This window comes from Cyprinus carpio, chromosome A13 (genome assembly GCF_018340385.1).
Source record: "Cyprinus carpio isolate SPL01 chromosome A13, ASM1834038v1, whole genome shotgun sequence".
NCBI classification, from domain to species: domain Eukaryota; kingdom Metazoa; phylum Chordata; class Actinopteri; order Cypriniformes; family Cyprinidae; genus Cyprinus; species Cyprinus carpio.
Genome location: NC_056584.1, coordinates 12,286,154 through 12,574,511, shown reverse-complemented (window position 1 = coordinate 12,574,511; position 288,358 = coordinate 12,286,154). Strand labels below are relative to the sequence as shown.

General features: G+C 37.2%; 3 protein-coding genes, 1 long non-coding RNA gene and 1 pseudogene across 5 annotated transcripts; 4 read left to right on the top strand and 1 right to left on the bottom strand.

Moving 5' to 3' along the window:
* Positions 1-40,285, bottom strand: part of LOC109107664 — a 290,614-nt pseudogene extending 250,329 nt beyond the window's left edge.
* Positions 40,286-148,810: 108,525 nt separating this feature from the next.
* LOC122147211 lies at positions 148,811-169,846 on the top strand. The gene is made up of 4 exons (XR_006161493.1): positions 148,811-148,836; positions 168,266-168,379; positions 169,361-169,473; positions 169,654-169,846. It is a non-coding gene; the product is annotated as an uncharacterized LOC122147211 (long non-coding RNA).
* A 15,606-nt stretch (positions 169,847-185,452) lies between these two features.
* Positions 185,453-262,167, top strand: LOC109059608 (GDNF family receptor alpha-1-like). Of its 2 annotated transcripts, XM_042768825.1 has the most exons (10): positions 185,453-185,960; positions 186,512-186,814; positions 187,368-187,451; positions 198,482-198,616; positions 239,637-239,988; positions 242,808-242,917; positions 245,177-245,311; positions 249,846-250,051; positions 258,875-258,918; positions 259,783-262,167. In XM_042768825.1, exons 1-10 carry the CDS (start codon positions 185,921-185,923, stop codon positions 259,928-259,930), a joined length of 1,557 nt encoding a protein of 518 aa, XP_042624759.1. In that variant the 5' UTR covers positions 185,453-185,920; the 3' UTR covers positions 259,931-262,167. The 2 variants fall into 2 exon arrangements, with proteins under 2 accessions (XP_042624759.1, XP_042624760.1); XM_042768826.1 differs by lacking the exon at positions 198,482-198,616 and having other exon boundaries at positions 185,461-185,960.
* Positions 262,168-264,115: 1,948 nt separating this feature from the next.
* Positions 264,116-266,265, top strand: LOC122147153. The gene is made up of 3 exons (XM_042768305.1): positions 264,116-264,217; positions 264,419-264,833; positions 264,954-266,265. The coding sequence occupies exons 1-3, from the start codon at positions 264,116-264,118 to the stop codon at positions 265,700-265,702; spliced, it is 1,266 nt and encodes a 421-aa protein (XP_042624239.1). The 3' UTR covers positions 265,703-266,265.
* An 8,653-nt stretch (positions 266,266-274,918) lies between these two features.
* LOC109109919 (jeltraxin-like) lies at positions 274,919-276,093 on the top strand. Its single transcript, XM_019122941.2, has 2 exons — positions 274,919-275,068; positions 275,359-276,093. The coding sequence occupies exons 1-2, from the start codon at positions 275,011-275,013 to the stop codon at positions 276,027-276,029; spliced, it is 729 nt and encodes a 242-aa protein (XP_018978486.2). The 5' UTR covers positions 274,919-275,010; the 3' UTR covers positions 276,030-276,093.
* The last annotated feature ends 12,265 nt before the right edge of the window (positions 276,094-288,358 follow it).

Here is a 288,358-nt window from a genome sequence, read left to right as displayed (position 1 = left end):
AACACCAGCAAAAGACAGTGAATTCAAATTTTGTGTATACGTGCTAAAACAAATCATAATGAGCTTATAAAAAGCCGTTCTCTCAGGCTCATGCTTCATGCACTCTGAATACTTTTAAACAGGATGTTTATGCTGATATAACAACCAGACACACACTAATGCATGCACAAACTTTGGTAGGGTAAAAATTAATTAGCAATCTCATCCTGCCGCTGAGTCTAGACAGACCTCTGCACAAAAAAAAAAAAAATACAAATATTGCTTCTAATTTAAAGGGATAGTTCACCCCCCCCCCCCCAAAAAAAAAAAAGTAATAATAATAATAAAAAATAATAACAATTAATATCACCCCAAAATTTATCATTTTTCAAAACATGTGTGAGTTTCTTTCTTCTGCTGAACACACAACACACATATACACATATATTTTTATGTTCAGCAGAAGAAAGAAACTCATACAGTTTTGGAATAACTTGAGGGTGAGTAAATGATTTTTGAGTTAATTATCCCTTTAAAGAAGTTTTAAAATAGGTAACAACAAACCAACAAACACCTACTGTATAGAGGAAACACATTTATGTATATGAACTTTTGACTAAAAGTCTTAGGCTTCTGGGACAAAGCCTGACAAGTCAAGTCAAGTACCCTTTATTTATCTAGTCCTTTATACATTACATATTGTATCAAAGCAGCTTTACAGTGTTAAACAAGAAAATAGTGTGTCAATAATGTAAACAAAATTGTTGACAACCAGCCTCTGTCTTCCTTATATTACAAACCACATCCAAATATTATGCCAAAGCCATGGCATCTTTATCTGTCCCTCTTCCTGATGTTTGGCACCCACTTCTGTGGCACCCATGTAAAAGGCACAGTGTCTCTCTAAATACTGCCTGAAAGCAGCTTAACATGCTCACTGCCAGCTTACTGGTGCACGAAACAGCAGGTCATTCTATACAATAAGAAAAATGAAGACAGAAAGTGAGAGAGAGAGAGAAAAAAGGAAAATTATGGCTTATGCATGCATGTGCGCTTCCGTGTGCCAGATAGTGACCAGACATTCAGAGAGAACAAAAAATCCTGTGTTTGTATTCCACACCGGTAAATGGATGGTTTCCTTAGTATGCACTTGGCCAAGTGTTTTTCCTGCCTTTAATCATCAGCCTTTTAACATTGGCACTTAACCAAGCCTGTGAAATGCTCTCTTTAAGGATATATAAACAGGTAGGGATGCAGCAACTCCCTCGTTTGTCATTATGCCTATATAGACGGTCCAAGGTCTTTAAAGAAAGCAGAGGAACATTGAAAGTATGCCGTGTTCACATACCTAATGAGTTTATAAAGTGAATCATGGCCAGCTCTTTCCCTCTAATAGAGCTCATAGTCTCGGGCTGATGATTTGTGGATGTGATTTCCTACCACAGACCTCCACATTTCATGAGCACTCTGGATATATCCATGCAGGGAATGGATGAAGGAAGTACAGCAGCACAAATGTGCCGGATTTAAAGGTGGTAAAGCCATGGAGCCGGAGATATGTGTGGCTACCCACTGTTTTTTTTTCTGGACACTTGGGCGGTGCGACAGTGTTTGTCTCATCGCTAAGATCAACAATTCTAATATACCATTGGGTGTTTTGAGAGGATGGATGAACCAATCAGGGGTAACTGCATTTTGGTTGCTGCAGTAGTTCCCATAGCATGGCAACCTGTGGCTGGCAGATGAATCTGGAGGAAACAGCAAAGGCCTTGACAGAGCACAAAAGGTGACTAGACCCAAAAGCTTTGGAAAAATTATATGTGTTCTAATCCATGGGACTAAAGGTATTATTGGCACTTTAAGAACCATGTATAAATGGCTTTTTGTATTGTGAGCAAGCAAGCAAATAAATGAATAAATAAAAGGTGCTAAAAAAGTTTGTTCTAAATACCACTTAGGTTCAAATACTGTATATTGTTTTGAATTTTATTAATCATTTTTACTACTTCATTGTATTATTATTGAATAATACATAAATTGGTGGTAGAGGTGCAATTTTACAATTTTACAATTGTTCTAAATACTTAGTTTTAAACACTGCATATTGTATTTTATTATTCCTTTACAATGTATTATATCATTATATTACTACTGACAAATAAAAATATAATATATATATATATATATATATATATATATATATATATATATATATATATATATATATATATATATAATAATATATATATATATATATATATATTTAAACAATCTTGACTAAAATAAGCGGCTTGAACCTCTAAAAAAATAATAGAGGAGGCGCATGCGTATTTACTCTCACACATTCATAGACACACCTTGCCATACATTTCCTAGCCCTGGCTGGGCTGACAGTATTCCAGCTGTGAATAATGTCCTCAGGAGCAGAGAGTATTAATCAAACTTGCACACAAACACATCCAAAAGTTTTGTACATACATTCACATATTAGCTTGCAAACCATTTGTGTATGTGGAAGAAAAAAAAAAAAGGTCATGAATCTCACTTTCATTAGAGTACCATAAAAAAAAAATTAATAAAAAAAATGAGGCTGGACAAATAAAAAAAATTCAACTTTTAATAAACAACTTTCTAACTATATTAAAGACTGAAGACTAAATCACAATTAAACATGCAGCTGCAAAGATGGATTACATTCAGCTGATTGCTAATTAACAGTATGTTTTGTCTTTATAAGAGGTCTGACAATCTTGACATATGAATGTGCAGAGCATTTATACTAATGCCAAATGGAAGTCGACATAAGTATAAAGAATGGCAGGAAATTCTGTACATTGACTGCACGTGCAAACAGACAGGCCTGAGGAGGTGCCACAGGATTTAAGAGCTCATTATGGTTGACTGCAGAGTGGCGATTTGGAGGGCTGCCATAGAAAAGAGAAGTGAACATGCTCCCCAGGCAAATGAACACACACTTATGCTATTTGCAAGGTACTCAAAACCCTTCAAATGATGTTTAACATCCACTGTCCAATTAGATCAATGTGAGGTGCACTCCATTCTCAAAGTTCAGCCATGGGGAGGACATCAATCGACAAAGTGCACTTTTCAAAGTGCAACGTCCTTCCCACTTTGTGACCAAAATGCTACACTTTATCTTAATTATTTTAAACACCATTTTGATTCTTTAATACTGATTGCATATGTAGTTTATGACCAAAACACTGAACATTTGTACTCTATTTGGAACATCAGAAAACCTATATGTGGAAATTCCTTTCCCCAGAAATGCTACAGTAGTTAAATGTGATCGCATTGGACTAAAACCTACCGATTTTGCTCACACAGGGAATTACCAACTTCATTTTTTTTTCAGAGATTTTTCTCGCCTTATTACAATTTTTTATTTTCTGCATAAGCCACAGCTGTTAGTATTAAATCAGTCACACTGCTGCACTGCTTATGTTCTGCGTATGTATGCAGTGTAAAACAGCCTAATGCTGAATACTTGAATTAATGCAATTTTATTTCCATATCTAGTTCCTGAGAATCTGACCTTGCATGACTATGTGAGGCTCAAGTCTCTATATTATTAACCTTCTCTGCCCTAAAGCCTGTAAACTTGCATTAATGCACATACCCGTCTACCTGCTCTCAAACCTGCCTTCCTCCATGTTCCTGTGCGTGTGTTGCACTCTTTATTTACAGCGCTTCATTCACCAGCCAGCACTGGCATCATTTATTACCACTCACCCTGTCAATCAAATTGCAGGCCTTCATTCCCTCAGCCAGCGACAGACTCTCAAATTCTGCAGTGCTGAATGTTTAGCATACCAATCAGCAGCTCTACTCAACACAAGAAAGCAAGGTACAGATAAAGGGAGGAATGGAAGAAGGGATTTCAAGGAAACAAGGAAATCATAGATGAGAATGAAGGAAGGTAAAAAGGTAGAAAAAGATAAGAGAAAGACAGCACAATGCACAGATATAGATGGGTCAAGAAAAAAAAAAAAAACTTTAACTGTTCAAATCAAAAATTTCTGATATGCAAAAAAGAAAGTTGAAGTGCCAGAGGAAAAAAAAAAAAAAAACAAAGCAAGGCATTTGTCTACAAAAGCTCATGCAGAGTAGAAAAGTATAGCAGAGCTCCGGGCATCAATGCTACTAGACAAAATCAATGCTGCAGAACCTGATTCTCCTTCCAGCCTGATTCCATCAATACTGATGCTTGCTGAAGTAGCACATCTCAGAAAAGACAGTTATTTTCACATACAGGTCAGACAGGACGCAATGTTTGATTCCTTCGCTGTCCGTGAAAGAGAAATCAGCTCTAAGAACACCTGGAGGTTTTTCATGATTTAAAATAGACTTGAACTAAAACAATCAGGGAACGATCCCTTTTGCTATGATTAGGTTTGTGCGTGTGCCTTTGGGTGAAATAGTTTGTTTGAAATAACGCCATTGAGTGTTTCAAGCAGAAAAATAAATAGATTAAGTCTCTCATATGTGATGTGCTGTAATAGATGATTAACTTTAACATTATAGGTTTAAAAATATATTTTTTTTCTCAGAATAAAAAATAAATAATTTCTATAAAAAAATATAGAAAAATATATAAACATATAGACATTAAAAATTTTATCCAAACAAGTTACAAGTAGTAAATAATTTGCTTTTAAACTTTGTATTCATCAGTCTTGAAAAATGTATCATCATTTCCACAAAAATATTAGGCAGCACAACTGTTTTTAACCATGATAATAAGAAGAAATGTTTCTTGAGCACCAATCAGACTTTTAGAATGATTTCTGAAGAATCATGAGACACTGAAGACAGGGGCAATGGCTGCTGTAAATTCAGCTTGGCTATCACAGGAATAAAAAAAAATAAAAATCATATCATAATATTACTGTTCTACTGTATTACTGATAAAATAATGCAGCCCTGGTGAGCATAAGAGACTTCTTTCAAAAACAATCTTACTGACCCCAAACTTTTCAAACGGAACTGTAAAAAAAAAAAAAAAAAAAGAAAACAGTAAAATGTATTTAGGGCTGTCAAAGTTATAAGTCAACATATAAAATATTGTGTGTTTATATAGGAAAATACTTACAATTTTAAAAAACTGTTGGTTGTTATATAAGGAAACAATATCAGACAATGAGGAAAATACTTACAATTTTAAAAAACTGTTGGGGTAAGGATTCAGTGGTTTTCAGTACAGAATCTAGAATCTTGTTTTGCAACATTTCCATTTGTGTCTAGTTATCTTTAGAAGTTGAATACTTTTAACTAGGATCCTGCAGGAGAGACAAGAACAGGTAGTTCAGGCTCACACATTATTAATTAAGAGCGGTAGCTGCAGGCCATTCATCCCGGTGGAAAAAAAAGAGGAGGAACTGGACCACTGCCATCTGCAGAATGAGAATGTACCGACAATTGAGAGAGTGAGCCACGCATGCATTCACAGAGCAAAACACTGAAACTCAAATGATGTTAAGCACAATTGGACTTGAGAAATAAGATCAAATGTCAGTGTGCATAATAAAATGGAAAAGCTACTATGAATCTGGAACTCCAACCCTAACATAATCATCACACAACAAATCAACAAAAAAAGAAAAAAAAAAAAAAGTGGAAAGAATGTATTGGTATTATGCCAAACATCTCTGAATCTAACTGCTGTGAACCTTATAAAATTTGCAATGAGTAAAGTGAAACAGACAGTTACTGATGGTGAAGCTGACAGCTTCTGCCTATAAGCAAAGAGAATGTGAATCAAAAGCTATTCCTTCAACTTTTCGCCTCATTCAGTCATTTCTTCATGCATTAGTGAGCTCTTACCTGCTGTATAAAACCAGTCGCAGTATGTTTAAAACAACTTTTACTCTCTTTAATATGTTCAATACATCACTACATCAGCACTAATTGCTTAAGCACTGTGCCGGCAGAGACCAGTGCCTCTCCAAATGGCCACTTTTTCTCTCCACCTCTGGAATGAGAAAACAAATGGGCCTTGCATAGGAGGAATCTTTCGAGAGATCATTATTAAATTATTGAATCAGTCAAGGGTATTTAAAGTTTCATGGCTACCCATTAGCATCTTGGAGAGCAGCAGATAAAGCATACCATCAGACTCACACAAACATGTGTTAGATTTAACAGGGGAGCGCAAAGATTACAGCACACAGACCTGCATAGAAACACCAGCCCGTTACATTCAAAGAACGGCCCACTGTGAGGAACCACATGGGCCGACTCAGGATCCCATGGGGATAAAGACAGACAATCTACAATGGTGCAACACACACATCATATAACAGACTCCACGTCAACTAATGTGTTCTAAATTGAACAGAGACAGAGACATTGCAGAGCACACAAGAGATTTGGGTCTGAACCTGTTCAGACCTAGTCTCTACACAAGAGCTGAGTACCTCTCACTGTTCAGTTTTAGGCCTTGTGGTTTCTCCTCAGAGGGCTGTGTTGTGTTTCACCCTCTTTATGTCACTCTCAGTTTCTTTCTTTTTTTTTATTCCTCCCTCTCTCCTACTTCCAGCTCTAACTAATGGGCTGTATTGAAGAGAATTTCTCTGCCCAACATGTTTTTTTTTTTTTTTCATAGTGGAAGAGAAACTTCTCAGAACTCTGAGTTATGGGCCATTACGCCAGGCCTCTGTGGGGCACGGGAGATGCCCTTCTCCTTTAAACCACTGCTCCAAATGCCCTGCTGCATCTCACATCAGATCTGTTTCCTGGATGAACAGTGAAGAGTGTCTGTCTCGTCCAGCTTCACATTAGCATCAGTGACAGACACACCACAATGTGAGAATCAGGCTCGAGATGAAACTCACAACTCCTGCACTTAAATCTCTAATTCAGGGTTTGCACAAAGTGAATTTGGAATATGCTATCATTTTACACAGATTTTCATAAACCTTTTCTTTAAAGAGGTGCAATATAATGTATAAGCCAATAAAACAGTAATATTGCCAAATATTATTACAATTTAAGAAACGCTTTCCAATTTAAATACATTAAAAAATGTAATTCATTTCTGTGATGGCAGCATGAATTTTCAGCATCATTACACCAGTCTTCGGTGTCACATGATTCTTCAGAAATCATTCTAATATGCTGATTTGGTGCTCAATAATGGCATTTACTTGAATTACAATTTTTGTGACATTACAAAATGTATTTACTGCAACTTTTGATAGCAATTTAATGCATTCTTGCTGAATAAAAGTATTAAGTTCTTAAAAAAAAATAATATTAAATAAAAATCATGACCCCTTTTGAACAGTAGTGCATAACTTTCAGAACTTAAAACTTGTAAAAAAAGACTACTTATTGAAACTATGCAGCAGAAAACTATATGCTAGGTTTTTATTTTATTTATTTATTTATTTATTTATTTTAACTATGCTGACATACAGTAAGTGGACCATGTGGGGGGAACATTAAATGACAATTACATGGCACAACATCTTTAAAGCTCTAGATACAACAGTCTAAAACTAAAACTTAAGTCACTGATGGGAAAGAAATGGAAGGAAGTGTAGTATAAGGAGTTCAAAGGAGGTGCATTATTACAATTCTTTAGGGGTAGACGGATGGGCAATGGTAATGGAAGGTGACTGAATGAGGCTATGTTTGACTTGAGATGTCACCTGGGGCAATTAAACCATATCTAGGTACTGTCAGAACTAGTAAAATAATAATAATAATAATAATAATAATAATAATAATAATAAACTGAGAGGAAAGAGAAGTCATAATGATCTCCAGAAACTGTAATGTATAGCCATAAATATACAATGTGTGGACTTATTTTAGTCTGAATCGCATCCCCTCCTTCTCCACACTCCCTCCTGGGCCACAACTGAAATATTCTGGGTCTTATTTTATTCTTATTCTCAATCAATATGCCTGTGGTCATTTTCCAAACAGTGCAGCCGAGAGAAAGGAGAAGAAGAAGAAGAAGAAGAAAAAAAAAAACTATGTGACAATGGCTAAATTAAACAGTAATTGGCTTTTAGAGTTTAGCTCAGGCCACTGAGCAAGCAAATCCTTTTTTTTAATCATGCCATAGGTATACAAAAACACAAGCACACACAAATGTGCACATACTGTAGCTGCATCTGTACTTAAACTAATGACTACACAACACTTAAATGCATGGCAAGCACACAATACATCCTGATCTCATTATAGTTATCACATTATAGTTCCAAGCCCTAGCCATTAGACAACAGCACTATCATCAAAATGCTCTCTAACAAGTAATTTTGTGATTAGATTCAATTAAAAAGAAAATTAAAAACAATGTTTAATGTACATGCATATATTAAATATATGCATCAAAACCCAACCTTATCTCATAAAAATACGTACCTCTGGGTACTTTTCTGCAACACCATTTTTACTTAACTTACTGCATGGTTTGCCGCAGTTTAAAAGAAAAAATGTCCACTTGATATAGGTATGTATTGCTGTGTTTTTATTACGTTGCTTCAGGTACATGTTGCGGCGCTTCAAAATTCAAATATCCGGCAACTGTCCCTAAATTTAATGCTCTATCATGTTGGAAATATGCCCTACACCCTAAACCTACCCAATAGCGTTAACAAATGCAAAACTGATATAAAAACAAATTTGTTGATGCAACCATGCCATTTGAACTTCCTTATATGCAGATTTGAACTGTTTTGTTGAACCGTAGTGACACGGGATTCAGACCGGAGCTCCTCACCTGTCAAGTCCGTCTATGTACTCTGTGAGCTACCGAACAAACCGACCATCTATGAAAACCCATAGATATGAAGCTGGATATGTGCGATGCTAATGTTAAAAAGCATCAGTTTTCAAATCTACCAGCATTTTAAAATTGTTTTGAAGTCATAAAATAATATTCTTCAAGTAATTGTTTGAAAATTACGCTTTATTAATCGAAACTCTGTAAATATGTGTGAAAAGGAATAAAAGGTGTCTGAGTTTTACTGCCTCTATAGTGTTCATTTAGTTTGGAAACTGCAGTGATATGTACTTATTGATACGTATTTCGCGCCCTACTAAAAAAAAAACCCACCCAGGCATGTTACAGCAATTAGTCAAAACCATATATTATTAGAAAACAATTGCGATGATGAATAATAATAATAATAATAATAATAATAATAATAATAATAATAATAATAATAATAAACATTTATTTTGTGGCCCAGAGCAAGTCGCAATGGTTCAGCACCCCAGTGTGTGGACAGCACCACACCATTCTTTCAGCACCACAGAAGATGACAGTTCCCTATTGCAGCGCTGTTTTCAGAACTGGAGGACTGTGACAGCTCCAGGCCTCCTGCTGTTTCAGCACCACATCCTGCAGACAAATCCTGACACTGAGTTCTAACAGCATAGGGCAGCTCCTAGTGACTGTCCTCTCAGATGAGTTATTATTCTCCCCAAGGAGGGGACAAATCTCAGTTTAACCCTAAGAGACTTATTTTATATATGCTTTTAAGCTGTGAAAAAGTTGATCACTCTTTGTAAAATGTATAAATCCACAGTTTGAGAGTGACTGATATACAGTACTTTGAACTGGTCTTGTCTGCTTAAGTCTGCTGAGGGGTGCTCTTCAAATGGATCGAATGACATGGAGGGAGCAAGGATTTAGAGACAAGGCCAAACTCTTCCACAAATGCAGCTCTGCAGCCAGAGATTAGCATGCAGAGCAAACAGATAAGAGGTTTCTCTCAGCGGGTGAGCAAATGATGTCTCTCAGTGGCTTGTGGAAGAACACGGAGACATGGCAAATTACAAACAGCAGCCAGGACTCTCACGATCTTAGTGTATGTGGAAAAACAGGATGAAGTGAGACAGATTTAAATTTGTGTTTATACGCAATTGAAGGGAAAGTACAGCAGTCAAAGGAGAAGGAAAAGGAACTGCAAGAAGGGAAGAAATAAGTCAAGATGAAAATAAATTAGAAGAGATATGCTGAGAAAATAGGCCAATAAAAAGGGCCAGACATGATTAGGACAAAATGAGGGGAGGTGAGAAACAATGAAAATAGAAAAGAACAAAACAGAAAAGGAGACAAGCTAAGAAGATACAAGAAGAAATGAGACAATGCATGAAGATGCAAGAAGAGAGACAATGCAACAAGACGTGAAAAGATGTGAGAAGAAGAGGCGATGCAAGAAGATGCAAGAAGAGAAGATGTGATGCGAGAAGAGAAGATGTGATGCGAGAAGAGAAGAGAAGAGAAGAGAAGAGAAGAGAAGAGAAGAGAAGAGAAGAGAAGAGAAGAGAAGAGAAGAGAAACAAGACATAAAATAATATCAGGACAGGACAAATCTAAGAAAACATCCTCATCTATGCAAACATGAAATGTGAATAAAGAACCGTACAGTCAACATTAACTATTGTTTATAAACAATACCAATTTGTCATGTCAGGGTTCACAGAAAAACTAGAGAATCCCCACTGGTGATGTGGTCATGTGGTGGTGTTGATGTGTGCTCATCTCATAAATACCAGAATTCTGACATGACTTAAAGGCAACAAGACACACACTCAATCCTCCAGCAGCCCAGCAGCCTCCAAAATATTAGAGGGCTGGAGGTCAGGATTTCCAGCAGTGAAAATCACTCATGGAGGGATGGAAAAAAGGACTATGCAGGAAAAAGTGGGATACAGAGGGCAAAAAGAAAAGGATTAAGGAGGGAACTAGGCCAAAGACCTCTAGCAACAGCAGTAGAAAAAGTAAAGGGTGTTTCAGAGGACATGGGAAACTGTTTATCACTGTAACACTTGCGTTTGGCACAATCTTGGCACTTTAACGCAACAGAAGGCCTGTTGCTTTGTCATCTGACCCCCTCTTACCTTTTCTCTCTCCATTGCACTCAACATCCAGAACTTTCAAGAACATCTGTGCATGCTAAACTCTCCCATCTTAAATACTCTGCATCCATCCTAGGCTGTTATGGATAGGCCCCCCCAAAACAAAACAGTGGCTATCCTATTCCTGTTCACTTCAGTCTGTCTTTTTCAATTCATTTTTCAATCCCTCTAGTCTCTAAACTTCTCAGTATGCTCACTCTAGTTCTCAAGCAACCCAAATGTCCTCTCCGGCACCCAGATCCCACACCAATTGTAGGAGACAAAGACAGAGTCCCCAGTGTCACGCTTAAAGGCAGAGTTAATCAAATAAGCCAATCAGGGCCTTTTTTACTTCTCAGGTGTGCAGGTTGCTATAAACTGCATACTTAAACCATATTCAATTTGAACAAAAGACTTGGCAGGAATATTAACTTCATAAAACAGCTCATGAATCATAAAACATTATTATGGATGATCGTATTCTCACACTAGACATTAAAGGGGTCATATGATGTTGCTAAAAATAACATAATTTTGTCTATTTGGTGTAATGAAATGTGTTTATGCGGTTTAAGGTTCAAAAAACACATTATTTTACACATACTGTACATAATTGTTTCTCCTCTATGCCCCGCCTTCTGAAACGCGTTGTATTTTTTTTTACAAAGCACATCTGTCTGAAAAGCGAGGTATGCTCTGATTGGCCAGCTGTCCAGTGCTTTTTGATTGGCCAAATGCCTCAAGTGTGTGATGGAAATGTTACGCCCCTTGCCATACTGTGATCCGTGTCCTGGTCAGAACACCGGCGCCACAAGACAAAAACAATAAAACCCATTACAAACAAACCATTTGTTGCATCCAGTGGGGACATAATTACCGGTTGTAATGACGTATACTGTGTTTTTACGCGTTGCGAAAACCATGTCTGCATTTGTGATCGGAGAAACGACAAACAACAAGTGCTTACAGCAGTTCTCAATTCCAGTCCTCGCGCCCCCCTGCTCCGCATATTTTGCATGTCTCTCTTTGTTAACACAACTGATTCAGATAACAAAGGGAGCTCCGTGATTGTGTTCCCATTGATAAGTCATTGCTCCCTACTCCCTGAGCAGGGGAAATCTGTTGAAGTTTAACTTCGGAGCTTCACAGATTTGCACTGCACAACTGAACACACGGACAAGTGTGCTCCATTGCTGACGCTGGATATATAGCTGCCCACTGCTCCGGGTGTGTGTTTCATGGTGTTCATTTCTCCTGCTACTCCCTGGGTTAAATGCAGGGCACCAATCTATGTTTACCATAGTGACAAATGTCACGACTTTCACTTTTTTCATCATATACCTCTGTAAATAAATACAATTTAAATTCACATCTCGCACACTTTAATGCACTTTGAATGAAACATATACGTTCCCTTCAAACTGAAATCATGGCGGAATATCCTGTGATGTCCACTTCGTAGGGCATTTATGTTCGAATAGAACAAACAACTGAAGCGATAAGAAAAACATACAAATGGACTGCAAGGACTGAGTGCTCTTCACTGCTCAAACAGCAACAGCAAATCCTTTAGTAAACGAACTTACAGACTGTAAGTCTTGTAGTCCTCTCCCAGGATCAGGAAACAGTCCTCCATAAAATGTGCTGCACACTAAATATTTGGGTTGAACTGTTCTGGAACAGTGTTGTAAATACAGCATTCTAGCTGTGTCCTCTTTTGGAAGGCCAAACTAATTTTTTTTTGCTTTCACAACGAAACAGTGTCTCCACAACATGGCGCCGGCGGCAACAGCAAGAATCAAAGGAACACCTTTTTTCTTTGCATGAACATTTGGGCAGCGTTATGCAAATCGTGACATAGACATGTGGGGGTGTGTTAGAACGAGCCGTTTTAGAGGGGTATGGTTGACTCTTAACTTTTATAAAGAATATCTCTTTGGGTTTGAGACTTTAGTCTTTGCAACTTTACAGATCTTCTTTATGCACCAAGAGCTTGTAACACTCCAAAGAGAAAGGAAAACTTGAAATCGCATCATATGACCCCTTTAATAAGACTTCACTCTATGTCATTAAGTCTTCTTGAAGTGGGACCATTACTGATCATGCTCCTGCCTATATGCTCTGCAGACGGCACATGGCAAAAACCACCATCAGAACCAGACTAAAAGCAGAATTAGTGATCTTGCCACTTGACAATTGCCAAGTCACTCTTTTCTGAAAGTGTGACTCATACAGGAAAACGTGAGAGTGGTTTGTGGTACAAAGAGATAGACACTGATTGCACTACTTTGCCCAATGAGTGCAATCTAGCCTGGACAATGCCATTTCATACTGACCATCTTCTGATTGCACATTCATTGTATGGTTTCCTCTTTTGGAGAGCAGCCCTTTTTTATTATTTCCTCTGCTCTCCTCTCTCATTCGTCTAGACTGCTGACCAAACAGTGTGCAGAATGCTAAAACCTTCAATGAACATTTACATAATACTAAGATTAGACTCTCCCTTCATGAAGGTTAGTCTGCTCTTCACACACAAAAATATCATCCTGCTACTTTTGTCACCCTAGAATTAATCAAAATAATTGTAATTTTAAAAATTGGGTTAGGGAGAACTACAAAACATTTAAACTGAAAAAGCAAAAGGATGAATGCAACATCAAATTAAAAAGTAAAACAAATTACAACATCATCCTTTTTACTTCATCACCTCAACCTCTGACTAAGATTTCACACTTGGTTTAATCAAAGACTGTTCTCTCATAAGTGTTTGCTTAGCCATAAACCTCACATTTTTACAATCTTCACATGATTTTTTTCCATAACAGTTCCTGGACATTTCAGCACATTGTATTTAATCCTTTAGCCACTGTGTGACACATAATTAGTCATTATTTTATTTCACTCAAAACTGACTGTATATACATTGTGAAAAAAGGCAATACTAAACTGTGAAGCACAAGCGGCTTTTAAATGGAAGTGAAATATTAGTAATAATCTAAGGCATAGAATAAGGATGACACCACCTGCGTGAAGTGATTGTGTGGTTTAAAGTTCTAATGAATCCTTACCAATTAAGGCCGATAAAGACTGAAGCTGCCATAATTAGCTAGAGATTAAAGATGAAATAGTAAGTATGGCTTAAAACGAATTCTACAAAATCAACAGTATTTATTCATTTTTTTCAGGGAGCTCAACATTGAATGAGTGAAAAAAAAGAGTAAAACATAGACACATCCTCACTTTGCTGATATCTCCAATGTAGTTCCTGATGAATGATTAACAAAAAAGGCAAATCAAAATGAAATATGTCCCAAAGAAACATTTCTTACTGTTATAAATGAAAATAGCTGTGCTGTTTATTATTTTTTGTGTAAACAGTGATTTTTATGTTTATATATTTATTTAGCTTTTCTTTTTTTTTTCTTCTTCTCAGTATTCTTTTATAGATACTAAGGTTTAACAGCATTTATTTGAAATAGAAATCTTTTGTAATGTTACAAAATGTCTTAACTGTCACTTTTGATCAATTTGATACACCCACGCTTATTAAAAGCATCCATTTCTTTAAAAAATAAAATATTCATCTTATTGATCCCAAACTTATGAATGATAACATATTATAACTGTACATGTGACAACAAACATTGTAAGTCTTCTCTTCAGTAACAAAATCAGAAAAATCAATTTAGGAGGGTGTAAATTAACTATTAAGTAACTATCTATTAATGTTAGATCACATTAAAAGTTCAATTATGCAACTCCGTTAATATAATAGTTTTGAAAGAGTAATGAAATTGGAATGTTGACCTCTTGCAACCACATGAAAAAAAAAAAGGACAATGACCAAAAAGTCTGAAGATTTCAATGAGTACTCCGAAATGTTGGACTATAGGGTTAACAAAAGAAAATAGATATGGAAGACAACTAGCTGTAATTTTCAGCTTGAAGGAAATTCGCACGCTATAAAATAGAATTGTGTGCCATGAGTCTTTGATTATAATGATGGCCATCACTTATTCCACCTTTACTTTGATCATACATTTGAGGGGCAACGCTGAGTTGCAAGCTTCTTTTAAACAAAGTGTACAAAAGTTGTGAATACCCAAAAGCTTCAGAGAAAACATCCCAGCAAAGAGATTCTACACACAACCTTTAAGCTGTCACTGGTGATTAAAGGATAGCTGAAAACATATGAACACGAACAAACCTAGGAAAGTTGGATGTAAACTAAGCACCTGCCTAATGAGAGAGAGGGGGAATATGACTAATGTGTGAGGTAACACAAAATAGGACACGAAAACACCAGTCTGGATTCTTCAGAGTGTCTAATTAAAAATCTCACTGGATGTGGGATATCTTCTGCTTTGTTGAACCAGTACAATAATACAAAATGGGTACAGATCGATTCCCAAGTCCTGTTATAACTCAATGCAAAGAGCTTGGCCATAAATGATCACAAACTTCAGATGCAACCAATAAACATAACGTAACATATATTAGAAATAACTAACATGATGGAAAGCCATGATTAATTCTAACCTTATTAAAATTTCCATCTAATGCCATTGATTTTCAGCAAAATTAAAGTGTCTCTGTTTCACTGCAGTCAAATATTAATGCATGACCTCCTGAGGTGAAAGTCACCTGAAGGTGCAAGACCAGAAGAAAAAAAGCATCGTACTCAGGCTAAGAGCTCATTAAAACATCATGTCAGATGTCACCATTAGCGCAGACGTCCTTTTGTGTCGCAAGACTGTGAGCACTGATATGCTCAGTTTTGAGGAAGAAAATCACCTTTCAATTCTCTTCCAATGACATTTGTATTATTTTTAATGGGATTTGTAAAGATTTAATGGACCGAACCTGTATATGAGCAGATAAACTGTTTTCAACATTGATAATAAGAAGAAATGTTTCTTGAGCCCCAAAATCAGCATATTAGAATGATTTCTAAGGATCATGAGACTCTGAAGACTCCAGTAACGGCTGCTGAAAATTCAGCTTTGTTATCACAGGAATAGATTGCATTTTAAAAGATATATTAAAGATAGAAAACAGTTATTTAAATTGTAATAATATTTTACAATATGAGTTTTTACTGTACTTTTTATTTTAAATAAATGCAGCCTTGTTAATCAAAAACAATCTTTTGAATGAAATAACATTCTTTTGAATCTGTTTTATATTTGAAAAAAAAAAAGGTTACAACAGCCACTATTTAAATTATTATATCTAATCAACATGATTATATCTTGTTAAAGCAGAGACTCTCCTTTTTACTCAGTGCATAGAAATGAAGGGGCAGATCATAAACTGATCATTAAAAAGAAAAAGAAAACTACATAAATTATTTGATTTAGATACTAGACACTATTATAAATCTGAAAAAAACCCATGACAGATGCTATATGTGAGTTGCAATAGCCCATGGAAACAGAGCTTGATTTTTAGATTGAGTTAGGATTTACAGTGTTTCACACTAGTTCCCACACTGCATGGCTGCCACCCACACTCCTCACTCTGCTGCCTGTCATTACCATAACCCTTTTTGCGACACCTCTTGCGCACATTGCTGACTGGCATATGGATCCCATGGTTACCGCATGTATTACATAGGCAGTATGATTAGTTGCCATGTTGAGCAGACACCCCTGATTGGTCTCTGAACAAGATGTAGCTGCCCTCATTGGTCAAAAAGCACTGCTAGAGTGATGTAAGCACTAATAAGCTTCTGTGGGTTTGTAGGGCCCTGTCACTGGTCGGAGGTGGTTCTGATGGAAGCTGCTGTTGTATAGAGGATGAATTTTTCATAGGTGTGAGACTCTAACAGGCCAGGACGCATCTTCAGACCTCAATTCCTCTCCCTTGGTTAACAGAAAGACACAAATAGGGAAAGATAGGGGGGGCGGGGGTGTCTGAAATGATGCGCTGAAACATTTATGAATGATTCAGAGTGGATCTAATTGGGAAGGGTACTGTCAAACACTCTAGCTACACACTTGCACACTTACCAAACATACAGCCATTGAAGCATAGTTGTAGAAGGACACAAAATCTTATATCTCCTTCATATAAGCACACACACGGGCACATAATAAAACACCCTGCAGCTACCTCTGTCTGAGAGCCTGGCCTTGCAGAGATTACTATGAATTTACTGTGTCCTATTTACCTCCAGAAACTGTGGTCACAATGTCTTAAAGAAGACGGTTCAATTTTTCATTTTCATTTTTTCATTTTCAAATTATACAACTCTAGAAAAAGAAATACATTAATCACTGAATTAAGGTGATAAAATTGATTGTACTATATGTGTGGCTTGTAAAATGTTGATTGTGTGTGTGATGTATGTGTGTGTGTGTGTTGGTATGAGCATGTATGAGTGTGTGTGTGTGTGTGTGTGTGTGTGTGTGTGAAAGTGTGACATACAGCCAAGTATGGTGACCCATACTCGGAATTCATTCTCTGCATTTAACCCATCCAAAGTGCACACACACACATCATGAACACACACCCAGAGCAGTGGGCAGCCATTTATGCTGTAGCGCCCGGGGAGCAGTTGGGGGTTCGGTTCCTTGCTCAAGGGCACCTCAGTCATGGTATTGGCAGCCCGAGACTCAAACCCACAACCTTAGGTTTAGGAGTCAAACTCTCTAACCATTAGGCCAAGACTTCCCATGCTATATATATATAGTGAACTATATACAGTATCAATATCACTTTTACTAATATTACTATTATTATTAAAAAACAGTTAAAATAAAATAGTTATATTGATTTTGAACTGCATTTTTTATCATTTTATAATGTTCCCTGAGTGTGATTTTATATATATTTAAAAAAAAAAAAAGAAGAAAGAAACAAAGAAAGAGTAATAGGCTATTTTCTATACTGTTTTAGAGCATCTGCAGAACGGTCTGTTTTTATAGGCGAGGTGCATTCAAGACTTGCAAGTAAACGGCCACTGCTATGATTGGCTAACAGTTTGCTTATTGAAACAACAGATGGACGCTGCTGTGACATACTCTGAAAACAACATGGGTCATTTGGGTTAAAAATGTATAAATACTCATTATCAAACGGTCTGGAACAGACAATGCAATAGTGGTAAACGCACATTTACTCACACTTACGTGTTGCGTCATTACAGTTGGATCCACTCTAGTCAGACTCAGCGCTGCATCATCGTTTACTTTCAGTCTCTCTGAAAAGCCTGTATCATATTGTTTTGTTTAAAAATTAATAAAACGTAAAGCAAACACACAGTGTTTCACTGATGTGATCTGGAGTTTTTTGCTAATTTTACCTTGTTTTACAGAACCCATTATAATAGGCGATTCTGTCTACACTGGATGCAGCACGGATTGACACAACAAATCTCTGACAGTTAACTGATGCCTTGCTTTATTTCTGACATGCAAGCATTGGCGCCTCTTCTGACCTGAAAGCGAAATGGATTCACGAGATGACGCAATAGTGCGCGTGTCCGATCTAGATATGTAAGCGTCACAAAAAAGGCAATTCTAAGACTTTTTTCACAACTTACTCTGCACAGTGTCTTGTAATCGTGTAATGTCATCTGTTTGGTTCTGTTGATGGAGTAATTCTGTGTTCACATCTCTCTAGTATTTCCTCTCTTCCTCCCACAAGCACGCAACAATGGGCGGAGCTAAACAGGCAATGATGTAGAAGTAGCCATTGATGATCTTCTGCGGCGGCGGAAAAAGTGGCACATTCCAAAACCAGTCATTTTCTGAGCTTGGTTTTTCATAAAAGCTGTTTTAAACTAACAAGAAAGTTTTTAGTTTTAAAGCTTACATGATGTTTTTTTTTTTATATATATATATAGTACATTGACCTGCTAGATGTCAAAACAACAAGGGACATTAAATTTCTCACTTCATAATAATAATAATAATAATAATAATAATAATAAAATAATTTTTAATAATATTAAAATTGGAATTAATTTTATTTTGGTGGAAACTGCAGGGAACTCCTAAAGCTTCTATTCTGTTGACAGGATCCAGCTTATAAGTGCTTGTTATTACAAGTTTGGAAATTAGCTGGTGCATGCTGTGTTCCCAAATGCACATTTATAAGTGACCTAAATCCAGAGCAGATACAGCTCATGTGGAGCAGCATTTACTGTATCTCTCTGAGACACTGAAAACACTGGCTCATGAGTTGCTTGCATGTGCCATGCTTCTCTCTAAAACATGCAGCGCACAATTAAATCAAAGCCTTTGCAATTTGACAATTTTACTAAACCATTCCACAATTTAGAGTTTATTTTTTTCTTTTCTTTTTTTTTTTATTAGCCACACAGCGCTATCCCGACGTATATCAATCAGATCTCTTTAACAGGTGGAACTTTCTCTAAAATGCAAACATAAACTGTGGTTAACTGATCAGAATATTTTCTGACATCATTTTGCATGTTCACAAACAGCTTATATGGAAAGCAGGAAGCTGTGGTAGTAGCAGATCAATCAAGTTTAATGTCATATTCAGCTTAATAAGAAGCTGTCAGTTTGTTGTACAAGAACATAGGTTATAGCTTAATTAATTTAGATGAAAATTCAAACAAGATTAGGTCTCACAGTCTGGCATGGTATAATTAACCATAATCAAACAATGTATGGAATAAAATTAGTACACATATTTTTTAATCTCTCACTATTCAGGGAAAAGGCACAACTTTATCTTTCTAAGAATGAGCGCACCCTCCCTTCAAAGGATTTCACAGGTCTCACCTCTGAATAAAGCACTCAGTACTGACCAAGCATCTTTTCAGAGCATGGTTTCAGGTTCATTTATAAAATACAAAGACCTTTCTAAGCTGAATTCATCATTGCTCACAATTCAAAAAAAGTTCACCAAATACATGAAAGAAAGCAGCATGCTGTTTACCCTCCTGGGACTTAATATTTTTTCCAGCCTTTTTAATTTTTTTGGTTTTGGAATTTCTGCTCAGACATTTTAAAGCCATAAAAAGGTATTGCTGTCAGAACAGCTAATAATTATAGCATGAAGTGCTAGAAAGTTGTAATATAATTCATGCTGCCTCTCCCTGACAGCGTTTTAGTTTAATAACTACCTATGGACAAGATAGATGCATGAAAATGGCTAGTGTTGATTGGTGAGTATCTATGAGGTCAAACGCAGGATGAATAGGTGGTAATGGAAATGAAGCACATGGAATAAATGGAAAACAGGCTGATACAGAAATGCAAATTTCCAGTTGTGTTGGGCATATCTTTCAAGAACTTAACAGGGTTGAGGGGAACAATACGGACAGTAAATGCAAATATCTTACCTAGTTTATTTGCATTATGTAGATGATGCTACATCACCAGAAGCAATGAGATGAAATTAAGCCTATGACTGCCATTTTAAAAATGTACAATATGTTGAGATGGACCTACTGTACAAATGCATGTCCAGGGTCAGGTACACATTTATAGCTTCCACAAGAAAAACTACAAAATTATGTCAACATAAGTTGTTATGTCAACATAAGCTGTCATGGATTACATTCTCACTTGCTCACCTGACCAGGTCAAACTTAATGCAGTGACACAAAGTGTTTTATGCCCAATGAATCTCTACATTTGGGCATATTCCCCCTGGCTGCCCACTGTGAATGCTGGGAGATTTATAGGCTGTGGTTCCCAGTAGAGAGTGGGACAGGAAGTGATGAATATCAGCAAAAACAGCACAGAGCCTTAAAATTTATCAAAACCCCGCAGTGCCCAAGAGCTTACACAAACAACTTCTGTAGTGTAGGAATTCTACATGAATAATGACATATAACAGCAAACGTATCACAAAAATAAGAAAGAAATAAACAAACTACCATTCAAAAGTTAGATGTAGGCAAATATATATATATATATATATATATATACCTATATCCTTGCCTCCTCCACTTACTGAACCAAACATGTATATGTCTTTGAAAAGTATCTTATGCTCAACAAGTCTTCACCTGCATTTGATGCAAATACTTACTGACCTCCACTTACTGAACCAAACATGTATAACCTGAATAATATAACATGAATTGAACTGAATTAAACTGAATTTAATCAAACTAATCTCTAACGGACCAAAAATTTGAAATAATACATACATTTTTAAAAAGTCAAATATACAAAATATGTTTATCTCACATCTAATTGAATCAAACTGAACCAAAATGAACTGAATCAAATAAAAAATAAAAAAAACAGATGTGAACTGAGAAACTAAGAACAGAGGAAAAGGGAGAGCAAACTAACAGATTAAACTAAGAGAAAGACAGAGAAAGACTGTGGGAGTGAGTTTAATTACCCACATCATAGTATGCACTGACCCTTCATAGAGGTCAGCTAACTTACTACTGAAACTCTATGGACTCAAAAATGGCCCACCAACATGCAAATAAGATCTTGCCTACTCTGTGCCACAATGCCATTTAGAGATGCCCTCATTTACACGCTGCACGCGACATCATTATGATTCCTCAGTCGCTGTGTTCTGGAAAGCAATGCACGCACGCAACTGAGGGCAGAAAATGTCAGTAGTGAAATTTTGTGAAATCTCATGTTTTCATTCTCGGTGTTGTGGGACTAAGCTGATCAGGGATGATTAGATGCCCTACTTACACTCCCTTGGCGCTGCACCAGAAAGACACTCTCCAAACAAGCCTGATGAAACTATATAGATTGGGAGGAAGGGAGGAAGAATGAGATAAATGAAAAAGAGTGGAAAAGGATGTTTGGCATTTGGCCAGCCGTGATGGCACATATCTGTGAGGAACACCATGATAACTGAGAGAGGGAACAGGAGCTAAGCCCCTTAGCCTAGATTTACATGACGTTCCGCAAGGCCCTTTGAACATGTGCCCACCTCCCTGGCACCATGATGTGCTCCGCTGATGAAGATAAGGCTGGAATTAGATAACAGTGATACCTATGATAAGTGTAAAACCAGAGACAGAGATGTCAGTAGCGAGGGCTTTAGGTAAGAAGCTAATCAAGCCAAAGTAGTGGTCACAGCATACTATAGCTTTGTGAAAAGAAAGGATGTAGAGACTTGCAACAACCAGCTGCATGTGCCGATCCCTTTCTGTAGCATTTGTTGAATCAGATTTCAGTCAAACAGACACTGTAAATAACATACATTAATTCTACTAAAAGAGGGTACTGATAACAGCTTTGTATTTTGTTTAAACGGCAACAGAGACAGATAGAACCTGCCATTCCTGTCATGCACGTGGTGAAGTCTTTTCTCTGGACACTTCTTTCGCATGCTACATCTGCTAATAACCAGCAGCTCCTGACCCATGACCTCTGCCCAGGCACTCATAATAGAACAGGACAGAGCGAGATTAAAGATCAAAGGCCAGGCAATGCAAAGGAGAAGTTGAGAGTAACAATGAAGCTGAGGCAGCCATTCTTGTTTTGGTGTCTAATCTATACTGCTCAGTAAAGACTATTCTGCTTGTGGTTGTATTAAAAACAGGCATTTATTTATTGTTCCCTGTGATTCTCTGTTTAAACATAGACAGACAGTGAAACAAGGCTACAGCACCATAAACTACAGCACTATAAACAGCCCCAGGAAAAGCAGCAGCATTTGCCTCATGAAAAATGCAGATATGTCAATTTAAAATAAACAAAACAAAACAAAAAATATATAATAAATAAATAAATAAATAAATAATGATAATCTATGCCTAGCTGTCTAGCAAATACAACTTTAAAATGTAATATAATAACATAATAATATATAATATAATAAAATAAATAAAAAATGAAATAAGCAGTAATATCACAATTACTCATGTTGCCTGACCTGTATGTAAACTCTGTGATGAAGATGCCAGTCATAAGCTTTTGTGGAATGATACAGAAACAAAACAAACATTATAGCGACTTCTTAAGTCACTTTTTATATGTCACCCTGCCACAATAACGTAATGTTTGTGAAATATCTTCAATCAGAGGCTTTATCAACATATACTGTACAATTAATCACATACCAATTTCTTTGTGTAACATTTTTAATAAATAGACAGCTATAGAAAAAATAAAATAACATAATCCAAAGGCAGCTGCAAGAACATACAGGTACATTAATGCCTGCTAAAATGATTGTGAAAATTCTCTCTTTTTTTAAAGCATAAAACCTGGAAAGCGGAAGCCAAAAACATTGAGTAGGTTTTTGTTCTTTCTTTTGCGATTCCCCTACTCTGATGAGAGGAATACTGTACATCGTTCAAGGATGACTAGAGACAAGAGCCTCGTCAGACATGTTTTCTTTTCTCTTTCATCCCTTGTCTCTTTGTCGCATTGTAAGTCAAGCATCACTTGCACACCGCAATGATTAACAATTATGGCCATTAGAGAGTTGCTAAGGTTTACAGTTAAAGGTCTAATCTAAAATTATGTAGTCAAACTATCAAATGTTTGTCAGTGGATGTATATCAGAAAGTCATTTGTTTCCATTTTATGTTGTGTTTTCACTGGATAGTGGAAGTGAAGTGCATGACAGAGCTGTAACACTACCACCGACAAGGACGAAATAGCATATTTCATGTAATAAACTGCAATAAGGGTAAAGAAGAGGATTCAGACTGAAATGACATAAGATAACTTCATGCAGAAGCTGTTTTCAGTGAAAATGAAGGAAAAAATCATAGTCAGAGATTATAAGGGGCCTGATGTGATCACAGAATTATGTTGACAACTGAGTTAACATCAGCTTTCTAGGGGGCTCAGATTAAACACAGGGTGGTCTGATTCTGGAGACAGCTACAATATGGTACAGTGGCCTAGAAAATAACACTTAATCCACACACACACACACACACACACACACACACACACACACACACACACACACACACACACACACACACACACACACACACACACACAAACTGTATCAGTGTGATAAAATGAGACAAAATATTAAACCAATTAAAATTGTTAAAAAGGTGTTGAGGGTTTGTTTCTAGAAATACATGATATAGCAAAATTGTCCAGTTATCTTAATAACAGTCTTCATTGATGCTGCTTTGTTGTGTTGTGTTACTTACTACAGTGTCTTTATGCAAAATGTCTTTAGCCAATCAATTTGTCGAGACTACAGATTTCTTAAGAAGATTTTCAATTAGCAATACACAAAATATTATTTTTATTCTTGTATAAGGCTTAATTTTCAAAGCATCACACATTCAAATAATTAATGCATACTGCAGTAAACAATCAACAATTTATTTTATGCATGCTGAGAACTTGCAAATAGAATGAACTAGAATAGAATAGAATAATTAACATGTAATTCAAATTACATTTTATTTGTGATATTTATTTAATGACTTGCATATTAACTCCACATTGTTTATAAAATAATTAATGTTACAATGTTATTAAAAATGTTCAATGAAAGTTATAATAAAACGTAGAGTTAGGGAATCTAGCTGTTGGAGTCCCTGAATCTGTAAAGATGAATGCAAATGACATTCATATATTTTAAAAAGGGCTCAAATTTCCAAATATTGCACATTTATACCTAAAGTATTAAATCATAACAAACCTGAACTCACACCTGCTGCACCATTACTAATTAACGTCGATTGTTTATTTTCCCCAGATCTTGTCAGCTTGTGACTGACTAATTTATGCTAATGTGTTTCTATACTTGACAGCATGGGATGATACCGCCTCCCTGGAGGGATAAAAATGTGTGTGTGTGTGTGTGTGTGTTTGTGTGTGTGTGTGTGTGTGTGTGTGTGTGTGTGTGTGTGTTTGTGTGTGTGTTTGTGTGTGTTGTACATGTTTTGCCACTTTTGTTAACATGAGAGATGATGTTGCTCATCATACAAGGCTGCCAACAAATCCCTCTCTTTTTACTACAGGCTAACCCAAACCAGGAGCATTTAAACTGTAGAGCGATTACGCTGGGAAGATTTAAGACGTCAACTATTATATCTGACTGAAAGAGCTGCAATGAAAGGGCATGGCATCATCAAGCAGTATGATACTGTGACAGCCCTGTCCCTGCTGAGAGACACAATCTCAGAGAAGCACCACAGTCATTGTGGGGCGTGTGAGTGTCTATGTCTCCATATATGAAAATGGCCTTGTATGGTTTTGTATCACACAGTTTACACACAGTTATATGCAGCTTTGCTCTGAACATGAAAGCATGATTTGGACATGAGAGAGTTGTTGCCATTCACTGTTTTTCTATGCAATTTAATGAACCCCTGCCACATGACTGACAGACTAGAGAGGAAGTGGGAGGCCGGGGATGGATTTCAAATAGACTTGTCGGGAAGTCATAAATGAACAAAGATCTTCATTATAAGCACTACATTGCAATATAATATGATAATATATTAAGGCTTGTTTTTATAGAAATAATAATAATTAAAAAAAAAGGTTTATGCTTAAAGCAAGAATATACTACTTGTCAATGAATCTCTAATCATCTTGAACAGCAGGTTATCAAAAAAAGTTTTTTTTTATTTTTATTTATTACTATTGGAGAATCTCAAATGATCAAGGAAAACCTCATCCTATTATCCTTTTGAAATAATATGTATATTATGCTACTATAAGATGTGCTGTTGATTTGCAAGGCCATTCAATCAAACCAAACGTGTATGAAACATGAGTAATGATGATTGATTTTGACATTCACCATTACAAGGCTCCAGTAAAGGTAGCTTCTCATGTGTCATTTATCTTTTTTATCTTCTCAAACACACACACACACACATACACACACAGCCCAGGGCTCTGAACACTGCAGCTACTCAAAGCACTTATCAGCTCATCTAATGAACTTATTGCTCCCATTCAGTGTGGTTTTCATGAGATGGGTTTCACTCTCTACACGTATACACAAACGCACATGGACATTTTGCATGCTCACTGTCTGTCTGGCAAAGAGACTAATGCATTAATTAATCCTTCTTAAGTGTCAGCCAGAAGCTGGTATGCCTTGACAGCCACCAGAGGGCATTTTTCTGGATTTTTGTTTGTTTTGTCTTGTACTTCATCACCCTTTGTTCTCTCAATATGATTTCATTGTTTCCAGATGTGTGATTAGTCTTGTTAGCTCCTCTATATATATATACCCTGTGTGTCTTTTGTTGCTCAATGGCATACAGCTGTTGGCAGTAAAACAATCATGAGTGCAAGGGGTGATGGGAAGTGAAGTCCAAAACAAACCAACAGTGAACAAAAGAGTGCCCTCTGGTGGGTATCCAAGGCACACCAGCTGATGAATGTGACAATAAGTGTTTGCTTATGTATACACAAAACGTTACACAACATGCCACTAGTCTCTCTCTCTCTCTCTCTCTCTCTCTCTCTTTAACTAACAGCAGCCATCTGTATAGATATTATCGCCAACAATTCACAAAGAAATTTTTTTTAACCTATCTTTCCACTCCACATTCCCATCTGCCACCCCACGAAGGACACCTGTGGCCATAGAGAGCATGATAAACAGACAATGCCCTTCACTGACAGCACTCACACATAGATGTGCCTTCAAACTCGTTACATTCAGATTTATTAGTTCTAAACAGGGTGATTTTGTTGCCTTTTTTAAAACTCATTTAATGATTATGTAACAAGCCAAAATGTCAGGCTGATATGGTATTATGCAAATCACCAGTTGTTTTGGCCTCATTCATATTTATAACATCTCCTCTGCTTCAGCTAATCACAGGCTTGGATAAAGGTCAGGGGGAGGGGTCACCAAACAGCTGGTGATTGGGGTGGCCGTCCAAAACAAATACAGATATCCACACGCAGCCAAAGCGGTAAAAGGTGGGTGGCTGTGCTGCTGGTTAAAATATATAGATTACACAACAGGTAGCGCTAGACTATTCAGTGGAAACCCTGCAGAAAATGCCTTTGGAGGAGTTCAGAGAAAGCACTGCCCATTTGATTCTGTCAGCATTAAGGCTGGAGCCTGCTTATTCCTCCATTTCCTGCTCTGCCCTGGTATCGCATTTCACCACCATTACCGGCAAAGGCCGGCCATCTGAGAGATCTGTCGTCCTCTTCCACCATCCATCACTCCATGGCCCCTGGTTGTACTCTCCATCACAACAAAAACAAACACACACACATAGGCAGACTAACCAAGCAACCTGCAAAAGGCAAGGCCGGCTGAGGCAAGTCTAAAATATCTGACAAACACAAACAACTTTCTACAAGCTGCTTAAAGCTGTCTATCCATGACTGTCTAGTATATTGTGACAGACAGGTTCATCTCTCCATTTGAGGCCATATGAACGGTTGTTGCCCCAGCAGAGATACATTCGACGGCGTTTAGCCGAGTATCTCGTCGCAAAAGGATTACTGTCCATCAAGATGTGTGGGGAAGTATGGTAAAGCTTAAAAATATTTATAAAACACCCCAGAAGATAGTACAGTTTGAAGTGTCACTAAAATGTACTACATTAAAGCACATACAGACCAAAGACTCATGTTTGATGTCGTAGAAGTAGTAAGATAATGTGTTTTCATCTTATAATGCTTTGCGCGCACAAGATGCTGCACCCAAACATCCTGCTGAGATCAAAGGTACATATGTGATGGACACATCATACACACACAGTGGACTTTGAAGATGGTTATGCAAGACAAATGTTGCACACTCTTTATTGTCTATACATGTTTCATCAGATGGTGAAAAGAAATGTGCATTAATGTGTTTCAATGCACTGCGCACACACTTTTCTAACTCCTGGGGCCCAACAACTGGCAGCATACAGGGCAGTATATCACCCTTTCAGTAACCCCAAAATAATTTGATTCAGGTATCTGAGCACTGCGCCTCCGTCTGAGTGCGTGCCTCTCCTTAAAGGTTAATAATTGTTTCGAACTGGACGCCTGAGGGTTTCTAACACTAATGAGGGTGAGAAGTTACCAAAAGTTAGGCCAAAGAAAGATGGAAAATCATAAATCAGTCCTTGTAGAGAGACAAAAGCTGTAGTTTTACAACAACACAAGTAGAAAGCAGCTACTGTATTTTTACCTGTTAAATGGCATGTTGTTTTTTTTTTTTTTTTTTTTTTTTTTTTAGAAAAAGTTATACTTTTACTCAGCAAGGATGGATTAATTTGATCCAAAGTGACAGTGAAGACTAGGGCTGTCAATCACTTAATTTTTTTAATCTAATTAATTACACGATGTGGTGATTAATTAATCTAATTAATTGCATATTAATTGCACATCAAATTTGGCTGAGAAATTACCCACAAAGGATCATTTAAAGCAATTATTGTGTTACATAAGAAAAGCATGAAAAAGATATTGCAAAAAGTAGCTTCCATTTTTTTGGGGGGTGAACTATTCCTTTAATTAGTTTTTTTTTCACATTTTTAGTATTATGTAAATATGAATTTTTTTTTTTTTTTTTAATGAAATGATACTCCAAATAAGAAACTAAAACTGCCAGTAGGTGGGAGTAAATGTCGTAATAAATAATTCATTCATTCATTCATTTATTCGTTTGATTCATTTGATTCGTTTAAACCCCTATTTCATTCAGGAATTAAGTAAATGACTCTCTTTATGGATGGGCCATTGAATCATTGGTTCACAGGATTCATTTAAAACATGGATTCATTCAGAAATTGTGTGTTGCTGTGGACAATGTGTCTAAAATACATACCAAAAAAGTTCTTATTTATTGAACTGTTGTAGAAAATTAATATCACATTTGAACTTGTGCTTTTTAGGACAAAAACAGCATATTATGGCTGTTTTTTTTTTGTTTGTTTGTTTGTTTTTTTGAGTAATTAATAGTTTAATGACTTAAATCGATGGCCTAGTAAATAAATTTTCTATACATGAAAGAATTATGAAGAAAAAAAAATGTTTTTTTTTTTGTTTTGTTTGTTTGTTTGTTTGTTTGTTTGTGTTTTCTCAGTTACAATAATGATTAGGATTAGAAATTAGGTTAAGGATGATGATCCATGGTTATGCATGGATAATTCATATCTCACCCCATGAATTTTCCATATTTTGATGAATTCTTATTGGACCATGTTAAACTACACAAAGCAAAACACAAAGATGTAATGCTCTTACAAAGGAAAACTTTAGTAAACTGAAATTTTATTTAGTAAATAAGTTGTCATATCAATAAGATAAGTAAGTAAATAAATTACATAAATCAATTCTTCAGTTTTAAAAGGATAGTTCACCCCAAAAGGATGGTTATTATTAGCTCACCCAAATGTCACTCCATAATATTTAAGGAAAGTCACACAAGTTTGAAGAATGTTTTTTGCCCATACAATGATCAGTCACTAGGATTTAAAACAACATCGCCCCACTGACTTTCTAAAGGAAAGTCATACAGGTTTGGAATGACATAAGGGTGATTAAATAATGACGGTTTTAATTTTCTAGGTGTTCTAACCCTTTACAGAACATTTGTTGAGGTATTAAAATAACACTGGGACTCTTAGCCCCCAAACAGAATGTGGTTTAAGAAATGCATTATAGAATTGATAAGATAAAGGAGAAGTAGTGAAAGAGATATTTCAAAATCTGGGTCTTGTCTCAGAATGAGAAATTGAGTGAGACAGCATCTATCTTCAGTCGGGTGGGTGCTGGATCTCATCAGATGTCTGCACATTGGCATGTGCCATAGGAGCTCACTGCGCAGCTTGCTGGAATTTGTCTCCATAAATAAAAGATTATGCCTCTAATCTGTAATAACTCTCTCTTCATATTTATTTCTATCGCTCCCTCTCTCGCTTCAGCAAAATGTCCCAGGTCTCCTCGCTGTCACTGAGATAGATACCAGACACATAAATGCTACTTTTCTGAGAGGGCCACAACTTTTTATTTCAGTCAGTGAATACACCACTGATCCAACTGCCAATGATGAACTGAACTGCTTTCCTGTGGAGAAAGAGTGCAAAAGACAACTCTTCCAAGACTTTGAGATGACAGGACTCAAAGCATGAATGGTGAGCTTTAAAACATTTTCTTTTACAAGTGAACTATTCGCTGTCTTGCTGTGGCACCCCATAGTTTAAAACGCTTCCTTTCCCTGTAGAACATGTTTCCCATATCGTTTGGCATATTCAGTAACGATGAACGACTGGAAATGCATAAGGAGTTTTTCCCCTCATTGTTTATATATATATATATATATATATATATATATATATATATATATATATATATATATATATATATATTATATATATATTAGTAGTAGTGGTAGTTTTTATTATTATTATTATGTTGATTTTTTTGGATTGGCAAATGCAAATGGAAAATAATCAGACACTGTGTTATTTTACCCCATTCTCTCTACATGACAGTTACTATGGTCTTATCTAAACTTTGATCGTTCGCACAGACTTTAGTTCTCTGCACTGAATCTTGACTTGTCTGTCTGTCACACCTTCCACTCACTCTCTCAATTACTCATTTAACACAAAGCCAAACACAGTCACTTCGATCTACTCTGTCACTCAGGAAATGACAGCTAGTCAGATGCAAATGAACGTCTCTGAACTAGTGTCTCTCTCAGTGTTCCTCGGCTACTGTCAATCATCTCTTCCACAATGCCCCCATTTTGTGTCAGAGCTGAGAAATCCTGTCCAAGTAGGTGGACAGGCTTACTTTGTGCTAATGTAGTGAGACAGTGGGATCTTGTTTTATGGTTTTATAATATGGTATTACTGTTTGGCTGATGATCCCTAAAGTATTCCACTAAAGAAATTGGAAAGGGTCAGTTAAAGTGAGCTCATGGCCCTGAGAACATTTTCCAGTCATTGGCAATTTCTTCAGTTTCTTCAATTATTTTCAGGCCAACATGGAATCTTTGCACACATAATCCAGAAACTCAAATTATGTTGAATATCTAATCATCTTTAAAACCAGATACAGTTATGAACCTAATGAGTTGTTAGAGAATATATCTCAAATAGTTTTTTTTTCTTATCTCAATGGCAGATTTTTTTTTTTTTTTTTTTTTTTTTTTTCTAGTCTAAACTCAAATAAAATCTAAAATAAAAAAAAAAAAAAAAAAAAATCATCTATTATTATAATAATAATTATAAAAAAATTATTATTATTATTATAAGAATGTCAAATATATATATATATATATATATATATACTGTATATAAACATCAGACTGCATCTGTAATAATAGGGTAAATACAGATAAAGTGGCACACTTGCTAATTTATAAAGGTACTAAGCCATGCAATGTGTGCAATCACATTTAAAAAATAAATAAACAAATAAAATGTATATATATATCTTTTGTACATTTTAGTGTTTCCTATACATTGATTTATTTGTGGTATTTGAATTTGTTGGATAAAGATGAGCACTGCAGGCACGAGTGTTTTTAAATGAAAGTATCTTTGAAAGGAATTGACTGTATTTAGAAAAGATTTGATGTCATTTTAATTTAATCTTTTCTTTAATGACCAATAAAGTAGTGTTTAGTGCTTTGATTACAGCCATTACCGGGGAAACCGCCATTTCTGCCACTCCAAAAGCGCCTCCTGTATATATATATATATATATATATATATATATATATATATATATATATATATTATATATATATATATATAATCTACACCGGAAAAAATAATTGAATAATTTTTATTGATATTATAATGCTTTTAACAATAAGAGCCTGGTCCGCCAAAAAAAATTAAATAAAGTACATACAAAAATATTTTAAAAACTAAATCAAAGATCTGAGATTTATTTTATTTTATATATTTTTTATTTAAAAAAATTTTTGTTTATTTCTATCTCCCTCTGCATAAGGAATCAGCATTTGTTTGGTTTAGAGCAGACACTTCCAATTTAAAACCTAACTGACATTTTAAAATGATGTACATTAAATCGTACATTATGCATATTAGATCTCATCACCACAGCAGTCATGCATGATTCTGACTCACATCAGTATGTGCGAAGTCAGAGGCTCAGTGGAAAACCATCAGTAACATTTGATAAGTGACTGAAACGGGAGAGTGGCAGCACTAGAACTGATGTGTTCAGCCCTGCAGATGCCAGCCAGATCTGATCGGGAAGACGACCCATATGGTTTCTAACGGTCCGCATCCGTGCTGACCGCTCCCTCGAACGCACTCAGACACTCACCGTGGGAGCGCTGACCACACAGCCGTGCAAAACGCTCGCTCCATTTACGCCATTCATCAACCTCGGTATGACATCAAAATGTGTGCGTGTTTGTGGGGGAATATGTGACCCCTGTTTAATCTGCCATCTGAGCTGAAAGTGTGCTGGCTGGATGCTGTCACGGTGTGTGAAGCCATGTCCTGAGGTGCAGTGTCCCTGTGACAGATCTGCCTCGATAACCATAAGAGGATAAGAAGGTGAAAGAGAAAAAGTGAGGGAGAAAGAACTAAATGAAGAGCACATGAAGCACATTAGCCACCAACCAGCATTTTGGAAGAGACATAGAATGGGAGAGAGCGAGGGTAAACAAAAAGACATTGCTCTAAGCAGACTAAATGAGTTCAGGCATAAGGGATCATGTCATGGCTGTGGGATTTTTCCCTCAGGGCTATGAGAAAGACTTCCCGTGCTGCAGCTGCACCATTCAACCAGCTCTGATACACGCACAGACTTTATCTTTGTTTAGTCAAACTAGAGTGGGAGAATCTAAATCTGTACTTTGACAGATTTAGTCAAATTACATCTGTCAAACTAGTGTGGGAGAGTAAATCATGTATAGCAGGCACTGAGGTATTCCACATAAGAATGGTGACACCATTGCTTCATTGAAAAAGAGGAAATCTGCACAACTCAAAATATAGCTGGTAAGAAAACATCTAAAACAATTTCACAGTGGTACTCTACCAAATTCAGGGATGACATTGAATTATAATTAAACTGTTTATGACATCCAGTGCACTCACACAGGACAGGGCTCTGCGGCTCCTCAAAACAAGCCCAGGAACAAAGTAAAGTGCTGTGCATGAGCAATCAGACCTGTGACACTAATACTGATCCTAGCCAAAGTGCTGAGTGTCAAAAGTCTCACAGACAATCACACATGAATCAATATCTCATAACAGACTTAGGTAGTGTGATGCACTCTTTTATCCCTTGGGTAGCACGGAAAGGGGACAACACAGACCAGCCACAAACATACACAGCAAATGACTTAGAATGCAGTTAGATGCCTCTAAAATTAAAGGTATGAGGGTAAAATAATGCTACTGTATAGTTTTTGGCTTATTTTGTCTTAAATTTCCATTTTGTCTCATGTATTTACAATAATAGCTTAGTGTTTTTTTAAAAAAAAAAAAAACATTAATCACAAAGCATTATTTGACTTATGCTATTCTAATTGCAGCATAAATGCATTCATGACACCCAATCTGTGTAAATATACCTAAATACCACTTCAGATGTTATGGCCACATCATAGCCTTAAATGTTTATACTGATAAATTCTGTCTTGAATCAAAGGTTTCTAGAGATACTTTTTTTGTAATGTCTAATTAGTGCTTTTCTCATTTAACACAATAAAGACTATCTTTTGGGGGTTATTTCTCAAACCAAATTGATGTGCGATTAATTGATTCTAAATTAATTTGATTTAAAATTTGTATTGCTTGACAGCCCTAATATATTTACTTCCATGTCTTCTTGATTTAAATGAACAGTATTACTATAAAAATGACACTACTATGGTTGAGAGGTAGGTAAACATCTTCCTACAGGGTTCTTTCCTATTGGCCGAGATATCTCAGTAGCCTTTAAGCTGCAACAATAATAAGCATGATTCACAGTGGGGCTGTGTTCCTTTATGCTGGGTTGTATTTTTGAGCTGAGAGAAAACTTTATCCATGATTTCTGATAGGCTGAGCTTCAATAGAATAGTTTGCTGAGGGTTATGGTCCTCATTTGTCATGCTGGTCAGCTCTATTTAAAGTAACAATGTGGTATTAGGCTGAAAAGCCTGAACACCATCAAGTGATCAAGGCAACCCTCCAAAGCAACTTGATATTTGTTTGTCCACAGATATTAAAGGGTTTAAAGTAGGCCTGCAAAAGCACAGGACAGCGTGAGACAAAAGAGAAGAAATAAAAGGGAAGCAGGAGAAAAAAAAAGCAATGGACTGAGCAAAGGACATCATACATAATTAACACAACACTGAAAAAAAATATAAAAATAAAATATTAATCCAAATTTAAGATGGAATTACTTGACAAGCAGAATACTGACAGATAACTTGTTTTCAAAGCATGCATAGTATTAGTTGTGATGAGTGGGGCGGGTCTGAGAGCCGTGGGAATGGAGCGAGGCAGTTGGAGTAATTGAAAATGAGTGAAAATTTAAATAACAACTTTAATAATAAAATAAACACAAAATAGCGCGACAGCCCCTCTCGAACGACTGCCGCACACAAACAGAACCAAAACACAAAATAAAATCCAGGCCTGGTCCTCTCTCGTTCTTCACTGTCATTACTCCTCCTCTTATCCTTCCGGGGCTCCTCCGTGGGACTTGAGACCGGTGAGTGGTGCAGGTGTCGCTCATTATCATGTACTCCACCGGCCTCTCTCCACTCCCATGGCTCTCGGCCCCGCCCCACTCGTCACATTAGTATTTTAAACTGATTAAGATGATGAGTACAGAAAAGAGTAAGTAATGTTGCAATGTGAAGCATGTACCCAAAAAAATAGCATTAGTCTGTGTCAGAAAGCATCATTAAGACTTAATGCAGCTATTAGTTAATTGGGAGCTCTGTGAATTCAGTGTCATAAACAAGTATCTCTATCTTTGTAGAATCAATGGAAGATCTATTTCCAAACAGTGCTTATAATGATCCTCTATATGACTGATCTAAAAGCCCAATCCCTTTGACAGAAACTAAACCTGTGGTAATGAAGACAAAGCTTCCTCCTTTAACATTTGCCTCCAGCATAGCTGATGAACAGCTTATTGTTTTCTTATAAACATCCCATGCATCTTTTATCGTCAACGATTTAAGGCTTTCTCCTGTGAGGCGTATTTGTTACCCCTAGAATGTTGCGGTGGGGGGGGGGTATCCATAGGGAAAGAGAGAGTAAGTAATATTCAAGATTATTGCGCTACTTTGTGCAAAACTAAATGGAAAATATGGAAATTATTTGCATTTGAACCATATCCTGCCAGGCCTTCAAGAGTTTATAATCACTGTTATTTTCTAAAAGTCATCCCACATGCAAAAATGTCAGCTGGCAACAGTTCTGATGTTAATTTCAACCTAAAACTGAAAATAGACAAAAAAATTTAAACATAATGTGGTCAAATGCCTGTTAATGTCCTTCATTTCTATAAAATCTAGAACACTCAATCATTGGGAGAAATAAGGTTACTTACATTACAACCTAGAAAAAAAAGAAGACAATTCAACACAATTGATAGCAGTATGAAACTGCAACCACACAGCAGTTTCAACTTAAATGGTTTAATAAGTTAAATAATTTAAATTAAGGATTAAGGATTCAAGGTTCATTAACATCAAAATGCAATGACCAACTTGAACAGTTTACCCAAAAATGCTGTCATCATGTACTCATGTTCTACAGCATAAGGAGAGGTTGTAAAGAATAAAAAAATCATTTGAAAAACCTAAAATCTCACAAAGAAAACAAAAACATTCACAAAAGTCCAAAAACAAAATCAAAACACTAACAACATGAAATTAAAACTAATAGCAGGAAAACATCAACAACTTTCATTCCTTTTCACATAAATTATGATTACGGGGCAGATTAATGATTAACAAAGACTTTTGCATGGTCGCTTTTAGCACCACACAGTGGACATTTCTCTTTGAAAGTGCCATGAAACCAGCAAGAAGCAATGAAATATTATTGCTTTCATCGTCCTCTCCTCCACCTCTATTTATAAAATCCTGCACATTTCTCATCCCTTTCCCTGATAATTTTTCAGCACACCTTTGTCAATTATTCACATGCTCTTCTACATATTGAACATGTTTCTCTTTCTAAGCATTAATATTTAAGGCTTCATCCCTCCTTCAGGAGATCTAGAAAAGATAAATCAAAGTGGCATTTTTTTTTTAAATAGTCTCGGTGAAATTAAGCTCTAATGGCACTGGAAGGGAGTGCTTTTATGGCTTTCTATTAAAACAGGAAATAGACAGACGAGGCAAATAAATCACCTCATCTTACAACATGAATTCTGAAAGATTTTAGGTCATTTAACATTGGCAATGATTTAATGTCAGCATCGTCAAATGATTCCACTCTCATTTATATTTCAAGAGCAAACAGTTGTACAATGTAGTAAATACTCAATACAGTATGGTACTGTAGATGACATGAACTAATCCTCGCAATCAGCCTGATGTTACAAAACAAAGAAAGAATCAATGGTCATTAAATGGCAGCCAGCTGGAACCAGGAATTGTGTCAGCCAGTTTCAACCAAAGCTGTTTTCACTTAATGCTACAATTGATTCTGCAACATCATAATCGATCACATTGGGATATGGCTTTTATACGGTCAGTTCATTGCAAGGTTCCCCTAGCACCAACTGCAAATTTGCATTGAACTCTTAACTACCTTTGCTCATTGTATGAGCTACAGCACTAACTAACTAAGATCCATGGCAGCAGCACTGGAACTTCCAATTCATCAACCAAACACAACTAACATATGTCAAAAGAGAAAACAAAAGTACAGGCCACTCAATTCACCATAGCCAATCTTGTAGAATAATTTTCTATGAAAAAAAATGGCCTCTTCACCTGGACAGTTTACACTGAAAGATCTGTTTCTAGCAATACTATCAAATATGGTGAGCAGTAATGGGTTTTAAGACGAGCCACAGCTGTGAGCTCTCAAATGCATTTGGATCACTAATGGTTTAGTCATCTTTTTCTCTGTGTTATTGATAAAGGTAGGCAATTGTTGCTAGGGGACATAAATGATTAAAATATCCTCTGTCAGACAAATGTTATGGTAATGAATTATTGTAAAACCAATACGATAAGGACTTGTTCAAAGACTTATGACACCTTATGGAATTCATAGGTTCTTTTTTTATAACTTAGAGTTGGGGGTGTCTATAAACAAAGCCTCTTTGTGCTTTCTTTTTTGTTGTTGTTTAAAAAATGATTTACAAAAAAAATTATATTCCAGCTTTTTTCACAAAATGTAATTATGCAAACAAATTATACTATAACTACATTTATAAAAAACACTTAAGTTGCACAAGTGCTTTGATGCAAAACAGGACTCATTGGTCTGTAGTTTTCTTTCTGACTGATGCTTCTTACAATTTTGACAAAACCTCATCTATGTTTTTTATTTTTTTCTCCATTGTCACCCATGTTGTTGGTGGGCATCTGGGCAACCCTTTTTGAGCTCTGAAAACAGACACTAAATTTGACAATATTATACTTTCCTTAATTTAAAAAAAGAAAATCTGGTAAATTAAATTTATTGTAAATGCCCTGTAATTTTAAACTTCTTATAAAACACACACATGAAAATACAGACTGGCTTTTCCAGACACATTACAAGGTAGGTTTCATAAAGACTAACAGTAGATGCAACAGTAGCAGATTCTATGAATGAAGTTAAATTAATCTGGATTAATCATGGAGAGTGAAGTAATCTCATAGAGTGGTGAGGCATGACAACCTCCTACAACCCGACATTATGATCCAATATTACCAGCTGAATTCAAAGAAAGAGCTCCTCAAATAATATAATGATATTCACAGCACTAGAACAAAAACTCTAATACAAAGAGACTGACAAGTATTAAGACATAAAGCTAAACTTCCTAAGTGTCACTGTGCACAGGCTGTCCACTGTATGCAAATTAATGTGATCATTATTTGTGAACACATCTTTATCCAGGCACAGCAGAACCACATATGGAAAGCATACCTCGGAGTCAGGTAATCAGGCATGATGATGCATTAATCAGTTTATGCGTGCATAGACAATAAAAAAATGCAATTAATATTACACTGAGGTGACCATTAGCACAAGATGCAGTTTTCTTATTTTCAGAGGCTCCTGTAGTTTTTAAATGGACAGCAAAATGTGCCATTTAAAATCTGTAGATTACATAAATGTATGCAAAGCATGGTTCCTTCATTAGACACAACGCTCAAAGCTCTTCTAGTAATCCATTATGAAAAGAGAATCAGCAAAGCAGAGCTAAAGGAGACATCTTCAGACGTTCAATAACTTACATCCTGATTCATACATGTAAGCTTTTTACATATGCTGCAGTCTGTGAAAAAATATAAAATAAGTAAAGAAAAGCTTTTTTATACTAGCACACCTATGAAATTCCCTTTATATTTCTTGATTCACTATATTACGTATTTTGAAATGCAGGGAGAGGTCAGTGTCGTGTTTGTCATTAGTGTATCTGCCACTCCCTGGCGACATGATAAACGGGACTGCACACGGCCAAGAGTCTGTCAGGTTACGCTTCTGGGAACAGGGATGTCATTAACACAATATACACATGCTAACAGTACCATTCAAAACTGCAATCTGGTCACCAACAATCCCCAACTGAAGCAGAACTGCACAGCTCTTGCCAAAGCAAAAACTACTAAGAACCTATCAGAAATATCAAACTTACGTGTCTTGCGACTGACGTGGGTTCGACCAGGTGTGGTCACATGCCTCTCAGTGGATGACTGCTCTCTGGTCCACATTTGGGTGGAGTCGTTTAGAATGGCAGGGTTGGAGGGAGAGGGGCTGGAGGAGGATGTATGGACAGTAGACATTGTGGTAGAGGCCACGGTGGTCGTGAAAGTGGGATTACGTGTGACAAATCGCGTAGACGGGCTCTTCTGTGTCACCTGGCTGCCCGATGCACCACCACCTCTTGGGGGAACGTTTGGAGGAGTTCCTGTTCGAGTCCTGCTCCGCACCACAGTGGTGACGGTGGGGCTGACCGAGCTGACCCCTCCAAAAGTGGTTGTGGTGGTGGTGTCAGATCCCTTAGGAAAAGTGCTAGGCTTGGACAGAAAGATGGGGTCCTGGCCAATACCCTTGGCGTCCACCAAGTCAGTAGGCACGTAATCCCGCACAGAACCCACTACGATCCATTTCAGCAGCATCAGACTCAGCCCTAGGCCTATGAAGCCAATGAGAAGCGGAACCACGCAGAGCCAAGTCTGTTGGCGGTGCCATAGGGCACAGCTCCCACACCTTAAAATGCCACCACGAGCAGGGGCCTGGGCTTGTTCACGTCCACTGGAGCCACCTCTCCCATCAGGCTCCTCCAGTACCATAGCCCCTGAGTTGTTCACTGTTTCAGAGCTGTCACTCATCTCGCCTGTGGCACAGTAAGGGTTAACCCCAAGGCCGGGCGCTTGGCAGACATGGACAGCACAATGTGAAACACTGGCCAGTAATGCCAGACATTGGAAAAATATTGCAAAGTAAACCACAACCGCAAGAACACAGAAATAGTCACGAACACATCAAGGCAGACAAATCGCATCCACACACAACTAACACACATACACACACACACTCACAATCAGACAAGCGCATACATCCAATAGAATTCCGGAGGTAGAAATCACAGCAGTTGCAGAATCCAGTAAATAGGACAGTCCTTTAGTCCAGTTCCACCAATACGTCCAGATGACTTCCAGCTTGCCGCAAGATCACCAAAATGGTACAAATGTTAAATAAAGGTGCTGAGCAAAGAAGGTGGAAGAAAAGGGAGGAGTGAAATTATCTGCATGTTGACTCTGAACACCAACCGTTGCAGCAGCACTCTCTGTCGTCAGATTATCAAATCCCTCTTTTTGCAGATGACACGATAGCTAGATTTATCCTTCAATCTTGTACCTCCATTCATTGAAATATTTGAAGGTAGAGTTCAGTAAAAGTTAAAAACTGGCTCATATTCTTCCTCTCTGGCTCCCTCATTTTCACCAGTTAATTTTTCAAGGTCTTGATCTGACTCACGGTCTTATATTCGAGCGCTGAGTCAGCTATACATATCCCGGAAAGCTGGTTCCCTCACGGAGGAGGACTTGGCATTGACCGTGAAGCAATATGTCCCTTTTTCCACGACCAAAGCTCCTGCTGATTTATAACATCCTTATGGGAGCAAGGGACCTGCAGCACGGATCCCGGTATGTGAAAGCTGAGCAATAAACCCAGCAAATGAGGCAGTGGCAGGTGCAGAGTTGTCAAGGAAGAGATGGTGGACAGTCAAATCCGGTAGAAGTACAAATCCGTTCTGAACAGCATCTGATGAGCGACCCACTGCCGTGGAGCGAGCCGTTGATATTGTGCAGAGCAGCAGGCGTACACTCAGCCTCTATCTACATTCCTCCACTGAGAGAGCGCAAGAGAGAATGAGAGAGAGAGAGAGAGAGACTGTTTAATCTGGAAGCGGAGCAAAGGGATGGAGGGGAGGAAGGGAGGGAGGAGTGAGCTTGTCGAAGATGGAAAGAAAGAGAAAACGAGGAGGGTAAAGAGAGAGAGAGAGAGAGAGAGAGAGAGAGAGAGAGAGACAGCGTGCAGGTTTTCCATGAGACAACATACATCCATTCCTCATTACGGATGTGTTTGTTTTGCCTGTCTGTTGTTCTCTCCTAGGGCTGCCATTTCTAAAGAGTCCGGACTAGCGCATGTTCCTGCTCTAATCTCCTGTGGGATTTTACCGCGGCTCAAGCCTACGACACTGCAGCCAGACACATACACAGATAGCCTTCTACTCTACTCTAGTGCTGATGCCAGGAAAGAGAGAGACAGACAGAGAACGAGAGAGAGAGGAGGCACTGCACCTGCTCTCTTCACAAGAACATTCCCCACCCCTTTAGAGAGAGACAGAGAGAGAGAAAGAGAAAGAGAGAGAGGAGGGAGAAACAAGGAGAGAGAAGTACAAGTTGAGAAATCATTCACAGCAGGATGAGATAGGAAACGAGAGAAGCAGAGGGCAAGAGAGAGAAAGACAAGATATGGGAAAGCAATAAAGAGATGCATGTCAGTACTCTGTGGTATTAGCAGTAAAATAGATTACTGACTGCTGTAAACAAAGTGAGTTTCAGCATCTCTCTTTCAGGACTGTCAATCATGGAGCCAGCCCCTCCTCATGTCTAAGACTCTAAGAGGGGAAGGAAACTTGAGCTAAATTAATGGATGATACGAATTAGAAGTTGTGTGCAGTGTCTAAGGGGTGGCATTTTTTTAAGTAGCGTAACACTGAAGGGTCGTAATTAAATGGAGTGGATAACAACTTAATACTCAAAGACAACAGAGATGCTAGCTTGTTTCCCGCTGGTTCTAAATTATTTTAAATGTGTACTCAATATTTTCTTGTTTATGTTGTGCTGGATGATATGCCAGCCCTCTTGGGTTAATACTGACACCTAGCTACATAGATGTGTCATCACGCAAAAATTGGTCAAAACATGTCATTTCCATTGAGCCATGCTTAATTCCACAAGTGAAAGTCTCAATTAACAGGCACGTTACAGAAATTGGTCAACAACAATTGATTATTAATTAGCACAAAAAAAAAACATAATAATAATAATAATAATAATAACAATTATAATAATATTATATTATTATATGTCAGAGTCAAATAAAAACTTTGAAACATGAAGTACTTGCGTTTACTCAAATCACTGGCTTTTAAAGTAATCACATTAAGCCAGGGTTCCTTAATAGGCGGCCCGCGGGCCACATACGGCCCATGAGAGAAAAATGTTTGGCCCGTGCTAATTTCAAATAATGTGGCATGAAAATTCAAACGCAGCATCAGAAAGCGACATTAACTAACATTGTGTCTACACCAGATGCGAGTGGTGTGACGCAACAAAATACAATAGAACTTATTATAATCAGTGATGCTGTCTACACTGGATGCAGCGCAGCGCGGCTCGACAAATCCCCGACAGGAAACTGCTGACTCATTTATGACGCTGACACAAAGTTCAAATGATTTGCAATGCTTTGTCGCATCCAGTGTAGATATATGATGTGACAGCAAAAACATGGCAAGTGTGAAGTAAAGAATAGTGGATTCGAATGTGAATGGACTGAACAGTTTTGAGAGAGTGAGTGATACCATCTTTGTTATGGATGTTGGTTCGCAGTGAGTTTACAGTTTTAATGTAAGTTTGCTTTAGCTGAATTTATTTTTCAAGATCTGAGGTAAAATATCTATTGTTGCTTTCACTATGGCTATAGAGATCATGAAAAATAATATTCAAACTTACATTAGACACTTTTAACACTGAATAAAGCACATAATCATTACCTGAGATTATCAATGTCATATTTTGTATGTTGTTACTGCCGCGACATCGCAGAAACCTTTCTAAAATAGAATTCCGTGTCGCTTATTGTCACGTGTCGCTGTCGCGGGTGGTTAGGACAAAAACTATATGGAAAAGATACTTTTTATCGCGTCGCATCACGTCTGGTTGGGACACACAGTGTTACAGTTTGATCCCCCTCAAAAAATTTAATATAAAAATATTAATGCTGACAGATCTAATAATTGAATCTGCAATTAGTGAAAGTGAAGAGAAGAGATCCAGTCTGGAGATGAGCTGGAACAGTTGATTTGCATGCCAGACATGGAGATCCAGATTTTTTGTTAGTTTGTTTGTTTTTAATATTCAACAGGCAAAGTTCTTCTGTATCTAAATGCAAAAATGTTCAGAATTGTTTGAATAAAACAGATTACTGTGAAGGGGGAATCTGAATATTTATCTTGGGACCATCTTTTGATTATTTTAACAAAAGCAACAATATAATAATAATAATAATAATTTAATATATATAATAATAATAAATATATATATATATATTATATGTATGTATATATATATATATATATATATATATATATATATATATATATATATATATATATAGTGGTCCTTGGCCTGGTATTGTTGGCAGAACTCTAACTGAAATTGAAAACTAATTGAGGAACCCTGCATTAAGCCATATCGTGATTCCTGTTTTTTGCTCCCAAATTTAAGACCTCTTGAAATTATAATTAAGATTTTCTTGTATCATTTAAGATTTTTAAGACTTTTAATGACTTTAAAATAAAATAACACTTTTTAAGCACCCACAGAGAACCAGTTTTTAATAAGCAGAAATCACTGAGTGCACCTTTAATGAGCATATGAGTGAGCTGTTCCAGCACAGATGACCTGGATCTAATATTTTGTATTACAGAATAACAGGAGTAAATCCAATCCATTTCAGACAGAAAAAAAAAAAACAGAAAAAAAAAAAGTCAGTCAGCAGATAATCCTAAAAACACATTACAAATTAAAAGTAGCAAACAACAAATAAAATCATGTTGTTCTGAGCCCCACATTATTTTCTTTCTTTGTGAAACACAAAATATTTTAGGCAGACAAAGTGATATGTCAGACAAAGTGATTATTTTGCAATCCGGACGTAAACTATCTTCAGGTGGACAAGCAAGACATACAAATTATTACAACTATAATATTAACAAATAAATTCAAATTATGATAATAAATTGAAATATGATAAGAAACACCAGTGTGCATTATCTAGGAGCATAATGGGCTGTTTTTGCACAGCTAAAATGACTAGAAGCAGATGTCACTACAAGCCTTGCACATTCAAGTTACAAATAGACACACACGATCTTGCATTAAAAATATTGTGGATAGCAAAAGATTAATTTTATAATAATTTTATGGTGGTGGTTAGCCTTTATATATCCCATGAACAGTATACATCACAATATAATGTCCAGGCTTAAAAAGTGCTTTTGCATTTTTTCTTAATGCAGAACAACTGGAACAACATGGTTCTGAGTCAGCTGAACTATACATTTACACATATGTCTATATTTAAACAACCTTTTCTTATAATGTGAAATGAGATGGCCTTGATATTTAACTTTTTTTCACCACTGCCATAAATCCATAGTATCAGTATCTACTTCAGTGAGATCAAAATCTCTGTACATGAATCAGCTACTCTAGGTCCAGGTACAACATGACAGTCTGCCTTTCAAAAGCCGTAGAATGAAACATCAGCCCTTTCTGTTACCTTGTTCCTTTTCTAGATACCTATGTTTTGCTTTCTGTGACAAAACTGTCACTTTACATCATGATTGTGAAAACTAAATCTTAATAGAGTGGATTTCTAAACTAATCTCAAGTTTTAATATAATATTTGGCCCAGGTCACCTTTAGAATGGCTCGTGAGGGCTGATTAGCACAAACTTGGTGTGTTTTTTGCACACTGGGCATTGCAAAGTACTTGTTATATTTTATATTTCTCCTCTTCCAGCCAGCTGTCAATGAAACGGTAACCTGGCACATTGATGGAGACGGTAGATGCAGAAACAATTTCTTGGGGCGCCAATCAGCCTGAATGGTGTGCGATGTGCAGTCAGGGTTCAAAATTAGCACTTTGCCACAGCAACTGGATTGAGATATTTCATACTAACAAATACCCTCAAAAAATACCCTAATCCCTATGAAAACACAATCCTCCCATGGCTGTTTATGATAAACTGATCAGGTCATTGTCATTCACAGTGTCATAGAAATATGAGTCAGTCTCTCTCCGTCATAACTGCATTGGTTACAAAAGCATGGATAAAATGATTTAGTTTAGAATCCAAGTTACTCATTACTTTGTGCATAAAAGCAACATCACACTGCAGATCAGCATGACTCCCTATAAAGTTTCTAAATTTACCTATGCACCAAAGCTGTATTTTTCACACATTTGGAACTTAGCGGGTGTTCATTTTGGACCCTGTGTGCGATACTATGTGTTCACACAACATCAAAGCAGGAGAGCGGCTTACTAATTTTATTTATCCATCTTTGCTCTAACATACTCTATTCCCTTAAGATTATCCTGCTAAAGGCTTTGCTTCTGCTTAGCGAAGACGCTTTATTCGGTAGAGCATGCTTGACTGGTGAGTGCAGCTCCGAGTGAATGTTTTCTCAACCAGCATGTATCCGAGCTGATGCTACTCATTAAATGACTGACAGAGCTGTGTGTGTTTCCACCTGTCTGATTTAGGATGCATCAACCTGCCAGTTCACATCAACTCGATGATTAGACCACTCCTGCCGAGGGCCACATGCTTCCCCATGCATATGAGTATGTGCACGTGCTCATACTCTACATCTCCCTCTCTTATTATGTCACACATCTACACTTCATCCTTCCACTAAACCCCATTTCCAGCCTTTCTTGTTTTATGTTTTAAACCCCAAAGCCGTACGCCCACACAGTCCTGTTCCTAAGACTAACGAGAAAGCACTTTGTCTGTCAGGCACTCCTGAGAGCTTGGAAAAGCTGAAGCTTCCCTGTCCAAAGGAAATGAAGAAACACAAAAACACATCTGTGAGCGAAAAAGCACCAAAATTAACATGACATGAAAATTCTCACTATTCAAAGAACTCAGGCAACCCTCCACAAAGCAAAGGTCAGTTTTAGTCATATCAAAACCACTTCTCTACTTTAAAGGGACAGGGCATTCAGAAAGAAAATGATGTCATCATTCAAACACCTTCACGTACACACACACACACACACACACACACACACACACACACACACACACACACACACATATATATATATATATATATATATATATATATATATATAGCCTTCATTTTCACATGATCGTTTGGAAATCATTCTAAGTTGATTTGATGCTCATATTTATTATTCTGAATGTAAAAAAAAAATAAAAAAAAATAAATAATAATTTGCTGCTTAGTATTTTTGTGGAAACAATGATACACTACAACTCAAAAATCTGGAGTATGTAAGTCTGAAAAAAATATAATATTTTTATTCAGCAATTTAAGCATTAAATTGATCAACAGTAACATTCTGTGACATTGGACAGTCATGATATTGTGAAACATATTTATATTTATATTCAGAATTACTGATACTGAATTCAGCTTTGCCATTTAAAAATATATTTAAAATAGATAAGCGTTACTTTAAATTGTAATAAAATGTCACAATATAATTGTAGAATAAATACAGCTTTAGTGAGCTTAATAGATATTTTGTGCTTTAAATACAGGTTTGTAACAACATAAAGGTAAGAAAATTATGGTGTGAATGTTCTTGCTCTCATAAGTATACATCTGAATGTAGATTAAAAAAAAAAAAAAAAAAAAAAAAAAAAAAAACCTTCCCAATATCTTCCTTTACCCACACTGCTGCTGTTGAAGCAGATTTGATCAATTTTATTTGTGCTATGCCAAAATGATGGGATTAAAAGCTCATTACACATCACTGCAGTCATCTCTTTAGAGACACTAAGCATACACAAAAGAATAAACAAATATCTCTGACACAGAAATCACAAATCCATATGTGTTTGGGCCGAGAGAGATCCCTAGTGATATCCATACATGGGAGATTACCAAACACTCAGCTGTCCAGATGAGTGAGGGTCTGTGTTATGGTGGAGGTGATTAGGCTGAGAATGAATGTGAAGGGGTCACAGATGGAAGATCACACGGTGAAGATAAAGGATTAGAGCAAGTCGACAGAGCTTTAAAAAGGTCATTCATCCAATGTTGTGACATTTTCTGCTACAGAATGACAAAACATTTTAAAGGTGGATGAGACAGAGACAGGAACCAGGACTGGTCAGGAAAATTAATAAAAAAAATAAAAAAAAAACATGACGCAAGTAAAGCAGGTCAGAAGGTTAACACTGTGCTATGACTGATAAATGCATACAGAGTCAGAGAGAATGAAACTAAAGGTCAGGAACTGAGCATCAAGCAACCATGATTCTTTGTGAACAAGACTAGCCTTCAGGTTCATACGAACAGACAACAAAACACACTTCTCCATCCAGCGAGGTGACAGAAATCGACTGACTGTAAATGAGCAAAGTCTTTTCATCAGGGAGTTTTCAAAACATTGGCCCCAAGGTGACAGGACCTTAATGACTGGAGAACTCCTACAGCGACTGGGACAGATGAATGACGGCATGTAAGAGGATCCGTTGTTGGCAAAGAATCCATTTGTGGAGTTTCTACTAATCAATGTAAAACTACAATACAATGGTGATCAGAAAACACCAGCAATCTTATGGTATGGCTTTTTTTCCCTTATGAAAATGAATGATCTTTAGGATAAATAAGGCCAAAAGTATGGCGGGACAGTCACAGGGACAGTGTTGAGTCTTACACTGGGTCTTAAAGGTGCCGCTTCCATGCCAATTCCAGAATTTTTTGTCCTAAGCAGCAGTGATTACAAGCGGCGCTTCTGGACATGAAGTGGACCCCTCTGACCATTGTATAGACAAAAATTGCAAAGACATTTTTCAATATATCTTCTTATGTTCCACAGAGGAAATAAAGCCATACAGCTTTGAAATGACAAGTAATTTTAATTTGACAATTTTCATTTTATGGTGAACTAACCCTTTAAATGACACTGGACTGAAATATCACTCCTTGTGAATATTAAATATTGGAAAACTGATAGATTTTTGAAGTTTATAATCAGAAATTATGACAAATTCCTCAAGTTATATAATAATAATCATCATTACTAAACATTATCACTGTTTTGCTGTTATAATTGGAATGTATTAGATTAGATTAAATATTAGATTCAATATAAAACTTTTTTGACAACCTGTGGTGTAAACTTAAAAAAGGGGACCATCTCATGATATGTCCTGCACTGACTTCCTGTTTCAGTCAGAAATACGTCAAAAAAAATGAAAAATCTGCTATGCAAAAAACTGTATAGCGAAAATTATTCAAATTATCTTTGCATCAATGTATTCAACATTTGCATCAGTGTTTGCGATGGTATAAACAGTACAGCCGAAAATCTCCAAAATTTCTTCATCTTGCATCAATCTTCAAGGACATGTTGTCCAAAGCACCAGGCTTCACATGACCACAGAGGAGATAACTCTGTGTTCTTTCACTCCTGCTGAGAGAGACAACACTGTGAAAAATAAGCAGTTTTTATACTGCAATATTAACACACACACATACTGAATTCTCCTGTGATGCAGGTAAATTAAAAGCAGATGGTGCAATAAGTGCACAAGGGTAACATTAGTTACATATAGGACTAAGACGTGTCCCTTGTATTCAAGTAAAATTACTAAGATAACTAATCGCTATGATAAATGATAATAATAATAATAATAATAATAATAATAATAATAATAATAATAATAATAATAATAATTAGTTATTGATAATGCATGTTTTGATATGTCAAATTTTTCTCTCCTATAAATTTACTGTAGTGTGTTAACAAATTACCCCCAAAGATTTAAATTGTAAATAATTGTGCAAATTCATATGAATGCATCTTAAAATATATATTTGACCATTTTTTTTTTTTTTATAAAACTTTAACTTCAAAAATCAACTAGGATGGGATTTAAACTCGCCAAAAAGAGCTGTTAAATTCAAGCAAATTTATGGTAAGCAGATCTATCTGTTTGTTCCACATGATCTCAGATATACAGGTGCTGGTCATATAATTAGAATATCATCAAAAAGTTGATTTATTTCACTGATTCCATTTAAAAAGTGAAACTTGTATATTATATTCATTCATTACACACAGACTGATATATTATATTATAATGTATGTTTATTTCTTTTAATTTTGATGATTATAACTGACAGCTAAGAAAAATTCCAAATTCAGTATCTCAGAAAATTTGAATATTACTTAAGACCAATACAAAGAAAGGATTTTTAGAAATCTTGGCCAACTGAAAAGTATGAGCATCTACAGCACCCAATACTTAGTTGGGGCTCCTTTTGCCTGAATTACTGCAGCAATGTGGCATAGCATGGAGTTGATCAGTCTGTGGCACTGCTCAGGTGTTATGAGAGCCCAGGTTGCTCTGATAGTGGCCTTCAGCTCTTCTGCATTCTTTGGTCTGGCATATCGCATCTTCCTCTTCACAATACCCCATAGATTTTCTATGGGGTTAAGGTCAGGCGAATTTGCTGGCCAATTAAGAACAGGGATACCATGGTCCTTAAACCAGGTTCTGGTAGTTTTGGCACTGTGTGCAGGTGCCAAGTCCTGCTGGAAAATGAAATCTGCATCTCCATAAAGTTGGTCAGCAGCAGGAAGCATGAAGTGCTCTAAAACTACCTGGTATACGGCTGTGGACCTCAGAAAACTTTCATCAGAGAACATAACTTTGGACCACTCAGCAGCACTCCAGTCCTTTTTGTCTTTAGCCCAGGCGAGACACTTCTGACGCTGTCTGTTGTTCAAGAGTGGCTTGACACAAGGAATGCGACAGCTAAAACCCATGTCTTGCATACATCTGTGCGTAGTGGTTCTTGAAGCACTGACTCCAGCTGCAGTCCACTCCTTGTCCAAGGTGTCAATGGTCGTCTTTTGGACAACTGTCAGCTCAGCAGTCATCCCCATGATTGTGTAGTCTACAGAACTAGACTGAGAGACCATTTAAAGGTTTTGAGTTATTTAGCTGATTAGAGTGTGGTACCAGGTGTCTTTAATATTGTACCTTTTCACAATATTCAAATTTTCTGGGATACTGGATTTGGGATTTTCCTTAGTTGTCAGTTATAATCATCAAAATTAAAAGAAATAAAAATTTGAAATATATCAGTCTGTGTGTAATGAATGAATATAATATACAAGTTTCACTTTTTGAATGGGATTAGTGAAATAAATCAACTTTTTGATGATATTCTAATTATATGACCAGCACCTGTAAAATCTTTGTTGCATCGGAGTAAAATCCTCAGCTCTAAGTGCTGCAGCAACAATAGATTTTGTCTCAATTAACTGAAAGAAACCAGAAATGGCAAATTCCCACTATGCAAGATGAATAATAAAAATAATAATAATAATATAATAATAAACTTATGCAGGTTGCATCAATTTATTTCAATAAAACATTCCTATCTGCCCATGTTGTTCAATGAAAGGAATGCAACATTCAAGCTTTGTGTAAACAGTCTAGATTAAGTTTGTGTCTGATAAGGACAGTGGGGCACTGAAGAGGCATTGCAGAGGCTCATTTAATTTACAAAATACGTGTTTTTCATATGACACTCACTGAAGACTAATTGATGGTACTGGTCAAAATCAAATCAATGCTCTTCGAAGATAATCAATCATCACCTACCCCTACACACCCTGCAAACTCTCAGCACACTTCTTGTTCCCATGGTTTTCTTTCGGTTTTACTCTCTAAGAAAATAAATAAATAAATGAATAAATAAATAATAATAATCTTAGCAGTGATTTTTTTTTTAAATGCTTAGTGCTAGAGTATGTTCAGCCTTTATTCAGTCCATTAACCAATCCACTTATTTCCATATAATTATAAATTATTTCATTCAAACACTGAATTTAGTAGTAGTAATTATGTCTGTGTGTGTTTGTGTATGAAGATTAATGTACTAAAATATGTTGTCTGCCCAAATATGAAAAATAAATAAATACATTTGCCCTAACAATTGACACAGGTGTATGGCTGAGAATCACATTTATAGCAATGTGCATTATTCATGCTGTGAATTTGAAGGATGTGTGAAAATCAAGCAACAATAACATTCTATAAGCCGAAGATGTAAAATGAATGGATAAACTGGAAAATTAAGCAACATGATATCCGAGTTTGGATGTCCTCGCTGGCACTATTAAATTGAACATCAAGTGACGCTACATAACCATTCACGCCTACAAAAGTCCAAGTTCAGTGAGCTCAGTTCAGTTGAAATTGCTGCCAAGCTTGTTCGTTTTGTCAGCCTAACAGAATACATGACATTAACTAAACATGATAGTTGTACATTACTGCCATATGGATGGTACTTTGATGTATACACTTATCTCTGGCGAATAACAAAAGCCTACATCCTATACTGAACCAACAATTTTCTGTAAAACTGCTTTGAAACTATATATATGAAAAACACTATAATAAACTTGAATTGAATGTAGGGACCAAATGTAAAATTCAAAAAAAAAAACATGAAATGTACGAAAATCTCTTTACCTCAAGCTATGTTAGGAGTCATAACAACAAGTGGAACAGGACTGCAGAATGGAAAAACGGCGAGGTCTCGGGAGGCTTTTTTTTTTTTTTAACAGTGGATACCATAATCAACGCTACACTAACTAGTTTCATAAAAACGCTACATGACTACATTGCTGATTTCTGAGTTTTCAATGAATCAAACTGAATCGCGAATCGATTCAAACCGCTTTGCTAACTCGTGTGACTGATTCATTGGAAAGAACCGATTCACTCACAAGATTTTTTCACACATTCATGCATGAGTGCTCTTATCCCCATTTTCCCATGTACACAGGACAAACACAAATAAACTGACATTTGTGCCAGTGTAGGGGCATGCATATCAGAGTGGCACAGTGCTAATGCCAACAGTCTCCTCATTGCATAGCCTATTGATTTGCTTTACTTATGGATTTATTTATCTCTTTCTCTTGTCTCTCAGTATACATCTTCTTCAAGTGTAATTTCTTAGAAAGAACTTTTAAAGTGGCAAATAGATGATTTGGGTGTAACACATGAAGCGCTTATGCGTTGTTCTTTTAGTCTCCTTAGGGCTTTCTGTAAAAAAAAGAGATAGAAAAAGTTATGTTTTAGACTTCCAAAAATCAAAAGAATACAATTTTACTTTTGAAACATTTGTGGAAAACATTTCCAGTTCCTCAGTCTCCTTCATTTCTCTTTCACCTCCAAGAATTCTCTTCAGCTGTGGATTGTAAGGCTTCAGTACAGAATGTTCTTGCCAACAGGGAGAATACAGGCCTCAGATGTGTTTGTGCACAAGGTGAATGACGTTTTTCACACATAAAGAGGATAAATAGAATGACTGGCTGAATGTCTCAAGGTTGGCAAGACATAAATCAGATTCATCAGTATGTGGAATAAGCTTCCAACGGCCTTTTTGTGTCGAGAAAGTTGAAAGTTTCTGAGTTGGTCTGTGTTGAGGTGGTTGATCTCTATCTGTCCCATATGCATGATAGACAGATGAACCTTCTTGCATATTTTGCTTGTTACAGATGGATGGACGGACGGACGGATGAACAGACGGACAGACAGACAGACAGACAGACAGATAGATAGATAGATATATAGATAGATGATAGACAGACAGACAGACAGACACACAGATAGATAGATAGATATATAGATAGATGATAGACAGACAGACAGACAGACACATAGATAGATAGATGATAGATAGATAAACAGACAGACAGACAGATAGATAGATGTGAAAACAGACTGAAACAGGCCGACCCATCATTTTTATCTCCATCATGTTTATTTTTATTTGTTTGCTGGTTGTTTTGGCAATAGAGGAGAATAGGTTTGGAGCACAATTCGGTGCTGAGCATACAGTAAGTTACTGTAAGTTCACTTCCCTCTGTAAATCTGTTCAAATATGAATGAGCTTTTAAATATTTCCACTCCGCCTGTCCAAATCTGGGCTTTTGCCATCAAACATTATTCCATTTTCTCTTGAACTTACTTATTCAGTCACTTACTTACTTACTTACTTACTTGCTCACTCTTTCAGTCACTGACTTTCATTCACTCACTTTTGAAAATAATGAGAATCTCCTCACTGTGGTGTCCCCTGCTAAGGAGTGTGCTGAGGCTACAAGGCAGAGTCACCTGCAGATCTGCTCATTAGCTAGATACAACACACACACACACACATGCACACACAGTGTGTAAGACTGCACAGTCTCTCACAAAATGCACATATACACAATGTCCAAGAAGGATAACAAACATTAAGGACATGACATAGATGAGAAAGGAACAAGTTATTGGTTATGAATATATTTGATTCAAAGTGTTACATTAGATATCAGTAGTGTATATTCTGTTATTTACAGTCAATAACTCAATAGCATGTTAACTATGGCCACATGCTTTTGGCTATATAAATCATTCAGCAAGGTCATGGAAGACTGAGTTTGTGTTATTAAGTATTTCTTTTGTTAAACAAGTCTGACTCTGTTGCACTATACTGTTCAAACTCCTTTGGTTTTGCCTTAAGCCATAGAGAGGTGGACGTCATTTTCTTTTGCTAATTGTGTTTTCTCCTGTTTTTGCTTAGTTAGGGAGTGAGGTAAGAGTTATGTTATTATTTATTTATTTATTTATTATTTGCGAACTGTCCGAAGAGAGATGGAGAACACCCGTGTAGAGTTAGATTCCTACACTTGTCTTTGATTTGTAAAATGTCCTGCGAATGAAAATGCCTTTCAACAGAAAATTTAACACTTCAGGTCTGCAGACTTATATAAATATTGTGTGGGAAAGACAGATCCGATCAGTTATCCTGATAGAGAAGTCAGCTAATGTTTCCAAGTGTAAACGCGCCGTGTTCTGATTGACTGATGATCCGATCTGCTTGATCGGATCACGGTGATCGCATGGTAATGCCAATTAAAAACACAGCGTTAGTTTGATCCTCCCAACATCTCAGTAGCCCCTCACTGCAGAACACAAGATCCAGGGGGCGTGGTTGGATCCCCATCTAGGGGGTGGAGATTGGTAGGTTTAGGGGTGGTGGTGGGTGGGTTTAGGGATCAGGGGGTGGAGACGGGTAGGTTTAGGTATATGTAAGGTGGGTGGAGTTGGATCTGGATCCAACCACGCCCCCTGGATCTTGTGTTCTGCAGTGAGGACCATCTCCAACATCTAGACTTCTTTTGTCTGTTGTTTTGGCCTGGTCCCCTCTTGAAGTGTCCTGTTTCCTTTATTTTTCCCCTTAAACCAATGAAAAAAAAAAAAAAAAAAAAAGCAATTGTATTTCAAATTCGTGTGGTGATTGCTGTCTGGGACAGGAGTCATGACCTCCAATTTTTATTTTTATTTTTTTATTTATTTTTATTTTTTTTGTTTTTGTTGTTGCACCTTTCCTCCAACCCCTAGACGGGGGAAAAATGTACCAATAATAACGCTTTCTCCAGTGCAAAAGTCCATCCCCTGCCGTCCTTTCACATCAAAATTCATATTTGTTTAGAACTTTTTGCTTGTAAACAGTGCCTGATCTTTGCATATTTATCTCGATTAAGACGAGACGAGAAAGCAATATTATGCATAGAGGTATTTTAGCCAGAAGCAACATAGTTTTATATATATATATATATATATATATATATATATACACAGTTATAGGGAAAAAAAAAAACATCTTGATGGATTTGTTTCTTACAAACACACAGCTTTTCAGTTCAAAAGACGTTAATTGATGGACTGGAGTTGAATTGATTACTAATTAATTATTGTGATCTTTTTTTATCAGCTGTTTAGACTCTCATTCTGACAGCATGTCATCTTAATAACGTTTATTTATTCAGAAGCAGTATTTGCAGTATCACTGCAAATATTTTGGCTGTATCACTGAAGGGTAAAGGACCTTTTTTTTTTTTTTGCACTGCAAATTATAGCTCAAATTATCTGTCAGATACATTATTGAGTTTCTGGAAAGTCAGTATTGCCTAAGCAGAACATGAGCAGAAGGGGTGAAAGGATCTGCCCAATATCTTTCTGGCTCCCTCTCCCTGTTGACTATCCACAGGAACAACATAAACTTCCAATAAGCCACGTATGTTATATAATATATATTATATATATTTAATATTTGAAATAATCATATAAGTTAATTAAACATCTTGGCTTTTGGGATTTAAGGCAAGTTATTCATGAGATTTTTAAGACATTTTTTTTTTTCTACAAAGAATTGTAATTCTTTTTATGTTTTGTCTTAAAAATGTTATCTTTTTTATTAAGACTGTTCTTAAGACATTTGTTTTTGAGAATACAAAATATTCTTCTAAATAACTGTTTTAAGTAAATTAGCATGTTCATTCATAAGAATGTTTTATGAACCTGGTCACCAAATGCTTCTGTTAGTTCGGAACAGCAAGAGAATGTGTAAATGATGACAGAATTGGCTGGGTAAAATATTCCAACTATAAACTTCACTATCCAGATCGGTGAGGCAAGTATAATTTAGAAGTGGAAATGGAAGTGGTGACATTTTTGATGATGGCTAAACTGTCACGTCTGTCTAATTTTGGATGTTTGAGAGATGTTTCGGAATCACTGTAGACTGATGTCATCTCACTGGGGTTCTTTGGGTGTTTGACTTAACAGCAGTTGTTCCTCTACTATTGATTTGAAGACAGAAGACACAGTTTGCATCTGAATCTACCAATAGAGCTGTGAGTGAAAGAGTGCTTCTCTTCTGATCCAAACTAGCACTGCTCCTCAGGGAGTTAACATTTCTCTCTGAACTGTTCCAACAGTCTGTCTCTGTCTGTCTCTTGTTGTGTGTGTGTGTGTGTGTGTGTGTGTGCGCGCATGTCCCCCAACCAAACACTGGTTCTGACTCATGGAGCTGGAATTGAACCCTAATCTCCCCTGATGCTGGTACACCACTTTAAATTATTTATAGCAAACTCACCACACCAAAGTCTCATTTGCCATTTTTTTTGCGTCCAGCTACTTGAGGACAAGGACATCAGAGGGACAGTCCCTGCAGGAGAGCTCACTGCCTGTCAACTAAACTGAAACGCCTATCATGGACAAAGATATATAGGGTTGATATCTATGTTGATATCCCTCAACTGTACCTTAGACTCTTTGGCATTAAATCAATTGTTAAAATAAGAGAGGAAGAAATTATGCACATAACAACACATTAAAAAAAAAAAAAAGCCTGAGGATGGCTGCTGGTGACTTTCACTCATATGATAAAATATTTAGATGAGGTTGAACAGGCATTGTTCAGTAGGTCACCAGAGAAAGACAATGACATCATGTAAAACAGGTTTTTCTGATTATTTATTTATTTATTTATTTTTTATGGAAGCTTTTTTTATTCTAATTATATATGCTCAATATAATAATGGTATGTGCATGCATACACTGTATTGCTGACTGTAAGCTCTTTCTTAGATATGCTCAGAAAGGTCAGTATGTTAATAGTACTGATGAGAGGCAGATCTACTGTACATACACTATTAGACATCATTGTTAATACACACACACACACACACACACACACACACACACACACACACACACACACACACACACACACACACACACACACACACACAAACACACTTTCCATTTAAAAAAAATGCACAAAATGACATGGTTGTCAAAATGTAATAGATCCAACTTTAAAACTGTATAAATATATATTCATGTAAATGTGTCAAAATATACAGTATAATATGTATGTATGCAAAATATAACAAAATTTGGTCATACTAATAGCAGATAATGAGTATTATGTTTGTAGAACTTTGTATTATATTTATTTCTGTACTGTTTACATTTGTATTCTTTTTAAAACACTGTTAATGCAGTTGTTTTCATTAAAAAACTTCATTCATAAAAGTATTTCATAACATTCTACAGTACTTTATACCGTGTATATCATATAAAATACTGTTTTTGTGTCATGGAATGTATTTTTAAGAGTTTTTAGGCGAGAATGTACTTGTTTAGACTTCAAATATGTGGTTTGTTAATAAAGAATAAAAATCTGCTTTGATGTTTTCAGAGATGTGAGCTCGAGAGCAGCCTCACCTCGGCCAGATATTCTGGAATTTGCCGCTGGCTCTGATGTCTCTGTAGTGGTTAAATATGAGATATAAATCATTTTGGGTAAATCTAACGGGCAGTCTTTGGTTTCATTAATATATTATTTGTTCCAAAGCAAATAGTTTGGCTGAGAACAAAATCTCATCACATTATGTTTTATGTAACTTCAGTGTAACTTCAATGCTGTATATCAGAGCGCTGCCTTTGTACTTTTGACTGAATTGCCTGGCAACTGTTGTATAAAAACAATTTCACACTGGAAGCCATTCGAAATGGCTGTATATCAGCACAATACTGCTCAAATATATACATAAAAAATAAAATAATTCTGTATATTAAAAAATAAAATATATATATATACTGTATATATTATATACATACATGCAGTACATGTATATATATACACACGTAAAGGATTATTAGGAACACCATTCTAATACTGTGTTTGACCCCCTTTCGCATTCAGAACTGCCTTAATTCCTATGTGGCATTGATTCAACAAGGTGCTGAAAGCATTCTTTAGAAATGTTGGCCCATATTGATAGGATAGCATCTTGTAGTTGATGGAGATTTGTGGGATGTACATCCAGGGCACGAAGTTCCCGTTCCACCACATCCCAAAGATGCTCCATTGGGTTGAGATCTGGTGACTGTGGGGGCCATTTTAGTACAGTGAACTCATTGTCATGTTCAAGAAACCAATTTGAAATGATTCGAGCTTTGTGACATGGTGCCTTATCCTGCTGGAAGTAGCCATCAGAGGATGGGTACATGGTGGTCATAAAGGGATGGACATGGTCAGAAACAATGCTCAGGTAGGCCGTGGCATTTAAACGATGCCCAATTGGCACTAAGTGGCCAAAAGTGTGCCAAGAAAACATCCCCCACACCATTACACCACCACCACCAGGCCTGCACAGTGGTAACAAGGCATGATGGATCCATGTTCTCATTCTGTTTACGCCAAATTCTGACTCTACCATCTGAATGTCTCAACAGAAATCGAGACTCATCAGACCAGGCAACATTTTTCCAGTCTTCAACTCTCCAATTTTGGTGAGCTCGTGCAAATTGTAGCCTCTTTTTCCTATTTAATAGTGGAGATGAGTGGTACTCAGTGGGGTCTTCTGCTGTTGTAGCCCATCCGCCTCAAGGTTGTGCGTGTTGTGGCTTCACAAATGCTTTGCTGCATACCTCTGTTGTAACGAGTGGTTATTTCAGTCAAAGTTGCTCTTCTATCAGTTGAATCAGTCGGCCCATTCTCCTCTGACCTCTAGCATCAACAAGGCATTTTCGCCCACAGGACTGCCACATACTGTATGTTTTTCCCTTTTCACACCATTCTTTGTAAACCCTAGAAATGGTTGTGCGTGAAAAATCCCAGTAGCTGAGCAGATTGTGAAATACTCAGACCGGCCCGTCTGGCACCAACAACCATGCTACGCTCAAAATTGCTTAAATCACCTTTCTTTCCCATTCTGACATTAAGTTTGGAGTTCAAGAGATTGTCTTGACCAGGACCACACCCCTAAATGCATTGAAGCAACTGCCATGTGATTGGTTGATTAGATAATTGCATTAAAAGACCATTTGTGTCAAAGCCCTTTTGTCTTTAGCACTGACAAACAGGGGAGGCTTTGGTGCTCTCCCCCTTTCACTTCACAGACATTTCCAGGGCCAGTCACCCCTCTTTCACTTTTTGAATGAATGAGAATGGCACAGTGAAGATGAAAAACCGTCACATTTATACTTTTTTTTTCTCATTCTTCCCCGTCTCTCATCAGAAAAATCACACAGTAGATTCTTCATGAGCCCTACTGATTCCTCAACATATTTAGTTTGTAATGTTTAAAGCATACCCCCTGTGGCATTAGTGATGCAGGGCAGAAGACTAGTTTACCTCATCACCAGAGAAATGAGGGTTTGACTTCTTTGACGGCTGCCCTCCATTTCACTCTTTCTAAATAAATAAGTGATTACTTGGAAATGTAATACAAAATAGACAAGTTTCTTCCTCTGTCCCACCTTCATGATGTCACGCTCTAATGAGAACAGAAGAGCATTTGTATTACAGTCTGTCCACTAAGAAAATCATCTGCAGTTCAAAGACAGATGGCAGACAGATGGAATGTGTTCTCTAGGAATAATGATCACAGGGGACGCCCTGATTTCTCAACGTCAGCATTTCCACGCCTCAAAACTGCAAGTGAGTAAAGACATCTGAAGTCTCCCTATGTCTCACTAAAAGCCTAACTCACTGCATCACTTACTTGCAGCCAGATTTCAAAGATGGTGAAGAGCTGTGTTTATCAGCATATTCTGATTCATTTGTCCTTTTTTCTAATATTATTATTTATTTATTTTACATTATGCTACAGCATGAATAGCATGAAACATTCATCATTACTAAAGATAGTAAAGATCCCGAGATGTGATGTACCTGACAATACTGTGGGTGTTGCTTTGAACTAGCGATACCACCTTCAAATGTGTTTGTATCTGTACTCTGCCTCAGGTCCTTCTATTTCTCTTTGCTTTCATCCGAACAACTGAAGGCGAAAAATCCTGAAAAATGAAAGAGATGACAGAACAAAATGAGCGTGAGAGAATCACATTCCCCCCTAGGAACTATGAATGTACTGTAGTGTAGCAGCATGTCAATAAGAACGATTAGACCGCAAACATTTATTAAATTGATTGGTATGGTATATTGATTAATATTTTCAGTATACCATATTTTGTCCTTAAATTGCATTCTATTTTTTATTACATTTATTTTATTTTCTTCTCCATTTCCTTCATCTCTTTATTTACTTCACCTCATTTATTTTCTATTTCTGTAATATAAGTACTGTGTACATGTTGACAGTTTTGTAAATGCTGTACAGCTCTGATGACATTTTTGAGAGAGGATGAAATAGAGGCAGGCAAGTATGACATCACCGACCTGCTCACTGTTAACCTCCAGTGGGTGAGTGCAACTCAACATGCAGCCTCTAACACCCCTGCTTACTCACTCACAAACACACACACACACACACACACACACACACACACACACACACACTCACACATCCATTGACATCCTAGTTTGCAGGTGTCTTGGTTAGAGTGGAGGGAAACTTTCAAGCACACACCCACATGCATCACTCTGCACATACGCACAGGTGCATGTACTCACACACGCATGCAGAGGGAGAAGAGAGATGTTCGGGCAGATCGATCTGGTGAGGAGGAGCAGAGAGACCAAGATTCACAAGGCGCTTCCACACAGATCACAGACGCTCTCTCCATCACCCTCATCTCACATTCACACACACTCACATTTCCAGCTGCCATTTTGTTTGATAGACTAATGTGTTAAAATGAGATCTGAGATATTTGTTAAGTCAAATCTGAATGCAGAATGCAGAATGAAAAAAATAAACAAAAACAAAATTTTTTTTTACTGCTACTCAAAAATGATTGATTAAGAAAAAAAGACATATGATGTATAAGTCGCAACTGTACACCAATAGGCCATCATCTCAAACAAACAGAGAGTTGTTAGAATGGCAGCCAGGCTGTTTCAAAGCAGCTGTGATAAGGCGAGTCTGTGTGAGGCCGATTATTCCACTGGGCTGAAGAAACAGCAGCTCGGGTACTTCCTTTTGTTTACCTCTAAACTGCCCTGTTTGCTCCGGTGCTAAGACTAAAATATGGAAATGACAGCTGAAAACTGGCAAACAAAACACTTTATTTGTCCAAAAAAAACCCCTCTGAAAATAACACTAGATTGTGGAATAACAAGACAATATTTGCAACTATACCAGAGGACTTATGTTGAATGTCATTGCAGAGCTTGTGAGGCAGCATTGAATTCCTCAAACATAGCATTCAAGACAAATACTGTCTATAGGTGCTAATAATAATTAGTATGTTTGTGATATTGTGGAAAAAGAGTGTTTGCTTTAACAAATAGGGTGGATACAACATATTATTCTTGACTAATTTTGTCATGCATGAAAAATTATAAATATTAAATGGGAACAGACCTTGCCAACTTTTAAACTTTTAAACACACTGGGTGTGGTGTAAATAAATTAACACTCTATTAGAGTATATACCATTAGAAAACTGTTCCTCTTGCAGATGATGTCACCTGAATGGCAGGTCAATCAAAACATGTTGTCAGCATAGGAAAACAGCCAATAACAAGCTCCAAATCACAGTCAAGAGGGCGGCAAATTACATCATATCTCATGTTTTATTAATGTGTGTTTGTGTTTTTTCACATTTTCTCTGTTTCAGATGGGTGAAATACTGCCTCTCGCCAGTTACAGCTATAAAACAGTCCACATGGGCAGTCCACCTTTATTACTGTCAACCCTTAAAATGTGACACATTCATTGCACTGTGTGGATCAGCGTTGCATAAAAAAAGATACACACTGACACATACATGTACAGATGACGCAGACAGAAGCATCCACACACAGAACTGCCCACACACAATGATACAATCTCCAAATGGATAGCAGAAAAATCACTTGGCCAGAAGCAATGGCTTTAAAGAACTGCTGAATTATGAGGCATGAAGAGCATTTTTAATTCTGTCAAAACTAGCATGGCCTTTAAGGTGACATGCTGACTCAGTCTGGACAGCATACTGAGGGTGGTTAGGACCAGCAGCCGCTTCTGTATGGGACCTCTGGGGACAAGGGCTTGGCCTGTGCCCGTCCCTCTCCATCAGATCCAACCCCAAACAGAGCCAACAGGGTCAGCTGGGGGGTTAAACTCCTTTTGGAGACTGTAAAGTGGCCACTACCTCAGGTTGAAAAAAAAACAACCCCTCAAGACCTGCATGTGGATATGGGATGGTGCTCAGTTAATATCAGCTTTGTGAGAACACAACACTGTTAAATCCTATCTCGGCAGAGCAGGAGGGTGGTGTTGGCAGACATTTAAGGGACATTTGGCAGGTTTGAGGTTTTGGAGAAAGGAAGGATTTATTTACACATCCACATTCATGGTGATTCAGAATGATAATTTTCATTATTCTGACTATAATGCTTATTGTTATCGTTATCAATATAGAGTATGCCTGGTGAAATTTATTGCTAAGTAACAGAAAACAGAGACATTATTTGAGCCAGTCAATAAAGCTAGTGTGAATTTCAAACAATGAAAGAGGTTTGTTACAGGATTGTTGTCATCGTCATCATTATCAATACCATAATCATTATCACCACTAAACAGAATTTTATTTCATTTATTTTATTTTTTTAAATTTATTAACATAATGAATTTAACATACTTTTGGTAAAAGGAAAGAGATACTTTATCTAAAGGATCCCTGTGAGCTGCATCTGATGCAGGTGTCAGCAGCCATATGAGCACACGGGGCTGCCACAGAGCCATGACAAGCACAGCTTAAAAATGGAGCAGAGAGGTCCACTGTGTGTGCATGTGTGTGTGTGTGTGGCATATTTTGATTTCCCAAGAAAATTTCCATTTCAAACGGAGGCCTCAAGGGATGAAGACAACCTGCAGCAAACACACATACTTGGAATTTCAATAGGAACCACAGCAGAGTCACAGACAAAAATTCTGCTCCACTAATGGTCACGGAATTTAATCATCCGGAAAGAAAAACATCTTGTATGTCTCATAGGTGCGTAAAACGTCTACACTCTTCATCAATACCAAAAGCATAGAATGATTGTAAAGGATAGAATTTTTGCAGTTAGAGTTAACCAGGTATTTAATGTGTATTAATGTATAATTAATAATGTTTATTTTATAGTGTAGTGCTTTTAGGTAGTACTTTAAAAATAAAAACAAAGAACAAGGCTTTTATTTACTAGCCTATTGTTCTATTGAAGAAGATAATCAGTAATAAAAAAGTTTATAATTCAATAACTTCACCAGAAACTAAAAAAGGAGAAATTATCAAATCATAATACAAACATAGAACCATTTCAAAACCATTCAGTTGAGACTGTTTTTAATAGTCTTATTTCAGAATTTTCCATGACTGGTTCCAATCATTAGGAGCCACAAATCTGCAGGCAGAGCAGCCAAAAACTATTTGTTTAAGAAACATTTGAAGGATGTAACTGGATGATCAATATGTTCCAGAGACAATGCAGCATATTTTGCAAAGAAGCCAATGTCAGACCAAGCAAGATTATGAAGTTCTCACCTATATTTATTTAATAGAAGATTACGTGTCACACTGATGCGATCTGTAGGGGAACATACTGGCAAATCTGACAAAATATTTAAGGATATGAGGGCATCTTACATGCACATCTGTACACACACAATGAGAGTGAGGAGAATGATCATTCAGGCAGAAAAAAATAAATATGTGTATACACACAGTTCCAAAACTCTACTGGCTCACATTTGTGAAGAATCTTGCCATTTTTATTTTTGGTGCTGATCAGAGGTTTGCATCTTGCTGTGTAGGTGCTGTAATTCTGTGTCAAATTCTCCTGCAGACTGTAGATGGACACAGCATCACCCCAGCTTTCTGGAGGTTGTTGGTGATTTTACAGACATGTATTTTAGGGTTCATTTTCACGGCTTTTATGATTTGTTTGTCATCAACTACTGTTGTTTTTCTCAGCCGATCAGGTCGTCGTTGGTTGCTGATGTCGCCGTTAGTTTCCAAACTCTTGATATCTCCATGCCCTTTGTTTTTCCTAAAGTTCTAATTGACTTCCTCTTTTCTTTTAGCATCCAAATTGCTTGCTTTCCGTTCAGAGTTGGCTTCCTCGTTTTCATCCTGTTTTGTGTGTGTCATCATCAAATGCAAGACTTAGAATGCAGAAGCAATGGATATAAATGATAAGACACATTCCCTGCTTTTAATATCTGAAGAATTAATGCAACAGGACACAGCTGAACACTTAGAAAGACTTGTGAGGCTACTGTTCCAATACTTATGCTCACATCACATAGGGAGATGAAACTCTAAAAGTGCTCATCTTCTTAGATGGTAAAACATCTTTGTGTTGAATCACCCAATTAATAAAATTTGACATTCTGTAGTTTTGCCTCATATTCATCTTTTAATTATATTTACAGATTTCTTGACTCCGCAGCAAACAGAACAATTTTGTCTTTACTGTTCCAATACTTATGGAGGGAACTGTAGCTGTATATATATATTGGCAGACAAGGTATCAAAAACCACATCTGGATTTCACCTTTGCCTGTAGCTGTAAGCTGTGAAGTCAAATACCAAGATGTTTGGATATAACAGTGTCAGTGTAACAGGGCTTGGATAATATTTTTCCAATCAAATAACATCACTTTCAAAACTAAAATTTTGAGAATTTCAAAATGAGATCAGAAAAAAAAAAAAAAAAAAAAGATTTTCTGAACTGAAAAAAAAAAAAATGTTGAGTGGCATGGCCAACCTGAAATATGATTGCTGCCCCCACTTTTGCTGGATCCCTTTTACTGGATTGTTGGATCCCTCAACATCATTGGGCTAGAGTACAGTCAAATTTGACAAAGCCTGTATGCCATTGGATCAGAGCACTGTCAATTGCTGCAGGATTGTTGCATGCAAAGTTTGCATTTGGAGCCCTCAACAACACTGTTAGATCACTGGGTTCTGTCACTGCTGTGGAAAAGTAATGCTTTTTTTATTATTTTTATTTTTATTTTTGGCAGTAGCTGGATTCTGATTACTTTTATGTGACTGAACAAGCTTTTTTACGTAGTTTGGAGTACAAAGGATTTTATAGGTTTGACTGAAATAATAATGAAAAAAAAAAAATGGACACTTTAAATCAAAGTTTCAAACAACAACAACAACAACAACAAAACAATTAAAAAAAGACAAAAAGTAGTCACTGATAATCTGTAGTCATTGATAATATGCCTAGGGAGACAAAATGGCTAGAAATGGCCCTGTCCTCTACAGTGTGTCAGAAATAATCTCTCAGGAATGTACACTCATTTATACCCACCTGTCCCTGTGATCTTGTTTCATGATGACTGAACTTCCTCTGATGAATGAATGACAAACATCTCCTACCAGGAGACGCCACAGGCATTTTGGATTACACACTAATATAGACAGAAAAAGGGAGAGACAGAAAGAAAAGAGTAGAAACACACATATTTGTTTTGTTTTTTGCCAATCTTGTTAATTTCACATGGATGAAGCTTCATTATACCATTGTTTTACTGCAGTTTCTCTGACTTTTCTCTTTGTTGGACTCTAATGAACAGATTCTGCTACTTTGTGTTACTCATTACAGCATTCTCTTACACTCAGCTTTTTCTTACACTTTTGTTTAAAGCTTAATAAGACTCCATTTATTTGATAAAGCATACAGTAAAAACAATACTGTTGTAACGTATTAAAATTTAGAATAACACTATCCACTTTTTTTATATCCATTTACATGTAACATTTATTAGTTGTGCTGCATACTATTTTATAAAATTATTAATTTCTTTGGCGGAAAAAAGCTCAAAAGCCATTTTTACTTTTGAATGGTAGAGTATATTTTAGTGGAATTTTGTCTGAAACATTTGAAATTAATAATTGACTTAATATTAGCTTTTCACTGTACTTTTCATTGTTCATTGACCATTGAGCAATACTACACAATCAATATTGCAATTGAACAAATCATACTAATATTCAGACCAAGGGCATGCCCAAGTTATATTGCCTAAATATAGACATAAACAATTTAATAAAATTCTGATGCTTTCAATAAGCTTGCCTTTTCCCCTTGTCTTTTCAAAGCTGTCATCTTACGCAATAATGTAGGCTAATGTAGGTCTTTGAAGTATCTTCGTTTGGCAGCTTTTCTCAGTAAATATAGATAAATGTGATTAATTGCAATTAAATAAATCAAGATATCCCCTAATTAGTCTTATTTAATTTTTAAACCAACTCACAGCTCTAGTATTAACCTAATTCCACAAGTTCCTATAAATTCCACTGAGCACAGTATGATACTCTCTATGTAGTTCTATATAGCAAACAGTCCAGACACCAGGATATTGAATTATCTGCACAGACCAAATGAGACAGGACAGAAATCTGAAGCACTGATTAAGAACACGACACACCTTTTGCCATTAAGTACAAGAGGGCATGTGAAGGAAGAATACTTTCATGTTCATTATGGCAGCATTCACTGCTTATAAAACCTTGCAAAAAGCACAGGTCTTTCCTGCAATGCACAATCATGGCAAGTGGTTACACAAACCCAGTGCTGATATTTAAATATAGTATTGGTGGTGTCGAAGTGTGTACTTGCAGTTGTTGTGTTTGTGTGCTAAACCCTTCTCCGACAACACTTCCTGAATCTCCATGGACAAGCAAGCCCATATGTAGCACTTTGAAGTTGGAGAGAAATTAATTACTGTACACACACACACCCACACACACACACACACACACACACACACACACACACACACACACACACACACACAGTGCTTTCAAAAAAGATACAGAGAAAATACAACTACAAAAATATCATGACAAAAGATCAGAGGGAAGCCTACAAGACGTATAGTTCCCACCTTCTGCCGTGATCAGTCACACAGACACATTGTGATTTGCACAAACTTTTGCACTTACACAAAAGTGAGGAATATTCCAGAGCATGTGGAGCACACAAACAGAAGACTCTGCATCATTAATCATCCTGTCTGAGCCTCAGATTGGCCCTGTGCACCTGTGCATACTGCCTCCCTGCAGTGTGCTGAGGAGAAAACACTTTCCACCACCTTTGTTTCTGTAGCATATATTAATGAGTTCAGCACCAAACTATGGAAGCAGATTAGTCTCAAATATAATTCACGCAAAAAACACGATTCACACATGCGTAAACAATTTCACATGCATGAAACCAAATTCACGTACACACAAAAAAAATTCACATGCGTGAAAAAAAAAATATATTCACAAAAAGCAATTCACATGCAAAATAAAATTATATATTCATAAAATACATTTCACAAATGCAAAACACAATTCGTAGATATACAAACTGTGCAGCAAAAACCTTTGAATGTTTAAAATGTACGAGTGTCGAATGTACAAATCGTCAGGGTTTTACTACGAATTCCACTCGGATTTGTGTGTGTGTGTTTTTGAGACTTTCCTGGCAGAGCTCTCTTCCCACGTGGGTCTGTCATACTTTTTAGCCAATCAGATGCGAGCTTACCATTCAAACCAATCATATCATAAGCCACTGAGAGTGCATTCAAGGAGCATGATCTGCGCACTTTTGCACCATATGGATTAATTAGAACGGAAAATAAGCCTTTCATCAGTAATCCCATAGACAGTAAAAAGAAATGGACACAGCGACCAATTGGAACTAAGTGAAGCCATTTTTAGCGAATTTTAACTTCCGTTTCTGCGCGCACGGACTCAAACTCCAAGCAACCTTCTGACAGATGTAAATCTTCTAGTAGCTGTGCGTGAAACTGCCATTGGTAATCTTGCCTGAGAGGCCGAACTTGAATTACTCTTTGGCGTGAGTGAGCAGGAGTAAGGATTCTGATTAAATTATTTTGTATAGTATTTTAAAATGTAACGCCAGGGATTCCTATGGGCTTCATAAGCTCAGTGGCTTATGATTGATTGGTTGAATGGTAAGCTATTAAAGAGTACAACAGACCCACATGGGAAGAGAGCTGCCAGGAAAGTCTTGACACACACACAAATCTGAGTGGATCAGTAGTACGGATGATTTGTACATTCAGACACTCGTACATTTAAACATCAAAGGTTTTTGTGGCACAATATCTACGAATTGTGTTTTTGCTTTGTGAAATGTATTTTTATGAATATATAATTTTATTTTGCGCATCAAATATATATTTTTTTCACGCACATGAATTTTTTTTTTGTGTGTAACGTGAAGGTTTCATGCATGTGAAATTGTCTACGCATGTGTGAATCCGTGTTTTTTGCGTGAATTATTTTTGAGATAATCTGGATTCCATATAACCTTCGGTATCATGCTGTGTTTATGGCTCATTGTGGATCAAATCAGAAGGTTTCATATTAGAGGAGATTCACGCTTAAATAAGGTAGTTATATATATTTATATAACTATAATGATCTATAACCTTCGGTATCATGCTGTGTTTGATGTCCTGGTTAAATACGATTTTCATTCTCCAGAAAAAAAGGCCTAGTGGGATGTTTCTATTTGACTACAAAAGATTATAAATAGCTTCTTAATACAAAGTGACATAATAAACATTGTGATTTTAGATTACTTTATAAAATTTCAATAGACCAAAATAGGGCTGGGTTTTGACACAGATTTCATGATTCGATTCTCATTCACAAGCTTTCTATTCGATTCAATTACCAATTTGATTCGATTCAATAACGGTTATTTTGGATATATATATATGGTACAGTAAATGCCGAATTTTCACAAAAATTAAAAAAAAAAAAAACTTATGCTGTAAAATATGCATAAGAGTCATTTGGTACTACATTACTATAATACTGAATGTTAAAATTGACTGATTTGTAAGCTATAGCATGCAACTGTTAAAATTACACAGTGAAGTTTATAAAATAATAAAGTTACAATTACATAATATTTCTACTACAATTCATTTTTTAATATAAAAATTTAAATGGTGGCTCTCATAAAATATATATATATATATATATATATATATAATATATATATATATATATATATATATATATGGATTTATTAAAATATAAATTAAACATAAGAACAGTAAAAATTATAATGAATGTTATATAGCACAAATATTTAGCAAAATACCCCTCTCTACAGTTTAAACTAATGAGTTTATGGTCACTGAATATGTTTGTTACTGAGGTAAATGTGATGTTACATGACATTGTTTACAAGACTTTATATTGACGTATTTGCGCGGCTGAAACACTGATTGAGCGATTACATGAGACAGGAGACAGATTGTAAAGTTGTACTCTTTCTTTTAACTTACGTTCGGATGTCTAATCATGATTATTTTGTGCTGAAACTGGTATTAATATGAAGGAGATAATCAGTTCACGTGCGCGGCGTCTGTTGATTTGAGGCACTACAGCCATCTCTCACTCCACATTAAACAGCGCCAAAATGGCATTTATTGTTTGAATACTGCAATACAAAGGACATAAATTGAAACCTGAGACTTTGTTTGACATGCTTTATTGGCCCCTTCAATGTAACAAGAACCAAGGTTTGTCCTCCACATGTCTAAGGTTAGTAAAGACAAAAAGCATTGCCATGTGACCTTGATCATGCAGTGGCCCCTGTAAAAAAACCGAAAGAACCAAAAGGGCACGGATTGACCCTCGATTTCCCCTCGAGGAAAACCACTTGGTCTTGAGCCACCAATGTAGGGGTCTCATGTACAGCAGGCCAAAAGGTATCACGTTGGACGCAGCTGCCATCAGACCCAGCAATTTTTGAAACTGCTTGACAGTGAGTGACTGGCCCTCTTTGACTCTTCGACTCGATCCGAGCAGGAGACAGCTGTGCCTGCATCGTGGACAAATCCCACACCACGCCCAGATAAGTAGTCCTCTGCAATGGAGAAAGCACACATTTCTTTGCATTTAGTCTTAACCTAAACTCTTTCATATGGGTGAGAACGAGATCTCGATGTCGAACCACCGTCTGCTCCGACTGAGCTAAATTCAACCAGTCATCGATATAATATAATTGGAGTCGCAGTGGAGCCATAGCAGCATCCACGCACTTCGTGACAGTTCGGGTGAAAGTGTGAGGCCGAACGGAAGAACCCAATATTGGTAAGCTTCGCCCCCGAAAGCAAACCTCATGAACTTCCTGTGTTGAGGAAGGATGGAGACAAGGAAATATGCATCTTTTAGATCTATCGTGACAAACTAGTCCTCGGACCTGATCTAAGACATGACCTGTTTGATAGTGAGCATCTTGAACTTCAGTCGCATGACTGATTAATTTAACTCACGCAGATCTAAAATCGGATGCAACCCACCATCCTCCTTTGGAACTATGAAGTACTGGCTGTAGAACCCGGATTCTCTTTTGAGAGGAGGGACCACCTTGTTGGCCTCCTTCCTCAGCAGAGTATTTACTTCATGTTCTAACACCGGCGCCTGCTCGAGACCCAGCACAGTATAAACGATCCCGTTGAAACGAGGTGGAGGAGAACCAAACTGTGAATTCTGTAACCTTTTTCTACAGTCTGCAGAACCCATCTTGAGATATCTGGCAGAAGCTTCCACGCTGCCAGAAAATCTACTAAGGGAATCAGTCTCTTACTTTCTGTGCCTCTCTGTACAAGGAGCTGGCACATGGTTGGGGCTGCTCCCGTCCAGCATGAGCCAGAGAGCGGCGAGGCAAGAACAGCTGAAATGGCACCGCTTGTTTACGAGCCTCCTGAAACCTGTCGATGACAGAACTGACGGTGTTACTGAACAGGCCAGAAGGTGCAAGCGGGGCGTCGAGGAGGAAGACCCTGTCCTTCTCTTTAATTTCAGACAGGATGAACCAAAGATGTCTCTCCGTGGCCACTAGGGCTGCCATAGACCGCCCGATTGCTTTGCCGGTCTTTGTGGCACGGAGAGACAAATCAGCGGTTCTGCAAAGTTCTTGAATATCTTCTGATTTTACTTTCTCGTCGTCATCCAGCTCTTTCAGCAGGTAAGCTTGTAAAACTGACATTGTATGAAGGCAAGCACCAGCCTGACCTGCTGCTGTGTACCCTTTGCCCACCAGCACTGATGTAGTGCGAACTGGCTTGGTGGGCAGTGCCGCAGCTTTAAGAGATGATGCCACACTGGGAGACAGATAACCCATGAGTGTCTGTTCAACCCGGGGCATTGCTCTATAACCATGCTCATTTACTCCAGTGACACTGCTGTTATCAATAAGAGAGAGACTAAAGAGGCGGGCCGAATATGGTCTTCACCACGATCTTGACACCTCAGTGTGGAGATCGGGAAAAAATGGCAAGCCCTGATGTGGAGGTGGCAGCTTAGACCTCAAAAAAGCTCATCTATCTTGCTCTTTGAGGGTTCAGCCGCCTTCTCGGCGTGCCATTCAAGATTTAACTCGGCCACCACATGAATTATCACCTCCACAAGCTCCTCGTACTGTGCAGACTGGGGTGGTTCGTCCAGGGGGGAAGAAACCGCACCCTCAGAGAATGCTTCCAAACTCTGGGAGGCGGAGCTGGATCCGATGGCCAAGGGAGAAGAAAGGGACTCGCCCGTCTCCATCCCCTCCACCAGATCCACTTGCGAACCCCACAACTGCAATTGCCAAGCTGGCTTGGGAGACACGTGACCAGAGCCACAAGGAATGGGATCGAAGCGTTCGCAGCGATAGGCACTCACAGTGCGGACAGTCAGCCCCCTCGAGAGCTGACTCGGCGAGCTTCGCTCTCAGACAAACAACACAAAGACTGTGTGTATCCCAGCCATGAGCCTAAAATGCTGCTTATACTTAACAAATATACAATTTTCTGCTTTGACTTTGGCATTGTATTTTGATAAATAGTGACAGATAACGGTAAACAGGACATACACACACAGAGCGCTTCGCTGAATGACAAAAGCTGCCGCTATCTCCACCTCACATGCATTTATAGCTCCATGGTCACACATCACCCTGTCCGTGACGTCGTGCCCATCCATTGTTCTGATTACACACACGATTCAGAGCATAAATGAAAGGCGTTCCCAATGCGTTTCGATACAGCTCGAGTTCCTGAAGGGGAAAAGGCTACTAATCGATTCTTGGGATCTAAGAATCGGTATCGTTCGTTAAAAAAAGAATCGATTAATATCGAGATGTCTGCACGCCTAGCCACAATGACTAGACACTGACTGACACACAAATGGATACTTTTTACAATTAAATGAGGCATCAAGTTAGACAAATCACATTACACAACACACTGACCCAGTCTTGGAATCAAACTCCATAATGACAGGAACAACAGAAGCTCAATGTGTTTTCTCCCACATGAGTGGTGAAAATAGGTAATTGTTCATCCAAATGTTAACAAATAAAAGGCATTTCAATACAAGTGAAGTGTAAACACCCTACTCGCACCCGCTCCGAGCTGAACTCGAACTCAGTTCACCGATGGGAGGGCACAGCGCCTACGAGGCTAAAGACTGAGGAATGAGATCAGAGGAATGAGGTTTACCTGCACAGCGCCTACCAGCCCGCCTCTGTTACAAAAGCTCAGTTGACAATTACAGTGGTAAATTTACAAAGTCAATGAGGGCAATATTTGGAGGATTTAAAAGCAGAAAAGTGATGTTTAAAAAAAAAAAAAAAAAAAAAACAGCATCCTGTTAAGCCCAACAGCAAAACTGGCTCAAGTGCGCAAGTTCCATCCATTGCATTCATGCTTTTTAAAAATCTGCTTTCACTTAAAATGTTGCTTTCTGTGTCACATCCTCCTTTTTTATATTGGGTGGGGTGAATTAGATTAACAATTAGATTGTGCAACACATTTAAAATATCACAGTAGCTAGAATTAAACCCATCTGATTGGCCAAAAACATCAGGTAATTAGTGTTCCTTCAAAGAGTAGTGTTTGTTGTTCCAAAAACTATTTGGTTCACTGCCAAGTGAGATATTAAACACATCAGCATGTCCACTCGGGGGACACAGCTCTCTTTTCAAACTTCTAATGAAAGGAGCTTAACTACACCAAACATAAGTAACTATGTCAGCAAGAACATAAAGTCAATACTTTTCTGCAACAGGCCAGTGGGTGCTGATCTGCATGACCAAAATCAAAGCACTTTACCGCAGCTAGCTATTAGGAAAGTGATCCAAATGCTTTAAATGATTTAAAATTAGCTAACACTTAACTAACAGGTTCTGAAACATGGTGTGCATATAAAAATTTCTTTGTGAGCTCTGTGTGAACAGGGAAGTATAAAGGAATCTGATTGATTTCATTGCATTATTTGTTTTATTATTATTATTATTGTTGTTGTTGTTGTTTCTATTGCAGTTTCTATTTAGACAACGGTTAATTAAGCAATAAGATATGAGAGGCTATACTAATATAGTCACCACAAAGGACGTTACAGGCACATGGTGTTGAGGACTGTTCTATACAGTTGAGGAGGAGCAGCTCCTTAACATTTTTCTAACAAAAAAAAAAAAAACACAACAACATTTGAGCACAAAGGATGAACAACCTTATTGAGAAATATCACTAAAACAACGTACATCACATTTGATGAGGCCTCTAGTCATATCATACTTCATGCAACTGACTGAGTTTCTACAATTATAATAGCGCTATGAAATAAACATTTCATTAGTATTTCTTTCAGCTAGTGCTAAAAAGAAAATATAAACAAAGCAATATAACAACAAACACAATGTACTACAACTTAACACTGGAGTAAGTCACATAATGAGAAAATGGGCTAAAAGGAACAAAACATTAATATCTTTATAGTGAAGTGGAAGCAGTGAATGAACTTCATATATCCACACCAACAGGTGTCAGTTTAATGTCCAAGAACATTGAAACTACTAGGACAAATACTGTAGAGCCAGATATACAATAAATGTGTTATATTGTATGACACATATATACAAAAAAATTCTAGCCTGGGTGCCAGACATAACATGACACCTGTTGACACAACAAATCAATACTACAAACCAGCCCGAACCCCCCCCATATGAGTATGACAAAGTCAGGCTATAAGAATGCACCAGGCCATCTACAAATTTCTACAGTAGTAGAAATACTTTCTATCTATAGTAAATGCACTGCTTAGGTTTGTTTTTATTTTGTGAATATCCACATTTACAATTATGCTTCCCTACACATTTTAAATTCTGTGGTCATTTCATTTACAGAAATGTCCACAGAAGAAAAACAGACAGTACAGATAGTTCTGAGAGGCAGTGTTGCAGCCACTGCAGATGGTGACTCTAACTGAAAAGGGTAATAATTTCTGCCCTTTTCACCAATAATAATAATAATAAATAATAAAATAAAAAATAATAAATAAAAATAAATAATAATAATAATAATAAATAATAATTAAAAAAAAAACCTTTTAAAGCATCTGCCTCATCTATTGACAAAACAGGAAGGCTAAATCCAGGCTGGTTATGTAATGCCTGATCACATTGCAATATTCATATTCATCTTGTTGTGTTCATGACAACAAAAAACAGCAATGATATAAAGAGCATCTGAGGGCACATCTGATCAGACAAAGAGCTGCTTATGTTCTCCATGTGGTTTTATAAAATACGCAGTAACAGTGCATGCAGAAAACAAATTAATCTTACAAAGACATGAAACAAAAGACTGATTCCATGAAACACAAATACATGCAAATGTTTTCACCCCTATCACCTCCAAGTGATATAACACAGTGTACAGTGTTCTGCAGCCAAGCACTGGCTTTGGCAATGTTAGATCAGCAAAATCGTAGCAAAAACTGGGCTATTTCTACTTCCTTGTTTGTTTATCTGCACAAACAAAAGCTCAAAAACGAGTAAATACAAGATCTCTCTAAAGGATTCAGAAGAAGATTTTTTCATTACACACAAATTCAAACAGATGTCCTTTTGGAATAGCTGAATGCAAACACAACCTGATACCCAGTCTTTCCGCAAAAAGCCCCTTATTTCATCCATGTGAATGATTTGAGGCCTAGCACACAGTTCTCAGATTTTCCACAACACAAGTGATGTTTTCCCACTCAGGCACATATAAAACAACCACACAGCTCAACTGTTTCAACTCAAATAGTACCATATCAATCCTGCACTATTACTGCAGAATGGAGACAAACTGAGCAGCGGCTGCAGAGATAAATGCAGAGTTGTTGCTTTACCTCATAATAACAGAAGTTATGGTCCATTCTCGGCTCTATTTTGTCCTTGAGTTGCCTTTGCCATTTTTTTCCTGTCTTTTACAATTGTTGCTTTTCAGATTGTACAAAATGATCCCAGTGCAACTAAAATATATCTATCATACAGTAGTATGTATTATATGCATATGCATATGCAGAATCATAGGAAATATATGTATATACCATCCATTCACTGTAGTTACGACAATACTAAAAAGCAAACTGTTGATTATATGAAGGGATCAAAGCAGCAGGAAATATATTTCTATCAATTAATAATTAAAACTTACACAAAAAAAAAAAAAAAAAAAAAAAAAAAAGCCTGTAAGAAACACAGAAAATAAATAAATAAATAAATAAATAAACCTATAGGAAAACAGAAAAGGTACTTGTACTGCCAGGACATAATATGTTAAGTTAACAATAAAATGACCATTTCGGCCCAGTGCCCCAGAGCCTAGCTCTGATAATAATGCAGAGATGTGTTCCACCTAAAGGCATCATAGGAAAAGTGTTCTTTTGTTTTTTTTTTTTTTATCAGAGAAACAAGGGTTGAATCTCTGCGCAGCTGTCCTTAAAGAGGTCACATCATGAGGAGTCAAGTTCCCCTTGATCTTTTGAGATAAAAATCTTTATTGTTTGATGAAAAAATATTGTAACTTTAAAAGGACAAAACTTCTCCCAGGTCAAAAAGAGCATTTACTGAAACTACTATAACTGTAAAAATGATTTCTTCTATACTTCTGCAAATTTCTGAAAATACGTTTAAATACACATGAGCATCCACATTTACTACAATAATGCCTAATCAGTGTTCATAAACTAGATCTTTTCAGAACATGAAGGATGCAGTATATTATTATTATTATTCCCAACAAAGGCTAAAAAAAAGGTGCATCTTACCTACATTTTTGCAGAAGTCCAAAAATGTACCTATACATTTAATTAATTGTGATTTCCAGCTGAAACGTAACACTAGAGGGAGTAAAACACAAACATTTCTTCCTTTTCACACAAATTATGATTACAGGGGCAGATTATTGATTAATATTATTATTGATTATTGATTGTTTTCTTCACAATACTATTATGACCTAAAAAAAATGGTTCATGATTTGTAAACAAATACGTTATGACGTTTGCATTACATAACCAGCTCCATATGTACAACTTTGTAACATACTAGTAAACTTGCTCAGCACTGCGCTTGCTACATGGAGCTATATGCTGTTCCTGTGGCTCAATGGTAAAACAATTGTGTAAGCAGTGCAAAAGGTTGTGGGTTTGATTCCCAGGGAACACACATACTGGTAAAAAAAAAAAAATTATAGCACTGAATGCGCTATAAGTTGCTGTGTGTAAATGCATAAATGTAAATGGAGCAGTCAGGTATGAATTGCATGAAAAACTAGTCCCGATAAAAGAGCTCAAACACTTGTAGAAGCAAGCTTGAGCAAATGTGTTTTTATATCATGTTTGCTTTTCTTAACACTATCAGGTAGGTTTAGGGTAAGACAGTACATTATTTTCAAAGGGCATAAACCTTTTAGCTCCATTTGCCGGACATTGATTTTTTAAAGGCACATTTTAGTCCCACAAAACATTAATGTGATGAAGCAAGAGGATGAGGCAGTCAAAACTATAAATACATAAATTTAAAGAAAAAAAAATAATTTTAAAGAAAATAAAAGACTACAAGAAAAAGAATACATAGAAAAACAGAAAAGGTACTAGTACTGCCAGGACATAATCTGTTACAAAATATAAATGTGATGTGATCCCTTTAATCTCATACCAAACCCTGATGAGCAGAATATGAAGTGAGAGACGATAGATGATATATAGTGACATAGATGTCACCAAATGCACCAACTGTCATCTGCCAGACTTAGGTAAAAGATTGTGTGTGCGTTGTGTGTGTCTCTAAGCATGCAAACGTGCACAAATGGCTCACTTTCCAGTTGGAAGCCCACAGCCAGGGTGCAGTGATTTGGAAGTGGAAGGAACAACTAATCTCTGGTAGTTACCGGCAATCAGCTCTGAGACGAGCACAATCACACTCCTCTCCCACACTCCCCATGGGAGTACCAGCACAGTGGGATGAGAAAACCAGGTCCTCTGAAGGGGGTCTTAAACACACCACCTCTCACAGCCTGAAGTATAAAGTCTGTTACACCAGGACCTCTTTCAGAGGAAAGCAGAACTCATACAGAGAAGTAAAACAAAAGTAAACATTTCCTTTTTAATTCGCCAACTTTTTGTATTTGTGTGTAACGAATACAGTAGGTCACATTATGAAACAAATTTCCTCACCTCCCACCTGCTGATATATCTTTCATTAGTGTAAGCTTTCCATGAAATAAACACACACACAGACACAGACACATAAACAAAAACAAAAACACACACACAAACAAACAAAAACAAAAACACAAACACACGGACAGAGGAAGACTGTCAAACAAACACAAAAACACACCTCATTTCCCCCAGACAAAAGGATTAGTCTTCAGAGCATGATTAGGGTGACTGCACTAGGGCAACCTCTTCCTATTCTCTGACAAAGACACACACGCACATTCACTCCAGCTATGTCTCTCTCATTCACACCTCCGTGTCTGTCTCATACTGTCCAAGCATCTTCTGGCTCTTTCAGTGCACGCCAATCCTCCAGAGACATACAACCCACACACAAACTGTGTGTATGCTGTGACACATATCATGAACTTAAACCATAGACTACAGTTGAAAAATATATTGAAAAATGCCTTTGTTAAAAATATCAATGCCAGTTTCTCTTGGTGAATGTGTGACCTCAGGTTTGAGACTTAGATCTGGCTCTCACAGGCTTGGCTTGGTAATGTTGCCTGAAAGGAACAGAAAGTTCAGTTTCTTAAGAGGCACAGTTTAATTTGCTTCACAGGTCACCCAGAGAATGCAGGAACGTGGTGTGTGAAATATCAAATTCCTGCACAAATTTGAGCTACTCAAATACAAACATAAACACACCCGATGTGTCCTGCCTATTCAAGCAGATCTTTGGATTGTACCTATAAAAATGATGTGGCTAAATTATTGTAGGTTATAAAACATGCTTGGCTGATTTGTATTTTATTTATTCTTTTTTTTTTTTCTCAACCTTGGAAAACAATTACAGCAGTTCTTTTACATACAATGGAAATATCTGACAAGAGTAGTAAAATTCAGCTGCAATTTGCTTGGTTTAAAAAAAAAATAATAATAATAACAAATATAATAATTATAATAATAATAATAAATATATATATATATATATTATATATATATATATATATATATATATATATATATATATATATATATATATATATAGTATGTAAATTAAGTCTCTTAGGCTGCATTTGTATATATATATATATATATAAATGCATATTATATCCCATGATGGCAAAATGCAATTTATTCCCATGATGGCAAAGCTGAATTTTCAGCAGCCATTCATTTCAGCATATATATATATATAAGAAAGTGTTATTTTAAGTTATAATAATATTTCACAATATTACTATTTTTCACTATATTTGACTAAACAAATTGCATTAATAAATTGCATTTAAAAATATATATATATATATATATCTATATATATATATATATATATATATATATATATATATATATATATATATATATATACTAAAATGCAATTTATTCCCATGATGGCAAAGCTGAATTTTCAGCAGCCATTCATTCAGTCTTCTAATATGCTCAGTTTGGTGCTCAGTAATATTATACTTGGTTCTCAAAAATGTAGTATTATAATTATTAATAATGTTGAAAATGGTTGTGCTGCTGAATATTTTGTGGGAAGCATGATACATATTTTCCAGGATTTACTGATGACTGGAAAGCTCAAAAGAACTTTCAGTGAGTTAGTTATGTATAGGTTTAAAAATTGTTCTTACATCTAATGTTGTATGTTTATGTTGCACTGTGGTCCTGCGAGACACAACATTTCGTTCCACTGTACAGTATGTCCACACATGTAGAGGAATGAAAATAAAGCTCAACTTAACTTGATTTGTATTGAGGTCATGTGGTGAAGTCCTTGGGTCTGGTTTACAGTTGGGCTCCAATTTATGCTAAAGGTTTTCAGTGGGGTTGAGGTCAAGGATGTATGTAGGACAGTCACGTTTTTGCATAGCAGACTCAGTAAATCATTACTGTATGGACCTTGTTTGTGCACTGGGACATTGTGGTGCTGGAAGAAAAAAAGGTACATTCTCTTTTTCCATATATTTTCATATCTACTTAAAAAAAAAATGTATCAATGTAAAAAAGTATTTACTGTTACTTTAATAGATCTTTACTGAATAAAATCTTAATATATAAAGAACTATGAAGTTTTTTTTTTTTTAATCCTTCTGTAGTAGCTTTTTTCAATCCTTCTGAACCTAAGCCACTGATGCTTAAAAACAACAACAACAACAACAATAATAATAATAGGTGCATGTTGTTCCTCCATTCTGACTGACATTTCCCACAGATGAACACTGAGTTAGAACTCTGTAATCGATGTGGACACAGATGAGTGGAGGAGAGATCAGCCTCTTTCTCACTCTGAACAAACACTTTCAGACGAAAAGCACATTTACGATGCAACACTTTGGCATTCAAATAAAGTCTCCATCTGCCATGTCATCAGTTAGAATAGCGTTCTGTCCCGTCTTCCCAGCAGACACACTAATAATATACATTAAGCATTGCACATTGAGGGATGAAATTAGCGTTAGCCCAATTCACAGCCTGTCCAATCGCAGAGATATTTGCATACTCGGGAAGGTCTGGTTTGGAAAGAGCGGCCCCTGTGCTAAACAGATAAGGACATTAAAGCACCGACAAGCCTAGGCTCACTCCCTCTTCCCTCATTAATATTTTCAGGCCTTTTCATCTCTTGGCTGAACCATGTATCAGGGGAGAGAAGTATTAAACTTATCTTCACAATTACCACTGAACTCAGAGAATTGTATCATTTCTCAAAGTAATATAGCGCTGGGCTGCCGGAGAATTCTCATGAGCTTTTACGCACATTCCCGGACAATAATACGATGGTATGCAGCAACAGGAAAGTATCAGAGAGAGCATCACTTCATTACTCTAAACTCGCATAATTCTCTAGTACACTGACGCTACCGCACACACACTACAGGATGGTGCTGATGGTCTGTGTGTAGTATTTAGCCTGACGTAATGCAAATTATATATTTAATTTGACAGAATCTTGCTCTTCTAGAGTCAATACAACTGCGAATAGCTCCGGGAACACTTTTAGTTTTGATGTGAAAAAAAAGGTTTTTCGTTGCTTCAAGCATCTAGTAGTTTATGCGTACAAGCACAAGTGCATCTGTTGTTTTTCAGTAGACTGTAGGTGCAAAGCTACGCCGCAGAATGTTTTTTTTTTGTTGTTTTTTTATCTTTAGCTGTGCCCTATTCATCAGAGATCACCCAACATGGTTCCTGGTGCCTGCATGGTGCTGAAACCCCATTTTAAAATGAAAATAAAGCATTAATTAAGGCCTAATCTCTGCAGCTGGGACTGGGTCTGTTCCTGTTTGCCTCTAGCACCATTCAAGGCAGTCTGAGAGTCTACAACACTTCAACTTGCTGTTTTTGCTGATTGATTAAAGATGCAAGGCTGATTTCAACAATCTGTCATTTCACTCCCTTAGATCTTAATAGTGCAGCTGGCACCAAAGAACGCTTCTAATCCATCTCTTGAAACGAAATGCAGAAGTTTGTCTCTCTGGCAATGCCCTAAATTGGTTTGTTTATTAGACATCAGGACACAAGAAATTTGTTAATTTCTCTAATGTGGTGTCAGAGAGACTCAACAGGTCATTTGTGTTCCCAAATTATCTCTTTTTATCATATTTATCACCTTTATTTGGGTGTTTATATAGACTAGACCAGTGAAATAAACTTAAAATTAAAGTTATCATCATTTATTCACCCTCATATAACACCTGGAGAAATTAATAAAACAATAACGTATACCATATTCCATTAAAAAAAAAAAAACAGTAATCAAAATTCAAATTCAAATTTATTTCTAAAGCACTGAATAAAACAACAACGTTGACCATAGTGCTGTACAAACAGTAACACAATGAGCAGGAGACAACATTTAAAAGGGATCATATCCATGTATCTAAATGAATAGTATAATAAAAGACCTTAAAAAACTAATCAAGACACATCTTAAGTAAGATCGGAAAAGGCAAATATGGCACTAGAAACCTTCGCACTTATCTTTGATCGAATGCTATCATTAAAAAGTATATTTTTAAATAGCTCTTAAACTGACCGAGTGTCGGTATGTCCCTTATAACAGCAGGATGTTCCATAATTTAGGGATGGCGACCACAAACATGCAATCACCTCTAGATTTCATTTTAGACCGAGGATTAGGCCTTTGATCCTGGATTAGATGAGCAATATAAGGTGGAGCTAAACCATGTTGAGATTTAAAAACAAATAATAAAATTGTATAGTTAATCCTAAAAGAAATGGGCAACAAATGCATTGCTTTTAACACTGGGGTAATATGATCTAATTTACGAGTGCCTGTGAGCAATCTTGCAGACGCATTTTGGACCATTTATAATCGGTCTAAAACTTTATTTTGAATACCATAGTCTAGTGAGTTGCAGTAATCTTATCTCGAGACGATGAACGCATGAATAACCTTTTCCAAATCTTTCTGGGATAAAAAAGGCTTAATCTTAGAGATCATCCTCAATTTGAAAAAGCTCTTTCTGACGATTTTATTTATCTGCTTGTCAAATTTAACTGCGCTATCAAAAATCATCCCCAGTTTTTTTACATGATATTTCCTAAAGGGGCTCAGGGGACCCAGCTTAATTTGAAATGCATTATCCAGTTCAGAGGGACCAAAGAGAATCAATTCCGTTTTTGATTTATTTAGGCTCAAAACATTCATAGAATTTGGATGTTTTAAAACATCCAAGCTGCAAAAAAGGAAACTACAGTAAAAGCATCATAAAAGGCCATTGTGGTCCTTTTGCATGAGTCTTTTAAATTCATATGTGTGTGTGTGTGTGTGTGTGTGTGTGTGTGTGTGTGTGTGTGTGTGTGTGTGTGTGTGTGTGAAACAAACTAAAAGAAACACCCCATGCTCTCCTCCGTAGTATGCTCATTACAGTTCATTAACAAAGTACTTTGCCTAATTTGTGAGCTAACTGTTCTTTTGAATCTGAATCAGGTTAACAAAATCACACTGAATCCTAGCTTTCTCCAGGTATAACAGACTTGTGATTCATCTGAATGATGCCACAAGCTTGTTTTTAGTAAACACAACTTTTGAACTGGAGTGGTTGCTTTAAGTTTTTATAGTACAATAAGCTTAATTATCTTAAATTACCCCCCCCCCCCAAAAAAAGTGATACCTTTTGATATGAAGCCTTTAAACATTGTTTTTATTATTAAGATAGTGTGTGTTTATTTGTTTATTGTGTACACTGATTTTACTACTGATTTTTTTTTTTCATGCTTTAATCTTAATGATTTGTTTCTCACACAGTGTTTATCTTCATATCAAAATGAGGTAATGAACCAAGACAGACTTGCCATTTCAGAAAAAAAGACAAGCTTCCTCCCTGATTGAGGCATAGTAGGAACATTAGTAAGATTTGAAAGACATGCAAGAGCAAACCTACTGTATACATTACAGTTATGGTAAAAATCAATAAAAAGAATCCCAGAGATTGAGACCTGATCAGGAAATACTAAATATGTGGAAACAAAATTAAATTAAACAGAACAGAACAAAACAAAACAAAACAAAACAGTTAGAGGGTCTATAGAACTGAATATAGGGACAGTAATTTTCAATAGAATGGGCCTTTTTTCTTCCTGTACCACCATGTCCCAGTGCACAAACAAGGTCCATACAGTAATGATTTACTGAGTCTGCTGAGCAAAAACTTGACTGTCACAAAGCCCTAACCTGAACCCCATTGAACACTTTTAGCATAAATTGGAACCCAACTGTAAACCAGACCCAGTGACTTGACCTCAATACAAATGCTTTAACTTTATTTTTAAGCTGTTACTTTGACATGTTTTGTCATTGTTGTCCTGTGCTGAAATGGCCTCCATTAAGCCTGTGGAAGTAACTTGCTGAGGCCCTGGAGCAAACCAGAGAGGCAAAATGTCGACATGAGTGCTGGGGTTTCATTGTTGGCGGGACAGTTAACAAATGACAGCTGTTAATTTGCAGTATGCTGATGTGGTAATTATGGTTATGATTTATTCTGTGGGCCAGACTGCCTCTGTTAGACAGAGGATACCCTTTAGGGCCTGGCTGGCATTTAGCCTCATCTCTGTGAACAGTCCATATTGGAAGAGATGCAGATTAGTGGAGAAACATCTTTGTCAGGCTGAGCAATGTCAGCGAGGACACAACAGGAAATACACATCATTCTGTAGAGGAGTCACTCAGTCACAGATATTAATTTAGAAGAAGTGAAGAAGTGACGTGACATACAGCCAAGTATGGTAACCCATACTCGGAATTCGTGCTCTGCTTTTAACCCATCCAAAGTGTGCACACACACAGCAGTGAACACACACACACTGTGAACACACACCCGGAGCAGTGAGCAGCCATTTATGCTGCGGCGCCCGGGGAGCAGTTGGGGGTTCGGTGCCTTGCTCAAGGGCACCTCAGCCGTGGTATTGAAGGTGGAGAGAGCACTGTACATGCACTCCCCCCACCTACAATTCCTGCCGGCCCGAGACTCGAACTCACAACCCTTGGATTGCAAGTCCAACTCTCTAACCATTAGGCCACGACTTCCCCCATAATAGTCAAAAAATACACATTAAAGCAGAAGAGCAAGTATTTACTTGCTGATGACACAATCTGTAATGCTGGAAAATGTCACTTGGACTACAAAGAACAGCTTAGTTTTAGAAACATATGACAGGAGTCGATATAAAAGGTTTTCACAGGTTCATAATCTACAGGATTATGGAATGGTACCACACAACTTCCAGAGATATTTTCTGCACCACATTCAACACAACTCCCACAACTTAAAAAAAATAAAAATGCATAACAATAAAAAGTTTAAATAAGCAACACAAGTTTATTCAACATTAAAAAATAAAATGAAATGTTTCTTGAGCACCAAATCAACATATTAGAATGTTTTGTGATGGATCATGTGACCCTGAAGACTGAAGTAATGGCTGCTGAAAATTCAGCTTTGCCATCACAAGAATAGATTACACCTAATCTAAATTCAAATAGACAACAATATGTGAGTTATTCACATATTCTTATTCTGTGACAACTTTTTCACATGATGTGATGGATTTTTTTTTTTTTTAAAGTTCTGTACATTTTGGGACTTTTTATTTAGAAAACATAAAGGTTCTATCTACAAAGTCGAACTCTAACTTGGTTCTATAAGGTTCTATAATCTGTGAGCCAATCAGCACTTCGAATGCACACAAGAGGACCAATCAGGATCAACTTAATTTGTCATGTCGCTGGACTACTCCGCGACAGCAGGAAAGATTAAATGTTAAATATTTAAAATGTTAAATATTTTTTATTGTTCATTTTCTTTTAAATAAGTGATAATAAAAATGATAAAATAATGTCTGTTTTTTATTTTTTTTTTTTTTTTTTATTTTATATATATATATATATATATATATATATATATTTATTTTTTTTTTTTTTTTGTAAAAAGTGTATAGGGTCACTAACAACCAAACTTAATCCCTCGTAATAGTGTAAGTATTTTTATTTTTTTTTCAGCGCAACAATAATTAAATATCTGATGACTCAATAAATGCAATTCACCTTTATTCCTCAGAGTGTCACTGTTTTATAGACAATGACGACGTGATGTTTCACACATAATTACCACAGATCAGCAAAAATTGAACTGACTTGAATGGCTTTACTGCAAAACAAGCAATGAAATATAAGTGTCGCTGTCGTTTGATGGTGAATGTGGTGAATATTGATCAAAATGTTACTTTTGAAGACTTTGAAAATGACAGTTTTGAGAATATGGTTGAGATCGCGAATATGCGTCAGATGATGAATAAGTGCGCTCTGACGATGACAATGATGGTAAAATCTGCTCAAATTGAACACTTCAGCATTGCAAAAGGTAATGGAATATGCTTTATTTTATTCCTTTGTAATTATTATTAAAATATCAGGAGAGTTTTACGCTATTGTAGCAGTCCATCCGTGTTATATATAGGTCCGGGTCGAAATATTAACCCTATATGTAATGATTCATTCATGCATTTAAGGGTTAAAATTTGTGAAACAACTTTGCTAAAGCATTGTGTTTTCTTGCAGTTTAAAGTCTTAAAATGTCTTAAATTTTACATTAAGTATTAAAGTTCAAGTGGTCAACAATTTAATTGATGAGGTTTAAATTACAACAATAAACTTTAACATCTTATCTCGGACATACTGATTCTAGAGAGACAGATCCCACTTTCTCTGGAAAAAAGTCCTGGTCAGATGTATTACAGTAGCTGCTTAAACTGTTCCGAAATCTGCACTGGACAAAATGTTTAGCATTGCCTTTTATGCTACTTAAAAAAAATATATATATATGTCCTAAAATATTAAATAAATGTAATAGAAAACATTCAATTTACCTTCCTTATGCATATTGACACATTGTCACAACACTAAAACTAATCTTTATTGTTCCCCATATCACTTTTGCTATATGGAATGCAAAATCTTTGAAGCTCAGTATCTCAAAACCGCTCAGAATGCAGACATGGATAGCAAATGACAGCGTAAATCAGACAAATGCTCCACAGGTAACCTTCAGCTAAACTCAAGAACATCGACTCAATATGTATACATGAATCCTTTATTTGTTCGCCTCAAAATCAAATAACTCTTACCCAGCACTGACGAGGAAATTGCTACTTACACTCTCAGGGCCTTCACTTGTGCAGTCTTCTTCAATTTGTAGGTTGGCTTTTCTGCTTGGTGGTGATTCCAGGAACAATTTTTAATAGAGGCTTATCAAGGTGGAAAGAGAATAACTCTGCCATTTTCAATTCTTTGTATGCAGAACCAAGAGATGCTCAAATTTCCCAAGGACACAAAGCCGCCCTCACAGACAAGACCTGAACAAGAGTGAGAACACACACACACACTCACACAGAGAACAAACCTTAGACAGATAGCTGGGAGACAAAAAAAAAAACATCTCTCTCTCCATTTCTTCTTTTTGTTTCAGGCACTGCATCACAGTCAGAAAAATCTGCCTCATAAACACTCACATAGAAATTTAAAGGCTTATAAAAAAAACAATTTAAGTCTTTCTGATACTTCCCTCCCCCCAACCCAGTTTCTCTTTCCTCCTTTCTATTTCTTCCACTCTAAAAACTAAATTTTCATTTATTTATATTTTTAGGCTGAAGTTCTCAGAAATCCCTGGTTTTCTCAGGCTATATCCTCAAGTTTCATTACACTTAAACGGCCTAAGACCAAACTGAACCAGTCGTGATTTGAACTTTTGCTACATCACAAATCATCTCATCTCCTGCAGATGGGTCAAAGCCCTTTGCAATATAAAGGAATGTTCTGAGATCAATTCAAGTTAAGCTCAAACAACACATTTATTGCATAATGTTAATTACCAAGTAAAATAAAGGCATGGTTACAGCAAGGCACTTACAATGGAAGTAAACAGTGGCATATACACCAGTACTCAACACCTAAAATACATGACAGTGAAAAACAAGAAACAGTTCATTTTTGAGGAGACCAATCACATGTTTATTTTCTAAAGTATAAATAAAACTTAAAACCTCAATATTGCAATAAATCAAGGTTGACTTAATGGGCTCTTAGATATCTACAAACACTGAAGTCTCAGTTAAGTTCAAGTACTCAAAAAGGGCTAAATAAACCAATTTCCTTCAAATAGGTCTCATTCATGTCTGCATCTCACATATGAGATACCTGCAATTCACAACTATCTGCGAATGCACTCATAGCTGCGTAAAGTAGCCTCGTTAACGAGTTTGGGTGAGTAAGTTCAAAACGCACAAGATTTAGTACCTTCAGTGTTCTAGATGGCAATATCACTTCTTTTGTAGCAGAAATAAACAGCTGCAGAAAAAGGTAGATGCCATGCAAAATTTAACGAGTAGTTGCATTCCTCATAACAAATGTAGCTGAGTAAAGAGTACATATACTTAATCAAAAATGCAGTCAAATAATCAAGCTAATATCTTTGATACTCAATAAAACTACAAAGTAGTCAAAAAGATACTTAAGTACAGCAACTAATTACAATTTGCTCAAATACTTTACTTCACTGTAATTTTCTCAGCCCCAAGTTGTCAAAACCTGTATAGTTTATTTTACCTGCTGAAAACAAAATATATTCTGAAGACAATTTAGAAAGCATGGAAAATATGGAAGTCTTGGGGGGGTGGCACTATGGACGTTAATGGGAACCAGCATTTGTTTCTTCAAAACGTTGTCTTTTGTGTTCAGCAAAACAAACAAACAAACAAAAAAAAAAAAAACATACAAGTTTGGAACAAGTTGACATTGAGTAAATGACAGAATTCACATTTTTGGGTGAACTAGACCTTTAAATTTAATATCATGTGACTTTAAACAGCATGTTTTTGGCACTTATTGCCTTGCCTCATTTACTTTTACCATTGTAAGTTCATTGTCACCTTGTGATTTAGATTGAATAATTGAATGACTCAGTGACTAAAAAAAGTGGCACATCACATTACAGAACTGCATTTGAATTCAAAAATATTCCATAATATTTCCATATTTGTGATGTAATGTATCTGAATGCTAAACTATTATTTATTATGTAAATCATAGGCTTTGTACTTCAGTTCCAACGGTGACACAAAAGCAGGCAATGATGTTTGGTTCACTGTATTTTATTTTGATGAAGTACCAACTGTGCTGTCAAGTTAGCAATGCTGGAACTTGTGTGTTTTGTGTGTGTGTGCATGTGTGCACCCCATCGCAATCACTTCAACTGTTTCCTTATACCAGCAGAATCAACTTTATACGCTTATTGCCTTATGCATCACTGTATAAAGGTCTGCTTTTATTTGTGTACACTCACAATGAAAACAAAACACTGTGCTTTTGTAAAATAAAGAAAACGAATAGGATGTCGCTTTCTTTCATTTTAGGTTCCTTTCTGTGAACAAATTAAGGTAACAAAAAAGAACTGAAACTCAGAATATATAGGCTACCTTACATGTCAAATTTTTTTCCCTTTGTTTATTTGTAAATTAAATCAAATATATATCAAGATTTTGCTCCTTGTATGTATAGACTTATATGTACTGCAGATTATATTTAATGTAATTTAACGTATTTTCACATCTAGGTGGAAAAAAATGTAATTTGTATTACTGTCTGTTCAAAATAAATGAAAAGAAACCAAGCATAGTAGATTTTTTTTTCCAGTTGTACCGAAATCATATCGAATGGTGAACCCCGAACCGAGGTAGGTACCGAACCGTGACATCTGTGTACAGTTCCATCCCTAATTATATATATATATATATATATATATATATATATATATATATATATATATATATATATATATATATATATATATATATATATATATCACAACTCACACAATACCACTACCTGTTGGATAACTCTTACAATGATATGTAAGCTTGTCTGTCAAGATGTCTCACAACCTAACTGGTCCTCAGGATGGTCTACCGTCAGCCTGTGAGAGCCAGAGACACACTGGAGAAGAACTGGGAGGAAATGGATCATAACATTTGGAAAATCTTAGGGAACAGTGGATGAAACACAGTGAGGACAGATGAGAAATGAGGGAGAAAAAAAAAGATGTCTAATAGCTAGAACTTGAGACTGCATAAACTCTGTGGCATGATTTTAAATCCTCCAGTGTTAAATGAACCTCGCCACTAAAAGCTGTCACCAATACTATTTTAATGGACATCCCTTTGGACAGCCCAGAGAGGAGGAAGTCCCAAAAAGAATGAAAGTAATATGCTCAGAAAAGCTTTAAGCGGGTATGTGCAATCTGATCTACGATCATTCACCACAGCACAGCAGAAAGATAGAGTGGGAGATGGAAGCTTGTGTTAAAGAGACTCATACTCCTGCGCACATGTTTGTGTGGGAGTGTCACATCAACACAATTAACCAACTTACCATGAGCCTGGCAGAGACTGCAGGCTCCCATTGTCATGCATTATTCACCCGCACCGATCATTATAATTAATCTGAACCCTCACATATAGCTGCTGCTCTCCACCGAGCAGCCATCTTTACTGAAATCTTGACAACATCCATAGTTTGATACGGCTCTCTGTGGAAAACTAGATACAGGCCTGATCTCATTCTTTACAATATGATCTTTCTTTTAGTGATCTTACTGAGGATATTTACGAGCTGTGTAGTCTGTTATGTGTAGCCTTTTTGTAAGGTGCAAATCATAACTGATGCCCTCTTCTTTTTTTTTTCTCCTTTTCAGATGTTTTCATGCATGGACTGTAGACAGGGAAACACATACTGAAAAGATCTAGATCAAGATATATTATATTATATTATTATAATGTAGTGTTAAACATTGTATGTTATAATGTTTAACACTAATGATAATGGAAATAGAAGCACTGTTCAATAAAATTATTTAAATTATTGTAAATGATTATTTAATTGACCATCAGTGTTTACTACATATTACTTTGTTTTCTTTTAGTTTATAGGAGAAACATTTTAATGTACACATTAAAACTGAATGCGTTTGATATGAAACTATTTAAAAAATAGTTACATTTTGTTAAATACATTTTACCAGATACATTTTCATAAAAAAAGAAAATGAAAACAATATGATCCAAATAACTTAAAATAAAAATGAATAAAAAATAAAGGAACAAAATCACAAAATTGCTAAAGAATAAATGTATACATTAAACATAATCACATTATATTTCTGTCAACTTTCACGTGGCATTACAAGGCGGTCTGGACCTTAAGCCTTCATTCGTGCAGATCACTGAAAGAACACTTTTGATAGTCTGTGTGTACTTTACAATACCTTTTAATATGCTCCTCATCCTGTCATCTCCATAAAAATAAAATAAGTGGCTCATCTTCTCATCTGCATTTCATCATTACCTTTTTACAACAATGGCTAAAAATATTTGCCATGATGCGAAAAAGAAATGAAAGCGAACCTGGTTAAACCTTTGAGTTCATACTTTGCTCACGGTCGATTGATGATGGCATGTGGATGAAATATATACACTAACCAGAGAAAAACCATAATCCTAATTAATGGAAATGTAATGGAAATTCCTCATGAAGTTAAGATTAAAGCAGAAGGAGGGGGAAGAAGAAATAGAACATAGCAATAAATTTAATGATGCCATTGTTCTGCACGTGAGGAAAACATAGCAACACTGCACAGAAAAGGTTTATACATTAACATTAGTGGCTGCCAAACTTTTTCTGCCAGGCCCCCCTTTTGTAGAGAAAAATATTTTCAGCCAGATCGGAATTTTCAGCATCATTACTCCAGTCTTCAGTGTCACATAATCCTTAAGAAATCATTCTTATATGCTGATTTGCTCATCCAAAAAAAAAAAACATTTCTGATTATTTAATTCTGAAAATCCAGTTCTGTTTTTTATTTGAGGATATTGTTAGTAGGTGGACAATAAAACAGATTACTACACCTGGAAGGCTGAGGAAAAATGCAACAATGATTTCTACATGTCTTTATTCTGCATATTTATACAGAATATTCTCAGAAATACTTTTAGATTATATATATAGTGTTTCTGAGAATATTCTGTATAAATATGCAGAATAAAGACATGTAGAAATCATTGTTGCATTTTTCCTCAGCCTTCCAGGTGTAGTAATTTGTTTTATTGTCCACCTTCTAACAATATCCTCAAATAAAAAACAGAACAAAAGAAAGAAAAGCTGGCAAAGTGATTTAGAATTTCTCAGAAATGTCTTTATTTTCCAGCAAGGTGTTTTAGCTACACAGCAAAAAAAAATTCCTTTTGTGAATACCAGGCACTTGACAGTGCACCTTAAATGTAATTAACTTGTTCTTCAGCTGAAAACTAATGGGGAAGATATGGATCCAATAAATGTGGCTACCACAGCCCTCATTCAAAATGTACCCAAAGCCCAGCTTTTGTCTAAAGATGGCTAGAACAAATTCCAAATGCATTGTGTTCTCTTACATACCATCTACAGAATATTCAAATGTAAAGTTGTTCATTACTTATTTTACTTTATAGACAACTAAAATGAGTGCAATGCTGGGTACTTTTGCTAATTTTGGTGGTTATGCACACATTGTATTGCTTGGCACAAAGAAATGCATGTGACCTCTGCATTCCTCGGTATTTATTACATTTCTTTGCATAATTCTGTGCTTATTGTCCTCTAAATGGGAAATGAGAGACTTGCTCCAGATATTACTTTATCTACATGTTACATTTGGGAAGACATGAATGACCAAACTAAAAACCTCTTAAATGTCCATTTTACAGCATTGCAGTGACTAACCATTCAAATTTAGAGCATAAATAATTTCATTTGCAGCAGGATATCTTATTGACGTCATACTCAAAAAGCCACAGGTTTGGTGCTGCATTGTTATTTTATAATGCCATTTTTTATTAGCCGGTGATGTATTCAACTGGGTTTAAACAAGGTTAAATCTAATCCATATATCATGCTCTGTGTGTGGCAAGCTTTTTACTTTCTTTCCTGCATCCCCTGTTGTTTGAGTGGGTCCTGTCAAATGCAGTCAATATGACATTTAGAAAAAATATACATCAATTGTGACTATTATGTTTTTAATCAAGAATGAACAATCACATAACCACAGATAAAAGCTACTAAAACAGAAATGACTGCAATGACTCTGATCACAAAGTACAAACCCAGCATTCAACGGTCCTGTCTACACCTTCAAGCATGTGTCCTGAATCTTGATGTTGCCTATATAAAAGAACTAAGCATCTGTGATCAGAATACATTTAAACCGGATTGTCCTGCCAAACGCGCTCACAGTGACGGTCAGTTCAAACCAGACACTTCCTATGGATTCATCCCTGATTCAGGATTGAATTGAGAATGATTTAAATTTCAATCAACTTAATGAATTTGAATTTATTTAGCAAATAGGATGTGATTTAAAAATGTATGGAAGTACAATAAAAAAATGAATAGATAGACAGACAGACAGACTGATGACAGAGACAGACAGACAGACATGGACCTCTGTGTAAAACTACTGATACCTTAGGTATTTGAATGTAGCATTAAATACATAACAGATTGTAAAAGTCATGCAATTTCCAGAGGGATGAGACCTTTCATTTAGACTTGCACAACTGGCATTTCTCTTAATACTAAAGCCCATCTGACCATAGTACTGTAAGTCAAACATAATGCTTTCCTTTAAGCTCAGGTGAAGAGTTAATAAAATGAAGGTGCTTACATGTAGCAGTAAGATTTATATAGACAGGATCTCAGTGCTGACAAGATTAGACAGATCATGTTGCTACTTAAGATCAGTAATGGTGAAAAGAGGATGGAGGCATTGACTGACAACAAGATTGATCGTTCCTCTCTACAACATCATCATTTGCTCGCAGATCGATAACTGTGTGTATTTGTATTCATGCGTTTCTGTGCACAGGTTATTTATTTCCGAGTAAACAGTAGAAAATGGGAAGCGTAAGGAGCAGGAGACCTCAGACACCAAAGCATATTTAAAGGGATGAGTTTCTCGATAATTAAATCAAGGCTAGTGGCAGCATGGGAAGATACCTCTCACGCAAGAGTCACTGCCTATTTACTACCTATTAGTAACCATAGATCACCCAGAGTCTCCTGTTGACTCACATACATTAACACACACATTCTCACAGTATTTATGGCCCAATAAATGATACTGCAGATTGGAAGAACGCCAGAGTAGATATTCTGTATTCTTCAAATGTTTAACATGTCCCAACTAATTTACCAGTGTTGATTTTCCAGTGTTACAATAAGTTCCCTGATTGTGATGAGAGTTTATTTCCAAACACCTTCCTGTTTTCTTTCACAGTATGTGTTTCCACTCTCTGTATACTATATTTAGAGATTTACAACTAACAAAAGACGACTGTTTCATGACCGGGTCTTAATTTGTTGGTTTCTTTCAAAAAAAAAAAAAAAAAAAAAAAAAAATGAAAGAACTCCCTCTAAAGAGATATAAGACTATAGCTTTTGTGTTATTTCCTTGATATTTATAATGCTAGTTTTCTGTCATTTCTCTTCACTGCACAAGTCTGAAACACCACCATAACAGGATATTACCACCTCCACATTTTACTGGAGGAATGTTGTTATTTGGATGGTGAGCTGTATTGGATTTCTGTCAGACATATCATTTGGTGTTGAGGCCAAACAATTAAATTTTAGTCTCACCTGCCTCAGAATCTTCAAAGTGCATCTTGGCAAATCTTGGTCGTGACTGCATGCAACCTTTCTTGAATAGTGACTTTTTTCTTGCAAACCTCCCATACAAGCCACAATTGTTGAGAGTTTGTGATATTGTTGTCACATGCACACAATGACTACTCTTTGTCATAAATTCCTGCAACTGCCTCATTTTTGCTGTAGGCCTCATTATCATCTCTATGACCAGTTTCCTCCTGGCTCTGTCATCCAGTTTGGAGTGACGTCCTGATCCAAGGAGGGTCTGTGTTTTACCAAATACCTTCCACTTCTTAATAATAAACTTCACTGTGCTTCCATGCATTTATAAAGCCTTTGAAATTTTTTTTTTTTTTTTTTTGTATCCATCTCCTGACTTGAGCTTGTCCACAACTTTATCCTGGAGATCTTTTGACAGTGCCTTGCCACCCATAGTTGATCGTTTGCTTCAGTTGAGCTACCAGGGACTGAAATGCTCCAGGAAAGTTCTTTTCATGCTGAACTAATCAAAATCACCACAGCTGATCACAGTTGAAAGTCAAATGGCTTGTGTGCCATTGAGAAGGTGATTAGCTACACCTGAATGAGTTTAAGTCATTTTTAGGAGGGGGTGATCCTTTTTCCAACTCAGTGATTTTGTTTACTTATTTATTATTATTATTATTATTATTTATTTATTTTTTATTTTTTTTGACATGCTGGTGTTATATCTTTCACTTGGATGATATAAGTTGCACAGAGTAAATACAGCTGGATAAAACAAAAACTGTGTCTGTCTTCATTTTAGGCTGCAAAGCAACAAAATGTATTTTAAAGAGGGGTTATTCTTTTCTGTGCCCACTGTATCAATAATTGGTAAGAAAAGCTCTTAAAATGAATTAAGACTTAATTGTTTTAATTCATTTTTAAGTAAAAAATTAAGTTGACTTAATTTTTAAGTTATATATATCCTGCAGCCTATTACTTACATGAAATTCACAAAAGATCCTTATTACAAAATGAATGTAAATACTGTTCATACGTTTGGGCCTGTAAGATTATTATTATTATTATTTTAATACTTTTATTCAGCAAGGACAAAATTAATTGATCAAAAGTGACACTAAACACATTCTTTCTATTGCAATTTCTAAAAAAAAAAATATATATATATATGTATTTTTATAAAAGAATCCTGAAAAATTATCACATTTTCCAACTAATCAATCAATGAGCAACATGACTTTTCAACGTTCATAATAGTATGAAATGTTTGAGCAGCAAATCAGCATGTTAAAATTATTTCTGAAGAATCACGTGATATCTTTTGTTGATGCTGGATCAACATTACTGTCCAAAAATATAGACCTAACCCAAACCCTACCCCTAAACCTAACCCTACTCATAATTTATTCCTAAAATCAGAGGGAAATGATAGGTTAATAAGAAGGGTGTAGAAGCATCTAACCCTGACTGTAAGCCTAAAACTGACATTTCTTAAAAACTTATCCCTCAATTCTGATTGGTTGATTGGAATGTTGTTCAAGGATCAACAAGGATGTTGATCCAGGAACGTATTGTACTTGGTTAAATCACGTTCACCATAGGCTCCTGCAGTTCTCCCACACCTGTGCTCCTCAGCTCCTCACACTTACAGTACATACACTCACACCATATGTGTAACAGTAAAATGCTCTTTACCCAGCAATTTTCTTAAACTCTCCATCGCCCAATAGCACACAATATAATAAAAGCTACATATTTTACAATCAGTAGATTAAATTCTACAGTTATTGATCTAAAAAGTTAAGATAACTATGGGTTGTGCAGATACAATCAGTCAGATGTATCTGGAAGCATACTGATAATGGAGTTCACACCAGGAGCATGTAATTTAATTATACTCATTCAATATGGGGGCCAGACGGCCTCTCTGCAGCCATAACCACAGACAGAGAAGAGAGATGGAGGAATTCAGTGAAGACGATAAAAGGAGGTATGACCCTCTATTCTTAAAAATAAAGAGTTTAACTGAATACAAAAAGGACTTTATAGTGTTAACAAAAACATTTGTAGAGCTGCGGGCTGGGTGACACCTAGCACATTTGTAAGGTTTTATATTCTCCATGTAGAGCCTGTGTCCTCGCATTAACTCACTTCAAGTAACCAGTAAATACAAGGACCTGCTTGGTGTCTGTCATGCTGACTGCGACATTCCCCTCTACAGACTGGATATCGGTGCTAATTAGCTTCACAAATTTCCTCCAGCACCCTCAGCAGTCAGATGTGCTGGAGCGTCAGATACCAGGTCTAGCACTCGTGTGTATGGTCTGGATCAGCCCTTGTATTAGTCTAGGTGCCTATGTGTTATGATTCCCCCTTTGGGTGATCCCACATGTGTGTTCTTCCACTGTATGGCTTCCCTCACGGTGAGCCAATGTCTTTCCCTGGCAGAGCTGCTCTGCCGTCTCTGCTCAGTATTGATTTCACCCAAGCTAGCCTGGGTCTACCTGTAACAATAGAGGTGTCGTGACAACGAAGTAGGGATCCAATAGCAGGCTTTGTTAAAAGAGCATAGTCAGGACAGGCAGGGTCAGATACCAGCAAAGAATAACAGCCAAGGCACAGACAAAAGAGTAATCCAACAAGATCAGGGCAGGCAACAGTCAATCAAAAACAAGGTAACCGTCCAAGGATCAAAACACAAGAAAGGCAAAACTTAGGAACATGGAAACTAGAAAACACATAAGGGCTAAACATTCAATCACCAGCGATGTGAGCATGTGTGTGTGCTGTTCTTATAGTGTGAGACTGATGAGGTGATGAGAGACAGGTGATTGCAATTGATGATGAGTCCGGGCAAAGGATTATGGGAAATGGAGTCCGGGATGAAGTGGCAAGAGTCTGGAATGGAGTGCCTCTAATGAAGCTCACGGGCACTCCAGCTAGAGATCGTGACACTACCAAAGAGACCTTCCATATGTAGCACTGCCCTGATTGGTCAGTCCATGTATGTAATTTACACATAGTATCTCCTATATGCAGGATGTGGTCTCCATAGTGTTCCCTGATGGGGATATGCTTTCCCAGTGTTATTCAAATGTCTCACTGTACAGAACATCAATGATGGACACTTCTCTGTCTAAGTCCTGTCCTGTCTTCTTCCCCAACAGGTGTGGGTGGAATTGCTGGCTTACACAGGGCACTGGAAGGGGCAGCAATAGTGGTGCTTTGGTAGGGATCCCAATTTAACAGTCGTTCTGACGTTACAACTAACATGACTGACTGAAAGGGAACATCTCGGTTACATATGTAACCCTCATTCCCTGAATCTTGGCTCCTCAGTGAAAAACTGAATGTGTGACTGCACACACTCTTTTTTAGTGTTTAAGGCCTGATTTATATTTAATATAATCAAAGCTAAATAAATAAATTAAAAAGGAAATAACTAACTAAATAAATAAATAAATTATTCATATTAGGAAGAAGAATAGACATGCTTCCTAGTGACATTAGCCATGTATTCATGTAAACCCAAAAGAATGACATGCACAGACAGTCATGTCATCAAATTGATAATGTGATTGCATGTATGAGCTATGAGCTGATAATGAGCGGCTTCTAATCTCTAGACTCTAACAAGTTCTTCAGCCTCTAAGACAGAATTTCTCCTTCAAATAAATCTGTTCATTTGTTTTGGTGACCAGTAAACATCCATGATTACTGCTGCAGTCTGCCAGACTATACCAAATTAAATACATTGATGTATGAAAGCAGCCAAACAGAAACACAACTGGAGCGCAACACAGGCTTCAGCCCCCAGACAGTACAGCATTCAAACACATCCTACACATAAATTAACAGTTAACAAAGAGCTGATCAACAGACGTGAAACAGCGTATTAACATGCTCACCTTCTGTCTACTTCAACAGCTTCTTGAAGGCGGAACAGATTTTTCTCTGGCTGATGCACTCTTGCAAACAGATAAATTGGCTTTTTATTTGTATTTTACAACTGGCCGCATAAAGCAGGTATTTGCTTTCGAGTGCTACCATCAAGGACGGCATAAGATTTTGTGATAAAAACACGATAAAGGAAGATAGTGAAAGCAGAATTTCATTAAATCTATTCCATTTTTCATGTAGGAAAAAGAGTGTGTGTGAGAGAGAGAGAGAGAGAGAATAAATTAGATCATTAAGAAGATGCTCTTAGCTGAAAAGATTTAAACTATGGGGTCAGCTTAATGTAGCTTGATTTGCCCTTACTTTTTCTCCTTTTTTGACATTGTTGAAGAGTTTCTTAAGAGTCCAGTGACAAGAGAAGTCCGTGTCTTTGCATTGAATTTTCCTGAAAAGCACTGGCTCCGGAATGATTTCAGTTACTCAACCTGGCATGATTTTCCAAGCACTGTGTTTTATTTATTTATGCATTTTGAAGATAAAATCTGAAGAGCCGTGTTAATGTCTGCTGCTGAAATGGCAGAGCAGTGAGCTGGACAGATGAAAACTGAGTTGAACACTCTTGGCAATGGGAGTCTTACTGGTGACCAGGGGAAGAGATTGAGATGTGAATGGTTTAAACTGTAAGATATATGACATGCACTTAAGAAATTCATCAGGCTCTTTTAACTAAAACTCAAATGAGGCCAGTGCAATTGTCATGGGTGCCTACTGTGTGGAGTCGGGGAATGCGGAGACGAAGGAGATTCGGGATTGGAACAGTCTTTAATATACATCCAATCAGGGGGTAACACAGGGCAGGCAGGAACACACACGTGGCATTGATATTTAACACTGGATAAGAAACATAGGGCAAACCACATTTTAAATACAGGATGAAACAAGGGTAATTGACAAGACACACCTGAATCAAATGAACACAGTCAACAAGAGACAGAAACTGGGACACTGAGTGCACATAGGGAGGAAAACACACACAGACAGTCCAGGGGCATGACAGCAATAAATGTAACATGAGATGCAGAAAGAGCCTAATGTTGTGTACTCTGTGTGTTCTCTCTTTTGCCATTTATCTGTTGTATATTTTAATCTCTTTTATCTATTCATCATGCCTTTAACTTCTTGGTGGGAATTGTGAGTAACTGAAAAAAGAAAAATTGCATTTAGCATTTCTGCCATAACAGTATTAACCAGCCCGGCAACATAACAGCTAATGCAACCTCCTTTCTGACTTTGAATTCATGCATTAAATGTTCATATTCATCAATTCCGATTCAAATGATCTTTATAGCACTTTTCAAGCCTTACAGCCTTACAAAACCCCACCGAGAAATCCAAAGGCAAACGTGGTACCAAAAATCCCCTAAGATATTTAAGTAAGAGACAGCCTGTTATTTATTTATTTATTTTTAATGATACTAATTCTTATTTTTCATTTTGACAATGTAATAACTACAGGATGATTAGACTAAGTAAAAACATATACATTATGCATAATAATTGTGAGAACTACTACTAATAATAGTAACAGTAATATGCATAATAATTGTGAACACTACTACTGCTACAAATAGTAATAAATAGAAAGTAATAAGGTTAATAATTTAAATTAATCTAGTAAGGGGTTTATGAGTTTATATATCACAATTCTAACTTTTTCCACACAAAAAAGGATGAAAAAGGTCATAAACTCACAGTTATTGAGGAAAAACTCTAAATGCCAATATGTAAACATGCAATTATGATTTTTTAACTTGCAATTGCTATATATAAACTAACAATTATGAGTTTAACTCATAATTCTGAGGGGAAAAAAGTTAGAGTAGTATAAAAGTAATATAAAAAAAAATTGCAATTACTTTTTACATTTATTTACTCATTTATTTGTTTGTTTGTTTATTTATTGTTCTGTGGTGAAAACAAGTCTCCATAGTCTATCTCCAGTTAAATGTATAGGGAGGAACCAAGACTCATCTGAGGAAGTCCACATTGTCGGATTGGCACATACTTCAGCAAGGAATACATAAAAAAAAAAAAAGAAAAAAAGAAAAGAAAAGAAAATTCAGCACACAATTTGACAGTTGCTTTTTATTCACTCTCATGGTAAACAGCAAAATGGTGCTTCTACAGAATCACACACACAACTTCTTTGTTTATGAAAAAAGGAAAATAACAGCTTTCATAGTCAGCCTGATAAAAGATAAATAGTTTCTGAGAAATCTATAATTTCTAAACAGCATTCAAGATCCATACGAACATTTCATGAATCATTCATTAGAATTTTTCAATATACAAATGTGTAGTGTGAGGGACGAAATGTAATGCATTTTTACACGAGAGGCCATTTTCAATTCAAACAGAATATAGTTGTTACAGCATCTATAAACACACATTTGTGCATGTGCAAAAACTCTCAAGATTAAATCAAAATTTCCTCATAAACAACTTTGAGGTGGAGTGGGGTAGAAGAGGACACAAGGTCAACAGAAACTTGTTTGAAAAAATAAACTGATCTTCATATAAAGATTCACAAACACACCTTTTCAATTCTCAGAGGGGCAAATCTCACATAAAACTTGTCAACACTTCAAGTATTTGCAATTGCAGTAAGGGGGAATTTTATTTATTTATTTTTTTGACATATCAATCCTATCTTTCGGTTTTTACTCTAGGGATGACTCCACCTCCCGCAGCTATGAGGCATGCTAGCATGCATTAAACGAATGACTGATTAGCATCGGCAGCATGCAGATGAGCAGAAGCTGCTCTGAGACTCGACTGGGCCAGCAGGCAGATGTTCGAGGAATCAACCATTTCCTCTAGATCTCCCCTGCAAGGTGGCAGAAAGACAAGCACCATGGTCTGATCTGTGCTTCCGAATAGCACTGTAATACTATTTTGAATATTTTTTTCTTTAAGCCATTCAGCTGAGTTTGTGGGTTCATAAGTTTTTGACTGACTAATCAATTTCTGGAACTGGCACATGTATGTATTTTGCACTATTGATTTATGACTCAATGCCTGTCCTAGTATTTACCCTAAGCAGATATTTGATGTCTCCATTCTGTGTCAGTTATTAAACAAATAGTTGTCAAAAGAGCTTCTAAGGCAACAACAGAGATCTCAGCGGAAGTGGAGCATTTGTACTCCTGTGAGCTTTCAGCTGAAATGAAACTGTGACTAGATATGTATACTGTGTGTTTACAGTAGATGTTTAGCTAATTACTACTATTATATCCACTGAGTCCCAGTTACACAACTAAGAAACAGTATTGACTGAAAAGCGAACAGCTAGACCTTAATTTCAACCCCATGTGCTAAATGCAACATTGTGAATTGTTCATTTTTGTCAAATCATTATTAACACAAAAATGAGAACTCATTCAGCCATGCATATAGAAGGAAATGGACTGGCTATGCTCTGTTATACACATACATGAGTTCAGAAATAACCTGATTTAATTTCCCAAGTGAAATCTTTCCAGATATGCAGTAGTTTGACAGTGCATATAGGCAGATAACTTTCCCTCCATTGCAATCTCCATTTCCAGCAGCATTAAGGTGGCATAAACAATTTGGATGAGTACTTGACCTGGATAAACACACCACTCACTTTTACAGTATCAAAAATCTCTTTAGATATAAAATCAAAGGCCTCTATTTTACTGTAAAGTTTTTAAACAAAACAAAAAAAAAAGTACTTGGTGATGCAATTTGTTCCTCTTTAACTAGAAACTACAAAACAACATGTCAGCAGAAGTGTGATGTGATTCAAAGGTCAAATTGAATATTTGAATAACTGGTCTTGGGGGTCTAAAATGCACATATGCTCAGATTTGATCCTGAATTCATGAATCTAATGTTAAACATGAATAACAAATTGCATAAGGGCAAAAACTGAAGTGAAAACTTTTTTTTTTTTTTAACTGTACTGAATTAATTCATGATGTGCACAATACATTTTCCAATAAGTCAGAAATTATTTACACCTTATTAAGAATTTATTTATATCTGCATGTCCATAAAATAATTTTGAGAACTAAGATAGCAGGCAGTAGTAGTTTATAACCGTTCAAATAAATGAATAAATTAATTGATACCGATGAGCAAAAGCAGAGTAACAGACTAGTATTTACTGGCCTAACTTTTTTTGAAAATACTGTTATACAAGAGTATCCCAATAACTGTGCATTCTGTGGAACATGTCAAACTTTTGGAATTAAGGTTTAATAATAATAACAACAATCTTGATTATATAATCAATATTATTATAATGTGCATTTTAAGAAAATGTGTTCTATGAAAGCATAATATTATGAAAATAAATCATAGATTCAGTCAACAAGTTCCATTCGCATCTATTCCAAGACACATCAGACACATCAGACACATACAAATCAGAGTTAAACCTCATGAAATTAAACCTAGGTTATATCAAACAATGTAAGACAAATACAGGAACAACAGAAGGGTTATACATACTTAGAGAACTAATTAACATTAGCATGAAACACTGGAATACAATCAGGGAAGAATTAAGGAGCACAAACAAGAACAATAGACCAAGAATTTCAAAATAAAAGCCTGACAAGAATAAGATCAAAAAGCACTACATTTATTTATATACATGTACACTCACCGGCCACTATATAAGGTACACCTATTCAATTGCTTGGTAACACAAATCCCTAATCAGCCAATCACATGGCAGCAACTTAATGGATTAAGGCATCTAGATATGGTGAAGACGACTTGCTGAAGTTCAAACCGAGCATCAGAATGGGGAAGAAAGGGGATTTAAGTGACTTTGAACGTGAAATGTTTGTTGGTGCCAGACTGGCTGGTCTGAGTATTTCAAAAACTGCTTATCTACTGGAATTTTCACACACAACCATCTCTAGGGTTTACAGAGAATGGTCCGAAAAAGAGAAAATATCCAGTGAGCGGCAGTTGTGTGGACGAAAATGCCTTGTTGATGTCAGAGGTCAGAGGAGAATGGGGAGACTGGTAAGAGATGATAGAAATGCAACAGTAACTCAAATAACCACTCATTACAACCAGAATACCAACAATAAAAACACATAACACACAACACTTAAAAACATGAACCACATCAGCAAAAGAACAAAAAGACCACCGCTTCTGTCAGCTAATAACAGCTAACAACAGGAAACAGAGGCTACGATTCGCACAGACACACCAAAATTGGACAATAGAAGATTGGAAAAAAATTGCTTGGTCTGATGAGTCTTGATTTCTGCTGCGACATTCAGATGGTACGGTCAGAATTTATCATAAAGAACATGAAAGCATGGATCCATCCTGCCTTGTCTCAACGGTTCAGGCTGGTGGTGGTGGTTTAATGGTGTGGGGGATATTTTCTTGGCACACTTTGGGCCCCTTAGTACCAGTTGAGCATCGTTTATATGCCACAGCCTACTGAGTATTGTTGCTGATCATGTCCATCCCTTTATGACTACAGTGTACCCATCTTCTGATGGCTACTTCCAGCAGGATAATGCACCATGTCACAAAGCTCAAATCATCTCAGACCGGTTTCTTGAACATGACAATGAGTTACTTTACTCAAATGGCCTCCACAGACACCAGATCTCAATCCAATAGAGCAGCTTTGGGATGTGGTGGAACGAGAGATTTGCATCATGAATGTGAAGCTGACAAATCTGCAGCAACTGCGTGATGCTATCATGTCAATATGGACCAAAATCTCTGAGGAATGTTTCCAACACCTTGTTGAATCTATGCCACAAAGAATTAAGGCAGTTCTGAAGGCAAAAGGGGGTCCAGCCCATAGAATCTATATCCTTTATATTACTCTCTCTTACCCTTGGTGTGCTTGAAAACATGATTTGGACCCTCCGAACACATGAAGTCTATCTAATGTTATATATTATAATAAATTCATCTGCCATGTTTTGTTTCTTTTATGGCAAACAATTTAGACAGAAAATGGCAAGCCTAATGAAAGGTATCCTAAATTCAGTTTGTTTACAATCACACAAACACAGTTATAAGCTTTTGTCAGTATCACCATATGTATGTCTCTTCCTGTGTGAGCGATCTCCAAGATGTCTATGCTTTTTTGCATTTCTTTTTTCTTCGGCCACTGCTTTGATTTTCACAATGTTACAGTTATGTTTGATGATTAAACACGATGTAGATCTATATGGTAACACTATACAATACGATTTTATTAATGTTAGCTAATGTATTAACTAACATGAGCATACAATGAACAATACATTTATTACAGTATTTATTCATCTTTGTTAATGTTAGTTAATGAAAATACAGCCGTTCAATTGTAGTTCATGTTAGTTCACAGTGCATTAACTAATGTTAACAAACAACTTTTGATTTTAATAATGCATTAGTAAATGTTTAAATTAACATTAATTTAAACCTTTACATAATACTGATTTTTGGTTTGGAACAGTTGCTGAATAAAGAATTAAACTGAGCTATTATGTCTGTCTATCTGCTTGACTGACAGTTTTATTGATCACTAAGAGAGCATTGACTTATAATGTTGGTTTAATATTGTTTATTTTTTTTTTTTTTTTTATTAGCTTAGATGTAGTAAACTACTTTTGCCATGTCGCTGTATCTTAGCTTGCTACATTTTACAGGGCTGTAGCTTTAGTGTAGTGAAGCTTCATTTAGTGGCTGGGCATGCAAATTCCACTCACCAATGTTCATTGCCCGTTTTTTACTACTCACTGGTGATTGGGACTCCCAGTGTGAGACTCCTAATGTCAGTGCCGACATAACACTGGATTTGACTGACTAAAAGGGAACAATCGGTTTATAGCAGAATAAATCCCATTCATCTATATCTATCTATCTATATATATCTATATATATATATATATATATATATAGATAGATATATATATATATCTATATCTATCTATCTATCTATATATATATATATATATATAGTGATATATATATTATATATTATATAACTTATAAACCTTTAAAGACAGACCTACTATGAGCTACAAGGTTTGAAATTCAATGGTATATGGTTTTGCTGAAGCCAACAGCCCACATTATTTCAACTTATTATTATTATTATTTTTAAATAATTGTGTTTAACAGCAAAATTCCTAAATAAAAAAAAATAAATAAATAAATAAATAAATAAATAAAATATTTATGGGAAAAAAACTTCTGGAGGCATTTGAAAAAGTGGACTTTATGTTGGTTGGACAATGGATGACAGGTGTTGTTTTGTGTGGGAATCATCAAGAGAACAATTTTTGTAATTCTGTTTTTTTGTGATGCTAATGGTGCAGAAATTACATCCTTCACATTAAAGGTTATTGTTATATTTTAAATTGGTCTGTTAGGCTGCTGGTTACTGTTTAGCGATGCCATATTTAGCATTTGATTACATCCTACGTCTTTCCTCACAGTATTCATATGAAAATATGTTCCAACTGCTTTGTGTTCTTATTGCTGGATCAAAATAGTTTTGTAAATATTCCCTGGCAACTAAATTAAGGTCTACAGAGCTCCTCCTCTCATGTTATTACTTCTCAGCACAATGTATATCTTAGGAAGTGTTAAAAAAAAAAAAAAAAAAAAAAAAAAAAAACACTTGTCAAGGAGCGACCTGTGAAAAATGACACGGCTGAAAATAAACGCAAGAAGTGCGGGTGTTAACATATGCTCAAAGGTGGAAAAATCGGTTGGCTCCCATGAAGAAACAGCACAGCTGTATATAATGGTGAATACATATACACACTGCCTGTACAGATGCCAATAACATGCTTATCACTAATGCATTTTCAGTTTCTCAAATAAAATTTATTATTCTACTATTAATGTCACAATTAAACAGAAAATAAACAGTGTATGAAAAAGCCTTATGATTGCAAGACAGCTAAAGGGATGCATTGTCATGACAACATTTTTCATTGGCCATAGGTTGGCACCATTAAGATGTAGCCAAACTTTGCTATATATATGGGTGTGGCGTCAGGCCTCGAAGAGGCTTTTATTAACCGAAAAGTAACCAAAAGAGGAAATAAAAGTGTCCAAAGGGGAAGAGTGTCCAAAATAAACAGGGAATCTGATGTCCTCGTCGTGCTGCGGAATATGTGAAGGGCAGGTAGTGTTCAGGAAGGAAGGGTCCAGGTAAGGGGCGGAGTCTGCGGGTCCATCAGCTCACATCTGAGAGTCCCTCTACGCACCCTTCCTGGACCCAAGAGGACACCAGCGTGCATGCACAGGGAAGAGACCGGTCTCCCGAGGAGAGGTGCACTCGGCATTTAAACAGTGGTGGTGATGAGACTCCATTTGCATCAGGTGTGCCTCATCACATGCCGCTAGCCCTGGCTCTTCCAGTGCCCCTCCTCTCTCACACACCGACTCCTGTCGGGAGCCTGAAGGGCAGCGATTAAGGGACTGGATGACGATAATAATTAGGGGGGAGGCAGCCAACTCGTCACAATACACACACACACCCTTAATGGATTACTTGTTTGCATGTTTTTTTTTTTTTTTTTTTTTTTTTTTTACAGTTTATTGCACTTTGTATTATCAAGCATGTATCGGCACTTCATATATTTTATCCAACGCTAATATACTGTATATCGAATTTGGGTAAAATATTGTGGTGATGCTATAAAGTGTATCTGTTGTTTGCAAAGGCAGACTGCTGTTCCTCTGCTTTTCATCCAAAGATACCTCTCTAGAGGCAGATACCGAATAAATAATAATAGGTAATGCTGTACTACAGCAGTCCTACAAAAAAAGCTGTGTGTGCCGCCAAGTGAAGTGAGACAAACAGTGAATATCAGTACTCTTGGGAAGCTGCTTGACCAAATAAATTAGTGGACTGGAACAAACTGTTGTATAATTTATAAATGTATGTTCACATTTAAAAGTATCTATTTAAAGTCATATACTTCCTACACCTTTATAGAGGGTTCCAAAAGTCTGAGCCCACTAGTGCAAATATTTCTATTTTGCATTGATATAATTTACCGCCCACCCCAACACCCCCCCCCCACCACCACCACCACCACCAACACCACCCCACACACGCACACACACCACACCACATTATGCATTATATTCATACCGCAAATAAATAATTTACAAAGATTCATTCATTTAGCAGCAATATATCAGCAACATTGGAATACATGCTTGGTCAATCGAATTAGTGGTTTCCTGATTAGATTTCCTGTTTGCTCTCCTGAAACCCCTCTAAAAAATATATTAGTCCACTAGTGATATATTCGCGTTCTTCTAGTTTATTTTTTCATTACAAAATTATATTAGTCTGACAATTTGAGTTAATAGCTGTAATGTAAATGTGAGAATGTCAGTTTATATTCTGTCTCTCGTTTGCTTTAATGGCCGCAGAACTCAAGACGCATGAATTCCAGAAAACCTGATGATCATATTCTTCAGCATGGTTTGAGTTAATCCAAAAAAACATCTCACACTTCATTGCAAGTAAGAACATCTGACCATCTGTACAAAGTGCCACATTATCCATGTTAAATATTTACTTATTTGATTAGTAACCTAGAAATACTTTAGAATCTGACATACAGTATCTCATAACATTTATTTACTGTATCTTAGATTTCAAAATCCTAAAACTTTATTAATTTGGGTTTAAATTAGATTTTGAATCCCACGTTTTATAAAGAACAGTCTCAAGTTATGCTAATTATGCCTACATTTTAAAACAACAAGAATCACACTGTACTGCACTTTCTTTACATCTCTCTCTTTCTTTTACTGTTATTCTCCCTCCTTCCCACTCTGGCACAAGGATGAATGTAGAGAAAGAGAGGACTCTCAAGGTCAGTGCTGCTCCAGGGGAACACTAGTTCACAGTTACATCAGCTCTGCAGCATCATTCTACACTATCACTTTATTCCTGCTCGTCTATTTTTGATAAGAAAATCAAGGAGAGCAGAAGCAAGAAATCCTCATTCTGCATGAGCACAATGTTACACAGAATGTTGTTTCAACAATGATCTACAGCTGTTATGAATAAATTGATCCTGATGCTACACAACTCAGCCTCTATTACACACATAGAAGGAAAAAGAAGTGATTTGATGCTCAAAAACATTATTGTCAATGTTAAAAACAGCTGTACTGCTCAATGTTTAAACTGCATTTTTTCCAGGATTCTTTGATGAATAAAAAGTTCAAAATAGCAACTCAATACATCCCTTTATTAATTTATTTCCTATTGATTTCCTATTTTTTCCCCTATTGATCTAATTAATACATTTTAATGTAAAAAATTACAATTAGCTGCACATCAATTTGGGCTGAGAAATTACAAATTATTAGTCATTCAGTCTTCAAATGGATGATTCATTCCTTAAAATGGATGATTCATTCAGAAACAAAGCAAATGACTGACTTTATGAATGGATCACTAAATGACTGGCTCACTCAAAATAAATACAACCTGTACATGTAAAAAACCTGATTAGCAGTTAGAACGAACATTAAATACTGCTTTATTTATTATGTAACAGAAGACATTTAAAATGTTATTTGTGTTTTAATTTAATAATTAATAATTTAATAGATCAGCCTGCACTTGGAACTGAAAAGTCTTTCCGATACTTGCGTACCGATGGACGGGTTCTCTCCCGCACCAGTGTGAGTTTTTAAAAGTACATTTTTGACAGAATATACATTGCTGCTGCTTCTAACATTTTCTAACACACAACTGCAAATTATTGGTTAACTGACTGGGTGAACACACACAAATTCACAGGTGCGACATGCCTGAAACAGCCTGGTTAACACCTAACACAGCTGTCAATCAAACATTATTAACTCATTAAAAATTATGCAAAAACACATTTTATTTATTTTAGTATTTGAGATGTTATATTATGTTTTGTAATTGTGTTAAAATAGATTCAACAACAATTATTTAACAAATATTATATTTGTATAATAAACTGGAGGGGCCTGTTCATCATAGTGAGTGGGCCTATGCCCATCAGGCCCATCTGCTGGCTACTCCTCTGCTTGCCACAAACTAAGTTTTGTATACAGGGTCATTGTTACACCTTCTGGTGCCTAGAATTTTTTTTTATTTTTTTTTTATTTTTTTATTTTTTTAACAGTACAGTAATTAAGCCTAAATGTCAGAACAATAGGCTTCTGTCCACATTGCTTGTGGGGAACTGGTGCACTCTCTTTGTCTCGCTCTCTTCTTCTATCTCTTTTTGTCTCCCTTCACCCAACTCTCCATGGCACTTTGATTTATGTAGGAGGGACTCTCAAGGTCACTGCTGTCCCAAGGGAGCACCGAGAGGTTCATAGTTACATCATGCCTAAAGGATTACGTCACTCATTTGCAGCCTGAGGACTAGTTTTATTGTGGGAGTTGAATAACTGGGCAAATTTGATAAGAAAACCAGACAGAGCAGAAGCAAAAAGAGCTCATACTGTGAGGGCACTTATCCATAGAATGTTATTCCTGCATAGATCTGAAGACATTAACACTTTTTTGGTCTTTTTAGGGTTTCGATTATGTCAAGTCATAGAAAGGAAGAGGAGCTGAAACATAACAGTATATACCAGTCTAGACAAATGACATTAAAGGGTCTCACTACAAATTGACAGACTGAATCTAATTGTTTGGTTTTAATTATTATTATTATTATTATTATTATTATTATTATTATTATTATTATTTCAGAAGTCAGATTTAACATGGGTCAACACACCATTTGATTGGATGATGGAGAGATCACATTGCAGTGTAAATGGTTACACTGTTCCCAACATGCAAAATCCAATTTTATTAAAATCACAGATGATTTAATAAACTCATCAATGGGGTAATCAATGTTATTAAAGTTAAAGTTAATGATGTATTCAAATGTCTTGCAAATTAAGTTTAAGATTATGCATAAATGATTATTATTTTTTTTTGAGGGGGGGGGGGGGGTTAATATCTAAGGTAAAAAAATGAAAAAAAAATAGAGGTTAGTAAAAATGGTTACACTGTTCACAAAAAGTTTCATTAAAAATCACATGATTAATTAAATATTAAGTTGGGGGGGGGGGGGTTAATATTATTAAGTGTTATAAATGAAGAAAAAAAATTGTTTTTTTTTTGGGGGGGGGGGGGTTAATATCAGAATTAAGGTAAAAAAAGAAAAAAAATAGAAAAATTTACCAAAAACAACTTAATATTTACACATCATGTTTCATGCAAGATCACATTATACATATTAAGTTATTGTTGTTGTTGTTGTTGTTCTAGAAAACCAACCTTGTGACTGAGAGTCCCATAATAATTTTTCATTTCATTGATATTATCAGTAATAAAATGTTAGCAAGCTGGACCTGAGGACTTTATTGATCACTGCTGCTATCTCATGAGCTCTAGGGTCTTTGCCATCTCCACACAGCAGGAGCCAATTCTTTATTGCTAGACAATGCCTATAAACAGAACTAACTATAAGAGGTTAGCTCAGGAAACCACTGATATTATCAATGCTTCAACAGTTATGCATCAGAAAACACACAATGGAAGACATGCAAACAGTTTGAGGTATGTTAGTATGAATCAGTGCATCACAAGGCGTTGTTTTGACAATTAAGATTCAAAACGGTGATTATCAAATGTAATAAATGTTTGAATAGATTGAATTGGATAACTAAGTTCCTAAAATATTAAAAATACACAGAAGATTATGCATTCATTTCTCATACAAAATGCAGTTCTTGTCCTAGTTTCAATTCATCAAATCCAGATCGCCAAACTACTCCAAACACAAAGATACAGATTGTCCCTACGTTTGTCTAACAATTTATTTGTTTTAATAATTATAAGTTAATGAAGGCGAAACAAACTGAATCATGGCCAGATTTCTGATTTTATAATGCGTAATATAAAGTTCCACATATTGCAAGTATGTCCAAAAGCAACATGACGTTTCACGTTCTTTTATATGTGTAAATATATTCATATGTGCCTTTACATATATAAGTAATGAATGTAAAATTAATATATCAAGTAAAACATTCTACAAATGCAGAGTAACAAGCTAACAGATGATTTTCCCTCTAAGCAGGTGTGATGTTGTGTGGTGTAGAGCAGATAAAAATGTGAAGGCAGGTGAAACATTGCGAAGACAGACACAGACAGACTGTTTCCCTCAGGTCACAGAGGAGAAACAGAGTCTTTCAAAAACACCAGCAAAGCTCAGTCTGTGAATAAACTCAATAGCAGAAGATGGATAACTCCACAGCCCAGAGCCATTAAGGGCCCCACACATTGCAAGTGAGGTAAGAGGTCACGACCAGAGAGGGAACAGGAATAGATCTGAATTCATTCCAGTAACGAGTAAACCATTATACTTACCTATACTTGTTATACTCCCCTCTACCAGAAACCCCTCAGGAGCAGATCAGTTGGATCTGCAAAGGATATGCATGTGGGTGGGTGCCATGTGTGTTTAGAATTATCTGCATGTGCGGATACATATGTAGTTCTGATAAAATACTTTTTATCTTCTTGGTAAGAGGCCAATGTCCTAATGCAGAGCCAAGATGAGTCTTTTTTTATTCACTTGGCAGTTACTACAGGTGACAGAGTTCTCAGTAATGCTAAGACATGCTCTTCCCTCACCGATCACAGCATGGAACACAGAGCTCTCTTCTTCACAATCTCTTTCACACATTTTTTGATGGAAAAAAATTTAATTGGGGCACACTTTTCACTGCCAGACATTCTGGAGAGCTAAGAACAAGGTCAGAACTAGCCCTCACTGCCTTGGTGAAGTTTAATGCATTCAGGCTAAATCAAACTGAACACTAATATCATTTTGAAGCACACTTATTAATATCTGTTGTCTCTCACAATACCAAGATTTCATGCTACTGAATTCTTTGCTTTATCTAAATATACACTCCACTGTTCAAAGGTCTGGAGTAAGATTATATATATATATATATATATATATATATATATATATATATATATATATATATATATATATATATATATATATATATAATGCCCACCAAGACTATATTTAATAAATAATTAATACAGTTAATATTGTGAAATATTATACCAATTTAAAATAAATTTTAGTATATTTTAAATTGAAATGTATTCTCATGATGGCAAAGCTGAATTTTCAGCTGATTTGCTACACAAGAAACATTTCTTATTATCAATGGTAAAAATGGTTGTGCTGCTTAATATATAATGGAAACTGTGATACATTTTTTTTTCAGGATTCATTGATGAATAGACAGTTCAAAAGAATAGGAAATATTATATTTAATATTTAGAAAATACATACAATTTATTTACATTGATGACAAGCATTTATAAATTAAGTAGCTCAGCAAGTGTTGATATAATCAATTTCCATTTTTGTATTTAGCATATACTGCTACTTTTTTAACATTCCTGCTTTTCATATGATGTCTTAATGCACTAAAAGGACATTTTGTTTGTGTGTGTTTGGGCATAGTAAATAGACCACATTCTCTAGAGACAATTATAATAAGTCCAGTTTGTTTGGGCTGACACCTGACTGTAAATGTTGAGGATGTTTCCATCTGTGCACATTGTATCATGTATTCTGCAGCTAACAATGGGGTGAAAACTGTTTGAACAGTGTGACAAACAACTGGTTTGGACGTCACCCAACACTACACATTTTAGATGCTTGATGCATGTGCCCCATTCACACTAAAGTATTTTAATTACTGGAAATCACCAGGTTGCTGTGAAGTTTGTCACTAGTTGGCATTCATGCCGCTGCAATTCCTGACTTTACTGGAGGGCTACGCATATGGCCATAGTCAAAATCACAAATGCTGGTCAAAACAGATTTCATTTTAATCTGAGAAGCAATCAGTTTATTTTGCACTAAAAATAAATGTTCTGCAGGAAAAAGCATTTGAATATAAACTGCAGCAGTGTGCAATACATCATATCATAAACAAGACAAACCTTTATTTATGTATTACTCAAACTCGCTCAATACTCACATCATTTTTTATTACATTTCTTTATATAGGTAGGTACAAATCATATAGAACAGTAAAATCATTCAGACTAATAACATTCTCTATCTTTCTGATACTCATCTGCATTATCTTCCCGGTGACAGATCATGTGAGCTCCGTGTCCTCCTATTCGTAATCGCTACAATTGCATCAACGCTCATTTGCATAAAGTTAATCTTTTCTCATCATTACATAAGCCATGGTCACTCATGATGCAGGAAAACACCAAATTTAAATGAAAATGAATGACTTCATGTCACAAATGAGTCACTACATGTCATAGCAGATCTCTGACAGTGTGAATTGCCCTTTGAGACTTACAGTTCCGATTCTAATTCTGATTACTGAGCTGTGAGTTCAAATTGAGTTATTTGACTTAAATTACTTTATAAAACACCTGATTTAACTCATCATCTCATTAGCTCAGTGTGTGATCTCATCTGGGTCACAAATAAAGGACACATCCAACATGTGGAGTCTCAGGGCAAGGATTAAGAAACACTAGCATGGACTGAGGTAACGTAACAGTGCTTTTCTGCTCCATTTGCTTTAAACAGTGTTGTTTCTCACATGTCAGTCCAGGTTAGTTTTTAATGCAGAGTCCCTTTTGTCTGTAGCACCTCTCCGCTCATCCTCATACATAGCTAATGAGCCAGATTACATAAGAGCACAAGTTCCTGAACGCAAATGGCATGCTAAACAAATGTAAACAATAATGAACACCCAGGCTGGGATGGAGACAGACTCATTATCATGTTCTCTGCCTCAGGGATTGTAGATGACAAGGCCTACTTCTGTAGGAGTTGTGCATATTCATGTATGATTGTTTTCTGCATTGCAAAAACATAAAAAAATAAAAATAAAAAAAAAAATATTCTATATTTCCACCAAAAAAAACTAAATAACCTTAAAACAAGATAATTTACTTGAAAACCAAGACTGCATAATATTTCACTTTAAATTGAATTTTTACTGTAGTTTAATTGAGTTTATGGTTATGAGTTTTATGTGTGTGTTTATTATTGTGTTTCAAAGATTAACAAAAGTCTTATGATTTTGAAATTACATGAGGTGAGTAAAAGACATATATATTTTTTTTTTTTTTTTTGGGTGAACTTACCCTGTGATGAATTAAAACAAGATAAATATAATTTGCCATATAATACAGAGTTTTTCTGTGGCTAATGAGGGGAAAATATTCTTATAAGGTATATAAGATACATCTTGAATTGTGTTTTTTTTTTTAGAATTTAAGTAAAATTGTTTTATTATTATTAATAATAATAATAATGTATTATTAGTAGTATTAATAATAATAATAATAATAATAATAATAATAATAATAATAATAATAATAATAATAATAATACAACAATTTCAATACTTTGAAAGTATGGTAAGGCCCCCTAATGGGTCCCAGCCTCCTGAATGAAAACCATTGAGGTATTTTTATTTTATTTTTTTAATTGGAAAATAAGACTGAAAATGGTATTTGTACCCTATCTTTTGTAGATTGTGTTACTAATCTTGTACAGTAGGTATACAGTAAACACTTTTTACTGTAAGATATTTAGTCGACTGATATACCAGCAAGTCTGATATTAGGTGTTGTGTAAGTATTGACATTGGAAAATAAACGTTTCTGTTTGTCTAAAAAAATGTACAAAATCGGACCTTAATTTTGACAGCGCCATATTGCAGTTTGTATATGTAATATCATATGTATATATCGAGATAATACATCTATATCATGTACTTCTTCATGTAGGCTTGACATTATCTGGTTCCTAAGGGTGTGTGTGTGTGTATCATTGTGCTTATCTGCATGCGTCAGTGTCAGAGAGACAGGCTCTCCTTCTTGAGACTGAGGAGAAGCAATTTTCTTGCATGTTGCATCGCAAATCAAAGAACTTCATAGTAATTGAATATGCGCAGATCCCGATCGTGCAGCTCACTGTAGGGAACTGGGAAGTGGGGGTCTCCTTGGCGTGTGCCTGTATGAGATAGCATATGAACAGTAATGAGAACAGACTCTGAGCTGGCTCGCGCTGAACCGATCATGCTGCTCTCCATTTGGGCTGAGAGATGGAGGAGATTTAACCTCCAAACAATGAGATTTAAACAAAAGCTTTTCATCTCATCCAGAGAGATGCCTCATACATTTTTTTTCTTCTTTTTTTTTTATAACTGTTCACAGAAGAAGAATGTTGTTGCATTATTCATGGGAAAACTACATCTCAGACAGTTCCAGACTTCCTAAGTGTGGCACCTGCTGTTTGAAAAGTGGCTATTCTACTGTAAACAGGAAAAATATAGGGCCTACAATGAGATGTAAAAAGTAAAAACTTGTCTTGTAACCAACTACGTTGTGATATTATGATCAGGAATGAGCATCACATTTTTTACTCTTCATAAACTTGGGACATTTAGACATATATTCAAAAATGTATGTCCCTCCCTAAAGACCACAAGTCCTCCTTTTGTGTGATGTAACACCAAGATCAGTCAACTAGTGCATATTGTTGGTTCACAAGGGAACAGAATTTGGAATGGTTACAGTATATTGCCATTGGCAACCAGTGAGAACTAAAGGTTCTGTGCAGAAAGTTCCCTTAAGAACACCACGACTAGCTCTTGTTCTTCTCCGACACTCTGTCTGTCTTGCTGTGTGGGTCAACATCAAGATCATGCTGGTCTTTTATCAGTCATGATGGTAGATCTATAAAGCTTGGGCATTTGTTTCTGTCTGTCAAGGTTATCTTTTAGTAGGTTTCGAGAGCTTAAGCTGTGCTTGAGCTGAGGATAATGAGCTTGGAAAAGTGTAGGTGTAAGTTTTCCAGACAGTAGTTTTTTTTTTTATCAGAAAAATTTGGTTCCTGTTACATAAACCTGTCCTCTCATCTTCTCTTTACATGTAAAATTCAATGTGCACATGTACAGCTGTGCTTTATATACTGTTGATAAATTACATTAATTATACTGGATACAAGTTTACACACCCTTGGTTCTTAATATGGTTGGCTGCCTACTCTAGAAGTGTTTAAAGCTTTTAGTGACACAGTAGTAGTGTGTTAGTCCCTCAACTGTGCAGAGTGCCAAAGGTTGACCTCGACATCACTGAGCCACTGTGGGGAAGACCTCAAATGTGTAGGGCATGCTGGGAAAACAGAGACATTACAAGATGCACAGGTGCCTACAGACTGATACAGAACCAAGGGCATTTAACAGGCATGTTTTGTTGCTGTTCTGTGCATGATGATGATGATTATGAATATTAAATATATATATTTTTTTATATAGCAATAGTAACATTTCTTTATTGACTTGTTTAATTTGTATAATAATGATAATAATATCATAATAATAATAATAATAATAATAATAATAATAATAATAATAAATAATAATAAAAATAATATATATATATAATATATATATATATATATATATATATATATATATATAATATATATATTATTATTATGTTATTCACAATGATATATATATATATATATATATATATATATATATATATATATATCATTGTGAATAACAATAATAATAATGCAATTTTGCTATAAAGTGTATTATTATTATTATTATTATTATTATTATTATTATTATTATTATTAATAAGTACCATGTTTTTGTTTTCCAGTGCAATAGTATTATCACAACAGTAATATTTCTGAATTTATCGTATAATTTTAAATTTAAATAATGCAATTAAAATATTGTGAATAATATTGATAATAATAATAATACATTTTACGGAACAATACCAAAATTACAGTAATAATATTTATGTCTTAATGTCTTTGCTTTCAAATAGTGACAATTTTGTTAATTTTTGTTTTGTTTGTTTGTTTGTTTTTGCCAGAAACCACAGGAAACAGATGAGAAACAATGATCCAGCAATTTGCCAATGGTAAAAGATATATATATATATATATATATATATTTTTTTTTTTTTTTTTTGCTAAATTGCAAAGTCTGTTGTGATGAAGGATGCAAACGTTCAAGCATATCTGTGCGTTTAACATGTTGTAATGCTTGTATGTCTGACGTGTCATGCTGAAACACTAAATGGCCGTTTACCTCAGATATCGGCCCTCTTTGTGATTGAGTGATCCCCACAGACGGGCCACTTACAGCCAGTCTAGAGATGAAAGCTTGTCACTCACACCTCTCAACAATGACAGGTCACAATTAGTGTGCAGCCTCCAGCGAAAACAGAGGAGCCCATGTGAATGACGCACTCACACATCCACGCACAAAACCTCCATAACTCTAACTCACACAATCAAAACAAACATATGTGTACATGTCACCTAATATACAAGCCTCCTCCTCTCATTTTTCTCTCTCTCAGTGAGCTGAGCAGCATGTTAATCCCAGCATGATTTATTTGAATATGGATCTTCTATAGCACAGCACAGAGGCCTGAGAGCAATTACTCCTGAACAAAAACCTTCCCTGAGCTGTCACACATCATCCCTCCAAGCGCAACAGCAAGCGGCCAGAGCAATTAATCTGCCTTCTGCATCAGAGACACTGACACTGCAGTCATTTTGGTGTATGAAAAGTGCGTTTTTCACATATCACTTAATTTGAACAGTACACACTTTATTGTTTGACACACCAGATTGCATTACCGATATTGTGAAAATAATGAAACCTTTTCATTTGATCACCTGGTTTATGAAACCAACAGATATTTTGAGGAGCCAGCAGTCGGTGGCTTGACGGGCACAGTCACATATGTCACGGGGACAAAACCAATTTGATAACAAAATCTCAGCCGCAAGTCATGAGGTTCATTTGATGTAACCGATTTAAAGTGAAGGTGTTGAGATGATGAATGCTGAAGCTCTGACAGAGTCATAGAGTGCTGAATTAAGCATGCTATCCATCTTGCAAGGTATGACAGTGTCATCATGACCCTCTGGAGAGATCCTTGACACAGAACTGCCCTTCAGAGCAATAGGGATATTCCACACAGAGGTGGGAAGATTCAGACGGAATGGAACACCTGTAGAGCTGAACTTAAATTTTATGTTGGCGTAAAAGACAGTCATGTATCTAAACTAGTAAGTTGTGCAGTGGTGGGTAAGTTACAGGTGCTGAATATGTACATGAATATTTAAAATACATATACAGAACACACATATAAATACACTACTGTTTAGGGTCAGGTTTATATATATATATTTATATATAACTATTTTTTTTTTTAAGAAATTAATACTTATTCAGCAAGGAAACATTAAATCAATAGTTAAAACCTTTAAAAATAGTTTTACATTGTTTTTATGTTTATTTATTAATTTTTTTTTAATTCTATTTTAAAGTAATCATATGATGCAATTTCTATTTTTTTTCTTTTCTTTAGTGTGTTATGTAGCTATTTGTGCATGTATAAGATCTTACAAAGAGTAATAAAGCTCAAAGTCTCCCACAAAAGGATTTATTCTATCTAAAAGAGAAGGCTGGTCCAGACCGGGCTAAAACGCCTCATTCAAACACGCCCCCACATGTCTATGTCACGATGTGGAAATATTTGCGTAATGCCACCCAAATGTTCATGCAAAAAAAGAAGGTGTGGTTTCAGGAACCGCAGAAGTGTTGATGCAGCCATGTCAGGGAGACGCTGTGTGTTTCTGTGCAAAAGCAAAAGCACTTTATTTGGCCTTCTGAAAGTAGATGCAGTGAGGAATCACTGGTTAAGATTTATTTACAACAGAACAGCACAACCCAGATGTTCAAATTTGTGCAACGCATTTTATGGACGACAGTTTTGTGAACCTAGGAGAGTAGCCTATAAGGCTGGCTGTGCAAAGGCTATTTCATCTTGGATGTTTAGGATGTTTTCTCTTGACAGACTGGGACGTCTTTTTTAAGGAGGCGGACATTGACAGGCAACAGAATCCACAACTGCCTAAATCTCCTTTTGTGTTGACTCCATCATTCCACAGAAAACTATTAAGATATATCCGAACAATAAACCTTACTAACAAAAGAAATTAAGGAGTGTATTAAGTGGAAAAAAAAAGTCGTTTAAACTTAGTGATACAGATGGAGTCAAAAACAGCTCAAAAAGAGCTAAATAAACATATGAGAGCAGCTAGGCTGCAGCACAAGGAGCGGGCAGAACAGAACTTGTCCATGTTTCAACTCCAAGAAACTGTGGGACTCAATTACAGGGAATGACAAACATGGAGGCTAAAAGGAAGCCCCTGTTTGCGCGAGGATGAGAGTTTAAAAGCAAATGCACTGAACCAATTTTATATGCGTTTTGAATCTGACAACAATAGGGACTGCTGTGATGTTTTAGATAAGGTAAATTGTACTGTGAAGGACAGGATTTTTATAGATCCACATGCGGTAACCAAGGTTTTTAAATCAATGCACCTAAAAAAAGCGCGGGGGCCAGATAATATGTCCACTTTTCTTTTAAAAGAAATTTGCAGAGGAATTGTCTCCGGTATTTCGTGGCACCAGCTGTTCCAACTTTTCTATGATAAAACATGTGGTGTACCTGAGATCTGAAAAAGTCCACTATAATTCCAGTTCCAAAAAAAGGCCTGTCCTCAGGAGGACAACGATTATAGGCCTGTTGCATTAACTCCAATGTCTTCAAGGGCTTGGAACGACTTATGTTAAATGTACTTCGCTCAGAGGTGGAGCCAGTATTAGACAAATATCAGTTTGCATATACAAAGAAAACGAAGTACAAGTGATGCCATATCAACTATAATGCACCTTAACATTGAAGCACCTTGAATTTCCAGGTGCATATGCTAGACGCTCCTTATTGATTTTAGCTCTGCTTTTAACACAATTCAGCCACATATTCTCCTAAGAAATGTAGCCCTTTTGAATGTAAATCCATTTTTAATCAGGTGGTACCACTCATTTCTTTACTAAGAGGCCACAGCAGGTGAAGTTTTAATTCCTCCTTATCAAATACAGAATATGTAGTACTGTGGCCCCTCAGGATGTGTCAGTTTCACCATTTTTTGTTTATTCTGTATACAAATGACTGTGGTTAGTTTTGAGCCTAATCAATATGTGGTGAAGTTTTCGGATGATACAGCTATTCTTAGTCTGCTCACTGAGAACTCTGACTCATCCATTCACAGAGATGCTGTGGACAGGTTTGTGGACTGGTGCGACAATCATAAATTACAGATTAACACCTGCAAGGCTGTAGAAAATGCTCTTTGATCCCAATCAATTGGTGACCGAAGCCCTGTGACGATACATGGCAAATAACATTACTCAACAAAATTCATGCAAGTACCTAGGCATTCACATTGATAGTGACCTGAGCTGGCAGACCACAGTAGCCACACGGTGTGCGCCAGAATCCATCAGCGTCCTCACTTTTTACGGAGACTGCGGTTGTTTGGTGTCAGTAAAACATAATGCTAATTTTCTATAGGGCAAGCAATAGAGTCTATTTTACGGTATGGTATCACCAGTTGGTTTTTGGTAATTTGAGTGTCAAACTTAAATCCACAGATTCTCAACCTGGTCAGAGTAGCGGGCAGGATTATGGGTCACCCCCCCCTTAACCCTCAGGAACTGTTCAAGAGGCTGTCCTTACTCAGGCAAAAAACATTCTAATGACAGTTCCCATGTTTTTGTGCAGCGAATACTCGCAGATGCCCTCAGGGAGAAGATACAGGGTCTCTTTATGGTAATACAACCGGTTCAAACATTCTTTTGTCCCAGTGTCAGTTAAGCTCATTAATGAGCAAATGTAGGGAGGTTTTTATCAGAACTGTAACATGTACCAGCATCTTTTTAAATTCGTACCAGAATTTTTAACATGTATAGCCATTTGTAGTGTGTGTTGAATGTGTATTAGTACTGTATTGTGCACCGCACTTTACATGCACCAGCACTTTACTGTGCATTGCACTTTAAATGTGTAATTGTAACTGCAATGTACTTCAAGTATTGAAGCTTGATCCTCCCTTGCACTTTGGTCCCCATCTGGTTGCCAGTTATGTACCCTCTCCTTTGTTGGATGTTTATGTTTTATGTTGTCTATATGTTTTATGTCTGCCTATGCAGCAGTACCCTGTCTCTAAACCAAATTCTCCCAAGGGAGACGAATAAATGAACTTGACTTGACTTGAACTTGACTTGACTTGACTTGACTTTCAAAAAAAAAAAAAAACATCAGTTCCGACTTTGCTATGACAATCTGGCACTTATTCTGAATCAGCTACTATAAGTATGCTTTCTTAATAGTTTAAATATTCGCAACTTGTGTACTGCAAATACATACAAGCATCATCACTGTGTCTGTCACGGGACTATGTTTCCCTTTTGGGCTTGAACTGATGGTAAAACTAAGGACATTATTTACTTTGAATTTATGTTGAAATGTCTTTAAATTTATGTTGAAAGCTGAAGCTTGCGATTATGGAAAGGGGCGTTACATTTCCGACGAGTGCTTGTGGTGTTAGGCCAATCACAATGAACTGGGTCAGCTGGTCAATCAGAGCAGACTGTGCTTGTCGGAAGGAGGGGCTTTGTAGAAAATGATGCGTTTGAGAGAGGCGGGGTATAGAGGAACTAATAATTTACAGTGTTTAAAAAATAATGAGTTTTTTTAACATTAAAGCCTGTCAAGATATTCTGTTACACCAAATACACAAAATAATGATCTTTAAAATAGCATGATTATGGCCCCTTTAAATGCTGTTTTTTTTTTTTTTTAACTCTATTCCTCATCATCCCGTATCAAGGTTTCCACAAAAACATTAAGCATTGATGATGATGATGATGATAATAATAATAATAATAATAATAAATATTTCTTCAGCATCAGATCAGCATATTAGAATGATTTCTGAAGGACCATGCGACACTGAAGACTGGAGTAAAGATGCTGAAAATTCAGCTTCACCATCACAGAAATAAATTAGGTTTTAAAATGTATTAAAATAGAAAGCAGTTTTACCATTTTAAATTGTAGTTAAATTGTAGTTCTCAATAATGCTGTTTTAATGTATTTTATTTTTTTTATCAAATTAATGCAACCTTGCATTCAAAAATAAATCTTACTGACCCCAAAGTTTTGAACAGTAGTGTATATTTAATATAATAATTAGTATTTAAACGCATAAAAAGCATGGCATGTATTGTTAAATTAACTTGTCTGATAGTGTTTATTGCCTAGTGTTGCTTTATTCAGATTGTTGTAAGAGGTTGTTGAATACACTTTAGTTCCACAAAAACAAAACAATCTAAATTAGGGTTTTATTTATACCTGCCATCAGTCTAGCCCAAACCGCACTCGCTGTAAAAGCCAAATCGTAATATTTATTCTACCTAGCACAGGCTGCTGGAAATCAAGATGCAGGTCTAATAATGTCAGAATCTATCTTGGGCCCAGAATGAACACCTGCCAAAGCAAACTGCCTTTGAGGACTCATAGATGCATTCAGTTGGCCTGCAAATTCCTTCAGCAGTGTTGTCAGTCAATTTGGCACGCTCGCATGTGGCTCTAATTGATGCTGAATTTCCATATTGGTCACATCTGTGTAACAAATGCTATTTTACTCAAAGTGTATAGCAGACGAAAGAGAAGAGACAGAACGAGGAAGGGGGAAAAGAGAAGGAAATAAACCTGCTCTTTCCAAACGAAACACCTATGAGATGAGCCACTGAAGATACTGGAATTTCAGTGACTTTAAAGAAAGACAGAACATCTGGACAGTATTTCACGTAATTCTGTTGCCACCCTGAAATGCTTATGTATAGTAAGTTAATTTGTTTAGTAAAAACATTTGACTTATTCATAATGTAAGCACTCACACTTTGGGGTTTTATTATTATTTTACAAGTTCTAAATAGAATTGTAAATGCAAAAGATTTTGCGCTGCTAATAAAAGTTGATTCATTCTTTTGATTTGTCCACATACAAATATATATATATATGTGAAATCTCAAAGCCAGTTTGACATCCTTAGCATCTGTTAGTGATGAGCAGATCAGCTTTGCACATGTAACCTAAGTGGCACCAAAATGGCAGCAATGCATTTTTAATGGCAGCCAGTCACTTGGGTGCCATTTCCACAGCATGGGCTTCAGTGTCATTGGGCCTCCAGCAGCAACATGTAGGGAAGGAAGTGATATGATTTCTGCACTCTGCATAACTTGAGAGCCATAATAACTCCAGCCTCAGCTTGATGAGTGAGATTGTGTCCTAGCTTGTGTATTTACCTTACAAGCCGAGGGGGTCTATGGCAAAGAAACTCATCAATGGCCAGAGTCTGATTAAGCACTTCATTTGAGCAATTAAGCCAATGATGGATTCAGTTAAGCCCTTTATGAGTTCAGGTGGAGTGGAGGACTGCGGGGTCCCAGCAGATTGGATTTGGGTACGAATTAAAGGTGGATGAGCTCTGCATACTGTGCATGCTCAGGCTTCTCCACTTAATATTTAAAAAGAAGGACCAAATTAACTGCTCATGCCTTCATCTGCAGGTTTATCCTGCAGCAGCCCAGCTCAGTGACAGATAAGAACATAATGTGTCCCTGCTGTATAATAGCAAAATGGCTGCAGTATGCTCTGCTCTCAGCTACACTTTTAGTATAATTAACTGGTCTGTACTTGTGCTGTCATACACAGCCCTTCAGTTTGGGTCAGTAAGAGTTATTTATTTTTATTTTTTGGCTTATGCCCAGCAAGTCTACATATATTTGATCAAAAATATAGCAAAAATAGCAATATTGTGAAGTATTATTACAATATAAAGTAACTGTTTTCTATTTTAATATATAATCGCGCAAATCCTGAAGGTTATCTTTTTATTTATTTTTTTAACACTTCTACCATGGAATTTAAAAAATAAATACTTAAAGAAAAGTCAGAATTCTAAAATGTTAAGTCAGAATTTTGAGATAAAAATCGCAAACTTCCGTAACAAAGAGAGCAACAATGATGACAACTAATGAAGACAAAAAAAGACAAAAAAAAAAAAAGAAAAAAAAAAGAAAAGTGAGCTAGGCTTTGACTTTATCATCACTGTCAAAATCATGGCGCTGTCAAAATAAAGGTCCCATTTTTCCTATGTCAGTACTTACACAACACCTTATATTGGCCTTGCTGGTATAACAGTCAACTAAATATCTTACAGTAAAAATTGTTTACTGTATACCTACTGTACAAGATTAGTAACACAACCTACAAATGATAGGGTACAACGGGGCTAAAGGCTCCCCGGGGTAAAACACGCCTTTGATATTATTTTCATCTAAACCACTTGATGGCACAAAAACATGGCGTAGCACTTTCCAAGATAAACGTGTATTTTTGTTTGATCACTGACGCGATCGCGCGAAGCAGCGCAAAATTGATTCTTACTTGCTCTAATATTCTATGTTTTTAAAATGTTGTAGATTTAAGTAGCAAATGAAAATCAATAAAATGAATGCATATATTTTGAGACAAAGGTCTTCTTTATGATTTTCAGTTTGGTTTAAGATAATTAAAGCAAACTCAATAAGCAATTTTAAATAATGAAAGAATATGTAAAAGCATGGTATTTGGGGTAAAAAGCGCCCCTGCTGTTGGAGCTAAAGGCGGCACAGTATTTAACATAATAATTAATAGATGGCTGACTTTTATATAAATATCATATATTATGTTGGGTGTCCATATTAGAGATAAATTAAAAAATTAATCATATCATATAATAAAATATAATTTGTTGTTACTACTGTAAATATATATTCAATTATTATTGGATCTCCTTCAATACTTTCAGAATCTTTCTTAATAAAACGATTTTCTGTATTTTAAAATATTTTTTTATATATGTTAACAAATTTCAATGACAGTATATTTATTGAGAAAAAATATTATTTGATTTTTCAAAATAAGTAGGAAATAGTATATAATTTTCTAAAGTGATTGTTTTGAAGAAGTATTATTAAAAGAACAAAAAACAAACAAACAAACAAAAAAAAAAAAACAAAAAAAAACTATATTTTAGCTGAAGTATTTGTATCAATACCGTGTGCCTTTTACACTGTGTGTGGTGTAAATGGCACCTCATACATTTATAAGATTTTTAAACAAAATAAACAACTTAAATGATTTTTTTTTTTTCACACAAAATCTGTTGCTCCCTTAATGTTCAATACAATGTATATATTTTTTCTGCAATTATACATTTTAGGAGCAGTGAAAGGAACATTGGGCCTTTAGCCCTGTTGTACCCTACGCTACTATGTAAACTTGCAGACAATTGAATAGTAAATATATACTGAATTTTGTCAACTTTTCAAAGTACACTAGCATATAGATAACCTAAAATCTAACCAACATTCTTAAAGCCACAAAACTCCAATTATAATCACACTAAGAACAATACCTCAATTACAAAACAACAAATTAGATTCTGGATAAACCATGCTAATTAGTAATTTCATAATTGTTTGGAAATCTATAATCATCCACAGTAATAAAAACAGTATTTTTTTTTTTTTTTTCAAAACATGCTGCCCGACTGAGGTATAAAAATAACCGCCCTGTAAATAATGTGGGGCCTACTTCGAACAAGCATCACAGAATTAAAAGCGGCCTCTATTTGTCCACCTGAAACATGCATCTGTGTGGGCTCTTTTAATGGATAACCCTGGCAAGACATGTTTATTTGGTTTTCTATGCCAAAGTTGCCATCTCTTTGTGTTGGTGTCATTAATTGCTGGTGTAATTCCACCAATTCACTGTTTAGAAAAAGCAGGATTAGAAAGGGAGCTATAGAGGAAGTGTACAATCAGGGGAGTGTTTTTTTTTTCTGGCAGATTCAGCAGGTGTTGTTGAATAGAGAGCATAAGGTCTTAACAAACCTGTCCATATGCATCCTGCTGGGGCGGCCAAAGGCCACTGCAGGGACACTTTTTCAGCATTATTAGTGCTGTCTTTGACTCGACAGGGAAACTTTAGAACTTATAATACTGCTGCAGACATTCCCCTTCCCAGATATTCTTAAAAAAATGACTTCCTGGAGTAGTGCCTGTGCATAAAAATCGTATGTACAGATAAAAAAAAAAATTAAAAAAAACCTCCAATGGACACTGAGATGGGAAGATGAAGACGTAGGAAGAAAGAGAACAAAGCCTGTAAGAGTTCACAGAAAGGGGTCTGACAGTAAGAAGGAAACAGTGAGCAGGAAATATGAGAGAGAGATAGACAGTGTCAAAAAAAGAAAGAGTGAGAATAAGAACTAGACACATATAATAACCCTTATGCTCGTCTTTCATAGTTGAATAAATTGGCAAGCATTAACATTTGAAGGCCTGTGTTTTTCTACCCAGTTTGATCTCACCTCGAGGACTCTTTTACAATGGTGACAGTCCATGCAAATATGACAAAGAATGCACTCATTCAGGCAAAGCCACGTGGGAAGTGGAGAAAAAAAAAAAAAAAAAAAAAAACACCCCCCACCAATCAAACAGACACACACAATCAATTATGGAGATTTCAGCAGACAACAAAGGTCAAAGCAGAAGTAAAACAAGCTACCAGAAGGATGATGAATCAGTCACTGGTCATGCTGTGGAGTCTCTTTCTCTCATGAATGGAGTGGAATTATCGACTGCAGCACCAAGGAAACTGTCCCAGTTAAAGATGCTTTTGTTAGCATATGCTAGCTCTTAGCTTTCACTGCTTATTAGGGTTTACCTGTCTAATAGCCACTGAAAACACAGCTCCTCTGTGAACACAAAGTGTGGCACTGCTAATGTTATTGACTCCGTATGATTTATCACTTGTGTTATAATTTCCAAGTCACCTTGAAAAGCATCTGCTAAATGAATATGTAAATGTATTAAAAACAAGCTGACATAACTACTACAAAAAATTGGATCCACTGTCATGGTTCACATTATTACGGAAACACAAAAATGTGATATTAAATTACAGATAATAAATATTATGTAAATATGTACACTAATGTTTGGGGTCGGAATGATTTTTAATATGTTTGAAAGATGTCTCTTATGCTCAGCAAGGTTGCCTTCATTTTATTTATTTGTTTCTATTTTGATGTATTTGAAAAAAATTAATTAATTCCTAAGGTGAATTTTCAGCAGCCATTACTCCAGTTTTGAGTATCACATGATCTTTCAGAAATCATACTATATGCTGATTTGCTGCTCAAGAAATATTCATTATTATTATCAAAAGCATTGTTCTGCTTAATATTTTTGTGGAAACTGTGAGACATTTGTTTCAGGATTATTTGATGAATATAACGTTCATAAAAACAGCATTTATTTGAAATACTGCACTGTACAGTATATGCTGGACTGTCACTTTTGATCAGTTTAATGTTTAGTGTATAAAAGTATAAATTAAACATAATAATAATAATAATAATAACAAAATAAAGAAATAATCTTGCAAGCCCCAAACTTTTGAACAGTAGTTTATTTGCACAACAATTTTTAAATAAACTGAATTTCAGATTACTAGAGTAACCTCATAATATTATTAATGCAATACGTCTGTACAGTCCTGTGACACAAGAAAGTGTCTAATTAATCTGTGTACCATATTCTCACAGTTTTTTTTTTTTTTTTTGGGGGGGGGCAGTCATGGCCCAATGGTTAGAGAGTCTGACTTGTAACCCGAAGGTCGTGGGTTACACAAATACATGAAAAGTTTTGGTCACCTCAAAAACGATAAATATATAAGCCTAGCCTTAACTATCACTGACATGCAGTGGTGGATCCTGACATTGGTCTTTCATGTATATGATAGTCTCCTAGGACAGTATGAGACACAGCTCGAAATGTATTTACAAATGGCTACATTTATAGATAATATACTGTATGCAGCCCGGAATCATAAATCACACTGTGTTTGTTCATTTAGGCCACAGGAGAACTGGCCCCCTGACAGAGCCTGGTTTCTCCCATTTTTTCCTTGTCACCTAATGGGGTTTTGGATCCTTTCCACTGTCAACTTTGGCTTGCTTGGGCTGGGTTTAAAAGACAATTCATATTCAGTAACTCTCTTTAGAGCTGCTTCTAGCTGAATTAATCTTGTTTCATAATTGATAAAATTCACAACATCACACTGTTATTGAACTGAATTGAATCAACACTGAGCTTACTTGAGCTGAATAATCAAACTGTTGTCTTCTGTTGAGCTGCTTTACAGCTAAATTTGTTTCATGATTTATGAATTCCACAACATAAATAGTTATTTTGCTGTTTATTACTTTGAAGCTACTTTGACCATCTGTATCAAGCTCTATATAAATAAATGTGACTTGACAAGTTGCTCGATGTCACCAAATTGTTTTGCATTATAGTTTGAATCATTTTTCAGTACCAGTGATTCATAGTTGATTGTTTCATTCTCTTTTATAGCAAGGTAGAATGGGATGCCTCGTGACTGATCTAGCCTACAGCTGCATACGACTGCCGGTGTGTAGCATGTGCACCAAACAAATCTTTAAAAAAAAACAAAGAAAATAATTCAAATTTATAAATCTGCATCATCTATAAAAAGGCAACAGTCAGGATAGCTAACAAAAATGGTTAGTTACAGATTAGCTAGTAAAATGTCCAGCACAGCTATATCCCTCTATTCTTAAGTTTCTATCATGTTACATACACATGTAAAAATCTAAATAACCATGCAAAATGGTGGCTTAGGATTGTCAGATTTCTATCTAGAATCAACCTAGTATCCAGGATCCAGCTCTGTTGAATTAGTTGTCTCCATAGACCCAGGCTGTGTTCGTCACCTCTTTAGGTTGTTGACACTAAAGCCAACAGTACCATCTGCGACCCAGTCGTCTTTTATGCTGCCACTGGACAGAAATCTATACAGACAGAGTGTGAGCTAGAGTGCCAGTATATTTTTCTTCTCTGGGGAAGAACATCAGTGGACAGAAACACCTGTTCACTCCTCTCTTCTCCCCAGGGAAGTGTCTTTGGTTCTTGGGGGAAAAACTCCACTGTCTGTCAAGCTGAACCTTTGGAAACCACCAGCTGCAAATGATGAACCACAAAGCTTCTCCCAGTAATGGCCAATGAGGATGAAGCTTTATCTGTTGGAGTATTAATATGGAACTAGAAGGCTCTTGTCAAAAAAAAAAAAAAAATTTTTGAACCAAGTTCCCAAATTAATTACTTATGGGCTTTTAGACTAGTGTTTTGATTAGTATTATTATTATTTATGTATAAAACTGAGGATGTTACACACCATAAATCACAAAATGATTATGATTATACAGATTTATACAGATTTACAGATTTTTTTGCCATTTTTAAGCAGTTGTCCAATTAATCTAGTACATAAAATTACATCATTATGGTAGTTGTAGCAACATTTTTTAAGTGGCTTCAGAATTCATGCTTGATGTATGATGTTTGATGCTGAACAAAGTTATAAAGAGAGCCCACTATGAAATAGCATTCTTGATCTAAACTTTGATATCATAATTGAACAGTTTTAAACCCTTTTAAGACTGTGTAATCACAGTTCATGTACCCCTCCCCCACAGCACTTTTTCATTACTTTTTAAAAAATTTAAATAGTGACAAAAAAACTAAACAAAAAAAAAAAAAACGGAATTGGTTCCACTTTATTTTAAAGTGTATTTGTTACACTGTAATTATACATTTAAGTACTGAGTAATATTATTTAACTGCATGCACTATATTAGGGTTAGGATTAGGGTTTGACCTAGGGTTACTTGCATGTAATTATGCATAATTATTTGTTATTAAAACAAGTACATGTAACAGGTGTAACAAAGACACCTTAAAATAAAGTGTTATTGCATAATTTTGTCCAAATGGCCTAAAAATTAAGAAAACAACAAAAATGTAAGTTCCTAACAATGTTATGTTATCAGATGTTAACTACTATATATATATATATATATATATATATATAATATATATATTATATATATATATATATATATAATATATATATTTCATAATATATAGCTACTTTTTCACTTGTACTTTTTTCACTGTTAGTTACACCATTGTAAAGCAAACAAACAAACAAAAAAAAACTTAAAAATGAATAAAGCTATGCTGTGTTGCAGAAGCAACATTAGATCACCCAACAATGACATTATTGTCATCAATTACTCTTCCTCGCATCATTCCAAATCTGTATTTTTTTTCATCCGTGGAACACAGGAGATAGAAGAAGGATGAGAGGATTGTAATTGTAATTGTCAAGCTCCAAAAAGCACATAAAAGTAGTCCATGAGGCTTGTGTGTCATATTCCAAGTCTTCTGAAGCAGAACAATAGTTTTGTGTGACAAATAGACCGTGATTCATAGAAAACCTTGCCCTCAGTCTTTCACATCTGCCACATTAATGATACATGAGAGAATGTCTTTGTTGGTATAAGCATAGTGTGTACTACACCACAGAAGGAGAAGGATGCAAAGAAAATAAAATACACAAACTTAATTAGTTCGTATGTGTAAAAGTGGTAGTTTTGAATGTAAGGAAATGATGAGATCTCAGAACTACCCTGCATCTCAATGTGCCAACTTATACTACGCTCTAAAAGTATGTACTCTTCTGGTGTAGAAAAAGTACACACTTTTGAGTGTGTAGTAGAAGAGTAGGCAAGCTTTGGGACATACTATACATCATACAATTGCGTCTTTAAAGGACCACTCTGTCGAACCTGTTACACGCACCCTGTCACTGTAAACTAGCCTGTCAATCATCTTGTCACAGTTAACATCCTCCACATTTAATTTATTTTAACCCTACTGTACTGGAGAGAAAATAAGTAGCTTGTTGATCTGCCAGTCACGGGTCTTTCATGTGGAGAACTCTGCTCATTTTATGCATAATGATGCATTTAAAAGTTAACGACCAAATGGTTGTTTAGAAAAGTTCACATTGCTGTTGCAGATGAAATATAACACAGATAACAATAAATAAATATTTTTTACTAAGTTAACTGTTGATTATTAGTAACTCAAACCCCCTTTTTTAAACCTCTCTACCTAACCGTTGATCGTGCGCATCCGCCACGTTTGTAGTATTTCTAACGCATTTTATTCATGTTTGTAGGTTGACTCGTTCCTTCATCATGTGACAGCCCATGCAGTCTGAACTGGAAAGAGAATTGATTAGTTCATCTATCGAGTCCTCCGGTTTGACTCGTTCCTTCATCACGTGACAGCTGCATAAGCTTTAACAATAGACTGTATAAAAGGTTTTAACCTATCGTTTGTTCTTTTGTAACATGACATGACAGCATTGTATAGAGAAATTAACTTATAAGCTTCCTTACAAATGGGTGCTTAGTTATTATCATCATCATCATCATCATCATCATTATTATAATTATTTACTCTTACAGTTACTGCGTTTCTGGTCTCAAATTGTAGCTTTTTACTTCTTACAGTTTATAAATGTGTGAATTTCTGTCATGATGTTTTTTTCCATACACTGAATGTTGTAACAAAGGTAATAAAGAGTTGGTTATTATTATTATTTAGTCTCTTTCCAGGTCAAGACTGCATTGGTTACGCTTATGGGTCTGTCATGTGATGAACGAATGACTCGATGAACGTGAATACTCTTTCCGGCTCAGACTGCATTGACTGAAACAGGTGAACTACTAGTACCAGTACAGAACCTATAGAATATTGTGCATGTGTGACTGAACGAATCGCTCCCCTAGATGACTCATTCAAAATGAACGAATTGTTCAAGAACTACCCATAACTAGCACAGATCCACACTTCAAAAATCAACCTGGAAATGTAGACCAACCGGGGACTTTTGGCATACTCTTTTCAACATACTATGCTTTGGGACACACTTATTCTAATCTCACATACTATTTAGGATGGATAGTATGAACATTGAGACGCAGGGCTAGTCTCCAGTGCCCCCTTACAATACCTCAGCATACCCAACAATTTTAAAATGGCACAGTGTTACATTAAGCTTTGAAAAGCAATAATATTCTCAGACAAACAATTTAAAAACAATTCTTTCTAGGTGGTTTATGGCAGTGTTAAGGGCTGCACAATTATTCCCATTTATCAAATCAAATCAAATCAAATCAATCAATCAATCTATCAATCAAAATAGTAAACACTAATTCTGATTATGATTAACTATATACAGTACTAATATTATTTATTTATTTTAGTAAGTAAGTGACTATTAAAAAAATTAAAATAAAATAAAAATAAAATACAGTTCCCAGCTTTTTTGTATATGCAGACTGGATGCCTAGAAAATGGTGTCCATAACTAACTAACTAAATACATAAATAAATAAATGTGAATTCTATTTATCAACATTACTGTACAAATCAAAAACAATATCAGAGGAAATGATAGAAAATGGTGATTCTGGTTATTATCATACAGCCCTAGCAGTGGATCTAAATTTTCTCTAAGCACTGGACCCACATTATATTTTAAACAATCCTCAAAAATCATAATTTAAAGGGGTCATATGATGCGATTTCAATTTTTCCTTTCCCTTTTGAATGTTAAAGCTATTGGTGCATAAAGAAGATCTGTAAAGTTGCAAAGACTAAAGTCTCAAATCCAAAGAGATATTAATTATAAAGTTTAAGAGTTAACCACACCCTCCTAAAATGGCTCGTTCTAACACGGCCCCACATGTCTACATCACAATGTGGGAAGATTTGCATAACGCTGCCCAAATGTTCATGCAAAGAAAGAAGGCGTAACTTTCATTGTCACTGTAGCATTGTTGCTGCCACCATGTTGTGGAGACGCTGTGTGTTTCATTGTGAAAGCGAAACTACTTTGTTTGGCCTTCCAAAAGAGGACACAACAACAAGTTGTATCTACAACACTGTTTCAGAACAGTTCAACCCAAATATTTAGATGTGTGAAGCACATTTTACGGAGGAAGAGGACTGTTTCCTGGAAGAGTAGCCTACAATACTTCTAAGTACAAAGGCTGTTTCTAAAAAGTGAGGCAATTCCAACTTTGTAAGGACAGTCTGGCGCTTCTGACTCACAGCCTGTAAGTACGTTTACATATTTAAAGAATTTGCCACTGACGATTCAAACACGAGTTTTGAGCAGTGTAGAGTAGCACTTGTTGTTTGTCATTTCTATGATCACAAATGCAGACAGGGTTTTATGTTTATGTGGCACGATAAACAAAGCAACACGAAAAAAGACAGTATAAGTCATTATAACCAGTAATTATGTCCCCACTGCATGCAACAAATGCCTCGTTTGTAATGGGTTTTATTGGTTTTGTCTGGTCGTGCCGTAAGACGGCATCACAGTATGGTAAGGGGCGTAACATTTCCGTTACACTTCTGAGGTATTCAGCCAATCACAATGCAGTAGATAGCTGGCCTATCAGCGTACACCTCTCTTTTTAGAACGATGAGGTTTTTAAAAATCGACGCGTTTCAGAAAGGCGGGGCATAGAGGAGCAACAATAATGTACATTATGTGGAAAATAATGTGTTTTTGAACCTTAAACTGCATAAACACATTGCATTAAACCAAATACACGAAATAATGTGCTTTTAAGCAATGTCATGTGACCCTTTAAAACTCAAAGGCTCGATACAAGGGATTAATCATTGTCCTAATTAGATGCAGAGTGGTACAGAGTTGTACCGGAAACGGTAAAACAGTGCCTTAAAACTCCCAGTGAATGATAAGAAAAAAACTCCTTAAGATGTTTAAGATGAAGAGAGTAAGTATATGATGAAAAAAAATTGGGTTTGGGTGAAGTATCCTTTTTACTATTAATGTCCAACTGGTAGGGATGCACTTTAATTATAAAAAAAAAAAAAAAAAAGAGGACACAAAGAGGATGGTCAGTTGTTCCACACACCTGATAAACCGCAATCTGGATTCTGACCGCTGACGCCAGATCAATGTTTACAACCTCCTTCCAAAATTGACTGTAGCAGCAAAGGTGACCAAAGGCCCAGAGTGAGCAGTGAGGAGTTTAATGGGTCGGACAGAAGAGCAGTGAATGAAAATGGCAGGCATGACAACTCTATGATCAAGTCTGGTTTGTGGCAACAGATCTTTACTGTCAGCGACACTGGACGGCGCCTTGTGTGTGTGTGTGGGGGGAGAGCTGACAGTGTTGCAGTTGTGATTATGTTAAAAAGGCGGTACAGTTTAATCTTACTAATGGCACACAGGAGGGCCGCTGCTCTGACAAGCTGCAGGCATGGCGATAATCATGACAAAGCAAAGAGGAAGTGAACGTATCACAAACTCACTCAGACAGACACCCACATACAGAAAGACAGTCTGGAGCATTCTGACCCCTGCGTTTATGCTCTCCCTTCACAATTTGAAATTTTATGTCTCTGTTGCTTTGTGCATCCTCCTCCTGCATCTATCTCTTTCTGCAGGAGCAGGTTATTTTTGGTAGTGTGCACAGATAGTTGAGGGATTATTGCAGAGCTGGGATGTGCCTGGCAGACGTGAGAGGTGAGAAATGAGAGAGAGGAGATGGAGGTGTGAAGAGAACGATTGCTCATTCATTCATCATTACTTTGTGATTCGGGAGTTGAGGTGGGCGACACTGCCAGGCCAGAGTGGGACGTATCACTACAGCCCAACAATGACACAATGGGCACACTGTATGGTTGTCACAACTCTGTAAATCTCTTAATCCTGTTCTGTATGTACAAAGTTTTATTATTTTCAGGAGAGACAACTGCATTCTGCAAGTGATTTCACTCAAAATTCAGGTTGTGTACAGAACCAAACTATAACTCTCTCCACGACATTGTTTCTGCCACTATCCAACTCATACATTACAATCCCTAGCAAGCTTGCTGTTTAGAAGCAGCAGCTTAATGAGCATAAACAAATATGGTGCCTTAATCTATTTCCATAATTGCAACTTCATATCTACACATTATGTGACTTAAAAGCTTGTGTATAAAATTTAATTCTGTGATTTCAGAATTTATTTCCTGTAACTGGTACTTTATCTCAAAATGTATATTTATATTTGTCATCTAAGATGGGAACTTGCAGATGGGCTTGCATACACTTACTGTTCAAAGGTTTAGGGTCAGGGGTCAAGAAGTACTACTTTTATTCAGCATAATTGCATTTAATTAATCTAAATGACAAAATAATGTACAATATATTAAATTAGGCATTTATTTTAAATTATAATATTTAATTAAATATATTGTTTTAATGTATTTTTATCAAATAAATGCAGCCTTTGTGAGTGTAAGAGACTTACGCTCAAAAATAAAATACAAATGGCATTTAATTGATTTTTTGCATAGGCTAAATTTTTCATAAAATTGATCTGATCCCCATCTGAGTCACAACAAAGACAAACACAGTCTACTTAAACAAAGAACATAAACAATATACCTATGTGCCTTTATTGAACACATCGTAAAAACATTCACAGTACGGCGTAGAAAAAAAGTATGTGCACCCTTAGGTTTAATAACATGTTGACCCTACTTTGGCAGCGATAACCTCCAACACTTCCTGTAATTGCGGATCAAACCTGTACAACAGTCAGGTGGAATTTTTCACCACTTCTTTTTACAAAATTGTTTCACTTTAGCAATATTCCCTTGCTACCTGGTCAAAATGGCTCAGCTGAGGTCAGTCCAAACCATCTCAATCCATTTTTCCATGGCAAATCCAAGGGTTCACATCCTTTTTCTGGAAACTGTACAAACACACATAAAAGAACAGAGTGAAAAAAAGGTAGAAGAATCTATTTCAACAATGACAGCTGTATGTTTGTTTGGACCATCGCTGGGCATTCAATTTATTGCTCTTGAGCTACTCCAGTTTAAATTTGGTTTTGTGTTTGGGAATTTTATCTTCCTGAAAAATTTACTTTCTCCCAGGCTTGAGGTTTCAAGAGTGAAATAGGTAATCTTGCAGTGTTGCCTTTGCACCATCTATTCCTCCTTCTACATTAACAAGATGCCTAGGTCCCAATAATGCCTCACAGTATGAAGATACTACCAGCATACTACACTATATTCATTGTGTTTTATTAGGTGTGGGCAGTGTTCGATTGCTTTTATTATATTATATATATATTTTTGACTCTTACAATCTGTTCCAACGCTGAATACTTCAAACAATGAAAAGTCATCTTGCATTCAGAAGCTAAGGCTGCTGTTATCCTATAAAGCTGCATCTGAAAAGGCACTTATACCAAGGAAAAATCTTGTAAATGCTTACTGTTTAATGCTGTAGAACTGTAGATTTAATGTAGTTTTAAATACAAAATTATAGATACAGAAACATGAAATTAATGTAAAAATAGTTATAAATTAAAAAATACTACACTGTGTCATAAACACATGGCGGTACTTATTAATACAAAACACTTCAATATTAACAAGCACAACTTTATCATTGTAGATGCTGCACAATGCCATAAAATTTCAATAATAATAATAATGATAATCATACAACATTATCCAGATTGTCCAATAAGACTTGTGATGCATCAATTTAATAATAAAGATTTGAAAATAAATAAATAAATAATAACAATAACGGATGTGTTAATTAAAAAGAAAAAAAAAAAAAAACAAGGCATTGAATAATCCATGGCTATAAGAATAACCAGTAGAATGGCCTTTGTAACTCATTGAGAATTATAACAGCCCTTATAAATTATTAAATTCTGTAATTGGATGACATGCACACTCACTCAGCAGACACAGTGCACATGAGATTGAGGAAACAAATACACACTTTAAAATTAGATAGTTTATGTTGTCAAGTTCAGATTTCTGTGTCATTTATTCTGTGCATACACATTTGTACTATTGTTGTTTTCTGTTCCAATTACAATATCTTACTCATGTTCTATTATTTTGGAGAATATCCTTGAAAATGTTCTGTTACCCCTTTGCAACGGGTAAAGTAAGACATGTAATAATGACCACTGGATTACATTTATTTTCAGATATTTGCTTAATATTTAGATAATTGACTACATTTATTTAAATGTTGATTCAGCTTCATAAATGTTCAGGTAAAATAATTAAATTATCTTTTAATTTAAAATGCCAATATGCCAATATGCCAATAATTTAAACAACTAAATAAGACCAAGAATTTTTTTTTGTTAATATTTCAAAATGTTTTGTAATGCAATACAATAACTATACCGTGAATTAAAGCTATACTGTGAATCAAAGCTTCAGCAGTTATCAGGATACAAAAATGTAATGCTGACAATAACTATTAATTTCCTTTAGACTAAATCAGAGCAGCATCAGAAGTGGCTGAGGTGGGTCAGAGCTGCCATTGCAGTAAGGCTTTTATGTGGTTTAGAGCTGCTTTAACTTATTTAAATAAATAAATAAACAAAACATGATAAATATGAACAAGTATCCACCATTATATGTCCATACTGTTTTTAATCAACTGTGAACTGCCAAAACTCTGACTTCAGGCAACCTGCACGGATGCTTGCCCTGTTAAGGCAGATGTATTCATACTGTATGAGCTTTTACATGCAATTTGGGCAGTACCACAAAATGATCTGCTCTTAAATGAGACTTGGAGAAACTGAATCTATCCTGCCCTGTGTCTGACCTTGTTTTCTGCTCTGAGTTCTAAAGGCATAATTCATGCATTGATCAATCTGTGCTAAGTGCAGGACTGGAGCATTTAAAATCAATCCCAATCATTGCTCTGCATCTTACATAATGATGGATTGTGTGAATAGCCGTAAAACATTACATTAGTAAGTAAACCATAAGGCTGTTCAGAAATGGGTGCAGAATGGCTTTTAAAGTGGCAGGACTGAAAGATAATCAGGTAAATTGAGGAAAAATGCTTTAATCTGGTTTCAGTATTCACTGCACACTCCTCTGCCACCCAGTTGCTGTCTGGGTGGTGATTTTTTCACATCCACACTCCACCTTAAGAAGTTCGTTCCAGGGTTTAATTCATGGCATTCTCTGCTGCACTGCTGAAAACATGAATTAGTCTCTCAGAGCCCAGAGATAAAATTAACTAAAAACTATATACTTACTGCAGGAGGGAAAAAGCAGGAAGGAAAACTGAGAAAGAGTAGGACTGTGCCATAGGTGCTGGCAATTAAAACAGACATCAAAATCTCTATTTTGACCTTTTCATGACAGTAGTTTGCCCTGATCTGCTCATAGAGAGGAGAAATTCTCCCTAAATGTGTTTTCTGTTAATTTTCTTCTACCATCACCCTTTCCATTCTCTGAATTTTTGTCATCTGGTTGAAATCTGAATCTTTCCACATAATTACATTGCAGTTTGCCATCAATCATGTGTCTAATGGTTTCAAAGACTATGATTTGACAGTTAGGACTGGCGCTTTTTGTTTGCCTTCTCCCTGTCTCTTGCAAGACAGGGTGTCATAAATCTACAAACTTTTCCTCCCTGGTCCTCATCTCTACCTCATACTTCCTATTATTCTGTTCTTTCCCTCTGAAGTTCCAGTCATTTCTTCCTTTCCTGTTAATTGGAGTAGGGTAGAGGAAAGTTCTACGTTGCATGACTGAAACAGTCCCATAATTTACCATTAAATCACATTTAAGATTGTAAATAAACCCTGTATCTGAAGATTATTATTATTATTTTTTTTTATTTAGCAATGATGCATTAAAATGATCAAAACTGACAGTAAGACTTTTACATTATTACAAATAGATTTCTATTACGAATAAATGTTTTTTCTTCTTCTTCTTCTTTTAAAATGTATTCAGAATCCTGAATTATTTTTATTTATTTTTTAATTTTTTTAAATCAAATTCAATACATACTCTGAAAGTACAGGAATTTGGACGAGCTCAAGACGTGGCCCAGATCAAACACTTTATAGGGCATGTAAACTGACTATCTGTCTGCTTTTCCATTGGTAGGCAATGCCAATCTTTTTTGTAAAATGATCACAGAAAAGATGCTAAATGAGCTCCACTCTTACAAGACCACTAGGCCAATTTTTCACTCTCAGCTTAACAGCTCCTTGTTCAGGTAAATTAAAGATTTGTTAATACATTGGAATTAGTTATCTAGAAGTGCATCTAAATGCTTTCTACCCGCATAGTCGTGACTCTCCAGGTTCAAAGCCAAACCTTTCTGAGGCAAGAGAAAGGACTCAGGTTTGTCATAAGTGGACTATTATAATCCACCCAAATTGAAGGGCAGTCATAGGTCTGCTTAAAAGAATAGAGGCTGCAATTACAGAAAGCAGAAGAGATCATTTCGGGACAAACTGTGAAAGTTCATCTTTTGTTTCATCCCGCACAGAGGAGAGGGGGTTTGGCACTTCTAAAAGTTAGAGCAAACCTTACTGGCGAGACTGATTGTTTTAAATCTGTGCACGTACGTTTCACAGAGTGCCAAAGCTTTGAGGTTGACCAAGCCTCTCCTCTGAGACAAGACCCCAAACATTCTCTAAATTAAAGGTCAGGAGAGAAATGACATCATCTTCTTTTATACATCATCCATCGTGCCCAGCAAACGACATCCCACAGCGAGCAAGGCAGCTGGGGTCGGTCAGAGAAACAGCAGTGTGATTGAACTAAAGAGGGAAAAGAAAGAGCAAGAGATGAAGAGAAATCTGTTGAGTGCCATAAGAACTGTAATGAGGAAGGTGAGGGTTTCACTGTTTTCACTGTCTTCACGCCCATATCAAGTATGTCAAACCGAGGGCTGGTGATTTATTCTTTCTAACTCTCATGGACAATCACCTTTCAGTGTGTATTGTCAGTGTATATACTGATTCAGGATATGTGTATCTTGCAATATGCATGTGTTTTGCTTGAGAATCCCATCAATACGAGAGACATCCTCTCATGAGCGCACTTGGAGATCAGATACAGAGAATACTGCAGATCAAAACAGAAGTTTGAGGGAGGTAAATCAATGGATATTTAATTTACATTCAATTCCTTCTCCCCCATGATCTCCCTCCACATTTCACACCATTTCATAATATAATAATATTGGGTCTGATCTGTGTAAGTGAGGCTTGGCCATGTACTCACAGGCACAGAACTTGATGTTCAATGGTTTTTACGGTCTTACTGCCAAGCTGCAGGAAAACTAACACATAGTGCACACGTGTGCTCTCTTGCTCACACACAAACACACCTTTCAAAAGCTTGGTATAATTAAAAAAAAAAAAAGTTTTTGAAAAGACTCTTAAACTCATCAAGGATGCAATAATTTGCTTAGAAATACAGTAAAAACAGTAATATTGTGAAACTTTATTACAATTTAAAATTATTGTTTTCCATTTTAATATATTTTAATATAAATATAATTTACTCCTGTGATGGCAAAGCTATATTTTCAGCAGACATTACTCAATACTTCAGTGTCACATGATCCTTCAGAAATCATTGTAAAATGCTGATTTGGTGCTCAAGAAACAAACCAAAAAAGATCTTGCTGACACTAACTTTTGATTGGTGTAAAGATGCACACACGGACACAAATGTAAACATACAGGCCTACATGAACCTACTGAATCTTTCCACTGCTAAGTGAAATAAATAATTCTTAATATAACAGGAAATTCCACTGCCAAGCATCCATGAAAAGTATCTTATATTGGCTGTCTCAAAACCTAATGAGCTGACTCACTCTCTACATTAAATGGCCCGTTGTCTACATAAACATCATCTTAATTAAAACACAATGTCACAAGTGTCTCATTTAGGACTTTCTTCATAGAAAGAACTTGGATTCATTAGCAGGCATTTCACATGTGTGCCATGCAGCATATTGGACTGCACAAGATTCATCTGATGCCAAAGTCCCTTCAAAGCCTGTCAGTGCACTCACTGGCCATCTTAAAAAACTCTAGGCAGCTATTATTTATCTAAAGCGGTGTCTCACTTCATTCCCTATGTTGCACATTTAAGCACTTGATCAAGTAAACAACATTGATGACCTAATTACATGTGACATGACAACAAGTCATGTATTAAAAAATGTAGTTGGTATTTATCAACATTGCTGTAAAAATGCCATTGTACACCTTTGTTGCATCTTTTAAAAAGAAATGTTAAAATGTTTATTTTGAACAAGCACACATCCTTTCACATATTCCTCACACTCTAAACCTGCAGCATAACATTAGATCCACTAAACACACTGCCAGTGAGAACTCCTTTTTTCTATTGTATATGTTGGATGTTCAGTGAAGAAATAATCATTTATAAATATTCACATGGCTTTACACATAAAAAAGAAGTTGCATACTAAGTTTTAACTCACACATTGGTTTCTTTTTAAACCTTAACAGTCTGCACATTATGGAGTTCTTCTTGGTGTGCCTCACTTAGCCATATTTTATATTTCACCTCTTCCAGCCAGCTGTCATTGAAAGGGCATCCCGGCATGTTGATGGAGACAGAACATGTAGATACAATTTCTCAGGGTGCCAACCATGTTTGGTGTGAGATGTACAGCAGTGGTCAGAAATACAGTAACTTCTAATTTTTTATTTATTTATTTTTTTCTGTACTGACCACTGTCATTGGTATTTCATACATTATTTTTATTAAAATATATATTGTTCCTATGGTAATGGAATTATTAAAGGGATAGTTCACCCAAAAATGAAAATTTGATGTTTATCTGCTTACCCCCAGGGCATCCAGGATGTAGGTGACTTTGTTTCTTCAGTAGAACACAAATGGAGATTTTTAAATGAAACTGTTGCAGTCTGTCAGTCCTATAATGGACTCGTGATGATACACTGATATGTAAAGACACAAAACGATCGGTCTGTGCAAGAAACTGAACAGTATTTATATATAGTATTTACATTTGTTCTATCTACAATCTCATTTGGGAGTGTCAATGGTCCATTTGAGAGATATGTGGCAGTAATGCACTTATAAGTCTGCGATTCACCGTAAAGCAAGCAAGAAGAAGAAGACGCCTCACATGCACCCTGCGTTCCATTCGGAAGGGTTCATCCCTATGCCTTAATCCCTTCAAAGGGTTTTCCCTCCGGAGTGAGAGCTTTGAAGGGTTGAAGGGTGTAGGGGACAAAATAACTGTTTCTTGAAGTGCCCTTCTGCGTCATCATCACGTGCCCACATGGAGGTGCCATCATCATGCAAACAATCTGCGCAAAAGAATCATGGGAGCCTGAAGTGTACATCAGTTGTACCCTTCAAATTTCTTCAATCCGAAAGGCCCTTTGAAGTGGCCAGTTTTGAGAACGACCCTTCAATATGGCGGCCACGATTATTTTCCCTCCGAAGTGCCCTTTGGAGGGCGATATATCCCGTTTGGAACGCACCGTCAGACTGAAGAAGAAGAGGCCACCTGGGCCTTGCCTCGCTCGAAAAAGCCCCCTGGAGCTCAGCCATCAAGGTTACAGAGAACCAGAGTAGGGGGCGCCATCCCACTCTCATGCCGGAGAGAGTGAGACCACGTTGGGCCTGGGTCGCGTTCAGGACAGTTCAGACATTACAGTGAATAGGACTGACAGACTGCAACGGTTTCATTTAAAAATCTAAATTTCTGTTCAACTGAAGAAACAAAGTCACCTACATCTTGGATGCTCTTGGGGTAAGCAGATAAACATCAAATTTTCATTTTTTGGGTGAACTATCCCTTTAAGGTGTTTACATAGACAATATACAAACTCTGGAATGTTTGATTCTGATTGTGTAATATCAGGTTACTGTAGAGTGGTCAAATCATTCTAATATGTTGATTTGCTGTTCAAGAAACATTTATTTTTTTATTATCAATGTTGAAAACAGTTGTGCTGCTTATTATTTGTGTGGATTTTTTATTTTTTTTTTTCAGTTTATTTTTTTAACCATTTATTTGAAATAGACTATTTGTAACAATGGAAAAGGTATTTGATAAATAAAACTATTAATTTCTTAAAAAATAAAATAAATAAAATATAAAAATGTAAGAAATTTATAATTTTACTGACCCCAAACATTTAACCGGTAGTGTACATGGTATGGTACACATTATCCAGCAATATTTGGCCACTCTATGAGCCAACATTAACCATTAACAATAAACAGAATTTGAAAGTAGTATAAGCTTGCTGTCTACAATCTGAGGACAGCCTTGGGTCAAGAGCACACCTATGATAACCTGAAACAAATCTTTAGGTGGCCCAATAAAGGTTATGAGATGCATCCAACAAATTTAATTAAGCAAAAAATTCCAGGGACTCCAGATGCAACAGAATTAAAAGAAGAGAGAGGGAGAGAGAGAGAGAGAGAGAGAGAGAGAGAGAGAGAGAATTATAAGATAAGTTAGAAATATGGTTAAAGGACAAAACAACTGAAATAATTTCTCAACTGAGAGTGTAACAGCCTGATAAGGAGAACACTGTGCTTGTGAAAAATAGATGTGTGGGCATTGTGATAGGGAATGAACAAAGGGAAGAAAACAAAAGAGGAGCAGAGGAGAGGAGGAGAAGAAAGGAAAAAGAGAAGAGGGAGAGGGTGCAATAATTGTGTCTCTCTCTGGGACTGAGCTTCAGAAAAGCTGCTATAATTCTTGTCTTGATGATGATTTAAAATCTGCAATTCACCAACGGCCTTAACAATACACTGGAGATTTTGCCTCGACATAGCCAATAACCGCTATATAGCAGTCCTAAAAAAAGATGCAGATGCAATCTCTATACAAAAAAAACAAAAAAAAAAACATTTAAATTATGCGACAACCTAGGTTCCTACACATTAGTGCTTTTGACATCTATTACCATGCTGATATATTCAGATAAGACTCACAGTTTGAGTTCTTCTTTTTCAGATTATACTTATTAGTGTAGTGGATGCTTGTGATGAAAACATGCTGACCATCAATCCAGAACAAAAATTATGAAGTCCACCAAAGCCATCAGTGTAATAAACCCCCATTATACAGGGGTTTATTATTCAAAAAAGATTTTTTTTGTAAATAAAATTGCAAATAGAGTGTGGGAATTAACTAAAAGAATTGAGAATAGTATGAGACTCATTCTACCACCAGTAACACCTACAGGTGCATCACAATAAATTAGAATGTCGTAGAAAAGTTCATTTATTTCAGTAATTCAACTCAAATTGTGAAACTTGTGTATTAAATAAATTAAATGCACACAGACTGAAGTAGTTTAAATCTTTGGTTCTCTTAATTGTGATGATTTTGGCTCACATTTAACAAAAACCCACCAATTCAATAAGAATAATTCATGAGACCAATTTAAAAAAAAAAAAAAAAACCTTTTTAGTGAATTGTTGGCCTTCTGGAAAGTAAGTTAATTTACTGTACATGTACTCAATACTTGGTAGGGGCTCCTTTTGCTTTAAATTACTGCCTCAATTCGGCGTGGCATGGAGGTGATCAGTTTGTGGCACTGCTGAGGTGGTATGGAAGCCCAGGTTTCTTTGACAGTGGCCTTCAGCTTATCTGCATTTTTTGGTCTCTTCTTTCTCATTTTCCTCTTGACAATACCCCATAGATTCAATATGGGGTTCAGGTCTGGTGAGTTTGCTGGCCAGACAAGCACACCAACACCATGGCCATTTAACCAACTTTTGGTGCTTTTGGCAGTGTGGGCAGGTGCCAAATCCTGCTTGAAAATGAAATTAGCATCTTCAAAAAGCTGGTCAGCAGAAGGAAGCATGAATTGCTCCAAAAATTTCTTGGTAAACGGGTGCAGTGACTTTGGTTTTCAAAAAATACAATGGACCAACACCAGCAGATGACATTGCACCCCAAATCATCACAGACTGTGGAAACTTAACACTGGACTTCAAGCACCTTGGGCTATGAGCTTCTCCATCCTTTCTCCAGACTCTAGGACCTTGGTTTCCAAATGAAATACAAAACTTGCTCTCATCTGAAAAGAGGACTTTGGACCACTGGGCAACAGTCCAGTTCTTCTTCTCCTTAGCCCAGGCAAGATGCCTCTGACATTGTCTGTGGTTCAGGAGTGGCTTAACAAGAGGAATACGACAACTGTAGCCAAATTCCTTGACACATCTGTGTGTGGTGGCTCTTGATGCCTTGACCCCAGCCTCACCTTGTGAAGTTCACTCAAATTATTGAATCGATTTTGCTTGACAATCCACAATCCTCATAAGTTCTCTCGGTTGGTTGTACATCTTTTTCTTCCACACTTTTTCCTTCCACTCAACTTTCTGTTAACATGCTTGGATACAGCACTCCGTGAACAACCAGCTTCTTTGGCAATGAATGTTTGTGACTTACCCTCCTTGTGAAGGGTGTCAGTGATTGTGTTCTGGACAACTGTCAGGTCAGCAGTCTTCCCCATGATTGTGTCGCCTAGTGAACCATTTTGAAGGCTCAGGAAACCTTTGCAGGTGTTTTGAGTTTATTTAGCTGATTGGCATGTCACCATATTCTAATTGGTTGAGATAGTAATTGGTGGGTTTTTGTTAAATGTGAGTCAAAATCATCACAATTAAAAATAACCAAAGACTTAAACTACTTCAGTCTGTGTGCACTGAATTTATTTAATACACAAGTTTCACAATTTGAGTTGAAATACTGAAATAAACGAACTTTTCCATAACATTCTAATTTATTGAGATGCATCTGTATATGCATGGCAGGTATTATTACAGCTTCAGAGCCACAGGAAGTCGCATCTAAGCAAAAGAGCAATAATGTGAGAGAGCGATCATGAGCATTAAGATAATCTATAATGAGGCAGATTAAGTGTATTTCAGAGACGGTGTGACTCAGCCAGACTTTTGCACTAAGAGCACATGTTAGAGTGCATGACAGAGGGCCCTGTGTGGACAACTCTCTTTCATACCGTACCACCAACGCACAACAGCTCTGCCTCTTCAATTAATGAAGAGGAGAAGAGTCATGCCACACTTAGTCACAATTCATTTCCATCTCATTCTGATGAATTCACCAGAAATGCTATACCTTTAATGATGGAGACTGTGGCACCATAATAGACACTAGCTGGATGTGAACACACTAAAATTGCAACATTAAGGGTGGTTGCATACTAGAGAAAGCTTTGATGAAGCGTTTAAGGGATGCAAAAGTGCATGATGTGTTTTGAGGCTGTGGAAAGACTTGGAATCAAGCAGGAGCAGACTAGATTTTGGAAAAGCACAAATGGGCTGTTTAAAATTCTCATTGACGATGTTACTTTTGCTTGAATGACAGAGCATCAGCCATGCTTCACTTCTGCAATCCCTACCAACGCACCATAAACTTACATGATGCACTGTGTAGGCACCCTCAAGAGAGTACAAGTAAATTAGAAACAGAAAACACAAACACAACAAATTTTATACAAAGTTGATTCATAATTTTCAATATTCAATCAGGGTCAACAACAATCATAACAACAATAATTAGGGTATCTTCCGTTCATCCATTTTTTTTATTTAGTATTGAAAGTAGAACAATTAAAAAAAAAGAAAAAGAAAAAAAAAAGAATTCAAAACAAAATTTCCGTTTTTCGTTCAGGGCTGGAAAAATAATGAATAAACAGCTTGAAAAAACGATTTCAACACGTGGGTGGGAATGAAATGCCCCTTTCTGCTGATTGGTCAGCCGACGATCAAAGCGTGCCATCAACAGTTCTTCTACAGTTACAGATTGTGTCGAACAATTAGTTAGTCTGGTTGTTTGATGAGAAAAAGATTAAATGTATTTGCAATTCTGCTGCATGGAAATGCAGAAGAACTGATGACGGCACGCTTTGATCTTCGTCTGACCAGTCAGAAGAATTGTCTGAAATCTTGTTTTTTGGAAAGAATGAAAAAAAAAAAAAAAAAATAAAAAACAAGCACTCCTACAATATTTCCACTAAAGAACTTTTTTGGAAAGAATGAAAAAAAAAGCGAAAAAAGGAGCCGTCTTATCATCTTTCTACTTAAGTATAGCACATGTACGTCTGCAAGATGTCCGTTAAAGATCTCTTGATCTGGAAAGCATCTGCTATCTACAAATGTCTGACAGACATCTTTCAGATGTCAGTTTTGCATACGTTCTAAATCATAAACATCTTAATCATAAAATCATAACATCTAATAGACGTCTATTTGACACCTAAAAGGAGATGTCCAATAGACGTTTTGCAGATGAGCAAACAACCTAAAAAATACATCTTGCTGATGTAAATGCAGACGTCAAATAGACGTCTCCTAGATGTACGTGTGCTATCAAATAAAACCTTGTGCTTTGTTCATCTGAACAGCTTATTTAGACTATTTATTTAATGTGATTATGCACACATTTTAATAAAGCCAAATCAGTTTTTGTAACAAGTGAGGTTCGGTGACTTAAGACATAACACATAAGACACTTTTTTTGAAATGGTCACTGAACGAATCAGTGAAGGAATCTGAACGAATCATTTTAGTGAATGAACTGAAAATGAACGAATCTCTTGAAAGAATCAAAATTTCCACCACTACCATTTTCGCTCTGTCTGCACAATGTACGTGAACGCGCTGATGATGTATCGTGTCTGCGCGAACAAGGTGCGCAGAGGTATGCAAATATATATTTGACAGGCAGCTAGGAAAGCCAATTAAAATGCTCAGACTGAGCATTTTGATTGGACGAACATTTCTTAGTCCTACGCCTTCCACAGAATATATAAATAGATATAAATATATTTACACCACTTAACTTAATGATTGCTATCGGGATGTGAAGAGACTTTCAACCAGCAAAACAAAAAAAAAGTTTCTGAAGACAATCACCTATTGCACCTTTAACAGAAGAAATATTAGATTAAAAAAGTAGTTTGCACAAACTTCTGTTTATTGTCTACAGAATATCTGTTATCTGTTAAGTGTCTCCTCAAAATGAATGAATAAATAAAAATAATAAATAAAATAAATACATAAGTAAAAAAATATATATAATAATAAATAAAAAATAAAAAAACAAAAAATTTACAAATAAAACAGACATAAAAATAACTAAAAAACAAAACATACAAAATAATAGAAATAAGTAATAAATAAGAAATTAAAAAAGTAAATACACACAAATAAGAAAACAAAATAAGAAAATATTTGAAAAACTACTCAACAGGAACACCAATGAAAATATAACAATTAACAATGTTTGAAAAATAACTAATCAATAATTTAATCTCACATACTATTCATTTGTTCCGGTACTGCCTTTCTTATTACTAATTGACTGTGTTTACCATGTTTTCATCCAGCATGTTATGTAATCTGGCAGGTCACTTTCAAGGCCTTTTAATGAGTCTCTCCCGCTGTCTCTTTGAATACATCCTCATAATGAGTATTTCCCCGAGTGAATCACTGAGGATCAGGCATGATGAAGTCAAGCCCCAATTGTGTGTCTTGTAACTGGTCATGCTGGGACATTGCAAAGTACTGACAGCCAGAGTAGAGACAGAGTCACTCAAATGAATAAACAAATCAAACCCCAGGACGCCCACAACAAGATGAGTTAAAAATAGATTTACTTTTTGTAACAAGTGTCTGTTTGCCCTTTAAAACCACATATAAGTATGCAATAAAGCCTGGAGTAATTGAATTCGTGACATGAATGAGGAGGGAGAGGTAAGAGGAGAGGAAAACAGAACCGTCGATGTGAGGTGGAGGAGTCTTGTAATGCATCTCAAAGGGAGTATCTCGTTATGGTACCTAATGAAAGGGAATAGATAGTAGAATGGGTTCTGTCATTCTAGGAAGCCATCGTGTGTAACCATAAGGAGTCTGTTCTCTGTGTGTGTGTGTGTGAGAGAGAGAGATGAAAACACTTAAACACTACTGCCCACCATCACAAAAACATGACTTCCATTTGAAGCTTTCTTACAAAGAGGAGCCGTAAGCACACAGATGATGTTCTCCTTTGGTGTGGATAGTGATGATCTATCATCATTAGTTCTATCAATAATAATGAGTGTGGGGGAGTTGCTCACCTTCAACAGAGACTTGATGAAAAGAACAATTATACAAATGTTGAGAAATAGTAATTTTAAAATTAATTATAAAAGAAATAGTTCTGAATCTAATGACAAGATGAACCATGCTTGAAACAGGGCCAGGGACCATAATATTCATAGATGTGTCCCCTCTCCCCTGGGCCTATTAAATAGGTTATTACAAGGAGAATTTCTGTTGCGCTCCTTCACCACAGGGCCCAGAACAGTACTGAAATGAGAAAATGCAAGTGATTTAAAAACATAAGTTACAACGAATTTCATATGAAGTTTATGTATGACATTCAGTAAACAAAAACAAATGTATATTGTGTTTAAACATATAAAATAATGAAATTTGAAGATAAGCAACAAATGCAGGGAACAGATTAAACAGACAAAAGAAAATAATCTTGAATTTTAAAACAATGTAACATATGTTTTCTCCAAGACGAGAGAAGTTTATCATAATTAAATACAAAGAAATGTATTAAATAAATACAGACAGACAAACCAGAAAGTACAGAAATAAAACCTATTTGGTCTTAAAGGAATAGTTCATCTAGAAATAAAAATTTGCTAAAAAAGGTACTCACCGTAATTGATACGACTCATACGACCAAACATCTTATGAAGTGAGATGCTGTGTTTTTAAGAAACAAATCCATCATTAAGGCAGTTTAACGCTGAACCAGCGCTTCTGGACGAAATACAGGTCCATAATCCATAATAACACTCTTCTTAAAAATCTCTTAATGATGAATTTGTTTATAACAAACACACAGCTCTCCACTTCACAAGATGTTAACTGATGGACTGGAGTAGTGTGGATTATTGTGATGTTTTTATCAGCTGACGGCACCCATTCAGTGCAGAGGATCCTTTATATTATGGATGGCCTGATTGTGAGTAAATTTTTATTTCTGGGTGAATCATTACTGTAAGATTTTAGGCAGGATATTTTATGACAAGATATGAAGAAGGTCAGAAAAATAGACAAACAGTGGCGTCCAAGCACTGAAGGGGAGTGGCGACGATCTCAAGCTCTGATGGTGGGTGACGCAGGGACCTCGGTGAACCAGTAAATTGGTGATCCAGTGCTGTAAATCCCAGTTTCGTGGGCAGAGTGCAGGCCGACACGATCATCCACAATCCAAACACAGTAAGTAAGGAAGAACCAACAATCTGATAATCAGTTACTGCACTTAAAATACACACATACAATGAGGGGTGTTGTTAATCAACGTGATCAGTACCAAACAGTTTTTTTTTTTTTTAAGTAAGCCCTGTATAATCAGATTTTTAGAGGGTGTTCAAGTAAAACATCCTTGCATGAAAGTAAAAAACATAAAACAATATTTCTAAAGATACTTCAATTAAAACATCCGTTGTTCAAGTTGTATACTGACCAGCATTTAAAGATACAAATATCTTAAATACACAATGCTCAATAGGAGAAACATTATGCAAGAGCCAAAAATGTCTCTCTGAACATGTATACTGACCAGCATTTAAAGATACAATGCAGATGGCATGGCCCTTCAACTGGCCGGTATTCAACAAACAAACCAGATAAACATCTATAACCTTTATTGCACAGAACTATCACAATTCTCACAACAAAATGGAGATCAATATATTAATGCTTGCTCACAGCATGCGATCTGAGAGACTGACAATATGTCTTGAAATTTATTACTGAGTGTGGCAAATTTGTTACACAAGCGGTGTTTTGATGGCTGTAGTGGTGGCACTTTAAAGGGGATGAATTTAGAGATTAAACTTTGCTGACAGTCTATCAGCATGTTAAAGCAAAACACTCTCAGCATGCTAAAACCCTGTTAAAGAAACTGCATCACTAAATTCCTCCCATTTAAATTAATTATATGGTTGGCATTTGAACAGTTGGCCTTCTTAACCCTTCACTTACCTGTGACTAGCACACTCAGTCGAATCAATATTAATGTTTGACAGTTATTAACAGATACAGACGTATAAACCTATAGTTAGGTGAAGTAAGGCATAATGTAAGATAGTCACCAAAGCTGAGAAATTTATGTGGCTATCTATAGTGTAGCTGCAATTTGATCAAAGAAAGATGTTACTTTGTTGTTGTTCATGGATAATATCACTGTTATTGTCATTTATGTAAGCCATAAAGTATGAGGCCATGCTGTTTATTGCACTTATTGTGAATAAGTCATAACTAAAGAGTGAAGTGTAGTGCCTGCAACCCCTTCAGCTGTGATTCATTGGTTCGATTTACGTGTTAATATGTTACTCTTTTTATGACAAATTCATTAAATGTTATCCTTCTGCAAAAAAAAAAAAATAATAATAATATATATATATATATATATATATATATATATATATATATCATAAGCTCAAGTCAGAAAGAGCTTTACTGCCAAGTATCTTTACATACAAGGAATCTGTCTTTACGACAGGAGTTTCCAGTGCAGAACATATGCAGTACAGACATAGTGCAAACATAAATGTGTCAGTTTTAATGGACAATGTATAGTTATGAAAGTTTTATTTGTTCAGGCTGAAACTGTTCTTGTGCCTGGCTGTTCTGGTCAACAGATGAAAGAGAGAGTGTGCTGGGTGTGAGCGGTTCAGAGTGATTTTACCAGCCTCACTTTCCTCACTCTGGAGGTGTAAAGTTCTTGGAAGTTGGTCGGGGGGGACAATAATCCTCTCAGCAGTCCTGACTGTCCGTTGTAGTCTCTTGATGTCTGATTTAGTAGCTGAGCCAAACCAAACAGTTATGGATGAACACAGGACAGACTCAATGACAGCCGAGTAGAACTGTTTCAGCAGCTCCTGTAGCAGATTGAACTTCCTCAGTTGTCAAAGGAAGTACAGCCTCTACTGGGTCTTTTTAGCAATGTGAGAGTCCTGAGATATAGGGGTGCCCAGGGACCTGAATGACTCTACTGCAGCCACAGTGCTGTTCATGGGGGGTTTCTTCTGAAGTCCACGATCATCTTCACTGTTTTGAGCGTGTTGAGCTCCAGGTTGTTGTGTTTGCACCGGACAGCCAGTTGCTCAACCTCCTGTCTGTAAGCAGATTCGTCTCCATTGAGTATGAGCAGATGATGGTACTGTCATCTGCAAATTTCGGGAGCTTGACAGAGGGTTATTTTGCAGTGCATTCATTCCGATACAGGGAGAAGAGCAGTCGGGAGAGCACACATCCCTGAGGGGCGCCAGTGCTGATAGTGAGGGTACGGGATGTGAGTTTCCCCAACCTCACTAGCTGCTACCTTTCTGTCAGGAAGCAAATGATCCATTGACAGATGGGGGTGGGTATGGAGAGCTGGGTCAGTTTGTCTGAGAGAAGGTCAGGCATGATGGTATTGAAGGCTGAACTGAAGTCTTCAAACACAACCCTTGCGTAAGTCCCAGGTCTATCAAGATGTTGCAGAATCGAATGCAGTCCAATGTTGACTGCATCATCCACAGACCTGTTTGCTCTGTACACAAACTGAAAAGGATCCAGCAAGGGTCCAGTGATGTTTTTCAGATAGGTTAACACCAGTCTCTCAAATGACTTCATGACCACAGACGTGAGAGCGACAGGTCTGTAATCATTAAGTCCAGTGATTTGGGTTTTTTGGGGGACCAGAATGATAGTGGAGCGTTTGAAGCAGCAGGGAAGTTTACAAAGCTCCTGACCAGTTACATTCATGCATTTAGCAGACACTTTTATCCAAAGCGACTTACAGTGCATTCAGGCTGTACATTTTTTACCAGTATTTGTGTTCCCTGGGAATCGAACCCACAAACTTTTGTGCTGCTAACACAATGCTCTATTACTGAGCCACAGGAACAGTTACACTAAAGAGCAAGAGAATGTTCCTAGTTGTAACATGCCTCTTCTTACAAAGCTCAAATTAAAATAGAGAATAGCATGAGGAAATGTCTGTTTGTATGCATCATTACTGTGTAAACTGATTGACATACAGTTTCATACCAGAAATAGAAAATAAATAAATACAGTACTATTCCCTATGCACTTCAGAAACTGTGGGCATCCACACAGACACATGCACATGAACGTATCTCAGGCATGAGAAGAGTTTCTTTGATGGGGAAGTGTGTAGCTTCAAAAATTAAAGCTGAATGATGCACCATAACACCAGCAGGGGTCACTCATAATCAATTGCATAAATAATAACCAGTTAATTTGGCTGAACATCCTGACGTCTGTCAGCCAACAGCGATGGACGATGGTATTGTCTATCGGCCCAACCCTAGTTGCTAGGTGGTTGATAGGGTGTTCTGGGTGGTTGCTATGATGTTGCTATGCGGTTGCTAGTGTATCCTGGGTGGTAACTAGGGTGTTGCTACACGGTTGCTAAGGTATTCTGGGTGGTTGTTTGGGTGTTGCTATGCGGTTGCTAGGGTGTTCTGGGTGGTTGCTATGGTGTTGCTAGGATATCCTGGGTGGTGTTGGGAAGTTGCTATGGTAACCTGGGTGGTTGCTAGGGAGTTCTGGATGGTTGCAAAGCTATAACTAGGTGGCTGCCAGGCCATTACTAGGGAGTTCTGGGTGGTTGCTAGGGTGTTCTGGTTGGCTACTACCATGTTGCTAAGTGGTTGGTAGTTGTCACAGATCGTTACTTTATATTTTTATACAATTCTTAGCATGTAAGCCTGATTTAGCACTTAGCCAATCACTACTAGCATGTAACTATTCACAGCTAACATGTATAGCATGCGTGATGAAAGTCATGTTTGCTAGCATGAGTCAAAAGAGCCAACCCCCATGATTCTAAAACATTTAGAATATATATATATATATATATATATATATATATATATATATATATATATATATATATATATATATTACACTTCTGATGAAGAGAGGTGACCAACAAGCATACTAATGACCTGCTTTACATGTGTGTGGGCAAATGAGTCTGTGTGTGAGAGAGGGAGAAATGGATGGTGAGAGGAAGTGAGAAGGACACAGAGAGAAAGAGAGAGTGTGTGTGTGTGTTTCTGGCAGTTCCTGGCCATGCTCTTTCCAAAAGGCTCATTCGGACTACAGACATTGCATTGTATCATGGCCGAGAAAGGTAGGAGAGATTCTGTACTCAAGAGAGGATCCTTGGATCATTGCTTCAGAGAGTGTTGTACTGGCAGGAAATAGGCTGACACATGATAGGAAAACAATAATATTGGGTTGACAAGCCATTTTGCCCAATCATTGGTTTGACGATGCATTTCACTGATTAATTTCTCCAAGATTTGTGATGTGGTGGAGAAACGGGATGTGTATTTGGTGAAGGTGGAAATGCCAGCATCAGATGCCAGAGCCACACGGATGAAACCCGATGTGAAGTGCTGTGCCACACTGCCACCGAGTGGACAGTCTAACAAGTGCAGCATGTGTCAGTTTCCTTTCACCTGCAAAACTTGAGATTTCCACAAAATACATGAAAATGCTCTTGAAAACCTACTTAAGATAAACCATGTAGTACTTTTGAAAAGGACTGTGAAATCACATCGTTTCTTTCAATGTCTCTTCCAGTGTCCAGTTTTTAATAACATCCTGTTGTTGCTCTAATCCTAGCTGAGAATATAAAGTATTTCACTTTAAATCGCAACTTTCACTATTGCTTTTCCTCTCTTTCTCTTTCAGTGCTATATGTTTATGCTACGGTTTGTCTAGTGAGTTTTTCACCAGCTCAACTCCTTGGCAGTTAGGCTGTAATGCAGGCTGCTTTCATGATCGTTTCAGCTTATTTCGAAGTAATGGTTCTCAGCCCATGGGTTTATTGATTACAGTGATTTGAAGCATCAAAAATCACAAACAGAAAAGATAGGAGAAGCAAGAATGTAAACAGAGTTTACATGTTGTTGTTTTTTTTTTTGTTTTTTTTTTCTACGTTTTTTCACAAGTACCCCTACATCTTTTGACATGGAAAAATATGTTTGTAGAGATGCATATTTTATGAATTTGAGGATTCCTACCAATATGTATTTGAATTGTGCCAAGGTTCAAAGTCACTCACTGCAAACTATCATCAATTTGCAATATATTTTTTTTTATTTTTTATTTTTTATTTGCAATGTGATTTTAAGTCAATTTTAGGGCAATCAATTCCCTAAACCATGCAATGAAGCAAATTCACACTTGAATAAACTTTGGGATATCCCTTTAGACCCTAACAGTTTTGTAAAATAATAACAATAAAAATAATACAAACAAATATTTGACCTTTGATGTAAGATTTAATATCCATTATAATGTATAGATTATATATATTAATATATAATATATATATTTATATTATATATATATCTATATATTTCACATCATAAAATAATATTCTTGATATAGAATTATATTAATATAATTACATATAACTTTATTTTTTAATATGTGCATTTAAAGGTGCACTAAGCGATATTTGAAAAACGCGTTTGAGCAATGTGTCAGACCGAGTACCAAAACAAACTCGCAACCAATCAGCAGTACTGAGCGCTAATAGAAATCACAGGAAGAATATAATCATAACGACGAAATTGAACATAACAAAAAAGGAAAATTTCACTATAGTTAGTGTGAAATGGAAATTTTCAGAGGACCAAAACATTCAAATGAAGGGTTACGATCAGGCAAGACCACGGTAGGACCACGTAAATATTGGAGCAGCTTTCCAGCGTTGTAGAGAACTCAAAGTGTGTTTTTTAAAAAGCTGTTGTACAGTAAAGTGCTACACACACACACACACACACACACACACACACACACACACACACACACACACACACACACACACACACACATCATATAGTCAAAGCAAATGACAGAGAAAGCCTAAGTGATTTCTGTAATTACAGTTTCATTAAAATAACAAAGAGGGATAGAGTGCAGAGTGAAGGTGACTGGTATTGAAAAGTGTAGTTTTGAATTGGCAGCATGATAAATGCAAGTCCTAGTATCCAAAGACACAAGTTCAGACTCTCCAGTGTTCTTTTTAGTTTCTACTGGCTGAATAGGAATAGGCATAAATCACTCAGTAAAGCAAGATGAAACATAACCTCGACATTCAAAAATTATAAACTGTAATAAAATGTGCCTTTTGACATTTTGTTCCAGGACAATATGGTTCTGCATAGTAGTGAAAGGATGTTAGGTCAGTTTCACAATATACATGAGCAGCACAAAAGCAAAGCAGCAGTGTGCTTTTACATTAACATTATTGCATAATAGAAATGTATACTACAAAAAAAAAAAAAAAAAAAAAAAAAAGTAAAACAAAGGCAGTGATTTTGCGGACTATTTATTTAATAATAGCCTTAGATTATAAAATGGTTGTTGCTTAGGAGATACTGAAAACTATTAGAACTTGATCATAATTAAAACCCAATTGTAAATGAAGGGAAACATGTACATACAAATGGTCAACACAGAACCTTAGCCCCAGATTGCCAATATGGGCACTGAAAGAAATGTGTGCTGCTTACGTCAGCTTGTTCTGTTCTTATAGAGAGAAAAGTAATTCCGTATTGTAGCAACCTAGAGCAACTTGCACAAATTTCTGATGCTCAAGGGCAGAATTGCTATGCATAGTGTAGAGGAGAAAACTTTAGTTTTAATTAAAGCCCCAGTGTATCATCACATCTGACTCTTACAAAAGCTGTGAACCACTGACCCTAGTATGTACAGACAAAAACACTGCACAAAGTCTTAATTCATTTGTTCTGATAAAGACTTGGAAAAAGCAACCACAATTTCCAGTCAGTTTTGTATTTGTCTTTGCTAAATGCTTCAGTAACAAATAACTTGACAACTTCTGTAACAGAACACTTTTGTTGTCCCACAGGAGAAAGAAAGTCATATACAGGTTGCTTTGGAACAAACGAGAGTGAGTAAATGATGGCAGAGTCTTCATATCTGGGTGAACTATACCTTTAATATTCACACTGCCACCAGCTTATATTTCAATTCCATTTAAATGGCTAAAATATCAACCAGGCCATTTTGAGGCCAAAATCAGATCACCGCATGTAAGCCTATCCCCTCTCGTATTTTCACTGCACTTAAATCCTCAATCACCCAATCAATAATGGGTATAAAATGTCCAATATCAAAGAAAAATGCAATCAATGCCCCCTTGCTATATATGAGGTACTCTGTGAGAAAAGCTGCTTTTATCTCAGATGATCATTAGAGTGCTACATTCACAGACCCCTGCTGGGTCTAAAGCCAACATATACTTCTACATTCATAGGATGTATTCTCTGTTCCCACACAGTATGCCACCTCCTGTCTGTTTTCCTCCTTATCTCTCTGACCCTGAACATGACATGCTCATTTTGTAAGCATGAATGAATTACATGCATAAGCACACACCCACAACCTGATAAGAGCTGTATGGTAAATCAATACTGAGAAATTCTATGGAATGCAATAGTGGGAATATTGGAAGAGTTCATATTAAAGGCTGAGAATGGAAATAAGGGGATTTCCATGATAAGAACAACTCCAGTGTATCTTAAAACAGGAGGAATCCCTGAGGAGCCAGTCGTATTTTGAGCTACAATGTGAGTGTGAGGCTTACCTGGGCCTGCAGGCAGAGAAAAGTAAAGCCATCTGTGCTCATCCTGTCCATATGTTCCTAATGGATACCTTCATTTAACATAGCAAAAAATGTTAAAGCAAAAAACACTAGATGGACCATAACACTATGTCCACCCTTTTTATATAAATACAACTTTTGAGCTTAAAATTCAGATGCCATTTTTGAAAGTACGACTTCACATGTCTCAAAAAGACAACACATGAGGTGACATTTCTGAAAAATTAAATTACATTTGCTTCTTGCACATTTAGTGACACTTCCAAAGTGAAATGTCTAATGAGTGTTCAGTTTTAACCAAAAATGTTGAATGTGTACATGCCATTGTTTAATTATGTTGGCTGTTATACGTTTTGCAGAAGTTTAGAAATAAAATGTCTGGTGAATGGTGCTAAATGGTTAATGCTATATTGCATTTAGAAAAAGTACCACCTACTGTAAAGTAACTGATAGTGTTAACCAAAGCAAATGTTGATAAAGTTGAAACATTTTAGCTAGCTTCTAGTCTTTAAGGTCTTTTATCTGACGTTTTTCACAAAACTTGTATGCGAGAGCTCTGCATCTCAAGTGCAGTGCTGTACGAGGTGAGCTACCAAGCAAGTTCAAAAAGTATTAGTTTACAAAGCAGGCACCATTTTGTTCGAGTCATAACATATTATTGTACAAGTAACCACACAAAAATGCATCATTATAATTATCAATAATCTGCCCCTTTAATCATAATTTGTGAAAAGTTGTTGCCATTTTACTGCATCTAATGTTCGCTTCAGCTGGAAACTACAGTGAATTGTATGTATAGGTACTAGGGTTGCACGGTTTACCGGTACTACAGTAGTATCGTGATACTAAGACTCCAAAATACCGGCGGTGCCACTGTATTTTTTTTAAACGGTTCTATCATCATTATGGTTCTCATGGCATCGTGATACTACTTGGTAGCTGGCAAAGTATTGTAACATGTTTATGGCATCGTGACAACCCTAATAGGTACATTCTTGTAGTTCTAGGGACGCTGTAAAAACACATGTGAAAGCCATAATACCTATGTTAGGCTTAGGTTAGGCTTACAGTGATGTTAAAGGGATCTCTTTGGAGTGTTACAAGCTCTTGGTGCATAAAGAAGATCTGTAAAGTTGCAAAGACTAAAGTCTCAAATCCAAAGAGATATTCTTTATAAAAGTTAAGACTTGTCCACGCCCTCCTAAAACGCTGCTTTTAAACACGCCCCCCCACACACACATCACACCACTGTGTGGGAAGATTTGCATAACACCGCCCAAATGTTCACATAAAGAAAGAAGGCGTAACTTTTAATCTCGCTGTAGTATTGTTGCCACCGCAGCCATGTTGTGGAGATCCTGTGCGTTTTATTAAAACTTTTGTTTGTCCTTCCAAAAGAGGACGATATCTGCTTTGTCATGCCTAGAGCTGATCCGTGCTGGTCGCTGAGGAAATAAATCAACTTCACGCTGTGGATCGCCAGATCGGCTTTCACAGTGGATGAAGCAGAGTCCAGCCGGCCGCTCCTTCATCGAATTTGCCGGACGCGCCATTCTCAAGACCACCGGCCGTTCCTCACTGGAGCCCGCCGGCCACCACTCACTCTAACCCACAGTGTGTGACACATTTTAGGGAGGACTGTTTCCTGAACCTGCAGTTCTGCATAGCCTACAATGGGTTTTATAAAGTGGGGCAGTTCCAACTTTGCAAGCACAGTCTGGTGCTTCTGACTCTGAATTTTTTATATTTAAAGAATTTGCCACTGATGATTCAAACGCGAGTTTTAAGCAGTGTAGAGTAGCACTTGCTGTTTGTCATTTCTCCGATCACAAATGCAGACATGGTTTTAGGTTTACGTGGCACAATACACAACGCAACATGTAAAAACACAGTATAAGTCATTATAATCAGTAATTATGTCCCCACTGGATGCAACAAATGCCTCGTTTGTAATGGGTTGTATTGGTTTTGTCTGGTCATGCTGGGAGATGGCACCACAGTATGTTAAGGGGCGTAACATTTCCGTCACACACTTGAGGTATTCAGCCAATCACAATGCACTGGATAGCTGGCCTATCAGCGTACACCACGCTTTTCAGAATGATGAGCTTTGTAAAAATTGACGCTTTTCAGAAAGGTGGGGCATAGAGGAGCAACAAAAATGTACATTATGTGGAAAATAATGTGTTTTTTTAACCTTAAACCGCATAAACACATTGCACTACACCAAATACACATAATAATGTTCTTTTTAGCAACGTCATTTGACCCCTTTAACAATTCAGCAATATGAAATTCTTTGTTCAGACAACTGTGTTTAACTAGTTGAGACAACTTTTGAGGTAATTTTGTTGGTCTGACAAGGGTTTTTATGTAGTTTCAAGAAAATAAACACAAACACATTGCATTACACCAAATACACACCAATGTTCTTTTTAGCAAAGTCATATGACCCCTTTAAGGACAATGCACATCTCACAGCTGTCAAATTTCCCATCATGCTTGCATTTCCTTTTTGCTCTGCGCTCCAATTAAAGAAAATAGTGAAGCATATCACAAGTCAATGAATGTGATCACATTCAAATCACATCCAAAGTAAACCTTGCTGAGGAAAGATTCTCTTTTAGAAATTTAAAAAGAAACTTATATAATGTGTAATTGCTATAAAACTGTGTAGTGTGGGGGCAAGGGAAACACCCAGTTTGAGGAAACCTAGATTCCTCCATATTCCCCTCCAATGTTTTCTAACAAAAGCCAATCTACAAGACAGGTCCATCCAGCTGTAGCCTAATGGGGTCAGAATAGTTCAAAAAAAGCTATATTTCTGCATAGCTTGGTCTATGAACCACAATATTCACTTGTCATACTTGAGCATAGATATTTCTCAGCTATGCACTCATCCCTGTTTTGTAGCACAGATGATGTCAAAAGCTTGCCCTTGGTTAATAAAATAAAAACTTGGCCACATACTTGGCCAGATATCATATAAGCGGTTTACTCTTACATTCATCCCCAGCACACCAGACTGACAGATGTAACCGATGGAGGTGCAGCTCAACTGAGGCCTGCTGTGCTTCTAATACGAACACAAATGCGGTTCCCCACAATGATAATGGCAAAGGTCATGTCCTTAGCACCATAAAATATAATGCTAAACAAACAAATCCAATCAAATTAGCAGTGAGAGACTTCAAATCACCTGCTGTGAGCAATGTTCCTGTTATTATACATAATCTGAAGGTCTCTATGATAGCTTTGTGGATATTAAAGAGATAGTTCACCCAAAAATGACAATGTCATAATTTACTCACCCTCATGTTGTTACAAAACAGAATGACTTGTATGACGTGTTTGGTGGTTGTTGTTTTTTTTCTGTCCATTCTGTGCAAATCAATGGGCACCAAAACTGTGTGGCTACCAACCTTCTTCAAAATATCTTCTTTTATATTTTACACGTTGAGGGTGAGTTAATGACTACTCATTTTTGAGTAGACTATCCCTTTATTAACCTCAGCAATGTTTACTTGTTGACTATCTATCAGTTACCGTACCGAATAGTTAATATATTCACTGGGTCACTAAGCAAGCTCCATTACACAGTAATCTTTAAGCCATGTAGTCAGGTCTGCAGATGTCGCACACACTTGCTGCACTATATGGATGATGCTATGTTAGGGATAAGGGATTCATGTGCCACAAAGTGCATGCATTAACTTAGTATCAGGCTCTCAAGCCACATTTACATTTAACACAATCTTTCTGTGGGCCAATTATGTTCCACAGCATAACAGACTAAAAACTCAAGGCTAAAAAGGGCTAGTTGGACAAAAATAAATAAAAATAAATAAATAAGTCATGTGACATGAAATGAGCAGCCATGAAGCCATAACCCAAAGCAATGGCATTTCTGATGGAAATGGTGTAAAAGCATCAAGGACACTGGCGGCATTTAGAATTAGGAAAGCACTAGGGGAAGATGCTTAACCAAGCATTGGCTAAGGTGTTCTGGTGTTGAAATGCCAGCAGTTTTTATTTATTTAGTTATTTATTTATTTTCCTCTATGCTCGCCACTTTGAGCCAAAGCAACTGTGACATAGCCATTTTGCTTTTTTTTTCTTACTGCTTTGCACCACTCATGGAGCAAAAAAATACTAGATGCTTAGAATACCCAAGGGTGGATTTGACTCATAAATTAATCCCAAAGGTGATTGAATCTTATACCTGGAAAAGTCAAAAAATAATCATTGCCCTCCTCTTTCATTTTAAATGCTGATTACAACATGAATGAATGAATGAATGAATGAATGAATGAATGAATGAATGAATTAACGAATGACAGCATATCTGATATATTGTCATATTTGCAACTTCTTCTGGAAATGCCATTGCACTCAGTGCTAACATTAGGTGAGCCATTCAGTGGACCACTTGATATACTCAAAGTTTCCAGCACCTTACCAAAATGTGCTGCAAAGCTATCCTGTGGCATTAGGAAATAAGTAAAAGGTACATTTAATTTTCTGATCACACAATAGAACATTTTTCCAGCACATTAAAAAAATTTATTCTCGTTTCTACGTGCAAAAATAAATAAATAAATAAATAAATAAATTGTTACATTTCAAAAAGGCATTCATGCCTGTTTTCTGGAAGCTCCACAGAACAGCAATTCCTATTTCACATCAAATGTTTAAAGACTAAGCCTAAGGTCTGAAAAGATGGAATTGCACTTTGACTGAAGGGTGAGAAGAGCAAAAAGAAAGAACACTACTCACTGTCTTTAACATATAAATACCATGGCCCTTGTGGAGGCCTTGCATCAGAATTTGCCCTTGAGCTTCTCTATCCAAGCATATATCAGAGAAGGTTTCCAGCTGTGGGGTGCATTGGATAGATTACTGCCTGGGACCCTCCATAACAAGGATTGGCCAACACTCGGGTCCATGCCAAATTCCCAGCTACGCAAAGTTATCCAAAGAGTATAATGCTTAAGGCATGCTATTAACCAAGCCCTTGTTCCTTATACTCCCTTTTAAGTGTCAACTTTCACTTATTTTCTACTTTTCACTACACACATAAGTGAACATGAAACATCAAACATACAGTATTACCATGTTAGCTCTCACATTCTGTATCTTCTCTCATAGAAAATGCAATAAGATAGGAGCACATTCTCTCTTTACTCCTGCATTACTCCAAAGCCATGTCTTCTTGCTTCCAATCCATCTTTCACCTTTAATGCCCTATGAACCCCCTGTTGAAGGTACACGTCACATGAGTTTACGCTTATTCATCCATTTTACATTCAATCTATGTCTATAATGACTGAACCCTTCTGAATTTGTCAATTTTTCTACACAACATTAACTCTCAATCCCACATGCAAAATCCAACCTGTTCCTTTATATGCGTTGAACAACAACTTTTAGGGTAGCTAACTAGCTTACTACAGCTAAGCAAATCAAATTGAGGGAAAACAGGCTTTAACTATGAATGCATCTGACTAGAATGTTATTTTCACAGAATAGAAAGAAAAAAGATCAGAGCAGTACCTTTTTTTAATGCTCTGTCACAACAGGTCAATCAAGTGCTTACTTATGGCATTAAAAGGAGAGAGAATCTAATAGGGATCTTTGACACTTTTATGAGCTGTTATAGTTTTTCAACTGGTCCTATTTACAGCTGTGTAAAGACAGAGATTAAAACTATAACTCAAGGGCAGAATGTCACACGGATGATACTACAATAGATGTTGGCATACACATGCAGCAGTAAAGCACCTCTGATGTTTGACCTGTCTTCACTTCTAAACCTCAGAAAATATGAAATGACTTACATACTACTGCAAAAAAAAAAAAAAAAAAAAAAAAAAAAAAAACTGACCTGTGGTCAGATGAGTAAAAACAAATTTTGCTGTCCTGTAGCCATTATACTGTTCTCATAGCACATGCTCTTCAGTTGCACTCACATGCTCATCACATGCTCTTCAACTGCACTCACAAATGTGGTGGCGCGCTGTGAATCATTTCATATTAAAGTAAAAAAGAAACTACGAGCATGCAATGCCATAGTTATTTCGTCAGTTAAGTCATGAATTTACCAAAAAGGTGATTAAAGCTGCCTAAATACTATACATGCATTTATAAAAGTATTTGTTATATGAGTCACATTTAAGAACATGTCTCTAATATGCAGTGGTTTTTAAAACTGTCCTGGAGAACCCAACACTGTCCCCCTCAGCTAACACACCCGATTCAACTCATCAGCTCATTAGTAGAGACTTTAAGACCTGAAGCAGGTCAGAAAAGGTAAAGAGTTGTGAGAAAATATGATGTGTGTCACATCCACGTCATGTTCAGCAGCTCTTTATAGCAGCCAAAATATCCAAATAACCCAGCTGCTGTGATGTCTGTTAATCAAAAGACAAAAAAAAAAAAAAAAAAAAAAGGAAATCAATAACTTTTGTAGATTTAAGGATTAATCAATATTTAGATTTAGTCATTTAGAAGATGCTTTTATCCAAAGCGACTTACAAATGAGGACAATAGAAGTCTCGGTTAATTAGAATAGAGAGTGCTAGAGTAAGAGGGACAAATGAAGAAGGAAGAGCCATTTCTTGAAGATGGCTAAGGACTCAGCTGCTCGGATTGAGATGAGCAGGTTATTCCACCAGGAGAGAACAGTTAATCTATATTTTGTGAAAGTGATTTTGTGCCTCTTTGGGATGATGCCACTATAATGCACTGTTCACTTGCAAAACACAAGCTTATAGAGGGCACATAAGTCTGAAGTAGTGAATTTAGGTAAAGGGGTGCAGATCCAGTGTTAGATCTGTAGGCAAGCATCAATGAATGCCTTGAATTGTATGCAAGCAGCTATTGGTAGCCAATGCAAATTGATGAACCGAGGTGTGACACGTGTTCTTTTTGGCTTGTTAAAGACTAATCATTCAGCTGCGTTCTGGATTAGTTGTAGAGGTTTAATGGATTTGGCTGGAAGACCTGCTAAGAGAGCATTGCAATAGTCTAGTCTGGACAAAACAAGATCTTGATCAAGGAGTTGTGTAGCATGTTCTGAAAGAAAGGGCCTGAGCTTCCTAATGTTGTATAAGACAAATCTGCAGGACTGGGCAGTTTTAGCAATGTGGTCTGAGAAATTCAGCTGATCATCAATCACAACTCAAAGGTTTCTGGCTGTCTTTGATTTTTTAAAAAAAGTCTTTGATAATTTAGAATTTAGTGTTTGATAACTTTATCAAATTTCTGTAGTTGCTGAAGTACACAGATACCTAAATATCACATTTTTTATAATGGATTTCTGTGAAGATTGTTTTTACTTTAACTTAAATCAAAAGTTGTTATTGTTTTAAGTCTAATAACTGTTAAAATTGATAGCTCTTAATTATACTGTAATGTTGAATGGCTTTAGTCAATGGTTAAGTATTAGAGAGAGGAAAAAAAAACATTTTAAAGAGACATCAGTATTATTGGTATCAGTGATAGTCGCCTTCTGTCATGAAAATGCAATAAAAAATATATATATGTCTTTATGTTGTTTCTACATTCATTTGAAGATTGAATGTTACATTATTGCATATAAAAGTATATTTAAAAAGCTTAATGTTAGGTGGGATTAATCACAATTAATTTCAGAAAAAAAGTGCAATTATTTATTTATCATTATTGTATTTGTTTATCAATTAACAGCAATAGTAACAAAAAAAAAGTTTTTACTTGCCCAGTCTGTTTTCAAGCAAGACTTGCAGGGGCTGATGGAATCCTTTAGCAACAGTAAAAGAAGAAACATAAAAAAAAATAAAAATAATATTAATCTGTAAATACCCCTTAGACACCCATTAGCATCAACCATCTCTTTTAGTGAGTACATCCGTGGTTTCATATGCGACAATGTGTTGGCACAGGTCCCAGACCTCCAAATTCAGACACTCAGAAAGAACATGCTGTATGTTGATTTCTTTGTATTACCAACTTCCTTTTAATCTAAAGATGTCACTGAAATGAGAGTCAAACAAAACCACTCAAACACACTGATATACTCATTGTTTCAGAAACATTATCTACTAATTTGTGTATAAAGCGGTTTAGGCAGTGTTTCTCCAAACACAACAGATGAAAAGGATTCACATGTGTCCATCTGCCAGGCTCATACAGTTAATTGCCTTAGACTGAAAAAAAAAGAAGATGGAAAGAAAAGCTTTATACTCAGTAATGAAAATTTGAAAAATGTAGCAATTTTGCCAAGTTCTCAATTTTAAGCTGCTAAGTCTTAATTTTCACTTATTTGTTATCCATAAATCCTTTAGTTTAAAAAATGCAAATTATAACCTCATTTATTTGGATGAAAAAGAAATTCCACTCCAATAAGTAGCATTAACTACTCATCAAGTGTACGATTAATGGGATGTGCATATCCCACAAACAACAGAAAAGATCCACTCTTTTGGCTGGCAGGCCACTGGCTAAGCATTAAATGTTGAACAATGTAAAACTGTGTTTAAGCCGCTTTTGTGTGGAGATACTTAAAGAATAGGTTAGGACATCACAGCTGTACAATCATCACTTCCAAAGCTCTTATGCCACAACAGGAAAGCTCTTATTGAAACAGGGTTCACCCTCAAAGACACAATAAACTAAAGACTCAACAATCAAGTGAAATGAGTTTACTTAAAGCCTTTGTCATCGTTGTGTACTGCAGTAATTAATCCTCAATTAAACAAACGAGCAATTAGAGGAGAGAGTAATTATTATGATTTAATCTGTTTGAGCGAGCAGTCCTTTGAGGCATGATTTAATGTCTAGGGTTTCATGCAGAGTGTATATTCCTCCTTAGCCCAAAAGTAGTGCTCCCTCTAGTGAATTGTTTGCCAACACTCTTACATGCTTTTACTGCCTGAAACACACTAATAAAGGTGAACTCGCAGTTAATAATAATAATAATAATTATAATAATAATAATACAGAAGAGATCAGCAAATGGAGAAAAAAGCAACAGGTAAACAGGTAAAATTATAATTTTTGAAATTAAATACAGATATAAATAAACACTTCTGAGATTTTTTGTAAGAACTATGTTTTTTAATGCATTTCTTACCGTTCAAAAGTTGTTTGTAAGATTTTTTAAAAATGTTTCTGAAAGAAGACTTATGCTTTCCCAGGCGTCATTTATGTGATCAAAAATACATTGTGAAATACTGTTGTAATTAAATATAACTGTACACTGTAAAAAAAAAAAAATGTTGAGCAAATGTAAAAATAACAACATTATCTTTGTTTGCAAAATATCTTACAAGACTCTGATATCCCCCCCCCCAAAAAAAAATAAAAAAAATAATAATAATTATAATAATTTAAATGGTTGAACATAGTCTATGCCCCAAAACTTGACACACAAACCTCAAGAATGGTATCAATCAACAAATGTTAAAATGTTGAGCTTAAAAAAAAACTTTAAATGAAGTCATCAAATAGGAAAACACTAATCCTATAACAGTAACTGCATAATTTTATTAATGCTGTAATGCATGCTGGGAACTCACTATGACTAAAAGGGGTCATATGATGCAATTTAAATTTTTCCTTTCTCTTTGGAGTGTTACAAGTTCTTGGTGCATAAAGAAGATCTGTAAAGTCTCAAATCCAAAGAGATATTCTTTATAAAAAGTTAAGAGTCAACCAAACCCCCCTAAAACGGGTCATTCTAACACGCCCCCACATGTCTATGTCACAATGTGGGAAGATTTGCATAACGCCGCCCAAATGTTCACGTAAAGAAAGGCGGCGTAACTTTTTGCTTCTCACTGTTGCCGCTGCTGCCATGTCGTGGAGACGATGTGTGCTTCATTGTGAAAGCGAAACTACTTTGTTTGGCCTTCCAAAAGAGGACAAAACTAGAAATCAGTGGTTAAGTTCTATTTACAACACTGTTCCAGAACAGTTCAACCCAAATATACAGATGTGTGCAGTGCATTTTATGGAGGATGAGGACTGTTTCCTGAACCAGTAGCTTGCAATGTGTCTGTGGCACAAAGGCTGTTTCTATAAAGTGGGGCAGTTCCAACTTTGCATGGACAGCCTGGCACTTCTGACTCACAGTCTTCAAGTACGTTTTTTAAATCTAAAGAATTTGACACTGATGATTCAAACACAAGTTTTGAGCAGTGTAAATCAACAATTATTTCCCCACTGAACACAAAAAAAAACTAATACATGGTTTTATGTTTACGCAGCGCGATACGCAACACAATGTGTAAAAAGACAGTATAAGTCATTATAATCAGTAATTATGTCCCCACTGGATGCAACAAATGCCTAATTTGTAATGGGTTGTATTGGTTTTGTCTGGTCGTGCTGGGAGATGGCATCACAGTTAAGGGTTGTTAAGGGACGTAACATTTCCATCACACGCTTGAGGCATTCGGCCACTTACAATGCACTGGATAGCTGGCCAATCAGCGTACACCTCACTTTTTCAGAACGATGAGCTTTGTAAAAAGACACGTTTCAGAAAGGCGGGGCATAGAGGAGCAAAAATAATGTACATTATATGTAAAATTTGTTAGTTTTTTTCTGTACCTTAAACCGCATAAACAATGCATTACACCAATGACACAAAATAATGTTCTTTTTAGCAACGTCATATGACCCCTTTAACATTTCAACTATGAAATTTGTTGTTCGGACAACTGTGTTTGACTAGTTGGGACAACATTTGAGGTAATTTTGTTGGTCTGACAAGAGGTTTTATGTAGTTTCAAGAAAATAGCATTTTTTTAGTATTTTAGACAAAAAAAAAAGGTTTCATAAACGGGAAAATATGCAGTTGCATTTTCTACAGTGTAACAAAGTATCATATATAAAATAACTTTTTCATCTGAATATGCTTTAAAATGTAATTTATTCCTTAATGGGAAAGTTGAATTTTCAGCAGCCATTACTGCAGTTGACAAAGTCACATGACTCCAAGATTCTTTAATGAATGGAACGTTAAAAGATAAAGTTTCTTGTCTCCATCAATTTAGTATTATATTTTTTCATAAGTTAATGGGGACTAACAACTGTTTGGTTACCCACATTATTCAAAAGTGTAAGTGTTAACTACTCATCATTTGTGCATTTACACAACAGGTTTTGAATACTTTGTAGTGTGTACAATCAATGTAAGGCCTGACTGTTGAGGGAGTAGACAGTCTTCTCTGACACATGAAGTATTTTTAACGATGTGAGACAATAGTACAATGTTGACATTTCAATGATTTATAAGTGATTGATAATATATTAACTAGTAACTTATTAACCATTTACTAAGGATATGTTTGATTATTTCATGATAGGCTATTTTTTGAAGATAACATATGACAGATTTGTAAATCATTAGTATATTACTTAATCATTTGTGAACGTATAGTCATGCTTTGTAAATGATTAGTTAATCATTCTCTAATCACTGGTAAATAATTTATAACTCAATCTACAAAACATAGATAAAAATATTAACAAATCACTTATTAATCATTTATTAACATAGTTATGTTTTGTAAATGATTACTTCATCATTAACTAATCACTTGTAAATGCCTTACAACTGAATGTTATTATAAAGTGTTAGCGAATGTTTTAATAAAATAATCCTACTACTGTATCATTGTTCAGTATTGCAGGTACATAAGAAATCAAAATTAGATTTTTATACTAACCTCTCTTTATGTAGGTTATGGACAATTGTTTTGAAACGGTTTCTATTACATGGACAGCATTCCAAAACCAAACATTTTTAACCAGCTACAAACACTGAGTGATATCATCCAGAAGCAGCAAAATGAAGGTAATTCAATGACACTCTCCAAAAAAGGTTCTAAACAACATATGATTTTATCATATCATCATCTTATCATGTATTATTCACTAGCATATACCTCATATACCTCAAAACTTCAATACAGTGCAATAACATCTCATATGTTTTAAATTGCAAACATAGCATGGCACTCAGGTATCAGATGTTTACCATATCCTACTACTTTTAAATATAGCTGAATGACAGCAAGTTAAATACAACTAGCATGTATAAAAAAAACAAACAAAAAAAATCTTATGCTTTCATTTACTGAGCTTTAAACATACAATTTGACCTACCTTATTTTCTTCAACTTAAAATAATGTTTTGTAGTTTAAGGATACCTTGCATAAACTTTCCACTATAAAGTAAAAAAATATTTTCCTGAGTTAAAATTCATCCAAAAATGTTGCAGGTTAGGTCAGGGTTTCTACTGGTCTTAAAAAAGTCTTAAATCAGTGGGAGTGGACTGTTTTTGTGACGTCACACAGATAGGCATCTGAGATCGGCTCAATTTGAGAAAGGGGTAAATATTTTAGTAGATTAAAAAATTAAAAAAAAAAAAAAAAAAAAAAACCCGGGTGGATTTTTATCATTAAAGGGTTTTTATCATTAGACGCACACTGCCAACACACATTTCAGTTCAAACACCTTGCAAAAGTGCATGTAGCATCCCATGACCCCTTTAATGTGCAAAGTAGTGAAACACTAAATACATAAATAAAGTTAATCAAAACATGTGTTCACTTGAACAATTGAGCCAAATGCCATATTCAAGCAATCAAGTGCAAGGACTGCAAGTGTGACTACTGGGACAGGCCCAAAGACAGAACCCACTGATTCATCAGCACCTCCCAATCGACAACACAAGATATGAACAAAAATCCATGCCAATCTTATAGGGTACAGACCACCACCCTAACAAACAAAACATTTATTCTTCTATATTTCATCCTTCCATGCAAACAGGGTTATGATTTCAAATTTATAAGACGATCAAGGCTGTTCAAGGAATGCAGTTCTGCCACACAAGACAAGTGGACAACAGTTCATTGGTGGCAACAGACTGGCTATATGCCTCAGTAAGTTCTGAAAACATTACACATGCACATTTGTTTAAATTGTACTGTTATATTTACAAATGGAGAAATCTCTTAGGTTTACTGGTAACATACTCTAATGTTAATACCGAATACTGCAGTACTGCATGCTATGGTGTACTGAATGAGGTGTTTTCATATATCTCCCATAACTCGCTGCAGAGTCCCACACTGTGATGTCAGGAGCCCCTTATACCTACTTCCCTGAGAGCCAGGACTGTCATAAAATAAAGAGCGATGAACAATTAATGGGCGACATCACAAACATGTTCCAATCAGAGCTGGTTATGGCAGGGATTACACAATCATTCAAAGTCTTTCAGCCTTCTCTGTGGCTAAAACAAGAACTAAATCCAATAAAAAACTGTGGAAAATGTCAAACTCAATCATGTGCAAAGTCCATTTACTAAAGTTTTTGCACTTCAGTCATATAAGTGCAAAAATGTTAATAAAATGGAAACTGTGGAAAATGTCACACTTAAGGAATTGAATTGTATAGTGGTGTGATGTTTGGATCAAATTAACCACAGTACTTTAATAACATGTACTGTAACAACTAATGTGTATCTTTATAATGACAAGGCTCAGTACAGAAATACCCTAGCAGATGACAAGGGTAAAACAAAGTGCAAACTGGCACAGGCAGCATCATTTAGAAAGAATAGTTTATTTTATTTTATTTTGTTTAGTTCTAAGTATTAACAGCTAAGCTTAACTGATAAGGGGGAGTCTTACAAAATCTTTAGACATTAGTCATGTTTCTTTAAGCGATTTTACAGTATACAATTAGTTATGCTCAGACAATGGGAAAATAAAGCAGCCTATACTAAGAGGCTTCAGACTTAATTTAATTTCTGTGTCTGGAATAATCTTCCCATTGGGATCTAAGGGGTCAATCAATCATAGCCTGAGGTCAAAGAACCTGCCCCCGTTTTTTTTTAACCGTTTGCTGGATGTGCAACATTTTAGCCATACTGAGAAATCATGTGTCATTTTCTTTAGAGAGGCAAAAATCAGTCCATTTCCATCTGTCTCCAAAATGTTTAATGACATTTAATAAAGCAACAGCTTATTTTGGGGAATAACATGGACACAAATTTATCTATTTGCATGCATGAATAATAAAAGCTAACTCGGATGTTCTCTTTGGGATGAATTATTGTAACAGGACCACTAGATGCCAGTGTTGTCAGCATTTTAAATAAAACTGGTACTTACATGTAAAATGCATAACACAAAATCAGTGCTTTGTGTGAGATGGAGACAGGTATCTAATAACAAGAACATTTCTACTCTAGAAAGAGCTAGTTTAGTTCAACAACTTTTCTAACAGTACAAGCAAGATCTGAATTATAGTTGTTACAGTATTGGTTATACTATATATGAAGCCTTTGACCAACAAAATGAAATAATTTAAAGGTAAAACATAAGTGAAAGTAATATAAGCAATTATAAGCCTACAAAACTCAGAGGGTTTTTGAAGCACATACTGAAGATTAACTAAAGCACTCTCAACACAAAATGACCTTCTGTAATAACTTCTGCAAAGAAAAATAGTTTTCTTCATTGTAGGGTGCCAAACATTTCTATTTTTATTTTTTCCATTGTGTTCAAAAAGTACGTAGTTACCAGCTACCAGCAAGCAGATCTCAGAGCTGAGGGTCTCTCACAGAAGCTCAAACTCTTCTTTTTTATATAACTCCAACTCTTTCTTAAGTCTGAATGGCACACACAGACACATGCAGGAGAACCTGTCATGGTTAACCGATCATGAAGCTCAAAGCAAAAAAATACAAACTTAAAATGACACATGCATTTTTAATATATTTTCAATTCAAATATATTTTCAAAATTTTCAAATAATCTTTTTCACTCATCAAAGTTTACACTTCCGATTATTAAGAAAACTAAAAGATAAAAGAGAAAGACGGACATAGTGAACAATGTGAAATTGTGTTCTCTGCGCGATATTCAGTAGGCCTACTGACGAATCTGCAGTCCCACCGAAAATATACACTAATGGATTAGTGAATTGTATGTCATAAGGGAAAGACAGGGTACTATGAAATAATGCTTTGAGAACAAGCACAACTTTTTATGTTGTACTCAGTAACTACAGGCGGGAAAAAAATGTTTTTTTTGTTAATTTGTTTGTGTTGAGCTTAGAACCTTTACTGTGTACTTTCTGAAAGCTATTTAATATGTATTTGTTTGAAAATAATGTTCCGTTTACACACACACACACACACAAAAAAAAAAACAATATAAATGATTCATATACACACACACACACACACACACACACACAGAGAGAGAGAGAAAGATAGACAGATAGTCATATAAATGATTCATATATTCATACATCAATTCATATTTAGGGAAATGATTGCAGGAAATTTGCAGATTTTCAGCGGAGCCTGAGGGGTGTCTGTGCTTAAGCGAGCACAATAGAATCCTTAGCATACTACAATAAAAGCCAACCTTGAATAAGCACATATTCACTGAGTACAGAATATAATCACACAAATGACATGAATAGTATACATTCTTCCTTTACCAGGTTACAACTACAACTTTGGGAGAAAAACAAGCCTTAAGGCCATAGAATGGCCACTCTGTATGTGACACACACCACAGCCTTGGAAATCCACAATTTTGTTTCTGTTGTAAAGAAATGACTTAAGTGGCTAATTATAAGTGAATGTATACTGTATACTGATGCTTAACTTTTCATTTAAAGACAATTAAATGAGCTACTTTAGACTGAAAAACTTTTTTTTTTTTTAACTGTTTCAAAGCATGGAGCTCTATTAACAGAACAAGAGTAGCAAATCTCTGAAATGAGATGTTTCTTGTTCCATCTTAATGGGTTTCCAGGATGTAACCAATTAAGGCAAATCAACATTTTGAAACAATTATGATGTATACATTTGCACTCACTCAAAACAACACAATGTTTTTATTTATTTGGTGTGATTCATAGAAAATGCCGATCCATGTGTGAAATCATAATATAAAATGTAAATGAATATATAGCTTATCCGCTTGCTTATCCTCAAACATACCTGGGTATGTCACATAACCTGCTTTTTTGGAATACCCCTGGTTAAGTTAAAAGAAATCTTGGATTTAACCTGTAACGCAGTTCGTAAATTGGGAAGAAGGAGGCGGGAACCGGCGAACATTTAAATCAAACTTTAATAATAAAATAAACACAAAATAGCGTGACAGCCCCTCTCAGACGACTGCCGCGCACAATCAAAACCACAAACACAAAATAAAATCCAGGCCTGGTCCTCTCTGGTCCTTCACTGTCGTAACGCCTCCCTTTATCCTTCCAGAGCTCCTCCGTGGGACTCGAGACCGGTGAGTGGCGCAGGTGTCGCTCATTTCCAATTACTCCACCGGCCTCGCTCCGTTCCCACGGCTCTCGGCCCCGCCCCACTCGTCACGTCTTATTCAGAGTCAAAAAAAGAAAACAAAAAAATCTTCATCACATTAGCAAAATAAATCACTAAAACCTTGCCATGTAGTACAGTTTGGAATGCTGCATCTTTCAATGCTGCACATCCTATGAGTTTATACAATCTGTCCCATTAATGAGGAAGATTTGTGTATATGCTCCACACACTACCCCCACATATGGTTTACACACTTCAGTGGAGGAACTTTTTTCCTGAGACAGGCCAGCAATCGATCCTTTTTCCATCATCACGTTCTAGTGGGGTGCTGATCTGAAAGGGTTATGTTTATCTAACTCTGGACTGGACATAGTAAGCAACATATCAATGGCCTAATTAATAGGATGGAACTAATGCTGCATTATTTACACATGCAGGTGTCATGAGGAGGCAGTTGGGGAGATGGATGAAGGGAAATTCAGCACTCTACTCACAATCCTCATGGATCATGCTTCTCTGGGTAGATGAAGACACACACTAACATTACGATAACTTTCTTGCCTGATACAGGTGCTGTTTGTCAAGGGCTTCTGATAGACCATGAGCTTCTCTGTCTTCAAACTCTCTGTCAGAGCCTGCTTCTTTCAGATCTCTGTCTATATCTATAGACAAACAAAAAAAAAAAAAAAAAAAAAAAAATGTGAGACTCCTATTTGGACACATGGCTTTAGCAAGTCCATCTCTGAGGAGCAGCAAAGGCAACAACTTAATACCAATTATCTTGTGTATAAAGGTCCTAGTCTGTTCAATCTGTTTGTCAGGTCAACTTGTTTGCGACGTGTGCTCCTACTGTGGATTACCCCTATGATTCCTGGATTAAAGACTCTTTGCTTGTACTCTCTGTTTCTCTCTTGTTCCTCCCGCAGCTAAGTTTGACAGATGACCTGACCATAACAATTTAAATTCTGTTTGTCTACCCTCCATTTTGTGTCCTGTTTTCTCTTAGTCTTTTTGTTTCTGTTGTGTTTCCCTCATGGATCCCTTCCTTCACCCTGAATTCATCCTCCTCCTGCTGGAGCAGGGGGAAAATTCGCTTGAGGGTCATACCAGACTGTTTCTGGCTGTGGACCATCTCACCACCTACCCGGACGATCCGAAGATGACCCTCGAGCGGAATTTGCCACATTTGTGGAGTGGACACTGGCGAGAAATCTCCATTCCCCGCCGGTTCCCAGGGATAAATCGCCAGTGCCACTCCCGACCCAGAGCCCAGCCCACCGTCATCCCTGATGTGCCTGATTTGCGCTGGTGGAGAGCCAGAGCCCGCCGTGACCGACAAGCCATCACCGCATGGAGCATTTGACAAATAGCCTCCATAGCTATTTTCATGACAATGAACAAGCCAAAATACAATAAAATGTTTAGTTAATAAAAACATTGACTTAATTCAGCAAGGAGAACACATTAAATTGACTGAAAGTGACAGTAAAAACACACTGTTACAAAATATTTATATTTCAAATTGATACTGCTCTTTTGAACATTCTATTCATCAAACAATCCTAAAAAAAAGGGTCACAATTTCCACAAAAATTAAGTAGCACAATTTTTTCAACACTGATAATAGGATGACCTGTTTCTTTAGCATCAATTCCGCATATTAGAATGATCTCTAAAGGATCATGTGACACTGAAAACTGGAGAAATAGCTTCTGACAATTCAGTTTTAAATCACAAGAACAAATTACATTATTACAAATTACACAATAACAATTTATATATATATATATATATATATTATATATATATATATATATATATATATATATATATAGAAAACAGTTCCTGAAATTGTAAATAATAATAATAATAATAAAAATAATAAAAAACCATGATACAAACTGAACCATGATTAAGTTCAACCGTTCCACCCCAATATATAGATAGATAGATAGATAGATAGATAGATAGATAGATAGATAGAAAGAAAGAAAACAGTTCCTGAAATTGTAAAAAAAAATATATAATAATAATAATAATAATAATAATAATAATAAAATATTCTGCCTGGTAGAGAATTGTTTTAGAATTGTAGGGGACTCCTACACAATACGACACTTTAAAATACCATATGACCTGCTCTTTAAATACATTGGTCTGATTTTTATACAAAAAAAAAAATAAAAAAACCTTTCACCTTTGTGTAGAGTTTCAGCTTCCAGCTCCAAAGTCTTGATTTTAGATAGGGTTTGGGTGTGAAAAACAGCATTTCTGTTGCTGATTAAGTTGAATTCATTGTTGAAAGTTATCATGTCCTTCATGAATTTCTCTCTTTCTTCACGGGTTTCTCTTATCAATCTGTCCTGAATTTTTAAATAATGGAAAAGCTACAGTATTATGCAGATAACAAAGCATTTTTGACACTTCAGCATTTGCATTGTAGTGGATGAGGGATAATTAAAATTGATGGATCTGAAAACTTCATTGACCAATGACAACTTTCTTTTTCAGCCAACATCATGGTGACTATTTTCATAATTATAATAATATTGTTTCAAACATAACTTTGTTGTGTTTTAATGGAGTGTGTAATGAAGAGACAATGGTCTTTCCAAAAAGAAGGAAAAAAGAAGGAATGAATGTGGAAGGTGGTATATACCAGGTTTTTGAGATCTCTGCAGTCCCAGGAGTTCATCTTTCTGCCTTTCCAGTTGATCTCATCGCTTCGTCATCAAAACAAGTTGCAGTTTGGTTTCAGCCAGAAGCTGAGCCTATGGTCACAAATGAATCATGAATTTGATCATTGTCTTATTCACATGGTCCCCAAAACTGTCCCAAAAATTAACTTTGCATTCACAACAGTGAAGTTTTCTAACTGGCTTCACAAACACATTGCAGCAGCACAGCGTGTTGCTCATCTGCTGGATCAGTGGCTTCAATGCTGTTTATTAAGGTAAGCTTATGTCATTTTGTTTGTAGGTCATTCTGTAATTGCCATAGCTTCGCCTTTTGAATTTGAGTCTCTGCTTCTCTCCTTTTACTGGCTCAGTCAAGTGTGAAAGACATCAAGGATCCTTCAGGTAATTATTCTCCACCTGGCTTCAAAGAATGCAAGCAAATTGCGTCTCATAATTACACAGGACACATTGGTCTGACCGAACATTTTACGCAGACAATTAGACACATCTTTTGTGACATTCATTATCTCAGGATCACTGAGGTCATTCAAGGAGTCAGAACTAAATGTTCTAAACTTGCCGCAATGCAGAATGAATGAATTGTGAAAATGCTAAATATACATTTTAAAATATGAATATTTACTGTGTGATTGTCAGTTTATGAGAATGGAAGACATCAGGAAAGTTTTGCATTCAGAATCTTACAGAACGCCTCTGTATTGACCTCAATATTCATGTAATGACCTCTTTAATCTAATGATCCAATTGCTCATTGACTTACTATGTCTGACATTGGATCAAACAAACTGTATACCATATGTTTGCAAGGTTAATTGTATTTTTAAAGGTTCAACAATAATAATAATGTAATCTGAAAGAAACTAGATTGATTTTGCTGTGCCGCTTTGAATTGATCCACTCCATTTTAATGTATCCTGTCCATTAGATGAAGTGTTTTAATCATGAAACAGAACGCCTTTTCACAGTGCCAAAGGACATTAATACTGCATATCAGCTTTCTGCACAGATAAACCTTAAGATGAGTGACAGTGCACATCCTTTGCTGTGTGGCAATATCTGAAGTAGGCCTATATATTCACATAACACTTAAGAAAAATGGAAAGGGAAATTAATCTTTTCTAATCTGTCATTATATATCTCTTTTTAGACACTGGGTAATAACTAGGGATGGCTGACGCAAAACTGACGTTTCGACACGGAGATCCCGAATCGCAGATGTTTTGAAACATAAAAAAAGCAATTTTTTTTTTTTTTTTTTTTTACGTCAGCTATCTTTACCTGCCTTGTCAACATATTATGCTGGTATACTTGCTGGTAGAACATTCTGATGGCTGGTAGGCCTTTGTGAACAACTAGCTTGCTGCTGGAGCTAGTTTTAGTCTGTATGGGTTCCCTGACTTTTATGGGTACAAAAGTCTTAATACAATGAAACAGACTTCAGAATGTAAAAAGAAACAATCTTTTGATAACATTAAACTGGCCTCCTGGCATTCTGTTGTCATGAATTCCCCACCTCAATTATGAATTTGACTTTGTTTTCTTTTTGAAGCTGGTATAAATTCTGATGTCTGATAGGCCATTGTGAACAACTAGCTTGCTGCTGGAGCTAGTTTTTGTCTGGCCAGCAGGGGGTCCTCATTCCCTGACTTGTATGGGTCGGAAAGTCTTCGTATTACGAAACGGACTTCAGAATATAAAAACAAAGCAACCTTTTGACCGGCACCTATAAAAAGGAACGTCATTAAAATGAGACATTAAACAGGCCTCCTGACATTCTGTCTTAAATATGAATTTGACCTCATTGTTTAGGCTGGTAGCACATCCTGATGGCCGTATTGAGCTTATCAATAGTAAAGCACAAACAATTATTTTTGCAACATTAGAATATATTTATCCAATTACATTTACATTTAGGAGACGCTTTTATCCAAAGTGACTTACAAATGATGAAAACAGAAGCAATCAAAACCAACAAAAGAGCAATAATATGAAAGAGCTATGACAAGTCTCTGTTAGCCTAACGCAGTAGCCTACACATACAAGTTTTTTTTTTTTTTTTTTTTTTTTTTAGTATAATAAATAAAAATAAAACAAGTAGATAGAATAGACAAATAATAGAGAAAGTTAGTGTTAGAGCATTTTTTTTAAGAAAACAAGCAGTAAGAAAATGGATAGAGTGCTAGTATTAGAGGGTTGTGTTTTTTACATTCAAAAATAAAACAAATAGATAAAATAGAATTACAATAGAGAGTGTTAAAGGGTAAAATAAAGATGGAAGAGGTGTGTTTTTAGCCATTTCTTGAAACCTTATTTAGCCTTTTCTAGCCTAATTAAAATGTAAGGTTATTTTTTTATTAAAGTGACGTGACGTGACATACAGCCAAGTATAGTGACCCATGCTCAGAATTCATGCTTTGTATTTAACCCATCCAAAGTGCACACACACCGTGAACACACACCCGGAGCAGTGGGTAGCCAGTTATGCTGCGGTGCCCGGGGAGCAGTTGGGGGTTCGGTGACTTGCTCAAGGGCACCTCAGTCGTGGTATTGCCAGCCTGAGACTCGAACCCACAACCTTAGGGTTAGGAGTCAAACTCTCTAACCATTAAGCCACGACTTCCCCAATTAGGCTACCTGACCCGTGGGTTACCCGCAGCACCCACGGATAGGCTATAACTGCGATCAGTGCATCATACTGCAGGCCTACATGGAGGAAAGGAAAATGAATGCAAATGTGTTACAGCAACACTAAAATATACTGTAAAATATTCCTGCTCAGTTAAAATTACCCAGAATGCATATAAATTATGGTATTTTACTGTAATGTATACATGTGGTAAAATACTGTAGTTTTTTACAGTACTGTGCAGCTAAATCTACAGCTATTTTTAACAGTGTAGGCCTATTCAAAAAGGTTATTTATTGGCCTATATCTCATAATAATCTTGTGCGCGGTGGCTTCTTGGTAGGTCAGAAATAGTATAGGTGGATCTATCTACCTATGCAGGGCTTAAATTTCTCCAGCACCGTGCCAGAGCTCCAGCGTAAGGCATTTGGCTGCGAAAAAAAAAAAAAAGTCATCATACATTTAAAAACACTTGTTGAAATAACATTCAAGTTCATGAGTTCACCTACCAATGTATGAGAGGAACACAGCTTTCACTCTCAACCAAACTAACATTACTAGCCAATCAAAAAGCTGCAAGGCGCAATAGTCAAAGATTTCCATCTAGCGTCATATTTACATAGAAAAGCTATTAAAAAAGCAGCTTTTTAAACAGCTCAGAGTAATCACGTTATCATCATAAGAACGATATGATTGCCACAATGAATTTACCGGGATTTTTGAAAAGGTCCTGTTCACACATGATCTCGTAACGTTAATTTACCAGTAAAGACTGTATGTGTGAAAGGGGCTAAACTCTTCCTCTGCATATGCGGTGAGTTTAGATTGCTTAACGTTCATCTAGGAAAACTCACTTGATTTGTAACGTAAATCATTTAAACTAGTGGTCTTCAACCCTGCTCCTGGAGAGCTACTGTCCTACAGCTTTCAGCTCCAACCCCAATCAAACACACATGAACCAGTTAATCAAGGTGTTCAGGGTTTCTTGATAATTACAGACAGGTGTGTTGGAGCAGGGTTGGAACTGAAGTCTGCAGGACGGTAGCTCTCCAGGAGCAGGGTTGGAGATCCCTGATTTAAACCTATGCCAACACAGGAGAATACATTAACATATTTATAAATATGCGATTTATTGTACATCGCGATATCAAAACAAATGTTTCTGACTTTGCATGTGGCCAAATATTAAAATTAAATGGATTTAAATGTCGTTAAATCACATAAAACATCACCAGGCTGTTGGCGCCCCCTGCAAGTATTTGTTATAATATAGGCATATTGCATTTTGTATTTAACAGAGTTGTTCAATAAAATCATGTACTTGGTTTTAATACTTTATTTGAGGCCAATTATTATTGCCTCATTGTTACTTTATATATAAAAATATAGCCATATTAAATAAATTACATGTGTGTAGTTACAGAAATACTACAGCTGTAGATACTATGTGCCAATGTGTACTTACACTGTGGTTACATACGTACACATGTAGTTACTATGTAAGTACACAGGTACTATGGACACAATATAAAGTGGGACCAAATAATCATTAGTTAAGCACTAGATTAGTTAAAACATTTCAAAATACAACTTCATTGTTCTACTTTTTGTGATTAAAAGACAAATATTTTGTCATTGGACAATTTCTTAAAGTATTAAATTATTGTCTCGTTCTAGTGAACCAAGTATCTGCATTTTGTCTCACCTTGTGAGCTAAGTGTATTGTCACACCCCTAGTGTCTATTAGCGTGATAAAGCTAATAATTTTCCAAGTGTATGACATAGCTTTCATTCTTCAGGTCAATCATATATTCATGGAAAAAAAAATCAGTTTGAATAAGGAAAGCAATAGCATTGTCATTGTATCCTTTCAAATATTAAAGTTGCCACAGTCATTGCATTCTTTGCATGCGCTGCACTTTATTTGTACCATTTTGTTTTATTGGTTTATTTATTAGAATTTGAAAGATAATAATTGATTAATAATCAGATCTGATTTTAGTTCTTGAAAACCAAAAAAGTAGTGCAAGTCCTTGAAAGTCCTGGAATTTTATTTTGCAGTATCTGTACAAACCCTGTTACCAGTTCGTGCACCATATTAATGTTTTTGTTGTTGTTATTTGAACTGAACTTTGAACTACTTTTCTGTAGTAAACTGTCTTTCTATATTTCCTATTTTATATTAATGTCCTAGTACAAACCCGATTCCAAAAAAGTTGGGACACTGTACAAATTGTGAATAAAAACAGAATGCAATGATGTGGAAGTTTCAAATTTCAATATTTTATTCAGAATACAACATAGATGACATATCAAATATCTAAACCGAGAAAATGTATCATTTTAAGGGAAAAATAAGTTGATTTTAAATTTCATGGCATCAACACATCTCAAAAAAGTTGGGACAAGGCCATGTTTACCACTGTGTGGCATCCCTTTTTCTTTTTTATAACAGTCTGCAAACGTCTGGGGACTGAGGAGACAAGCTGCTCAAGTTTAGGAATAGTAATGTTTACCCATTCTTGTTTAATATAGGCTTCTAGTTGCTCAACTGTCTTAGGTCTTCTTTGTCGCATCTTCCTCTTTATGATGCGCCAAATGTTTTCTATGGGTGAAAGATCTGGACTGCAGGCTGGCCATTTCAGTACCCGGATCCTTCTTCTACGCAGCCATGATGTTGTAATTGATGCAATATGTGGTCTGGCATTGTCATGTTGGAAAATGCAAGATCTTCCCTGAAAGAGACGACGTCTGGAGGGGAGCATATGATGCCTTAGAACTTGGATATACCTTTCAGCATTGATGGTGCCTTTCCAGATGTGTAAGCTGCCCATGCCACACGCACTCATGCAACCCCATACTATCAGAGATGCAGGAATCTGAACTGAGCGCTGATAACAACTTGGGTTGTCCTTGTCCTCTTTAGTCCGGATGACATGGCGTCCCAGTTTTCCAAAAAAGAACTTCAAATTTTGATTCGTCTGACCACAGAACAGTTTTCCACTTTGTCACAGTCCATTTTAAATGAGCCTTGGCCCAGAGAAAACGCCTGCGCTTCTGGATCATGTTAAGATATGGCTTCTTTTTTGACCTATAGAGTTTTAGCCGGCAACAGCGAATGGCACGGTGGATTGTGTTCACCGACAATGTTTTCTGGAAGTATTCCTGAGCCCATGTTGTGATTTCCATTACATTAGCATTCCTGTATGTGATGCAGTGCCGTCTAACGGCCCGAAGATCACGGGGATCCAGTATGGTTTTCCGGCCTTGACCCTTATGCACAGAGATTGTTACAGATTCTCTGAATCTTTGGATGATATTATGCACTGTAGATGATGATAACTTCAAACTCTTTGCAATTTTTCTCTGAAAAAACTTCTTTTCTGATATTGCTCCACTATTTTTCGCCGCAGCATTGGGGGAATTGGTGATCCTCTGCCCATCTTGACTTCTGAGAGACACTGCCACTCTGAGAGGCTCTTTTTATACCCAATCATGTTGCCAAATGACCTAATAAGTTGCAAATTGGTCCTCCAGCTGTTCCTTATATGTACATTTAACTTTTCCGGCCTCTTATTGCTACCTGTCCCAACTTTTTTGGAATGTGTAGCTCTCATGAAATCCAAAATGAGCCAATATTTGGCATGACATTTCAAAATGTCTCACTTTTAACATTTGATATGTTATCTATATTCTATTGTGAATAAAATATAAGTTTATGAGATTTGTAAATTATTTAATTCCTTTTTTACTCACAATTTGTACAGTGTCCCAACTTTTTTGGAATTGGGTTTGTATTTAATTTACTATTATCTGTTTTGAATAAAACAATTTCAGAAATGTCATGTTTTAGATTAAAGGTCATCTTGTACCCTGTCAAGGACAAAGCTAACCAGCAAAACTTGATATCAAAAGCATCCTAAATGTTACATGTGTTTGCACCATATTGTAGTAAGTAACCTTTCTTGGTATTGCTGTTTCAAATATCCCACCATAATCTGTAGTCTGAGCCTGTCAAGGGCTAATGGCAATTGCAGATACGTTACTAATTAGTTTAAATGAAAATCATTTTGTTTTTTTGTTTGCCAAATAACCCTGTGTACATGTCCGCCCCCACAACCCTCAAGCCCCGGAAAAAAAGGTCAGGCTCAGCATGTTTTTGTTTTATTTATTTATTTGTTTTTTTTTTGCTTTAACCCCTCTCTATGTAGGCCTATATATTTTATTCTTTATTTCTGGCTCCAGGACATTATGTGTGCATACAGTATTTGTATACCCAGAAATTAGTTAACTTGATGAAATCTCTGTTTTTTTCAAAAGGAAGTCTCCCTTTGGGGACATCCTCATTTGTAAAAAAAAAAAAAAAAAAAAAAAAAAAAAAAAAAAAAGTGAATATTAGAGCAATATATAAACTAATATTTTTTTAAACAAATGAGGATGTCTCCAAGAGGAGGTTTTGGGAGATTTTATCAGGTTTAGCTCATTTCTGGGTACAAATTTGTCCCCAAAATATAGTTAAGTATAGGTACAGACACAGACACTTTATAAAAGACATAAAATGAACCGGCACAAATGTATTTCATGATATTAGTGAGGACATATCATAGACTTCCATTGTTTTTTTTGTATTATCATTATTTTTCGTTGTTTAAATATCTCATAATATCTCATATTTCTCATAACCCGTCCCCTACACCTAAACATAACCCTAACAAAAACCACTGCAGACCACTAGATTTAAACAGAAATAAGAATTTTTTTTTTTAATTTTTTTTTTAACCAGTGAGGTCCAGCTTACTAGTCAATGTTCAACACTCTTCAGTATATCATTATTAGTGATAACATTAACATCTCACAAGTGTAGCCAAACCTATAATACACATATATGATCATACACATATATGACATATATGACACATATATTTGGTCCATCATTTATTCCATTGTTTAATAAATTACATTATAAAAACATTGATAAACTTGAGGATTGAGTCATATATGTGTATATATATATATATATATATATATATATATATATATATATATATATATATATATATATATATATATATATTTGTTTGTTTGCATAGATATATAGTGATATTTTATGATAAATATAAATATTTTGACCATGAAACTAACAATTTCTTTAAAATAAACACCTGCTTCAGGGGAAAATGAAGAAATTAGCTATTCTCCACTTACGGTTATTAGAAAGAAATAAACTAAAAATAAATTAAAAAATTAATTATAAATTGATCATTTAACTCATGTAAAAGTTCTCATTGATCTCACTGATAAAGAGAAATTGATTTATTTTTAGCCATAGTTAACTATAAAGTCATTAAACTGTGCCTTAATGCATTAATAGACAAAATAAGTCGAATGTCATCCTTCAGCCTCAACACAAGGATATTCCAGTGGTTCTCAGCTGGGAAGTGATGTCCTAAAATTGTTATTATTTTTTTTTTAAACTAACTATATTTAAATAATAATTAAAATACTAAATCTGTTAAAATATGTATTAGTAGGAACAGGAACTAGAAACAGCAGCTTGGTGACTTTAAAGGGATCATATGATGCGATTTCAAATTTTCCTTTCTCTTTGGAGTGTTACAAGCTCTTGGTGAATAAAGAAGATCTGTAAAGCTCCAAAGACTAAAGTCTCAAATCCAAAGAGATATTCTTTATAAAAGTTGAGACTCATCCACGGCCCCCTGAAATGGCTCGTTCTAACACGCCCCCACATATCTACATCAGTATGAGGGAAGATTTGCATAACTCCGCCCAGATGTTCATGCAAAGAAAGAAGGTGTACCTTATATTCTCATTGTAGTATTGTTGTTGCCGCCGCCGCCATGTCAGACGCTGTGTGTTTCACTGTGAAAGCAAAACTACTTTGTTTGGCCTTCTAAAAGAGTACGATATCCGCTTCGTCATGTCTGGGGCTGATCCGTGCTGGTCGCTGAGGAAATACATTAACTTTGCACTGTTGATTGCAGAATGGGCTTTCACCGTGGACGAAATAGAGTCCAGCCTGGGGTCATCACATGTGGTTGCCACAAGCACAAGGTACGCTCCTTCATAGAATCTGCCTCAAGCCGCCCCCCTCTGCTCACTCAAGCTGGCTGCGGCTCACTCTAGGCCTCTGCTCACTCAAGGCTGCGGTGTGTGACGCTGTTTTGTTGAGAAAGCGAAACTACTTTGTGTTTGCCTTCCAAAAGAAGACACGACTAGAAATCATGTTTACATCACGTTTATAATGGGTTTTATGTTTATTATTATTATTTTTTTTTAATTTATTATTTATTTATTTTTTTTACGTAAACGTGTATTTATTATTTGGATATTTCATGGGTACAGAGGTTTATGTGTTGTTGTGGTCAGATATTTTTTATATATATATTAATTGCTACAAACAATATTGACAACATAATTTTAACAAACAAATACAATACAACCTATTCACATTATTGCAAGCATACAACATAGGCTGAGAACCACTGGTCTAGTCATTTCATTAGTAAGATGCTACCAACAGATGGCGACCTCCACCACTCTTTCAATAAGCAATGAACTACTGTGAACGAGATGGCACCGAAACTTTATTAGTGAAGGAAAGACATAACATAGTAGATATTCGATATATTGTCATTCCGTAAAGAAAAGGTTCATTTTAAATGTTTCATGGAAAAACAAACAAGTATTTTAATAAAACGGCATTATTTATTTTGTGTGTTTATTTTTATTTGAAGAGAATAAAAATCTTTGCTTGTTTGTTAAATGAAAACTTCCAAGAGACGGTCTTAATCATGATGTCACATAGGCTATGTGATCATCATGCATAAAACAAAACTATATTTTGACTGATCGTTTTAACGCAGTTCTTCGTAAATTGGTAGTATTTTCTAAGTCAGCAATGTTGCAGGTTCCCTTAGAAATAGTCTAATCTTAGAGCGAAAACTGAATAAGTATTTACACGCATCTAGATATAGACTTTGATAATTTGATACGCGTAAATCATTTACTTGATGTCACTGGTTAGCAACGTACCAGTGCCATACCAGACTAATCTACTCATATAATACCACTGAGACAAGATTGTTCAACATCTAGACGTCAGGCAAACAAAAGCGATTTCAGAGTCAGGAGTGCATACAATTTCTTAGACACACTCACCAACTAACGAAAATTAAAAACGCAAGCAGCGTGCATAACCCCCTATACAGTTACACAAAAACAAAGAGCAGTTAAGACGATAAGTTTTGGAGTGGCAAAACGGGATGTCTTTGTCCTGTCGCCGTGCTTCAAGCAGAAGCGCTGAGCGTGCACGGAGTCGCGTGTAGTTCTTGGGTTGGATTACAGCGCAATGAATGCCACAGTGCTGTCGCGCGCTCAGTCGCACCAGCAGATCTTGAGAGCTGGAGTTTAATCTGCTGTTTTGCGACTTATTTTCTGCCTGTTTGTTACATTGTCTATGAGTCTTAATCTAAGAAACCGTTCCATATCGGTTAGTGACAGTTTCGGACCAGGTTACGGAAATTGTTTTTTTGTTGTTGTTTATGTTATAGCCTACTCTGGATGTAGGCTACATTGTGACCAACGATGTTTCAATGGACCTGAATGAGGAAGGATTATCCTTTTCATCGTCAAAACAATAAATTGCGTGTTTGAACGAACTTAACCAACGGATAAAAAGCGCAATGATCATCGCCGTGGTTTACCTCGTTTTACCGCTGCTGGGTGAGTTTGAATGCGGTTTTAAATATTGATTGATTGATTGGTAAATGATATAGGTATACAATCGATTGATACACAGACACGTTGTACTGTATTTAAAATTAAAACTCAGATGTCATCACAAGACCATCAAAAAGAGTTTTTCATCATTGTAGTCTTTTTGATTCTGTGAAAAATATTGATACGATGTTACAGTTGTCTTATAACTAGGGCATATTTTAGCTTTTGAGGATCAGCGCTGTTTTAGTCTGCTTAAATCTTCTAGTGCTAATATTTTAATCTCTAAAGCACCTTGAGTTTATTAAATCCTTATAATCTTGAACAATATTAACTCGAAAAAAATCATACACTAAATATTAAAAAAACAGAACAATAATGAAATAATAAATATTTAGGCTATACGAATGAAATATTCATTTATTAATAAGTTTGTTGTTGCTTTGTGTTGTCATCGATATATTTTGTAACAGTCCCGAGTAGCCTAGTTGTTGAAGCATTTCTATAAAACGCAATCCTATCCATGATATGATTATTTATATTGTCGTCCTTTATAGATGTGCTGTTATCTGCTGAGGAGTCTTACTTTACTAGCTCAAACCGGCTGGACTGTGTGAAGGCGAACGAGCTGTGTTTGAAGGAGCCGGGATGCAGCACAAAGTATCGAACTATGAGGCAGTGCGTGGCGGGGAGGGAGACCAACTTCAGTATGGTGACTGGAGTGGAGGCGAAGGATGAATGCCGGCTTGCATTGGACGCTTTAAAGCAGAGCCCTTTGTATAACTGCCGCTGTAAAAGAGGCATGAAGAAAGAAAAGAACTGCCTGCGCATCTACTGGGGGATCTACCAGCATTTACAGGGTGCGCGGACTTGCCTTCTCAAATAGTGCACTGTAAATATATGAAGCTGTGACAATATTTAGCTTCAAATTGCAGTATAAAGTCATACACATCCCCAGTATTTTTAATACTTAGCAACCAATAATACTAGGCCAATGAAGTTGCTTTTCTGGATTCTGTAATCAGATAGGGTCACTGTAAAGTCTTCAAATGCCTCTCTGAAGTGTGTCCATTAAAGTTTATGGAGTGTGAGGTCATCTGATGCTTTATGTTAGTGTATGCTATATATGTGTGTGTGCTGGGGGGGGGGGGGGGGGGGGGGGGTGGGGGGGGGCAACTTTCTCAGCTCAACTGACCAGTACAGTTAATCAACCAGAAACTGGCTCCGGAAATGTAAACCAGTCCCATGAATCAATGACCCAAATACTGACTAACTTAAAGGACAGTTTCCAGCTTTGTAGTTTAATGCACACATTAAATAATGACATCAATGATGCACATAAGAAAAATATTTCATAATTTATGTACAGTAGCATTTGATTATTTAGTCACATGTCATTTGTTCATATTACAGGGAATGATTTACTTGAGGATTCTCCATATGAACCTGTGAACAGCCGGCTTTCTGATATATTTCGACTGGCTCCTATCTATTCAGGTAGGATGTGCTTTTTTAATCTGCTTAATTTGTTAACAACAAGTGGATCAAATTGCTACATGGAAAAAAAAGAATATGATTTGGTGTGCCAGTGGGAATGGTATTTTCTCTCATGTCCGACTTGTTTTCCTCCCTGTTTTTCCTCTATATGCCCTTGTGGATGCATGCTATTTTCCAGTGTCTGATCCTCTGGATTTTGGATGGGGAGATATAGTTCTGAATGTTGATGGTTAGTGCCTAGTGGACCATTATAATTGCTGTACACTTCAGCCAACTGTAGGGGCAATGCAATAGCTCGGTCCAGGGATGCAGCTGGAGTGAGGAGTTGCTAATGTGACAGTCACATTTGAATGTGTTTTATTCTGGGAAGGGGCTGCAATGAAATTACTTTTTAAATGTGTTTAAAAAATGTTTGTGAGTGTAGCAGGGCTTGTGTGAATCTGGCCTGAGATGCTGGATGCTGACTTGGATCATCCTCTAGGTGGCAATGTTGTTCCCTACTTCAGCTTGGAGAGGGCCCTAAAAAAAAAAAAACAGAGATTCGCTGTCAAAGGTGTGCACAACAGATGGTAACAGCAAAGGTTTAACAGCGGGAGATGAAGTCAGATTGAAAGTTTTCATTTTCTGAAGCAACTGATTTTCTTAACATTAGATGGAGAGAGGGTAAAGGAAGAGGAGGCTTAATTTAATTAAAAACTTAAATTAAAATATTTTTGAAATGCTTTTTCAAATGCATGAATTACCACTGAATTTTGAAAAAAAAATGTGTATATATATATATATATGTATATATATATACACTAATAAATATTTTATCAATAAATAATGTGTATGAATATAAAAAAAATACTATTTTGGTAACATTTATTTATATATTATGGTTACGTGTCAAAGTGTGTAAACGACTGACTCCAAGCTTTTACAGATTTGTAGTAAAAGAAAAAAAGAAAAAGAAAAAAAAACTTGAGAGGAAACTTAAACCTTCTAAATTCAGTGTCACTGGTAAGTCATGTCAATCAAAATAACAAAACCAAAGAACCACAAAGCCTGGATAGAGCTTCCCTTAAGCAAAATAAGGTGGTAAACACCACAGTAATTAAAATAACATGTACCTCGCTACTTTCCCCTCACTCTCTCTCTCTTTGTGGCTGTGAGAGCAGAAAGTTACGGCAGAGTGCTCTAAATCTGATGGTGCTCCTTATTCCCCATTGTAAAGCTTTTTACAATGATTGACGGCTGAGTTCCATGGCTAAGAAACAGGCCAAGTGGGGAATCAGTCCCCACCTACATCGGGATTTATGACACAGACACTGAGACAAGGCAGACTACAGTCTTGGTGTCTGGGAGTAATAGGTCACAGTTTGAATAGCACTTCCTTCTTAACAGCTAAAAGATTAAAGATGATCTTTTGTTTTAATTTAATTTACATTATTTACATGTGTTTGTTTCAATGTGGTGGTAATATGGTAACAAAAAAAGTCTAAATGTCTCAGCAAAATAGTTAAGCTTATAAATCTTTTATAATTTCAGGCCCTTTCAGAACTGCATCTTAAATTGTCTGGTCAGTAATTGAACTTAAGAGCACCTTTGAATATAAATTTCAATACCTATCCTTAATGATGATTACAATTTTATATTTATACTGTAGTTTAGGAGGAGAGAGTATGGATTGTTCGATCTGCTGTGTTGCATAATTAATTTATGTCACCTTTCTAGCTTTAAATCTGTCCCTCAGAACTGGAACATTTCTGCACTTTTTACCAACATTACTTTTTTTTTACCAGCCATTTGTTTTTGAAGTCCCACACTTTAAAGAAGTCAGATTATGACATGACATCACTGACAGCATATTTAAAAAATAAAAGCTAAAATAGCCAGACACAAAACTTTTTTTTGTATGTTATGGTCTCCCTTTATAAAAACACAGCTGTGCTCTCTTGTGGTGTTGAGAGTTGCTGTGTGTTGCCTGTGTGAAACATACTGAGTCCTCATGAAAACTACCTCTCCCTCTGTCTGTTTTCCTGCTGAGTATCCTGCTGGGTTTTACCTGTATTGATGTCTGCTCTCCACTCGATTAAATGGCTTATTGAATGCTGCAGAGCTTCCTCTCTCTTGGGACTATTGCCCTTTATTTGCCTGAAGTGCCCTCATATTCCTCAGTGCCAATAAAACAAATCCAAAGACAGGGTGATACAGGGGTCAAAGTTTCTATAGTTTCTATGGTAGAGCTGCTGCAGATGGATTGGGTTTGCAGGTGCGTCTCCCTCTGCTCATAAAAGCAGATGTCTTGCTTCAAAATGGCCTGAAATAACAAATAGGTGAGGACAGGGAAATGTAAACTGTTTAGATGGAGAGTTGACTGAGATCCCATTCACCTGGCCTGAATGGAGTTTTGGGTGTTTTTTACATTTTTCTTTTTTCAAGTTTCGCCGGTTAGACTATTTAAAGGGATAGTCCACCCAAAATTGAAAATTCGATCATCATTTACTTACTCTGATGTTGTTCCAAATCTGTATGTGCAACACAAAGAACATAATTTGAAAATTATTGGTAACCAAACAGTTCCAGTTCCCATTGATTTCCATTGTACGGACAAAAAATCAAATGGAATTTAATGGAACCAAAATGTTAACAACATTTTTCAAAATATTTTCTTTTATGTTCTACAGAAGAAATAAAATCATACAGGTTAGGAACAACAGGCTGAGTAAATGATGACAGAATTTCCATTTTTGGGTGAACTATCCCTTTACGTCTGGTGGGGACACCAGAATACTCGCATCCTAAACACAACTTATGCTGGTCTTTTCCATAGCGGCAGCAGGTTTTAGGTGTGATTATACAAAAGCTTGGAAAAGGGACACCATAACTGGGTGGGATTTCCCACTATAATACAAAACTGCAAAGAAAGGCTGTAAATAGAGGGAATTAGTAAAAGAGAAGTAATGTAGGAGGCAGTACGCTTAAAGAAGTGTGGAAAGCACCACGTTTCAGAGCTAGTTTATTCACACTTATTTGGCACTCTCTTGTCCTCTGATCTGAGTTGACTTTGTATTACCTCCACATCATTAGGCTTTATGCAGGAGGAGAACCGAGAGAAAATAAGCACCTGAACACTCACAGCACCCTTTACTCTCCTATGCTGAACACTTTCTTTTTGTATCTCAGCAGTATCTGTTTCTACCATGTTCTGTTGCAGAATATCTGAACTTGGCCTAAGCAGTGGTAATTCAATCTTGATGCGGATTTGGAAAACAAAAGATATTATTGTTTTAGTTTTTTAGATGCATGTGGTAAAATTGGGAGTTTGTCGATAAAGTCCTTAACAATATCAGCAAATTGTCATTTAGCATTTAGTGGCCCTGTGAAATAAAAGGGACTGCGGGAGAATGTGAGACAAAGTGTAATAGCCAACCTGCTATTCTGCTTGAGTTGGCTGGGCTGAAATTGCCTAAATGATGGGGTAGCCATGAGAAAAGGAACAGGACATCTTTAAAATACATCTTTAAAATGTTTTCTTTTTGTTTTTACTAACTACACATTTCTTGTTCATCTAGTTTAAGATTACAGCTAGGTTTTTTGTTTTCTCAGTTCAAATTCAGGAATTTAAAAGATTCTTCATTCAGCTCTGAATGCAACACATTTCAGAACACAACACACACACACAAAAATAAGTTTGTAAAACTAGTACTTAATGTTTACATTCAACATTTAGTATGTTTCGGGGCTAATCAGGGTCTTGTTTTCTTTGCAGTTTGGATATTTTTGTGGTTAGCAGAAGGTTCTAGCATCGCCTTTGCCATCCCTGTGGTGTAACTTTAGGCAGTGTAAGTGGAATGACCTTCCAGACTTGCTGTGCAACACTTCTCAAATTCCCTATACTCACATGACGCTGTGAAGCCGTCAACACCGAGCTAGTGCCAGAGTAGCACTCGGTTAATCAGTTCCAGACAGAGAACACACTGTTTCACAGAGTACGCTGGTCACTGCAAACTCACTATGGCAGCAGAACATGGACATAATTTGTGTAAGATTATAGTACCATACCAGTAATCAAGTATTGAGTAGCATAATATTCTCCTGGTTTTTAATTAGCAAGAATTTAAGGTCGACAATGACATGCCACTTACAGTTCTGCTGTTTCCCCACACTGCCTACCCAGCATTGCTTTCCATTGCACAGGTGTTTGATGCCTCTCTTGACACAAAGCACCGGAACTCCTTTCATTTCAGCGGGAGTGGGAGCACAGCACTTGGCAAGCTCTCCTTAAATGATTCACCCTTCGGAGTCAGCCTCCATTCCCCACTATAAAAGCTCAGTACACCGCAGTGCTGTTCTGGGAAAGTCCATCACACAATACAAAAGCCTTTCATGTTGGCAACTGTACACTGACCGTGCTTAAGCAGGAACTGTTAGTGCGGATCAAGCAGGCCAAGGATGCATCAGGCCATCATTTCCCAGCTCCCCTCTCTCTATTTTGTGGGTTTTGTTCTGCTAAACTCTCTTCTGTCCTCCTGGAGCATGCTGCTGGTCAGGGAGACTTCAGCTATGAAAGCTAATCAATAGCGAGCCATGTTAAAATAGAAACTCGAAGCTGTGAGTACAAGAAACCATTGATTTTTTGTTTCTCTCTTTTTCCTGTCGCCTAAGGTCTTCCGTTTAGATGGCTCAGAGGAATATTCATCTGTTGCTAATGCTCAGGTATACAGTTGCAGTACCGTAAAGGACATTTTAAAACTCAAGTGAAATAGAAAGTAGTTCCATTTTCTGACAAAATCTGAAAAGGCATCAGCAAATATTTTTTATTTGTTTTTTTGCTTTAGGCACTAGTAGTGAAAAAAATACAGCTGTCAGACCTGTTTAACAAAAGGTAATATTTCTGTTAGACATTATTTTTCTTGCATTTATATTTTATATTTGTCAATAACAGCTTTCATGTGAAGTTGTTTAACTATATAAACTCTACATCAGTCACTTGTACTAATACTTGTGTACATATATTATATAAAAAATATTTTTTTTTACTACTTTTTATTTTTTATTAATAGTTTTTTTTTTTCTTTTTTCAGTTTAAAATTAATTAATCAATTAGAACCTTGAAAAATATTAATTTATTTAGAAATTTGTTAATAGCTTGGTATTTTTTTTTTAGCATCACACGGTAATATTAATAATATATGCAATTTTTTAAGGACATTTTTGTTTACATTATACATGTAAAACTATTTTTTACTGTTTGGGGTCACAAGATGATGTCCAGTGTACAATCGGAACAACAAAACTATTAGAAAGACATTGATCTTGATTAACAGTGTTCCCCTTCAAGAGATCAGTTCACCCCTGTCAACACTGAGCTTGTAATTGGCTACATGCCATTGATGAAGTGTAGAGACATGCAGAGAACATTTAGGGCTTTGATGGTGGACTGAGGAGCTCTTAAGGGAAATGTTAACAGACTGACTGTACAGCATGATGTCAATTAGATTTTATGTGGCAGAGTGCTCATCACATAACCCCATCACATCCAGTCCACCATCTGTCTTTCTGCTTTCTGGTGGTCAAACATTCTCCTTGCGGTGGGGGAGATGGTGAGAGAAAAGTGGAAAGCTAAGATAAGTGATTGATACCCACTGACCTTGACTTCTAGCCTGCAGGGCCACACTGATGAAAAGATAAATGAAATTCAAGAAGACTTTCAAAATTTGTACATCTCAAATATATGTTACTGCATATGTCCATGTTTTAGCAACTGTAATAGCTATGGTAGCATATTCAGCTGTGCTACCAAAGTCTCTGGCAGTGAAAAAGTTTTTGCAGATTTGCAGTTTGTTGAAGTTTTTAGTGTTATGGCAGCCCCTGTTCACTTGCATCATTTATTCATGCTGTTGTTATGCTCTCCTCTGAGGCACAGCATAGGGAAATCAAACACTCTCACTGATAACAGCATGAAAAACTAATTTCACTTAATTGTAAATGTGTTTCTTCTAATGTTATTTTGCGCTAAATATGTTTGTGCATGTGTGTAAATGTGTGTGCATCAGTGTTATTTAGTATTATTTCTATTCTATTATAGTAGGCTATTTATTTATTTACATTAGAATACATTTTTTTTCAGTTTATTTTAACTTTAGTTTAACCTGTAATAATTTTGTTATTTGCTTTTTTTTTCATTTTTATTATTTTATTTCAGTTTAAGTAGTAATTAAAACTTTTAAAAATATTATTTCAATTAGTTGCCAAAGCAACATTACTATATTTGTTTTTCAGTTTTTTAAATGAAAAGCTTTTATATTTACATTAATAAAAAATGTATAAATAATATTAATATTTTATTTTATTGCAGTTTAATTTAAATTAACAAATGTTAATATTTTTAGTTTTAGTATGTTTAGTTAACAGAAATAAGTGAAAGTGAAGTGACATGTGGCCAAGTATGGTGACCCATACTCAGAATTAGTGCACAAACACCAGGAGCAGTGGGCAGCCATATTCATAAATAAGCAGTCGGGGGTTCGGTGCCTTTCTCAAGGGTCTCACCTCAGTCGTGGTATTAAGGGTGGAAGAGTGCACTGGTTATTCACCCCACTGATAATTCCTGCCAGACCTGAGACTCGAACCCGCAACCTTCAGGTTACAAATCAGACTCTCTAATCATTAGGCCATTACTGCCCCACAAAATAACATTGGTGTGTGTATGAGTGCAGTGGCATTAATGTCAATACTGCCCTATAAAGATAAAATGCAGTAACTACACCAACACTGAGAAAAAAAAAAATAATAAAATTAATAGGTTGTTTTCTTAATTTGAGCATAGTTGAGTTAACCCTATCTATCATAGGTTATAGATCAGTCTCTAAGAGACACAATTTAATCATAATTCACTATGACTATGTGAAGTTGTTGTGCTTATATTTGCATGCCAGTATAAATAGAAAGAGTTGCAAAAACAGAGAGCTCTACATGTTTTGGTTGTTGTGTGTCTTGCTTCGTCATTTGAGTAACAGGTACCACAGTTACAAGGGCAGGCTGCAGGCTAATTGCGTAATCTAACACAAAGTGTCGACCGGGTGCTCTGGCGTGCCGCCACACGCTGTCCAAAAATCATTTAGTCAGAGGTGACCAGATCTAAGGACTGCTGTGGTTTCTATGATTGGATTGAGAAGTGGGGGAATGATTCATCATTGTTAATAGACACTGCTGACAGCTGGAATCAGTAGGGGCGATGTCCGTGCCAGCTCCAGCTTTGGCCAGTCACCACAGATGCATGCAAAATTTTTACAATTACCACAGCAAGTACCAGTAAGGAAGCAGGTAGATGGGGCAACCACATAATTACTCTGTTTTTAAACAGGTGGGAGGGATGCACACAGGAGACCGAGTGATTTATAGGATTACTATTTAGGAAATAGTAATCCTATAAATCACTATGTGGGATTTATAAACAGCTGCTATACAACTATAACAAGACTAAAACTACTGACTAATCTCCATTTTAGACGTATTTGTTCTGTAAATCTGCTTTTTGATAATACTAATTATAAAATGTTGGGTATAAAAAAATGTGTACGTTTTCTGATAGCCACGCATAACTCAATTTTGACAGAAGATTACACCGCATCAGTATAATGGAATATACAGTGGGATCCAAAAGTCTGAGACCCCATTGAAAATCAAGCATTTAAAATCTCAAACAAACCTGTAATTAAATAAAGTTTTGTGGTTTTCATTCAATTATTAATTCAGAAATAGATCAATTTGGGTCACTAATCAAATAAGTAATTGTGACTTTGATCATGTGATCATTTGTACAGTCAAATGTTCTTCCATTTAAACTCAAGATGCTCTTCGGTTTATTCTCAAATCATACTGGAAGTCATTATCATCAGCTTTTTCATGTTATCCTGCAATTTCTAACAAATAAAACTGTATTAAACGTAAAAAAAAAAAAAAAAAAATTAAAAAAAAAAAAAAGAATTAGCTAATTAGAAGCATTTCATTAGTGGTATCTGAATTTTGGACCCCAATGTCTGTGGTGTTATCTAGTTGAGAAATGTTGGCTTTGTCTGGAAATATCTAGAAAATTTTGTCTGTCGCTCAGAGTTTAAAGCCTTTCAATATAATGAGGAATCGGCTAGCACAATCTCACCAAGACCTCTGGTTCACAGATGATTTGGCAAGTACTTGGTAAGAGAGAAAAAGAGAGTCCGGCAGGGCATGAAAGAACGAGCAATAGAAGGGATGAGAAAAGTTGAAAGCCAGGGAAAATAAACATTAATACATGATTTTCAACTCAGGATGCCTCCAACTCCTCTAATCATGTCTTTGCTTCAAGACCTACAATTGGACCAGACTAGCAGCATCGCACTCCTCTCAGAGTATCTCTCTGTTTTATTCTGTTTGTCTAATCACAGGTGCTCTCCACATATATCCAGCACCTACAAAAATAAATAACTAAATAAATAATCAAAAAAAAAAAAGCTGCCCTGGCATCCAGCTGTTCCTGGCTGTGTCCATGTCTTACAAATTGTCCAGAATTCCCTGTTGTGCTCTCATTTCACTCCTTTTTTATGCTAGAAATATAAAGTCAAGTTCAGAGGGGTCCCATGGTCACAGGAACATAATTATTTTACCATTAATTCCAAGTCTCAATATTTCATAGACTACAGAGTAAATATATTTTCATTGTTGTTGAATTGTTATTCCTACAAAATCAATTTTCTATTTTGTAATGTTTATATATATATAAGATAAACGCCACATTTTAAAAAAATTAACTGACTGCCGTGTGTTATTCTACACATATAGCACGTTCTGAACCCTGTTTTGTCCCAAAAGCCATTATTGTTCACTGTCAAGGTATCGCGAGTTTGTGTTTTACAGCAGAAACCAGCAAGCACCATTGTTGTTTGTGAACACAGCCTGATAAGTCCTTTTTAGCAAATCAGTGCGCAGTATTCAGGTCAGGTGATAAGGCTGGTAGTGACATCGAAAAGGACATGCTAGCTGAGAGGAGTCTCATCAAAGCTGACTAAAACTGATTGAGGATAGATAATTTCCACAAGCTGGATGAACTATATATATATATATTTGATTATATATATATATGGATATATATATATATAAAATATTATATATTTATATAAAATGTTTAAATAGATAAAACAAATAAACACAATAATTTTATAAAAATGAATAAAAACAAATGAACTTCATATGTATGTATTTTTTTTTATCTTTATTTTTTTTTTTAAATAGATATTTGTAATATTTACAGTAATAGTTTTTTGTTATATGGTTTATTTTTGCATTTCTCATCGAACCGATTGCTATAGGTCTTTATGCATGTGAGTATCATAACTTAAAGTACTGTACAACACTCAAGAGGATCTTGGACTTTCTGTTATTGTCTGTGTTGCACTGCATCCAACCCTCCAGACAAACGCTGTAAAAACCTCCAGTTGTTACCTTAAAGGGGTCTTATTATGCTTTTTCACTTTTTCAACTTTAGTTAGTCTGTAATGTTGCTGTTTGAGCATAAAAAAGATCTGCAAAGTTACAAAGCTCAAAGTCCACTTCAAAAGGAGATATTTTATTTAACAGAAATCACTTTTCAAAAACTACAATGAATGACTCGTTTTGACTACAACGCATATTTTCCGGGATTTGTGATATCACAAATACCGACGAATGGGACGAGACCTGGTTGAGCTGCAAAGAGTGTTATCACTGTCTGAGACAAGCTAGTTTTCCCAAGGCAGACAAACTTAGAGTGATTATAAATACTGGGTTTAAATCGCACTCAAATTGATTTGATATTGATGCAATATTTACACTGAAGCTGGCAGCAGGTGGCTATGGTAAGGGGCATGACATTTCTCGACCAAGTACATAGTGGAGCCAATCACAACACACACTTTCCCAGCTAACCAATCACAGCACATTTCATATTTCAGAACAGGCCTTCATTTGATACAGGAACTATTCGAGCCGTTCATGCCAGACTGGGGAGAGAGGTGTTGTAATAATGTAAAATATGTGAAAAATAATGTATTTTTCGAACAACCTAGTATGAGGGCCTGTTCTAGTACAGCCCCGAAACAAAATCAAGACTTTGTAAAAGAGCATAATAGGACCCCTTTAAGATTTTTCCACAAAAATATTAAGCAGCACAACTGTTTTCAACATTGCTAATATATGTTCACTTGCTAATAATAATAAATGTTCACTTACATACTTCCATATACATTTTTTTTTCCAAGTATACAGTACATCTATGACTTACAACATCAGTTGCATAACTTGCATCAGTGTTTTGCGCTATTTGTCTATTCCTACTCCTCTACCATGGCCACAGAGGATAGTAAAATGTCCATCAATTTCAAATTTTCCACATACTGTTTCATGAACACTGCACATTCGGACATGCTGCTTTTGAAATTCTTTATTATGGAAGTACATATATTCAGATGCTGGGTTTGGACTTCCTTGCTCTTGTTTTGTTTAGAACTATACTCCCACAATTCTCTTTTGTGTCACCTTTGCTTTATGTTGTTTCCCCCTGTTTTAACCTTGCCATCTCCTTTTCTGTGCCTGTGAATGCATCTTCTTCTCATTTTTATTCACAGTCTTTGGTTCCTTTGGTCTAACTAGCTCACTTATTCTTTTTGTTGGGTGTTCCTGGTTGTCAAATCCTTTTGTGTATTTTCCAGCTTTGTATTATATGGCTTTAATCTTGTTTTTGTCCCTGTGCTTCCCCAGTGTACAGCTCTTCGTCTTTGAGTTTAGCTGAGCATTGTCTGTTTGGAATTACTTTCATTACTACGATAGCAAAAACTTTCCATTAACAAATCATTTGTATCACAGTAGCATCTGAAGATCTGGAAAAACAACTAGTTCATTATTCCTTTGTTAAATCATTTAACAGAATCAATTAATATAGCCCACCATATGTTCTTCCTAATCTTAGTTGGCGTCCTTTAAAATAACTTTCACTTCACTAAGTGAAAGTTACTGAGTGAATCTCTTTGCAGAGGGCGGGACTAGTGGCGGTCCCTGGATCATCATCACCGTGGCCCCAGGGAGAGGGTCCCAGGGCAGGTCAAGACTGCTTGAGCCTCAAGACCCCAGTAGAAACAGAAGGGCGCACCCAAACTGGGCTATTCTTGGTAAATACGTCACTAATATACATAAAAAGACTGGAGTAAAAGACTATGCATGCCTTTAACAAAGCGAAGCATTTTCCATTGTGTGCCATGATTTTAGAGTGACCTTGGTTTATAATGTATGTACACGTGACATGAATTTTGTAGCCTGAAGGTGTTGCGTTCTCACTTTGTTGCAGGCAGCTGAGGGAATAGAAAAAGAAGGTGAACAGATTAAAAGTAAAGTGATACATTTAGTTCTGTTTAACTAAGACAAGAATTATGAATACAAACCAAAGCATATTTGCAAAGAAACTGTTTAAATTTTGCAAGGTCTTGCAAATAAGGTGAGCGCTCCCTTTTGCCAAACTTTTTTTATTTAATTATTTTTTACAGAATTTAAAAAAATACTTAAAAAACATTTAGTTTCAGTGACTTTGAGAGCATGATTTTTATGTTTTCTTAAAATACTATTGTGTAGCATTAATGGAACTATTTGTTACAGATTTAAGAAGTTCCATTATTTGCATAACTGTAATCTAAACATATTGGTTTGCAAGCTAATGAACACCATCATTGATTATTGAAAACAAACAGATGTACCAATGGAAGGGACCAAAGGGCAAAATAAGGTATGAACTCATTCAACTAAACAGGTAGTGTTCCAAGTTGCCTGCCCTCCATCTGTTGATCACAATATTTTCATATTTGACGCTTAAGTATTTTTTTTTTTTGTATTCATAAAACATGTCATACATACTATAAACTGAGAATGTATGTATATCTGCCTTGAAACATGTCAAGTGTTGCCCAAAAGTTGACAGAAGCTATAAGCAATTGGTACATGACTTTTTTCCTCTGCATGACATTTTATTTTCATCACAAGAAGCATGAATCTGGAAATGGAGATATAAGTGCTTGCTCGGACATTCTCTATCTCCGCTCACACCCTTTCCATCTATCAGCACAATTTGCCAAAAACAGCAAAGAAAGCTAAATGGCATATGGTGAATCATTTACATAAGTTAAACAATGATCAACAACATTATTATTATTATTTTTTTTTTTTTTTTGTACGACTAGTTGACTATTAAAAATGAGTAGTGGTACAAGACCTGGGTAAATCATTCATTTGGCATTATTTGGGTCACAATTACTCAAGAACCAAATGTGTGCAATTCTTATTCCTGTTTGCCAGGAAGATGAAGGCAGCTGACAGAAAATGTTGCATGGTGATATATGAAAATTACACACAACTGTTTTCTTTGTTCTCAGCAGTAGGAACAAAGCTAGATCTATATGCCTTTGAAAAAAAAAAAAAAAAAAAAAACTCTTTATCTCCCTTTTGGAGTAAACAAAGCTGTAAAATATAAAATGGAATATAAAGCAGAGATTAAGTGGCTGGAGTTTTGGCTCTGAGTGAGAACCCAGCGTTCGTACAGGATGAATAATTTAAGCACTTGCAATATTGTGTGTGCTGCAGAGGGGGACAATTTCCCTCTTATACTACTGAACAAGTAGCGCTCATTCCTTTGGCCTCAGATGCTGTTTTCTGAGTGCCACAGCGGACTGATTTGTATTGTCATTATTGTCATTTTAAAGATAAATATTATCTGTAGAGGCTCTGGCTGCCTTTTACCTGTTGACTCAAAACAATTGGAAAACTCAGGCCCTGATTTAAATTGTATGATCTCTTTTCAAAAGCTAGAAAGGTGGGTGTGTTATTGACACGCTGTGAACTCTAAAAGTTATGAAACAGAATATATGGAAATGTAATGTCATAAGTTTGATTTTAACCCAATGGAACAGTGACAAGAGAGCTTGAATATGGAAGCAGTATTCAGATTTTGTCTTGAATAGAAATTTCTTGTACAATGAATATGAGTGAAGTGAAAAAAAAAGTGAAGTGAAATGGAAGACTTGAATATGTATGGAAGACTTGAATTACTTTGCTGTTTTTGACAGGGAACACCTCAGGGAAACATGAATGCATACATGTATACACACGCACATTCACACATACATCAACTTTTCCCCTCAAATCTAAGCTACACTGTAATTATCACAGACACAGAAATAGGTCAGATAATCTAACCATTTCATATTTAACATGGATAACGGTGGTTGGCTAGTCATTTCAACGGTGGTTGGCTAGTCATTTAAAAACCACCAATACAGCCATACACGTCAAACAAATGTCATTGGCCATTGCATCGTCAATTGTTTTGCATGGTGTCAATGTTAAACATAGTTCTCAGTCTGTCATGATTTCTTTATTCAGTTAATGAAATTTTCTGATTATTCAGTGGTTAATATACATATATTAGTGCTGTCAATCAATTAAAAAAAAAAAAAATAAATAAGGTAACACTTTATTTTAAGGTGTCCTTGTTACATGTTACATGTACTTGCTATTATAATAACAATTAATTATGCATAATTACATGCAAGTAACCCCAAGTCAAACCTAAATCCTAAACCTAACCATACAGTAAGTACATGTAGTTAATTAATATTACTCAGGACTTATATGTATAATTACACTGTAACAAGGACACCTTAAAATGAAGTGTAACCAAAACTAATCTCGCATTTTATCGTGATTTATCCCACCTAACATTAAAGTTTTTAAATATGTTTATATTGCAATGATTTCACACATAATCTTTAAATTAATGTAGAAACAACATAAATACAGTATATTTTTAATATTTTTATTAATAACTTTGTATGACTGAAGGCGAGTATCACTGATACCAATACTATTTCTCTGTGAAATTGTTTTTTTTTTCCTCCAATATTTAACCATTGACTAAAGCCATCCAACATTACAGTATAATTGAGAGCTATCAATTTTAACATTAATTAGACTTTAAAAAATAACAACTACTAATTTAAGTTAACTTAAAAGAATCTTCACATAAATCCATTATAATAAATGTGATATTTAGCTGCCTGAAATTGAATCAAGTTATCAGACACTAAATTCTAAATAAAATACAGACGAATCCTCAAAGCTACAAAAGTTATTGATTTCCTCTTTTTTTTTTTTTTTTTTTTTTGTCCTTTGATTAACAGACATCACAGCAGCTGGGTTATTAGGTTACTTTGGCTGCTTTAAGAGCTGCCGCTGCTAAACATGACGTGGATCTGACAGGCATCGTATTTTCTCACCACATTTTACCTTTTCTGACTCGCTTCAGGTCTTAAAGCCTCTACTAATGAGATGACGAGTTGAATCAGGTGTGTTAGATGAGGGAGACAGTGCTGTGTGCTCCAGGACAGTTTTGAAAACCACTGCATTGCAGAGGTATGTTCTTAAATGGGACTCATATATAACAAATACTGACATGCATGCACAGTTTTTAGGTAGCTTTAATCACCTTTTTGGTTGCTGCATGCTCATAGTTTTTGTGCTTTAATTTGAAATGATATACAGCCCGCGCCATCGCATTTGTGCACGCAATTAAACAAAGTCTAAATAAACGGGTATGCGATTTTGGAAAGGCTAGCAATAGCAAGCTTGCTTTGAAAGCAAGATCCCACCCTCCCTGCATAATCACTCTGCAAAGCCACGCCTTCTCCAAAATACATGAATGCACACAGCAGACCAGAGCCTAATCAGTGACACGATGAGAGATTGAATGCAACGCTGTCAGATTACCTCATCTCATTCACTGGTGAGAAAATATTACAGTACAAAGCGCATAACGTTACAATAATAATGCTTTCCATTCTCCCTCAGTCAGCAATAGTGTAATGGAACACCCTGATGAAGTATCATGTCTGTGTGAACAGTGTTTGGAGAGGTATGCAAATACATACCTTGACAGGCTGGTAGGACAGCCTATGGTAATTTTCAAATCTTCGGATTTTGTATGCTTAATCAAAATGTTTTCTACTACAGGGGTTATGAACCCTGTCCTGGAGGACCCCCCAGCCCTGCACATTTTATATGTCTCCGTCATCTAACACACCTGATTCAACTTATCATCTCATTAGCATAGACTGCAAGACCTAAAAACCATGAGAAACATAATTAAAACACACAAAAATTTCAGTGTTGGGGGTCCTCCAGGACAGGTTTGAAAACCCCTGTTCTAATACACTCACTTATTTGTTTAATGAAAAATCCCTTACAATTTGCTGCAACACACAGTGTACCTGTAATTCAAAATGTTCTCTTTATGAAGCATTTTCATTAATATTAATCTATAATACCTGTCCTTCCCCATCTGCTTTTAAAGTGTTCTTCCTCAGACAGCTGTATGTATGATCCTCACTGTAGTTTTTTTTTTTTTTTTTTTTTTTTTTTGAAGTGGCTACACTGTAAAGCAATATTTAAAATACAGCCAGATACATTATCATTCAGAGCCTCCAGATGGGGGCCAAGTAAACACACAGACTGGGTAATATGAATATTTTTTTTATTGAGAACAGTGGAATAGAAATTAAATCCATCTCATTTGCATAACAGACAGTGCTGTTGAGGCATTCATGTATTTGCTCAGTCCTGCGTGAATATTCCAAGTTGTTTACGACTGGGTAGGGAGGGGATTGTTTAGCAATGTGGCCCCTCTCCTCCATGCTCGGTGCCTTTCATGTGCTGTTGATTTAGTTCCTGGCCATTTGTGATCAGTACTTAGAGGCGGGATGAAACCAGGAAGCAGGTCAGCGAGCCCTCTGTGAAAGAGCCCGGAGGATTTGCATGGCCCAGGCCCAGTCATGCATGCATAATCACAGCCACTCGACAGGTGACTCTGGATAAAATAAATAAATATATAAAGGCCGGAAAGAGCAGGCTATTCCCGGAGACCTTGAAATTATGTTCCAGCTTTAGAGCATTAACAGGATCCAAGCTGGCATGGCAGCTGGCCTACAGGGGAATAGACGAGGGGTAATGAAAGTATGGCGTGAGCTTTGGAGAGCCCTCTCACCACCGTCCGCTCCAAATTGCCAGTTTTTCAGGCAAGAAATTACCAGTTTACTATATATATATATATATATATATATATATATATTTTTCATTCGTTGTAACATAAAAGATACTTGTCAGTTATCACAACAGACAGACTAAATTGATCACGTCTTTTCTTTCAAATGAAATGACTGTTTGCCCAGCAGGACTGTGAAACTGAATAAAAGCCATTACTCTTTAAATGAGTGATGTCCGGATAAAGTTCATAGGGAGGTATTCACCGAAAAAAAATTATTGAAAAATTATTTGATGAGTTATGATCATACAATACAAATATTGATTTTCATGTGTGTGGAAGGATAGATGATTTTATCTAGTGCTGTTTTTACAAACGTTTACAAATAAACAAATCATGTTCATTCCTTTGCATACACAGACTCATATTGTTCTTTCATCATCCCTTTTGAATTGCTAGACTGCTTTCCTGCCTTCAAAGACTATAGCACAAACCAACAGCCTTCATGTGCATGTAACAAGTCAATGGGTGTATGTGAAATCGGCTCCTATACTCTTATTCACTATTTGAGCGAATTTGGAGATTTTTTTTTTTTTTAATTTGAGTGCACCAGAAGGGATGTGAACACCATCTTTTGATGAGATGCAGAATTTCATTCAGCTTGATGCTCAAGCTGCATCACTTTCTCTAGTGGCTAGCCGCTGAGTGTACATAGGTTGTACACTTGTTATGGGATTCAATGAGTGTACTCAAAAATGTTCATTATGGTTTCATCAACGGAATGACAGTTCTCTTAGACAAATTTTAGCAAAGGCTAGTAAGATTGTCAACTCAGTGTTTTTGGCTCACATTTAACAAATCCCACCAATTCACTATCTCAAAAAATTAGAATACTTCATAAGACAAATAAAAAAAATAACAAAAAAATTTAGTGAATTGTTGGCCTTCTGGAAAGTATGTTCATTTACTGTACATGTACTCCATACTTGGTAGGGGCTCTTTTTGCTTTAATTACTGCCTCAATTCGACGTGGCATGGAGGTGATTAGTTTGTGGCACTGCTGAGGTGGTGTGGAAGCCCGGGTTTCTTTGACAGTGGCCTTCAGCTCATCTCAATTTTTTGGTCTCTTGTTTCTCTTTTTCCTCTTGACAATACCCCATAGATTCTCTCTGGGGTTCAGGTCTGGTGAGTTTACTTGCCAGTCAGGCACACCAACACCATGGCCATTTAACCAACTTGGTGCTTTTGGCAGTGTGGGCAGGTGCCAAATCCTGCTGGAAAATGAAATCAGCATCTTCAAAAAGTTGGTCAGCAGAAGGAAGCATGACGTGCTCCAAAATTTCTTGGTAAACGGGTGCACCGACTTTGGTTTAAAAAAAACACAATGGACCAACACCAGCAGATGACATTGCACCCCAAATCATCACAGACTGTGGAAACTTAACACTCGACTTCAAGCAACTTCAAGGGTTGTGAGCTTCTCCACCCTTCCTCCAGACTCTAGGACCTTGGTTTCCAAATGAAATACAAAACTTGCTCTCATCTGAAAAGAGTGCTTTGGATCACTGGGCAACAGTCCAGTTCTTCTTCTCCTTAGCCCAGGTAAGACGCCTCTGACATTGTCTGTGGTTCAGGAGTGGCTTAACAAGAGGAATACGACAACTGTAGCCAAATTCCTTGACACATCTGTGTGTGGTGGCTCTTGATGCCTTGACCCCAGCCTTGTGAAGTTCACTCGAATTCTTGAATCGATGTTGCTTGACAATCCTCATAAGGCTGCGGTTCTCACGGTTGGTTGTGCATCTTTTTCTTCCACACTTTTTCCTTCCACTCAACTTTCTGTTAACATGCTTGGATACAGCACTCTGTGAACAACCAGCTTCTTTGGCAATGAATGTTTGTGGCTTACCCTCCTTGTGAAGGGTGTCAATGATTGTCTTCAGGGCAACTGTCAGATCAGCAGTCTTCCCCAAGATTGTGTAGCCTAGTGAACCAAACTGAGAGACCATTTTGAAGGCTCAGGAAACCTTTGCAGATGTTTTGAGTTGATTAGCTGATTGCCATGTCACCATATTCTAATTTGTTGGGTTTTTGTTAAATGTGAGCCAAAATCATCACAATTAAAAGAACCAAAGACTTAAACTACTTCAGTCTGTGTGCCTTAAATTTATTTGCATAATTTGAGTTAAATTACTGAAAAAGATTAACTTTTCCATGGCATTCTAATTTATTGAGATGCACCTGTAAATTAAAAAAAAAAAAAAAAAAAAGATTTATTTCACACTTCAAAAATGTACTAGTTACAGTTGACCATCCTGGGACTTCTGGCATACTCTCTTCAGCATATTATGCTTTGGGTCATTTATTCTATTCTCACACTACTAATTAGGGTGGATATTATGCACACTGGGATGTGAGACTTGGTGCTCCTGTGGTGTGTTTTGGGTCTTGAAGCTTCCTGTGCATCTGTCTGTGTGTTCCATAGCCTGTAACATAGTCTCTTCATTTCAGTCATTCATGGCTACACACACACCAGTCTTGAAAAGACTGCGTGTTTGCCTCTTTGCCGTGCCACTCTGCTGACTAAATGACAGGCAGAGCAATTTTCTTCAAATGGCTCCCTGTGGACAATGATTGCCCCAGGCAGAAGCTTTTGGCTTGTAGTCGCAAACTCAGTACTGTAGTACTGACAGAACTGCCCCATACCTGTGTCCACTTACCCCTCTTTTGACCACCCGAAAACATGCTGTTGACCCATCAACATGGCTGGAGCAGAAAGTGAAGGAAAGAACAAACTTGAAAGCCTGGTTTTGCTTGGGTTCCTCTTTTAATTCTCCTTTCCTCCTTGCGGTAGGTGAGTCATGGCAGCATTATTTCAGGCCAAATCCCCACAGTGTGATGAGGAGGGATTTACTGGGCTGCTTATGAGAGAGATGCACCAGACTCTGTGCTTGAGTTTCAGATTTACATACAAAGAATGTAGTGCACAAGAAACAGCGGGTCTGAAATAGTAGTGTTGACTTAGAAATGCCCTAGCAGGTTAAGTGCAAAAGAGGCACAGTTTAATATTCATATAATGGGAAATGCCAGCCTGGAGGCTTAATCACTCTGTTGTTACTGATTTTACCCTTCGCTTCCTTTTTATGAGAACATCTCTGTGGATTTTCTTTTGTGTTTTGCATGGCAATTTCTTTGAAAGTTTTTGGAAACTGGAAGTGAGCATGTGTAACAGGTTAGATGTCCTAGCTAATATTATATAAAAGTTTTATAATACTATGACCCAAAAACTATTACCCCTTCAAACTGCTTCATTTGCATGTATCTGGCCAAAAAATAAATTTGGTTCTGTGGCACTATAAAACATTGCTAGTGGCACAGATAAATGCCCAAATAGCTGCTTTAAGGCCTAATGTGACTGCACCACAGGTTGCAAAAACACTCTACAAAAACATTTATGTATGTATGTCTGTATTTATTAATTTATTCATTCATTTATTTATAGTCACTGTCTGATTTTTAAACGCCTATTGCTGAGAAAAAAATTAATTAAAAAATAAAAACAGAAAATTACAGATAACCTATTAGAAATTAAAGATTTTGAAAAAGTTTGGGGTCTTATGATTTTTTTTTTAATGTTTTTAAAAGACGTCTCTTATGCTCTCAGAGGCTGTTTTTATTTGATCAAAAATATATTGAAAACAGTAGTATGTTTTTAGAATAAGTAGAATGTTATTACAATTCAAAATATTTGTAAAAATACATTTTAATATATTAATGTAACTTTAATATTTAATTTATCCCTGTGTCATTAGTCTTCAGTGTCACATGACAAATTATTACTATTATTATTATTATTATTATATTAGAATTATTATTATTATCAATGTTAAAAAGTTGTACTGCTTAATATGTTTTTATTTAAAATATGTTTTTTTGTACCATTATAAATGTCCTTAATGTTACTTTTGTTCAGTGTAATGCATCCTTACTCATTAACACATACACACAAAATCTTACTGACCCTAAATTTTGACTTGTACTGTGTGTGTGTGCGTGTGTGTGTGCGTGCGCGCGCATATCAGATAAGTGAGTAATAACTGGATTTACTTTGGGAATTGGTCACTAATTGATTGAGACTTTGCTTATGTAATATTTCCATATATTCAGGGCTTAAATAATTTGGCTACAAGTACAATTTGATTGAATGGAGTGTCTCATGTCAGATTGAGTTTTACACAAGTACAATGGCTCATATGCAGTCTCATGTGACGCCAGCAGGGTTATATGAGTGAGACTAATTGGAAAAGTCTGCCGTGAAGCATAGCAGCAGACAGGCCATGTGAATGTGAGAAGGGGAATGAAAGTATGAGTTCAAGTTTCAGGGGGGACTGTATCAGACGACACACCTGTTCTCCCCTCTGAATCAGTGCTGGTTGAATGAGGAGGGTGGGTCATGTGTCCATTCACCATCTGCTGTTTGCTTAACTCACAAAAACACTCTCAGACTGGTGCACAACACTCACTGTACCATCACAAATGCCGTGCCATGACTACAAAAAAAGTATGAAATGCTTAATATAAATATTCAAATCAGTTTCATAATTTGTCAAGATTTGATTGTGAGTGTATTTAATCTTAATCTCAGCCTCAGACAATGTGCCCACATACCACCCACAGTTCACTGTCAGATACATACAGCATTCCTAAATGACAAGAGTGCTGTATGAAATACAGTATGAAGAATGAATATGCATTTAGAGATTTGCAGATTCCCAGGTTCTTAAATCGTTAGCGTTTTTAAAGAATAATTTTAAGTGAGTGTTTGATGAAGGCAAAGGTAATCTAAACATAAAAATGCATGAAAGGAACATGAATAATTATTATTCAATATCAACCAATACCAAATAATAAAAAAGTTATAATAATAAAAATGGATATGGTGCGGATATGTTGTATATCCTGGCCTATTCTATTCAGTCTGTTATTGCAGTATCAACTATTACTGATAAACCTGCCTCAGATCTTTCCCTGAGTGGGTGGCCAGAATGAGCTGGAAAATGGCTTTATATTGATGGCTTTATAAATAAATATAATATAATTATATTTATAGAAATAGATATAATTTTCCATGAAATTGAAATTGATTGAAACTGAAATTATCCATTATTATACAACAGCATTAAAATGCATTACCGTTCAAAAGTTTGGGGTCAGTATGATATTTGTCTCTGAAAGAAATTCTAACTTTTATTCAGCAAGGACGAATTAAATTGTTCAAAAGTGACAGTAAATACATTTATAATCTTAAAAGATTTCTACTTCAGTTTCTGTTCTTTTCAACTTTCTATTCATCAACAAATTCTGACAAAAAGTATCATGGTTTCCACAAAAAATATTAAGCAGCACAATAGTTTTCAATACTGATAATAAGAAATGTTTCTAAAGCATCAAATAAGCATATTAGAATGATTTCTGAAGGATCATGTGACACTGAAGACTGAAGCAAATACCGCTGAAAATTCAGCTTTGCCATCACAGGAATAAATCTAAAAAGTAATAAATATATGCAATAATATTTCACAATATTACTGTTTTTATTGTAATTTTTATCAAATAATCGCAGCCTTGGTTGAGCATAAGAGACCTCTTTTAAAAACAATACACTTTTGAACGTTGTGTGTAATCTGACCATTCTTGTGCCTTATATTGTTTTTGTATGTCCGCCTGCTTTGTACGTTGCTGCACTTGAACACACTTCAGTATTCACTTTACGAGACACTGGCAACATCACAATCCACCTGCTGATTTGGAGGAAAAATTCAGGACTATTGCGAGTACATGGTGGATAACTGGTGGAAAAAATGTCATCTGGGTCTCTTTCCCTCACAGCGTTAGCTGGTGAGATGGACGTTGAGAGTCCATTAGCAGCTGGGAGATTGTGAACGGCGAGGAATCAGTTTTGAGGTGAGCATTAAGTCTGCAGGGACTGATAACCATCAGTCTGCTGAGAGGTTTGTTGTTTGAAATTAGAAGGAGATGAGTTGCTGAGAGAATGACTTTAACTGTGGGTGTTTAGCCAGTCGAATCCGTCCACTGGTGTGTAATCTGTTCAGGGGAAGGTTTCATCAAATCAGTTTGCATTCTGTCCTGCAGTTTCTTTTTCCGTCTCTCTCACAGACATGCACTCATTCACACTTTGCACATCATAAGGTTTGTAAGTCACAGAAATCCCTCACAGGCTTTCAGCCGTCTTGCATCTAGATGCCGATCAATAGGGCAACAAAGATTGATGTCCCAGTGGGTATGGCTTTAATGAGAGCTTTACACAAGCAACAGATGCAGAATTATGGAATTTTGATGTCCAGTGTGGCTCACAAATACTCCAGAGTAATTGCATGTGTGGATATTGTGGTATACGTCCCCAGGCAAACAGATATGTTCAAGTGTTTTGTATGATGTTATATGGACCCAACTGAACCAACTTTAGGCTGTCATAACTGTTCATGTGCATCTGCAACAGTTTTTGGTGACTGTCAATGAAAGGACACTCTGCTAATAACCTTGTGATATCTGCTCAGCAAGGGGGAAGAGTAATAACATGTCATTTACCAGAAACAGAAATCTTCATGGCCTAGCTGCATCATTATATGACGGCTCCCTCATCAATCATTTGAAGATGTTACGTTTGTAGGTCACATTAAGACTTTGTTTGTTTGTTTGTTTGTTTTTAATGATAATGATTTTTTTTAATGATAATAAACACAATGGTTTATACAGTTCTTGCAGTTGCATCAGGAAAATCTATTACAATAAGAATATCTGCAGTGATTTTTATTTTATGTTTTTTTTTTTTTTTAAGTAAACACAATGTTTGTTTATTTATTAAATTTTCCAGTATTTTTTTTACTTATGTAATTGCAAATGCAATTTTTACGGTGCCCTTAAAGGGACATAGTGTTGGTAAATAAAATGAGATAGAAGGAAAATCTATCTACAATAAGAATATCTGCAGTATATATAACAAGATACATTTACAGTATACAAAATTGCATAAGATATTAAGACTTATCTGCGAATATGTTGTGATGAATTACGTTTATTTTTCTTAGCTCACTGGGGAATACTTTTCCCCTTGTATTGAGCATAAATGTAAAAAAAGAGCTTTAAACAGAAAAAATAAACGCTTGATTATTTAAACTTTATTCAAAATATACAAATCTTAATATCTTAAACTGTTTTGTTTCCCAAGTAAATTTATCTTGTTTAAAGGATAATTAGACATTTGAAAATTGAGACAAAAAATATTGATTTAAATGTAATGTATTTGCAGTGAAGGGATCTATTCTCCTTCCACACATTCTTAATAACTTCTCCATCCTTTATACACAGGCAGGAGAAGATAGGGACATTGATTTTTTTCTCCCCCTATGAGCAGTATATCAGGGACATTGAGAAGAAGTTGTGCTTGAGAGAAGTTATGTATGTTATTAAGGGGATGGCTGTGCCAAGCTTCTCCTGTGAGCTGGGGAATAAAGCTCTTTTCAGCACAAGACCTGATGGAGTTAATATCACGGCAGCTGGAGATCAACCCTGCAGGCGGTAAGCACGTACATGCATTTCTTTCGGGTAATTATAGTAGGGTGTCAGGGAAGATGGTTGGCTGGGTCTGGTAGCTCAGTTGCTGGGAGATGAGGGACCCTAAGCCTTGGAGGCGTCCATCCTCAGGATGCCTAAGCTTTAACCCGCCGTTCAGCATTCTGCCTCCAGCATCCTGTGTTTATATGGAAACAGGTCAGCCGTGTGCTGGGGGGTGGGTATGGGGGTTTGGGGCTTAGTGGAGCTGACAGTCGGAGACAGCACAATTACACAAGCTCATACACACAGGCTTAGCCAAAAACACATTTACGGTCACGCAAGCACACCAACAAACAAGCCCACACTTAAAATTTCATTAAAAACACCCTCTACAGACACATGCAGACAAAATGTACTGTGGCGACAATGCCACAGTCCTTCAGTATACAGTGATCCCAAAACACAGTAGGACACATAAAATGTCAATTAAAGGCATGAAATGAAAATTCACGTTATCTATTTTGTAAATGCATGCTACAGATCTTTTTTTAGAAGTTTTTGACTTCCTAATTTTTAATCAAAACGTAATATTTCAATAAAAGAGCAGACTTCTCTCTAGTGTCGTATCCTGGTTATCTCCAGTTATTTCATGATTTTTTTTTTTTTTATTGAGTTTGCATTTAGATTAGCCTCCATCCAATCAACAACATCACCATTACATTACAACTGGACTTCCATAATATGGAATTCAAATGCTATCAGCAACTGTTCGGTTACAAATATTCTTCAAAATATATTATTTTGTGTTCAGCAGAAGAAAGAAATTTATACAGGTTTTGAACATGACGGACGAGTAAATTATAAAATTTTCTTTTTTGGGTGAACTATCCTTTTGTCACATTTAATTGTCTTAGTGTCATTACAATATATAACAAAATATCAAGGTGTCATCTGCAAGAATTAAATTCACTTAGTTAATTTCATCATTTTTATAATTACTTTTTTTATTATTGTTTAATCAAATTAACAATATACAACATAAAAATGCCATAAAAGAAAAAGGATATGTCAAATAAAAAAGACGAGAGTTCAGGACCTTAGTGTGTCCAACAACACCTCAGCAATTTCTGCCCAGTTCTGAATAGTTCTGTCCTTTGCTCCACTGAGCTTTGCCATAGTATCCTCTAGTAAAGCGATATCTCTCTCTAGAGATAGATGTTCGATTCAGAGTTTTGGAACTGTATTTTTGGCAGCCGTTCCAGCTTTGTCACAGAAATGCCATGCTCCAACACTATCCAATCACAGCGAATACTCCCTCACCAGAATACTGAGCACACAGACCTGCACCTCATCAGCACCTTAATTAACTGGCACATAAAAGACACTCACACACACACTGTCCGGTCTCGTTCGCAACTAGGACTTACCTACATGCTTACTTCAAGGACTACCAGTGTTATACTTACCTTATGTTGTCATCCTCCTACATCTCAACTTCTCCACTGCCACTTGGATCTTCACTCTGCCAAAAGACAAAGGACAGTATCATCATTATTTCACTTATCATTCACGATTGCCACTTCAGTTTGACTAACCTATGTTCGCTATTCCCTCTACTTGTGTCAATAAACAACCTTACCTGTGATCTCCCGTCTCCGACCTGTCTGTACTGTAACAAGCTGCTAATAAGGTTCATTTAGTTGAAGTGTAGACTCGTCCAATAGCTGGAAGAGCATGGGTCCAGCGGTATATTGGTATAGTGGTATATAGGTGTACAACATTACATACAAATGTCCAGAATGGTACTACAGCGGGGCATTCCCAGAACATATGCATGTACAGTACGAACCTTCTACAGACTTTTTTGCAAAGATGACAATAAAGATCTAAACTAACCTTCATTTTATACAGTATGCTTGCAGTAATGCCCTATTAATAAGCTTAAAATTAATCATCTGATGTGCAAGGTTCTTCAATGAAGATTTGTACAATTACTTTTAACTAGTGTGATTCTTGACATTAACTATGAACATGTTCTGTATCTGATGAATTCAAAGTGTCACTAAACTATGAATATATATTCTATATATATATAATAGTAATATATATATGTCACTATATATATATATACCTTAAAGTTACATATTAGTACTTAAAAGTACATATTAGTACCTAAAATATCCTAAAGCTTATACATTAGAACCTTTTGAAAGAGTATGGCCCCAGTAACAGTTTTGTACTTTTTTCTTCTCTTTTTTTTTTTTCTGAGAGTGAATTAACCGTGCCACAGATGTATTACCAACTTCATATAACATGATATATCAGAGTTTAGAAGGCATAAACAAAAAACTAATTATCTCCTTTCAGTTCACATGATAAAACCACTTTCTTCCAGGTTCTTCTCATCTTGATTTGATACCTATTCAAGACCCTCCCTGTCTGTCTAAATCATGCAAACATCATTCCTGGAGCTGATCTCTGTCCCAAATGGCATGAGCGCAGACCAGCCACCTCACTGCTTCACACAAATCCTCCATCGTAATGGTGGTTTATGGTTTTTACTGCTAATGCAGGGGAATTGAAAGAAGGCCCCCTGGGGTGCATGACTGGGCCTCTGGCGATAGTAAAAGAGCAAATGTAGATTTTCATAGGTTATTAGCCATTGATTTTCTGTGGATTAAGAGGTCTCATAACTTTAAGCACTATGAATTTAAAATGCACGTGGTAATGCTGTTATCAGCTTAACAGAAAGACTGAGATGCATACATACACGCTTACACATGCATAAACTATGTTCTTTTATTTACTCATTCACTTTTCTCATATGTATTCGATTAATCAGCTCTGTGTACATGTAGTACTTTTCATTTTTACTGTCTTCTGTATTCTTACCTTGTTCTGTGGTCTTTACTTTCAATTTTCTCATTCTGTTTCTATATTATTCTCCTCTCACCCTCCTTGTGTGACTATTTTAGGAGTCTGTAGATGAAATTCTCCCCCAATTAGCCTTTCTATTATCCCATGCTCTGAGGCTAAACTGCAAACACCCCAAAGGCCATTGTCTTTATCTAGTACACACTTTTTTTCTGAGTTGTTAATATTGGCAAGTGAGGCTGAATGATTCATTGAAGGGCATCCTACGATGTGACTGACAGAATGAGACTAGACTAGCACGTCAAGGTCAGTCGACTCTTGTTTTCATCTGTTAAATCAAACAATCTGTATTGTTCTATATACAATTCACAGTGGCATCAACCAATTTTCATTTCAAAATTCGCTCTGGTGCTGTGAGCCAAGGCTTGTTTTTACTTGTGGTACACAAGGGTATTTGGTAAATAATCCACAACTGTTCTGAATCGTTGTACTGTAGTTGAATGACATGCACTTTATTGTAAAGCTTGAGCTTCATACGAGGGCATTGTTTAGCCTGAAGAAATAGTCCATAGAACTACAGCAAGTAGTGTCTACTATGAAGACAGGAACAAATAACCCCTGCTAAGATGCACAAGTATTAAGACAAATGCTTTTATGTTTTTACAATTCAACAGGATAGTTCACCCAAAATTTTAAATCCTGTCATAATTTACTCACTCTCATGTTGATTTAAACATGTATAGAATAATAATAATAATAATAAATATGTTATAAAGAATCTTCCTGCTTTTTTTATTTTTATTTATTTATCTCTTTATTTTTTTACATACAACTCCAACATGTACAAAAAAAGAAAACTACTTTTAGTAAGTAAATTTGATTTGTGCACTATATTCAAGGACCTCTAAAGCCATAAAATAACTTTGCGACTTTGCATGAGGAACACACTGGAAATAATTTTTCCCTTCTAGTGAGCTGTTAACTAGAGAAGTGTTGTAAATGGTCAGTGAGTTGTACTGGAGAACTGGAACTGTTAGTGTATCATTCTTTTGAATCAGTTCTTTTCAATAAACCATTTTATTTAGTTCAGAAAATGGCCTGAACGATTCATACAAAAACCTTTGAAACACTTGGAATATAGTGTACGACTCCTCTTTAGTTCCATGGAGAAAAATAAAAACAAACATAATATACAAACAAACATATATATATATATATATATTATATATATATATTCTATATATATATATATATATATATATATATATATATATATATCAATCAGCCCTGCATCAGTATTTACATAGCATAACAGTAGTAAATTTACTGTCCCACAACAGATCTATTGTCAGGTGTTCACCCTAAGCAGAACACTGACTCTGTTATTAGAATAAACTTTTAGGACTTTGGACTGATGGTACTTTGTGGGGGTAAAAGGGGGAGGGGTTACATACGGGATTAATTTTGTGTTCCCAGAGCAACTCATCCTCAACCCAAATCTTTTATAACCAGACAAAACCTTACTTTCTCTCCCTCTCTCTAAAATTTGCCTGAAACATTTAGTATATGTATTAAAAAAAATGTTATGTAAAGGATGCAGAGTTTGATAAGATTGGAAATTTATAAACTCATAATTTCAGCTTAATCCAGTATTTTATATCCATGTGTTTATTTATTTGGTAGTCACGTAGCACATGCCAGTGTCCTGGTCACCCTGTCTGGGTTCATTATAATGACTGTCTGGCTGTACATGATCTAATACTTGAACTCTGTATGAGTGCTGGTCCTTCAGTGACTGAACAGTATCAGCGCTAGTAAATAATGAAGTCTGTTTTCCGAGAAAAAAAGCAAGCTGAAACAACAGAGGATGAATAAATGAAAGAAAATCTGACATCAGGTTTAAACACAGCACTGCACTTACTCTTCATTAGTTTTGTAGGCCAATGAAAGCCTCCCATTCTCTGTGGATTTTGTGTGCTTAATTAATGTCTGCCTCTTTTTAATGTTTATGCACATCAAGTCATTGTGCACATCAGGAGCAGTTTAAAGCAAATCCATTTATTGTTGCTCTGTCTGTCTATCATATTTAACAAATAAAAAGGACAATGAGCGCTTTGCTTTAAACAGTGTCATTGTTACAGCTTTGGCTGAACTGAGAATGATAATGAAATACAGGTTCTGGGATATTTGCTATTTTAAATCATGAAACAGAATAATTTAGATTGGCATTTTATTATGATAATTACATGAATTCACATGCATTTATGTAGTAAGGAGAATACTGATTATTTAAATATAATTAACAGTGGAGAAAGTTACTCCAGAGTTTTAAATACACTATATAGTGTACTTTGATAGATAATGAAGAATATATTTTTTCATTCTATCTACTGTTCACAAATCAGTTTAATAGCAAGTGCGAATTTTGGTGAGGAATGAAATGAGGGTGAATGGTAGGGTAGGGAGTTGAATAAAATGTGTGTCTATCCATGTATTTACAATAATAAATACACTGGACAGTGACTGGACAGACAGCTGAAAAGGGATTTACGGCTACAAGTTGACAAACAGGTTCAAATGTGCAAGCCGGATGAGATTATAATTCATCAAAGATTGTATATAGAAATAAATTACAATTTAACACTGCATGCAACTTATAGATTTCCTATAGGGACTCACTATAGAGTGTCTATGACCCCTTTCCAAAAGATGCCATATTGAGGCATCATAGTTTACCCAGCAAAGGTTTTGCTGTGAGATATTTTAATAATGTGGGGGTTGACTCATGTAATGCATTTTCAAATATGGTTTTATAAAGGGGAAAAAGGAGATTAGATTTATAATTTATTATAATCACTTGCCTTGGAGATGTTTGGTGAATTTTCAAAATGAATAGGGGATTTCAGAGTACCTTTTATTGCAAGTTACTATGGCAACAAAATGCTGTACATCCTCATAAATCCTTAGACATTATGCAACTCTACCCAATCCCTCATCCTTGTGTTTTTTGGGTGAATCATTTTGGTCTGTGTGCACACGTGTATGTGTGTTTGTGACTTAGAAGAGATAAAATCTCCTGGATTTTGCATGCTACAGATAAAGCAGCATATGTAGATATGTAGTGGCACAACCCACTTTTCTTAGCACCTGCTAATAGGACATAAATGTTCACACAAATGCATTAAAAGTTCCAGCTTGTTGTCATCCAAACGCATGAGTCAGCAAATCCGTAAACAAAGTTGAACATTTATTCCACAAAGCAAAAACAAAGTAATCCAAGCATAATAAATCTTGAGCTGTAGCCTATTGTAGCTAATACCAATTTAGTTAGGTCACGGCTCCACTTCCAGATTTTTCAGTAACTCAAGTAACTCACAGCAGTAGCTGCCAGTGGATAACAGAACTCTTAAACGTAAAGGGATAGTTTGCCCAAAAATGTAAATTCTGCCATCATTTACTCACCTTGTTTTTCTTTTGGGAAAATTAATTTTAATAATGCACTGTTTGCTCTTTTTTCATGCAGTCATATGATAGTGTATTGTGAGGACCAGACTGACATTTAAGTCATTATTTACTGAAAATCTTTATGATGAAATTCTTTGGTTGTTTTCAATTAATTGGTTAAAAAGGTTCACAAATCAGTGATTGATAATTTATGAATTTCTATTAATTATAATGATTTTATTCAGTATTTACAAACAATTCAAACTGTCATGGAAAAGTCAAGAAAATTCACTGATCAAAAAGTGTGGAACCCTTCGGGAGACTTATACCATAATAGACAAATCATATGGACCATGTTTTGTTTGTTTGTTTGCTTGGATTTTGGAGCCCCAGTCCTCATTTTTATCATGCAGCCATGATATATTTATCAAAAATCTATCTTCTTGTGTTCCGAAGAAGAAAGTCGGGCAGGTTTGGAACAAAATGAGGGTGAGTAAATAACAGAATGTTAATTTTGGGGTGAACTACCCCTTTAAGAATTGCCATTTATAGAGTGAAATGGTTAATGTTGTATTGCTTTACAAACAAGGTAGGCATGTGAACAATAAAACTTTACAATTTAAAAAAAAAAAACTATCATTTGCAAGAAGCATTAAAAAAAATATATATAAGTCACTTATAATAGGAAACAATATCAAGACAAACTGCAAAGAAACTTAGACACAACATCCTGCGTTAATCAATGCAGTAAAAACAATAATGACACTTTTGTGTCACCGGGTTCTTAAGAAAGTGTAAATTCAGAGAAGATGAGGTGTGACTAACATACTTGTACTCTTTTGTGCCAGTTTTTTTTTTTCTTCTTTTTTTTTTTTTTCTTCTTCTTCTTTGTGGGTGTTTATGGTATTTTAAACACTGGGTTCTACAAACCCTGCTTTGATGCTCTGCAATCTAGATTTGTTTACATTTGAGCAATCTCACTTGATATGGCATATTGTTGAATTCTTCAAGAAGACAATTATCACATTTCATCTAATTTACCCTTACGTTTAATATCCATGTGATCTATGTAATCATGCACTCTCTGCTTCTTTGTTTCCCATTATCCCTTTTCCTTTCCAAGGATTTTTTTTTTTTTTTTTTTTTTTTTTAAGTTGGAGCTGATGTATCTGAGCACAGGTGGAACACAAACAGATTAAGAGACATTTAATTCACTTGAGTACAGTCTCTCTTGCTCTCTTTACCTTTCCTGTGCACCTCCTCTGTACTTTTTTTCCTCTGTCACCCTGGACACACTGAAGAGTAATGGGAAAACCCACTCCATTTGTTTCATAGCTGTGAGTTTATCCTGATTTATCCTACTTAGAACAGATATCCCACAATTTTGTCACAAAATTGTCAGTAATTTGCAAATAATGTTATTCACACATTAACCAATTTGGTTCCTTTTTAAGAAAAGAAAGTGTAGGTATTAATGACAGTTAATTTGCATGACAAATACACTACCATTCAAAAGTTTGGGGTCGATAAGATATTTAAATTTTTAAAAGAAGTCTCACCAAGGCTACATTTATTTGATCAAACATACAGTAAAAACAGTAATATTGTACATTATTATTTTAAATTATAAAAACTATTTATATTTAATATATTTTATAAGATAATTAATTTATTCAATTATCTTCAGCCATTACTCCTTACTTCAACATCACATGATTCTTTAGGAATCATTCTAATATGCTGATTTGGTGCGAAACAAATAATAGTAATAAAGCTGAAAACTGCTGCGCTGTTGATATTTTAGTGGAAACCAGGATACTTTGTTTCAGGATTATTTGATAAATAGAAAAAAAAAAAAAAATATATATATATATATATATATATATATATATATATATATATATATATATATATATATATATATATATATATATATATATATATAGTAATAATAATAATAATGTAAATGGTTTACAGTTACTTTTGATTAATTAAAAGAATCCTTGTAGAATAAAAATATTTTTCACTTAAAGAATAAATAAAGTTGTGTGTGTGTATAAAATATAATATATATATACATACATTAACTTTGACACTTTTGAACCAGTGAACATGTTTGACAATGTTGTCATCTAATCTACATCTTTACAACTGGAGGGGAATCCCATGACTAAAACCACTTCACATTATCAGCGAAAAGAATGTATAACATTTAGATAACACTTCATTTCCCTGCATCTGGCCACCCTTTCCATCATCTACAGGTCAGGTGTCAATGGATGATTACTTCCTTGGGTTTTTTGACCTGTTAAAACTTGCATTTACCATGCCAGGAGTAGTGTTGTGCTGAAAGACACATTTCTTCCCGGGCCTGTGAACGCTCCATCTCCATACTCCACATTTCAAACACTTTACGCATCTGTTCAGCGTCAGCAGTCATAGCTCAGCATGCTGCATCAGCTAACCAAAAAGCTTTCAACAAAAGCACTGTCTGATGCACTGCAGGCCCCTTGTATGACGCCAATCTTCACAACCCCGGGGGTGCAAGACATTGGAAAAATAAAGACTATAGTAAATTGTCATTAAACACGAAATGTTGTATCCAGTAATTCCTAATATATATTCTGTAGATGTATTGAATGCCACAACAACTCAAAAGAGAGATTAGAAGGGGGCTGTTCGATTCAGTATGTTCTTAAAATGTCATACAGGCACAGATTGGGCTCATGGGATGTAAACTGAAACAGGTGGTCTCTGTTTTACTGCAGGGTATGTGTATATTGTCCTCACACACCTGCCTATAAGCACTAATCAAAAGAGACTATTTCTTCATAATAGAACCTTAACAAACAAATCCAGAATCATGAAAAACTAAACTGTTTGTAAAAAGCAGAGAGGACTGATTAAGCCTTAAGATAAATTATAGGTTTTAAAATAACCACAGCAGAGCTGCAGCCTGCCAAATGTATTTTGCAAGTATACCAGAAGTTTTTCAGGTGTTAATTCCTTTAATTAAGAGCATAAAGAAAAACTGAGATTTTCTTTGACACACAGCTGACATCAAGACTGACAGATAGAGATGTGAAGCATGAAGGGAGAGTGTGTATGACCTTTGACCTTGTGTAATGGCAGAGTGCATCATTCATAAGCAAATTTAAACTCAGAGCATCACCGGAGCGTTTCCTCTTCACTCCACACATCAGAATAAAGCCATTTATTACAGGCACAGGAGCAAAAAAAAATTATAGCCTGGCACTGCTTAGCACAGACCTTGGCAGGATTCTAGACAAACACATGCAAACACGCATCTCAGAGCAACAGTTAAACACCTGTTGTGAAGGCAGCTCCAGTGAAGTCCGTCATCAACCTGGCACTCACTTTTCTCCCAATAACTCACAGAGCATCAGCCAGCTCTTATGAGTATTTAAAACAAGTCACACATTTATGTTTTATTTTTTCTTTCCCTGAGGTCCACTTATAATGTTAGTCAAAGTTTCTTTTATTCACTATTTATTTTTGAATGACGTGATGTGACGTGTAGCCAAGTATGGTGTCCCATACTCAGAATTTGTGCTCTGCATTTAACCCATCCAAGTGCACACAAACAACAGTGAGTAGTGAACACACACACACACACACACACACACACACACACACACACAAACAAAAAAAAACAGTGAACACACACCCGGAGCAGTGGGACAACCATTTTTACTGCAGCGCTCAGGGAGCAGTTGGGGGTTTGTTGCTTTACTCAAGGGTCTCTGGCCGCTGCACAATCACTCCCCCCACCTACAATCCCTGCCGGTACCTGGACTCACACCCTCAAACTTTTTCCTCAAGAATTCATCGACTTTTCCTTCTACAATATCCTGACAAGTTCTCCAGTTCCTGCTGCAGAAAAACACCCCATAAGAGGATATTACCATCTCCATGGTTTACTGTAGGAATGCTGTTATTTAGATGGTGAACTGTATTGGATTTCTGCCAGTATAATTTGGTGTTGAATTAAATTTTAGTCTCATCTATATCAGAATCTTCAAGGCGTGTTTTGGCAAAGCTCAGTCATGACTGGTGTGGCCTTTTTAGAGGAGTGGCTTTTTTCTTGCAACCCTCCCATACAAGCCACATTTGTGGAGAATTTGTGATATTGTTGTCACGTGCACCAGTTTCCTCTTGGCTCTGTCATCCAGTTTGGAGCGACATCCTGATCCAGGGAGGGTCTTTTGTATCTTTTACCAAATACCTTCCACTTCTTAATAATAGACTTCACTGTGCTTCTAGGCATTGATAAAGCCAGGGGCGTCATGCACTCATTATTTTTGAGGGGGCACAAGTTATTTATTTATTTATTTTTTCAAACCGAATTATCATGAAATATCTTAATTCTCACCTTTATAGATTATGATCTTTAGTGGGCAATGGTCAAAGTAACATTAAAAAAACCTGTCTGTTTACTTAATTAACAGATATGGGTGTCATGCCATAACATATTTTTAATACGACAAAGTTTATATTTAATGTGAATTTAACATAGCAAGTTAATGTCAATAAAAACATTGCAAGTTACATTATCAAAGAACATTTTCACTGACAGTCTAGTTGGAGCACTCTCAAAAGCTCCCATTAAAATCACTGAAACTTTTTTTTTCTCACTGGAATATGTAAATTGATTATATGTCTGTTGTTGTTGTTCTTGCGTTTTATTCTGAATGGATATATTAGGTTATTTGTTATATGTTAAAAATAATAAAAAGTTGATAAAAAAATCACTTAAGCTGTTTACACTGTGAAATGAATATCTTACAGATTCGTACACATATTTGCACTCTGTTGTTTCTGATGAGAGAATTCGCCAGAAAGAGTTATTCAGTCAGTGAGTGAAGAAAACACCGGCATTTTAGCGATGACTCATCTGAACACCCCTGATTGGTCATTGCATTTATAAGCTCAACAGCATCGTGTGTGATTGGTTATGATGCAGAGCTTTACAAACGCTTCTGTCTCTGGCCCAGCACCAGCCAGCGAATGCAGATTTGAATTTACCAGCTGATGATATGACGCACTGAACGATCTAATCACACTGGTGTGATTGTATTCAAACTGTATTTAATATAGAAAATCTTAGGGGGCATGTGCCCCCTCACTTTGAATGGGCATGACGCCTCTGGATAAAGCCTTAGCAATTTTTTTTTTGTATCCATCTCCTGACTTGAGCTTGTCCACAACTTGCCCCGGAAATCTTTTGACTGTGCCCTGCCACCCATAGTTAATTGTTTCAGTTGAGCTACCAAGGACTGAAATGCTCCAGGTAAGCTCTTATCTTGTTGAGCTAATCAAAATCACCACAGCTGATCAAAGTTGAAAGTCAAATGGCTTTGTGTGCCATTGAGAAGTTTATTAGCTACACCTGAGTGAGTTTAAGTAATTTTTAGGAGGGGTTGATCCTTTTTCCAACTCAGAGATTCAGGTTTATTCATTTATTTTTTTCTGACATGTTGGTGTTAAATCTTTCAATTGGATGCTATAAGTTGCACGGAGTAAATACAGCTGGATAAAACAAAAACTGTGTCCGTCTTCATTTCAGTCTGCAAAACAACAAAATGTGATTATCTTAAAGGGGTGGGGGGGATTCTTTTCTGTATCCACTGTATATATTTTTCTGACCCCAAACTTTTAATGGTAAATATATATATACTGTTAAACGTGAACTCTGACAGTCCTAAAAATAGATTTTTAAAATCTATTTTTCGCAGACCCTCTAGTACCCAGATCCCAGTTTGACCCCAGTTAAAGCCTTTAAACAACCTTTTGGGAAGATGATTTGAATTGTGAAAGTTAGCATGTTTACTGCATATCCAATGTACGTGCTCAAGTTATGATTTTCCGCAGCCGTCACTGTCATTATTAATAAACCATCCCCTGTAGTTAAAAAATTGCTAATTAATCAAATGAAGTGTTGTAGAACACAGCTGGAACAAAAACCCATAGGACGTCAAACCCCTGAGGAGATGAGATGAGCACCCATGTTCCAAGTCATCAATGGCGCTCTGGCATCAATTATTGCTGAAAGCTCTCCGAATGGCTCATTTGGCAATGTGTTGGCCTTTTCAGTTGGTTGGAAAGAGAGTCGGATGAAACGTTAAGTTGTGCCTAATAATTCTGCTCACCAACCGGAGTGGAGTTATTACATGAAGCTCAGAAATCGACTTGTTCTTTGATGAACAGAAATCTTTGAATGTGTCCTGTGGTATGTTCATTTAGCAGCACACTACCAGACTATTGATCGGCATATGAGTCAATTTCTCACATTCTGGCTCAAAGCGATTGCTGAACTAGACGTTTCTTCCATTATGCAGTCCATTACAGCAGGTCAGGGCTCAGCACTAATGCAAAATCGCCAGCGTACAGTCACACTCGACACAGAACAAGACTCAAGCCCCCTGATTTCACTCTTTATAAATTTCCCCCTTTATAAAATTTACCCTTTCTACTGCTAAGTACTGTGCTGGTATTTAAATATACATCACAGGGTTCAGGCACTTAACTCTAAGTACAAATCAAAGTCATGGCACTTGTTATGCTGTAGAGAGTCCAGACTGTGACTTTAATCTCCTGTCATCTAGTTTCCTTTAGACTGAAGTTTGTCCTGTCAGACAAGCTCATACTAAACTCATAACTCATACTAAAATGTCTAATCTCCTCCCTCTTCACTATCAAAGAACAAATGAGTCCTTTTTCCTAAGGGAAAATACTGGTTTCTTTTGGTTAAAAACTCACTATCTTGCTAATACAAAGTCTAAACTGATAGGAAAGAGTGATCTGATGAGTAGGAGCATGCAGAATTTGCATTTACATATTTCCACAGAACTGAAATAACCATAATTCCCAGAGTTCTACCGTTGTGTGTGTGTGTATTTGAGATATTTTGGGTTATTTGATTATGCCTAACAAGAGTGTGGTAATCTCAGCTTCATTTAACACATTTTACTGTGTTTAAATCAATTTCAACCAAATATTCAGCAGAAAAAAATGCTTTATAAAGTCTCTATATTCCATCTGGGCTGGCTGATAAGTGATGCAGTAGCCAACGGCTCTTCAACAGAACTTTGCAGGACATTGTGTTTATTTAGTTTTCTAACTTCTTAAGTGTCTATTTAGCTGGTTCTTGAAGTAGCAGGCAAACACAAAGTAAACCCCGACTCAATCTGAACTATGAGCAGTGATCCCTGGCATGTTTTCACCTTTGAAAACAACTACTTTCTTTCAGCCATAACCAGAGCAGGGCAATCAATCTAGTGCTGGATAGTTGGATCCATTTTTTTTTTTGCCATTGTTTTGATTCTGTATGTATGTTCTCTCATAAGAGATGTGGCCAGAAAAAAGTATTAGTTAGTATGATGGACTTAATGTTAAACTAATGTTCAAAAATTTGGGGTCAGTGTGATTTTTTATTTTTTTTTTTTTAAAGAAATTAATTCCTTTATTTGGCAAGAATGCATTAAATTGATTAAAAAAAAATACAGAAATTGCATTTACAATATAATACAACAAAAGATTTCTATTTCAAATAAATGTTGTTCTCTCTACTCATCAAATAATATTGAAAAAGCATCAAGGTTTCCAAAAACATTTCAAGCAGCACAACTGATTTCAACATTGTTAATAATAAAAAAAAAATGTTTAAGTACCAGATTAGCATAGTGTGATTTTTCTGAAGAATCGTGTGATATTGAAGACTGAAATAATTGCTGCTTAATATTCAGTTATTAGGGGCCAAGCACTGAAGGCATCTGAGGATGTATCATTGCAAAGCCTTGACATATTAACACCAAACTTTGTGTGTGCCATTGTCACCTCACACAGAACACACCACATCGATTTGATAACAGTGCCACCTATTGGTCAAAAGTGATGAGCCGTTAAATCACGTTACTAGTGGACAGTGGCGGCTCCTGGGTTTTAAAATAGAGGAGGCACAATAATTGTATTGGTCTGGGGATCCTTGCCGATTTTCATTATTATTATTATTATTTAACCACTTTAAAATGTTTTTTAGTCAAAAAATAATTACTTTTATTAATGTTTTTTTTTCTTTAAAATGTCTTTTAGTCAGAACACGTAAAGAAAATGACACACATGCAGTTTTTACTGTATTTTTGCTCAACTAAATGCAGCCTTGGTAGGCATAAAATGCTTCTTTCAAACATAAAAAAATCGAACTGATTTCAAACTTTTGAAAAGTAATGTATACAATAATGTTTTAAATCATGGAAATTAATTACATTGAAAGGTCATATTTCATTGAATAGAAATTGCTCTTTTGTATTGTTATTGGCCAGTCAGTATGATTTACTAGTCTGTGTGATTCTTTGGGCAGCAAACCTTACTTGCTAATAGATGATAATTATGAATGACAAAGTGGGCATGGAGGCTCAGAAAACCAAAGCATGCATGCATTAATCAATCAATCAATCAATCAATCAATCAATCAATCAATCAATCAATCAATTGTCCTTTGGAGACATTTGCACACTAATAAATATGATCATTTAAATCTATTAATTCTAAGTGGATTTTTTTTGCCACAGCAATTATATTCAAAAACATTTATCATGATTGAGAGGTTCATGGAAAAGTCATTGAAGTTTATTGGTCATAACATGTTAGAAACCTGTTCAGTATTTTACAGCACTTAATATTGTAAAATTGTTCACTTCCTCATTTATCAATGCATGGGTAAAAGGAAGTGCTGCGAATCAGTTTTTCCTCAAGACTGTTAATTCTTTATTTATGGGAGTCTGGGTTGCATCACTAACACTCATGCTGAAAGATTTCATCATCACATCTTCCATGGCTATTGATTCCCCCCTTTCGTTTATTATGAATGTCTTCTGTTTCTTTTTTTTTTCCTGCTTTGCCCCTTCGCCATCTCCTTATCTCTCTCTGTCCTAGTCCAAGCTGTATGAGTGATGGATGTAGTCATTATCATTGTGCTGTGGTTTATAGTCCTGTAGATAACCCACCAGTGTGTCCTGACTGACCTCCATAGTAATGGGTATTAATGAGAGGTCATAAAGCATATCTGGCCTGACCACAGAAAAGTATGCCGTCAGAAGCCTGACAAACCCAGACGGGCGACTGTTTCAAAGTTACATCCTCTCACTTCCTATGCAGCTCCATTAATTATGTGTCATTTGTTCATGGAGAGAATGAGACGAATGCTATGGGAAAGTGCAAAGCAGTTATTGTCATGGAAAGCATGAGTGTGAAGTTATCTCATACAATCACATGTGTCACTATACGAATTAGGAAACAAAAATGGGAATCAAGGTGAATGATTTGTGTGCACAGTCTAATTCAACTGCAGTTGCTCGGCACACATTCTCAAATGTCCCTTTGTTGCTTCTACAAACTTTCATCAGCCAATCACAATTGAAAAATAATATCAGCTTATGCTTGGATAACACATTTGAATGATTATATGCACCCTAGACTAGTGTTTCTAGTTTTGTAAGGCTCAAAACACTGTGGTACCGGTTCATGGTAATGGTTTTGTGGCTTAAATTATGACCATCTCTAATCCAGCTAATCAGAGTGTTTTCAACAAACCAGCCTTGCTGTGCATATGAAGCACTCAGACAATATGATTAAAATGTTGGCTTAATGTCGAGGAAGCGCACACTGTTGTTTCCAAATAATTACAGTGGAAGTTATCTGGCAGTTATTGTCTCTGAAACCCCTGCAAAATCATTAGGTAATCTCATTAGGTAATAATGACCTCATTGGCTGGTTGCTTTACCTCCCAATTAGTGGAAGCGAGCAGATTGGGAATAATCAAAATCAGTATGTTGTGCATGTCTGCATTGTTTTCAGTTTCCTCCCTGCATCCATTTCTGTTATACTTGGGATTTTTAAGTCAGAGACAAGATATTCAAACTCCTGTAACTGTGACATTGAATGAAACACCAGAAGTTTTTAGCATTCAAAGAAGCAACAAAATGCAGGAGAGAGGAACTTATTGGTGTGTTTGATGTGAAAAATATATATATATATATCTTTGCAGCAGTGCTGTTTCTCTGAGAGCAGAGAGACAGATTCTCCAGAGACCCCACATCTCCACCAATTAGATATGAGAGCAGTGAAGCGCTCCTCCTTTCTTCCCTCTCTCTCTCTCTCTTTCTTTCTTTCTTTCTTTTCTATAGGGATTATATTGAATTTATGGACAATATGATAAGCCAATAATTATTCCTGTAATTAATTACAAATGTTCTGTTTGTTATTTCTTTACCAGTCTATCCATCGTTCTCTGTTTATTTTTCTCTACGTCCCTGCCATGCCCGACTGTTTTTGCTGCATGATCCTCAACTTTACCTGCCAGAAATGGGAGAGCAGTAGTCATCCATCTTCAAGGCATACTTTGGCATAGTGGATGTTAAATTAAAAACATATAGCTAAGAGAACTGGGTCATATGCACTTTAAGTGTTGAAGACAGCGCTTAGAAAATGAGCATCATCAATCAAGACTGAGAGTCTGCAATGCTCTGTGAATTCAGTATCACTACAGCCCAATTATAAAGGTTGATAGATTGGAGACAATGTTTGTTTTTCAGCAAAATGTAAACTTTTAAACTGTAACCAGGAACTGTGTAGATTAAACGTCTGCTATTAAGTCACATTATGTAAATCACTTAATCAGTTTGTGTAGATGTGTGTAGTCCTTCAGCTGTCATTTACCTGTTTTCTGTGACAATTCAACTGAAATACTATTCTTATCTTTCTCATTAACATTCTAGGTATTATTTTTATTTTTTGTTATATGCAACCATCTCTTGTGAGTTTATATATCAAAACACTTCCCGCTTTGAGAGTTCTTTATTTCGGTTGTCTGAAAATCCCTTTAGATGTATAAATCCCTGTTGTAATCTCTTAAAATGAATAAAAGTTGTAGGTTTCAATGTTTAGAACAGACTGTTCATTTCCTCTACACAGTTCCTCTGATTGGCAGCTGACATTCTGAGCGATGACAAGGATGCCAAAGAGAAATATCTTATCACTGAGATAATAATAGACCACAGACTCTTGAAGCTGTGGAGAGGGCAAGAAAGATTATATTCTCTGATGACTTTTGCACTGCTGAACACACAGCGCACGCAGCTACTAGTGTCTTATGTAGTTATTTAAAGTGGTGGGACACTGATTTATATATAGTATGTATAATTATCATCTCATATAAAACAGACTTTACAATAACACAAGAGACACACAAGAGTCTTTTTTATTACGTTTCATTTGCAAATATAAGATTTTGGCAAAGAAAGTAGGGATGCGTAGAACTGCATATTTTTTATAATCAACTAGTCAGTGGGTTGTCTGAACGGTTGACTAGACTGTCTTAGCACTGGATAATTGGGCTGATTTAGGGTCCACCACACATAGCAAATTCATGTGTTAATGAACAGCTAGATGGTCTGCATTCGAATATAACCAAATTCTTGAGGTCCAGAGATTTGCTTTTAAAGTCGACATAAATATATAAATAATGTCGACCCTATTTTTTGAATGCAGATTTTTTATTTTGCTATGAATGATTCATCTGTGCATGTACTTTTGTATATTTTTAAACCAAAATGTCATAACTCAATCTCACAGTGAAACAACAGACTTCAACAACCAATGGACTGAACCAAGTCCCCGCCCTTCAATGTCTTTTTATTTTTATTTATTTATTTTATAATCTGTTTCACTCATATGTACATCGCAATCTGTCACTATTTCTGTTAATTGCAGCTATTTTTACCTTGACGCAGCATCTGGACAAAAAATTAATGGCATTGAAAAACAAACAAACAAACAAACAAAAAACACAGAATGAGACACAATGCAGTGGCCAAGTTTCTCGCAGTTGACCGTCTCATAGCACGCTAGAAGTTGACATTAAAAACACTGACTCTAAAACATCAACTAGAAAAACAAATCAAATTTGGTAGCTCAGCCATCCTGGCCAATCACTAGAAAGCAGATTTCTTTTAAAGAGTTGTTTAAAATGAGTTCATCTGATTTGTATTCATACTGCAATAACCCTTAAAAGGTGTTTGTATGTGTGAGAGATGATGTGAGAAAGCATGTTAAAACATGCCGTTTGTTGCATACACAGCCACATTTTGCTTTCTCATTGCAAAGCCTTTGGATCTAATTTCTGTATTTTTGTTAGTGAATGCAAGCAAGCAAAAAAATCACAGTACTTGTATGATTTAGAAGTGCAGCAGATGCAGATGACTGCCAGTTTAGATAGCCGCACTGATATTCCACTCCCACTGGGTTTCCGCATTAGCTCAGAACGATCTCTTACTCTTCCGGTGTTTTATGAGCAGTTCAGTCAGTGGGCACCTTTTAAACATGAGTGACGTTAAAGTATTTTCCCTCCCACATTGTTTGCACTCTCTCTCGCAGTCTCTCTGAAAATTCACACACGAGTAGCACTGCCTGACGGAGTCTGATGTGATGTCTCTTCTTCTCAGTGTGACCTTTGACTCATATTAGGCGGAGTGATAAAGATTGCAGTGATGGCTGTGATGTATGTCAAATGTCATATGACTGGAGCTTTCTTATGCCTAACATGTCTCAATAGTAGTTTTAGCTGCCATTATAAGGGTGCTTGGTAAGCCATGCTATCCTCTGAGCTCCAGAGCAGATGGCCTCTATCAGTGCTGCCAGTTTTGATGTAACCCGTACGGCCCAATCAGAGCCAAGCACTGCTGCTTTAGCCTGATTGCACTGAAAAAGTTTAAAATGCACTTTAAGCCTCTAGCAATAGATGCACTTTCACTGAATTTTTTACCACCCCAGGTCATTCTGTCTCACTTTGGCAAGTTGATCGATTCCAAATGAAATGGAAAATTATTCAAAGTCATGAAAGCAGTGGGGCTGGACCTGAAAAACTGTTATGTCACATGCTGCCTAATCTAACTTAGTAATGATGTTGTTTTCAGCTTCTAAGCTAATGCAAACTGCATGTCCTGCTTCGTTGTGCTGTAGATGGTCCTCAGTCTCTGTCTGTTGACACTGTGGGACCTTTTTAAGTTGAGCTCATTCAAATGGACAGAAAATATTACGATATTATTGAAATATATAATATGTATTTTTACATTTAATTATAAAACCAAGGAAAAAAACATTTAACGTATTATTCATATTAATCTATTTATTTTATTAAACTTTTTTTGCATGATCATTATTCCTTACTTTTACAATTGTTATAAAGTAAATAAATAAAAAGTTTGGGGTCACAAATATATTTTAAAAGATACTTTTAGTCTTCAAGCATGCATTAAATTGATCGAAAGTGACAGAAAATACTTTTGTTACAAAAGATTTCCATTTCAATTAAATACTGTTCTTTTGAACTTTCTATTCATCAAAGAATCCTCAAAAAAAAAAAAAAAAAAAAAAAATTAAATGAAATATTATATAGTACATCTGTTTTCTTTATTGATAATACAAAATGTACCAAAAGCACCAAATCAGCATATTTAAATAGTTTTGGAAAGATCTTGAAAACCAGAGTAATGACTGTTGAAGTTTAAAACATATTAAAATAGAAAACACTTATTTTAAATTGTAACAATATTTCACAGTGCTACCGTTTTTATTAAAAAATAATTTCCAACTGCAAATCTTTGGACTTTACCAGTGTGGTCTTACATTGAGCACACATTCTAAACACTTAACTCTTTAAAAAATTAATAAAAATTATTAGATTCTCTATATTCTTTCAGTTCCTTATTTGTACATGGTAAAAGGGTACTTGTTTTAACAATGTTTCAGCAACATTCTGTTTACATGCTCTATTTCATTATCTTAAAAGATCACAGCTATCTTATCCCTTGCATTCATGCAAATACAGCAGCAGGTCTAATGATTCTCGCTAGTGTAACTTCTCTGAAACGGATGTCTCTCTCTGCGTTGGTACTCTGAGGCTAGGACAGTATATCTCTGTGACAGGCTAGGGAGGGGGGTTGTGCATATTAATGCCCCACAGATCATGTTTGTTTACAGGGCCAGGATCAAGCAGGCAGTCTGGGCCATGAATCCTCATCAGTCGAGGGTTCTGGCAGGATGGTGATACTAATTCTGGAGGCAGTATGTATGTGTGTAAGGGATGTTAACTTCTCAAGCAACCTCCCATTTTGGTGGGAGAGGAGATATCTGACATAAATAGTAATAAATAAAATAGTCACTGCTTATAAGTTCTTCAGGCTAATCAAATAGCCAAGGCATCAAATGCTAGTTTACTCATTATTAATTATTAAAACTGTTACTAACACAAAGTAGCATATTTTCTGAGCCAACATCTCCTTGTAAACACCGGCTTCCTTGCCAAACTCTCCATTCCCCCAGGATTCAACCAGTCACTGCTGAAACCCAATACATTCTTATGAAATCTCTTAGAGGAATGTCCTTCTCCGAGAGCATGCCACCTTGATCGAAAGAGTGAGGAGAAACAGCCAGAAAGCTTCAGGGATCAGTTACAGAGATCTTGAGTTATAGTTTAATTTACCGTTATTACACTGGAGGATTGTTTACGGAAAGAGAGAGTTTATTAAGTGCTACAAAGAGCCAAAAGTCTTGGAAAAGACAGGGTCTCCTTTCCAAACATTTGGCTTCTCTGGTTCACTCACGGTCAACAACGAAAGACGGCTCTCTATGATTCTACCTGTACAAATGGAGTGTTATGGTCCACAATAATAGGGGTATTATACCTATACTGTACATACAGTGGGTTTAGAAAAGAATCACCCCCCTTTAAAATAATTACATTTTGTTTCTTTGCAGCCTAAAATGAAGACAAAGTTTTATCAAGCTGTATTTATTCAGTGCAACTTATAACATCTACATGAAAGATATGGCTCCAACATGTCAAAAAAACAAAAAACAAAATCACAGAGTTGGAAAAAGGATCTCCCCCTTGTGTCAGTATTTTGTTGAACTACCTTTTGCTTTAATTACAGCCTTTATTCTGTTGGGATATGTCTCTACTAACAAACCACTCTTCTTTGCAGAACTGCTCAAGTTCAGTTAAATTTGATGGTGTCAATTAGTCATTCCACAGATTTTCAGAGGGGAGATTAAAGGGTTACTCCACCGCAAAATGAAAATTTTGTCATTAATCACTTACCCCCATGTCGTTCCAAACCCGTAAAAGCGCCGTTCGTCTTCGGAACACAATTTAAGATATTTTGGATGAAAACCGGTAGGCTTGAGACTGTCCCATAGACTGCCAAGTAAACAGCAGTGTCAAGGTCCAGGAAAGTATGAAAAGCATCGTCAGAATAGTCCATCTGTCATCAGTGATTCAACCGTAACGTTATGAAGCGATGAGAATACTTTTTGTACACAAAGAAAACAAAAATAATGACTTTATTCAACAATTCCTCTCCTCTGTGTCTCTTCAAATCAGCGTAGCGCCATTTTGGTAATTCTGAGCAGTACGCAGGTGGCGTATGCTCTTCTGTGTCAGCCTCGCTGTGCTGTTTGCTTTCAAATCAAAGCGTAAATACATGTAAAAAACATATCCTTGTGGCGCAGCTGATACAGAAGAGCGTACGCCACCCACGTACAGCTTAGAATTGCCAAATTGCAATGTTTTCTTCGTGTACAAAAAGTATTCTCGTCGCTTCATAACGTTACGGATGAATCACTGATGGAAGATGGACTATTCTGACGATGTTTTTCATACTTTTCTGGACCTTGACACTGTTATTTATTTGGCAGTCTATAATAATTCAGGTTTAGTCTTATCTGCCTAAGAATCTTCAAGGTGCATTTTGGCAAATCTCAGTCGTGACCAGTGCTGGGCAGTAACACATTACTTAGTAACGCGTTACTGTAATTTGATTACTTTTTTAGAAACAGAGTAATTTAATGCGTTATAATTTTCAAAAAAGTAATTAGAGTATAGTTACAAGCCAAGGTCTCTATACGTTACTGAGTGCAACAGAGTGCAATGCGGGACAAGACTTGATAGGCGAGTGCAGAGACTCGTGCGTGTGTGGGATGCAGGAGAATAAAATGATTCACGGGACTCCCGGAAAATAGAAATGTCTAAACATAAAATATCTAAAACAAATAAATTGTTATTCATCTATTGTACAAAAGCAACATGAACTAATATAAAATATAAAGGATTAACAGGTGCCAGCGTATGCAGAGTTTTTATTTAGGCTATAACATGTGTTTGCAGCATTGAGAAATGCAGCGCTCTTTGCTGGCATTCTGCCATGCCAAACCATGCACGCAGCAGCCACTTGCTTTAGTTAAAAATAACAGTGCATGTATTCTGAGATTTCAGAAATTTCATGGAGAAAAAAGTAACGTAATTTGATTACATTTTCAGTAACTTGCCCAACACTGGTCGTTACTGCATTTGCCCTTTCTTGAGGAGTTGCTTTTCGCTTGCAACCCTCCCATACAAGCCACATTTGTTGAGAATTTTTATGTTGTCACGTGCACACTTTTTGTCATAAATTCCTGCAACTGCTTCACTGTTGCTGTAGGCCTCTTGGTCGCCTTTCTGACCAGTTTTCTCCTGGCTCTGTCATCCAGTTTGGAGTGACGTCCTGATCCAGGGAGGGTCTGTGTTTTACCAAATACCTTCCACTTCTTAATAATAGACTTCACTGTGCTTCTAGGCATTGATCAAGCCTTTTGAGAAAAAAAAATAAAAATAAAAAAGATCCATCTCCTGACTGTCCACATCTTTGTCCCGGAGATCTTTTTACAGTGCTTTGCCACCCATAGTTAAATGTTTGCTTCAGTTGCACTACCAGGGACTGAAATGCTCCAGGAAAGCTCTTTTCATGCTGAGCTAATCAAAATGACCACAGCTGAAACTTGATGTTTGGGTGCTTCTCAATTCTTATTTGTGATCCTCATTTCCTTTCTTTGCTTCTTTTCCTCGTGTCCTAGCACCACCCCTTCAGAATGTGAGGGAAGGATGCAAGGAAAAGACGTGAGTACGGATGAACTGAATCAAGTGAAATGATATATCCTCGCTCCCTTTAGCGTCACATCAAAGCGTCGTCAATTAGTGATGATCCTACACCGCTGGATTTAGCTTGCAAGTGAGGATTCTTGAACATTAGAGATAATTATTTATATTGCAACAGTTTCAACCTCCACAAAATTCCACATTTGTATAATATATTTAATACACTGTTATTTTATATCATATATTTAATATAGATATATCTATATATCATTATATATTCTATCTAAATTCCTAAATTATGATACCAATATAAGACCACAGTGCATTGAAATTTAAAAAACCCCTGCAGTGCTAAATCACAAGGACTCAATACGCCATTCTAACAATATAAATATCCAAGAGACGTAAAATAAACAATTGAGAACTCGTGAACGAAAACTTGAGACTGTCATGTTATACATCGAAATTAAAGTCACTGTCAAAAAATAAAACCAACATTTACAATAACTTCATGCTTAATACTCATATTTATGTGTGTTTGTATTTTCTGGCATGGTTAACACTTGCTGCAGATGTGAAGGGGGAGGAGTATTTATACGTGTGTCATTCGCTCATGACTCCTCAGGAAGCCTCCTCACTTGATCCTCACCTCCTTGCGGTGCAGTTTGAGAATTGAGTTGTCCTACAAGATGGCTGAGCTCGATCGGTTTCCGGGTCATATGATGGAGGACGGATATTTTTCAGAATTGATTTTGATCAGCCAGCCCTGGTCTAAACCCAGACATTCATGTTCATTTCATCATCTGTGATTCAACATGAAACTCTTGTGTGACAAATCAGAGGATTTTTGACGTTAATTATAAAGTTCTGGAAAATATTTTGGACAAATGAGATTTTTCACTGTGGGTGGGGCTACTAAACAACGCTATGTTGTTATTTGTCACATGGTGCTTCAGTTGTATTTATGTAATTATATGCTTGTGTATTTATTTTATATCAGATAAACATGCAGTTACAATGTGCATAAGGACTGCACAGGGCAAGGGGCTTTTTTTTTGTCTTAGTCTTTTTAGAGCAGACTAATTACAGCTCATAATCAAACACAATCCTTACCTTATATTATCAAACACTACATCTGTGTTACTGCAGGGAGAGATAAACCTGGACACACATCAACAGTCTCAGTCAAAGTATTTGTTAATGTTTCCCATCCTTTTAGTCTCATTACAATCTTTTTGCTATAATTCTCTTCATTTACTTTCTCTGCAGTCCAGTGACTGAAAACAATCACCTGAAAGACAGATAGACAGTTATAGAGAGAGACACACACACACACACGCGCACATGCATGCACTCAAGAGGACATCAGGTTCTAATCATGGTGGTGTTTTAATTAAATCCTCGACCTCTCTGCTAATCGCTGGTGACAATACAGATCCAGATAAAGTATGTGTGCTTTTTGTTAGATAGAACAGTATGGAAAAAGGGAGGATTTGGACATTTTATCAGAATATGCCTGAGAATCAAACTCATGATTATGGTGTTGTTAGCACGTTACATGTATTTTGCAGGATGACCTACAGGAACACAAACCCATGTGATTATGTGATTATGAGAACACACATTTTAATAACTGCATTATGACCCAACTGTAAAATCAAGGCAGAACTGATTTTTTTTTAATAGATATTAACTGCTGCATTATAAGAGTTTATTTATCATAATGACAACTGCCTTTGAAATAAAAGCCAAGTCTTTACTTACCCACAGTTGGATCACTGCCGTACTGGCTCAAGGAAAGAACAAATGGATAACAAAGGTAAAAATAAAACATGAGAAGCAGATCTGTAAGCAAACCCCAGGTTTGTTCCAATAGCATTCAAGGTCATTATTCAGAATGATTCTCCTGCTAATTGAAAATTAGAGCCAAAAGGTGAAGGAAATAGGAGAGACTAATCAATCTGAAGCTGTATCAGAGACGAGACACAGTAGGGAAGGGGGTTCCTGCTCTAACTACCAGGCCAGATGGTCAGTGTGTGTGAGATGAAGGAGCTCTGCAGCATGTATGTGTGATGTTAGTGTTCGTGACGCACATTTATGCATTATGGTTAATGCATAATTATTCTTGATTTTGAATAGACTGAAAAGTACCAGTTAATGGTAAGTGACAATGTGTCCTTTTCTTACTTTATCATTATTATCATTTGTTACAAACATTATTATTATTATATAATTATAATAACATAATTATCACATTAAATGTAATAATTCAGCAGGGACACATTCAATTGATCAGAAGTGACAAAGACCTTTTACATTGTTACAAACATTTTTTTATTTAAAATAAATGTTGTTCTTTGATCTTTTTATTCATAAGAAAATCTTAAAAGAAACATGTATCTGTTTCCACGAATATAAAATAAATGCAGCCTTGGTGAGCATAAGAGACTTTTGAATGATAGTGTGTATAAAATTACAAATTTATTACATCATAATATTTGTTTATTTTAATGTTTAACATTCTAAAATAAATGAAAAAAAAAAATAGTTGCAGCTTTAAATTAGAGTACTGTATGTAAAAATTAAAAAAAATATATATATAATAATATTTGATGTAAAACTCATAAATGACACTAGTCAATATGGATGTTTTACTTGGTAGATGATTTGATTTAAACCCTGTATTATGTTGTAATTATTTTTAAAATTACCAGCCAACTGCAAGTAAATCTGTTTTATTGATTCACAATAGTGACTTTTATCTGGTGCTCGATGAGTGTTAATATAAGATGCTTGTTATGTGGATTGTGTCTGTGTGTGTTCATGTGTGATGGTCCATGTCTTCAGTGTGACATCTGGTACTAAGGGTTCATTTGACAGGTGAAGGACTCAAACATCTGTAGAGGATCGTTTTAACCTGAAGCCCTCTGTGCCAGGCCACAGAATAGGTATTTTATTCTTGTCAGCCTGAGGGCATCAGATCAGAAGAGCGTATTGCACACACTCTCTCACACACACAATGCTTTTTGATGATGTCATCTGACATTAGTGGACCTCAGCAGAGAGTGTGTGTGTGTGTGTTTGTGTGTGTTTGTGTGTGTGAACATCACACTGTTTATGAATAGGCGAGATTGCATTCCACTTTTTCTTCCACACAAAGATAAGCACCCACTCTCAGAGAGCGAGAGAGAGAGAGAGACTTTTCTGTGATGAAGGGCTTGAATGGTCAGATGTTGTCTGAGCAGATGGACTCTCAACGTGTGTACATGCTTCTGTGTGTGTGTGTGTGTGTGTGTGTATTGAATTACAGTCCAGACAGGTGTTGTTTTACATTGTTCTATAGAAGGTCAGGGGGTCATAGTGCATCCCTGAAAGATACACTGCTCACCAAGGCTGCATTTGTTTGTAAAAATAACTTTTTTTCTACTTTAATCTATTTTAAAATGTAATCTATTGCTGTGATGGAAAAGCTGAATTATTCTAATAAGCTGATTTTGTACACAATGATGAATGTAAGTATTAATGTAAAATTTATTTCTTTTTATTCTAATAAAATGTTACTGACCCCAAACTTTTGAATGGTAGTGTATCTACACAACCTGACATTTACTTGCTATAGAGATTCAGTCATCACTGAGCACTGATCTAAGTTTTTCTACCTATCATTGTGCAGCATTATCAGTAGCGCACTGCACTGAAAAGCTATGTACCACAACAAGGTGGTTGAAGAGGAAGGATTCAAATTTAAATGGATTTGTGATAATAGTTGAGGCATGTCTAAAGCGGAAGTTTTTATACGTTTTGTTAAAAGACATTTTGCTTTGAATTGAGCACAAATATATTATAGAAGTAAATAGGGTAAATAGGGTTGATTTCATGATGACTTCTAGCCTCCTTTTCACTGTATGACAAAGGACAGTCCGGAAGTCATTCATTTTTCTAATAGAGAGCACTACAGGAGCTGTGAGGAGTTCTAGTCATATGCATTTGCAGAATTTTTGGAATCAATTTAAACTTTGGGTGTGGAATATTAGAATTTTTGCAGCTAGACTGTATGCAACTGCTCGACCCAATGTGATGTATTCTAACAAAAAATTATGAACTAAATGAATTAAACATTATTATTTCTGTAAAGTGGTTTGTTACGAATAATTATGTCTGAAATATTTTAGAATTATTACATATTTACAGTGATTAGACATATTGGCGGTTATTGACTTTGAGGTGATATATTCATAAAATCATTTTTCAGTCATTTTACCTGGTGAAGGAAAACTGCTGCTTCACAAGGAATTTGAAATGCTCATCTAACTGCCACTAGCCAGTGAATTGCAACAATCTTAAGCAAACGTCAGAGATAGTGGAAAGGCGGCTCAGTGTGTTTCATACACCTGTTTTTAGCCTTAGTCTGATCAAACTTGACTTACATATCCAAATGACATTACTTTCCACCACTAGAGGCTCTGAGGATACAGTCTTCTCTCAGGCTTCCTTAAAAACCATCATCTTATTAGCACTGTCCTTAAACACACAAACGCACACAGAAAAACACATGCACATGTATGCTCCACCCTCACTCTAATACAACCCATCTCTTGTTTTTAATTGGCTCTCATTATAAGCCAAACTGCTGCTGTAGCTCAGCAAGTCTCCAGAAATGTTAGTTAATTGTGGAATGTGTTAGAAAACCAGCAATTAGCCGCAGCTGACAGGCGAGAGCAGAGCCATGCCGGCCACTTTGATGACTCCCCTGTTCGGCCAAGAAGACTGTTTGTTTAGGCTGCAGGGATCTAAAGGGATAAGCACTGTTTCGTTTAACATAAAAAACAACCCGAAACAAAAAACAGGTTCCTTAAAAACAGCCTCAGTTTTGGCAGACCTGCAGAAACAGGGATGATTAATTGGCATGCCTGTCACAGTGCTGTAGGGTATTCAAATAAAAGATCTTTTTTTGTGGAGCAAGGGTTTCAGAGCTGTGGATAGTATCAGACTCTTTGTTTTTTCTGTCTGTGTTTTTTACATTCCTTTTTAGTTTATTTCATTTTTATATACTTTTTTTTGTCAATTTATTCATTTTTTCCTTAAGATTTAAAGCAATTTTATCTGGGTTTTTAGCTGCAAGTTTAATTTCAACCAAACACCCTCTCCAAAACATGATTGACAGACAGAGCATCTTTGTTCATATTAGTTATATTGTCTTTTATACTATGCATCTTTGTCTTTGCAGGTGAGCCAGCACTTGCAAAGGAGAACAACTGCCTGAATGCAGCGAAGGCTTGCAACCTAAACGACACCTGTAAGAAATACCGTTCGGCTTACATAAGCCCCTGTACGAGCCGAGTATCAACAGCTGAAGTCTGCAACAAACGGAAGTGCCACAAGGCCCTGCGGCAGTTCTTCGACAAGGTGCCGCCCAAGCACAGCTACGGCATGCTCTTCTGCTCCTGTCCTCTGGGGGATCAGTTGGCCTGTTCTGAGCGCAGACGCCAGACCATCGTACCAGCCTGTTCATATGAGGACAAAGAGAAGCCCAACTGTCTGACACTGCAAGCATCCTGCAAGACCAACTACATCTGCAGGTCTGAACCACAAAGAACTGGTTTATTACAGGCAACTTAAAATAGTATTCTATTGAGCATGTTCGTAATAATAAGATAATGCAGTTAAATAAATTGGTAACACTTTACAATGTGGTTCCTTTAGTTGATGTTAGTTTAACTAAAGGAACCATGAGCTAACAATAAAAAAATACCTCTATTGATGGGGTGTTAAAATCAATTCCTGTGGGGTCGGAGCCCAGCAGTGTTTAGATTCAACCCTAATTAAACACACCTGATCCAACTAATCAGGTCCTTCAGACTTATTTGAAAACTACATGACGTGTGTGTCGGTGCAGGGTTGGAACAAAACTCTGCAAGGCTCCGGCCCTCCAGGAATTGAGTTTGACACCCCTGCACTAAAGCATTTATTAATCAAGGTTAATGTTAATTTCAACATTTACTAATACATTATTAAAATCAAAAGTTTTATCGGTTTGTATTATTTAATGTACCTGAGCTAACATGAACTAACAGAGTGAATATTAATATTTTTATTAACTAATGTTAACAAAGAATAACTAGATAAAAAAGTTTGTCAAGACTTATCATACAGTAACAGTATCAATGACAGTTTTGACTGTCATGATGTGTGCATGAACGAGTGTGAAATACCTGCTAATTGCTTCCAATCACTTATAAAGGCCACTCTTTTTATTTAAATGGGCTTATTCTGACTGTTGACAGAAAATGAGGCATGTGTTTTTCAAAGGATATCGGTTAATTTCTTGATTGCCGTTTTGACATAGGGTGGTGTCTACCTGGACATTTATTGGTGGTATTTCATTAAATGTATATGCACTGATTTGATCTGTTTTCCTGGGGAATTAATCTTTTTATATTATTTTGTCATTTTTATTTTGTTTTAAGGAGGTAAAAATGGTCCTTTTCTACCCTGATTCACATGGAAATACAATTCTAGCACATTATTATGATTAGAGCTGCCCTCGACTAAACATTTTTCTGGTCGAATAGTAGTCGTTCATTTTAAGCTTTAGTCGACTAATTGCACATTTATTAATAAACCATTCAAATCATGCTAATGAGTCTTTAACTGCCTACATAGTCTAAAAAGTGCTTAAGTGCATGCATAAAACTTGCCACAGCACACCGGCAGAAGTAATGATCATGAATTTGTCAGGGAAAAAACAGTAAGGTTAAACTGCATTAACATTTGAATAATCTATTGATAAACTAGTGTTTTCTGTGATTTCGGCTTAAGGGATGAATTTGCAGACACTGACTTGTCATCTCCACAGCAGTGGATGTGCCTGCATGGACGTTTCATACAGATGACATAATCTGAGAATATATATATATATATATATATATATATATTTAATTTTAATTAAATATAATGAATTCTTTTTTTTATATATATAATAGATATAAATATATATATACCATTTTTTTTTTTTTGTTTTTTGTCTCTACAGATATATTTTTTTCAGATTTGAATTGTTTCATTTAAAAGTAGACATTTCACTCTCTACAGATATATTTTTCATGTCTGTAAGGCAAGTATACACAGAGTTTCACACTCAAGTTCAAAGAGGCAGAGACAGCAGAAACGTATCCTGTTTGCTTTGTTTATTTTACAAAAGCTCAGTGTTTTATTGTTATAGTGAGTGCACGCAAATAAATGTAGAGGCTTAATATAATATATTAATATTATATATTTTACTTAATAAATAAACTAATATAACAAAGAACTGGTTTAAAAAAAAAAACATTTAAAATGTTATTATTATTATAATAATTTCTAATGATCTAATAATAAACAAATTCTAATGACTTATCTTAATCTTAATTTTTCATATGCCAAATTCATTATATATACATATATACAAAGTTAAGAAAAGTTGGCTTTGCTTTTCTCTCTCCCTTTTATACACACACTTACATGCAAATACATCCACACTTCATGCCAACACTTAATCTTGTGTGCATTTACACATGGCAGTGCAAAATGAACTGTTTAGAGGTGTTAAGAAATGCATCACTAAATCTGTAATGACACTTATTCACCAATAGGGATAGACATGCCCATGAGCAGCTAAGCTGCATCTACTGGGAAATAAAGCGTTTATTAAGGTAAGGCTGGAGAACACATCGTGAGGACAATTGTGGTGATTACTGAAGTCTAGCAATAAAAACCGCAGCCTTAAATCTAGTTTGTGAGGGAAGGAGGCAACCCCAGAGTCCGCTAAGTGGCTTGTTAAGGATTCATTAGCACAACGTGGATGTAGTTTTGGCAAGTAAACGTCTTTGGGCACAGAGAGAGTGACAGCTAATGACCCTACTCAATCAGAAGAGCTACCGCTCGGCATTCTGGGGGCACACTCAGACACTCATACAAATAAATGGAATATATTTGCACTTGCGCTCCAGGTCTGTACAGTTATGCTCCATTCCAGTAATTTTTTCCTCATTATTTGTCCTTCTTTCTGTATCCATCTTGCTCTTGTACCCATTTTGAAGCCAGGTGTAGCCCCTAGCTGTAGCAAGGTGTTTGGTGAAGTTGTGCAGAAACCCCACACTAGTTCCACACCATGTGTCTTAGGAGACACGGCACATCACATTCATTTGCACATTTCTTCTCCATCCTTAACACTGCAACAGACTGCTGCGAAGAGTCGTCCAACACTTTTAACAGCCAAGAACTGTGTGTGCAGTTTGCTTTACAAACACAGATTTGGCAACATATGTTTTCTTTCATTTATAATGAACTCTTTATTTATAAAGTGATGTCAGGAAAAGTTGAGAATTATGTAATATAAAGTGTGTGTGTGGTGTTTTAGGTCTCGTCTGGCTGATTTCTTCACTAACTGTCAACCTGAGCCCCGCTCTCTCTCTGGCTGTCTGAAGGAGAACTACGCTGACTGCTTGCTGTCATACTCTGGCCTCATTGGTGAGTCTGCCCTATAACATATATGTATTTTTTTTTTAAATTATTAATATGGTAAATATAATATTAATTAGAGATAGTTGCACTTTTAAAAATCAATTTATCACATATGCCTACATACACAAAAGTATATATTTAAATATTATTTTTTGAACTATTAATATAAATATAACAATTATTTTATATTAATTCAGAGTCATGGGGAATATTTATTTATTTATTTATTTATATGCACTACAATATCATTTGTCAAATATCAAGTGATGGAAAAAGATGACATGATAATACACACACAGACACACACACACATACACACACACACACACAGACACACACACACACACACACACACACACACACATATGAAGAGTTTGGTTCCAAAACGCGATAAATGGGTTTTTATTTTATTTTATTTTATTTTTTTTAATTGAGTTTCCGCCAAAATCAGTATTGTTTCTGGTTGGTATTGAAAAGTCAATTTTTAATTTTACGCAAAATGCGATATTCACAGAGTTATTATAGTAGGTCATGTTTCCCCCTTTTTTCCAAACCGCGACAAGCACCAGTCTCCCTTTTTCTGCAGAATGTGATATATCCGCTCAACCAATCACAGTGCGCCATTCCATGTACTGTAAATAGTAACAACCAATCACAGCTGGACAGTAATGGCAGCGCTTTGAATACACTCCGCATCTTAGTTTTACTTCTCTACTTTGTACTTAGTGATCAACAAACAAGGGCTGCACAATAAATCACATGTGATTGTCATCCGCATCTCGTCAGTAAAGCCGGTTCTGTGATTAATAGTACCAGTAAATCTCCATCACTTGTTTTCAGATGGAGCAGCATTTAATACACAGAGCCGTAGATCACTGACAAGGTATGCAATATGGTGTTCATTAGATGTACCACATACGATATTGCGTAGCTTGTCAGTGTTAGTGTTTTTATAAATGCCATTTATGTTTTGGTTAATACAGCATATAGCAGTAGTCAACTAAATGAATGTAACATGGCAAAGATGAATGTACTTTTGAAAGTTGAATGTAAGAGAAATGTCATTTTGGGATTTCTGTGGTCTAATGTGATGTTGTTCATGTTCATGTTTCTTGTTCATGATGAAATTTTATTTTATTGCTATAATTAATTAATTGCAAACAAGATAAACCGTTGAATTCATTTTGGAAGCGATGACTGATGCATGTATTTTTAGTCCAGTGCCTCTGTATAAGTATGAATTATGATATAATATAATTAGTATTGACCAAGTTCAGAGACTGTCATATGTGGATCAACTTACTATGTTGTGTATTTTCATCAGTTTCAATATGAAAAATAACTTTCGTATTGATTTAGTGGATTTAATGCATTTTGAGAATAAAAAAGTATGGATTTATTGCATTTTGGGAAAAAAAATATACGATTTTATAATAAATCTTTGAAAATCAAAACCTGTATTTAAATTTTTAATGTTATTATAACCTAAAGATGCTATGTGAATGTTTGAAACAGAAAATAGTGGTTTTCATCTTGCTACTTTCTTGGTAAAGAAAACATTTTTTACTCAAATTAATCGAAATGGATTTATTGCGTTTTGGAACCAAGCTCTTCATATATATATATATATATATATATATATATATATATATATATATATCAACCAGTTATATACTGATGATTTGGGTTGATCTGTTAAATCGGGATACACTGATACAGTTTAGTGTCTCATTAACTAGCACTAAGTGACTGCTACTACTCTCTATACAGTCCACTGAGATATATATATAGAGAGAAAATGCCTTTGGGAAAACATGTTTGTTCTCTAGTTCTTTCTTTGCATTTTGCTTGTGCTGGATGTCTTCCCAAAGTTGTGTGTGCACCACACAGAAACAGCAGCTGGACACATGGGAATACAGCAGTGCAGCTATTAATCTATGATTAGCTCCTGTTGTTGTTCTACCAGTGGGAGACTGTTTCTCTGTGGGCTAACACTGTCACATCTCCACAGTACAGCTTTTACGAGGCACATTGCACCAAAATTATTATTTTTAAGAAAGCTTAGTGAGAACAATATAACGGCTAATCTGAAGATGACAAGGGTTTAGGTTTCAAGGGTTTTGATGTGTGATCACAATAAGGCTTTTAAAAACAGAAACACACATATTTAGTAAAATTCCTTTTAAATATGAAATCGATACTTAAATTTTTCAAAAACGTTATTCCTGAAGAGTGTAGGAACATGTATTTTTGCTTTTTTTCCAGGCACAGTGATGACCCCAAATTATCTGCGTTCACCCAAGATCAGCGTGTCGCCATTCTGTGACTGCAGCAGCAGTGGCAACAGCAAAGAGGAATGCGACAGATTCACAGAGTTCTTTACTGACAACGCTTGCCTGCGTGAGTTACTGTTCTGGTCCAACTCATCCACTAGAGGCGGTTTGCAGTTGTAGTTTTCGTTAGAGCTGGTCCGTATAGCTCAAAATCATTATATTTAGGGCTGGGTATTGTTCAAAAATGTTCTATATCGATACCTTTACTTCGATACCGGTTCCTGAACGATACTTTTTTCGATACCAATTATATGAAATCCATTTTAACAAGATTACATTACCTCAAAAAACTTTTTTGTTTTATTTTTTCAGCTTGTTTTTAATTAAGTTAAAAAAGTTTTCATTTTCAGCATCTTTTAGGCTACGTTTACACTTGTGCGTTTTTGTTTTAAAACGTATAGCTTAGACAGAATCATCATTTCTATTCAATTTCCACTATTTACTGATGAGTATTAGCTTCTTCCAGTGCTGTATGCCTGTGTTTTCTCTTCCATGATCACTGTTGTGACTCAGAGGAAGCTCATTCGCTGCTCATATGTCAATCATATTACCCACCCTGTCTCCGATGACAAACGTTCATTACACTTCAATTCTGTACAGAAGAAACCCAGGAAAACATTTCCACTGATGAAACATGAAGCTAATAAACAAGCTATTATTACATTATATGATTTGTATGTGATTTTCATGAGATTCTGCTCTGTTTTCATAACAATACAGGGTGTTTACATGAGAAATGCTAGGCAGGTGTAGCAATTAGGTTCATATTAGAGGCTACAGATAGCATATGTCAGCAACATTATAACATAAACAGCATTTTTAAAATGTAAAAGCACTAGTGTAAGCATAGCCTTACATCCATGGGGGTTGGACGCTTACACACTACAGCCTCACATGTGAGCCACGTCTCTGGGCGGAACCCTAAAAAGTCGGTGCCTAAAAAGTATCAAACTCAATACCCAGCACTATGTACATTATATTTAGATTTATGAATTTATTAATATTAATATATAGTTATAAACAATAACCTTTGCCTACAAATAAAGCAAACATTTAAAATAAAGCATGTAAAATGCCAAAATAGGAGAACTTTGTGAACATTTTTGAGTGATGTCAAATTTTGAAGTTTGGAATCAATTCATTAAAATGTACCATTTGAGGTATTTTACATTTTACACCATTTGAGGTATCAAACTTCCCAACTCTAATGGCATTTTCCAACTGAAGTTTAAATGAGAAACTCTTTTTTTTTAACTTTGCTGACTTAAGGGTTTCATACTTGAGTGCTGTAGTCTTATGACAAACTCTTTGGGAAACTCATGGCTATTTAAAAAGAGCCAGCTTCATTTCACCCACCACTAGTAAATTACATAAAAATAGACGTAAAGATGTGAGTATTATGTCAATCAAACAGCCTCATATCTTGTTACCTTTTTTCTGTCTTGTTTTCTCTTTCTTTAAACTCTGTGCCTCCATCCGTGCCATTTCCCATTTGGCCCAGTCTCCCTCTAGTCTGGTTTGCTCTGTCCATTGCTTCAGACTCCAGCAAGTTGTCTTCTGAGGCTTTTAGCTGTCCAACTGTCAGCCTGTTTTTACCTCTGCCTCTAAAAGGCCTCTTCCATCTTCCTATTATGTACACTTCTTTCTCTTGCCCTTTTCCTTGTATATCTTTTGCTCGCTACACTTCCTTTACTGTTTCTTTTTTTCCCCGTGTACTCGTAGACTAAGTGGTAATAGCAAAAAGCAAGCTTTCAGGGAGAGCTTGTGAAAGTCCTGGGAGTGTTGCAAAAATTTTTATACTACTGACAGAGATCCATGCAGGGGTCAGTTTAGAAAGAAAGGTCAAGATGAATGCCACTACTACTCAAACCTCAGTACACAGCACTTAAACTAAGTTTCTTGTGGTGATATAGTTCACAGAAGAAGAAGGTCATGTTGATCATCATGCCCCATTTGTAACAGCCCAGTCCTCAGTTCACTGCTAACAGTAGGAATGCACAGTTTGGAGAAAAAAAAAAATATGATTATAATTCTTCTAGCATTTTGAAACTGTGCTTGTTTGTAATGGCTGCACAATTTGGCCCAAAGTTTGTGCTTATATATCAATATAGCTATGATGATGAAGAAGAAGAAAAAGAGAAGATGGATTATTAAATGGACATAAAAAAAAATCATGCATATCATGTATTTAATTAAATCACAGCTTCAACAAATCAGCAATTCTAAATATCATCTAAAACTACACAGTATTTTCCTATTTCCTGCTGTAGTTATGCAGCAGTTGTTACTTGTTACTTAATAAATGGCTACTTAAAATTGTGAGTGGCTGGTAAAATTCTTCATTCAGACACCGTGGCTGTTAATTTTCCATCTTGAAATACTACATGGAATATTTGGACTTTTATGCAGACCACAAACTTTCACATCAAGACCATTTATAGTGAATCAGTGATGGCAAAATTGTGATTTAAAAATATATATGTATTTGATAAACGTAAGAGAATAGTGACCTGTCAAAATTTTTCTCTAAACCACTGCAGTAAAAGAAATATATTTAAATGTTCAGATCTTCAAAAGAAAGGGCAGGGTGGATTCACTGTAGGATGAGTATATCTGTGAACAGTCTGAGCTTAATTTGATTTGTTTCTTTTAGTGCCGAGGGCTTTGAGGGGATGTTGAAGGAGACTCTTCAGGAGGTTAAACTGGGTTAAACTGCTTCTTTATCATTCTATCTTTCTTTCTTGCACTCTCTCACTTTCTCGTTCTCCTTCTCATTACCTCATTCTCTCGTGTCTCATTACGGGATTTCAGTGTTAAGGCATCCTGACAGTTCTGGGGGTTCGTTCCCAGCGCCATCAGTATCTGGGTGTTTAGGAGGCTATGACGAAGCGCTTTGGCCTCACACCCTACACTAGCCCCTGGGTGTTATCGTCTGTCTGCCCTTGGAACACGGCGTCCTCAACACAGTCTAGTGTAGAGCAAAGTTAAGCAGCCGTTTTCTCCAGTCTTCAGTGTCACATGATCCTTCAGAAATCATTCTAATATGCTGATTCGCTGCTCACTTATAATAATTTATTATTGTTACTCAATTATTAACAATAGTTCTTATCATCAATTTTGAAAACATTTTTTTTTCTTCATAACATGTTTGTGAAAACTGTTTTTTTTTTTCCTCAGTGTTTTTTGACAAATAGAAATTTCGAAAGAACAGCAGTTTTGAAAGAGTGTAGAATGTAAATGTGAACCACAAAAAAAAAAAAATTCAGTTACTACATAAATATATAATTAAAGCTCTTTGAAAAATGGTGGGAAAAGGGATTTTACTAGTGGTTTAAGAATGTTGGACTCCACTGTATGTTGTCATATTTATAGCAAAACTATAAATGTGTGTTGCTGAAAAAACACAATTGTAAATGTCATTTACATCAGAAAAGCGTGCTTATTTTAAGCTGGTCTGCATTTCATCATAAAAAACAAAAAACAAAAAAAAAAAACACAAACAGTAGCCTGATATTGCAGTACATTTTTTCTTTCTTTGAAACACAAAACCATGTGGATATGAAGGTCTCCAGACATCAGCTGGTGGAGTGTAGAGTGGATTCAGAGAACATGACTCATTGAGAGAAATGCACATGAGAGGAAACCATACGATTCATCTGCTGAAGAAAATGTGTCAGGGCTCATAGACTCAAAACAACAATCAAAGTGCTCAGAGCCTGCGGGTCTTTTCCAGTATTTCCTAGAGAGATGGAGAGAAATTTTCTAAAAATAGCAAACAACACATTCATCATGTGTCTGTTCGATTTATTTACATGTGAGTATGATAAAATTAGAGAGGGAGAGGAAAAAGAAACATTAAGATGTAGCGTAGCAACAGACAGAACTAAGCACTATGAGAGAGGGTGGATGTTTCTGATAAAAAAAAATAAAAAAACTATTTCACAATTAAACGTCTACACATACTGCACCATACTTTCTTGGATTTTTCTTAAAAAAGGTGTCTTCACAGACTTTATGTGCTGAACATTGTGTTGTCTGTACTGTACTGTCCATATAATGAGGCAGTAGATCCTACTTCTAAGAAAGGCTAGGTTGGGGGAGGGCTTGACTGAGAGCTTGGGCAAATACGCATCATTTCCAGACTATCACAAAGGCAGTTAAAGCAAACAGTGCATTATCTATCGACTATGCCGGTTTAATAAGTTAGTAATAAATGTTCTTGCAATTACTATGCCATATACAGTATGGTACACACTGCTGGTCCTTCTGTTAAATCAATGATTATAGATCTCAGAGAAAGAGAGATTAAACTGATGGTCATTATGTAGCTGTAGGATGTAGTTTTTACCGCCGATATTCAGAAAAATAGAAACCACCTGTAATTTACAGTTTATGAGACAGGATTTTCATACCCTTAGTTTCATTTTCTAGCATCCATCAGTTCAACATAATTATTGATTAGACTTTGACAACAGACAGGAGGCAAAACCTATCTACATTGTTTATCTGTGCTGTACTGGACCTCAAATTAATTCTTAAATATTTCATTGTGTCTCTCTTTTAATATGAGGTAGGAAACCAACTTTGCTCTTTGTACGTAGGTAATGCTATCCAGGCTTTTGGAAATGGGACAGACGTGAGCGTGTGGCAGCCGATGCCCCCAGTGCAAACAACCACCTCTATGACAACACCATCCCAGATGAACAGGGATCGAGACAGATCACCCAACGCCATAGAGCCGGCGACACACATCAACCATCTCAACCCGGCTGATAACTCCCTATACCAGTTCTGCGGAAGCCTCCAGGTCATTGGAACTATTGCAGAAATAGCTCTTCAAGTTTCATTTATGCATTGTGGGTTTGGTGTATGTGCCTCAGGGAATGCATGGTTTAATAACAGACCATGTGTTTGTGGTCCTTATGTGTTAGAAGTTAATAAGTTAAAAAGCCAAAAGTGAAAGTGGACCAAAACTCCATCAGCTAACAGAGACTTTTGACTTTGCAAGCCACTTTAATTACCAAAAGTATAAACCCATCAGACATTAATTAACATCATGAACACATTAAAGAGTAAAAAGTAGAGAGAGAAAAAAAATACATTCAAACATAAATCTTAAGAGATCCATCATCATCAATTCCACAGATACATTGATTTACTCCCCATATATTACTAAAAGTTTCTAATTCTTCCAACAAGTGATAAAATGCATATTCTATTTTCAATCTTGATTTTATTAAACCCTTTAAAATTAACACAGCATCAGTTGACCCCACACCACCAGTTTGCTTTTAAATGACAGCCATATAGCTAAAATTTATTAAAACGTGAACTTGTTTTCTATTCCAGCAATATTTGCGTCCATAAATAAAAAAAAAACATCAGAAAGAAACCTCCCCCAAAGTTTGACACCATTCCTCTATTTGAGTAAACAATTGTTGTAGTCTCATACATTGACAAAATAAGTGAAAAATTGTCTCTGTTGCTCCACAAAAAGGACACCTTTCCCCTACCTGTGGATCAATGTGTGCTTTGTGTCTGTTTGTAGCTATTATACCACGCACAATCCTCCACTGAAAGTCTCCAGACCTTTTCTCAGTTGAAGGTCCTCCAGCTACCTTTAGAGGAAGCATCTAATCCAACCCCCACCCAAAAAAAAAACATTATGCCATTTATACTCCTTACGTCCTTCCAAGGAATGTATATGTGATGCCTCGATACACACAATATACAGCGATCATTTTCCAGCATTAATAAAAAGTCCAAGTTGAGGAGTTCTGAAAGTAAGCAAACTCCCCTCTAGTTCTTGAAATTTATCAACAGCAAGTGCAGTTTCAAGCCTTGGAAAGAAAGTTCCTTATTATCATCCATTCGATTCAAAACAGATATACAGTCCTTTGGTAGCAAATCGCCAAGACTTTTCAATAACCTTTGTGCCAGTCGAATTGACCTGACACCCATCTTCGTAGCCAGTCTCTCAGTCGACATCCATGTTGTGACTAGATCTCCAATTTTGAGAATTCCTGGATTCCTCGAAGCATTGCTCACACATTGTGATTGTAATATTTCCATGTCAATCACAGGGTTAAACAACAACGATTCTTCTTTGGCCCAAAGTCCTTCAGCTCCATTTGCTTCCCTTGAAATATGAAAAATTCTCCATGCTTTCATCATCGAGTAATAAAAAGGTATCAAACCAGACAAATCAAGGTTTTGGGTATCCATAAGAAAAAGATGTTGGTCTAGCTCCATCTTACCCGCTTTTTTCAAGAGAGCACAGGCTACTTCAGACCAGCCTATGTTATCTCCATAGATGAGTCTTTTAGCTGTCTGGAGTCTAAAAGCCATTAGCTTGCTGTCCACCAATCCTAGTCCTCCTTCTTGTCTGGGTAGAAACAATACCAAATTAAATACTTTTGAATGACTTTCACCAATTCTTCAGGAGGTTCTAAAATAGACATTTTATGCCATAAATGTCTATTCTGATTCTGATTCTGATAAAGAAGAAGCAACAAGGGCGTTGCAAACAAGTACCCGTCCCCTGTAGGACAACTGGGGTAGCAGCCATTGCCAGAGAGACAACCAAGCACACACTTTCTCCACAAAATTCTGCCTTCTATAATCTTCCTTTCCTAAATAGACCCCTAAATATTTAAAACCAGATCTTTCCCACTGCAGTTTACCTGGAAGCAAAGGTCTTTTATGTTCTACACCAAGTATAGAGCTGCCCTGAAATTGGACAACCCTGTCTTATACCCCTCTGCACTTTAACAGGGACACTAAGACCACCTGCAATTGTTATCATACACGTTGCATCTTTATAAAGTAACTTTACCACTGAAATAAAATGATCACCAAACCAAAAAGCCTTCATGACATTGAAAAGATATTTGTGATCAATTTTATCAAAAGCTGTCTCTTGATCTAATGACAAAATTACCATGTTAACTCTTTCTCCGCCAGCATTTTTGAAAAAAGTTGTCAGCAACCGCCAGTGATTTTGATGATTTTCACTAAAATTTTATGGCCTACAGTATATTTTGCTGTATGAATATTTGAATATGCAACACACCAAAATAAAGATAAAAAAAAAAAAAACAGTTTTATTCTAGCTTAAAACATCTGGATAATATTCAGTATATGATTATCAAAGCATAAATCCAGTAAATCGCTTCCATCAACACCTCCAAAGCTTGCACAGACTAACTGGATCATCATTTTACTCCATAACATTATGCAGTTTTCATTTATATGCTGTCTATTTCTAATGCTATTGCATTATTTTTAATATGCATCTGTTTACATAAGAGATCGCTAGTTTTTCCATCCTGTTCACGTGTGTTTTTGTTCGGCAGGTTTTGTACTCGTTCAGAAGATGTGTAATAGCGCCCCCGAGTGTATAACAGTGAAAACACGGAAAGCTGTAAAAACTTGTCTATGGCAGGGAAGTGTTGTCTTCTCAATGACGAGATAACTCGTCAATGGCAGGGAAAGAGTTAATATTATCATACATGGCTAGATCAATAACACCACGCATTAAATACAGATTTTCAGTAATATATCTGTCTTTTATACAATATGATTGATCCTTGTATACAATACCATTTAACACTTTATTCAATCTAGTAGCAAGACATTTTGATAAGATTTTATATTCGGAACACAACAATGCAAGTGGTCTCCAATTCTTCAATAATGTAAGATCTCCTTTCTTTGGCAGCAAAGTTAATATTGCTTGTTGACAACTCGTGGGTAGAAAACCTTCACTCAGATATTTTTGTAATACCTCAAACAGATCAATCCCAATTATATTCCAAAAAATTTTATAAAATTCAAAAGTCCATCAATTCCAGTAGTATGTCCTGAAGAAAGTCCCATCATTGCAGCACTTAGCTACATCCTCAAATGAAAGTCCAGAGTCTAGGTTTTCTTTATGTTCAGGGAAGATTCTGTAATAGTTCATTTTGACTCTGATCATCTGCTTTCTCCATTTCAAACGTGGCTTGACAGTATTCTCTTATATGAGCTTTACCAACTTCCCACCATAAAATAATATTATTATATCTGCTCTGGTTCCTCTTTGTTCCTATCTACATTAAAATCAAGAGTGCAATTCAAGGTTCCTCCAACAATGATTAAATCCTCATCCTTCTGTTGTATTAAAAATCCTGCAATTTGCTAAAGATTTTTATTCTATCAGATCCCCCATTAGGTGCATACATATTAATACAAACATAATGAAGATTATTAATTTCTACTCTTACTGCTAATAATCTCCCTGGCTCAATTTCCTCCTTAAACAGACATTTTCTCTGACAAAAAAGAATGTCAACCCCATGCACTCAGATTAGATCCGTGAGTTAAAAACTGATCATTTCTCCACTACGATTTCCAGTCAGTCTCATTAAAAAAAACAATATATATCTCTCAAAAAAAAAAAAAACACATAAAAATCAAAAAAAAACAAAAAATAATAATATTTCAGCTTTCTTCTTTTCCCTCATTCCATTTACATAAAGAGATCCAACCCTGAAAATCTCCATAGGGAAAAAAAAAGATTATAAAGAAATAGGTCAGAAAAAAAGTGCACTTATTACCCATAGTGATTAGTTATTTTGCCCCCTTTTTGGCCTCCCTTTTCGTATAACAGTGATGTGTTTCTTTAATCTATAACGCTTCTGCTGTGAAAGCTCTTTGTCACTACTTACTTTCCTTGCCCACATCACAGAAGCCACAAACTTGTCTAAATCTGGGGGAAAAAAATCACTCACTTCAACACTTTTCCCATTTGTTTCATTAAGAAAAGCATTGATTTGTTCTACAGTATACAGTCGTGGCCAAAAGTTTTGAGAATTACATAAATATTGGAAATTGGAAAAGTTGCTGCTTAAGTTTTTATAATAGCAATTTGCATATACTCCAGAATGTTATGAAGAGTGATCAGATGAATTAGAAAAATCAGAAAAATTAACTTAATCCCAAAAAACCTTTCCACTGCATTTCATTGCTGTCATTAAAGGACCTGCTGAGATCATTTCAGTAATCAGTAATCAATCTCAGGTGAGAATGTTGACGAGCACAAGGCTGGAGATCATTATGTCAGGCTGATTGGGTTAGAATGGCAGACTTGACATGTTAAAAAGAGGGTGATGCTTGAAATCATTGTTCTTCCATTGTTAACCATGGTGACCTGCAAAGAAACGCGTGCAGCCATCATTGCGTTGCATAAAAATGGCTTCACAGGCAAGGATATTGTGGCTACTAAGATTGCACCTAAATCAACAATTTATAGGTTCATCAAGAACTTCAAGGAAAGAGTTTCAATTCTTGTAAAGAAGGCTTCAGGGCATCCAAGAAAGTCCAGCAAGCGCCAGGATCGTCTCCTAAAGAGGATTCAGCTGTGGGATCGGAGTGCCACCAGTGCAGAGCTTGCTCAGGAATGGCAGCAGGCAGGTGCGAGTGCATCTGCACGCACAGTGAGGCGAAGACTTTTGGAAGATGGCCTGGTGTCAAGAAGGGCAGCAAAGAAGCCACTTCTCTCCAAAAAAAACATCAGGGACAGATTGATTTTCTGCAGAAAGTATAGTGAATGGACTGCTTAGGACTGGGGCAAAGTCATATTCTCCGATGAAGCCCCTTTCCGATTGTTTGGGGGCATCTGGAAAAAAAGGCTTGTCCGGAGAAGAAAAGGTGAGCGCTACCATCAGTCCTGTGTCATGCCAACAGTAAAGCATCCTGACACCATTCATGTGTGGGGGTTGCTTCTCATCCAAGGGAGTGGGCTCACTCACAATTCTGCCCAAAACACAGCCATGAATAAAGAATGGTACCAAAACAACCCTCCAACAGCAACTTCTTCCAACAACCCAACAACAGTTTGGTGAAGAACAATACATTTTCCAGCATGATGGAGCACCGGGGCATAAGGCAAAAGTGATAACTAAGTGGCTCGGGGACCAGAATGTTGAAATTTTGGGTCCATGGCCTGGAAACTCCCCAGATCTTAATCCCCATTGAGAACTTGTGGTCAATCCTCAAGAGGCAGGTGGACAAACAAAACCCCACTAATTCTGACAAACTCCAAGAAGTTATTATGAAAGAATGGGTTGCTATCAGTCAGGATTTGGCCCAGAAGTTGATTGAGAGCAAGCCCAGTCGAATTGCAGAGGTCCTGAAAAAGAAGGGCCAACACTGCAAATACTGACTCTTTGCATAAATGTCATGTAATTGTCGATAAAAGTCTTTGAAAAGTATGAAGTGCTTGTAATTATATTTCAGTACATCACAGAAACAACTGAAACAAAGATCTAAAAGCAGTTTAGCAGCAAACTTTTTGAAAACTAATATTTTATGTAATTCTCAAAACTTTTGGCCACGACTGTACAGATCTCCTTTATTAACCTTTGCCATCTCACATTCTTTGGACCACTGTTCTTCATCTTTCATACTGTCATCATACATTGTGATATTCCATCAAACTCATCTCCTGAGCCTTCCTCAACAGCCTGTATTTTTGTTTGATCCCCTTCCTCAATATCATTCACATTTTTAATTTGGTCAGTAATATAAATCGGATGCATGTCAAAAGCAGAACTACTGTACATTCAGCTTCCTCATCAATGTTTACATTGCCAACCCTTTCACTCACCTCATCTGACGCATCTACTTCTTTTGATGACATTTCAGCCTGCTCTTCTACTCTTTTTCCATGCTGTATTACTGTAACCTCCATTCTCTTGTTACTAGCATTAGATCCATTTTGAGTTATATCAGCGGCTGACTGTTGTTGATCGTCACTCACATCTTTATGTGGACAGGAGAACTGTTTGTGTCCTAGCTCGCCACAGTCAAAACACTTAAGGTTATCTTTGCTTGCGTATACCATATAAGAATTATCTCCATGATTGACGTGGAAAGAAATCTCTAAAGTGTGTTCAGGTGAAGTCAAAAACATAAACACTTGTCATCGAAACGAAAGTACATGTTTAAGACCAGTGTTTTTGCATCCTAATTGGACTTGCAATTTTTCCATATCGCACCGATTCTTTAACTATGGCATCAGTTGAGACAAAAGGAAGAACATTAGAAATTGTTATTTTTGTTGCAGGTGCAGCTAATGGAGTCATGGGCACAAACGTTTCTCTCACCCATAAACCACTCTCAGTTAACTGATTAATTAACTGCTTCGTTTTCAGAAACACAACAATCGCCTTATTCATTCCTGAAACTGATATAATATTGTTGAATCCAATTTGTTCTCCGACTATGACAAGTACCTCTTCCATGCTTACACCGGGTTCTGGCACACACCTGCACCTATTACGCCGATTCAGGTGTGGCATGTCTTGAACAGAGTCAGCCATGTCAGCCAACAACAAAAAAAAGCTGCGGTCAAATCTACACAATGCGGCTCTAGTCTGAAATCATATCACCAAAGAAAGGGGGAAAATAAAAATAAAAGAAAGATAAACAGCACCAAGTTTTTAAACCCACTTTCACCAACACGCTCCACTCTCACACATACACACTACCAGCATGCACCTCTCAGAGAGAGAGAGAGAGAGAGAGAGAGAGAGAGAGAGAGAGAGAGAGAGAGAGAGAGACAACCTTGGGAGAAACCAAGCTCATTTGGTGGAGAGACAGTTCTTCTCTGGCCTAAATTAACTTATTTGTGTAATTAGACTTTTGACTGAACACCTTATAAGTACAGCATTCCTGTAGCTTAAACAGTAGAGCATGTGTTAGCTATGGCAAGGTTATGGATTCAATTCCCACGAAATTTATGAACTGAATAAATGTATACATTGAACGCAATGCAACTCGCTTTGGATATGAGTGTCTGCCAAATGCATCAATGTAAATGTACTGAGATACAGCCCTTGTGACAATCTCAATCTGACAAGCCCCACACACCCTTTTACAGACAATTTACAATGACTGTTAGAGTTGGCCATATACAGCATGTCTTTTAATTAAAAATAAGGCTAATATATATTCACAGACATTAGGGCATGCACACACATACAGTACATCCACACCTATACACTCCAACAGAGAGCAGCGCAGCAGCAGGAGAAAGTTGCTTTGAGAGTGAAGTTAATGAGTTTACATGTTTTTGTATTAGGCTCACTGCTAAACGTAGTCCTCTGAGGGGGAGCACCTGTCAATGTGAAAATGAGGAGAAGAACAGAGACGAGAAGTATGGACTCATGGGATATGTCTGTCAGTCTTTCTTCATCGGTTACAAATGATCACAGCATACGCAGCTGACCTCCAGGAAAACTAGCGAGATGACTCCTGCATATAAAGGCCGTATTAATGTAGCCTCTGTTGCATATAGAACTGCTTTTCTCTCACTCTGATTTAGAACTGAGATGTTTACAGCCAGCCATACTGTTTGCATCCCCCTTTAGTTACATAGTAGAAAGGGTTTTTGCCTTAGTATGTTTTTGTGTGAGTAAAATGACAGAGCCAGATGTGCACTACTGCCCTCAAAAAGAGACATGGTAATACCTCATCTTATGTAAAAGCATGTCAAAATGCAAGTATTGGGCATATCTGCTAAATGATAGAACGCTCTGCATTAGCCATATGAGAACGATCTCTGAGTTCAGTGTGAACTCATGTTCTAAATATATAATAAAAGTGAGAAACTCTCTGCTTAGTATGCTGTCAAGTGATTCAGTGGAATTAAGGGCCAATTTCATGAGGTTTGTTCCTTTTTTTTTTTGCACTATAAAAGTGCCACATATTGCACTTCAGGACCATTTTTGCTTCAATGTAATTAAAACACACTACTTGATGTGTACAGAGAACAATTATACAACTTTTTATTTATTTATTTATTTTTGTGCCTGAAAACAATACTTTTTACGATTTTGTTGGTTTATTTCTTCAATTCTTCAAAGGGTCCTAGGACTGCTCTGGGAGAAATTAATCATTCATATTGAACCTCAAATCCTCTTTTTGCTGGTCTGTAGATGTGGTTGTTTATAATGTTTCATGCTGGCCAAGGCATTGCTTTATCATGCTGGGCTCTGGCTTAGATTCAAGTAGGCTAGTTTCAGGAGGATACCGAACTGCCAACACACAGGAATCCATTCATTATATTGTCACCAGGTCTCCTATATCACCACTGCTTCTCACTTTCTTAGACACACAAACCTATACAACAAGTACACACACATAAGGAGGTGAAATCCATACTAAATTTTATGCTACTGGAAACTTTGAACTGCTAAAATTTGAACATCGATTGTGAGGAATATAAGGTGGCCTCAAACTGAGAATCCTGCAGTAACCTAACTGCTATGATTAATATAATTAATTTTAATATCAGCTTGAATGCACATTTAACTCTTATATTGACACTATCTGACAAGAAAATCACTATAGATTTTAAACTTTTCAATATCGTTATAAAGCACACTACTAATACAATGCAATTTATGGCTATAATAATGCAGCTACAGTATAAACGGCAGTATGAGCATTTTGCTATTGATTATCCAGTGTGGATCATCCTGCAGCATTGTTGTAAAATGTTGTTTGATAAGGGTTTTCTCACTCCAATATGTTATTTCATTTTTTTATCCAGTTAATTTAATAGATCTTTATTTTTCCTTTCTAGGCTCAGATGCTGAAGACAAACAACACAATAGATGTGTTATGTGTGGTAAGTATGCTAACATACTTCATTTTATGTCAGAATAAAACTGATAACACATCCCAAACAGTCATATCTCCGATATATATCGAGTGCTATTGAAAGGATGAATCATAATGAAAGAAAAGGGAAACAAAGCAATAATTATCTCATGTCATGTTGGCTCCTTTCGGAACTCTGACCTGGCACTAGAAGTCCCTTCTCACCCAGTGTGCACATGATCTTTGCATTGGGCAATGGCAAAATGTGAACATTGCTTATCTTCTGCCATTTAAAGTTCACTAAATGTCATTGTACATAATAAAAGCAACATTATATGCTAGAATGACATTTAGTGTTGCCGTGGCAGGTCCAAACAGCCCTAAAGATGAGGACCTCTTTTCAGCAAAAAAAATTCATTTCTGAATCAAAGAGCTTTTCTAATCTCTCAGAAATCTGAACCCATGTTAGGTATAACTCAGTCAGAATGGCATTTTTATTTTTGAATGAACTGGAAGTGTGTGTGTGTGTGTGTGTGTGTGTGTGTGTGTGTGTGTGTGTGTGTGTGTGTGTGTGTGTGTGTGTGTGTGTGTGTGTGTGTGTGTGTGTGTGTGTTTTTGCTGCTTTGTTAGACACTTTTATAGTGTTTTGGGACATTAGCAATTGTTTGCAAAATGAAAGTCCAGTTTTTTAAAAAACACATTATGGTGTACTAAAAGCCTTGAAAAGCTAAGCAGATATGCATACCTTTTAGAAAAGGTTCAAGGTAAAACATCATAATGGAAAAAATGTCAAAATCAAATAGCTGAAATCTCTGACATATCTAACTACCTTTTGGCGCATAAGAATAAATGCTCATCCTCTTTCTTGCCTGTTCACTGTTATGTTTCTCCGGACCCACAGATCAATGACCCAAGTTCCTCCAACGCCATCTCCAGGAACTCCTCCACTCGGGAGACGTCTCTATCAGGCCTTAGCTCTCTGCTGCTGCTCCTGCTGGCTACCTCCTTGTACTACATCTTCACAGTAGCGATGTTGTAATCACCTAAGAACATAAAACATGGACAGTCACAATTTGTACAAAGTCGATCGCTGTTCCTGGTCAATCTGTTGTACTCTGTACTCTCTCTTAGTCCCTCCCTTCCTCTCTCTTGTTGTTCTGTTTTTAAGAGCTTTTGTTGGTGTTGTTAATGCAACGAAACAAAGTGGTCTTGGTGTACTCTGTCTCTTCCCTTCTGATTTTGCATCAGAAGATGAAATGTGAAAGAAATGCGAGAGAACCTCGGAATCATTGCAGCATTGTCATGTGATGTTGTGCTGTCTACACAACCGCTGGTGTTTTAAGGGCCAGAAATCATAAGGACTCCAGTCACAGCATAGAGAGCATAGAATATCATCTGTGCATATGCACACTAGCCATTGCTCACTGGTACACAAACACCCAGCAAAATTGAGACCGAGACACTATAAAACACTGGCCACTGGCCCATCTGTAGGTCAAACAGTCAAACGTATCGAAAGACATTTACAAAACATCTAGTTGTAGAAAGTGAAAGGAGAGTTTAGAGAGATCAAGAGTTTTTTGGATGACCAAATGGACAGTAGCTTGTCTGAAAATACATGAAGGAGCATATTTGACAATTTTACTCTTATTTGTCATGGTGTGTTCGCGTGCGGCTGCATGTGTGAATGCGTAATGTTGTATGTACATCTGTTTGTTTGAATGTGTGGAGGTTGTCAGGGGTTGACTGAATGGATATGTCAATAGAACTGAGGTTTCATAACTCCTGTGTCAACAGTTTACAGGAGAAAAGATGGACTGAGGCCAGTCAACAGCATTGATTCTTGTGTAATCAGACGATGTGTCAAGGTTATATGTTACAATTACATATATAAGTATCTGTAAATTGTACATCACCACTAACCAGACTAAACCAACAGACAACCACATATCTATCAAGTGTATAATGCCTTTCTGATGTTGCTTTAACAGGGATTTTCATAATTCAACCCAAATGAATCATGCAAACTAGTCATGTATGTTATAAACTGTATCCAGTTTTTTGTACTGTATGTCTACACAAAAGTTACTGAAAGAGTCAGTAGCAGTGATCCTGCATCACAATTATTTAAAATCAGTGAGAATTTCAAAAAACATACCCAGAAGTCTTACAGTATATATGTCAGTATGAGGCATGTGCAGTTTAACCACCTCAGCGGTACGTTAAAAGAGTCTATGACATGCTGCTTTGGTTCATGTGGCATTTTGAATAAAAATAATGTATTGTACTCCACATTATTTATGGGACATTTAAAGTGCTACATAAGAAACCACACAAACATATATATACTTCTACATGAACTATGTTTATACAGCCTGCTATATTTGAATTGGGATCTGGTTATACAATATATGATCATATTGGATGAGGATTTATTGCTTTTCTCAGTAACTATATATACAGCATATATTTTTGTTTAGAGATTACAGTACAAATTGAAGACTTGCATCTGTAATTATTTGCTGTCCTGTCCTATATCCCAAATTAAGGAAATGTACAACAGACATTTATTTACTATAACACTATGTTATTGTTTAATGGTAAGCCAAAAAGAAAGGGAAAAAAATATCTTATTTTTATATCTTTTCGCATTGTGAGTTTATTTATTGTCATATTGTCTTTTCTGCTGGTAAGCAGTACAGGAACTTTAAAAGTATGGACATAAAAAAAAAAAAAAACAAGTACGAGTGATGGAAATGCATTAATGGCTTTTGGTTGCAGTTTGTTATGGATTCTATGCAGGCATTTTGTGGTGGTCTGCTGTATTTGGCTTTGGTTGCAAATAGGGGTGCACGATAAATATTGGCCAATAATTAATGCGCATCTCATCAGTAAAGCCGGTTATCTAATCAGCGGTAAATTCCATCAGGTGCGTGATTTCACATAGAGCAGCTGTTACGACACAGAGCCATTGTTAACTGACAAGCTGCGCAAATCCACTGGATTTGGCTTTACTGATGAGATGCGCGTTAATTATCAGGCGATATTTATCGTGTACCCCTAGTTGCAACATAAAGATGTTGTGAATATGCTTTAGATAAGAGCTTGATAGTAAGATCCCCACATTGTAAAAAATATATTTCTCTACAATCCACATCTTATTGCTCCAGAGAATTTACAAATTAAACACAAGATTCTTCCACAATGTCACATTTCTTCTTAGCTTGTGAAAATGTAAAAATTATTCTATGAAAACGATTAAAAATGTTGACTCATTCAGCTTTGTTGTGTTTTGTTTTTACATGGAGAATGTATAAAAAGAATTTAGGCTAAAAAGCCTTAGCAATAATTTTGTTTAAAGAAGGAGATAGCAACAGGTCTGTAAAAGCTGCTTTGAGGGCTGCACAATTAATCGAAATAAAATGGCAATATGGCTTATTGTGATACCAAATCATAAACACAGTGATTTAATTAAGTAAATATTGTGACACGTGTCATGAGCTCTCATCAGCGTCGCCCTGGAAACCGAGCAGTCACACCTGCTCCTGCTCGTCACGGGCTGAGCGGCCACACCTGCGGATCATCAAGAGCTGCCTATTTAAGCACAGCAAACGAACACAGAGGTGAGAGATGTCTCCAGGAGAGCCAACTGATCCTAACTGTCTGTCTTGCTTTCAGAGAGCAGTGTGTGACTGCCAGCCCCACCGCACACGGGAGAGCACAACGGACCCACACCGCCACAGAGCCCAGAGGAAGCTGAGCACCCCGCACCGGACCACCTCATCTCACCACCTTCTGCCACACTATTTATTAATAAAATCTGCTCTTCGGGGAACTCACCTGTACTTACTCGTCGTGTCCTTCTTCACCCCGCCACACTGGTGGAGAATGCGGGCAGGACAGTGAAGAAGACACCGATGACCCCTTCCCACGTGGTGTTTCCCCTGCTGGACTGGTTTGATTGTTTTTTTTTTTGGTTTTTCTTTTGCCACACGCCCTGTTGGCTCACGTGTCTTCTCTGGTTTCCCCAGGTGACGCTCCTCCCCCGGCGATGGAAGAACTCTTGAAGCACTTCACCGAGTTGAGCATCCGCCAGCAACAAATTATGGAGCACATGGCCTCTCGGCAAGGGGAAACCGAACGGGAGCTTGCTGCGCTCCGTATGGCTGCCGGCGCACGTACTCCGCTGCCTGACCCCCGTGTCCAGGCCACGCAGCTGCTGCCGAGGATGACATCCCACGATGACGTTACCACGTACCTCCAGATGTTTGAGACCGTGGCCACCCGGGAGGCGTGGCCCAAGGCGGAGTGGGCCCGGATCATCGCCCCGCTGCTGACGGCAGAGGCCCAACGGGCTTATTTCACGCTTCCCCCAGAGCTCAACGAGTCTTACGAGGAGTTGAAAAAGGAAATCTTGGGCCGGATGGGGCTCTCACCGCTCAGCGCCGCTCAGCTCTTCAATGAATGGGCCTTCGATCCACGACAGCCGGCCCGAGCTCAGGCGGCCAATCTCTCCCGTCTCGCGCAGCACTGGTTACTGGCCGGGGGTCCCAACGCACACCAGGTAGCGGAGCGTGTCGTCATGGATTGCCTCCTGCGGGCCCTTCCCCGCCCGCTACGTCAGGCAGCTGGCATGCGGAACCCAGCGAACGTGGACGAGCTGGTGGAGGCCATCGAGTTGGCGGAGGCCACCCAACACCGGGAGGTTGGGGAGAGAGCGCCGCTGTTTCCCCGAAGGGTGGTCCAGGAGCGGCGCACGCCGGAGGGCACCCAACGACCGGTGAGCAGGCCGCCAGTTCCCGGCCCTCGAGATGAGCCTATGCCCACCGAGGCGCCCCGTTCACCGCTACGACCTTGGCTGGCAGGCTGCGCCGTGCACAAGGAAAACGCGCCGCGGGCGGAGGTTCACCTAAACGGCCGCCCCTTCCTCGCTCTTCTGGACTCCGGCAGCGCGGTCAGCCTCGTGAAGACGGCAGTGTTGCCCCCGCAGCCTGAAGCCAAAACGAAGCTCTTCATCACCTGTGTGCACGGCGACACCAGGGACGTCCCGGCACGACGGGTTACCATCGCTGGGGTCAAGTGAGAGTGGTGGACGGAAAAGAAATCCAACCGGCACCCCACCCCTCACTTTATAGTGAAAAATGGCCTGCTGTACTGTGTCGCACAGCGGAGGGGGGAAGTAAAAGACGCTGCTGGTTTTCCCGCCAGCAAGACAGGAACGGTGATGGAGATAGCCCACGCACACCCCATGGCAGGACACATAGGAGTACAGAACACCGTCCAGCGCCTCTGTGACCGGTTCCACTGGCCGGGCCTAGAGGCCGAAGTCCGGCGGTTCTGCCAAGCCTGCCCAACCTGCCAGCAGACTTCACCACAGACCCCTCCCCCCAGCCCGCTGATACCGCTGCCCATCATTGAGGTGCCCTTCGAGCAGATCGGGATGGACTTAGGGGGGCCGCTGCCGAAGTCCGCCCGGGGGCACGAACACATCCTGGTCATCGTGGATTATGCCACCCGCTACCCTGAGGCCATCCCCCTCCGCAAGGCCACTACCAAAGCCATCGCCCAGGAACTCTTCCTGCTGTGCAGTCGGGTCGGCATCCCATCCCAGATACTGACTGACCAGGGCACCCCGTTCATGATGGCGGACCTCTGCAAACTCCTGAAGGTCCAGCAGCTCCGTACTACGGTGTACCAACCCCAGACAGACGGGCTCATCGAGCGGTTCAACCAGACCCTGAAACAGATGCTGCGCCGAGTGACGGCCGAAGATAAAAGGGACTGGGACAAGATCCTGCCATACGTCCTCTTCGGGGTTCGGGGGTCCCTCAGGCCTCCACCGGCTTCACACCGTTTAAGTTGCTCTTCGGCCGCCAGCCCCGTGGTCTGCTCGACGTTGCCTGAGAGGCCTGGGAACAACCGGCCGTACCACCGTGTAACACGTGCGGGAGATGCGGGAGCGGATCGACCGAGTGATGCCCATCGTCCGGGAGCACATCGTCAAGGCGCAACAGGCCCAGCAGCGACACTATAATCGGGCGGCCCAACCACGGGAGTTCCAGCGAGGAGACCATGTCCTGGTTCTGGTCCCTACGGCCGCCTGCAAGTTCTTGGCCACCTGCAGGGGCCGTACACAGTCACCGAAAAGGTCGGCCCCATTACATACCAAGTGCGGCAGCCCGGAAGACGGAGGAGGGACCAGCTTTATCACATTAACCTCCTGAAGCGCTGGGTCGGAACTGGGCCTCAGCTCTCGGCCTACACCAAAGCGACTCCCGTGGTTGTGGACATGGACCCTCAACTCTCTGCCGCCCAGAAGACCGAGCTGCAGCACCTGGTCAGTCAGTTTCCGGATGTGTTCTCCCCCCAGTCTGGGCGGACCCACGTCATGGAACACGACGTCCGCACGCCACCCGGAACCATCGTCCGGCAGCGGCCCTATCGTGTCCCGGAGGCTCGGAGACACGCCATCGAAGAGGAAGTACAGGAGATGTTGAGGTTAGGGGTAATTGAACCATCTCACAGTCCATGGTCCAGCCCCATCGTCATGGTTCCGAAGCCCGACGGCACCCTCCGCTTCTGTAATGACTTCCGCCGCCTCAACGAAGTCTCCAAGTTCGACTGCTACCCCATGCCCTGCGTCAATGAGCTGTTGGATCGTCTGGGAAGGGCCCGGTTTATATCAACCCTCGACCTCACGAAGGGATACTGGCAAGTCCCCCTCTCGGAACAGGCCAAGCCGAAGACGGCCTTCTCGAAGACGGTGCTCCCTTCGGCCTCCACGGAGCACCGGCCACCTTCCAGAGGCTGATGGACGTCGTCCTCCAGCTGCATCAGGCCTACGCGGTGGCCTACATCGACGACGTGGTAATACACTCGGAGACTTGGGAGGACCACCTGGAGCGGCTGCGGAGGGTGCTACTGGAACTACGCCGGGCTGGCCTGACTGCCAACCCCCGGAAGTGTCACCTGGCCCTCTCGGAAGCAAAGTATCTGGGGTACCAGGTGGGTCGCGGCCTGATCAGACCTCAGTAGAAGAAGGTGGCAGCAATCCTCTCCGTGCCACGGCCCACCTCCAAGACGCAGGTACGGGCCTTTTTGGGGTTGGCAGGATATTACCGCTGCTTTATCCCTAACTTCTCCTCCTTAGCCTCTCCCCTGACAGATCTGACCAGGAAGGGGCAACCGGAGAAGGTCTCGTGGACCCCCGAGACGGAGGCGGCGTTCCACCGGATAAAGGCAGCCCTCACAACGGAGCCGAGTTGTAACATGCCTCTAGAACAGACTTAAGTCAAAATAATCACTAAGTAGGGTGACCATATGACCATATAATCGTGGGGCTGCGCTTGAGAAGGTGAGATCTACAGGGAACGATCAAAGCGATGCAAATAATATGCGCATGTGTTTGTTCGTTTGACTTGAAGCGTCGCTGCTAAAAAAAAAGACAGCAAAGTAGGTGCGAAAGCGATCCGAAAGCATAAGGAGCCATCTGCTCTGCTCTCTAGTCGCACAACGATCGACCTGCAAACAGCCAAAACCTGGATATTTTAGGCAATATAAAAATCCTGGCGGGATGTGTCCCGTATGAACGGCGCATATTGTCACCCTATCACTAAGTAAATATTTCAAACAAAATGTCAATAGACATGGCAAAAAAATAAAATAAAACCCGTGTCCAGGGCTTTTTTTTGCCATGCATTGGTCACAGAGCTCATTGTTGCGGTGCCTCAGGTGCTGAAATATATTTATTGCCCAAGGCTCACACGTACTCCGTCTGCAGTGCGTATACAGTATGTGTGTGCGGTGCAGAAGCAGCAGCGAGAGCACGTTATTGTAACGCGAAAGCACATTAAAATAATGTGCGAGCGCGAATCTATCCGCTCGCACACAGATTTCCTTTGTTTTGTCACAAAACGAGACACGTGTGCTCAGATACAAGCTGCTCTCGTCCGGACTTGGAGAGAGTGCGCGCAATTAAAACGTCTCCTCTCACTCACTCACTCACAACTCTCTCTATGCTCATGCGCTAGATATTCATTCTTTTCGCACCTTTCGATTTCTAACCTTTTCTGTTCACATCTTTTACCGCGTGCATTGTGAACGTTCTGATCCATTAACATGGGCTCAGAAAAAATATGCATCACAGACAGAGCGTGTGAACTTGGAGTTAGGCATATGCCCAGTCTGTCCTGTTCTCTCCCTCCACTTAGTTGCGCTGCATTCTGATTGGATCGGATAGCATACTGCTGGAGGTCGGGACCGCGGAAAATCGTGCTATAAAGCAATTTAGAAATCGCGCACGCTCAAATCGCAATTTTATTACGATTTCGATTAATCGCACAGCCCTAATCTACATAAGCCGAAAGCTGACCCCCACGGAACAACGGTACGCTACGGTGGAGAGGGAAGCGCTGGCCGTCAAGTGGGCAGTCCTGGAGCTCAGGTATTACCTCCTCGGCCGCCCCTTCACTCTCATTACAGATCACGCCCCCTTGCAGTGGATGGCCCGGGCCAAAGAGACGAACGCGAGAGTGCACAACGGACCCACACCGCCACAGCACACAGAGCCCAGAGGAAGCTGAGCACCCCGCACCGGACCCCCTCATCTCACCGCCTTCTGCCACACTATTTATTAATAAAATCCACCCTTCGGGGAACTCACCTGTACTTACTCGTCGTGTCCTTCTTCACCCCACCACAATATATATGTAGTCTGATACGCTGAGTGTTCATTTACACACGTGCAGCTCATGATCCGGTTTCAGAATGGCTCCATCTCTGAGTCTGGGTCAATTGTAATACATCTGAGAACACGCTATGTGCTAGGTTCACTTTATTTTCATATATGAATAATTTTCAATGTTTTTGTATTTAAAAATACAACTGTATTACTATTTTTCTATCTTATTTTTAATAGTAATAATGATAACAACAACAACAAGCTAATAATAAAAATTTTTGTTGACAGGGGCAGAACACACACAGGGAACATATAACTATTCCATTGGCAGCAGATAATTATTTTTGCCTGGATGTCTCAACAGCAGTTATATTATACTTCTTCATACGAGATTATTTGTTTATCATATCCTATTTGAAATCATAATTGCAAAATAACTTTTGGGGTATGTGCTGGAGTAGTTTCTTCTCCCTCCAGTAGGAGGCGTTGTATTTGTTAAGAGTGTTATGTTTAACCTTTACTAGCATGAGAGTTAGAAATGCAGCACATGTTTGAAGTATGCTGACAGCAGAATCCCCTTCTGATGTGATCTACATTCATCCTTCTTTGTTGTCTTACAGAAAGCATTGCTTGTGAGTATTTTATGTTTAATATGAGTCTTGAAGACAATATTCGTGAACATTTATGTTAAACAAGATTATATTTGATAGTTTTAGTTTTGCTGAATGTAAGCCAGACTTTGCATAGATACATGTGAACATACATTAGAATACAGTTTACATGCTGTTTATTCGTTTCCTTTGTAGTTTCACTCTGTCGGTAATTGAAGGATACGTCAATAAAAGGACATCACACCTGTCAATTGTCGAGGAGTTTATCTATCTGCATAGCTGTGTCTGAATCAAACAGCAAGGGCAGAATAGTGAAAAAGCACCTATCTACACAACAACAAGTGGATGTTACATCAGCTTCAGCATATTAAACAATGTCTGAAGAAGGGAGAAAAAGCGCAGCATCCGTCTGCTCCAAGAAATCGCATCACTCCAAGAGCTCTAAAGGTTCAGTTAAATCATCTGCCAGTATAGCCCGCTCTCAATGCTCGAGCTAAAGCTGAAGCAGCTCGTACAAGAGCAGAATTTGCAAAAATGGAAATTGAAATGAAAGTTAAGAAAGCGGAGCTTAAAGTAGAAGAGGTGCGCCTGGATGCCACACTACAAGCACTAAAACAGCAGTGTGATGCAGAAGCCGCACAAGCTGAGGCGTATGTCTTTGAGAAAGCGGCCACTGATCTCGAAGAAGAATCTGCATTGGGGTCCGCAAAGGTAGATTCCACAGAACGTACTCACGACTATGTAAAACACCAAATAATCCTAAAGGCAGATTCAAGTCCACTTAGCAACATAGAGCACAATGATACTCTAGCAACAACTGTCCCATACGAGCCACCAAAACAAGAACCAGGCCAGTCTACGGACACAGAATATGTCCATCCACCCCCGGGTGCAAACAAATGTAAAGATGTTCCCCAGCTTTCCCAAAGCATTCCTGTGCGGAAACTTTCATTTGGAGCATTACCGACACATCAAAGTACGGGATATACTCCACAAGTTGGCAATATGACTGATATAGCCAGGTTCCTAGCACGACGTGATTTGCTCACTGGCGGCCTCAGAAAGTTCAGTGATAAGCCAGGTGACTACTGGGGATGGAAATCTTCATTTAACAATGTAATTGATGATTTGAATCTGTCTGCTAGCGAAGAATTTGACTTGTTGATCAAATGGCTAGGAGCAGAGTCCGTTCAAAATGCAAAACGTCTGAGAGCAGTGTATATTAACAGACCCTCAGAAGGATTGGGCAAAGTATGGGAAAGACTGGACGAGTGCTACGGCTCCCCCTGAAGCCCTGGAGAAGGCACTACTCGACAGACTTGAGCGTTTTCCGAGAATCTCGAACAAAGACCCATACCTCCTGAGAGAACTTCAGGATCTTCTCCTAGAGATAGAGGCTGCAAAGGACGAAGGCTATATCCCAGGCCTACTGTACCTTGACACCGCAAGGGGCATTCATCCTGTTGTGGAGAAGTTACCCTTTGGTTTGCAAGAAAAGTGGATGACGTATGGGTCTAAATACAAGGAGGAGCATTCTGTATCGTTTCCACCATTCTCAAGCATTTGTCGCCTTCATTAGCAGGGAATCAAAAATGCGCAATGACCCAAGCTTTAAGCATTCAGTGCAACCCAGTCTTGTACCCACTAAAATGAGGTTTCAGGACAAGCAGAGTAAAAGAGAAGCAATCTCAGTCATCCGGACCGAAGTGGTCAGTACCGAGCCAAATCCAACTGCAGGAACAAACATCCACGACCCAAATAAAGAATGCCCAATCCACAAGAAACCTCACGCACTTAAAAAATGCAGAGCTTTCAGAGAAATGCCTTTGGAGGAGCGTAAGGCCTATTTGAAGAGGAATCTGATATGTTTCCGATGTTGCGCATCCACTAATCATCAGGCAAAAATATGTAAAGCCGAGACCCCTTTGTGCAGAATGTAACTCCAACTCACACATTACTGCTCTTCATCCTGGTCCTGCGCCTTGGGCAAACACCACAGAGCCTGCTTCCGACAACGGCGGGGAGTGCAATATAGTTTTACCTACGGCCACGTCTACATGTACGCAAGTCTGTGGGAGTGAAGTTGAAAGTCACTCATGTAGCAAGATCAGTCCTGTATTCATTTATCCACAGGGGTCCCCTGAGAAGAAACTCAAAACCTACGCTATTTTGGATGACCAAAGCAACAGGTCACTTGCCAGATCTTCAATCTTCGATACGTTTGGCATTACCAAAGGCTGCTTCCCGTACAAGCTGAGAACCTGTGCAGGCCTTGAGGAAGCTACGGGGAGGAGAGCATACAACTTCATCGTCGAATCTGTGGATAGCAAGTCACGCCTAAAGCTCCAAACACTTATCGAATGTAACATGCTGCCGGACAATCGCAATGAGATTCCTAGACCTGAAGCTGCTCGTAACCATTCTCACCTCCAAGACATTGCATCCGACATTCCAGATGTTGATCCTGACGCTAAGATCCTGCTTCTCATTGGTAGGGATGTTATTCAAGCACACAAGGTTCTTGACCAACGCAATGGACCTCCAAATGCACCCTTTGCTCAGAAGCTAGCTCTGGGATGGGTGATTATTGGAAACATTTGCTTGGGTGGAGCTCACAAACCCGTACAGGCCAGCGTTTTCAAGACAAACATTGTGGACAATGGCCGCCCGAGTCATTTCCTTCCATGCAAGAACTTCATCCAAGTAAAGGAACGCATCATCCCACAAAGCCACAACAAGGTCAGTCTCCCAAATCATACCAAGTACACGTCCATCGGAGAAACCGTGTTCCAACAAACAAGTTTGGATGAGAGACCTGGTTACTCTCAAGAAGAAGTGGCCTTCCTGCAGATAATGAATAAGGAAGTCTATCAGGACAATACAAATAGTTGGGTTGCTCCGCTGCCCTTTCGCTCACCTAGGCCACGCCTTTCTAACAACAAGCAGCAAGCTGTCCAGCGCCTAGCTTCAGTTCGTCATATGCTGAAAACGTCCTCACATGAAAGGTCACTTCCAGGAATTCATGCAAACCCTTTTTGATAACGGTCATGCGGAAATAGCGCCACCCCTTACTGAACAAGAAGAGTGTTGGTACCTTCCCTTCTTCGGCGTTTATCACCCCCGCAAGCCGGACCAAATAAGGGTTGTCTTTGACTCTAGCGCGCGATTTGAAGGAGTGTCCCTCAATGACGTCCTTCTTACCGGTCCGAATCTCAACAACAGCCTGCTGGGAGTGCTCATGCGGCTCCGTGAAGAGAAGGTAGCTGTAACAGCTGATATTAAGCAAATGTTCCATTGCTTTGAGGTCAGGGAGGACCATCTGAACTTTTTGCGTTTTCTCTGGCACCAGAACAACGACATGGAACAACCAATCGTGGAGTACCGAATGACGGTACACGTCTTCGGCAACAGCCCATCGCCTGCAGTAGCGACCTATGGACTTAGGAGGGCATCAGAAGATCAAGAGAAAAGAGACAATACAACAAAACATCTTGTGGAACATCATTTTTATGTCGATGACGGGCTTGTCTCCCTGCCATCAAGTACCGAGGCCATCTCTGTCATTCAAAAGGCTCAAGAAACCTTGGCCTCATCTAACTTGAGGCTGCATAAGATCGCCTCTAATGACATCACAGTAATGAAAGCATTCTCCAAGGAGGATCTTGCAAAGGGTCTGAAAGATCTCGACCTAGGAGCAGACAGTCCACCTATGCAAAGGAGTCTTGGAATAAGCTGGGACATTGCAACAGATGAGTTCACCTTTCCAAGTGTCTACCGCTGAAAAGCCCTACACTCGTAGAGGGGTACTTTCCATCATTAACAGTTTGTATGACCCTCTAGGTTTCGCAGCTCCGGTCAGCATCAAAGGCAGGGCCCTTTTGAGAGAGCTTTCAATGGATGCAGGTGGATGGGACGACCCACTTCCAGAACGAATGCAAGAAGAATGGAGTACATGGAAGGAATCCCTGAAGCATCTTGAACAAGTGCGAATACCAAGAATGTACACATCCATATCCTTCTGTGGTGCAGCCAAAAGAGAGCTCTGTATATTCTGTGACGCGTCCACCAAAGCTATTGCTGCCGTAGCTTATGTAAAGATCACAGATACAGAAGGCAAGAGCGAACTTGGATTTGTGTTTGGCAAAGCTAAACTTGCCCCACAACAAGACATAACTATCCCGAGGCTGGAACTATGTGCAGCTGTTCTTGCCATCGAGATTGCAGACTTGATTGCAACGGAGATTGATGTTCCATTCCATTGTACAAGGTTCTTCACAGACAGCAAGGTAGTAGGAAAAAAGGATACATACAAAATGAATCCAGGAGATTCTATGTCTACGTGTGTAACCGAGTTCAAAGGATTAGAAAATCATCCAGCCCAGAACAATGGAATTACGTGCAGACAGATTTAAACCCAGCCGATGTAGCTTCCAGGTCCATTCCAGCAAACACTTTGATGTCCAGCATGTGGCTCAAAGGACCAGATTTCCTGCTACGAGCGCACGCGAAAGAAACCAAGTGCTGTTTTGAGTTACTCAGTCCAGACTCTGACCCTGAGATTCGCCCTACGGTGATGGCCTTTGCAACTCGTCTCATAGACTCTTTCCTAGATCCAAGTCGCTTTGAGTCCTTCTCAACTTGGACATCACTGCTTAGAGCAATAGCAAGACTCGTTCATATAACCAGATGCTTCAAGGGAAATGCTTATGGAAGCAAGTGTCGAGGTTGGCATATTTGCAAAAACATCGCCCCAGAGGACTATGGGAAAGCAAAAAGCGTTATTCTGAGCTGTCTTCAACACAAGACTTATCCTGAAGTCTTTGCATGCATCGAAGCCCAGAAAGAGATACCAAAGCAAAATCCACTCAGAAACCTATCGCCATACAAAGATGACGCTGACTGCCTTAGAGTTGGAGGTCGTCTTTCACAAGCCAACATGCAAAACGATGAAGTACATCCTTTCATCATCCCAGGAAAGCACCACGTGAGTACACTACTGGTACAGCACTATCACCAACAAGTACAGCATCAGGGACGCCATTTCACAGAGGGCGCGGTAAGAATGGCCGGATTATGGATTGTTGGCGGAAAACATCGCATCAGCTCCATCATCCACCACTGCATCAAATGTCGCAAACTGAGATGGAACACAGAAACCCAAAAGATGTCTGACCTACCAATTGATCGTGTAACTGTCTGCCCACCATTTACTTACGTTGGCGTTGATGTATTTGGACCCTAGACTATCAGTTCTCGTTGAACACGTGGAGGTCTTGCCAATAGTAAGCGCTGGGCTGTCATTTTTACCTGCTTGAGTACCAGGGCCATCCATATCGAGGTTATCGAGTCAATGGAGTCATCCAGTTTCATCAACGCCTTACGACGGTTCATTTCCATTCGTGGACCAGTAAAGCAACTCAGGTCTGATTGCGGAACCAACTTCCTGGGTGCATGCAAGGAGCTTGGTATAATCTCAAACCAGTGTGATAACCCGGAGATACAAGATTTCTTGGACAAGAATGAATGCACATGGGTCTTTAACCCACCTCATGCCCCTTACATGGGAGGAAGTTGGGAGCGCATGATTGGGATTGTGAAGCGTATTCTCGACTCAATGTTGACTACCAACTCAGTTCACTTGCTGACCCATGAAGTTCTCGTTACCCTTCTTGCAGAAGTAACAGCCATCGTAAACTCTCGACCTCTCATTCCTGTCTCATCTGATCCCGACTGTCCCTTCATTCTTACACCTGCTACACTTCTAACCCAGAAGACAGGATCTCCACCTATCCCTCCTGGAAGCTTTGGTGAGTCAGACTTGTACGGACGCCAGTGGAGATGGGTGCAGCATCTTTCTAATGTCCTTTGGCACCGGTGGAGAACTCAATACTTGCCAACATTACAAGATCGAAGAAAATGGCAGACGAACAGGCCAAATCTACAAGTAGGAGATCTTGTACTTCTAAAAGACAACCAAGCCAAAAGATGTCAATGGCCCATGGGAGTTGTGGTCAATACCTTCCCTAGTCGAGATGGAAAAGTCAGGAAGGTAGAAATAAAAGTTGCTTCTGGGGGTACGTGCAAAACTTTCTTGAGACCAGTTACGGAGACTGTACTTCTGCTGCGCAACTCCAATGAATGTAGCCAGCGGTCCTAAGAATTAAGGGTGACATCCTATGGACGTCAGGCGGGGAGTGTGCTGGAGTAGTTTCTTCTCCCTCCAGTAGGAGGCGTTGTATTTGTTAAGAGTGTTATGTTTAACCTTTACTAGCATGAGAGTTAGAAATGCAGCACATGTTGAAGTAGGCTGACAGCAGAATCCACTGCTGATGTGATCTACATTCATCCTTCTTTGTTGTCTTACAGAAAGCATTGCTTGTGAGTATTTATGATTAATATGAGTCTTGAAGACAATATTCGTGAACATTTATGTTAAACAAGATTATATTTGATAGTTTTAGTTTTGCTGAATGTAAGCCAGACTTTGCATAGATACATGTGAACATACATTAGAATACAGTTTACATGCTGTTTATTTATTCGTTTCCTTTGTAGTTTTCACTCTGTCGGTAATTGAAGGATAAGTCAATAAAAGGACATCACACCTGTCAATTGTCGAGGAGTTTATCTATCTGCATAGCTGTGTCTGAATCAAACAGTGAGGGCAGAATAGGGTAAATAGTGCAACCCTGCTCCTTATCTATGCATGTGACTGAACTGCTGAATCAACACTAACATGCGGTGTCCTCTCTACAGTTCTGCAGTATAAAAAGAGCAGGGTGAAATGGTCAGGTACCACTGTCCTGCCTGACTCGACCCAAGAGGACCATGAAGAGAGTTGCTTCATACGTTTTCTTTATTGTCCTTTGCGGTTTGGCATTGTCCCGTAAGTACTAGCAATGTAATACTAACAATATAGTCTTTAAAATACAGAGGTCACCTAATTAATAGTGCTGGAAAAGATAAGATAAGAATTTAGACTGCTGTCATCAATTCATTTTGTTTGTGCCTTTGCATTTGTTCATTAAGCAACAGTACTGTATATGAGGGGCAACCAGTGTCACTTCACATTAAAGATTAAATTCAATAAATTTGAATTGAACTGAATTATTGATTTAATTGAACTGAGTCTTTAATGCCTTAAGTGTTGAAAACATCTTATTCTATCAACAATAGAGCCGGAGAAAGACAGAAAATGTTTGAGGGAGAAGGTCATCACATTCCCAGAGCTGACCACCAACAGCTGGGTGCAGCTCCACCCGAATGTATCCATGGATCTGTCTGAAATCACAGTCTGTTTGCGATTCTACACTGAACAAGCGAGTCCCAGCCCATGTCTTTTTTCTCTGGCTACACCGTCCAACCCTCAAGACTTTTCTTTACGTTGGTCAGGTGACAGCAAACTGTACCAGTTGTTTATTCATAACACCCAGGTTGACTTCAAAGGGTTGATGTTTAACATGAATCAGTGGAACTCAGTGTGTGCGACCTGGGATGCCAAAAGTGGTCTTGCACAGATGTTTGTAAATGAAGTAGCCAGCATTAAGAAGGCAGTGGGCACTAAAGTATCTTTTAAAGGAAACCCTGTCATCGCACTTGGCCAGTATCAGACCCAGTATGGTGGAGGGTTCCTCCTACCCTCTACCTTCACAGGTTTCTTAGCAGATGTGCATGTGCATGGACAAGTCCTGATCACCCGTCAGATTAAGACCTACATGGAGGCAAAGTCCAAATACAAGCTTGGTGATTACATTAACTGGCACAATCTGATGTACACCATTACTGGGTCTGCACAAGTGGAAGAAAAGCATCAAGTAACATTCTATACCAAAGAAGAGCAGCAATAGTGCTCTGTTGTACTGAACTGTTGATGTAATGGCACGAGAAAATAATAAACATCTTGACAGTGAACTTTGTGTTGAGTTTTCAGTATTGACCAAACAAGAGAAGCCTAACTGACTTGAATTAGAGTCAGATTTTGGTGTTGTTTAATGATCAGCTTGAGTTAACACAGTGGCCTCAAGTTTGCATGTACTCCCACTCACTTAATACACATACAATATAATGACCAAACAACCTGGGCAGGTAAGTAATATATAAATAATAGAGTAACAGCATTTACCACTAATATTGACCGGCATAAAATTGGTTTGACATTGTATGTTCAATATTTGCAAATTTAGGTACCATCTTTAAGTCATTCTCTTCAAATGCTATTTAAGTTAGAATGTGTATACCAATGTCGTATGTAACTTTACAGTCATAAAACCAACTATAAAGTGCTTATCTAGGTGTCAGCTATAATGCACACCTTTTATATTTTTGATATTTATTTAAATTTATTTTTAAAAAAAAATGTAGAACCAAAAAATTGATGCCCTAATAATGAATTAATTAAAAGAACTGATGATAAACATACATTTTAATATATCAAATATGTTTGTTCATTTACTTCATTTTATTTTCTGTCAGCTGGACACCAGATAACTGTGCTTTGACACAACTGACAAATTTGGTAATTCATTGGAAAACAATGTACAGTCGTGGCCAAAAGTTTTGAGAATTACATAAATATTAGTTTTCAAAAAGTTTGCTGCTAAACCTGCTTTTAGATCTTTGTTTCAGTTGTTTCTGTGATGTACTGAAATATAATTACAAGCACCTTCATACGTTTCAAAGGCTTGTATCGACAATTACATGACATTTATGCAAAGAGTCAGTATTTGCAGTGTTGGCCCTTCTTTTTTTAGGACCTCTGCAATTCGACTGGGCATGCTCTCAATCAACTTCTGGGCCAAATCCTGACTGATAGCAACCCATTCTTTCATAATAACTTCTTGGAGTTTGTCAGAATTAGTGGGTTTTTGTTTGTCCACCCGCCTCTTGAGGATTGACCACAAGTTCTCAATGGGATTAAGATTTGAGGAGTTTCCAGGCCATGGACCCAAAATTTCAACATTCTGGTCCCCAAGCCACTTAGTTATCACTTTTGCCTTATGGCACGGTGCTCCATCGTGCTGGAAAATGCATTGTTCTTCACCAAACTGTTGTTGGGTTGTTGGAAGAAGTTGCTGTTGGTGGGGTGTTTTGGGTACCATTCTTTATTCATGGCTGTGTTTTGGGCAGAATTGTGAGTGAGCCCACTCCCTTGGATGAGAAGCAACCCCACACATGAATGGTGTCAGGATGCTTTACTGTTGGCATGACACAGGACAGATGGTAGCGCTCACCTTTTCTTCTCCGGACAAGCCTTTTTTCCAGATGCCCCAAACAATCGGAAAGGGGCTTCATCGGAGAATATGACTTTGCCCCAGTCCTCAGCAGTCCATTAACTATACTTTCTGCAGAAAGATCAATCTGTCCCTGATGTTTTTTTTTGGAGAGAAGTGGCTTCTTTGCTGCACTTCTTGACACCAGGCCATCTTCCAAAAGTCTTCGCCTCACTGTGCGTGCAGATATGCTCACACCTGCCCTGCTGCCATTCCTGAGCAAGCTCTGCACTGGTGGCGCTCCGATCCCGCAGCTGAATCCTCTTTAGGAGACGATCCTGGCGCGTTGCTGGACTTTCTTGGACACCCTGAAGCCTTCTTTACAAGAATTGAACCTCGTTTCCTTGAAGTTCTTGATGAACCTATAAATTGTGGATTTTAGGTCCATCTTAGTAGCCACAATATCCTTGCCTGTGAAGCCATTTTTATGCACCGCAATGATGGCTGCACGCGTTTCTTTGCAGGTCACCATGGTTAACAATGGAAGAACAATGATTTCAAGCATCACCCTCCTTTTAACATGTCAAGTCTGCCATTCTAACCCAATCAGCCTGACATAATGATCTCCAGCCTTGTGCTCGTCAACATTCTCACCTGATTTAACAAGATGATTACTGAAATGATCTCAGCAGGTCCTTTAATGACAGCAATGAAATGCAGTGGAAAGGTTTTTTTTGGGATTAAGTTAATTTTCATGGCAAAGAAGGACTATGCAATTCATCTGATCACTCTTCATAACATTCTGGAGTATATGCAAATTGCTATTATAAAAACTTAAGCAGCAACTTTTCCAATTTCCAATATTTATGTAATTCTCAAAACTTTTGGCCACGACTGTATGTAAACAACACTAATACTAGTGCGTTTTTAGAGAGCGCTCTACACAATAATATTGTATTAATAATAATTAACTGATTCCCTTACCAGTTCAAGAAAAAAAAGAAGCAACTTCACTGCTCAGGGTTTTCTTCGTTGTTCGTTAAATCTTTTCACCTTGTGTGTGCCGTACCAATCTTTAGGCTCCCCTTTTTGTCTGTCTTTCTGTTTTCAGACTTCAGACCTTTACTGCTTCTTCGGCTGTACATGTACTGATTCTCACTTTTCCATGTGTAAGTAGAGGGTGATAATACGTTACGTTGAATGTGTTACCAATATTAAAAAGCACGTTCCATTATCTAATTTTCGCTCTTCTCATAACCAAACAAAACTACGGAGGCCTCAGCCAATGAGTGCAAGGCTCAATGACGTTAAGTGAAACATCACGTCTTTGTAGCATTATTGATAATACAGTGAATGGCGTGATTCGCACCATGCACAATTAAAACAATTTAATAGAAAACTATTATTAGTAGTCTTCATCCTTTTGTGAGCTTGCACTATTCAAATTACTCTTAATAAGAGTAATTGATACTTAACATTAGCACTAAACTGAAAAAAGCTTTAGGGGCTGTAATAAGTATGGAATAATACTATTACATTAGCATGCAGAGAGCTGGCAGCATGGCTCATATTGGCTCTTGCTGTGTGGTGTCAGGGGCCAGGCTCAGGACCCTCAGGGTTGTGGGGGCCTAACACACATCAGCAAGGGAGAGCAGCTATCTCTAACATGGCAGCCCCCAACACCGCATCCATAACAGTCCAATAATGAACACACCACCTCATGCAAGTCTGATCAGTGCCTTGAGGCAAAGTTTGTGTCTCAAAAAGCAAAGGACAATATGTATGCAGAAGATTGCTGCGTTTCTTTGATATGCGATGTGTTGTTTGTTTAGAGTGGACTGATATTGTTGATCATGTATTTAAGTGTGCAGGTCTCGGCAATCAACCAGAAGAGTTTGGGAATACTTTGCTGAAGATCCTAAAAGACTAAAGCGAAACTTCTGATATGTAAACATTCACTTTAAAAGATGGAAGCTATTCTAGAGTTTGTGCCAGATTAAACCACTGATTTAGACATAGCCCTTTTTCAACAACTCTGCCGCTGTGGCATGGCATGGTATTTTACCTGTCAATCAAAAGCTTAACACCAGTTTTCAACCTCTTTGAAGTGTTCTGCTTCTTCTAGTGAAAAAAGGCTTTACTAATGTTCACACATCTTCTTTATTTTGTCACTTTTGGCCTCTTCATTTGCCTCTGTCTTTTATTTAGAACACATGAACACCACTTTAACTTCATAGAGTGCAACCGATGTCCTTTTAAGGCAAGTCATTACATTTGACGACCATCTTTGAAATGCCTCTTGGGCAGCTATTTTAGTCATGCAAGTAGGCTCCTATTTCATTGAATGGGGAAACATCAAATTCTCCAAAGCTGTTCAGCAAGCTTATGATTAAATTTCATATTCAAAATCACCAATGAAATCTCTTACCAATTGTCTCATAAATTTTGTTTCTTATGATCAAATAGCATTAAGCTTATTTTTCAAACTAGACCAACCAGTGGGCGTGTGTAGTCTAAAACACACGTCTCAAGACTCAGAAGACACAAGTCTTCTGGGTATAAGCGCTCTATTAGATGCCAAAATAAAACACCAAACTGCAATAATTGTATATACAATGTGATCTAATACTACTGAAAAGTTACATTTCTTACCTTTATCTCCATACTGAAATCTCAGATGGCCAGACAGTGATTCACATTTTATAAATTAAAATATTTGTGTCTGGGATGCCATAAGCATGGAGACGGTAGTGTAGAAGTTTTTAAATGCTTAGCTCAAATGTTTTATATGAATAAGTAGTGCTCATAAATGGTTATCAAGATGAAATGAAACGAGTAGATGGTTGGTCCCAAAAGCAGCACTCTTTATGTCATGACTTGACAAGCGGATAGCGAGAATCTAATGGCAGCTGCAGTGATGCCAGGTCTTTATCAATTAGTGACTGGGTCTTTTATTAGAAGGCGGGAGTATGTCACCATATTGCGCATTGCACTTTCTCCCATTCATAAGTAATAGTGTGCACCTGTGTATATAAAGTCTTTGGTGAAACTATAATAAAAATCCAATTTAATTTCTCCATAAAGGGATTTATTTATTACTATTATGATAACTTACAAACCAAACTACTTTGCACCTTTGTTTTTGTCCAATTTTCAAATATTTTTACCTTCAAAACAAAGTTTGTAATGTTATTGTTACGTGTTGAGGTATGTAAAGCAAAGCGCACGACGAAGGAGATATAAAAATAGTTCTTTTAATAATCAACAGGAGAAAGGGCACAACCAAACACAAATCCAAATGATCAAACATCAATAGCAGACAAAGGAATAATGGAGAACACAGGCTTTAAATATTGGGAACGTAATCAGGGAGAAACATTTAAATTGCTCTAGACATGCCCCTGGCTGGTTGGTTTGTTTCATGGCTTATAACTCTTTAACTAAAACTTTTTTAAGATCCCAATGGGATAAATGGACGGACACTAATGCACTATGCATATGACTTCTGGTTTCCCATGTATGGATTGCTGTTTGTGAACAAGAAAAATGACTGATGGACAGAAAGTGCCTCAAAAGTGTTCTGATTGGCTAAACAAAGAATCTGATCCAGTTTCACAGCCACTGTTTATTTTACTGCTTATAGACAGTAGGGCTGCCATGGAGATTGCAGGATATCTTAAAACAGCTATTTCAGATATATATTTCATGAAGTAGGATCATTTTCTGTATACCATTCCATAAAGAAATCATTTACAGCACCTTTATGTCCACCCCTGCAGCTGTGTGTCTTCTCTTTGACTAGTTTGAATGACAAGACAAACATCATCACCACCTGCTATGTTCAAATGAAAAAGCCATTCATGGGAACTGAAATTTCTGCAATACATTTTACTCACTGATATACATCTGGAAGTGAGTTGATTGCAAAGTATTATTTTCAGAACCTTTTTCTTGCTCAGAGCAGTTAAGGGCAGTATATACACACAACCCTAAAGACTAATTAACTAAATGGCAGAACGGTTATGGGAGAGTAGCTTGATATTCCGACTTTATTTGCAATGAGGATGCGTGATAATTATCCTGAGTAGCTTTGTCATTCTTTTACTCACTCTGTATAATCATCACAACACTAAAAAACCAAATGGATCATTGTGACTCACATTAGCAACCTGATGGCTCTGACTGATGTGACTTCATCCCTGACACAATAATCCATTTACCGTAATGGCACATTGTAATTGTGGCCTGGTGAACAGAGAGTGGTGTCTTTGTTAGCACTGATGTGGGCTGATGTGAACGGACCGCAAACAAGAGAGTCATTCTTCTCACAATGTGAGTACATGTGACCCTTAAACAACTGCAGGCTTTGTAACTGATCATTCACCATCAGACGACAACAATTACCAGACATAAGTGGAGCATAATGGTGTAAAGATTAAGGTCCAGCCTAGACATCAGTTTCTAGATGAGAGGCATCCTGACGAATGCTTTTCAAACGGGCAGAGGAGGGTTGATAATGACAAAACCACAATACCACAAAAACATGAGATAAAAAAAAAAACAACACCAAAAGGAAAAAATTATAAAAATAGAAAAACTATATTTCCGCCTTTATTAATAAAATATTTTTTTGGCCATGAAGATGCTTTTTTTTTTTTTTTTTTTTGTCCCAACCTTGTGTATTCGTCGTCTCCTTGCAATATGCACATTTCAATAAAAACAAAATACAATGAAATGAGATATAGTATTACATCTGTATTTTTTCTATCTTTTGCTGTAGCGTGTCAGTAGGAAATATCAGTTCCTCTTCAGGAACTCGAGCTGCGTCGAGCGCTTTGGGGAACGCGTCTAGCGTGAGCGACTCTGACTATCGTGTGAAATCAGTCCAATGGAAGAGCGTGACGTCACGGGCGGGGTGAGGTAAGCGACCAGGAAGCTATAAAAGCACATGCCGGCGCAGCTGGCATCAGCTTCGCGTCTTCAGCAAGCGCTCTGTGTGTGCATGTCATTTTGTCTTGTGAGTCTTATTTACTGTTTGTCTGTCCAGTAGAGCTCCAAGCAATGTCCAAGTGCAAGGCGAAATCCAAACACTCTAAAGGCGAATCCGGATCGCGTTTCAGACTGTGTGTCCCTCCCTGCCCGCGCTACATTATGAGCGGGGATACACACAGTCTGTGAGTGGTCTGCCTGGGTTCGAAGCATGCCGAGTCGGCTCTCGAGGGGGCCGACTGTCCGCATTGTGAGAGGATGTCGGTGCGGCTGCTTCGTTCCCGGAGGGCTCTCTTTGAGGAGGGAGCCTTCGCCAGCGTTCCCCGCGGTGCTGGCCCCGCTTCTGCCGAGGCAGAACGGCAGCTGCACTCGTGGGGGTCGCAAGTGGATCTGACAGAGGGAATGGAGACGGGCGAGTCCCTATCTCCTTCCACTTCTGCCAGATCCGGCGCCCAATCTCTGGAGTCGGAAGCACGCTCTGCGGTTTCCTTCCACCCAGGGAGAGGGATCGACACTCCGCCTCTCTTCCTCCGAGGAGGGCGATGTGGAGTCTGTCGACAGGGGATTCGCCACCCCACGCGCCTAGGTATGAGGAGCTCTTGGAGGTGGTGACTCGTGCGGTGGCCAAGTTGAGTCTTGACTGGCCCGCCGAGAGAAAACAACAAACCGAACCGCAGAAAAGCAAGCTCGACGAACGCTTTCTGCGGGCGAGTCAGCCACCTCCTTGCCGGGGCCTTCCTTTTTTTCCCCGATCTACATGAAGAGATCGCTAGATCGTGGAAGAGGCCATTCTCAGCCCGCCTGTATATCCCTTCTTCAGATTACTACGGCAATGTAGTGGGGATTACAGAGCGCGGCTACAGAGCGATGCCCCGGGTGGAACAGACGCTCGCGAGCTATCTGTCCCCCGGTACGGCATCGTCTCTGAAGGCCCCGGCATTGCCCTCCAAGCCGCTCAGAACAACATCGGCTTTGGTAGGCAAAGGGTATGCGGCAGCAGGTCAGGCTGGTGCGTGTCTGCACACCATGGCGGTGTTACAGGCGTACCAGGCTGACCTGCTGAAGGAGCTTGACGAGGGAGAGGAGATCAAGTCCGATGACATCTCTGAGCTCAGAAGGACCGCTGATCTCTCCCTCCGCGCCACCAAGGAGACCGCCCGAGCGATTGGGCGGTCCATGGCAGCTATGGTGGCTGCGGCGAGAGGCATTTGTGGCTGACCCTGTCTGAAATGAAAGAGCGGGACAGGGTATGCCTTATGGACGCCCCGATCCAGCCTTCTGGCCTGTTCGGTGACGCAGTCAACACTGTCGTCGACAGGTTTCAGGAGGCTCGCAAACAGGCGGCGGCGTTCCATAAATTCCTCCCGTCGTCGCTCCCTCGGGGCATCTGGGCGGGAGATGCCCCCAGCCGCACCCTAGCTCCTCATACCGAGAGGCTCAAAAGCAGAGCGTCGCCTCTCGTGCTCCCCCGCAAAGGGAACGGGAGCCTCAGCGACGCTCTCGGCCGAGGTCTTCGAGGCCCAAACAAGATCTGAGGGCAGTCACTGATGCTAAGAAGGCCTCGGCAAAGAAGCCCTGACGCCAGAGAGCCAGGGCGTCAGAGGGCAGCCTCTGCTGGGGTAGAGCGGTGCACACCGCATTACACGGTGCCCGTCTCGCCTCAGCGCCCTCTGGGGGCCGGTCTGCCAACCCTGCCAGTGTTCCAGGGCGCAGCGGTCCCCAGCGAGCTTCATTCTCAGTATCTTCCGCCCGTGCGCGTAGCGGGGCTGAGACACTCGCCACCCCTGCGGGGGCCTCTTACACCAGAGGTCAGTCTCGAGAGACTGATTCCCTTAGTAGATTATTTGCCAGCGTGGAAACTACTGCCAAATGTATCTCAATGGGTCCTGCACACGGTAGAGAAAGGTTACCGTATTCAGTTCGGCTCTGCACCGCCGATGTTTCAACGGGGTTACTCCGACGATAGTCGGCCCCGAGCAGGGTCTGGTTATGGAACAAGAAGTGAAAGCCCTATTAGAGAAGGAGGCCATCGAGGTGGTCCCTCCTCAAGACAGGGAATCCGGATTTTACAGCCGGTATTTTCATAGTTCCAAAGAAGGATGGGGGGTTGCGTCCGATCATAGACCTGCGGGTCTTAAATCGATCAGTTATGAGACTGAAGTTCAAGATGCTCACGATCAAGCATGTTGTAGCGCAGATCAGGTCCGAGGACTGGTTTGTCACAATAGATCTCAAAGATGCATACTTCCACATATCCATCCTTCCACAACACAGGAAGTTTCTGAGGTTTGCTTTCGGGGGCGAAGCTTACCAATATCGAGTACTTCCCTTTGGCCTCGCACTCTCACCCCGCACGTTCACGAAATGTGTAGATGCGGCTCTGGTCCCCCTGCGCATGCAGGGCATCCGCATTCTCAACTACATCGACGATTGGTTGATTTTAGCTCAGTCAGAGCAGGCTGCGGCTCGGCATCGAGATGTCGTTCTCGCACATATGGGGGAGCTGGGTTTGAGACTGAACGCCAAGAAGAGTGTACTTTCTCCAGTTCAGAGAAACCACCTATCTAGGCGTAGTATGGATTCGACCACGATGCAGGCACGATTGTCCCCTGCTCGAATCGAGTCGATCCTCATCTCAGTCGAGAGAGTCAAAGAAGGCCAGTCACTCACTGTCAAACAATTTCAGAGATTGTTGGGTCTGATGGCAGCTGCGTCCAACGTGATACCTTTTGGCCTGCTGTACATGAGACCCCTACAGTGGTGGCTCAAGACCAAGGGATTTTCCCCGAGGGGCAATCCACTTCGAACTATCAAGGTCACGCGGCGCTGCCTCCGTGCCTTAGACATGTGGAAGAAACCTTGGTTCTTGAATCAGGGCCCAGTGCTGGGAGCTCCTGGTCGCCGTGTAACACTAGCGACGGATGCTTCCCTCACTGGTTGGGGTGCGGTCATGAGTGGCCACCCCCTGCCCGCGGTCTGTGGAGCGGTCGCCATCTGACATGGCATATCAATTGTCTAGAAATGCTAGCAGTTTATCGTGCACTGAAGCACTTCCTCCCAGACCTAAGGGATCACCATGTGTTGGTGCGCACCGACAACACATCGGTGGTCTCTTACATCAACCACCAGGGAGGTCTGCGTTCGCGCCCCTTGTACAAGCTGGCGCACCAGATCCTTGTGTGGTCCCAGGGCAAACTCCTCTCACTCAGAGCAGTATATATTCCTGGGAAACTGAATGTGGGAGCAGACATACTGTCGAGGGCAGGGGCCGAGGCCCGGGGAATGGAAGCTTCACCCAGAGGTGGTGGAGCAGATATGGAGAATTTTTGGCAGAGCTCAAGTAGACCTCTTTTGCAACTCAGGAGACAGCACAATGTCCCCTTTGGTTCTCTCTAGTTCATCCAGCTCCCCTGGGACTGGACGCTATGGTACAGACCTGGCCGAGGCTTCGTCTGTACGCATTTCCCCCTATTGCTCTGCTCCCGGGAGTTCCTGGCGAGAGTACGCCGGGACGGGGTCCGTCTATTGTTAGTAGCCCCGTTCTGGCCGGGCCCGAGTATGGTTCGCAGATCTGGTCTCGCTCCTCGACGGCTCTCCTTGGGAGATACCGATCAGGACAGACCTACTCTCACAGGCGCAGGGCACGATAATTCACCCTCGCCCGGAGCTGTGGAAGCTGTGGGTGTGGCCCCTGAGGGGGCGCAGTTCATAGCATCCGGTCTCTCAACCGAGGTTGTTGAGACCCTCCTCCAATCCAGAGCTCCCTCAACGAGGAAAACTGTACGCCCTGAGGTGGAAACTCTTCACCTCATGGTGCAGAAACCGCCAGCTAGACCCAGTAAACTGCCCAGTCGGTACAGTTCTGGAGTTCCTACTTCTCTGCAGGGTTGACCCACTCCACGTTGAAGGTCTACGTGGCGGCCATTGCGGCCTACCACGCCCTTCTCGATGGTCAGTCTTTGGGAAGACACCCATTAGTTACACGTTTCCTCCGCGGTGCGCTGAGGCTGAGACCTCCAGTACGGTCCCGTATTCCCCCGTGGGACTTGGTTGTGGTGCTAGAGGCCTTGTGCAGACCTCCATTTGAGCCTATTCAAGATATTTCAGACAGACATCTGACACTCAAAACCGCCTTTCTGTTGGCCATTACCTCTCTGAGGAGAGTAGGAGAATTTGCAGGCCCTCTCAGTGGCCCCTACATATCTGGACTTTGCACCTGGCATGACCAAAGCGTTCATATACCCTCGAGCGGGATATGTTCCTAAGGTCCCCTCTGTCACACCCACAACCTGTAGTGCTGCAGGCTTTCTGTACTCCTCCCTTTCGGGAGCCCGACCAAGAGAAGCTAAACTGTATGTGTCCAGTTCGAGCACTGGACGCATACGTCCACAGAGCTGCCCTGTGGAGAAAAACAGACCAATTGCTTGTATGCTATGGTCCCCCCAAGAGGGGTTCTCCTGCTTCTAAGCAGTCTATTAGTCGTTGGATAGTCGAGGCTATCAACGCCACCTATGAGTCCTCTGGTCGTCCCCCGCTGTTGGGAGCCAAGGCTCACTCCACACGGGGTATGGCGGCCTCCAAGGCCTTTTTGGCAGGTGTATCCATGCTGGACATCTGCAACGCTGCGGGGTGGTCCACGCCCTCTACATTTGCAAAATTTTACGGCCTAGACATGCCGGTCACTCCAGGTGCATCCGTCCTCTCGTCCTAAGCTGTGCTCTTCGGATACACACTAGGCAGGGGTTTGGGAGTCTGGCAGCGTTTGGTACTCGTTCCCCAAAGCGCTCGACGCAGCTCGAGTTCCTGAAGAGGAACGTCTCTAGGTTACGTATGTAACCCTAGTTCCTCGAGGGAACGAGACGCTGCGTCTCGGAGCCATACCCCCCGGCACCCTGCCGGCGCTTGCTGGTACTCGAAGCTGATGCCAGCTGCGAGGCATGTGCTTTTATAGCTTCCTGGTCGCTTACGTCACCACCGCCCGTGACGTCACGCTCTTCCATTGGACTGATTTCACACGATATTCAGAGTCGCTCACGCTAGACGCGTTCCCCAAAGCGCTCGACGCAGCGTCTCGTTCCCTCGAGGAACTAGGGTTACATACGTAACCTAGAGACGTTTCTTTGCAGGTAGGTTTCTTGAAGCATCTTGGAGACGTTGCCACAGTTCTTCTGGATTTAGTTTATTCTCAGTTTGTTCTGTCTCTTCATGTCATTCCAGACAGACTGGGTGTGGATGAGCTCAGATTTCTGTGTGGAGCACTGGCTGTTGTCAGACTCCTTGTTCAAACAAAAATCTCACTGGATTAATACAATTAATGGCAAAATGAATCTTTGGAAATGTAAACTGATATTTCCTACTGACACACTACAGCAAAAAATTATTTTGGCCACCAATGTGAGACACACACACACACACACACAGACACACACACACATAAATAAATAAATAAATATATATATATATTATATATATATATATATATATATATATATATATATATATATATATATATATATATATATATATATATGACTCTGGACCACAAAACCTGTCACAAGGGTAATTTTTTTTTAAACTGAGATTTATACATCATCTGAAAGCTTTCCATTGATGTATGGTTTATTATGATAGGACAATACTTGGCCGAGATACAACTATTTGAAAATCTGGAGTCTGCGGGTACAAAAAAAAATCTAAATAAAATCACATTTAAAATTGTCCAGATGAAGTTCTTAGCAATGCATATTACTAATGATAATACATTTTTGATATATTTACAGTAGGAAATTTACAAAATATCTTCATGGAACATGATCTTAACTTAATATCCTAATGATTTTTGGTCTAAAAGAAAAATCTATAATTTTGACCCATACAATGTAATTTTGGCTATTGCTACAAATATACCCATGCTACTTATGACTGGTTTTGTGGTCCAGGGTCACATAGATATAATAACAGCTTTAGCAAGTAGAACA

Excerpts from the sequence above, each read along its gene's own strand:
- LOC109059608 (XM_042768825.1), top strand. The coding sequence starts at position 185,921 with ATGATCATCGCCGTGGTTTACCTCGTTTTACCGCTGCTGG. Across the intron at positions 245,312-249,845 it reads TACTGACAACGCTTGCCTGC|GTAATGCTATCCAGGCTTTT; the intron begins GTGAGTTACTGT and ends CTTTGTACGTAG. Across the intron at positions 250,052-258,874 it reads AGTTCTGCGGAAGCCTCCAG|GCTCAGATGCTGAAGACAAA; the intron begins GTCATTGGAACT and ends TTTCCTTTCTAG.
- LOC122147153 (XM_042768305.1), top strand. The coding sequence starts at position 264,116 with ATGGAGATAGCCCACGCACACCCCATGGCAGGACACATAGGAGTACAG. Across the intron at positions 264,218-264,418 it reads GGCCGGGCCTAGAGGCCGAA|GCCATCCCCCTCCGCAAGGC; the intron begins GTCCGGCGGTTC and ends CGCTACCCTGAG. Across the intron at positions 264,834-264,953 it reads GCCGTACCACCGTGTAACAC|CGAGGAGACCATGTCCTGGT; the intron begins GTGCGGGAGATG and ends CGGGAGTTCCAG.
- LOC109109919 (XM_019122941.2), top strand. The coding sequence starts at position 275,011 with ATGAAGAGAGTTGCTTCATACGTTTTCTTTATTGTCCTTTGCGGTTTG. Across the intron at positions 275,069-275,358 it reads TTGCGGTTTGGCATTGTCCC|AGCCGGAGAAAGACAGAAAA; the intron begins GTAAGTACTAGC and ends TATCAACAATAG.